General features: G+C 30.7%; 15 protein-coding genes across 17 annotated transcripts; 10 read left to right on the forward strand and 5 right to left on the reverse strand.

Moving 5' to 3' along the window:
- The first annotated feature begins 322 nt into the window (after nucleotides 1-322).
- On the forward strand, nucleotides 323-3,612 carry LOC124543620 (E3 UFM1-protein ligase 1 homolog). Its single transcript, XM_047121870.1, has 7 exons — nucleotides 323-425; nucleotides 600-684; nucleotides 770-1,755; nucleotides 1,831-2,269; nucleotides 2,356-2,814; nucleotides 2,901-3,112; nucleotides 3,424-3,612. Exons 2-7 carry the CDS (start codon nucleotides 602-604, stop codon nucleotides 3,537-3,539), a joined length of 2,295 nt encoding a protein of 764 aa, XP_046977826.1. The 5' UTR covers nucleotides 323-425; nucleotides 600-601; the 3' UTR covers nucleotides 3,540-3,612.
- A 484-nt stretch (nucleotides 3,613-4,096) lies between these two features.
- On the forward strand, nucleotides 4,097-13,269 carry LOC124543612 (monocarboxylate transporter 10). Its single transcript, XM_047121860.1, has 2 exons — nucleotides 4,097-4,719; nucleotides 9,771-13,269. The coding sequence occupies exons 1-2, from the start codon at nucleotides 4,455-4,457 to the stop codon at nucleotides 10,832-10,834; spliced, it is 1,329 nt and encodes a 442-aa protein (XP_046977816.1). The 5' UTR covers nucleotides 4,097-4,454; the 3' UTR covers nucleotides 10,835-13,269.
- Nucleotides 13,270-14,547: 1,278 nt separating this feature from the next.
- On the reverse strand, nucleotides 14,548-25,768 carry LOC124543869 (solute carrier family 22 member 13-like). Its single transcript, XM_047122190.1, has 9 exons — nucleotides 25,642-25,768; nucleotides 23,111-23,418; nucleotides 22,603-22,706; nucleotides 20,874-21,028; nucleotides 19,545-19,713; nucleotides 17,078-17,213; nucleotides 16,266-16,577; nucleotides 15,545-15,858; nucleotides 14,548-14,878 (listed from the first exon to the last, which is right to left on the reverse strand). The coding sequence occupies exons 1-9, from the start codon at nucleotides 25,766-25,768 to the stop codon at nucleotides 14,662-14,664; spliced, it is 1,842 nt and encodes a 613-aa protein (XP_046978146.1). The 3' UTR covers nucleotides 14,548-14,661.
- LOC124543539 (organic cation transporter protein) lies at nucleotides 25,595-46,294 on the forward strand. 2 transcript variants are annotated; one of them, XM_047121766.1, is made up of 3 exons: nucleotides 25,595-25,861; nucleotides 36,046-36,157; nucleotides 43,390-46,294. In XM_047121766.1, the coding sequence occupies exons 1-3, from the start codon at nucleotides 25,819-25,821 to the stop codon at nucleotides 44,897-44,899; spliced, it is 1,665 nt and encodes a 554-aa protein (XP_046977722.1). In that variant the 5' UTR covers nucleotides 25,595-25,818; the 3' UTR covers nucleotides 44,900-46,294. The 2 variants fall into 2 exon arrangements, with proteins under 2 accessions (XP_046977722.1, XP_046977721.1); XM_047121765.1 differs by lacking the exon at nucleotides 43,390-46,294 and adding an exon at nucleotides 39,145-42,984 and having other exon boundaries at nucleotides 25,622-25,861.
- A 618-nt stretch (nucleotides 46,295-46,912) lies between these two features.
- Nucleotides 46,913-51,537, reverse strand: LOC124543540 (protein sarah). The gene has a single exon (XM_047121767.1). The coding sequence runs from the start codon at nucleotides 51,399-51,401 to the stop codon at nucleotides 50,724-50,726; it is 678 nt and encodes a 225-aa protein (XP_046977723.1). The 5' UTR covers nucleotides 51,402-51,537; the 3' UTR covers nucleotides 46,913-50,723.
- Nucleotides 51,538-52,566: 1,029 nt separating this feature from the next.
- On the forward strand, nucleotides 52,567-53,374 carry LOC124543622 (histone deacetylase complex subunit SAP18). Its single transcript, XM_047121872.1, has 2 exons — nucleotides 52,567-52,809; nucleotides 52,889-53,374. The coding sequence occupies exons 1-2, from the start codon at nucleotides 52,735-52,737 to the stop codon at nucleotides 53,291-53,293; spliced, it is 480 nt and encodes a 159-aa protein (XP_046977828.1). The 5' UTR covers nucleotides 52,567-52,734; the 3' UTR covers nucleotides 53,294-53,374.
- Nucleotides 53,375-54,295: 921 nt separating this feature from the next.
- Nucleotides 54,296-62,254, reverse strand: LOC124543621 (pollen-specific leucine-rich repeat extensin-like protein 1). The gene is made up of 2 exons (XM_047121871.1): nucleotides 61,996-62,254; nucleotides 54,296-55,488 (listed from the first exon to the last, which is right to left on the reverse strand). The coding sequence occupies exons 1-2, from the start codon at nucleotides 62,008-62,010 to the stop codon at nucleotides 54,445-54,447; spliced, it is 1,059 nt and encodes a 352-aa protein (XP_046977827.1). The 5' UTR covers nucleotides 62,011-62,254; the 3' UTR covers nucleotides 54,296-54,444.
- Nucleotides 62,255-67,976: 5,722 nt separating this feature from the next.
- On the reverse strand, nucleotides 67,977-129,030 carry LOC124543573 (organic cation transporter protein-like). 2 transcript variants are annotated; one of them, XM_047121810.1, is made up of 7 exons: nucleotides 128,678-129,030; nucleotides 72,720-72,898; nucleotides 71,986-72,320; nucleotides 71,328-71,648; nucleotides 70,116-70,746; nucleotides 69,652-69,761; nucleotides 67,977-69,532 (listed from the first exon to the last, which is right to left on the reverse strand). In XM_047121810.1, exons 1-7 carry the CDS (start codon nucleotides 128,757-128,759, stop codon nucleotides 69,475-69,477), a joined length of 1,716 nt encoding a protein of 571 aa, XP_046977766.1. In that variant the 5' UTR covers nucleotides 128,760-129,030; the 3' UTR covers nucleotides 67,977-69,474. The 2 variants fall into 2 exon arrangements, with proteins under 2 accessions (XP_046977766.1, XP_046977767.1); XM_047121811.1 differs by lacking the exon at nucleotides 128,678-129,030 and adding an exon at nucleotides 94,796-95,005.
- Nucleotides 129,031-139,524: 10,494 nt separating this feature from the next.
- LOC124543713 (ribosome production factor 2 homolog) lies at nucleotides 139,525-143,481 on the reverse strand. The gene is made up of 5 exons (XM_047121986.1): nucleotides 143,353-143,481; nucleotides 143,063-143,278; nucleotides 142,021-142,294; nucleotides 141,268-141,409; nucleotides 139,525-139,828 (listed from the first exon to the last, which is right to left on the reverse strand). The coding sequence occupies exons 1-5, from the start codon at nucleotides 143,373-143,375 to the stop codon at nucleotides 139,539-139,541; spliced, it is 945 nt and encodes a 314-aa protein (XP_046977942.1). The 5' UTR covers nucleotides 143,376-143,481; the 3' UTR covers nucleotides 139,525-139,538.
- Nucleotides 143,482-148,329: 4,848 nt separating this feature from the next.
- LOC124543714 (circadian clock-controlled protein daywake-like) lies at nucleotides 148,330-150,419 on the forward strand. Its single transcript, XM_047121988.1, has 5 exons — nucleotides 148,330-148,477; nucleotides 148,736-148,961; nucleotides 149,106-149,236; nucleotides 149,519-149,674; nucleotides 150,199-150,419. Exons 1-5 carry the CDS (start codon nucleotides 148,417-148,419, stop codon nucleotides 150,348-150,350), a joined length of 726 nt encoding a protein of 241 aa, XP_046977944.1. The 5' UTR covers nucleotides 148,330-148,416; the 3' UTR covers nucleotides 150,351-150,419.
- Nucleotides 150,420-159,634: 9,215 nt separating this feature from the next.
- On the forward strand, nucleotides 159,635-163,186 carry LOC124543715 (circadian clock-controlled protein daywake-like). The gene is made up of 5 exons (XM_047121989.1): nucleotides 159,635-159,875; nucleotides 160,355-160,553; nucleotides 161,165-161,203; nucleotides 162,250-162,402; nucleotides 162,991-163,186. Exons 2-5 carry the CDS (start codon nucleotides 160,544-160,546, stop codon nucleotides 163,140-163,142), a joined length of 354 nt encoding a protein of 117 aa, XP_046977945.1. The 5' UTR covers nucleotides 159,635-159,875; nucleotides 160,355-160,543; the 3' UTR covers nucleotides 163,143-163,186.
- A 5,565-nt stretch (nucleotides 163,187-168,751) lies between these two features.
- LOC124543632 lies at nucleotides 168,752-171,272 on the forward strand. The gene is made up of 5 exons (XM_047121889.1): nucleotides 168,752-168,861; nucleotides 168,976-169,171; nucleotides 169,663-169,793; nucleotides 170,293-170,445; nucleotides 171,045-171,272. Exons 1-5 carry the CDS (start codon nucleotides 168,801-168,803, stop codon nucleotides 171,194-171,196), a joined length of 693 nt encoding a protein of 230 aa, XP_046977845.1. The 5' UTR covers nucleotides 168,752-168,800; the 3' UTR covers nucleotides 171,197-171,272.
- Nucleotides 171,273-176,915: 5,643 nt separating this feature from the next.
- Nucleotides 176,916-179,440, forward strand: LOC124543657. The gene is made up of 5 exons (XM_047121916.1): nucleotides 176,916-177,057; nucleotides 177,215-177,413; nucleotides 177,613-177,743; nucleotides 178,400-178,552; nucleotides 179,082-179,440. Exons 1-5 carry the CDS (start codon nucleotides 176,976-176,978, stop codon nucleotides 179,231-179,233), a joined length of 717 nt encoding a protein of 238 aa, XP_046977872.1. The 5' UTR covers nucleotides 176,916-176,975; the 3' UTR covers nucleotides 179,234-179,440.
- A 4,972-nt stretch (nucleotides 179,441-184,412) lies between these two features.
- Nucleotides 184,413-192,626, forward strand: LOC124543870. Its single transcript, XM_047122191.1, has 5 exons — nucleotides 184,413-184,532; nucleotides 188,435-188,648; nucleotides 189,740-189,870; nucleotides 191,459-191,614; nucleotides 192,475-192,626. Exons 1-5 carry the CDS (start codon nucleotides 184,469-184,471, stop codon nucleotides 192,624-192,626), a joined length of 717 nt encoding a protein of 238 aa, XP_046978147.1. The 5' UTR covers nucleotides 184,413-184,468.
- A 9,938-nt stretch (nucleotides 192,627-202,564) lies between these two features.
- Nucleotides 202,565-253,527, forward strand: LOC124543849 (trace amine-associated receptor 8c). Its single transcript, XM_047122171.1, has 9 exons — nucleotides 202,565-202,890; nucleotides 249,480-249,889; nucleotides 250,554-250,679; nucleotides 251,245-251,361; nucleotides 251,813-251,952; nucleotides 252,070-252,235; nucleotides 252,312-252,443; nucleotides 252,515-252,640; nucleotides 252,910-253,527. The coding sequence occupies exons 2-9, from the start codon at nucleotides 249,671-249,673 to the stop codon at nucleotides 253,378-253,380; spliced, it is 1,497 nt and encodes a 498-aa protein (XP_046978127.1). The 5' UTR covers nucleotides 202,565-202,890; nucleotides 249,480-249,670; the 3' UTR covers nucleotides 253,381-253,527.
- The last annotated feature ends 34,831 nt before the right edge of the window (nucleotides 253,528-288,358 follow it).

Here is a 288,358-nt window from a genome sequence, read left to right on the forward strand (position 1 = left end):
TATTCATTCATTCACTCTTTGATTTTGTTTTACTTTTGTAAACGTTAACTTTACATAATCGTGCTGAACGAGATAACAGTGAACTAGAAATGTTTCTTAGAGATATTATAAAATACAAAATCGGTTTAATCGGTTATTGTATATTCAATGGAAAAGTTGCATTCAGTTTAGTTAAATTAAATAATACTATCATTTATAAGTTAACACTATAATTAATTGATTCAATTCTTAAATTAATTTAATAGGTCGCATTTATGTTGGCTGCATGATACAATGCTTTCGTCTCGACTAAAATGGGACAACAAAAATTAGATACTGCGGTACTGACTGACAGTGACACGTATCAATAACATTGACGATCGACGAATCCTTTCAAATAATTTTATGAATTATTTATGGACCTTTAAGAGTTGCAAAAAAGAAAGGTATGTGTAATGTTATATACTATAATATTATAGCAAAAAAAATTATATCATTTTAAAGTATATATCACATACCAAAGGTTTTTATTTATACTAACCGTAATATAAAACATTTACAACACATAAGATCTGTATATTGAAATACCAATATTATAAGACATATTTCTCTATTTGCAGAAATGGCACCATCAACAGATTGGGATGAAATAAAGCGTTTAGCTGCTGATTTCCAAAAAGCTCAGTTAAGTACTACAGCTCAACGGTAAGTGAAAATAACTCGTACTATAAGTTATTGTTGATTAGAAATAATTTGTATAATTTATTATATTTCTTAACATTCCTTTCAGATTATCGGAGAGAAACTGTATTGAAATCGTATCAAAATTAATAGAACTTAAATTGATTGATGTCATTTTCACAACAGATGGCAAAGAATATTTAACACCACAACAACTTATCAGAGAAATTAGAGATGAATTATATGTGCGCGGTGGTCGCGTTAACACTGTTGACTTAGCTAAGGAGCTGAATGTTGATCTTAATCAAATAAATGTTAATGTTGCTGAAATTATAAAGGGGAAAGAAGTCCAGTTGGTTTCTGGATATTTGATAGCTCATTATTATTTAGAAAAGATTGCGAGGGAGATAAATGAAAAGTTGCAACTACAAGGGCAAATAACTGTAGGAGATTTAACATTGCAATATGACTTACCAGCAGATCTGTTGCAACATGGAGTATTGGAAAGATATATCGGCAAAATTATTAGTGCAAAGCAAGATCCATCTGATCCAAGAATATTTTATACTGAAGAATTTATAATGAGAACAAAATCTAAAATCCGTGGAGCTTTGATGGGTTTACTTAAGCCTACACCCATTAGTTTAATCATCAGCCATTGTAACATAGCTGAGCGATTGTTTATGTATCTCTTTGATCAGTTAAATGCCCCTGGAGTCTTGACTGGACGACAATCTGGGGCTCAGTATGTACCTTCGTGCTATACAAAATCTCAAAATGAGTGGGTAATCAATTTCTTTAAACAGAATAATTACTTGGAGTATGATGCATTAACTCGTTTAGGTATATCAGATCCTAAGGGTTATGTAAGAAGAGTCTTGTCTAATGAGGATATGGAGTTCTTAAGTAGTTGTGTAATTGGTTTACAAATAAAACAACAACTAGAGACAGCTTTAGAGGAATGCATGTCTTCAAAGAGCTACTTAGATGTTGTCTCATTACTGCCATCAGTTCTATCAGATGAAGATATAGACAATGTGCTAGAAACACTGCTTAAGAAAAATGCAAGATCAACTATTTTGTTTGACAAAACAGGTAATGTATGTCATAAATAACAGGATTTTAACATATTTAATTCTCAAAACAATGTTTCTTTCTTTTTAATTTTAGTGTTCAGCAATAGTTTCATTGAAAATCTGAAACAAGCTTGTATGCCAATTGCCCAGAAAAATGCTGAGTCTGTTGTAAAATCTGGCAAGTATCAGCAATTCTATCTTGAAAAACAGCTTCTCAGATCTGATAGCCAACAGCATGGTCATGTGGACCATAAGGCTGAAAGGCGTGAGGAACGCAGGAAGAAGGCTGGTTCTGGAAAAGGCGGTGGGGGTACACAGGGTCGGGAAACTAAAACCAAAGCAGTGAAAAAACACCAGAGATCTAAACAAACTGCTCACGACTCTGATTCTGATGATGCATCAAATGCAACAAAAAAAATTCAAAGTAATTTAGAAATTGTCAGTGTTGAAGATGTTGAGAATTGTATAAAACAGCAATTAGAAAATGAAGGCCTTGATGATTTATTAACACAAATAGCTGAATATCTTCAAGGGTAAGGATAAAGTTTCGATTTAAGTTTCAATTTTATTTTCTTCATTTTTCATACATGAAGACTAATTATTCTCTTTTGTTTTTAAGACATTTAAATCAAACCGCTCTGGTGACAGCAAAGGAACTTGCTGAAAAATTACTCCAAGATGCTAACCAAAATAGAAAACAAACTCATTCTTCTGCCCAAGATCGTATAAATGTTCTTGTAAATGATATTAAGCTGTATGAGAAAGGCTTAAAACTATTACCAAGTGATCAACAGCCGCAATTCATTAAATATTTACTAAAATCATTTGGGGGTGATATTTTATCAGAATTTTGCAAATATGCAGCAAACCAGTGTAATCTTTCTGTACAAGTTGATATTTTATCAGTGGAACAAAGGAATAAAATAATAAATGATTTATCTGAGGAGTACATGAAACCACTAAGAGCTCTAAATGTAACATTATCAGATCAAAATATGGAGTCATTTTATCAAGCTGTGGATGTTTGTTTATCCGAATGTGGCATGATTTTGAAAAAAATTGATAAAAAGAAGGATAAGTATGTATATAAGAATTTTGTATTTAACCATAGGTAGTCTATGTAGTATATTACTTTTCTATAATTCTTATAAAAATGCATTTCAGACTTTTGGTTCAAAACCACAGAGAGAAACTTATTTATGAGTTAGAGAGTTGTGAGGAACCAGCTTTAGTTTTACATTTAGTTGTACTTGCCCTGTTTACAATACTCAATCAAAACATGTTACATGCTTCTGGAAGACAGGTTCCAATTATTATAACATATTTAAAGGCTCATCTAAAAGAAGAACATTTCGAAAAACTCCAAAAGTACCATGGTAAGATTATTTAAACACACTTTCAATAAAAATCTAAATAGATATTATAACATTGTGTTATATTTTAGACATCAATATATGTTTATATATGATATTTCAATGACATATACAATATATGATATTTAAATAAAATTAAAAATTAAAGACAATTAAATAATCAAATTGTGTGAAGACACAATTATAATTTGATAATTTACCTGTCAGTTTAAAAACCATTTTGTTGCAAGAAAAGACATTCATATATGATTAAAACTATTACAATCATGTGTGTGTGTTATATATACAAAATATATAAAGTTTATTTTTTTTAGAATTGGTGACTAAGTACTTGACAGCTCAGGATGAAGAAAAGGGACATATTGAGGAACAATTAAAAGAAGACATGTCCTTCCTAAAAAATCTTGTTATTGAAGTTAAGAAGTACTAAAAATGTTGAATGAAGATTATATATATTGTACTTATATGTTTTGTTATATTAAAAGATGAATAAAATCTTAAAAAAATGTTTATTTTCAATGAAATGAAAATTACTAAGTATTAGTACACAAACATTTATTAAACTTCATCGCCACTAAAAGTAATAAATATCTTTACATACTAATGATATTTATTAGTTTCAGATGTTACCGGCTTACAAAATTGTTGCATTTCTGAAAATATCATAGTGTCAGATTATAAAATGAAAATATCCGGTAGAATGAAAAGCGTTCTTGAAAATTTAATGTCCGTTATCGAAGCTGAGAATAATGATTTGTTTGAGGTCGATAATGTTGTCTACAAATTGTAATAATAAGGTGCAGTTTCGTTTTTTCCAATTTTATATAATTAACTTCTTTATAATGCTGGATATTATGGACATTAAAAACCTAAACATTTTATTTTAATAATGTGATTAAAATATTAAAAAGTGCATGTGGCATCTGACTTTGACATTGACAAATTATTAGCATTATATTCTATTACATCTTGTAGACATTCCTATTTCTGTCATTTGTCAAACGGCAAACCTGTGGGCTGTGATACTAAAGATCGTTCAAACTTCAAAGTTTTACGAATTTCGAAACACAGAAAGTCGTGTCGTAACTTTGCTTGCCTCTATATTAATATCGGTGATATAAAATATCCCAGTTGAAATGAATTATTCAATATAAAATGTTGGGATTTTTTACAATAAGAAGATATTACTTCTTTAATAGTTTTGCAGTGAAATCGTTTCAATTTTATTTCGCTCAATGAGTTTATGATTTCATAAAATTTTAATTTCATGCTGTCAAGAGGGCCATGTGCTTCAATTGTAACAAAAAATATAAATTTATTTCATTTAATAAATAATTAATTAAAAATGGAATCGATGCCTATGGAAAATAAAAATTTATTATTGAAAAATAACGAGGTCATTGCGAAACCTGAAAGAAATGGCCAGGTTTTGAATGGAGAAACATCAAGAGACCCCCCTGATGGGGGTATTAGAGCTTATATGATAATTGTTGGCTCATTTTTAACTAATGGTCTGGTATTTGGTGTTATAAATTCATACAGTGTTATTTATACTGTTCTTCAAAAGAAACTTGAGAATGAAAATGTACCTAACTCCGAAAGTAGAGCTGGTGAGTATATTGGTGATACAGTAGTTACTTATAAATTTTAATAGTTTCAGTTTTTATATAATTTTGTTCAGTAGCTATATTTTTTTTCTTTATTTTTAACTATTTATAAAAAGGACTTGTTGATATGAGTCTAAATTAAAATCAGATTTATTACATACAATTATGATGAGATTAATAAATGAAATAAAAAAGAACTTTAACTTAAATAGATGTTTATTTAGGGTGGTTAAAATATATAAATTTATCACATTTAATCCTGTAAATTTTTAAACAAAACTAAACTAAGATCATATAGAGAGGAAGATAAAATTTGTAACAATTTCTAAACATAGTAAGTTTAGAAAATGATGAAATTATGATATCCAATTGCTAACTATCTTTTGATGCAATTTTAAATTACTATAAGCAAATGTGAATATTTTCTATTGTATTAGTAAATTTACTAGCCTATTTTAATTATAAGTGCTAAAATATTGATATATGATTTGCAATACAATTTGAAAAAAGTTCTTCTTGATAAATAACAAAACAGATTGTAAAGTCGTTAGATATATGTATATTGGAGGAAATCGAGTTGACGTAGGGGTAGAGTAGAGTCTGATATCGGAGTCAGTAGGTATAAATAAGGCTAACAGGAGCAGGAGGGAATAATATAATTAGTGGTGGTTGAGTAGTTTATTTTACATGAATATAACATTATTATTAACTTTATTTATTAGTTACAATTAAATGGATTTTTCTCATTTACAAAAAGTTGAGTTCTGCAGTCATTGATTATAAGTCATAAATTGCTAATATTTTGCAAGTTGCAAATTACTTTTCATAAAAGCTTCTTAAATGCAATATTCCCCAACATTACGTTGAAGTAGTTTTTTTGGAATTTTAACTAGTGACTGTTATGATATTTTATAAATGTTAAAGGAAACTGCTTAAATGCAATGTTAGATATAACTAATTGTTGTTTGTTGTTAATTGTCACTTGATAAACTGGCGCCAGTCACGGCGCGCACGTGCCTTTTTCGTTGCCGATAAACGCGTCAAAATAATGCTCATCGAGCTAACAGTCCACTTGATTGTATCAATTTCATTATTCAAGCGCAAAATCATTGTCATTTGTAATACAAGTAGGTAGGTACATTACATATTTGACGGCCTGCAACGATATATGAAGAGGCGTGTATAATCTGAAATGTATGACGAATCGTTACATGATTAAATGAGCAAAAAGTTACGAAATTGGCGATTGTTTTCGTAAAAAGTTTTTATGCAAAAAAAATGAATGTGGATTGTATATTTGGTGTCTCTGTTTCCACAGTTAACATATAGATATGTTTATATATAGATCTTATATTATATCATATAAATGACGATCAATCTAAATAAATAGATATACATACGTGCAATCATCTATCTCCAAGACATTGGATTATTATCCAGTATTTCTGGGTACAATTTAGCGTAAAAGTTTATTTTTCTAGTAAACGAACTTACTTTTAATAATTTAGTATCATAAAAAAGAAAGCCTTAGAAATCTATTTCATATATGCGTCCGGATTTCTATCGATCATTATTATTTGATGATACAAAGAAGAATTTATCTCGTGGTTGAAGTAGTGACCTGATTAGATTACGGGACATTGTGTTCCACTTATCAACTTTAACTCTTTAATATTGAACTTTTTGAACTGCGTTGCTTATATATTTATTGATAAAAATGTATATCTTAGATAACAGGCCAGATGTTAAGGATGCGCAATATAATTTGAAACTAGCTTTTACTTTGCGAACGTATAAACTTCGCGAACGCCGTGAAAGAACGCTAGCAATTTCAATTTATAGGCATGTTTTAAAAAGGAAACACTTAGCCTTGTTATAATAAGCTTTTCCTCTGACTTCTGAGTACCGTTTAGATGCTAGAACTGCCAATTTAAGAAGATTTCATTAAATCTCAGTGACTCAACGAATAATAAATGTTCATATCTTTACTTATAAAATCGTTTGTCCTGATTGAATCAACGCACAGCCAAAACGACAGTTTGGAAGGCTGAAATTTGGGACATGAGTAATTTTAAAAGCATTCGCTAAAGAAATATTAATTATTTTCAGCATTATAAAACGGCTTGTTAAATTATGATAGTCTATTATTATTTACACTTTTTAGAATAACTTGATTTATATTGCTATAGCATATTGTATAATTTTTGAAGTTGAATAGGTTATAAAATCGCCATAAAATGGAAAAAAATTGGTGTTTTCTATTGATCCAGAATTAAATAAAAATGATTAATTAAATACGTTACATAAAAAAATGAATGATACATAACATAACATGCTACACTTTTAATTATATTCGTTCGTTTAATTATACCCTTCACTAAAATATGTCTTAATATACGTGGAACTAAACGGTACCTACACACACAAAAAAAAAAACAAAGATGATTATATGTCTCATAAGTTTTATTTTATTGAAAATAAATTCTTATGGAGTAGTATCTGAAAATAAAAAAAACCTAAAATATACTGGCTAACTACTTCCTCAGACATAGTTAATTAATAGCTAGTTTACACTCATTTGCCATCGACACTCTGCGCCTTCATAAGTTAACAACTTTTATGATTGCTTCTTATTATTTTATACTTCTAGAATAAAATAAAACTATTTATTTTTATGTTAATGGTAGAACTTAAAGACGTAAAAGCCAAATCAGTTTAATGCAATGAATTTGTAACAGTGTGTAGTTTAAAAAAATGCAGTAAAAATGTTATCGATTCAATATTTCAATCTAATGATTCAATTGATTACCTATGGTACGGTTGTTTAAATTGAAGAAAAAAATATCGGTTTATTTGATTGAAAACTATTTTAATTAAGTTTATGTGGAATTATACTTTTTATGTTATTTATACACTACATTTCATGAACTAATTAATTTACTTATCATGTGATCTATTTATCTATTGTCGTATTTCACATCAATCAATCAATTAAATCTAACCTATTTTTTTCCGATTAATCTCATAAGTGTCATCTCTTTTATGCGTGGCAGAATATTTGGCCCTTAATTAGCCTATATAAAGAAAAAATATCAACAATATTATTATATGCTAAGGGACCTACATATAAAAAGAATCGAACTTAATATTTTAACAATAAACGTGGTTTGTTATTTTTTTTTTTTACATATAGAAGTTTTGTTATTTTTTCGTTTTTATAAAATAGTATAGTTATAGTTACAAAATAATAAACTGCATAATTCATTGCAGAGTTTTAGAAAATGTAATTGTGCTTGCACATTATTTTTCTTAAGGTTATTATATATTACAAAATTCAATCATGTCTTTTTATGAATTATTTTCGTATGTAGGTAAGTCGGGACGGCCGATTATGTTACGTTTTGAAGTTAATTACTATTAGTCATTTCAATCAACGTTTTACTGTGACCTAAATTTCGTTATTTCTGTATTTTGTATCGATATGCCGACATTAATTAACCATGATAAAATGACATGTTATCGTTCAAAAATTTAAAAGTAGATAACTATTTTTTTTATTTTTTTTTGTTTCAATAATATATAATCACTTTTAGAGGTTTAGGATTGAATTTCTTTTAAATTCTCTCGCCTTATGTTCGAAATTCGAACATCAAAGTTTATGTCCATGAACTTTTAACAACGTTCGTTTATAAAACTTTACATTATAATTTTTATATATAGATTTGGCTTATTAGGACAACGAAGTCGAGTAAATAGTTTCACGTCTTATCGAAAATGCCGACAAAACTATAGTATACTAACTATATATTAGATACAAGTTGACAATGTTTTCAACACCAATGACTACGTAGATGTTTTATCATATACTAGCGACCCGCCCCTGCTTCGCATAGATGCAATGCTGATACTAAATGTACTACAGAATTTGTGTAGTCACGACATCTTATTAGAAACTTCTAAAATTATCGATATTTCTTTACTATATAGTTTATGTATTATATACAAAAACCTTCTTCTCGAATCACTTTAGCTATTAAAAAAAGCATCAAAATCTGTTGCGTAATTTTAAAGATCTAAGCATACATAGGGATAGACAGCGGTAAGCGAATTTGTGTTATGCTGTGTTTTCATTCGTTATTTATATGTTTTTGACAAAAATACGCAATAACTTTATTAATGAAGATAAGGAAAATTAATTATAAATATAAGTAGCTTCATTTATTGGACAGTAATTTTGATAATTATGAATAGAGAATAATAGGCATACTGAATTGTTTTTATCATCACAAATTTTATACACATAACGCTACATTCATCTTCGTAAATAATATTGCAAACCTCGATTGGATTCGTCGACTCTTCATCATTGGATCATTGAGTGAGACCCTCAAGGTTACGGACGTGAGAATTGCACAAAGGAACTAATAATTGAACTTCAAAGATCAAGATCTTTTTTGCAACAATTTGGAGAAGACATGGCTTAAACATAACATAATAAGTTACTTCGACCTCCTCTTTTTTAATATTAGAAATACAATAAAAAAATGTTGGTGATTGAATATATAAAACAAATGCGACTAAATCTATAAAGTATATTGCCGCATGTCGAGTTCTATTAAGAAGTTTGTTATCTCCCCAAAATATTTATTTAATATACAAACCTTCTTTAACACCATATTCCCCATTCTTTTAAAATAACATTTTTCTTGCATAAGGACTAATATTCTGTTACTAATGTCTTTGAACATTGATGCAAAGCAGGAAGTCTTTTATTCGTTTGTTTATTTTTCATCGAGTAACTAATAGTATAACTGCCTTTGTTTAGTTGATAATTTCTATAATTTTCATACTTTGTTGAAATCATCTAGCCAAGCAATATTACTTAACAAGATGAACACCATAAAAAAGATCAAAAAGATAAATCGAAATTAACCTAACAGCTATTTTTTAGCTAATATTGTGGTAAAGGATGGAAAATTATGATAAAAATATAATTGTAATTTATGTGTACAAAAATTTATAATTTATAATGATGTTGTAACTTTTTATTCCAGCTTTAGTTGGCGCATTGACAATGGGAACGACTTTTCTGCTATCTCCGCTCTCAGGCGTGTTGACTGGACTTCTAGGACTACGATGTACTGCTGTATTAGGAGGCAGCATTGCGGTTGTTGGCTTGCTCCTATCATCTTTCTTAGTAGATTACGTAGACGTATTATGCTTTACTTATGGTGTTATGTACGGATTAGGAGCATCACTCGCATATACACCTTCATTGGCTATTCTTGGCCATTATTTCAAACGGCATTTAGGTCTGGTTAATGGTATCGTTACCATAGGCAGTTCTATTTTTACAGTTATTATGCCACCTTTAATGGAATTCATGATTAAAAATTACGGTTTACACGGTTTATTTAGATTATTGGCGGTTATTACAGTCGGTATTGCACTTTGTGGCCTATTATTCAAACCAATATCTGTGGTAGTTATAGAGAAACCTTCAAGAGAAGATGGTTTTAAGGCACTTGTAAAAACTATCATTAATGTACATATTTGGAAGAATAGACAGTATACATTATGGGCTTTGTCTATGCCTGTAGCTTTATTTGGATATTTTGTTCCATATGTGCACATAAAGAAGTTTATTGAGCTTAATTTTACAAATGTTCAAGACAACTTACCCCTGCAATGTATAGCTGTTACTTCTGGAATGGGACGATTGGTCTTCGGTTATTTAGCTGATAAGAAGTGGGTTAATAGAATAATGCTACAACAAATATCTTTTTACGTAATTGGAGGCCTTACAATTATATTGCCGTTCGTGCGAAGTTTTCCTCTGTTAGTAGTTGTATCATTGGGTATGGGAATTTTCGACGGTGCATTTATAGCGTTAATTGGTCCAATTGCTATACAATTTTGTGGCAGTGCGTATGCCGCACAAAGCATAGGCTGTATGTTAGGATTAGCTGCGTTTCCTTTGTCGATGGGTCCCCCTATTGCTGGAATTTTATTCAGTATCTATCAATCGTACACGTTGCCATTTATTTTAGCTGGAATTTCGCCACTTGTCGGTGCTACCATAATGTTTGCTATACATTTTCAAAAGGGTAATGAATAATAAAATAGGAGCATTTCTTATTTTTATCGTTAAACATAAATAAAAATAAATCACTTTATTATATTTGAATACTAAATCGATCTCCAATTAAAAAGTAATTGGTTCTTCAAAGTGGCTTTGTATGTTATATTGATTTCGTATTTAATTTGGTGGGGAACTAATGGGCAAGAAATTAATTCAAAACGAATCTCTTATTATACGCCTGTAATAAACAAACCTCGCAAGAAGATAATTTCTAATTGATTAATTTATTAATTCATCAATAAGGTGTAAGTGTGTAAGTTATTTGGAAATTTAAATTATACTGAGTTAATTACTTGCAGTTTTTTGAACTAAGACGTTATTAGCAACTTATGTAATTTAATTTTATTACATATTATATCATTTATAATATGTAATATAAATGTTTTCTTTATTATTCCGATTTTCTGGAGTTGAAGTGCATTTAAAAATATACATTGCGTTATTTCAATTGGATGAGTTCAATATTTTTAATGAATACAGCAATATAGACTATTGAATGACTTGTGGAATAAGTGGTGGCTAAATTCTACTACTAGGAAAAATATCAATAAATTTCGATTCATACAGAAATTATAAATCGGTCCCAAAATGCTTATGCTTTATCTCTTAATTTCGGGATTGAAATGGTCGTACCACAATGACAACATTACTGTAATTTTAGAACCCGGTGTTTATATTCTTTTTTTTCTCTTTCGAAATTTCTGGAGGGTGTTTAGAACGTTGTTCATATTTGTAGCTCGATCGATAAAAGAGGGTTAAAAATTGCTCTATTGTCTGACGTCTGAAGAAAAAGTCCTTCAAGTAAATACATATTTTTCAAGCTATACTTTATCACATCATGTAACACCCCTTCCCCAATTTTTTGTGTTTGTAACAATTCTGCACAGTACAATATATTAAATGAATGAAATTATAAGTAAAGCGATACTTGGCATAAATATTACGAGATCGATACTATAAAAACTTCTCACTTCTCGATTCACTCTCATATTTCTTACGTAGTTATCGATTTAAAAAATAGTGACTTAGTGATAGAACATATTATATGTTGATGATTAATGATGATTTAACGTTCTTAATGTTGATATGCCTTTTATATCATGAATGTTGGTTAAAGTTTATATTAGGGTAAATATAAATAGCGTAAAACCTTATTATGCAGTTACATAATTATTTATAATCTGTGCAATTGTACAAAACTATATTTTCGTTCCTCGTTATATACTCAAAATAAAATAGTATTGTAAAATTTGGATATCACTATATGATTATAAAAATATTCTTATAAACTATATATAATGACAAAAACAATGAAGATGAAATCGATAAAAGGTATAATAAGTAAAGAAACGTTATAATTATTTTATTTTAAAGTTTTTAAGAACTATATAACTAAAGAAGTTAGATTGTTATTCATGGTGCTATATTTTTCGCATTTGAATATAAACGTAAAATCTATTCGATTTCACGCATTTAATTTGTTTACTTCTTTAATTCATTTCCGTTACCTAGATAGAGTTACCTTTAAAAGTTCCTATTTTCTAATTATTTTTTTTAATTTTTTTCTATACATATTTTAGTTTAATTTATAAATAATTTATAAAAAAAATATCGCATTAACATATCAAATAAGGCACTTTAAAATTTTATACACAGGTCGATTATTTTTTTCATAATAAAAAGTAAAAATGTTATAATTAATATAATAGGTTATTATGTAACGATAATAACTTATGTAGAGGCTACCGAGAAAATTATGTGTCGTGATATGAATGACCTTTGCCATAGTTCAAAGTAAGTTTTTATGTATTGAGTTAGAATGATTCGACTAAGATATCATTTAAAAGAATTAAGTATTTATTGGCAACACAACTTTACTAAGAGTTAAATTTTTAAGACTCGCTTAAAAATAAGACAAGCTAAAGTCATCTTACTTTCATCCATTTTCAGATTTGAGTTTTGCACATTTTCGTTAGTTATTTGTATTTCTCGATTAATTTAGAACATATTAAGACATTTAATTTTATGCGTAATATATATATGTCATGTGTAAAGTTTCATCTTTTTCAGTATTCAGATAGATATACCAAAAAATATGTTAATTATTTTTGACATTTGCACGTATCTGTAACCAATTGTCAATTTTTAATCATAGGTAAATATATAGCATATTTTAATTCATATTATAGTATATTTTTTTACTACATCATAAATGAATGTATATTAAAAATATATAATCACGAGGAGTTAGGTTTTAAATAACATTATATAAACCTATAAAATCCTACTCAATTGTAAGCATATGCTATTATTTGTTTTTGAATGTAAATGTTTATAGAATCGCAAATGTAATATTGTGATTTGATGTGTTAAACTTATTTTGTAACAATATAAAAAAAGCAATTCTAAAAGGTGTCGTTTTATTTTGTTTTAATATACGTAATTCGTGATAAGTATTTCTAAGTATGTGATTGTTGTTCGTAGTAAATAATTTGCGTCAGCTAGTTCGTTCTTTTGATAACATAACAATAAACGAATGTATTGCGTAAGTCATATGCAAAATATAATATAAAATTATGAATTGTAATATTTACACGCAAAACCATTTATGATTCTGGTAATTGGTAATATGGGTTAACATTCTTTTATAATACTAAATTAATATATATACTCACTTTTCTGTCTGTTTGTTTGTTTCTGTGCGAAAACCAAACGATTGAACCAAATATCATGTTTTAAAGCAAGACTTACGTAAGACCTAACGATCAAAACCGTAAAATATCGACCGAGCAAGCGAAGCCGTGGGCGACGATTAGTTTTTGATGTACGATAACATTTAGAAATCAAAACTATCTCATCTAGGGAAGGAGTGTTAAATGAATATATTATTAAAATAAATACAGTTGTAAAGATATAATATAGAGAATATTAAGGTGTGTTTGGAGAAAAAAAAATCGCGGTTGGAAAGATTTTTCAGGAAACCTTAACAAACGTTGATTGTAAAGTTTGAATCCAATCAAACGAACAATGCGTGAACTTATAAAATGTCGACAAAACGAGTCATTTTGTCGACATTTTATAAGTTACTTACAGTTACAGTTAATTTTACTACCTATATTTTATGTAGGTAGTAAAATATTATGTTTTTTTTAAATACTAAAGTTCGTTTATGTTTTTATATATAAGTAAATTAATAGTCTATATTTGTTCCACAGCTGGGATCAGGTAAGAATCTCCTTTTAAAAAAGCTTGGACCTTAATCCAACATGCAGTTCCAGTAAGGATTGGAGGATATAAATTTTCTCAGACAACCGATTACTAGATTAATTATAAACACAAATACAGCATAATTAACATCAATGGCACTTGCAAGGGTTTGAACCCGTAATCTAATATGCAAGTGTTCACCACTGAACCATCACAGCTCCTACGGCTATTTTATGATACCTCATAAAAGAAAAATACCGAAACTTAATAATAAAACTTAGCTCATATATTACATTCTACTACCAGAAACAATTTTATCTAAGTATGTAAGAGAATAACGATAGAATGAAATGGTTATAAAATATTATTTTGTATTTAATGATAAATTCAAAATATTATTTAATATTCATATATTTATTATTTTAATTTTTCTGGCATCTTATGTTTTAAATGTATTGTACTATTGATTCTGTTTATAAAGATATTTTATAACTCGCTCAAAAATTTGGCGTAGATTAATAATTTTGTTTCATACTGTCACAGTAGACAAAAGTTTTTATATATTGAGTACAGTTAAGATTAGATATACAAAATAATTATATGTGAAATATTTTACGAGTATTCTTCGTAAATCCCTGAAACAATGGTAGGAATCGTCTGAATCCAATTCTTTGAGCCGGAAGTCGTTGATTGTGATGATTGTTGGCAGAATAATTTTGCCCCGTGCTGCCGAATGAGTAGACTCTTATCTCTAATTCTTCATTTGATGGAGAGTTCGTTTTTTGCGTCGCCCATCGAAGAGGTTTCGATAACCTAAAATGATACCGATGAATACTAATAGAATAATGTTCCCTATTTCTAAATAAATTATAATACCTTGATCATCTTACATTATACATATATTAAAAATGTATTATTTATTTAGCTATATTATTTATTTATATAACTAACTCGTTACACGGGATGCGATATGATGGCTCTGGTGGCTGTTTATTATTTATTACACTGGTTTGCAATAAAAGGTATTGATATATGTATATCGTTAAAAACAAAAGCAAAACCACTTTGTAAAAACTATCACACGATAACAGTTATATACAGGTACCTAAAGATCAAGTGAAGAAATCAAAGAATGATTTGTCTAAGGGAAAAGAGCGGTTTAGGAGTTTATCAATATATTTATTTTTCAGCTGGCTCGTTATTCTAGTGGCTAGTATATTCAGTTCGGCTTCCGATCACTGAGTCCTTGGCTAGAAAGCAGGATCGCGTCAGTCAAAGTTACTGTTGTGTCAATCATAATTAAGAAAAACTAGCTAGCTTTGCAGACGATACTGAATATGAACAGCTAGCCTGGTTTAGACATCGCCGTGGACGAAAAGTCTGTAAGAGGTCACTTATTACACTCGTAAAGTTTTGACAATTGATTTGAGATGTTACGCAAAGATACGTGTATCCCATAAAAATTATAATTATTATTACTCTGAAAAATAGTCCATATCTTCTATGATGTCCGGTAGTTCCCTTCCATCTACGTCGGGAATCACGTAGCATAGAAGTAACAATCCAATGGCTAGTCCAGTTTCTATTACAATCAATGCAAAATCTTCAAATACTTGAAACGAGACTATGAGGTAGCAAATAATACTACCCAATTGACCACTGGAATGACAGCATCCGAGCAAAGTACAACGTATGTTTATTGCAAACAAACGGGGTGTAATGTTAAGGATTAAACCATGTATTATCACACCAGTTGCTAAAGATATCGACGTGATAATTTCAAATGCTGACCGCTGTAAATAAAAAAAAGATATAAGAACAAATGTTAAGCTTACCAGCAGTTTCGTAGGTCCCTTAATTTTTTTATTGATTCCTTGAGAAATAATTTATTCTATTTACTACCTCATAGCACCAGAGAGGCAGTTTTATACTTAATATATAGTCAATGATACTAATAAATATGATGTATATTTAAAGCTACAGTGCGTTACGGAGCAGGTTTTATTATTTAATTATTATTAAACAAGAAGATGCGCTTCGGAGTTTAACCCTCTTAAATTTTAGATCATTGATTAGATAGGCATGAATTTTATATTCTTGTGATAGAATTGAATATGAATGAGTTTTAAGAAGTTTAACAAAAGTGCCTGATGAAAATTAATGGCAAAATATATTAATAAAACATTTTGTATAAACTTACATTCACTTTGAACCATTCCATAAATATACGTGATACGTTGCATGCTCCTAGAAGGCCTATGTTCATAACAAGTAAACATTTTAACGTGGCTTTTTTATACAAAAACAAATTAATTAAACTCAATAAAGCTATAATCATAAGCAATCTTAACAACGTGTATTGTTTATGCTTAGAATATATTCCAATATATAAAGAGCTCCATAAGAAATAGTATAGACTCCAAAATATTAGTATTGATATGGATAATACTCTAATATTATGTTTTGTAATAATACCCAGGCAAGTCTGGTTTTCATCTAAGCAATCATAGGCCTGAAAGAAAAATAACAATATAGTTGTAATATGTACAAAGTCTTCCGAATTAGATATAGTTTTGAATTGTATTATAATGTATGAAAACATAAAAAACAAAGATTACGTTATTTAATAAGTAACTGATATTGTGAGTCAAACCGAGCTTTTGTAGATAATAAAGAAAAACAAACCACTCAGATTAAGGTGAACACAGATTAATATTATTAATTTTGATTATATAAATCAATCTTCACGCTCAGTCACCTATAATTAACATCGTTATATATAATCTCGTTATATGAACGCAATACCCTTCACGCCTACATCAGCTATGCTATGTTTATAAAATACTTAATTATAATATACAAATTTGCCAGGCGACAGTGATAATGGTCAGTGCTATACTTTTTGTTATAATATAGTCGAAGAGTACAAAGGTTATGGACCCCAACTGAACTTATCAACGCCTGATGCGTTATTTATAGACATCAGAAAGTTATTACGACTTACAGACGTACTCTGTGATTGACTGGCCTTATTTTGAAGTTGCTGCAAACATTGATTCTATTTATTTTCGCAGCTTTTTGTAATATTTGTTCGGCTTGAGGGATTCTTCTATTATAAAGAAGCCATTGAGGTGATTCTGGAGTCCACCTAATCGAAACGGAAATTTTTGAATCAAAATTAAAGAATGTTTTTTTTTTTTAATTTAATAACCGTAACACAGAAAAAGCATGAATTTATATATTTAAAAATAATATTAAGCTAAGGCGAAAGATTTCGTTTTTCAAGCCTTAGTTTATTAAAAAAGACTCATCGTTAAAAACCAAAAGTTACTTATATTTTAATATATCGTAACTTGGTGCTCATATAAAATATTGAAAGAGTAAAATTAAATAACTAGATATTGGTATTAATTTGGAGTTAGGATGTCGTTCAAGTATGTCTGGATAGGCATCACCCATTTATTTATTATTCTACTTAAAATTAATTTAGTATTTGTTGTTTTCGAGTTTGAAGAATGATTGAGCCAGTGTTATTTCAGAAAAAAGACATTTGGTTAGTCTTGGTTTTGACTTACCATCGGTCCATTTGCCACCTATATATTGTAAATAAAGATAACTCAATTACATACTAAATAATATGTGTATAGATCGTAGTATTGAACAAACAGTTCTCTTGAATAACCAAATTAATGTACATTTCAAATTCAGTGTTTTTTTTAATTATTTGGGTTGGGTTTATAATTGAATTTTATATGATTCGGTCCATTGATATAGTTCCTTGTCCGAACTGGACAGTGAGCGGACATATCCCCCCTGGGTTAAGGCGGGCCAGGTTATCATACAAGTACTTCAGATCTACAGGAGCGGATAGAAAAGTATGGCATACATGAGTATGTTTTGACTGCAATGAAAGCTGACAATCAAGGATTTCTCAGTGCGCAGTAGGTACTACATTGTCAAACGTAAATCCATAGAACGTATAATCCATAGAAATGAATTATCTGTTTATATAAATGGTAAATAGGTGTATATCGATTTAATTGTTATCCTATAAAAGATACACAAGTATAACAACAATAATATAATTAACGATTCAAACGCATCATAAAATACAAGTTATAACATCCGACGAAGAAAACAGCTGCGTAAATGCGCTAAATGGTCGTACTTAATCATTTTACATGACATTAAATTTCTTGCTAACATTATGATATCAAATTAATTCAAAATATATATCAAACTCAAACTCAAACTCAAATTGCTTTATTAAATATAGAAGTATTACACTTTCTTATTGATTGTCAATTGAAACAGTACCACCGGTTCGGAAAAGAAAATACCCTGAAATGACTTGAGAAGAACCGGCGAAAGAAACTCAGCGAGTTTTTTTTTTATATATAAAAATTACTCCTCTACATAATCATGTAACCTCTGGATTTGTCTGACCGTTTATTAATAATATCTTAGGTATAGTGATTAGTAATATATGAATATGTTTCGTACATTAACTAAAGACCGGTCCGATGCTGACATTAAATATACTACAGATTGTCTTGCAACGTTCACAGTTTTTCAGTTATTATCAGTGTTTCTTTACTATATTATCCATGTATTATGTGTTTATACAAAAACCTCATGCTTAATCAAAAAAACGTATCAAAAACGTTTGTATAATTTTAAAGATCTAAGCATACATAATATAAGGGACAGACAGCGGTAAGCGACTTTGTTTAATACTAGGCAATGATAATCATGATAATGATGATGTTTAACTGTTTTATTTAAAAAAAAATGCGTGATAATATTATCAGTTGATGCAGCGGTTATTATAAGTGGTTTCCGCGCTAGTAGAATCTTTGATTATAAACGAAGTCTTAAAATGGATCACATAGTGTAGCTATACCTAGTTACTAGGAACATTACGTTCCCATGATTGGTGGCGCATTGGAAATGTAAGGAATGGTTAATAATAATAGTTTATGAGTGGAATTTCTTTATGATAGTTAGCCCATCGTTAATAATAATATCATCATCATCATCATCATCAGCCTGATCTTGCCCACTGCTGGACATAGGCTTCTCCAAGTGCACGCCACTGTGGTCATTCTCCGGCTACTCGCATCTAGCTCCTGCCTGCCGCCTTTCGTATATCGTCACTCGACCGTGCCTGAGGACGTGCTACACTACGTTTGCCGAGACGCGGTCTTCACTCTAGAACACGTTTTCCACAACGGTTGTCAGTTCTACGACAAATATGACCAGCCCACTGCCACTTCAGCTTACTAATTACTATAATAATAATATAAAGAGAGTAAGTGTGGACAATTAATCGATGTAATCTTAGAGAGAATCGACACGTACTGACTAGATACTGATATCCGATTATCAATAAATTTTCATACACATTAAATATGGCAATTGTTCACAATTTACTTTTATCTAACAATTACCTAACAGTTATACTACATTGTGCGTTTACCTTAAAATGAACAGTAGGAGTACATCAAAGAGACAAGCCATAAAGTTAAATGTCTCCAGATTAGGGGCGGCGTTCGCTAAGGGCACTAAGCATACGCTGGCCAGAAGTCTTGGGGTTGAAACGATCGTGTTTAAAGAAGTTCGCCAAGCACTGCTAGCTACTTCAGAGACTAAAAATATTTATGTTATTATTATATGTTTTTTTATGAAATTATCTGTTTCTATGGTTTAATTTCTATCACAACGATTAAGTTAAGAATTTTCCGTATACTTTTTTAGTGTATGGAATAAAGCTTGTTAACTTGGTATCTTATTTTACACCATATTTGGGTTTGATTCTAAAATGTAAAATATCAACATCCTTCAATGGTTCTCGGCAAAGACCTCTCCTCTTATTCTAACACGTAATTCCAAAATGGATTGGTGGAAATTCACGCTACATAATTTAATACGACCACACAGGATTCCTCAAGACAGTTTCCTTTATGGCTGATCAGTAAATGATATGATAAGTATACTAAACACGCACTACTAAACAAGTATATTAAGCACATGAAAACTCAGTGGTGCTTGACGGGTTTAATCCTGCAATCTACGGTTAAGGTTTACGCATTCTAAACCCTCAGTTATTTCGTTTTTGTAAAGTACGTTAAATTAATAATATTTTTTATTGTAATTTATTCAAAACTCAGTCTCACTCGACAAGAAGCGTACGTGTTATAAAGTTCAACAAACATAATGTAGTACGTCACAATATTATATTTCCGAAACAATTATTTTGCGATGGCAAGATACTTTGAAATTATTTTGTTTTGATTGTATCATAAGTCCGTACTCTGAACGGAAAAGTGCTCAAAAATGATCTGTTAACTTTTAAGAGAAAATGCTTCGAAATACTTTAATACGTTTTAAAGTACTTCAAAACTTAATTAAATTATACATAATCATGCATATGATTTTCTGATTGTATTTGATCACATAAGTGATTCCTCGATTGGTTTTAAAATAACCGGTTTAAATAAAGCACAAACTATTCAGACTAAGATAGAGAAAAACACGATGGAAAATATTATTCTAAGCTCGACTTGTAACTAGTTGACCTTGGGAGGGGTGCCGTCTGCTATGCTAGTACTCTTGTAATATATTAAGAAATGTCAACTCAAGATTTCTATATATTCACTTTTGAATTTTTGAATTTTGGGATATAAAAACTAATATTCAAAAAGTAGTTTAATGTAGGTACGTTTATAACGTATACACTCCAAAAAAAATATTTTTATATATAATATGTAAAATAGGTGTTACTTTTAAGTAAGATAGGTATGCATACTTAAAACGAGGCCTGTATATATGTTTGCACTCGCAAATATTGATCTCAAGAAAATTAAAAGATTAAACCAGCTTTCTGTGTCGCAGAATATTAAAATGAGCCGGAATCCGAGGTCCGCTAAGACGTCTATTGTGATAGCTCGTTTTCTCCCAAAACTGAAAAAAAAAATATACATATATTCAAGTGATCAATTTTTGTAACGTCATTTTCTAAGTATATTAATAATATAATTTACATAACATCAACTGACGCGATAACGATAAGTTTCAACAGATAAAATGATTAAGTCGCTAATCTTATCAGTAATTAGAGTAGATTGATATGTAAACTATACATTTTTATATTATATTACATTTTACTTAATGCAACAAAGCTTCAAATTTATTTTGTTTAAGTCCTGGTAACGAGTCCTTGTCGAAATACTATGAAAACATTTTATCTAATATGGCTTCACCTGTTCGTATATCTCTTAGTATGTGCCTTAAGTCTAATGAACAGATTCATTATAGTAACTTACTAAATACTACGTTTATAAAATAAAAAAATGCGAGACAGAAAGTTCGATCACAAATTATTTTGGCAGAATCTTATTTATAAGTTTTAGAGTTAAGCGTAAGTTAGTTTGGATTTATAGGATGATAGGAACATAAATATCTTATATTTCGGGGATAAGGGTTCCATTCGATGCATGTGCCACTGTTTAAAATTTGTTTGAGTGTTTTGCAATATACGGCTAAAAACTCTCAAATAAAATTCAGTTCGAAGATTTAAAATAGGCATTTATACGCTAACAGTTTAATTAAGATGAATGCAACAAAAACAAATATTGATAATGACTATGGAAATCAAAATAAGACTGTAGCGTATTAGCTTTATTGTGAAATAAACGCTTAAGCTAAACTGAACGTGTCAATGAGAAACTTGTAAACATAAAATGATTGCTAGAATTTTGTTTTATGTGCTATTATGACTTGCATACTAAAGATATCTTCATTTTAAATGCATGATTAAATATTTGTTAAAAACAAACTGATAGAAATTTAATATTTTTAATAATATCACAAATGTCTTAATTTAGATATGGTTTAATAATACAAGTATGTATGTTATTTCAAAAGCTCGAAACCAGAGGTTTCGGAGACAGAGATAATGTATGTAACAATATATTTCGTGTTATAATAATTGTATCAAAAACAGTATAATTATTTTCATAAGATATTACACACACACACACATTACAAGGAATAGCAGCAATAACTCATATCTGTCACAACGCTAAGAAATATTCTTCCTATTCAGGAGACATCTCGGAACTCACTCTAAATGTTACTCTACTGTGTGCTAAGGCAAACACGCTGCTCTGTTACGTGCTAGTGTAAATCCCTAGCTCTAATGTGAGCACACAGAGTATTGTATCAGTTTTGAATCTATGATCATCCGTTTCATATGTTGACCACGTACATTTTTGCTGTTTGCTTAAGATAAATAAAAAAATAAATCGTATAGCTAAAAGTGACCGACGACACTGATTTTTTTTTAAACAATACCTGTTAATTGCGGTTTGGCGGCCAAGGTGGCGATCAAGTATATTCATTATTTACCTAGTGTTTCATTAGAATAAAGATTAATAATAGGTATTTTAAATTCCATTAACTTCGAAAGCAAACTACGGATCAATTGCAAGGTCTTCCTTATTTAAATCTTAAGTAGTATGACTTAATTTACTTACTTATCTGACACAAGCCCGAAAATTATACAGCCAAATAAAAGACCCAATCTGCATATAATCGTCGTTGATAACACTTTCGTCCTTTGGTCGCAGAAAACCAGCCACTGTTAAAAGAATAGTGTAGGTAATGATATAATTCGTATGAACGACAGATACACTGATAAGATACTTTGGTTGGGTACGACGAAAGTTTTGAATTATCGTCTAAATAAATGAATGCAATGGTATTTATATAACATCCATCATGCATTATTAGTGAATTATTTTGCAAGTTTGTGAAGATATATTAAAGATAGAACAGGTTCTATGCTGGGCATTTTTCCTTCCATTCTGTTTGAAAAGTTTGGAGGTTATTCAAGATTTGGTTTGATTTTCGTGTTCAAAGGTAAATAAATAAATAAATCAGTATAAATAAACTTAGAACAAAGTATTTAAACGTTTGGTCAATTGACAACGACCATATTGTTTTAAAAACGTCAGCACGGAATAAGATGTAAATAATATTTACCGTCTTTTTAATCCATATCACCCACATAAATTTGAGTTGCCATATATTGCACTTGATTTCCTTCGTACCGTTCAGTACAGTGAAAGTACATAAACTGGAATTCGAAATCGAAATCGTGTCTGATAAATCACAATATATGTCCTTCGAAGGTTCCAGAAGTAACATGTCCTCATATACATTCAACATTGAAGGTACCATTAAGGTTGCAGAAGCAAATGTAACAAGCCATTGCCAACGGCCAATAAGACCCAATACGTCCGTTGTAACATCTTCGTGAATCGTTCCAATTCTAAAATAAAACAGTAAATAATTCTAATTTAAATAAAGATGAAGTGTGTTATTTATAAATCTTTTTTTGTTGTCATTGAAGCAAAGAAAACATTGTATTTACATTGACATTCCAAATAATTATTACAAAAACACGTATGAACAGCAAAATTTATAGATCAGCTAAGCCAACTGGATTTATTCTGTCTGAATAAATAAGTTTATATGCTAATATATATATAATACAAATAACCTTAAATCATATTATACAAGAATAAATATTCAAGTGTTATGTAAATGCAGATTTAGTTAAATGCAATTGAAGATCAATTCCGTTAATTCTTATTGTATTTAAAAAATCACGATTCACTGGAAAATGTCGGTAGGTACTAAGTTGTATAATAGTAATAACTAAATATTATTACTTATTAAAATAACTTTTCTAAGTATAACTAAATTTATATTACAATTATTTCATACATTTATTTCTTCTAAGAAGCTAATTCGATTTCGATTATTTTTAATTTTATGAGTCTTGTTTTTGTCGAGGAAGGTTAAAGCAAATAATATATGTCGCTTCCATATATAATAACCGAAGTTGTATTTATTAAAAATATTATTTATTATTTAGAACAGGAAGGGCCTCGATATATTCACATTAAATAAGATTTGTGAGATATAATATTAAACGGTATCAATTTATTTTATCTCTTGTTTATTTAAACGTTTGTGTACTTTGAGTTATCTAAACCAGTAACCGGAAACTTTCAATACTTATGCTAAGTTAATATAATTAATTATTTTGAAAATATTATTTGCAACTTGTTATGGAAATATTCAATGTTCCTTTGTTAAGTTTAGGTTATGAGACGGACCATTATGTGATGTTAAAAGAAAGTTTTGATCATTTATTTTATACTGTAATCTCCACAGCATAAAAAATAGATGCATTATACATAAGCCAGGTTAAATGCTATGAGCAGTCTCTACCAAATCTCTTACATTATAAAAAACTTGTGTAATAAAAAAGGTGAGCTTGTCTGCCGATCTGTCTGTCGTTAATGATAGGACGTTGTCTCTTATATGCATTTATTCATAGTTTTCACGTAAGTATATTTAATATGTTTATCCAGTAATTTAATATTTCAGCTAATTTAAAATACGTACAATTGTTTTTATAAAGTTCTACTTTAAATATTATTGATATAGGGCCTATGTAGGAAAATACTAGATAAGCTATTCGCTTAACTTGTTCAAAATATCTACAAAAAATTCAGCGACAACATATTATAGTTAGTTAAATGTTTTAAAAAGGAGATTAATGATAACTAAACATGTATAGTTAAAGATGAATTTAAAACCTTTTATAAGGATTGTAATAGCTTTGTACACTTTACAAGTAGTACTTTAAAGGAACTAGGGAAAAATCTCGTATTTTACGATGCACTAGCACAGCATTTGCGAGTGGATTAGTTTACATTTTTATATCTTATTGGTTTGATCAATAACACGGATAAAAATCTTTATTTAACCTTTAATTAATCCTATTTTTATTAAGGTTTTTAATAATTTTATTTTAATTACTTAATTATTATTTTCGTTTTCCAATATTAATTGATTGAAAAAAAAGTATTTATTTATCAAAGGTCACAGTGAAACTAAAAAATGTAGAGATTAATAAATAAGAATATACAAGATAACAAAACGATAAACAACTCGTATCATGTTGGACAGAACCCTGTTAGCTTGACTTATGAGAAGGTATCCGAATTCATTTCGTATCACACTTCGTCATAGCAGGTACGAAGATCATTACAAAAAGAAAATCATAATTAGATTAGCAGCTGTGAGTATTCTTAACAAACTTAACTTAAAAAGATCTTTGATATAACAACATTATAAAATAAGTAGTTGAGAATTTTTACTTTTAAAACGTGAAATGTGAATTTTTCAATTTTTATTTTTTATTTTTATAATACTAGGATCAAACTTTATATAAAGTACCGCAGAACAAAGAAAATGCTTGCAATATTTTTAAGTTTACAATTTTTTTTGGCATTATAAATCGAAATATTTGAAGCGCGGGAGCTTCTAAAGCTCCATTAATTTGCACAGCAAAGCTCTGATGTCGGTTAGAATTACAAGGTAAAGCGTGGCAATAAGTGTGCAAGTTATCGCAGCGCCCGCGCCGGCGCTCGTTCAATGGAAAGGTATGAGTTAATGGAGATAAGGCGCTGCAAGTTTTTTCGCTCGGTTGCGGTAACCGACCGCCACGGTGTCGGCGCCACGACGGCGACGATAACCGTCCATTCGCTCGTCCGCCGGCACACACGCCTGGCGTCCGCACCACGCCGCGCGCTCACTCTTTACATACCAATGGTGTTTGTGCATCTTCACAGGAACACACTTTGAGACAGCCGGAGACATCGAATAATCACATCATGGACAAGGAACACGCTTTAGAAGAAATGATGGGGAAACTGGGTAAGTGATCCGATTGCCTAAAACATATGTTCGACAAATTTCTTATATTTTTCGGAAAAGCCATATAAATTATTTCTATTTATTTTAAAATAAACGTACCTAATTAAAATCGCGTAAGAACATGTGTTAGAAATAACTGGCCTGTTTCTTGGTCAAGCGAGTCTTGCGGTCAGAATACCAATTGCACGTGTCGCAAGCTTCGCATGGGGACGAGTGATCAAGTAAGCGCCAAAGAGCTTTCATTTTTAAATGAACTTTTATGTGTACGGTAAAACTTATTTCGGCTTTCAAGAGCGATATCTTAAATTATTTATTATTTTTTTTACCAACAAGGTAATCTTACAATTGTGATTGAAAATTTTCGCGTTCGATTTTTATACTATTAAATCAATTAAAAGTATATTAATAAATAATGTTATTTTATGGTCGACATAGTTAAACATCGTTTGTTTACAATATTAATGAACGAGCTTCGACAGTTTCCTTAATTAAGATTTATATGTATATGATTAAATAATAATACTACAAAACAATAATTCTTATGAGATATTTTATAAACAACAAATTACTTATAGGAATATATTCCAAGCAAAATGGTTAAAATATCAATGACTTTTGAAGTATGAAATTAATGTTCTACAAAGTTTGAAGTCAAAGCAGCCTATATAATTGTACATAATATTTTTATTGTGTATAATCACATCAACACCTTTCATAAATCATTATTTACACTATTCATTTTGTAATGGAAATTTCGTATAATTGTTAACCTTGGACACTCGTGTACAGAGCATGAATATAAATTACGAATATATATATGGAAATCGTAAAGTATCGTAAATAATTTATTTTATTCTCCTCCACAATAATATCTCGAGAGATTATGCGTGACCAGTGTGATATATATAATACAATTTGAATAGTCACATTCTATTGTATTGTATAGAAAATTATTGATAGTTATTCATTATTTAATCAATCTATTTTTGAGTCAGGATTTTAGTTAAGACGTATACAGTTCAATGACCTGTTTGTAAGTTGAAAACAAAAGTCACGCTATTATTAGTTAGCTTTTGTTTACAACATTTTTGAACTAAATTTATATTTGGATTAATAACTCTTAAGATTTACAACATTTACAGTATCTCATTCTTAAATGTACTTTCTCTGTTATTAGAGATGATTTATTTTGGTTCCAAATCTTTTCATTGGTTCTACAGATCATTTGTTACACTTTTTTTACGTTGAGTTATTTGGCACTTTCTTTACTATTGGTACGAGAAAAAAATGTAACAAAGATTTAAAGTGGGTAATAAAACTTATGTAATGTTACTTTCTGAATTAAGTCACGTATTTCATTTTTTCTTAATCTGACCAATACTAATTCAAAATTCACGTTTAATTTTATTAAAAAGATAAATACAGAGTGAACGTTGGAAAATTATCATACTACGTGTTAGATTTATAATATATAACATTCATAATACACACATATTTAAATATTACGTGTCTCATTCTGTTTCTTCTCATATAAGTGTCAAATATCAACTTTGTGGTTTCGTCGAGGGCTTATACTATCTAACAACAACTAACATAATGATACCAAGTAGTTTCAGGATGTAAATACCTCATTTGTTCTCTATATAGTTTGGAGTTTATTCCAAGATGTCCCAAAGATGTTCGGTGTAAACACGTGTGACAAAATGCCGTCTTCTGACACATGCCGGCATCCTTACGGAGTGGTTTTTACCGCTAAGATCAAGGTCGAGAAAAAATAAACATCTCTTGAAAATCTAGTGTTGCAAGCACTCTGAACAAAAGCAAGCGGTTTGAACCGAATATTCCCGCATTATAACCTAACTAATGTTGTTGACATGATAATGATAAGTTATAGTAAAATCATTCACGAGTTATTTTTTACATATATTTGGTAAACTTTAAAACTGTATTGTAATTAAAATTCGTGTCTACACGTTGTAGATATACACTGATTAGATGATTACATGAAACGGTAAATTAACCAAAGTTTTGGTGTCTTCAACACAGTAAATTCTATAATATATACATCATTTTTTAAATTTTTTTTGGAGTTTTATATAAGATTTATGTGACATCATTTTGTAACAATTTTAACCTACAAGGGCATTGTTTTTAAATTGGGTAACTACCTCAATACCTCATGATGAAATAGGTACTCTTGTACGAAGATCGTCTAATTATTGTTCTTTATACATAATAAAACATGGTCAGTTACTTAATTCAAGCAGGTTCTAACGAGCTCTTTGAATCGTCATATTACAAGACTTATTTGAATTTAATTCCACAAGTGACTTAGATTCTATTGTAAAGGAATTCAGTAATTAATCTTTTCCGATACCTTAATTACAGAGGTAATTAAATGCATTTGATTTATCCTGCATAGAAATCAACAACTAATCACACTACCATTTATAATATGTTATTTGATACGCCATATTAATCAATTTAATTTTAACATTAAATTTAATTTTATCAATTGGCAAAGCGTCAGTATTTGGGGAATTTTAGTATTTTGAGTATCTTACTTCTCTTTCAAACATTGTATAAACGTATAATATTTGTCATTGTATTTATAATACTTGAATATTGACCCAATAAAATGTACCTTGTGGTTTTTCGAGGTGTAATCGTAATTGAAAAAGGTCATAAATTCAGATTTTATTTGATTTCGAAAGTTGAATTTCAATGCAACATGTTCTTACGTTCCACTGGGATCTTTAAAATTAGGACTACTTTAAATTGACATCCTGGGGAATATGAGACCTGTGACAACACTAATTATTTATTACCCTGATTTTATTATTTGTCCAGTCTCTAGTGAAACAGTATTTGTTCACTTATTTAAAAATATTTTCAAAAGACAAAGTTATGGAAATGTTTACGTTACGGTATACGTTTTCGTGTTAAGGCTAAAATATTTTTTTGAACTTAACACTTTATATAATTAATTAACTGTAAACGTATCGTCCTGTTACACAGTAATAGAGTTAATAGTATCAAGGTCAGCTAAACAAATGAAAAAGCGAAACCCTATACATAAAAGACATATGTCAGTGGTTTGCGATTAGCTGTTGATCGATTGATTGATATGGTATGTACTATGCATTATTTTGTATTAATAGTAAATTGGGATGATGCATAGCAAATCAGTTTTATACTAATTTTTTCTTCCACTACTGGCCCTAATTTATTGATAGATTTTAATGCAGTTTTCAGTGTAGGAAACTAAGGCTTAAGAAAAGGTACGGTACGGTACCATAAGGTTGTTAGTTGTTATAAGTAGTTATTTTCGAATATGTACATCGTACAATGTTTTCTATTTGATTATTAATGTGTTCTGATCTCTTGAACCCACTTGAATAATAAATGGGAGAGGCATAACAGTTTATGGGAACACTGATGATAGAAATAATAAATAAAACATGTTTATGATAAAAGTAATTTAAGGACTCAGTCATGGATCTCGAGGACTGTTTTTCTTCATATTTGATGGCATATCAAAGTAGTTAAAAAACTAACAATAAATGAAAATTTAAAATACAAGGAAATAGAATCTTCGGTTGAATCCAGAGATATTTCACAAGGAGGACCAAAAGTATTTTGGCGTCTCTATTACTAAAATATATTTAAAAACATAAATATATATGAAACAAATGTATGCAAAAGTAGATAAATTACAAATCGAAAAAGTACTTGAAAAACATTATACATAATAAAAAAGGTTTTTATTTTTATAATTCATTACCAACAATAAAAAATGTTACATTTATTACACCCGTCTAATAATTTAAATCGTTTTACACAAACAGTTTTATGTTATTCATTAAATGTATTAAGTTCTATTGTAATGATAACAATACCGGGCTAATATTAATATAATATTTATCTATAATACTTATATTAAATCAGACTTATTACATTAATATAAGTCTCCTTGATTTGTCTTTCTTGTGGAAATTTAAGTGGGCCATTTGATGGTGAGCAGTGACTACTAACTTAAGAAATGAGATAAGTTTTTAACAATAGTCACAGAATACTCCAAACTGGAATACCATACTACCAAGCATTGATTTGGCGGGAGCATACATAATGAGTAGTAATGGTATTTCTCCAGACGTACACACATAGAGTCCCAATAAGTGTAACTAATTCAATTTATTTATCATAATGATAAATTCGATCACAAATTTGTGTACACAGTGAGGTATACATAGTTTTTATTTTAATATTCTCATAATACAATCAGAAAAATGTGGTCTGTAAATCATATTCAGAATTGATAAGTAGTTTGTATAAACAAACAACAAAATAACTAGTTCTTCTAGATACGAATACTACTTGTCGGATGAAACAGATCTTCAGTATACTGGTTTAAATCCGAAATTTGAGATTTTAGGCACATTAATTTTATTTCTATAAAAATTTGTTAAAAACCTTCCTAAGAATTATGTATTATTATTTAAACAAATCCTGTTTGAACTTATCAACCAATGCGCAGTAATGAAAATTCCAATTCCAAATTCTACTCATTAACAGATAATCTTCTTTGCCCGACAACCTTTAAGAATAACGATAAAACATGTGAGTCTAATCATTTAATAAAATATATTTTAATGACGCAGCATGTAAAATATTTTAATTGATAAAAATGAACCACAAGGATTCGTAACATGATTATTATTGATCCGGTTCAACTAATGTTTTATCAAGGAATGCTTGACATATCACCCATTCGATTTCCGATTCGATTCTATTATGATTTTTAAAAAATAGTAATAACAGTAACCGTCATCTTCCCGAAATATTACGAATATTTTTCTATAAATAAGTAACTAGAACTGACCTAGAATACAATTACAGAATACCAAGAAATAATTACGGAGCAATATGTGAAAACAAAGAGTTTCATTAATATAATTTATATATAATTCATATTAATATAACATTAATATCTAGGAAGTATACTCGCTGCAAAGACAAGGGACTAGAGAGAGATAGCGGCAACAGAGAGTTGTGTCGTATGTCGTCACGGCTTACGAGTCGGTCTGACACCCAAGACGCGCCAATAGACGTTCCGATTTCGATATTTTCCCATGACATTGACTTCAAATTATGTAACTTGTCAAATACAACAGATAAACCTAAACAAATTGATAACCTTGTGACGGTCCAACGATACTGATACCACTGGTTAACATTTAAATTAATCATTAGTATATGTATATATCCAATTTTTTCTACATCACATAGTCTACATTTTTAAAAACGTAGCGATTCCAAAGTATATATTATCATATATTAAATGGTTTATAGATTTTTTATATATTAAAGAAAAAAGCTGCAGTGAACAGAATACACGTTGACCTAAGGTCGCGGGTTCAAATCAAGCAAGCAACACTCAGTTTTCATGGGCATGTTTGTATTTGTAATTAATCACGTGTTCAGGAAACTTGTGGCAACGTTGTAAGTCGGATGATATTCTGTACCAAACAGCATTGGAGCATCATGGTGGAAAAAGTTCCACACCTTTTAGAACAAGAGAAAAGTAGACGTGTGTCCAGAGCTGGAACATTCGGGCTCTCATTATTTACTCTGTTTAAAAAAGAAGGAGTGTTTGCGAACAGGATGTAAATCATAAAGTGTATTATTTCAAATTATATCTCTAAAATGAATTTTTTTTTTCAACTATAACATACACATTTATTCAAAAAAACTATTTCATAACACATTAAATTCTTGTTTTATTAAACGCGATTATAGTTTATATTTGATAATAATGTTATGAAAGAAAAAATAATAATAATTAGGCCGATTGCGTTTGTAATAAAGAACATATCAGCTGTTGATAATGTATATTAGTTCACTCATCACCTTATCGGTCGAAGCAACTTTATTATTACATTGCATATTGAAATTTAGATCGATTATATTATGTCTCGGTTAATATAAAATATATGAACATTTATATCCTATTTGTATATCTAAATGTACATATCAGAGGTAAATTATAATGTTCACGAAGCATAACTTCCCTTTATTCACGTAATACTTAAAAAGACGTTTAATACATACGACACACAAATAAAATAGTTTAATGTGAGCCGTTCTCGTTCGCAGTCTGTCCTTTTAATATTTGTTTTGTAATACCTAAGAATAGCTTATACAGCTGGTTACACGTTCTCGATTACAGTATGAAGTGCAGTTTAAACTATACGAATTTACTACATAGTAAATTATACATATTATTACACTATTAACATATGCAAATGATAATTATCGTAAGGTTTAGTAAACAGAGAGTTATAAGAGTATATATTTGTTAATATGTCAATATAAATAAATAATATTTTGTTAGGAAATAAAAATTGTATTTCGGTAATTCGTAGGGAGTGAAATGAAGGTAAATAAAATGAAGAACTTGGAGATGATGTTAGATAATGCTCTTGTCACAAAATTACAGCATTCGCAAATACGTGTAAGTATTAAGTGGTTGATTGTAGTCAAGTAGCCGTACATCCGTCTATCATTACTTCTTGTTTTGTGGAAAAGACTTATTTACGGATCAAATGATCATCCATTAACATCGCTGTCCTTAAAACACATTTATTGACGTTTTTTTTTTTTTTGTTATGAATCAACAATGAAAGAATTACAATATTTACTTTAATCGACTTAATTCTAATTAACGATGCAATTATTATAATCGAATCGATTTTCAGAGAAAATTATTTTAATCGCGTTTTAGTTTTCTCTATCGTTACATAATTAGTAATTGGGTACTTCAGTTAATATATAAGCATCTGTGGCTTTGCCTCTGAATTTTGTATGTTACATGGTACCACATAAAAAGTAAACTTAATAATTTCTAAACATTTTCTATAAATATACATTTTGGATTCGTGTTCACGGTCATTCATGAGATTATTATAAATGAAAATTATTAATTTCAACGACTTGTTTCAATTTTTTATTTTTTAATCTTTTTATCATTTTCGCATTCGCGAAGATATTGTCAACATGTCGGGGCTAAGCTATTTTACTACATGCCTGTGTCAAAACAAACCATGGGTACGGTATTTATAATTATTGTAATAATCTAATTAATGGTATGTAATAGATTTTAATACGAGATAATTTTGATTATCAATTAAATAAATCATATAAAGATAAAATAATTAAAAATAAATTTATCTTAATAATAAACGGTATTCTTCGATGCGTATCTATTTAATATGTTTATTATTATTCAAGTTATTTTAGCACATTTTAAAAATTAAACATGAACTATTTAGATTAACTATCTATGGTCAAGAATATTGGCATGTGAGACGTAGACTCAGCGTTTCTTTTGACAGTCTCAAGAATTCTTATAAAGCGAGTTTTTCAAGTCAAAAATAAAAGTAGCTCATGTTAGGTGCCCGTCTTCGCATATATAAACTGACTTTGACGGTTGACTACACAATGGTTTATATTTTTTTTAATTCAACTGTTTATATGCATAGGTAACTTTTATTAGGTGCTATTCTAGCTAAGTTAATACAATATATAAAAAAAAATTGAATTTGAATAAAAATATCGTATGAGAATGTAAACCCGTAGCTGTATTTATATAGTAACTGTAATTTGGGGCGGTTTCGTAACAGACTATGAATCCATAAAAGTTATTATATTGAATTAAGGTCAACTTAAAATTAAGACATTTACGGAAAATATTGACACTAAGGCTTCTATCTACACATGTACATATTTGGTAACAAATTCGTACGAAATATTTTCCATATGATAATTTTGGAATTAGTTCAGACAGGAAAGTTATTAAAGATAACATGAAATTACGAATATACACATTCAGAAAACGTCTAACGTAAGTATTATAAAGTGCGCCAATGCCAACTGAATTACCCACTTACAATGTATAAATATCTTAAATATAATTTCAGAATTTCTCAGTTATTTATTTATTATGAAACATCTTTAAATAGTCTATATGATGTCTGATAAAATATATTTACTAGAGATTATATATGAGCTGGTATAATAAAAGAGAATATAACAATATTGTTTTCTAATTTCAATAGAACTAACCTAAAGTAGACCTTTACCGTTATCTCTATTAAACTATCACCAATTAAATTATAACAATATAAAGTCATGTATATTGTGGTTATTATTATGATCATAAAATATGTAACTACATTTATATTAACTTGTAATGGTATTAGATCTATTGTAAAATTATTTCGATGATTGCCCGTTAAATAATGAGGTTTAAAAGTGAAGGGCTTACATTAAAGTACAGTAATGCGGCAAATTAGCAAAACATTATTAAAACATCAGATTAAGGACTGTTGATATCCTTGGCCTAGTTGTTTTCAATTGAAATACAAGATATGATAATCAATAATGCCTTCGCGACCGATTCTTTTAAACGGTACTGACTCTACAAAAAAATTGAGTGTCATTCCAATTACTTATCGTAATAATTATGTGTTAAGTCGTTTCTCTACACAAATCAATATTGTTTAATTGTATTATTAAACAAGTAGTAATCGAATCGTTTAAATTATCAGATGTAGATAAAAATCCATGTTTTCTCGTAACAAAATATTCGTACAATCCCTAACTACATTTTAAATATAATTTTTGTAATGTTTACTAAATGAATACTATTAAATGCGAATGATATTTTAATAATACATATATGATTTTATTGTAAAATAATATTATGTTTCACTAGTTTAGAGTTTAACGTATTACGTCAATGCTAAAACGTGGACAATTATGTTAAAAAATACTTAAATCAACCAATTACTTGAAGTGAAAAGAAAAACATAATTGGTGAGTCGCGTTAGACAACCTTGTTATTCTGTTACAGTTGGCAAGCAAATTTCGACCTCGATGCGTTTGAAGCGCATGCGATATTAAAATACTATTCTTGTTTTCTTTAATTCAATCAATAAGTAAGTCTTTAAGGACGAAAATATATGCACCAGGAATTAAAAATTAAAAGCGATTGTTGGCGTTATGTAGTTCATACAGAATAAGTACTGCATTAATTATCATAATAATAATTGGATATCGAAACAGTCACCTGCTAACAGCTGAATAAATAAATTATAGTTCTGTTGTGTTTTCCGCTGAAAAACGTAATCGAAACGTGTCGTATTTGTCGATATACATCGTAGTTCCATCGTAATATGTCCTCGTTTTCCATTCGTTCCGATCAACCGTCATCCATAATCACACCCATTTTGTCTACATTATCTTCCATTCAATGCATTCATATGTTTTCTGGACTTCTTAACACATGTCACACTTTAACATTCATCCCTTCAAAAGACATTCAGTTCATTTTCTCTCAGGTCTTCTATGACGACGCTATGTTTATATTTCCTCATAAGTACTTATATATTATCACGTCAATCCTCGTCACGTCAACCGTCAAACGCGAAAAATGCTTTACATAAACGTTACGTTTTATTTTCGAGTTATTTAACTAATTTGGTATCGTAATTGCTGTTGTTGAAATACTTAATATAAACGCTTCCTCGGAATTATGAAGTAAAAAAATGAGTTAAATCATTTTTAATGAAGATGTTGAAATTTGTATAAGGATTGTAGGTACAACATATGTAGTCATATTTTATTTTGTACTATATATAGTATTAAATTGTAATAAAAAATTAAATGTTTAATATCAAACTTATAATGATTTGATAAGTATAATATAAGCTTCAGTGTTTATTATCAAAGTGTTTTCTTTTTATTATTGATATCAGTTAATAATTTATAAAATGTAATAACCGTTTAAGATAACTCATATAAATATGTGCTTTTATACATAACATTTACTTACTCAAGGCATTGTACAGATTATATGTTTAGATAATTGATAACTGGAGTAGCCTTTTGTTTTGTAATGTAGAGAAGAAAGGTTTTGCAACATTTTGATTTTGAGAGCGGCCCTTAAACCCGAGATCCTACAGCATTTAACAAATAAATGTTTACGTATACCGAGTCTAATATATTAATTTAGAATAAATACTGCACTTGCAGTTTTTATTTAAGTTACTGATATTTGACAATTCAGTGTTTAATTATAATAGCGACAATTTTTTTTAACTTATATGTTTTTTTAATTCCAGGAGATTTCGGTCGATATCAAGGCTTTCAATTCTTTCTGCATATCCTGGCAGCGATGACAGCTGGGTTGCACATGCTCTCTTTGGTAACGGTTGCCGCAGTACCAGAACATAGGTATTTATTGATATAAATAACATGTTATTAAATTGTAAAAATATTATGCATTATAAAATATGACAAACTTCTTGAACTAGGGTAAATTTATAAAAATGGGTAGAAGGCGTAGATTAAGATGTTTTAAATAAAATAAGATACCTAAATGAGGTCGTAGACAACATAAAAGAGAAATTTTAATAAAATTAAATTTATTACTAACACAACGCAGTTTATCACTTCATTATCGCCGATTAATTCAACGTCGAAATAAGAGCTGCCTAAAAGAGAGATTAATTAAATCCGAAAAGTCGTTTTCACGTGATAATTTGCACACGAAAATTGACCGACATGCTAAGAATATGTTCCATATTAGCTAGCATTCCACGTTTCATTAAACACGTTATATTTTCCGCATGACACCGCACACAGTTTAAAACAAAGATTATTTTTTAATGATGTGTTATATTACACATGTACATCGATGAGGACATTTTATGACAGTAGCACTTAGTTTTGTGTTATTTCATTATACAATATTAATTGTAATCAGATCTACGATGGAATATATTATAGGTTATAAATTCAGTCGCAATAGTACAGCATAAAAACGGAATAAAACTCTCTGTCTAAACCGAAAATACCTTTTAAGTAGGTCAAGCAATACATAAATGTAGAGAATTATTTTAATGAATACAACCGAGGAAGCCGAACTAATCAATGGATTATACATATTTGATCAGGTTAACGAAATGTTCAATAGTATAATTTTTTTTTTTTCATTTAAATTTTTGTTCAAAATCTAATATGAATCGGTTTCAAATTCGTGAGAAAATAATACACATGTATTTATAAATAAATAATAAAATCATTTGTTTTTGCTAAATATTATAACGTTAAAATGTAGCACTTTATAAATTAGGTTAATAGGATACGTCTCTGAAAGGGACAACATACTTTCAAATGAATTGCAAAATTCTGGATCTACGCCAAATGCCCACATATTTAAAAAGTCGATATTATACTGATGCAAAAGGAAAATAAAGGCAAAGTTAAAATGAGCAACAAGTACCTTTCAATTATTTACTAAAAATGTCGTTTATCCCTTATACACAGTTTTTTTTTTTATTTTTATTTATTACTATCTTATAATTATTTAGTAATGATGTGGAATATATAAATATGTATTGACCTATTTTTATGCTTTGTTCTACGAAACGGTTTTCGGATATATGGGTGTGTTTATGCTTTCATTTTTTCTTCAAAATCTATCTTTTTTTGAATGAGGAATGCATGTGCATGTTCAAAACATAAGGACCGGTATTTATTGTGTTTGCGTTAATATTATTATACGGCAAATGAGTTATGATACCATACCTACTTGAAGTTTATTTTAAACACATTTACCATATCCCATTGAACATTTCAGTAAAACAATCATTTCAATATGAGATTTGTAGCGTTCAAAATCGAATGTAAATCTATGGCAAAGTTTTACACACAAAAATATATTGTTATGAATTTGCAGTTTATCTTTGGACATTCGTTACATGTGTTACTTGCTTCTTACTTGGTGGTAGGGTTTTATGCAGACCCGTTTGGTAGTACCACCCACTCACTATATATTCCACCGCCAAGCGGTAAAATGTATGGTGAGTGGTAGTAATACTTGGTGTTGTAGAATGAGTGAATGTTACTACAGGTACAAGGGACATAACAGCTAAATTCCCAAGGTATGTGGCGCACTGGTTTTGAACGAAATTAGTAAAATATAATATGATGTCTGGCCTATTTTTTTCTTACCGATACCATAAAATATACACATAGTGTAATTACAATCACATTATTGCTATAATCTTCACGTTTTTAACTTTTGAACAAACTTTGCAGTTCTCCCGAAAGTCTCTAACAGTTACACCGCATTATAAATTATTTTGTTTACAACTTAAGATAAGATAGATATATTTGTCATTACCTTTTGTAGACCACATATAAGTTTTTGATTTTTCGTCGATATAGTCAAATGTTCCGAAAATATGTTGTTTAACATTTTTCGTCTTTATTCATTTTAATAAAAATGTGTTTATTTTATTGAATATAAAATTTCTGTATGAAAAAATTCGTTACAGATTTAATTGCTAATATTTATGAAACGAAAATAAATTAAAACATACGTACAATGAACGATACGAGTTTCTTGTGAGCATTATCTATCGATACTTATACTACTTTATTTATAATTTCTGTGTAGAGTAGCATACGAAAAATTATTGAATAATTCATATTTTTATAAAATTTAACATTGATGATTTGCTTAACTAATTGTTTTATTTTTATGTTGAATTTTATTATTACAATTATTGTACAATATGCTTTTTCGGGTCTCAGGTTTTGGTTCTTTTTAAGCCAGTGACTTTTTGGTGCTGATGGTAAATCAAAAGTGAGTACAATTTTTCTAAACTATAAACATTCTGGCTAAGGCTTCAAATATCTGCTTTATATTATTATATAAGTTTCACGCATAACTTTTAATCTCATAACTTAGATTTATGGTCTTTCAATAAATATAATAAATTTTTCATTTCAAAACTTCTATCAAACTTCTGACTCACTCACAACATGTGCCTATTAACTTTAACAGTTCGCCGGTGAACAGCATGTTTTTCATTTTAATCAGTGGGCTATTATTTCTCTTTCTTTTCTTATAATATATATTGCATGTTAGTGGTAACGAAATTGTGACCTTATGTGGTTTCAAAATTACTACTACGAATTATTTGATCAAAGTTGATTTTAAATCCTTTGTTATAACCGACTGAAAATAATTTAACTATAAGCTTATCTTTGTTACTTATGTACACGTAAACTTGAGCATTTATTAGATAAGAAAAATTTAAATATTCTTAATACTAAATAGGGCTTATTTAATTGATATATTTTCATTTGCACTGTGCTTAAGTTGCACCTACGATTTTAATTAAATAATGCAATTCACTTTTATATTTCAGGTGTGCCATAAAGGGAGTAGATAGCACAAATTTTACAGAATCTTGGAACTCTTCATTAGTTCTTGCTGCAATACCTTTAAACGATCATGGAAAATTGGATTCCTGTAAGATGTACGGCCCAAATAAATCATTGGAAGACTGTGATTCTTGGGTTTACGATACTCAATATTATAAATCATCACGTGGTATTGAATGGGATTTCGTTTGCAGTCGACGGTGGATGGGAGCCGCAGCCCAAACTGCCTACATGTTTGGCGTTGTTGTAGGCTCAATGGTTCTTGGAAAGCTTTGCGATGCATTTGGAAGGAAGACCGTTTTTGTTTGGGCTGGTATTTTACAATTACTTATTGGAGCGGCAGTTGCATTTGTAAATGATTACTATACATTTATTTCAATAAGATTCTTATACGGGATCTTTGGTTCTGGATCATATATAGCAGGATTTGTTCTAACAATGGAACTAGTAGGCCCGAGTCGGCGTACATTATGCGGTGTAACTTTTCAAATAATGTTTGCCGTTGGAATTATGCTTCTAGCTGGTTGGGGATACCTTATTGATAATAGGTTTTATTTACAAATTTTATACGCATTACATGCTGTTGTATTACTACCTCATTGGTTTTTAATGGATGAATCTCCGAGATGGCTTTGGTCGCAAGGTCGCGCCCGTGAATCTGTGGCGATAATAGAAAAAGCATTAAAAATGAATGGATCTACTGAAGAAATTGATACACCTGCATTGGTATCACAGTGTAAAGCAACCTGTACAAAGTATTCTGAAGACAGTCCGACTGGAACTTTAAATCTTTTCAAAACTCCAAATATGTTAAAGAAAACACTCATTATATGTGGATGCTGGTTCGCTAATTCTGTCGTTTATTATGGGCTTTCATTGAATACCGGCAAACTAAATGGCAACCCTTATTTTATAACATTTCTCTTGGGTATAGTAGAGATGCCTAGCTACATTATAATTATGTATTATTTAGACCGCATAGGTCATAGAGCTCTTATTAGCACAATGATGTTATTGGGTGGTATATCTTGTTTAATTGTAGCTGCACTTCCGCACGGTTCTACTTCAGCTACAGGCATTGTGATGGTTGGGAAACTATTCATATCTGGATCATATTCTATCATTTATAAATATTCAGCAGAGTTATTCCCTACTGTGGTTCGCAGTTCTGGCGTCGGTCTAGGAAGTATGTGCGCTAGTGTTTCTGGTGCTTTAACGCCATTGATAAGTTTGCTTGATACTCTCAATCCAAAAATACCTACCATTATCTTTGGATTTTTGGCTTTGTTGTCTGGATTCTCTACGTTTTTCCTACCAGAAACAATAGGCCGTACGCTACCCCAATCGATTGAGGACGGTGAGAAATTTGGATTAGGTGATACATGCTTTACAAATTGTAGTGGAAGGCGGATGAGTAATGCTTCTGAAGATATCCCAGAAACTATGATCCCGTTAGATGCAACAGAAAAAAAATCATGATATGTTCAATATAATAGTTATCAATCAATTGGTAATGATTGAATTAATTGATGATATAATGTTTAGTACTAGATCATCAAAATCAAAAAGTCAAAGTGTGGTCCAATGAAATTGAAATACCTAACATGAAAAACCGACAAAAAATGAGTAATCACTCTATTCCATTTATTTAATAAGATTAAAAAAATATAATAAAAATTGTATAGTCGAATAATAAAAGGACAACCCAGTAGTCTTATAAGATCTTATTTATCGAGCGCTGCTTCTCGAAACTGTAATGTGTCAATTAATTTTAAGATATTTTCTTGCCTCATTTCATGACAGCCCTAATTGCCAACTTTTAAAATTTACAGTGGAGTTATAGATGTGAAAATATTTGATTGTATTTAGTATAAGTTTACAAGTCTTTTACATGGTAAATATATCTTATAATCATAATAATATTAACGGTTAAATAAGATGGTTAATTAATTTCAACAAAGGAAATAGTTTTCTTGTAGTGTTTGAAGTTATCTAGTCATTTCTTTTCAGACTGGAGGATACGTTTAATTTAGCAATGTAAGAATGCAAAGATGTTAATTGTGTATTAGGTTGTGTATTTTTAATGTTTTTTACGCTGTTAGTTCTTAAAACGTTTTAGTTTAGGTATAAATTGCTTTATTCGATTGCTTAGTTTCTAAAATTAATCTAAAATTATTTAATATCGTGCGGTGATATATAATTATAAATAAATACAAAATTGTAAAAGTGAATTTAAACAATGCATAATTCTGTAAAAGCTATATCTTGTAATAACATTTAAAAAAAGGGTTTGCAAACTGAGGGAACAAATATATTAGTAACTTATTGTTAACTCTATTTGAGCTTAAAGCAAAGTTATTATATAATTTTATTCGACAGTGGACTTTCTTATAAAACTGTTGGAGAATGGAAACTTCATTATTTTCCGAGATTCATTCCATTTAATAATTATATACTTAAGAAAAAACAGCGTAGAAAACAATATAATAATTGTTAAATGTAGTATTATAATTTATATATTTTAATTTCTATCGAATATCATGTTAGTCTTTTTTAAGTACATCACGTTAAATTCATCAGTGAATTACATTTTTTATACTTCATTCTTCCCTTAAATCATATTGCTTACCACTCTTCAAAATCATCACAATTATAAAAAAGTGGAAACGATTATTTTATATATTTGTATAAAAAACATTTTTGGACAAACTGCTAAACTTATAATTATCAAACAAAAATGTCCAAATAAATCAAATAAAATAAAGCAATTTAATAACATCATATAAAATACGTTACTATGTAGTCTATTTCAATGGAAGAAGTAGTAATTTAAAATTTAACAATCCTTAAATTTAAAATTTCATGGGATTTGCTAAGTATAAACCTGTTATATTTTGAACTACAACAATTACTTGATGTCTATTTAGATCTTTCTTTAATAAAATAACAAACATTTTACATGTATCCGTTTTCATTTTATATGCAGTTTAATTTTCGTTAGCAATTTCGCAAATATTCAAAACGCATTTTTCTAATTCATAATCAAACCAATCAAGCCGATTCAATTACAGTTATTTATTTATTATTTGAAAAGTACATCTTCAGCAATCGGAATAGACTATTATATATCATGAGGCGTATCTCGTGTTGCTAGGTGCTAAATATATATTGAGGAAAAAGTACTCATTCCTCATATGATCCCGACTTTGGGTATTCATTATATCTATATGAAACTCTTGGTAATTATAAGGCAGACTTATCAATTAAATTAAATTTGTAATAAATAACTATTTAATTTTTTATAATTAATACCTAGTCGCTAGTTTGTGGATGTTAAACAGAAACAATAATAAAATTGCTGATAGCAATTATTATAGTCAACTAACAGTGCTGTAAAATAATATATATTCATATTATATTACAGCATTTTAAACCAAAATGCTGGTAAACTGCCATGATATTGTTATTTCAATGTCTGTTATTTTTCCTAAGTTATAAAGTTCTCTACGTCGTAGTTACTAGTCTATATACATTTTAATCTTATCTGTGTGTATTTATAAATACGTATTCAATAATATGTTGCCAATGTTACGGCAAAACTGTATATCTTATTTGTTTGTATTTGTTAAACATACATACGTAATATATTGCCAATGCAAAACTATATAATTAATTTTACCTTGGTTGCTTCTTTTGATACTTGGACATCCTTGTATACTATCCCAGTTTTTAGTTAAGTAAGCTTTGATAAAATTTCGCGTAATAAATAAATAATTTTAAATAAATACATAATGAATCAAAAAGTATAAATTTAAACTTATATTAATAATAGAAAGATTTGTTTGTATATTATATACGACAATGCTTATTATGTTTTGTATTTTTTATAATAAAGAATATAAGCCGATTTTTTTTGTTTTTAAATAATCCTACATTCTTTTTTTTACAATATAATTAGACAAAGTAACGAGGGTACTATCAAAATAACAACAATACTACATTCAAAATATTACAGCTTTGTCCAGGTAAGACATTTTCTAGTGAAACTAAAATGGAATTACCCATTATTATTAAAAAAAAAAAAAACATTTTATAGCTCATATCATGTCTTTGGAATAAAAAAACGACATTAAGAAATGTTTTCACACTTAAGGAATAATAAAGTATAAAATAAAAAAGGTCAACAAAAATGAAATAAAAAAATTCAATGTAACTTTTTCATTTTCCAGGTGCTGGATAGAGGGAGTTGACACCAACCAAATGGCCGCTGCTTGGAATTCCTCAGAGATATTGGCAGCTATACCCAAAACACCGTCTGGTGGCCTGGACAATTGCTTGATGTTTACTGAATATAATGAAACTGCCACGTGTGAGAAGTGGGTATTCGATACAAGATATAGAACATCATCTCGTGCGATTGAATGGAACCTCGTTTGCAATCGCAGATGGCGTGGCGCTGTAGCTCAAACAGTCTATATGTTAGGAGTATTTACTGGAGCTGTATTTCTTGGAGGATTAGCTGACAAAATTGGAAGAAAAACGGTATTTTGTTGGTCGGGTGCTCTTCAATTAATTTTGGGAGTAATTGTAGCCTTTGTCCCCGAATATTGGTCATTTTTAGTTGTTACCTTTTTTTATGCAATTTTTGGATCTGCTGGTGCATATATACCGGCGTTTGTGCTAACTATGGAACTTGTCGGATCTAGTAAGAGAACTGCTTGCGGTGTTTCCTTTCAATGTGCCTTTGCCTTTGGTATAATGTTAGTAGCTGGTTGGGGGGCACTTATAGATAACAGACAAATTCTTCAAGTTGTTTATGGTTTGCATGGTCTTCTTCTTATACCGCACATTTGGATAATGGACGAATCACCACGATGGTTGTGGGCTCAAGGCAGACCCAAAGAAGCAGTTGATATTGTTCAAAAAGCTTTAAAGTTTAACAAATCAGATGAAGTATTAGATAGAGCGCTTCTCGTGTCTAAAGGAAAAATTGAGTCATCTAAAGATAGCGAAGAACCGTCAGCTAGTACTTTAGATCTTTTCAGGACTCCTAATCTACGAATGAAAACGCTTAATATCTGTCTTTGTTATTTCGCTAATTCTTTGGTTTATTATGGACTTACACTAAGTACTGGTAAACTTGAAGGTAATCCCTATCTTATTACTGCTGTGTTTGGTTTAGTAGAATTTCCAAGCTATGCGGCAGTCATATATTTCCTTGACATTTGGGGCCGTAGACTTCTTATGACCTCAATGATGATAATCGGCGGTGGTGCATGCATAACTGCCGCTTTTATTCCCACTGGTACTATTTTGTCGACTGTAATTGTTATTGCCGGCAAATTGTTTATTGCTGGATCATTTGCTATAGTTTATAACTACTCCGCGGAATTGTTCCCTACGGTAGTACGTAACTCTGCAATTGGTTTAGGTTCTATGTGTGCTAGGTTGTCAGGAGCATTGACACCTTTAATAACTTTACTTGATTCATTCGATCCTAAAATACCCGCTGTTATATTCGGATTAGTCGCCCTAGTTTCTGGATTTCTATGTTGTTTCTTACCTGAGACTATGAACCAACCAATGCCGCAGTCTATTGCGGACGGTGAAAACTTTGGAAAGGGTGACACCTGTTTTACGAGTTGTTTAGGAAAAAGAGAAAATATTGATCCTTACAGTATCGATGACAAGGCGGCGGAGTCAATGGTTCCTTTGGAAGAAATTAATAAAAAAGTATAAATATATAATAATAATACTATATTACTTTATTTATGAAAGATAGAAAAGATTAGTAGATATATAAAAAAATTATATCCGTCCAATTACCAATGCTTCACACTGCCAAATGCGCAGAAGCACTTTAGCAAAGAGTGTTAACGATGGAGTTAAAAAGAATAATAAAAAAAGTGATGCACAATTATTGTTGATATATATAGTAAGATATTCAGTATATAACTACATTGTTTTTATCAATACCTCATCCATATTTTTTATAAAAAATCATCATTTACATTGTTAACGTTTAGAATAAGCAATTGTAAATATTTAAGAGATATAAATTATATGTATGTTAATTTTCTTCTAAACTGAGCTTATAAAAAAATATTGAATTTATTCATACTGTAGTATGATACATAGTAGATTAAAATTGGGACCATGTATTTATAAATAATTAAAAATTAGTCTTAAAATAGTGTAATAGCATTGGTGTCGTTCATGTTGTGCACAATCTCTAAACTTATACATTATGAAAGAACGTCAATTATTGGTATCTAGTACCAAAAAAAAATGTATTTTTCTTTTTTCGAAATTAGTCAAGTTTTAAAATGGTGTGAAACTCATCCCTAATAGCTCGTAGTTACCAAATATCTAATCAAATAAAAAAACCAAGAACATAAAATATTTTATGAATACCACAGAGGAATGTCATTTGTGATATTATTCTTTGTATGTCTGCAGTAAGAAAATTAGCATATATATTCTAAAACGTTCGACGTAATCTAATAGGTACATATTTAAATAGAAATACCTTAGTTACTAATAATACGCGATTGCTTGTATGTTGTTACCAAAGTTTTTAAAATATTTGACAGTTAATTGACGATTTATTTTTTTGTTTAAAGGCTAAAACATATTAATTAGGCTTTACGAAATTACGAGTTCCTATTTCGTGCAAAACTTATTGTAAATGAGTATTATAATTAAATAACTATTAAATGTTATTTAAATGTTCCTTTAATATAACTTCTTAAAATATAAACACCGATGTCAAAACATTGTCATAACTACAAATCGTGTGCCAAAAATATTAGAAATAAATAATATACGTTAGATACGCCATTTGTGATTTTAAAGATAATTATGTTCTATGCTTGAATGTAAATAATAGAATATTTTGAAAAATGCTTGCGACATTATAATGTCACTTTATGTGTTTGACACTATCTCTGTGCCAAATTTCAAGAGTTGTTAAGGGCGTTGAGGTAGGTAGAACAAACAAAAATAAGTACCAAATTATTTTATATATATGATATATACCATTAGTATACCTTTTAATTGTTACTCATGTATATAAGAATATATTGTTGAATATGTTGATTTAATTATAATCACCAATAAAAAATTGATCATTGACATTTATCATTAAATTTATTTCCCATTCCTAAAAATAGTAAAATATAATAATTTTTTTTATTATATGTTTTTAACCTTTATATTCTTTTGTTATTTTACAATAGAATACATATACACTGTTTTGAAACTCAGTTTTGAAGCTAAATAACAAATATAAATAATAATTATGAACTCATGACAATTTCATAATTTATTAGTTTTGGGAGTATTCTAAAAGTTTTATGCCGAAATAAAATATTTTTAACGATGTAGTTTTCCTCTTTGGTGCCGATCTAGAAGTATAGGGTTCGAATCCCGGACAAGGTCTATTGGTAAATGTTATTTAGAAAGGTAAAAACACACAAATAACATTTTTTATTTCTGGTAGACCTTCCTAAAATACGTTTGCTGTCTAAGATCTAAATCTTAAGCGTGAAAACGCGTGCAATCAAATGCATAACTGTGGCATTTATTTGTTAGCATTTACTGCCTAATATTTGGATTAGCATAAATAAATTTGACGTACATCAACATTCAAGGTTGTATATCATACACAATGAACCTGTCATGAATAATCGAACATTTATTATAAAAAAAAATTTGTTTATATAAAATTTACAGCAAATAAAACAAAGGTAATTAAAAACTCAATATTTTTTAATATTTACATCAAACAATAAACATAGACATCACAGTGAGATTAAAACGACAATTGAGATACACTAGTGTAGTACGTTCAATATTAAGAATACAAAAAAAATCTATTAATTTATTGAAATATCAACAATTTTACGAACAAGGGTACAAATAGTTAATAGTAGAAAGTTTAAAATTTTACGCTTGTATTGTAATGCGCATTAAATCATTAAAAGCATTTCTAAATAGCAAAATTAAAGGATACATTGGCAATAAAAAGGTAATGTTCCTAATTTCCTTCAAATAGCAGGCAAAGGTATACATACAACTGACTTTTACGTCACTAACTATTGTATGGCGCTAAACAGTTTTTTAAGCAGATAATAGATTTTCAGTATAAACAAAATTTGTAATAGACTTTCGGTTAATTACTAATTACTAGAACTAGGAATTAGTACAAAGCATTTTTTTTTAAATATTTATGTCGTATCAATTGCTTGATTGTGATTCGTTTAAATGTAAAAAAAGATGAAATAATTCTGTATATAATTTGAGACACAATTTTAAATAAATTAAATTTTAACTTAAATTACTTGTTCACAATTAAATATTTTCAAGAACAGCTAGTAATAACGAAACTGAAAACGACAATTAGATCTATGTAACTAATTCTAGTGAAATTGATTTAATAAATACTTAATAGATTTCTTCGGGATCTTTACATAATATTAATAACGTTTGCTGACAATATTTTGGTTTCTTTATAATTTTGAATTACCTCTTAACTTATCCCTGTTAATATTTCACTAGGATTATTTTAATACAATATCTTTGGTTAAGTTTAGAAAGAATATGTTATTACTATTAAAATAGTAACATTACATCAGGTGTGATCGGCATCGAATCTAAAAAACAACATAAATGCCGTCTACATTACATGCACATCCAAAAATATGAATCTATCAACTTTTATAAATTTTGCCAGTTCGTTGTGATATAATCGCAACTGTATATCTAATATCTAGTACTAATATTTTTATTAACGAACACAAGCCCCGGTTATTACAGGTTGAACAAGAAAGAGCGAGTGTAACACGTTTTTCTCTTACAAAATATTAATTTTACAAATGAAACAGTGTTTTTTTTAAAAGCTATTTTCAATTTCACCTGATAGCATGGGCCCATCAAATCTTGTTCAACCTATTCAGCGGATTAATTATTCACAATTTTTTGGCGCTGATGACAATACAATACAATCTAGCGAAAAATTTTTTTTAAATGTTTTAGTAAGAGAAAAAAAAGCGAATTTTCAAAAAATTTCTAGTGCTTTCTAGATGAGTGGCAGTTTGCAATTTTCTGATAGCCCTTAATGATATAGAATATCATATCCCTTATTTTTGCCAAATTTAGATTTAAGACAATGACCGTGCTAGCAATATATCACTTCAGTGCAGCTTATTACTAACATTTCAATAATAATACGACTTAGTAACATATTTAAAGATTCAATTTTCTTTAATTATCATATAATAGGCATCTATTATTATCAATTTGGATGGTACACACGAAAATTAAGAAAACCTTATATAATTTTATACTTAATTCCTAAACTTCATTTGCTTTTTTTGACATTATATTTAAAAAAAAAATAACGTTTATTAAATTACTACAAAAATTATACGAAATTGTAACGTAAATAAATTTTACTATGACGATGACTGTCTTTGAGAAAAATATGACCTTATAATAATTAAGTACACAAAAATAAGTTGTGTCTAAAACTCGGCTTATTTTCTAGCTGATGTCACTCATTCTTCTATAAAGGAACTGGCAATTACCACTAAAAGCAATATACCACCTTTAACATTGGTTTTGCGTGCTAATTGAATATACTAGCATAAAAATTGGTCTGAAAATAAACCAAACAAACAAAAATACTATTTCACTCTTCTTTCAATGTTTGGAGGAGCACATTTGACCGTAAGATTTGGCTATTAGAGAGAATAATTCGGACCACACAATCATAGTTTAAACATTAAAATTGATCATTGTTTTAAAAACCAAACAAAATTCAACCTGCTTATATATCGAAGGAAAATGTTGTACATGATTAAAGTTTATATCAACTTCAACTTGAATTGACAGTTATGTAACTTAATTTGTAATAATACAAAGTAGTAAAATGTAACTCTCTGAAGAATTGCGAAAGTTGTTAACACTGGTTGCCAACAATTACATTGTAAACGCTTTTTCAACACAAGCCTATAAAACACTTTTCCATCTATGTGGACCAATATAATAGTTTATTTTGACAAATTGCCTTATAATTTCTGTTACTTTGATCTAGGCCTCTAACATATGTATGTTATTCAGGCAAAAGCGGAATCCAAATATTTTGGACAATAACTTTTTTTTATTCCAAATTCCTTGCATATTTACATAAGTCAAATTGTATTTATTTTATTCACTAAATATTACAATTAATGTTTTATCACAATTATTATTCATAAATTTCAAATTAAATTTTAATTGTAATAATATTTATATATGTAAATACACAGTCATACACTGTTAAGTAAACTTAGGAAAGTACAAATAAAAAATAACTGGCCTAGAACATACTTTATATAATGTACAAAATATTTTGTTAATAGAACTTGAAATAATGAAAAAATATGTTGTTGGGTTACTTAATATCAATTCCCTTACTATTTTTCATCATGACTTATTCACAAAAAATAAGTCTCGATCTAACCACAATTCTTAATTATTAGTTTTTACTGTTCATGTATTATAAATGTAAATGTTTTCTTAAACATTTCCTTTTAAATGTTGAATGAAAGGAATGAGTCTTAAAAGTTAAAGTAAGTAAGACATCTTGCAAATATCTGCATTAATTATGAGGCACAGCTTTCTAGGCATCAAATTTGACAAGCTTTAAGTATATTTTACTATTAAGTTTATTTTAAGGTTTTGTATATGCTATATTTTATGCTCAGTATAATAAGTCATTGAATTTGACAATATTAGACTGTGTTAAAAAATAAGAAACTATCAATTATTTTTTAGATGTAACATCTGTAGCTTGAGCATATTCACTTATAAAAATGAAAGAATACACTATTTTGTTTGGATTTTAATGTTTTTTTGATATGTGAGTGTAAACTATTTTATAATAATGTTCACTAAATTTATTTTACTTTCATTAACATTACGGAAGCATTACAACATTCATTGACACTACAACATTTAATAGAATTTAAAAATACTTTTCAACTTTTTTAAGGATTCTCATAAACATATTTATATTTATTTTGTTTTAACATATTATAAATAAAATACATAGTATTTATGTTTGTACCCTGTATGTATTTGAAACCTTTAAAAAAATTGTCTTGTCAAATCACATGATTAAATTTTTAGTACATTCATCGTGTAGTGACAATAAATATTGTTTTTTTACTACATACATGATTTGCCGTCATATAATAAATAATAAACTATGAATTTTCTATATTCTATTATACAAACACAAGCAATATAAATATTAAAAAATAGCACCAATTTAATTTTTTACATTTTTCTTGCCAAATGAAACAAACTTATAAGCTGTTATTTTATAAGCATCTTAGTGTAAGAAGTTGTTTGTTCAATAAACATCTAGGTTTAGATAAAACTACAAATGAGTTTAGCATTGTCTTTGGCATCACAAGTCAAAAAAAGTTGACATGTGACAGAAAAAAAACATTAATCATCTACTTTAAAAATAAATTCTTCTCCTAAAGAAAATCCTATCCTTGATAAACACTGTGAATTAATATTCAGGGCATCGAGTATGTGGTATTGGGACTCCAACATGACTAGGAGCATTGGTGTCAGTAGGTAAAGCCGTATGTACCACGATAGCAGGTTGAGTAGGAGTTGGTGCATGTAACTCATGGCTCTCTCCTGGTGCTAGACTGGCTATTGCAGCCAATAAGTCCGGATTCACTATTGGCTCACCTTCCTCACGTGGCTCCCATCCAATGGGTGGACTTGCAGGAGGCGAAATCAAAAATTGTTTTACGGGAGCAGGTGGTCGCAGGTTTTTTAAAGATATTGGTGTCACTGGTTGTGCGAAATAACAGTTAATGCATGAATTATAAAATTTATACTGATGAAGACGAACACGAGCGGTAGCCGCTGCGAGCGGACTGTCATAATTAACACGTAAGCGCTTAAAACTCTTTAACCACTGAAACGTTATATTATCCGCAAATGTACGAAAAAGGGCTTCTAATTCATTCTTTAAATTTTCGTCGGTGAAAACGTTACTTTGAATGTTTGTTACGATCACAGACTTAGGTAAGTCATCCAAATCGTTTATTTCATTTAGAGAATCATTTTCGTGGTCAATATCTGCAATGTTAGGATGAATATTAGGCATTCCATCTTCGGGATTTATATAGACGTCGTCTTCTTGAAATGTCTCTTCATCTTCTTTATTTGCCATTATTTGTTACCAATCTTAGATCCGTATTTGCATATAATTTTCGATACTGAACTATAAATTATTGATCACAACATCAAAGTCTGAAACCCACTATTTTCATAAAACAATACCTAATCGATTAAATATAAGATGTCACAAATGTCAAAAGCTTGACATTTGTCACTTTTGAAAGATTCATTTTAATGTTTTTAAAACAAAACTACTTATCAATACTTTATACACTGTTTTTGATATAAATTTATATTAGCAGACATAATAGTGAGAGCCAAAATGTTGTTTTTTTAATTATTATAGTATTTTAAAATTTAAAAAAATATTTGATTATATATTATGCAATAATTATTTATAGTCTGTTTAGAGTCAGAATGAATCACAAATTATTCTTATTCCATAAAAAAAAATGTTTGAATTACAACGATAAATTTAATACATAAAAACCAAATTAAATCAACGAGAATTTTTCTTTTTTTGCTTACTCTATTATTATTTTAAATCTTCGACGATGAAATACATATATTTTTTTCAATGTTATAAATCTATAGGTAGCGTATAATATTACACTTCACATAAATTAAGCAGAGTTCTGTTCAAAATTTACATTCCAATGTTATAATATCAATTTTAACTTAATACATAATACTGTAAAAATGGAGAAAAACCGATTTTGAAAATTTATTAACAACTTATATTTATTTTTATGGACGAAAGAAAATTATAGTGTTGTTTTAAATACCCATCCTTTTATTTTAAACCTAGAAATCGCGATGTCTACAAAACTGAGTGGACTTAGCTCGTTATCCAAGTCTTCCACGTAATATACCAGCTCTGTCAGGCTTTACAGAATTTATAGAACAAATTATACATTCATAAATACAAAAATCTACCAAAGATCATTTAATTTTAATGTTTAAAGCCGTTATCATTTATTCATTTCCAATTATGCAATTAGGTATATATTATTTTGTAAAACTTTTCTGTTTGATGGTATGCTTAATACAAAAATAGGTATGAAATGATTAGCACGAGATTATTTAATAAAAAACTAATAATAGTTATTGGTACATAATATAAAGGTCTCATCAAATTACAAATATATATCTCGTCATATTTACATACAGTATGATACCTAATACATTATCTTATAATTTTGAATAGTCTGTGGAAGTTGGAACAAGCTGTCATTTTTGTGTTGCCTGATCTGACATTGTTTGATTGATTGTAGTTTGTAACAATAAGTAAATAACGCTAATGTCGATCTAAATACACTTCATTAATTGGGGATTGATAAATTTCGAACAACTAATCAATTCTACTTTCACTTTGCATACGGATTATGAAAATGGCAGGGTTAGAGTCACTAGTCGTTGAAGAGGTTAAACCCGCCGAAAAGCCAGTTGATCGAGAAAAGGTTAAACTTATTTGTAATTTACTTCAATTAAACGTTTTAGTTTGTAAAAAAGTGTATTATTATTTTTGTTTATTTTTAGACATGCCCGCTGTTACTGCGAGTATTTTGTTCTACTGGAAGACATAATTCTTCGGGTGATTATGCGAGGGGAAATGTTCCTCAAAATGAGCTACAAATATACACATGGATGGATGCATCGCTGCGTGAACTAACAGGCCTTGTTAAAGAAGTTAATCCTGAAACTCGGCGTAAAGGCACATATTTTGACTTTGCGATAGTATATCCAGATATGAGATCGCCAACTTATCGTATGCGTGAAATTGGTGTTACGTGTTCGGGCCAACGAGGTGGCGATGATAACAAAACACTGGCACAGGTTAAATTTCAAATTGGTAATTATCTTGATATATCAATTACACCACCTAACAGAATGCCACCTCCAATGCGGAGACCTCAGCCTTATATGAATAATCGTCCTTACTGAATATTTAAATAAGATATTTGTACCTTATATTGTTAGTAAATTTTTCAAAAGTAAGACAAATAAATATAAATTTAAAAGCAATGTTTTTCTTTTTAATCTTAATTATTTTTGAAATTATTCTATTTAAGTATTTAATATAATATAAAATATAATTATTATATTATTGTAATATACAGTGTAAACTCTTTATAACATTATCCTTTATAACAATAAACTCTATAAAGTAGAAGTGAGCACAACTTGGTTGGTTTGTGTTAAAACCCACATATTGATATACTCTTTATAGTGATTCAGCCATTCTCTATTACAAAGAAATGTGTTCATATTTTTAAACAGAAACCCAATCATATCTAATCTTCGAAGCATAGAGTTAGCATTTTTCCCTGCTTAATCCCAATCAATGTTTTTTTAATTAAGATGAAGAAGATGATCAAGTGGACAAAACTGAATCACCTCCAATTGTTGCTAAGTTGGTAGCATTTTTTTGTTGTTTAATCAAGACAATTCCATCACACATCTAGATATGAATAGAATACATAAAATAATACATAAAAAGTACTGGCATAGCAAAAAACGACACAAAGTTATTGGACTATATGTGTAAACAATAATTTATAAGCATATTTTATCTATTTCCATTTCGATTCAATCAATTTGATTGTTTTTTTTTAGTTCACTTCATATAATCATAACTCTCTATAACAACAAAAAATGCTCTGTCCCTTGATTTTCGTTATAACGAGTTTACACTGTATTTGTAATTCTTAATGAGATAAAAAAAAGACTAAAGTTACATGATGGATTTTTGAAATGTATAACTTGTACTATGTTTGCTAGGCACAGTTTGAGTTTCTATATATATGTCTATAAAAATATTGTTGGTAGGGTCATAATAATATGAATATTTTTCAAAAGCTCATATGTGTAAGACACTTTTAAATAGAATTCATAAATATGGAAACTAATGAAGACTTATAGATAATATTAAATAAAAAAGAAATATATGATTTTATATTTTTATTTGTCAAATCAGGCTCAATTAAAACCATTTTAACAAAATATTATGGTTCTACATAACACTAAGTGACAAGACAAATTATGTCTTAAAAATTAGAGCTCCTAAAATAAATATATTTTATGTACTTATAAGTCTAGTGATTACTCGCTGATCTGAATGGCCTCTTTGATTTTTTACCCATTGCTGCGAGATCAATAGTTATACCATTTGGTAAAACTGCTTTATTTTCTTGGTAGTCAATAAAGCCTTTTTGTTCCTTATCTTCTCTGGCCTTATCACAAGCAATACCTGTTTCATAGTTGTATTCTCGTTTTAAACCATCGGGATCGACATATCCGTATTTACCACGAGTGATACAGTCTACGCCAATAACTTCCTCTTTGAATGATCCATCGTCGTTTTCAAATCCCCATGTTATGCTACCATCTTCATTTTCTTCCCGATATTTACGTATAATTTGGGCGACTGGTTTTTTCTCTCTAGAATTGGAAGAAGTGTATCTTTGTGCAGGCGCGCTCTTTGCAGGTGCACGAACGGGCTCTTGTGGTCGGGAATATTGTCTCACGGGTTGAACGTAATCATCTTCTTCGTCTACGAAAGGTTTAGGTTCAGGTCTAAACGCAGGCCGCTGTGGTCTGCTCGATAAAGGCTGAAGTCTGGCTGGCTGGGGCCTCGCAGTGGGTTCGTTTCTAACTGGGCTGAATGATTGGGGTAATAAGGGGCGGTATTGTGTTGGCCTCACTGGCTCAGGTTTCGGTGCTGTTGGTGTGGTTTGTTGGAACGGAGATGAATTAAAAATAGCTGGTGGCTTTGGTTGAGATGTAGTTGTTATGTCGTAAAAGTCGTTTTGCGGTTCTGCTGTGGAGAACGCGTTCGATACATAAGCAGTTGGTGTGTTGATTTCTATTTCATCTTCAGGTTCTTCTGTTACTGGTTTAGATTGCTCTTCAAGAGACTGTAGACTTGGGCGAGGAGCTGCATCTACTGATTTGAAAGATGGCCTGGCAAGTCCAGGCCTCCTTATTCTTGCTACTCCATTTGGAACTGGAGCGGCTTGTAGTCTTCCTTGTCTAAATCCACCTTGTCTACCTCCTATAATTGCTCCAGGAATTTGAATCCGAGGTGGTGTTGGGGAATCATATTGAGCATAAGCTGTGACTGCACACAGCATACATATCTGAAACAAAAACATTATCATTAAATTTTTTATCACAGATAAACCAATTGTTACAAACATTTTTTCTATCGACTTGGCAATGGAATAAAAACAGAAATAAATATAAAAGTTGTAAAGTGGAATTCGTGCTACGCAATTAATCGACATAGCAGCATACTTTCGACTGTAATAGGCCTTGCCTATATCACGAACATTGCTATACTTATTGATATCGAGTCGTTTGACGTGTTTTGTTTGACTTCGTGTTCTAGTTTATATTTTTATTAAAGTTCGATAGCAAAAATACCTTTCGTTTTAATATTAGATATACCTACATGCCGTTACAACATTTTGCAATAGTGTATGTAGACTATAATAGTGTATGAGCCTAACATTACAATAAAATAAAATATTAGGTTGCTTATTTATAATATAAGAGCAGCAGCAGTAGCAATTTATCTTAAATGAGACCAAAACAATATAGTAATATTTTAAACAATATAGTAATATTTTATAACAATCGGAGAGCCGATGCTTTTGGTGGTCAGTTGTCACCAACACGCATTGGCATTTTGGCACATTTTCTTCAACTAACAATGAGACGCTAACCCTAAAAATGAAATGGTTATGTCTTTTGTTCCTTTACACTGGCATACTCACTCTTACTATTTAAACCGATGCTCATTACAAAAATAAAAAACTACTTAGTAGTAGGGCTTATATAAAACCACTCATCAACAATCAGGAAAAGCCTCAACTTTAATTTTACATTTTTATACTCCAAAAGAATTTGGTAACGTCACAAAGCTTTTAAGCTTAAGAAAAGGAGGAAGAAAATGTTAAATTTTTTTTTATTAAAAGATTTCCGCAAACATAAATTAATAAACTCAATAAATTTTACCAGGTAGTGTCAGCGATATTGAAAATATATATATTTAGAGCAAATATTCTTAATAAATAGGAATTATGTTTTGCGTTTTTATTTACAGTGCTCATATAATGCAAATGTATGTAGTTCAAGCATTGTTTGATGGCTGCAGGCTACGAGCGGAGACATTTGTTACAATATTACGGCAGCTTATTTCAAGGACCTACAAGCTATGACGGTAATATTATAGTTCCAATGTGTGTCCGCAAACACACGCGCAGGTTTTAATCTAATAAACTAATGGAAACTGACAAACTAATAACAAAAGAAGTAAGGCAGGGCAGCCTAAGACTATCATATTGATAACTTGGAGGTTTTATTGACTAGATATATAATAATCTTTAATCGATTTGAACCTAGAATCTTTAAATTTACAGCCTTATAAGTCTGCTGTTGAACTATCGTATTTATATATGTAGAATATGAATACGATGGTTAAATTAAAAAAGAACTATTTTTTTTTATGTATTTTATTTTTTATTATGCTCTTAAAAATAAAAATTAAACATTTTAATAAATAGCGTCTCACTATAACGTAATAACTATTAAATATTAAAACTGGTTAAAATAATTATATTACGTGATTATGTGATTTCAACTATCAAGTCACTATGAGTATTACTATTTACTAATAATGTAGAGCACGACGTCACATAAACGGTTAATAAAAATTCGGGTACTAGCATCCGTTATTCCGTAACTATATATGTATAATTTGCGCAAACACTTTTAAATTTTTATTAAAAGTGTTTGCGCAATGAGGGATTAACAGTAATAAGTCAATACGTAAGGTTTAGCATATAGAAACCCGGAACTAATTTTATTGTAATTATCATTTAATTATGTTTCGTTTTATTTCCTGCCAAATCAAATTATGATAATAACTTTGTTATAGATATACGGGATAATGATAATGCCATCCTGAGTTTCACTTAAATTATTACACTTATTTTTGTACGTATGGTTCAAAGATCGTGCGTTAGTTCTTTTTTTTTCTCAACATTTACGATGACTTTATAGCAGACAGTTTAATATTATACGGGTAATTTATTCGTATACATAATTTCTATCTAGGTTTAGAATTATAGTGTTTCTTTATATTCACTTAAAGGGAGAATGTAATAAAATACCGATAAATTAACCGCAACATATCTATCTGGTCTATAACGATGAAATTATTGCAAGAACAAATACATATACAATTTAAACGGCTAGGACATTATAATAGAGAATAATGACTTAATTTACTGACTTTGAAATATATAACCTCTTTCTATGCTAGATTCCATCAAATTGAATAGTGTATTATTATAATCGAGAATTAAGTAATATCGTCACGACAAGTAAATATAATATAAACATAGCGTTTATTGACAGACTATGAAGTGGAATTACTTTTTTACACATTTTGACAGACATAACATTCATAAGTTATGAAGTTGAAATTCCTCAGTGGCAGTTTAGAGGTGAGGCCTGGAGCCTCGATCTGAAAGTAGTAAGGACGCCCGGGCCACTCATTCTTCCGCCAGTCAAGGTGACAACGTTCTCGTGACTTAAGAAAATAATATACTACAAGTAATCTGGGCCTAGAAGGCTGAGATTTTGTTTAATATATGATAAATATTTTAATACATACGTAAAAGGAATTTAAAGTATTTTAAAATTCATTAAAGATAAAATGAATTTTGAGTATGTTTGCTATGTACAGTTTAGCAATAAATCATATTCCGAAATTCCCAGAAAACAGATATATAAATATATATAAAGGTTACAAAGGTCAAAGGTAAGGTAAAGTAATATAAATGACTACCTTCTCAGTCCAAATGCATCCAGTCAAGGCTAATTGCTTATGTAAGTCCTACATTTTGTACGCTAAGGCGTAGACTGCAATACTAGATTTAAATACATAATTAGATTAAATAAAATGCAACCTTAAAGTTTGCGGGTGATCAAATCTCTTATGACCTACATGTAAGTTTGTAACTTGTTTAAATATTTAAAAAAAATTGTTTCCAGAGTCAATCCATTTGTATTCATATTGGTTTCTTAAGATTATTTTAGAAATATAATAATTTACTCGTTTTAATAAGAGCATACTGTTGAGTGTTTATGTGAACACGTTATTATATATTTAATGACGCGTTTAACAAAAAGCAAGTAAACCAAACACAGTCCACAGCTCCTGCCCATGACATTTTTAGTATGTTTTCTGATTTTGTAAGTTATTGCACTTGCAATAACTTATTTTCGTTAAACCACTATTTTTATTGCGCCAATATTTTATTTCAAAATTAAAATTCTAACCAGTTTTCGCGTAGAACTAGTAATTGCTAAATAGTTTCGTATTTTTTTAAAATAAACATAATTTTCTTTATCTTTATTAATAAACAAAATCACTTTAAGCAATTAGCAATTACTTTGAAAAATTAATATGTAAAATAAACCCTAAGTGCGTTTAACGTTGTGCAAAGGTAGACATGAAACAAGACTAATATTTTTTATTATTATAAATTGCTCGTGTTTTCTATTTATTTGGAGTCTGTGCAGTAGTTTATAACAATGAAAGAAAGGAATTTAATAGACTTACAAGCTGCCTGCATAACGTCAGACCATCTAGGAAAGGTTTTTTTTTGCAATTTATGCGTCGATGCTATCAGTAAATGCTGTTGTTTGTCAATAGTAAAGATTACGATGCTTATAATTTTAAAATTTCATTGATTTAGTGTAACTCAAGTAATAGTAATAGTTTATCGAATAAATATCGAAAGCCTACAACATCATATAGTTGTACCATCATACATGATAACGATCGTTTAAATATATCATAATATAGCGTTTACAATTAAAGATACAATGATAAATATTTGATAGTAACTTTTTACAAACATAAGTTATACCTATAGATTTTTTACAAATGCTGAGTAAAGACTTAACCCTTTCAAACGTGATTCCTAAATTTACATGATATTTTTTATAAAGTTTCATGACACAGTTTTAACAGAAATCGTTAAACAGTCGTTTAAGCGTGAAACTTAAAAATTGCTTATATACATACATAAGTGCAGGTTGTTAATTATTTGCTATTTGCTAGTTATTATTCACAATATTTTCCATTATATAACGAGTTAGCATGCTATATTTACACAGTGCATGCAAACAGCGGCAGTTCATTGAAAACGAACGGGATGTATTAGAGACTTTTTTTAAATATAGGGGGGCTAAATCCGACTATGATTGCAGAAATATATTTCAGAATCATATTAAAGAAAATAAGGTTGTGTTTACAAAGGCATAAAGTTAAAAAGTTTATCTTATTTCTCTTTATATTGTTATTGAATTAAATTATTTTAAAACATATTGCTCTTGTAAACATACTTACTCGTAAAGAGTGATAAAACTATTTTTGTCACACATTCAAAAAGTGAAATGAAAAGACATTGACGTAATGAAGTTGATAACGAGTTACTGTGATATAAGAATGTTGTTTCTCTAGAAACATTTATTATAGGATAAATCGTTTTATTATTTTTATTACATACAAATTAAATGTCATTAGTGTTTTGTTTAAGGCTTACATGTTACAAGAGCTTATAAATTCCAAGTGCAATAAACACAAAGACGGTTTGTAAGGAAGATATCTATGTTTATTAATAAGAATTTGTTATTAATAGTAACTCACGTTCCGGGTATTGTATAATGTCGATTGAAGTGACCATGTCGGTAATGAAACCGCGCGTTGATGTCTTTTGTTAGCAAGTTCACGATGACGTTATTTTTAAATACAAAAATGTACATTCATTAAATTTTAAAAGTAAAATAAGTCAAAGTAATTTTACCTTGAATCTTATTTACAATTCAGAGTTGTAACTGAAATAATTCATTCTTAAAAAATAAATTGTATAATGTTATTATGGTACTGTATTGACAGTTTTTTCTCGATTGACTCCCTTAGAAATGTTATAGATTTTACTATCTCGGAACTTCATCAGTAATTAATTTCGTAAATTGAAGTTACCTAATTTAAAAATGGATAAAAAGTCAGATAAAGCTTGAATGGACAATCACTAAAAAATTAAGAGAATCAGTAATGTTTGTTTATTCTTTAAACAATACACGAACATGTCTTTGTTATTTGAGCTTTCAAGGTAATCATGGGCCAGTATATAATATATGATACTTACACAAGTACCAAGTACGTAAGGGCTTGAGTTACAGGCTTGAGCTTTGGTTCCGCTTGAATCGAACTTATGTGTAACATTGGTATCGTGTTGCAATCTAGGTTATATATATTATTTATAATTATGACATTTGTAAATATTAGATCAAACTTGTCACTGTAATTGAGAGCACGAAAGCGTTTTAACAAAATATATGGACACAGGTTATCTAATTACAGATTATCCGATAAGGATACGTTTTCTTTATTTTTGCGATCATAACATGAGTTGCATTTACAACCCAATTTCATTGTACGTATCGAATTGTAATTTTCTAAGGAGTAGTTAGTGTCATAACTTACAAAATCATACGAAATGCATTATTTATTTACAAGCATTTATTATAAACTGTACCGACACAAATGTTTTTTATATGAATTGTACAGAGGAAGATACAGCATGATTTCCAATTGTTTTGTTATATAGATTTGTCTGCGTAAAAATTAAATTACTTCCGATTTTGTAGGAATGAATCCTTACTAAAAAATATTGCGATAGATTGTTTATTAATTTTATTCAGCAATTATAGTAAATGTAATCAAGCAATTAATGATTTTGTAACATTTAATCTATGTTATAAAATTTAATACGTTATAAAATATATTTAAAAAAAGAACGTGAAATCAGCCAAACTCGCACCTATTCATATTTCTACAGTTGAGTAACTTTAAATACCATATCAATTTGTATAATAGTAGGTAAACGAAATTTATAATTGTATTGCGTATGTAGGTTTACAGCACTTGTACGTTATACTAATATTATCATGGCAATTTTTTATTTCTATTAAAAATAATTATGGATTTTAGGACAGGTGTGACCAGTAAATTATAAAAGATTACGTTTTGCAGTGAATGGCATAATTTAAATGCGTTGAAATAGAACGCCTATCAGCTCTCTATCAACTTCTAGTCAAGCTTGTTGGAGTAAGAGTAGGCAAGTGTAACGCAACCAGTGGAGCATTTGTCCATAATGCATGTTTTACGTAATCGAGTCATTAATATGACAGGTTGAATGTTAAATTCTGCTCGCATTCTAACCATTAGTTCCGCTTTATAAATTAAGAAGGGCAACATTGTATGCGAAAGGCTAACAGTTGATTTACTACCGCCCTCTCAAATCTCGATAGATTCAAGGTTGCCATGCGAAATCGATACCTATTTAGTTCACTAGCTACATGATAATATCAACCTAAATTAAATTTGAAAATTGTAATTAAAAATCGTTATATACAAATCACTAGTATGCTATGTATATTTTAAAAAATAAATTAAATTAAAATTTAGAATTTTATTTTATTTTTTGACATAAATCATTATTTTATAAGCTAGAAATGATGACATGATGAAGTAGCAGATTGGCCTTGTATGCACTGAGACTCACCAGTAATGTCCGCATGATGTCCTGTGGCACGACACTATCACGCCGCGACCGATCAACAAATAAAGGAAACACCACCCGCGCAAGCTATATGAGGTCGCCCACTCTCGCCCTGCGCCCGACGCGACCACCATACCTTATTGCAAGGTAACCAACTAAGAACGAACACTTCGGCTAATGTTATGCCAATAAAAAGCATTACTATATAATTTGGTTGTACTAAACGCGAAGATACCGCTAAACGGGCTAATTAATTTCAACGACGTTTTATATTCTTTTGTGTATAATTTTATTGCTTAATCTAATTCAATATCCTGTCTAAATGTATATCGAACACCGTTAAAATATGCTTATTTATATTAAATATGACTTCTAGTGATAAACTAGTATGCACGAAGATATCTCGGCTTGTAACCTTCTAAACGAAATCTAAAATGATTTAGCTTTTGAACTTTATTCGAGTCTATGAAATCGTTTATAATTTTATACCCTTCAGCTTACTATTACGAATCAAGTTCCAACGTAACACATCCGATTCGTCTCGTCACAATGTTGGGCATTGTTCGTTTCCAATTTGTAATTCAATCGAAGCGCTTTCAGCATGCGATATGTCAGGTGTGGCAATAGCTCGTGGATCGTAACTATTTACGTTCGTTCATATTTTAAACTAGCTCTAATCAATGGCTTCATCTGCGTTGGTATCAATATTTGTAATAATTTTACCAGGCATTTTTTTTCAATTATTTCTATAATGTCAAGTAACTAATCTTTATATTATTAAATACAATCAACGTAAATTTTACAAGAGCGGTGTTTTTATGTACGTTTTATATTACAGCCGACAATTAGATTAACATACGGATACAATTTTAATAATAGTAATTAAAGCTTACTTCCTTCATCTTAAAAAATATTTCTCGCAAACACATAACGTACAAAATTACTTCATTTATAAATTAATTTTTAATTCTTATAATTTAAAATATATAAATACATAACTGTCTGACTGATTGATAATCGGAAATAAATAACCGTAATTAATGTATATATATCAATATCTATCAACAAGTACACATATATCAGGTTAATTTATGTAAAGAAAACAATGTAACTAATTGTAAGTTTTTCAAGGAACAACGAAGGCTAGGTGTTCTAGATTATGTAATTGTCTCCTATTTAGGCTACTAGTTTTTGGAAATACAAGTATATGAGGTTATTAGCTTTCACTGACTGCGCTGTGACTGCGGCAGGATAATGTAAGTGTAGTTTGTTACATCAGTGACGCGTGAGCAGCAGTTTAATCACGCAAGCGCACCGGAAAGTATATCGGCAGCATCACAACATAAGTGAGAGTTCGATAGCCATAACAGCTAATTCCCTTACGTTACTGGTTTGCAGTATCGCTATTTTTATATAAAGGAAACACGTAATATGTGTACAGTACAATGTTATTGTATTATTAAATATTCCCAGTACTACTGACTTATCCGTCAGGACGGTAATAGGAGAGCGCCGTTATTTGTCCCGTATCGCCTTTTTCAATGGCGTTTCTGATTCGACACGACGCATACTCTATTTGTAACAATGGAACTTGTTTCGGGGTCATATACGTAGTGCTTGAGTATTACTGTTTAATGCATTTATGTCAGGAGTTGACAGGTTAATGACCGAGGACACGCTACACATTTCGACTGATGTATTGATTACAAATGAAAATTGCATTTTCTTTTTTTTTATTTCTTACAATATTTTAATCTACTATAACTTAAATATATGGCATATATAAAGTTGATGATTCACTAAGCGAATTAATGCTAAATTAATGAATTTACAAATTCATTAAAATTTACGATCATACGCTGATTTTATTACAACGAAGTGTTAAGATACTTAGTTAAATTTATGTAACATAATTTACTGTTTATTCAATATTATTCGATTTGAAGTTATATACTTAACAATATAAATTAAATACTTATAAAGTATGCAATACACTATATGTACATATTTCTGGGTACGTTTTGGCGCAGGTTTTATGAGGCTGATATTGTTTCTCGTGTTTTGCCTTCAGCATATTAAAATGTAAGCAACATGAAATCTTTAACAATGTTTGTTCATTGTAGAGTCTGTAATATATAAGTTTATTTATAAATTTTTATAGAAAAATCTTATATAACAACTGTATATTATAAAATCTAAAAATATTTAAGATAATTTCAAATGTAAAATTATGTATTAACATTGAATGATTTAAAAAAATAACTGGTATGTATTGGTTTAATCATCACTGCTAGAACCGTCCGTCCTAAATAAGGCAATTTAGAACTACTAGACTACGAAATTAGTATCCGAATCACGTATCTTCTGACGACGCGCGTCGACCGCCACCGTTACCGACATTTAGTAATTGTCTTTACAGGGAATGCGTCCGCGCCGCCCTAGACGAAGTCAATGTCCGGTATAATTAGCGTTCAAGACCACATCAGCAATGAAGAATTACACCGTGACCTGGATTTTAAGATCGCTACGTCATATGTTGCTGTGATCATTAATGGAGTTCTGACGAAAGCAAATTAATTAAGTTTGTAACTTGTTGATGTGCAAATTTATTTAGATACAGTATCAGACTGTAATTGGCCCACAGGTTTGATGAGATCTCCTGTCTCTTTGAGGTAAAGATTTGGAATTCCTCCACGCTGCTCGAATGGGAATTTGTGGATTTACTTGAGGCAGAATTTGGTTGAAATTAGACATATGCTGGTTTTCTCATCGTTTTTCTTCAACGCCAAGTACGAGATGAGTTATAAATACAAATGAAGGTCGAAGAGATTCATTGGAGTTTGCCTGGGTTTGAACTCGTTAATTGGTTGCACACCCTCCCTCATCACTTCTAGATACCATCAACTTATCACATTATAACACAAAATATTTAGTACTTTTGTGTTCCGTTTTGAACCCAGTTAAAATTGCCAGTGTGTACAAGCATTGGTGAACCATTACGGCCCATCTGCCCGTCTGCCAAACTATTATCAATAAAATAAAACAATTTATTCAAAATAATTAATACGTTAAGTGCTTAAATATACACAAATATGAATTGAAAATAGTTACTGTAAAAATCTTCGCCGCGTGGAATGGTGGCAAGAATGCTTTATATATTATATATTCAGTACATTTTATACAATTTTACGATTGAATCCTTCTTATATATCCTTATGTAGGTTAAAGTACAGTTTCTTGAGTGTAATGCCCTTCCAACCACCATTTTGTACGATGATGTAATAAAGTTTGTTTGTCTTGCTAGACTACTGATGAAATACATACTTGGCTTGAGTTTTACTTCTTACAGCACCATTGTCTATGAGCGATTGTGACCACTTACCATCAGGTAGCAAATTTGCTCGTCCAGCAAACTATAAAATAAATTAAAAAAGATATAAAGAAAGTTCTTCTGTAAAAAGAAAAAGTGAGTTTTGATCACTGTAGAAAGCAAAACGTCAAATTGTGATATAATTATTTATTGTACACAATGTCGCATTGTGCATAATAAATATAGTATTTATAGGTATCTGTGCAAGCCCGACTGGGTAGGTATTTTATATTAATATTATTGTTGTATTGCAGATCAAAGGATGTAAAGTAAAAGTAAAGTAACAGTCTGTAAATTTCCTGGGCTAAGGCCTCCTCTCCCATTAAGGAAAGTGTTTGGAACATATTTCACCACGTTGTTCCAATACCTCTTGGTGGAATGCATATGTGGCAGAATTTCGATGAAATTAGACACATGCATGTTTCCTCACGATGTTTTACTTCATCGACGAGCACGAGATGAATTATAAACACAAATTAAGCACATATTTTTATAGTGGTGCTTGCCTGAGTTTGTATCCGAAATCAGCGGTTAAAATGCACGCGTTCTAACCACTGGGCCATCTCAGCTCAGATAAAAGCATGAGGGAGTCAGTATCACTAAAAGACATAGTATTTTAGTTCTCAAGGTTGCTGTAATATGAAAATGATTAATAATTCTTTTCAATATTATACAAGTGAAATACGAAGTGGATTCTGAGTTGACAACCGTGTGCTTTTAATTTGTACGGGCTGCTCGTATATTATTTACTTATGTGCACAAATTATGGAAAGGCATCATAATGGGTACGTTTGAATAATAAAATTTCCTGAAAATTATCTTCGCAGTTTGGTAAATAAAGTTATTCACTATATGTCTTAGTAGTAAAGGCTGAGATAACCGTGTAATAACGTAAATAATGATTATTTTGCAACTGTTCTTTTCTTGGACTTAGTCTAATAAACTGTTTCGTTGTCATTTTAAATCGTGCAATTTTCATAGTTATTGCATAATTTTAATAGCTTCTTTTATAGTTAGAAATGAAAATCGAAAGATAATAATATTAATGTCAGTATTTTACAGATTCCACATGTTGCTTTATTTGAAAGAAAAAAACTTGAAAGAACAACACTATCGTCTCTAACAAAACAAACACAAAAAGGGAATAACGAATAGAATAAGTGCTAAAAGGAATAAAATTGGTTCATTAGTTCCCGAGGTACCAAAAAAAATCATATATAATATTCGTATACATTTGCACGAAAAAAAGAGTGCGCACGTGGGCATTAAGATGAACCACAGAAAACAAGCGGACAAATATTTAAAAAACCTATGTTGTATGTAATTTAACCAAGGAGTATCTAGTACAATAATATGAAGCAAAAAGCAAGTTTCTCAAAACGACACGACTTTATATCTTTGCATTGAACAAGCCTCGACTGACTTGAATATACAAATTTCCTATGTGAGTCATTTGATCTAAGAATGCAATTCTATGCTTATAGATAAATAAAATTTTCAAACGCCTTTTGAGTGAATCACGAAGCCATATTATGTAATATGGTTTTCTGATTGTGTCCCTATATAAGGTTTCTTATCGAATTACCTAATGACACTTCGGGTGTGCCACAGGGGTTTTAATTGGGGTCCTTTAATATTTTTAATATGTCTTAGCAATCTTTAAAAACATGTTGTGTATTCAGATCTAGATTTAACCGTAAACGTATATTGAAATTTTATTCTTGTTGGTAAAAAATTCAATGACTTTTCAGTCACGTGATTCGCACGACCCAAGATTTGGACTCGGGATTATATTACCTCTCTTCATCATTAGGCTTATATAGATTAATGAGGTGTCTAAACGACTATATGCTCTTGGTATAAATCTTCTAACTGGTAATCATCGTCTTATAAAAAAACATCACTGAGTAAAATATTTGGAAGGCTTCGTTATTGTACAAGCATGCAGTTGTTAGTTGATAAAATGCCCCTAATATCTAATTTCATAGATTCAAATAGTTCAAACTAGCTCCTGTGCACTTGTAACCAAAAATATTTCTTAAATATTATTGTTGTTACTAGATTGGTAACAAGCTTTGCCTTGGTTTTAGTAAAGGGCAGATTTTTTATTTATTGCAGGTGTAACCTGCTATGAAATCTATTTCTAATGACCAGAGAAATCTCATGTACGAGAAAAAGGTTTCATAATATGTCACGGTTGCTTAGTTTATGTTGTAGGCGGACTTGCGAATGGGACACCAGATGGTAAGAGGTCACCACCGCCCATAGACATTGTCGTTGTAAGAAATATTAAACATCGCCAATGCACCATCTACTTTGGGAACTAAGCTTTTATATCATCCTTTTAACTGGAACATAACAATACCGAGTATTGTTGTTTGGCGGTAGAATATCTGATGAGAGCTTAAAACCTATCCAGGCGGCCATGTAAAATGCCTTACCACCAAGTAATTTTGTAAAGTAGTTATTAAAAAATCAAAAAGGTTAAAAAATAATGTTTGAATACAAGTCTCTAGTATAGTATCATCAACGTACAATAGATGGCGTAATACATAATTTTGTACATAAGTTTAAAAGAAGTGTTGGTATTGTGTTGTATAAATAGCAATAAATCAAACAATAATTTTATTTCTAAAAATATATTTATCAACATATATTTACTTAGGTAGGTACATGTGGTTATTTTATAATTTACAAAATTAACATTTTTTTTTTAATATCACAAGTAAACTAGTCAATATGTCATACTACAGTTTCTTTGTATCTGTTGCTTGTTATAACTCGCTATTGAATATAAATTAAGTTCAATAGCATTGCTTTCATCAATATTTAATTAATAGAATATTACTGATTAAATTGTAACCAAAGAATTTGTGGACTTGTGAATTTGCCGAGACCAATAAATAATCTTAAACAACTAGTATGTAAATTCATCATTATTTCATTAAAACTAATTATATCTAATAAATGGTTTTGCTGATAAATTACAATGAGTTAAATTTGACAGAGTAAAATTGTTGATTTGAATTAAATATGGTAGATAAGCTTAACGCCCTGTTATATTTATTAAAAATGTACATTAATTTAGAACTAATCCAAATAACTTTGCGTTCGGTTAGTAATTTCAACAGTCATGGTAAAACAGATACAATTGCATTTTATACAATGATACTAAATCCCTTTATTTTTTTATAATGAGTAAGTACAGAAGCCCAAACTCTTAGAGGCAAGCAAAGTACGAACGAAGTAAATAGTCTTTAAAACTCGCTAATATTATTAATTATAATTGTAATATTTACTGGATCGAATTTATAAATATAAACATATTTAATAAATTATGTATATTATACATAAAATATTAGATAGGTATTTAAAGTTGTTCAGGTTGCTTTCACTAAATCATAACTAGATGGCGCTACTGGTCATAGTATTTCATTAGTAAATCAAGGTTTATAACAAAGTATTTATAGCGCGCATAAAGTTTTATTCTTAATTATCGTTATTATTGCTTTTTTGTATGAATGTCAAATTTATTATAAGTATAACATTTTCTTAATCCTTAAATTATACGTAGTAACCTTAAATAAGAGTCTAATTAAACCTTAGATGTACTTAGCACTACTGACACATTTGTTAATTTAAAACCGGTAACAGTTCTAGTAAATACCTAACGTAGGTATGTATAAATACTTTTACAATTATTTTATTTACAAATATACTAAAATTTAAACTAATATTTATTGTACGTTACAGGATAAAACAGTTATGAATTTTAGTAAGCTGCTTAATTTTGCGAATAGATATTTTTCATACTATAATAAACAATTATTGAATGTTTGTATACTACTTATATATTTTATAATCAAATGTCATTGTAAGTATTATAATAATTCTACGAAGTCAATTTATTTACTAAAATTTACAATTTGTGTCTTTTAATTACTAAATAATCGTTAAAGTAAAATTATATTTATAATGTGTACTATGAAAGAAATTAAGAATTAAATAATATATAACAAGGATTTCACTTAAAATATACACGAATATACATTACTATCACTTTTTATCTATTTTGTAATGATCACATACGCTTTCACGGTTTTTAGCACCAACTACTGCCCTCTATCGTCAGTGACGGTAAACGTTCCATTGCACGAAGAATTCGCTGATCTGAAATTTATTTTTTATTATATAAAATATAATTAATAAATAATAGTAATGATATATATCTATATATTCCACATAATTAAATCCGATAGGTAGGTAGGTATACATATGTTTTGTTTTACCTCTTTGATTCCTTAGAGATAATGGTGTCCGGTAGCAATAGTACAACAGCGCCCCCTGCGCCGCTCAGAGCCGCTATCGTAACCATTGGTAAGTGCTCATTCAATTTAGCCTGTAGAACAAAATAAATATAATTTTCCTACATAAACGTAAACTACATTTAAACTAAGTTTAACTAAAAGTTAATAAGAGTTTTTAATTTTTTAATACATTTGTAGTGTAAGATTTGGTACTCAATTTTGGTAGCTATAACGTTGGATATATAATTATTATAGATTGTTAGACGGTATATACATTCTATAACTACATTCAACTGCTTTAATACTAGTCGATCTAAGAGGAAGTTCTATATGAACTAAATAGGATTTTTTGAGCAGTATTCGAGTTAACGATTATAAAAAATAAATTTTATTATAAACGAACAATTAAATGGAATTAATCAATTATAAATTCGTCTAAAACTTACCAATTCCCATAAATAGGGAATGCAAATAAGCGCCAATCCTGATGATATTTGACTCGCGCCCACTCCCAGATTCCTTATAATTGTGGGATACAGTTCCGCTGTGAATATTGGCAGCATGATATTCGTCGACGCGATTGCAAACTTCCCGACCATGAGACACGATATTATGATCCAATTATCCTCGAAGGATATAGAAAACACTTCGCTCGCCACACAAGCGAGGCCACAGATCACCATGGAGATGAAAATTGGTATGCGTCTCCCAGCCTTGAATAGTATGGGGATGCTTGTAGCGATTGCTGGTATTTCTACCGCTGCGAGTATTATTGAGGTTATGTGCAAATTGCCCAGGTTGAATTTGCCAATATTTAACAGGAGTCCGTAATACGCGATTGTCATGGAGAACCATATGATGAAAAGGCAGAAGGTTCTCTTCATTAAATATCCTTTGAAAAGCATAAGTACACTCGGCTCTTCCGTCCTGATTTCGGATTTGTTTGATATGAGTAATTTGTCGATATCAGCTAGATTGTCTTTCTTATTGAATTTTGATGCTTTTTCTAACACCGCTTTGGCTTCTTGCGTTCTACCTACGCTAAGTAACCATCTCGGGGATTCAGGCAAGACGAACCTGAAATAAAATAGATCAGTCATAAGTTTGGATAGAAAAAACAAACTTATAAAAGTATGTACATGTATTTTATAAAATAGTCAAATGACTAACGAATTGGTCACGTGATGGTAAGTAATTAGACCAATGCGCCATCAATCTTAGGAACTAAGATGTCATGTACCTTGTGCCTAGTCAGTTAGGTAGGTACATCATAGTCTTATAATATAACACAACAACAACAATACCAATAGCCTGTAAATTTGCTTATGCGGGGTGAATGCCTCCCTATATCCCTTTGAGGAGAAGGTTTGGAACATATTCCACCACATTCTTCTAATGCTGTTTGGTGGAATACACATGTGGCAGAATTTCTATGAAATTATACATGCATGTTTCCTCACGATGTTTTCCTTCACCGCCGAGCACTAGATGAATTATAACACATGCTCACGAAAATTCAGTGGTGCTTGCGTGGGTCTGAGCCCGTAGTCACCGATTAAGATGCACGCGTTCTAACCACTGCGCCAGCTCGGCTCTATCATATTGCGCTATTTAAAAAACTTAGAAATTAATATTACATATTAAAATATTTTTATTACCATAGAATAAGCAGGAAACATCCGGGTACGGATAAGGCTAATTGCAAATCTCTCCAATTAGGTAAAACCATTGACAGCAGCGATACAATGATATAGGCTAATGGCAGTGGGAAGAAATTGCAGACTCCAGCAATCGTCACCCATGCACCACCTACTAATTCAACGGAGAGCACAAAGGCCGCGTACACTACGGATACGGAGACGAGGCCCATTACGAGCCTCACCAAAACATATTGCAAGTACGATTGCATCAGTAGGGATAAGATTGCTAACACGCTTTGAGCCAACATCATACCGATGAGTATTCTTTTACGGCCGAATCTGCAAATAAAAAACAGAAAAATTGTTAGCTTATGTTGCAAATTTTCTTTTAAATGATAATGTCTTACAATGCGCTTTGTATTTTTTTTAATTGCGCAACTCTAACCCACAATTATCTATCATTATGCGATACCTCGTGAGTATCTCGTGTTAGATTTCGAGAAAGAAATTATAAGATAATTATATTTATTTATTATTATATTAATAATGTAACATTATATGCTTAATAAAATGGTTTATCGTGATTTATTTTCTTGTTGTTTTAAAATAAGTATTGGTGCAAAAAGAGTCAGGAATGAAAAGGCAATTTAAATATATTGTTTAAAGATGAACTTACTTATCTGATATCCATCCGCCTAAAACACCTCCAATTCCAACTCCGATTAGAAACACAACTTCTGCCAAATTAGTGAGAGTTGCTCTATCACATACTAAATCCCATTCTGATATGATAGTATCCCCAACTTCTGACCGATCGTAGTCCCATTCGTTGCATCTCAGGAATGAATCCAAAAGTGGGGCCGTATTGTTCATGATACTTTCTGCAGTAATCCCATCGGGCAGCACGCGTACTGAACACGCGTCGACCGGTTGACTGTAGTTAATCCAATATTCAATCGGCAAGCTTGATAAGTTTTCAGGTCTTCGACACCAAAATTTTGTAGCTCTTGCCTGAAATAAAAAGTGGGCTTACTATAGAATTTTTAATTAGATGTAAAAAAAGTGTAATTTAAAAATTAAAAACCATACATGTAATAATTTTTTTTTGTTACATTAAAATAACCGCTTTTTACTAAATGTATGTATACGTATATATACACGGTACAGATACCAAAATAGTTTTTACAATTTTTGTTTGTTTGTTTCGGCTAATTTGAATAACATAAAGAAAGTCTGGACCGATTTTGACGGGACGTTTGAGTCAACCTGATTAAATTAAGCTTAAACAATAACTTTTTTGTTAAATGCAACGCGCATGAAGTTCCGGGGACAGCACCAGCTGTCCCCTACTACTGTCTACCAAGGTACATCAATAGCTTCAGAAGAAAAATAGATCTAATTTAAACTTACCGTAAACGTTGGTAGATATATGTGAAATGTGCACGGGAAAGAAAACAGAGATAGGAGGAACGTCATCATCAACTGCCAACGACCATAGTCGCCGATTATTAGAGAGACTACGTCTTTCTGACCGATGTCTTCGTTGGACTCATGGTTCTTCTCTTTGCTTATTCCTTGACTGGGGATAACTGAAAATAAGTAAAAAACACATTTTATTATGTATAGATTTCTATTAACAACGAAATATTAATGTCATTATAATGAGATTCTTGCACTACAATTTGTCAATTGTATATGCAAAAAAATTAAAGTAAGTAAATTATGTGAAGAGATAATATTTGTCGCTGCAAACATTAAAACATAAATTAATATATACAGTTATTAAGTTATGCAACGTCACGAACTCGTGTAACATAGTAGGTATATACTATTGTAATATAATACCAAAGTAATGTCACGAAATAAAAAAAAAAACACGCTTTTTAACATCTTGTATAATTAAACTAGAACTCATGACTTTATTTGAGATACAAAAAAGTGATCCTGACCCAAGCCGGGTCAATAAAAAAAAAAGGTTTTGTCGAATAGGAAATACTCAGTCAGTGTTTTTGTTGGGTCCGGTACGTTTTTTTGTGTTGTGGCAAATGGATGACCCATTGACTGAAGGTAACTGGTCACCAGTGTCTTCAATTCCTCATATCACCAATGTGCTACCTCGGGAGCTAAGATGCTTTGTCACATGTGACTGTTGTTACATTGGCTCACTCACGCTTTAAGTCGGAACACAGCAATTATTGTTTTATACTAAATATTGCTGTTTGCCAAATAATGGAGTGTAATATGGGTACGAATGAGATGTACTTTTTGGATCCAAGTTTCGTTTATTATATCATAATATACAGTTTATATAAACCGATGTGACACACTACAATTGTAATTGTTGCCGCGTAGGGCAACCATCATAAACATAGAATACAATTTTGTATCTGTTCCGGTTGCTGTGTAATAATTTTATTTTTATCTATCACAAAATGTAAATCTGTCCCCCTTTTTTTTAACGTCTATTCCATCGTCAGGTTCAATATTGTAAAAAATTAATGAATAAAACTGTGTTTTTGAATCAACTTGAGTTAAATTAATGTGTGTTTCAAATACAGTGATATTTAATATATATAATTCGCTGACTCGGAAAACATGTGCATTTGCATGATTTATGACCCTTTCCAGTCGTGTCAGACCTGTGCGGATTCTGTGTAGGCACATACTTCCGATAGTTGCTGAGATAGAACCAAACCTTAGATTTACGTATAACTTGCGATTTGTTCATAGCTCAGTCATATTGTGCACTACTAGTATTTATGGCTTATAGGTATATCTTTATTTATATTAATACAGTATTATTTTACTTAACTACTTATATCTCCTTTAATTTTAATTCCAAGTTCCGATTTTATTTTTTACTTGGTGGTAGGGCTTTGTGCAAGCCCGTCTGGGTAGGTACCACCCACTCGTCAGTTATTCTACCGCCAAACAACAGTACTCAGTATTGTTGTGTTCCGGTTTAAAGGATGAGTGAGCCAGTGTAACTACAGGCACAAGGGACATAATATCTTAGTTCCCAAGGTTGGTGGCGCATTGACGATTTAAGGAATAGTTAATATTTCTTACAGCGTCATTGTCTATGGGTAATGGTGACCACTTACCACTAGGTGGCCCATATGCTCGTCCGTCAACCTATACCATAAAAAAAGTCAAAACAATTTAGTTGACTTACGTCATTTTTTCGCAAATCCATGATTAATATTAAGATTATCAAGCTTTAGGCTAATGATATTACGTAAACTCGACGTCAAATGTTGTTTTTGTCTTCTTGTGGTTGGAAAAGACGATATAAAAAAAAAATCGTTTCTTTACGATCTTTCCCTTGACTGTAAGCACGACTTTGTGGACACTCACGACCTTTGGGTCAAGATCCACGTGTTTCACTCACAGAGTTATCTCGATTCTCATAAAGAGAACGCATGAGATAATATTGATTTTGACATTGATTTTGTTGTAATTAATCGTCTAAAGGTTATTATTGCAATGACCTTACATTATGTATTGTTTTTCTTAAAACAAGCAATAGTTATAATATCATAAATGTACAAAGTATGAAATTGTATCTTCTTATGTCAATTTCCGGAATATAATTACAGTAGAATATGTATTGTGATTATTTTTTAATTCATAAACATTTATATTACACTTTGCCTTATATTTTATTTCTATTATACATAATTATACTTGTAACGAGAAGATTACGATTTTTACAGAATTTTATTTTATTTCAACAGTGTTATCTGTGCGCCCATATATTTATTGTTTAATTAATTAACTCTATGAAACTATTATTCTTGACGCGTTGCAATTATTTAGTTATTTATATCTTTACATATTTCGGATGTTATTTATAAAACAATTAGCATTTTTTTTATAATATTTTAAGGTCAAACTAATTTGTTAGTAAAATGCTTTGATTCATATCAACTATTTTTTTGTTCGATATGGAAGGAACTTTCTAGATTCTTCAGTGTCACTATCTATTTATAGCGACGCCTAATTAAGTGCAGTTATATAAAGTGCAATAAGACCTATCAATTACCATTGTATCAAGTCATACAATTATAGCGAATCAGATCTAATCAATCGAAAGCGCTCACGGATCTCAATGCGTTTGTTACGCCACACGCCAACTGAATAGTTCACGCAAACGCACGATATACATTAACAAAGAACTCGTGTGATGCCTTGGCAATGATCTTCAATATACTTAATGTCGACGAACTGCGACTGACTTCGACGTACTTCGACAACATTTTTCGCATATTACGTAATTAATTACTCCTTAATACTAACATTTATTACGACTTGTATTTCTTTTATTAATTTATGGCGAGAGCGAGTAAAAGTGATTTGAGTATATTATGTTTTTAAAATTGATGGTGCAATTTCCAGTTCAAAGTACAATATAGTACGTACCTATAATTTAAAAGTGTCCTCTAAATAATGCATATTGTTATCGTTGTGTAACTGCCTTTAGGGACGGTATTCAATTTTTTTTAATCTCCTGAGATCGAATTGGCAACGGTTTAACCATAACCCACTTATACAAAATATAATACAATGTCAAATTAGTACGTCCATTCATTAAAGAATACAGTCTTTATGATAGAATGTACGACACGCCATTTTCTCTTAAAGGAGTGTCCATAAAATAAAACCGTGACCATTTTATGGGTCAATTCACTTAGCAGTCGCCTTGGTTTTTGAATTTGTAGATTTGGACAGGTAAATTGGTTGGCTTAATGGACTGGTGGTAGATAGCATAATACTATATCAATAACAGATAGATTTATAACTAGTTTGGTAGATGAATTGATTGTTCTATGACGACCTCCGTGGTCGAGTGGTGTGTACACCGGTTTTCAAGGGTACGCCACTCCGAGGTCCCGGGTTCGATTCCCGGCCGAGTCGATATAGATTATCATTAGTTTTCTATGTTGTCTTGGGTCTGGGTGTTTGTGGTACCTTCGTTACTTCTGATTTTCCATAACACAAGTGCTTTAGCTACTTACATTGGGATCAGAGTAATGTATGTGATGTTGTCTCAAATTTATTATTATTATTTATTTATGGTTGATCATTGTTTTTAGTCATGTGAATAAGCAGTTACGTAAGCAAGCCAATGTTATGACACAGTTCAAAGAACGATCATAACATAATATATAAAAAATTGAAAAAAAAAAGTAAATATGTAAAGTAAATATAAAGAATTGTATCAAAAGAAGCAACGGGTTACGAAATGAGGACTCCGCGACGATTTCGAATCACGCGGGTGATTAATTTTTATTTTTCTCGTTTCTTTATCAAGGCTGTTTTATTATTCTGATCCAGATGGTATATTTTAATCTTTTGTTCCACATTAATCGATTACCTCGTGACCTATGCATGAATAAGGACAGACAAGATTATAACAATGTCAAATGGATATACATATATGCCTCTGCAACACATTATATAATAACCATTTAAAGAAATTCAAGAACAGTTGTTTTTCGATATTTCAAAAAGATATATTAAGATTTTATTATATCAACTGATATTGCCAATAGTTGTTTCAGAAGTTTCATAACAGTTTAATAAGTGTATAAATAGAATGTAAAAAAATCTAAGTAATAACAACTACGTATAACCCGATTTGTTTACGAGGAAGAAAACATCCAGTTGATTCTAGAGGATCATATAGAGGGCGTCACGTTATGAAACATTATTCTTCATCCTACGGACAGCGGGGTGCATTTGGGGCCAAGGTCAGGAAGCATATCGTTTACGTTATAAGTCGTGTTAAGAAAAACTTCTTAAAAATGGGTCAAACGATTTATCAAATTAAAAGGGACAAATAATATTTGTTTTAATTTCATGACATGTTTATGCCATTACATAATTAATTATGAGTAATAATGATTCACACGTATATCAATTAAAAAGTAAATAATTATAAAAATTAAAAAAAAAACAAAGAATGACAGAATTGTAGTCTATATGTATATAAGTTATAATCAAAGTTTGATTCGACAATGACCTGCTTTCTATAAGTTTAATATCAACACTACGAAATGTTGTGAAAAAATTTCTTAACACAAGTGTAATTGTTATCTGTGGTAACAGTTTTAACGATACCGGACGTCGTTTAAATTAAGTAAAAACTATTAATTTGCATTTGATATACGTCGATGAATTTCCTTTGAAAAAGTTAAGAAAAACAATTACAATCTGTGAGCGTTCCGCTTCGTTCATCGTCAGTGTACAAGTGTCATAACCCAACTGATGACCCGTTAAATTGGCTTTTACGGTGTCTACGCAGGCCGGAGATGTGTTAACAGAAATGGTCATTATATTATAGTGGTAACACTACACCTTTTGACTCATCTTAGTAGCTGTTTGATTCATATGAAGTGTTGTGTGTTACATTTGTTTTGATTAAATTATAATCCTGTGAATTATTTCTAAGTATTCAATTAATATTTAAATAAAATAACGATCAGATAATTCTCAGGAATGTTCCAATATTTGGCTAAAGCCTATTATTTTGAAGAGGTTTTGAGATCTTATAATTTTTCACTAATGTGGGTTAGGTGTAAAGATACATATGTGACACATTTTTTACACTTGCAGATTTTTCTCACCATGACCATGATGAATAATTAAACACACTCGGATTTGTGAGAGTTCGTCTCGATATGCACCACCCACTACTTACATATTGTTCTTTTTTTTTTTATTTAATTTACAACATCCACAGGCTCGCAGATGCCCGTGCCTTTTTTACATTTTATATTAAATTACATTTTGACGTTTTATATTTTATACTAAACATCAGCAGATCTTCGCTGGAAATCATTTTTGTCGTCTTCTTGGGAGTCGTGGCCCACACTGATATTTTTTTTGTTTTTCAAATAATATATATATAATCTAATTTACTTACATATTGTTCCACAAAACAGTGAGACTTAGTATTTTTAATTAATTTGATTTAAGAAATCGTTAATAGTTCTTATATTGCTTATATATGTGGGCGGTGATGACATTAGGTGACCTATAAACCATTTTACATTTAACACAAATTAAGCACATAAAAATATAGATGTGCTTCAACCCACAATTATTTGTAAGATAAACGTATTCTAATCTTGGAACTCTTACATTTTTTTTGTTTTATAAAATTTGTGTATACGTTCTATAAAATCTAGTATCCTAACAGGGATTTAATTTTTAAGTTACCTTTAATTTTTTATTGATAACATTTAGAGTAATCGTATGATTGTTTATGAATGAACACATCACAGAGCATACGACTTTAAACCGTCATCTAAAGAGTAACGTTGGTTTGCTTAACTACAGCGGATGTAAATAATTTAGTACTTAAAAACTTAGAAGGTCTTGTTAAAATTCGAATACGCGGCCTTCGAGTTGAACCAGTCTAGTTCTAAGATTAAATTATTATAAAATTAAAAGATAGCGTTTTTTATTGTTGTAATTTTATATTATGATATCTTATTAAATTGCAAATCATGCAAATAAAACTACGTTCAGTAATTTATAACATCGCGAAATAGTTGATCGAAAAAAACCATACACAATATTTTTTACTACAACTACTAATTTAATAATATGATGTACTAATAAATTCTCCGAACCCGCTGCATTATAAAATATATGTGTTTATATATCAAGTTATAAAATATATGGTGTAAAATTATTTCTTGAGTCAGGCGGTTGAAAAATGGTATTTTTTAATAGTAGATTTAAATTATGTAAGTCTAAGTAATCCATAGTCGTGATGATGTACGCAAATAATTTAAATTCCTAGGTTTATGGAGTAATTCTTATATTAAGTGGATGATAGTTGCGTGTGAGGCGGGCGTCAGCGTTGGGGGACGTCTCCGGAAGCGAATGTGCTCAATGAAATTGATTCCCACTCGGTCACTGTGCTGGTTACTCACAAATAATATGCATACTACATATTACTACAGAGCTTACAATAAATCAAATATAACACATGAATCCACAAAGTACAATATTATTTATATGTAAGGTGAGAATTTGTAAGTAAAATTATAAATAATTTGCAATTTCTTCGTCCTTGTCTAAGATACAATCAAAATTCTCTCACAAATTACAAAAGAGTTCTTATTATATTTAAATTAATATGATTAAGGTTTCAATTATAGACGTTTAGTGTTTAATTGGACAATGAGTTCTTTCCTTCTGTTATTAATGATTTGATATCCATAAGAAGAGGACGGTATTGTTTGATCAAACATCCGTAAACAACATTTAGAGGTGAACTTTGAAAGTTGGTAATTTGACAGGTGTCAGTGCTATTTCTTGTAACACCAAAGTCAATGGCAAGGTTAATGCACCTTAAGCATATGAATAACTGATTTCCTGCGTGTATGTCGGGGAGGGGGTTTTGTTCTCTGAAATTAAGTCTCTGTTACTATAGATACAGTAGCTTAATAATGTTGATAGAATTATTAAAATTGTTTCAGGAATTTATCGATTACTTGTAAACAAACGTTTTCTTTTTTATCATGTCTATAGTATGGATACATATTTGATGGTTTTTTGGTGAAGTCGGTGAACACTTATTCATACCTATTTTGTAATTTTCATTGTAAGTTTTTTCCTCCAATCATTTAGTTTTTGTATACGAAACAATCGTTTTGTAATTTTGACATGAGATTGGCGTGAAGATCAGAGTCTTTTGCGCACGATAAGATAACTTTTATTTTCCTTAAGTGCATCATTACTCGTGGGAATGGAGTTGTTTTCTTTTATAATTTAAATTAAATCCTGAGCTCGTTTTAATTAATAAAGTATACAGGTATTATTGAAAAAATATAATGCTTTAAAGGTTATAAGGTAGTAAGTTATGTATGTTCTTTTATAGGCTAATCACATTTTAATATTTTTGATATATGTATGTTGTATATTTTTAAATAGTCTTTTTATAAACGTAGTTGTAGTGTATCGTCAACGCTATGTTTGTAACTATGAGCAACTGGAATGACAGATTCTTAGATATCGACAATGTTTGAGGAAAATTGTTATTAAAAAATTTTCGTATAATATTAATGATAATTTTAATTAAAACTATTTGTTTGATAACCGTTAATCCCTGTAATAAACAATGTGTATTAGGCACTTTATTTTAAATAATACCTTTCCTGTTTATTCGATTTAATTTGAACTAATATCACTAATTTCAGAGATATATAAATAAATATCACGTAATGTCAGATAAAATGACTTCTTAGCAACTTATGTACGGATAAAGAGCTTGTGTATATTGAATAAAGCAATTTGAGTTTGAGTTTATATATTGTATTATAAAAAAATGTTTGCATAAAATTATTAAAAAGCATGTATCTCGTAAGACTTACTTTATCCGTGCGAAATCAGAACAGATACAATATAAACATAAAAAAGTATGATCGCGATGTTGCAGTTACAGCATAATTACGGTTACTATCCGGAATAATTATGTTCAACATAATATATCTTTCGAAATGTATCAGTTCTATTTATAAATAAACGTACTGGATTATTATATAAAGTTTTTAATATTGTTACAATTTATTTTATTAAAACATTGATAAAGAGTTATGGCAAAATTATAGTATTTTTAAAAATATAATAGCCCTAAAAATTCCTCTTGTAAATGTCACATTGTTTTGCCAATTTCTCCTCTACTCATTTGGATGTCACTACGCTGTTCCACTTTGAGTTGCTGGATAAAACTTAAAAGCAATACTTAATCATAGCGCAACGTAGGAACACTTTTATAGAACTGACGTTATACATATGATATAGAGATTAAGCATAGTTTTTATTGGAAATTTCAAACTTTTTCCTTAAAGATATATCGATATATTTTTACATCAGTATTATTGGTAATAAAGTTATCAACCAATCTACTGATTTATCAAGATATGTTACTGATGAAATTTTAAACAACACTCGAAATGAGTTATGATTTGTAGATAACATTATCGCTACATTTTTTGTTTGGATAAAACTCGATTTCATGAATGATATACAAATATAAATATTTAGGTACTTTATGGCGCATGATGAAGCTGTACTAAACTTTATCACTAGTTTATTAATTAATATAAAAAGTTGATTTTTCATTTAGAAGTTTTTGTTCAATTTGTTCAAGGTTATACATACATTTTTTACGTCAAAAATTAAATTAATATTATGATAACACGAGGATCCTCAGGAAACGAGAGTAAAAATATTTAAGCATACAATAAAAAGGCTGAGAAAAGAAAATAATATAGGAAAATTATCAAATCCTTCGTAGTTAAGAAAGGAGTTACGGTTAAGAAAAAATCAGGTCAAGCAGTAGCTTTATTTATTATAGATTTGGATCCAGATAAAATGCTTAAAGATGTCATTTATATGCTTAAAAAGTATTTGCAAAACGAATTCACGTGTGAATAGATAGGAACTACTTAAGTATAATCGAATGTAAGCTAAAGCTTACAGTAAATTCGACCTGATAAGGACATTGCTTATTTAATTACATGGATATAAGCAGGTTGTACTATAATAATTTGAAAAGATGAGCTAATTTTTTACTCTTTCACTAGCTGCTATTGTATTGACTCGTAGGGGATCAGTATTAAATTAATCGATTAAATAATGCTGATAAAGCTAGAAGTTGTTAACGTAAATAGTAACGTGGAGATAAATAGTAAAATTGTTGATTGATAATATTATGAAAAAAGACAAAAATCTAAAGCGTCGATAACAACTGAATGTGTGTAGAATATATTGTAAATATACGGTGAAGAAAAACATCGTGAGGAAACCTGCATGTGTCTAATTTCATTGAAATTCTGCCACATGTGCATTCCACCAACCCGCATTGGAACAGCGTGGTGGAATATGTTCCAAACCTTCTCCTTAATGGAAGAGGAGGCCTTATCTCAGCAGTGGGAAATGTACAGGCTGTTACTTTACTTTACTTTACTTTTACTTTATATGTAATATATTAAAAATAATAAACATAATTACCCGCATTTCATTTATTCTTTTTCAAGTCGAGTTAAATGTATTTTTTTATTTGCATATCAGACAAAATAATACCAGTATAAATAGAGTGATGAATTAATATCAGTAATTACATTGAAGACTAAAATAAATATACACAAATTAAGAGTCATAAAATTAAAAACAGCCACTGCACAATACATGAACAATTTGCTATTATTCTTTTTTTTACACGTTGTACCTCATTAATAAGATATGTAGCAATATTAATGGCGGCAAATAATTGCCAATCTGTGAAGGAAAAGTGTAAATTAAATATTGCGTGAATCCAAATCATTTATTTATCGATCATCGAACTGTTCGTGCTCGTAAACTTATTTAATTGATTGAGTAATTTTTGATTCTGTTATTTGTACTTATATTTCGTTATATGTTTGACCTCATGTAAACAACTCCGTAAGGTCACTTTGTATTAAAAATATGTACTTTAAAAGGGATTTCAGATAGTATAATAAATTTAAACACCACTATAATGATTTCAAAAGTCAAGGCTGTTATGTATTTATTCGTATGATATTGTATCGAGGTTTATATTTATATATAGTTGGTCTAAAAATCAACGATTTTTTTTCGTTATTTATATATTTCGAATTAAATTGATACTTGAATGTAAAATATAAATTACAATGTAAAGCATGTTTATGACATAATGTTGGCAGTTTGTTTTGTACTATAATAGAATCATCATAACTCAACAAGTTTATTTTTTTATGCTAAGCTATAACCATATCGGTTGAGGCAAACCGACACATAAAGGCATTTCCAAAAATATTCGCCATCAAGTAGGTCTTTGTTTCATTTTTTTTTTTAATAATATAGGAAAGCGAACGTGTTTCTTGCATGAGCCAATGCCATCAACCTTGGAAACTATTTCGTTACTGGAAGATTAGTTGAACTTTACTGTTAATCAAGATTATTTACAAAGGGTTCTTTGTAAATAATCTTGATTAACAATATGACTTACATACAATTCGTTAATTCAATGCGAGATCGAGTTATCCGTAATTTCCATGTAATTTATCATATAATTGATTCAGAGTAAAATAGGCTTTACTTATAAGATTGCTTAGTAAAGTAAAGTAGTAAAGTAACAGCCACTGCTGAGATAAGGCCTCCTCTTCCATTAAGGAGAGGGTTTGGAACATATTCCACCACGCTGTTCCAATGCGGATTGGTGGAATGCACATGTGGCAGAATTTCGATGAAATTAGACACATGCAGGTTTTCTCACGATGTTTTCTTTCTGCACCGAGCACGAGATGAATTATAAACACAAATTATGCACATATATATAGTGATGCTTGCCTGGGTTTGAACCCGCAATCGTCGGTTAAGATGCACGCGTTCTAACCACTGGGCCATCTCAGCTTTAAGATTGCTTAAATGACAAAAATATTTAGCTGAATTAGCATGTATCTTGAGTTAATATTTGAGTTTGCAGGAACAACAGCGTAAGGAATCGTGATCCTTACGTATTCCGAATTACCAAGCAACCCGTGCACTGTTAAGATGACGAATAAATTCGCGGTTATAAAAAGATTATTCATTTTTATTAACTTCATCTTTGCAAATATAAGACCAGACATGATAAGATTTTTTATGTCATTCTTATAACACGTCTAGAAATTAAATTACATTGGATTTATTTCTGTCTACATATACTATTATCCTTATAATTAAAAAATAAAACAATTAAATATTATATAATTTCATATATTTCAACAATACTATTTGTGGATATTCAAATTAATTTTTATTTATAAAAGTAGCAGGAAGGCGACAAGTACGAGTCGAAATGTATTTGTATCACAACTTTTCGACATGATTACGTTTCGTTTTACGTATAAAATTATAAGAGATTTATTATAACTCCATAAATAGATGTATTAGGAAGTAATTATCAACTAGTTTTAAGACATTTGGCAGGCCGGTAGTGTCGTGATTTAAAGGACGTCAAGTCTTTATTTAGACGTAACCTAGACTTAGATACAATGGCCTCTGCGGTTAAAAGGTAAAAATTACACGCGACTCACAATATTTCTATTAAAAGACTTTAATAGGCCATTGGCATCAAGTTAACGGATTAACTAGGGCATTATACATAGTATACATACAAATATTTAAGTAAACGTGAAATGTAATAATCGGTTATCGTAGATGTTTTCAACTTATTAAATAAATTAGTTTATGATGTATGTAAGTCATTAAGTCTGCCTTTTTGTTGCATCTAACGACTCAACCATTGAAAGGATCGGAACAAATTGTGAACAAATTAATGTTTGCAAAAGCTTTATGTGAAATATCTATTGGTCCGTAAAAAAAAGTCTGGCCATTGTGACGTGACGGGAAGACCGTGGCTCTATTTTATTATAATAATGAGATAACTCTATTTATTTTATTGCCGAAACCTTTTTGCTTCGCTTTTGCTTTTATTTATTTGAATGCGTATTAATTTATTGTCTTAGTTAACATTGCATGATTTGATTAAGAGTACTTCGTCCGCAAACTTTATAATAACAAGTGTGTTATGTGCAGCGAGTACGCAATTAAACCGAAACTCATTCAGCAATAACTATTATAATTATGCTCTCTTATCGTTATGGGTTAGTTAGCGATAAACTAATACTATGTTAGTGCTACTATAGATAATCCTATTATAAATCTCTGATGTTGTCTGTCCGTGCAATTACACTTTATTAATATAAATAATAATTTAACGATTAACTCTTTAAATAGATATACATAATTGTTAAGCTTTTGTATATAATTTGTTTGGTATCAAACACAATCACTATTTATTCTACTACAAAATAGGAAAACAGTGATAGTTGAATTAGTCAATTCACTTAGAAAATCTTATGGTTAAAAGCGAGAGAGTTTTAAAGAGTGTTAAAAGTTGGTAAACTCCTTTCAATGTTTAGGCAAAGGTGACCACGGTCTATAAATACTGTAAATAAATAATGTTTTATTTACAGTATTTATAGACCTATTTATAGACCGTATACTGTAAAACGGGCCACCCATTTTATATCCCTGGTTTTTGTCATTACACAGGATCAATCATCTTTCAAACTTAAACATGATAAAACCAAGTATTGCTATTTGATAATATCTTTAAAGGGCTATCTATTTGCAATTAAATAAAATGATTGCCTATCTAATAAGCATTTAGTAGTATATTTTAAACTTTAATACTGTCAAACACCAAGTCTGGCTAGCTAAGTTACATGTTATAAATATTACAACATAAAGTCTATTACCCCGATAGACTTTTTAAGGTAAGTATTTTGAAAATATATCTTTTTTATTTTTATATAGACGTTTATTTAAATTTGTTCCTCTGTCGTCATTCAGTCTACCAGTATATAAGCATTGCTTATATTAACCTCTTCATTAGACGTATTATCTATTGAAGTAAATTTAACCTTTGATCCAACAAGCAATGTTTTTAAACAATTCCATTGAAGATGTCATGAATGATCGACAATATTTGTAAATAATATTTTTCTAAATGAAAACATATTATTATGCGGTCACGGTAAATGTGTTACTATATTATTACTAATAAAATGGGGATAGCGGATATTGCATTTTCCTGCGAAACATTAATAGTTATTAATAGCTAGTATGATGCAAATTAGATATTTTATATAGAAGGTCTTACCTATAATAACATAACCGATAAATATTGTACAAGTGATCGTATTGCGTTGCGTTTATCAAAAATGTTACTTACGATTCGTCTCACGTAAATTCGACCTTTAAATTTTCTTTTCTGTTTTACGCAATACAAAGTACTTATAGCACATACCTACTTTAAAACTTATAATCAAATATTTATTTGGATAAACAGCATAGTAAAACAAAACAAACCTTTCGGTCCGAAGGCTATAAACTCAAGAAATACTTAATGGATTTTCATGCGGCCTTCACCAATGGATGAATCACTTAATTCATGAAGAAGTTTTCTACTGGAAGCTTTACTAGCTGGCATCGCGGAAATTAATAGAATTATACTATATATTAGGATATAAGCTTTTTATATAGGCCCTTATTCTACCAACCTATAAATATAAAAACTGAGTTCATAATTCTTCATAAAACTTACCTTTCAAAATAATATTTTTAAATTAGAAATTGATCGTTATATGTAAAGATAGTTTTTATGCAAATATTTAGATTTAACCCGATATTGCATTTTTAAATGGTACTGTTTTCAAATCATCATCATTTGATACTATGCCCCTCGGAAGTCCGATATAACTTCCGACTTGTAATTATACCTTGTATTTTGAACCAGTTATACATGTTATTACTGACCAATTTAATAATGATCACAAGTACAGTACAAGTATAACTAATTCAAAAAAATATCCTAATTAAATTTGTACTGGTAATATTTAACAATGAGAGTCACTTTATTATTTTATGAAATAAATTATAATAATACTAATATATAATAATATTAAGTACCTAAATGTATGAATAAGGCGAAATGTATTATTTACAAATATATCAAATATTTTCGTTCATTTCATTGTACAACTATTTCGATTACTGTCTTTGCTTATCAAATTTTTTTTTCCTTTTTCGTTGTGTTTTTTTTTATGATTATGTTACTTTCTTTGTTATCCATCGGTTTTTAGTTACACGTGTTAGAATTCAGATAAAACAAATATTTGCGTTGACCATCTACACGGCCCATTCAATATTGTCGATCTAACTTTTCATTGTTTTGTAAATAAGCAAAAAAGTATTTATACAAAACGATAAAAAATTCTGTAGGTCACGTATTTTTACTCTTTAGTAATTAAATAAATTACTGTTTAAAATCTATAGTAAATTTGCTTAATTTTCATAATAAGAACAAAACAAATGAAACGATTTGATGGTTAGCATTATGCAAATATGTTTTTTCGAGGCTAGCAATGCAATACAAGGCGAGTAAGTCGCACATGGATTGATATACATATATGTATAAAATATATTATGCGACAAAAAAAAAATTATGAGACGGATATTTGGTTTTAATTTTTATGAAATTACGAAGCTTATGTAGATTTCTATATCTATTAATAATAATACATTAAGGTCAGTAACAACGAAGATAATAATCTAACCGTTCTAACGATATACATTATAAATAATATTTCATAAATATATTGTGTGTATGTGTGACTATATTATAAAATTAGAAGAAATTAATATCTTAGTTTTCATTTTTTGATCGGTACGTTAATTTTTGTCTATTGGATTGGACATATACATATATAATGAATTATTTACTTTCAGGCATCAATTCAATTCGCTTGCTTCGATTATATTATACTACAAAAGTTAGAATTTATATATATTTTATTATTATTATTTATATAGATTTGCACAATTATGTACTAAAGTACATAATTGTTCAAATGTATCTAATATCCAAAGATAAAAAACTTTAATAATATAATTGTATAGTTATGCAGAATAAATAAATAAGGTAAGGTTTTATATAACATAATATTCATATTCATATATAGATCATACGCTTGGCATTAGTATTCATCGATTTTCATGCAGAATATATTCTAATTTCATTGAATTAAAATAACATACATAATTATGAAATTTAATGTGTGGGAAAGAATAACTAATATCTATTGAGTTTCCTATCGGTTCTTCTGTAGAAAAAAATAAATAATCCGTAAAATTATTCAAAATTCATTATCGACTGAGAATTTTCGTATAATATATTTTCTGTGTGTGCTTTTTATGTACTGTAAAAATATTCAAGTTGTTTTAAATACATATGTGAGAATAGAAATTTCAATTTGCCACTCCAGTGCAGGGGTCGATCGATGTAGCAATCAGAGCATCGCATACTTCAGTGCTGTCTAACAAAAGTATACTTTTTTCTAATTTCACATATGAAAGTTTTATTTCAATTTTTCTGTATACAAATATAAATTAGGACTTCTGGCAATATCTTTGATCTTGATGTTACTTTTTAATTTTTTTGTATGTCTTTTATTTTTGGGACAAAGACAAAGACAAAAGGTACTCCCGGTACCTTTTGTCCGAAAAATACTACAATAATATAAGAATTTATAAAGAGATCAGTATACATGTAAACTTTTATCATATGATATTTAATTAATAGTTATTTTATGCTATATATGGAAAACGAGTAAGGCCTAATGGAAAGCGACTACCATCGGCCATGGAGATAAGCAAACCCAGGGTTTGCAGGCTTAGCCAGTGATTCTAAATATTTTATCATAGAGTTTAGGCCCTCAAACTTAGGTATCGATAAACCTAATCAGTTAATCAAATTATTCAGAATATACCGAGTAACAGACTTGATCAGTGAAACGTAGGTCGTTGCTTAGACTAGTACTTAGCTCATATGGATACATTATAAGTCTCAGGTTCGAATCCCGGTAAGATGAATGCACAGGACAGGTCACTGTGTTCAAGTGTGTAGGTAAATACAACTGCACTCTCCATTACTTCACTCAAGTGTGATAAGAGGACAAATACCAGAACCGGAAGTGGTTTATTTGTAGTAATTTCATTGTTTTGACGATTCAAGACTGACCGTTTAAAAACGCTAACGCTAAGTGAATTATTGTGTAATTAGATTTATAGCTAATAAAATAACAACATTAGTTTGATTATCCTTAATTTTAAAAGGAAGGAAGGAAATTTTTTACTCGGTTTCGGTCGCATTGAAGAAGTTAAAAGCGTTGACACGTACCACTCACTCTTGCAATTATTAATACAGGAAATAATAAACAAAGAAGGATGCTACTGTTTTGTAGATTCAAAACAGCTTCCGTTTTTATTACTTATTGTAATCCTCTGACTTTACTCGTTTTTTTTTTGTGTATTTTTTATAACAGTGAGTAGAACTTGAGCTTAACATAAATGACTTTTCCTGGGATTTTTTTTCTTTCTAACCAGTCTTCTTGTATTCAGCTCAAGATTATATAGGAATTACGAAAACACCCATCAGTAAGATTTAATTCTGATGTAGGCATTTGTATTCCAAACGACTGACCAACGCAAAGTGGAATATTATGGTTGATTAAACTACAAAAGTTTCAAGCGAAGACGTTACTGACTGTTCTGTTTCAGTCTTTGTATGTAAAAGATTCGCTTTGTTAAATATATCTATATCAGGCATAATAGATTATATCTTTACATATGTATAAGAAACTAAAACGTATTCTTGAACATATGTTACATTTTTTTTCTATTACACTTGACATAATTTATAACTATAACTCAAGTAGTGCTCAAAAATGATGTTCGGAATCTTTGTTGGATTCGAATAACACTCAATAACTGAGATAGTTTTCTTGTTGGGAAATGAAATAATACTGAAAAACACAGAATGAGGTATTTCCCTTCAGTATTACTATATAGTCAAAGACAATTTAACAAATTGCTCAAGTACCTACGTGTTGTAATGGCTTATCTATTCATGCGTTGGTCACACGTTTGTCTGAAAAGCACGTAGCGACCGCAGACAATTGTTGTTAATTAATTAACGCGGCAACAATGAAATTAGTTACCTATTTCTTATTATCAATCGTTTTATTTGACATCGTGTGAATCTTATATGATTTAATATTGTTGCTGTTAATGTTATTTAAAAATGCAATATCTTTATCTAGTTGAGTGGAAAATGGACATAGCGACTCAATCTTAGTGTTGTAAGATACTGCGAGAGTATTCTAGTAATTCTCCATTAGCATTACTGGTTGAACGACCTATATTACAGAGGAAAAGTAACTCCAATCACCAATATTGAACTTGAAGGAATACATTAAACAGTCTGTGAAATTATTCTTAATCGTTTTCTTGTAGTTATATAAAGAACAACGACTATTTCAAATAAAGAAAGACAAATGTGATATCCTCTGAACGATTTCGTTCATCGCACTCTCAACGGAGACTAGCGATATAAGTTTGCACAAGTGTGTGCAAAAGCACAGGTGTATTTACCATTATTTGGTCTCAGGGAGTTTAAATGCCAGTCTACACTTACACAGTACTTTTAAAATTAATAACCAATAAAATTAAGTATACCATAGTGTAATATATTTAATATGACAATATTTTAATTGATAATAATTATTTCGATAAGTTTTTTTTTACTATTAATGTAAGTACTTGTCAAAGCAAAAGTTACTGTCATGTACAGTTAACACGACAGGTTTTTTTAAATCTCGCCTGTCTGTGCAATATTATAAATATATAATAAGTGCAGGTATTGTTAGCCCGTAATTATTTTCCTTGAATATTAAACCTGTTTTTTTGATTTATAGAGATGAAAATACAAATAAATAGAATGATTAGATTGCAATAAGACAAAAAGTAAATTTATGTAAAACGACACTAAGTCAGAAACTATTTTAATTAACTTATGACGAGTAAAAGATAATTTACTCTTGGGTTAATTATATTTAATACTATATATTTGTTCATGTCGTGTTACTCAATAGTTAAACAAACATTAATGGGTTTAAATCTTTCATAAAGTACGGGTTTTCTTTCTTTCGGGTTTTCATTTCGCTCTATATAATATATTTAATTGTTTTATACAACGATTACGAGTTAATATTGGATGTTTTTTTGCAGGTAACAAAAATTCTCATTAGAAATAAGCTTCAAGTATTGTCGTAAAAATTAGATGATGTCTTTACCCAGCTAGATAGTGTTGCTTATATATTTCAATCCGAAAGGTTTTATACTGTTCCTATTTTTTTTTAATTAAAATTAAAAAAAAAACAAGAATTTTTATTGAGCTTTTTCTGTTCGATATTTAAATTCTTTTATTAATTTATATTATGACGGTGGGTTTTCCTCTAGTACCTTTAGTTCATTCGAAATTCAACTGTTTGTTGTGTACTTGTCTGATAAATGTTTATTTGCATTTTTTTAAACAAGTTACGTACAGATATTATTTATGGTCCATATATGCTTATTGTATTCATTCTACGTCGACCGCTAATACATCAGTCAATAGCTACTGTGTTAACAATAAAATTATACATAAGAAAAACCAGCGGCATTCCCAAAATTGCTTACAAAAAAAAATTATAACTTGGAATACATTATTCAATAATATTCCTTTATTTGCATATTTGTGTCTGTTTATTTGACGGTAAATTAAAGAATTTGCTTCGCTCAGTATTTAGGCAGTTTTTCATGAGACTTAACATAAAATTTAAAATTAACTACAGTATTAAATAAAATTCATAAAACAATTATAACATGGTGCAAGATGCTTTGGTCCATTAACTTTAATTTACTCAAAAATATGTTTTCGTTCCACTGAAAGTAAAACACTTTCAAAACTGAAAACTGCAAAATGGTGTTACCGATATAGTTGAAGGTCTTTAATAAATAACAAAGTATGCGAAAAATATTAACATCTTAACAAAAAAGTTCCGAGTATATATTGGTTATGTGTCATAAATGTTTCCAATCCGATATTAGCGCTTTCGGAGGCGGTTTTTGGAGTTATATAACCTATGGTAATAATTGAAGGCAAGTTTTTTATAGCTGAAAATACTACCAAAGAAAAATGCATAAAGCATATAGGTATATGCGCTAACAGTTTTACGCACATTCAATTCATATTTGATATATTTATTTTGAATCAATCTTCAATTTTATTAAGATTAAGATTCATTCTATTTACATTATTATTTAGATAAAGATATGTTAATTATATATTATTGTATATATATACAATAAATCGAGGTTTTTGAGTTAATTTAATGCATTTATGTTTATATCCTTGGATATTCTAAACTTAAATTAGTGTAGAAACGGAGACTAGATGGATTAAAATGAATTATATTTCAAAATATAATTATCAGTCACACAAAAACGAATATGAAACGAACTTATATATTTCTGTGTTAATTATGTGGATTTTCTGTGTATTTATCGGTATCGTATACTTAGTAAATAATTGACATAGTATAATGTCATCCTATGGGCTAAGTTCTTCATTAAAACTAACAGTAAAACCTACTCAGACTAACGCTTATAAGTTTTAGTGTCTATACTCCCTGGAGTCAAATTCGCATAAAACTAATGGGATTACTCCTGAACTCTGTACGGAGCTGTCCGAATGCCAACGGACTATTTGATTTTAGGAATAATTTCGCACACATTTTATCTAAAGTGCTGTATTTCCTGTATGTCAAAATATGTAGAGTATTACAATTATTTATTAAATAATTATTAAAAATATAACGTAGAACTAAATTACCATTACGTATTATAAAAATAATCTCAAAAAGGCACAGCGGCAAACGTCTTTGGAGAAAGAGACAAATATTATATTTATTAATATGTATATAATATGTGGCCTATGCACTTGGCTATTATCCGCTGAGACTAATCGCCGTGACCGAGTTAATGAAGTTATTAACAATATATTAGTAAGACCTCTTAGAACAGATTGTTCATACTATGTGCTTTTTTCGTGTAAATTCTTAGTACATTTTCAGTGATTTCAGAATTTTTAACAAATAACGGTACTTTTTTGGACCGGACTCTGTTATCGCCATTTACGGGAAAATGTCTTTAAATTATAAATCGTGACACGAAAATGGGCCATCTCATGTTAAATGACTTCCACTGACTCTAGACATTTCAACTCCAAGGAACAAGTTTCTAGTGTTGTAGTTACACTGGCTAACTCACCCAAACCGGAATGCATTAATACTAAGTAATACTGATTGACGGTAGAAAATGTATTTTTCTTGTATTAATGTACCTTTTAATTGTAATAAAAATTAATTTGTAAGGAGTATTGTTATTATTCCAAGCGATCGAGATTCATACAGAAGCAACTTTTCATTTTGGTATGTAATTAAATGTAATATTTTATAAATAATTTGTTGTTTATAGTCCATATACTTAATTTTATAAATATGAAAGTAACTCTGTTTGTCTGTCGCTGTTTCGCTACCAAACCACCGAACCGAAATTGAAGAAATTTGCTATGAAACAAACTTGAACTCCATGAAAGGACATAGGCTACTTTTTGCCTAACACCTGACAACCAATCCATAAAAACAAAATAAAACCATATAAATAAAAAAAATTAAATGAATTTTATTTATATGGACAGTATTATATTGGTCATGAGAAAGATAACCGCAATGTAAAAAAAAACGATCAATTCAGAAAAATACTTTTTTTCAAGCTCTTACAAACGAAATGTGAAGTGAATTTTTGTTTAAATAAATAAGTAAATAAATAATTCAACAATTCAATTAATAAGATTAATTAAATGTAAAGCCATCTGCGGCTCAAAATGTAGATTGAACAAAGATCTGGCTTAAAACTGTGGTTATTATTTGATAAAGATTATTGGATTCATTATTTACAATTAAACTTTGCACGCGTATATCCTTAATCAAAATCAATGAATACTAATATTACGTGTTCTTGTTAAATCATACAAATTAATTCTTTATTCACAACGCGGTCATCATCGCTGCAGAAATTGATCGCTAGAAATGTTATATCACTAGCAAGGGAAACTAAAATATCCTTTTTACTTAGGGGCACTGACATATTGACCCTTTAAATCGGAATTATAATTACTAAGTATTGCTATTTAGACGGACAGAAGACGGACTTAGTCTCATTACCGGGTATTTTTCATCAATAATTAAAAAATAAAACAATACATTAAATAATTGTAAGACTAAATATTTTTATCTAACCGGTTATTGTTGTGTGTATTTTTTCTTAACAATATATATTTTTTTTGTTTAATCTGAAACTTTTGTAATGTTAATATGTGAAATATTAAGACGAAAGAAATATAAAAAAGGTCGTAACTTTAACTGCATCGTGTATTGCAAAATAAATCATTACTTAACCTAACTTTGTATTGATTCGGATAAAACTCATTCAACCAGATACTTCTTTATTGGTTGCGGCCTCCTTAGTAAAATATCAGAAATGTTTCAGTTTTGCAATATATAAAATTATTTAGTCTGGTCACATCGAGGTCAACGTAACTTGTTGCCTTTTATTATCTTACTAAATATAAGAGAAATTATCGACAGAAGTAATGTAATGTAAGTGATACTTCTTATATTATGACATTCATTGATCAAAGATAATGTTTTCTTATTGAAGAAGTATCTGTGTCACTTGAGATAATAACAATAAATTCCTTTTGACCAAGAAACAACACACATTAAGATTTAATGTGTTATTGTAATATTATTTATATTTTAAATACGTGATAATTTATTATTATTTATTCCGATTATTTTATATTAGCTACATACAATTTAAATAAGAGTAATTAAAATTGTTCGCGAAAAAAATGCCTAAATTAAATCTGCACTATTTGTTTTATGCTTGTATATACGTGAATATGTACTTACTTTTGAAGAGTCCCATTTTAAAACACTTTCTCATTATGTCTGGGAAGGTATTTAATTTATTTACTTCGCCCATTTATAATTTGCACACAAATTATTATTTAATTAATATATATTTAAGGGCATTTCACGATGTAAGTTTTGTTTAAAGTCCGCGTGTAGCACCGGGTCGCTACGAACTATTGCATGCGACTGAAGGAGCCGGCGCTGCGCAGGCGCAAGTGGCACCGGGCCTGTGGCCTCGCTCATTGCCACTCTACATGGAAATCACATCCATGGATTATCCAATTAGAATCGAAATTTGTCACAATCTATGAAAACAAACACGAATATACATATTTGAGTTTGTGTGAGTGAGAAAATTGGCGGTGATGTATTCAAGTTTATATATTATTATACATGATCTAATAATCATTAATCGCTTGGAAGCATTTATCGCTGAGATAGCACACACGGAAGCGAAGAAATTTTTTATGTTTTCCTTATTTTTTTGTTATTGTAAAAACACTAAGCAGAAATGCTTTTTTAATTGTTAATTACAATTGACCAAGAATTAATGTTTGCAATAGACATTTCAATTAAGGAAATTATAATTTACCAGTTTAAACATAATCAAATCTTTTGGTTCGATTTTTTTAAAAATAACAAATAGAAACCAATTTATCTATGGAATATAAATAGTGCATTTATCTATGGATCATTTATCTAAATGTAAAGATAATAAAAACCATATTAAGAGACTGTGTAAGAAAATAACCTTGTAAATGCTATCTGTTAAGATTCTTTTATCTTTTACCCATTTAATAGCGCGATTGTCTTAATTTTGTAATACTAACTGAAATCAAATTAAGTGCTTCATAAAGTGTTATGTTCTTAGTAAATAAAGGTAATTAATAATAGATAATACAATCCTATACACAATATGAGTTCATCCTTAACAAATGAAGAGGATGATACCTTACCGTATGTCATTCATGCGATATTGTGTTTGTTGGTATATCTTTCTACCATAGAGTAACGTACCGATGTTTTTCTTTTGCATTTATATAGTCTATGCTCCGAGGGTAACATAGTAGTAGTACAATAGTACAATAGTAGTATCTGTGCCTACCAGTAGTATACCAATAATAAAATATATACAATATCTATTTATTTTAGAAAGGGCTACGTATATTTAAACGTTGTTTCTAATGATGATGTCATACTGAACGATTTAAGTCATGGCAGCCACAATCAAAGGTGATAGCCAACTGCGCCAGACAAGTCTGTACGCAATCATAGGAGCAGTCTCTATCCTCTCACGATCAAATTCCGGATATGACCGTAAAGGGTTAATGCGCAGGAGAAAACTTCACGCGCTTTCCAAGTCACAAGAGTGACTTCCATCTCGTAGACTTCGAGCTATTATTAAGAATTTTCGATTAAAAAGCCCGATAACTATGTATCGGTCAAACTGGTGTTTGGATTTAGAACTTTGGGATATGTAGCCTTTTATCTAATCAGTCGATCAACAAGGCTGACATTATTTGTAGTAAAGATTTCGTTAAGAATTATAGTAGAGTAGCTGCGGAAGATTGATTTCTTTTCCTTAACTTTCCCCTGAGTGTAGCCAATTCCAAGGAGCATAATAGAGTTCATAAGTATGTGCATAAACAGAGATGCATACTATATTATTTCACTCTAATAGTCTGTTAAGATGTTTTACATTACCATAAATATTAAATTTATTTGACAGAAATATCGTGCGACTATTATTGATCCGAAGATTTTAAGTCAGGCTCTCTGAAATCTGCTGCTCCAAACATAGTAAAGAAGTATAAGACCTTTATTATATGCCGTTCATTTCGATCAATTACTTTATGTTTTTGAATTCGTTACTCAACAGCTAAGGTATCAGCTGAGTTAGTTTTTATCGATTTCCATACAGGGTATATATAGTATATTTAAAGTTGATTTGAAATTCAAATGGGGAAGCTTTCGTGTCTTATTCCAAATTATGTATTTGTACCATTTACAGTTGAAAAACGTTCAGTAGTAAAACTTGGATTAGTAGTACAAAATCTTAATTAAAAGTATAACTCCCTACTATATTGTCTCAACAGGAGGACTGATTCACATTTTGCCAAATACAACAAAAGTGTACAAAGTGTAGTGTAAAAGAGCCGAGATGGCCTAGCGGTTAGAGAGCGTATTATAAAAAAAAGTGTCAAATTGAGGAATATTTACGTTTGCGTAAAGATTGCATAAGAAATAAATATTGATTATTTGGAAGAGCGTACATAATTCGGATGTGATCGGTTTTACGAATTATGCCGATGCTACATCTAAGTTGTGTCGTACTATACATCTGAACTGATAATTACGGGTTCTCATCCAAGCAAACTAAACTTTCATGTGCTTAATAAATATTTCTAATTCATCTCGAGTTCGGCAGTAAAGGAACACATCGTGAGGAAACCAGCATAGGTCTAATATTTACGAAATTCAGACATAGGTAAACTCACCAACCTACATTAGATATATTATATGATATGATTTATATAGTAATTATTTTTAATTTATATTTCTATATAGATAAGTCATTAATGTTAAAAATTCTTATGTAAGTAAAGAAGTTTATACATACATAAATGTATTTAACAATAAGAAGGGGAAATAACAATGTTACGTAATATAATAACTGTATTAGTCTTGCATTAGTTTAAAAGGCTATAAACCGAATGGCTTATAATATATACGAAAGTATATGTATAAATGTAAATGTAGTCGAAACTTGAATAAGTACAACACTATATTTCTTTAAACAATAGAGCCGAGTAGCATAGAAAATATAAATAAATTTTCTTTATTTAATTTTGTTTTAATCGATGCCTTTTCACACAAAAGCACATGTACACACAGTACATACCCACAGTCACAGGCAGAGAGCGGATGTTAAGATATGTTGACGTAGGTCGGTGATTTTAATGATGCTGTTGTTGTTATTTTACATATGAATAGAAAGGAGCGCCATCTATTGCCGATAATATGAAATATTAATTTTCACAACTACTTATGTGTATAGAATAATGAATAGCATATATAATAATTGCAAATTATTTTTCGATTTTTCATTTTTTTTTTGTTTTTCTTGGAGGTTTATAGTACATTCAATGAAAAATAGGTGGCGTGCTCGTGCGAGTTGTATCGGATTTTTTTACAAAGGTAATCAAAGAGACATTATACTTAATATTGACTAGTTTATGTATACTTTTCTTATATTTTTGTCAAGAGGGCACAGATTTACTTGGTTTTTATTGTATTACTAGCGACCCGACCTGGTTTCGCACGGGGGCAATGCAGTGTTTCTTTACTATATTGCCAACGCATTCAATCGAATTACTATCTATTAAAAATATAGCATAAAGTTCCATTGCGTAATTTTAAAGATCTAAGCATACATATGGACAGACAGGACTTTGTTTTATACTACGTAATGATAATGATGATGAAAGTGACAGATTCTGACATAGTAAGTAGGTAAGATTGAAGTTTAATAGATAACGTGAGAGTATTTTTTGATAATAGTTTAGAAATAAATTTATATATAATAATACTCTTTATTGCACTGAGAAATTTTACACAGAAGTTTTAAACATGAAATTTTTGTTTACAATGGCGGGCTTATTTCTAAAAGAAATTTCTTCCAGCCAACCCACAGCTGTAAGAGATAGTGTTATATAGCAGGTATAAATAGTGCAACATTAGATACTCTTAGTAACATTATATAAAAGAAACAATATTAATATAATATATATTACGCTTACATAAATATATATAATAGAATAAATACATATATATTAAATTATTATACTTATACTACATCTAGATACACAAATATTATAAATATATCTACCGTACAAAAATAAATAAATAAATAAAAAAAAAAAAGATAATGGTAAATTTGTCAAATTTATGAAAGTTGTGAGAGAAAGTGCTCTTTTACTCTTTTTTTAAAGAGGTTGATATTTGGACTCTTTTGGATGGATTTTGGGAGACTGTTCCAGAGATTTGCTGCACGTACCGTGAAGGAGTTAAGCAGAAACTTTGTATTACATCTAGGCACTTCTAACTCTGAAGTAATACAGGAACGTCTAGAACGTGTTGGAGGAGGAAGAAGATTGAAACGGGAGCGAAGATAAGCAGGAGAATTTGGATCATTAAGAATATTAAAGAGGACTGAAAGGATGTGCATATCACGGCGAAGGCGGATAGGGAGCCATTTAAGTTGAGTACGAAATGCAGATATATGGTCATATTTACGTAAGCCGTAAATGAACCGAATAGCCAGGTTTTGAAGACGCTCTAATTTATTAAGTAGCTCCTCAGTCACATCCAAAAAGCAGACATCAGCGTAGTCGAGGATTGGTAGAAGAAGAGATTGCGCTAGCATAATTTTTGTACTGAAAGGGAGAAAGTATTGGAGACGTTTAAGAGAGTGGTAAGTGTAGTGTATCCGCTTGCTAACATCATTGACTTGGGCCACCCAGGACATATTGCAGTCAATAACAAGACCCAAGTTCCTAACTGAATCGCAGTAAGAAATTGGAATCCCGTCATAAAGTAGTTTGGGGACTAGCCCCCAGTCTAGCTTGCTTCTAAGCCTGCTACTGCCAACAATTATGGCTTGTGATTTTTTGGGATTCACAAGAAGGCCAAAAGATCTAGCCCACGACTGAATAGCAGACAGGTCCATATTCAATAAATCAACAGCCCTGGGTAGCTCAGCCAAACTAAAATGTCGATAAAGCTGTAGATCATCTGCATACAGATGGAAGGGAGAAGTAATAAATCGGGAAATGTTATTAATAAAAATAGAAAACAGTAATGGTGAAAGTACGCCGCCTTGAGGGACACCAGCCGTGAGCTCTAACCAATCTGACGAGGAATCGTCGGTTTTTACACATTGCTGGCGTCCAAAAAGGTATGAATGAAACCAGTTAATAACAAGAGGAGAGACGTTGACTGCTCGATGAGTACCAAGAAGTATGTCAAAATCAACGGAGTTGAAGGCGCTGCTAAAATCCAATAGAGCAATTGCAGTGAGCTTGGTGTTATCCATAGCCCACCGCACATCCTCCGTTATCTTCAGCAAGGCACCAACAGTGCTGTGGGATGGACGAAAACCGGATTGGAAAGGACATAACAGGTTGTAAGTTGTAAGAAAGGAATAAAGTTGTTCGTGTACAATGGACTCAATGACCTTAGAGAGGATAGGGAGGATAGATATAGGACGATATTGGGACATAGAGGTAGGATTGCTGGTTTTGGGAAGAGGTATAACGATAGCCCTTTTCCAGAGTGTTGGGAAGACATTGCATGAAAGTGAATAATTTATAATGTGAGTGATCACTGGTGCAATGTCATCCAACACTGGTAGAATCATATTAAGGCTGAGGCTATCGCTACCAATGGCTTTGGTTGAAATAGAACGGACACACCTCTTGATAACATCTTCAGAAACCAACTGGAAAAAGAAAGAGGGACAGTTTGGTGGTTCAAGAGAAGATAAATAAGAAAGAGTCTCTGATTTCGTTATAGGATCTACAGTAGTGGGAGGGCTAGTGAAGAAAGAATTTAGCGCTTTAAGGTCAACGGAACTGTGGCAGGCTACAGGAGTTTTGCCCACACCCATTGACCTTAAAAAACTCCAAACTTGGGATTGACAGAGATTTTTAATTGTTGAGTGAATGTAGCGACGTTTTGCGTCCCTACACATTCTGTTGCAGATGTTACGCAATCTTTTATATTCTACAAAATTTTCCTCAGATGGATACTTTTTATATCGACTCTTCGCTTTATCGCGTTTTGCCATGGTGTTTCTGATTACTGGTGTTAACCAGGGAGCTGGTGCATGCTTCATCCGCACTGGTCGTGCAGGAGCATGGATGTCATATATACGAATCAGTTCAGTAGTTAGATCGTTGACCATGGCATCAATGTTATTCGAAGATAGTAGTGACGACCAGTCGATATTTCTTACGTCCTCTTTCAAACGTTCAAGGTTAATATGCTTGAAATCGCGCTGAATAGATACTTTGCCTCTAACCTTAGGAGGGCGCACTTTATAAGTAAGAAAAATTAAGTCATGATAGGAAAAGGGAGCAGACATTTGACCGTGAGAAATAACAAAATGAGGGTTAGAGACAAACATCAAATCAATCAATGAAGGCTTACAGCCAGGAAAGTAATGAGTGGGCGAAGACATTGAAAGTAAATGTAAATTAAAAGAAGACAGCAATGCATTCAGTTTCTGTGCTCGTGAATCGCCCTTTAATATACACGTGTTTAGATCGCCCATGCATATTACGTGATCAAAGTTCGGTAAAAGATTTGCTAAAATGTTTTCAAGGTCATTAAAATAATTAATTTTGTCACTAGGGTTGTAAAGAACACCAAGTAGAATTTTTTTATGATGTATCTCAATACTTAAAAAAATATATTCTATAGAGTCTACAGAATGTGGAGGGGAGCAGAGAGTAATATTGGCCGGAATATCTCCGCGCAAATAAATACCCACTCCACCTCCACCACGCCCAACGCGGTCGTGGCGAAACAGTTGGTAGCCGGGTAGAGAGCAAGAAATAGACGGTAGGGAGGGTTTTAGCCATGTTTCAGAAACCAGAATGCAATCGACTACACTAGTGTCAAAGGATGTGAGAAGATCAGAATGATGAGCTGGTAGACTCTGCGCGTTGATATGCACCAGTGAAAGGAGGTTCTTATTTGGGAGAAATACTTTCTGGAGTTTTGCCTCCAGAAGTTCAGTATCAGATAGTGAGTCATTGTTACTGCTTAAGGCACTTTCATAATCATCTGACGTACAAGAAAAATAATCATCTTCAAAGTTCATCAAAGTAGAAATAAATAGATATAAAATAAATAAATATATATAAATATGTATATAACACTATAAAAAAACAGTATAAATAACTTATAATTATGATATAGACTAGAAATACAAAAAACTAAATAACTATTTGCCAATAACAACACTATTCCTATGTATAAGTTGACTGCAGGACAAACATAGGTATGAATTTTATTAATGTTAATAAAAAAAAAAAAAAAAAAATTATATTTTTATACATTAAAAAAAAATACGGAAAAAATGATAAGAGGTAAAAAATAATAATAACATGCTGAGTTAAAATAAAAGTTAAATCAAAAATTAAAAAGCGGTAAATGCAATAACCAAACGCAATGCTCACAGACAGTAGACAATGTGAAATAGACAGTTGACAGTGACATAATCAAATATTGTCGTCAATCTTATGAATGTTATTTTTATTGAAAATACCTTAATATACTAAAAAGTTTGTGAAATTTAAAAAGATAACGTTTAACTGTTTGAAATTAAGATAAATGAAGTGAACAAAGAGACTTCAGTGTACCCTCAATTACAATATAAAATATTTAGACTGCTAAAACATGACAAAAATAATTATGGTAACAATAACAAACTTAAGAAATTAATAAATATGTTTTAACACTATGGAGCTGTCGTGTTTTTAGGATACTTAGCTATCAGCTGCTTCAGTTCATCTTGAGACACGACCTTAACACGGGATTTGTCCGGCAGAACAATAATTATGATGCCATCTGCAGACCAACATCTTCGAATCCCAAAATGATTTCGAGCGGCAACAAAAACTTCCTGTCGGGACTTTGTTAAGAATTCCGTTACTTTAATTGATGAACCTTTCAACGATGTTTTAGCTCTCCAGACATTTGAGCGAAGTTGCACAGTTGTGAAGCGCACTAAAACAGGCCGAGCCGAGTTCTTTTTGGCACCTAACCTGTGGCAAGATTCAAGTGACTCAGGTTTAACATTAGTCAGTTTCATCTGCTCTGTGAACACAGTCATCGTCTTCTTTACCACATCCTCATCCACACTCTCCATAATGCCATGAAGAAGTAAGACCTTTCTTCTAGACTGTGTCTCCAAGCGATCGAAGCCAAGGATAAGAAGTTCAATCTGGGATTTGAGAATGCCTAATGATTTCCAAACAAAGGTCTTAAAAGTTTGGAACTCTCCAGCTATGGCTTTCACTGTTGGATTGGAAGCAGAAGTGGGTTGCGGCAAATTTTTCTCAAACTCTCCCATCCTGGAGTTAAATAATTTTGAAAGCTCTTCCATGCTTTTTAAAAGCTGCTCAGCTGATGTGTCCATATTTATGTGAAGTGATTAAGTTAAAAAGGTGATGATTTGTAAGAAAGTTCAGTGACCGCCAACTTATACACAGGTACACTTAAATTATAACATATACGAAAATTAATAATTTATATATTTAAAAAATACAGAGCTCTAAAATTTGCGTGTTTATGTTTTCGTGTCTACCCGCCGTATATCCGTCGCCGTGTATTTAAAGAGGTTTTGCGTATTTTTTCGTATTGTATGCTTCCGGCCGTATATTCAACTGTTGATTAATAGTTATTATTTACACTGGCAAAGTGTAAGCAATAGGTGTCGCAGCATTGCAACGAATGCAGGTCAATTAGCTAATAAATTAATAATTACAGACCGTACAACGAGGAGAACAACATCGTATGAGCGTATGAATGAATATATCGACTGCATGAAGATATATTTATATTTTCTATCTTTTTCGAATAGTTTATCAAAATTTTAGAATTTTTTCAATACATTATGTACGAACATTTTTGTGTAAAATAATTGGTTTTATATTATTATTTTAAAGAAGCGACCTTAAACAAATTAGTCGAATATTTTATTTAAAATGAAAGTTCAGCTTAAAGAAGGCCAAAAAGGCAAGTTAAAAAAGTAAACAAACACGCTTTAAATATGCTGCACATGTGTGTAATATAGGAATGGTATGCTTTCCTCTTTAGAAAAAGCCTTCATTTATTTCTTTTTACTTTATTTCTAGCCAATAGACATTATCGGCTTGATAAAAAAGTAAAATATTAAAATATGTTATTCCACATTTACATCCAAAGCTTAGAATAAGAAGATATTATACTCTTCCGTAACTATTATTTACAGCATCAAATCAAGTGTTTCGGATAGACTGTACCCTTGAATGTCATTTAATATATTTATAAAATATTGTTCCTATATTGTATTTCGTTACAAGTATCTTTCTTTTTATATTTACCTACATTTTTTTTGTTTAAAAAATACTTCAATGAAAATCATTGGTGGAAACCTTGATTTACACGTGAGATGTCGAGACGGGTTAAAAATGTTATTTTTCATACTTTCATTTCCTAAGTGAATGGTTATTTTTAAAATTTTTAATCAAAACACTTACTACTTTTATTAATAAAAAGGTTGGAATTGGAATTACATTTTTTTTATTATTTACGTCTTTGTCATTAATTCATACTACACAAACAAAAATATAAATAATTGGTAAAAGGTTCGGAAATTAAATTTCAACCGGCAAGCAATTCAGAACTCTTTCGCTAGTCACGTTATCGCCACAACACATGGACAATATATATTAAAATTTTAATTTTAAGTTATTTAGAGTTTTTTTTAAGAAATAAACTAGTAAATGGTGAAGTTTACCTGACAGACACTTACATCTAGTTATGGAACAGGGAGAAATATTGAGGATAATGTTGAAAACGTTATATATCTATATAATTTTATTTTCGACATTTTTAACAGTTTTCGTTGGATAAAAAAAGAATATTTTTTTATCTAACCTTTTGGCATAGGTTTTTTTATACTTATACTGCGGTATCGATGGAGTAAACGATGTCTATATTCATACACTTTACAGTTAAATTTGTAAGATAAGAAGCTGCTCTATTATACTTTTTTAAACATTATGCTAACTTCATAAAATATGATCGAAATATCCTCATTGTAAGTAATAATTAGTATAAAATAAAATAAAATGTTTTAAAATAAGGATCCAAAATATACTTTTACTACTACTAGATTATAAATTAATCCCTAAACTACAGAAGTAATTAATTATTGGGAGCTCTCGCCTTATCACCAACCTTGACTTAACATCTTTACCACCCGTTTTATTCAATGACATCAATATTCCTTACCGCAATCACGTAAAAGATTTTCTCTATTATCTTTGATCCTCTCTCTCCCGAGTATTTGAAAGGTAAATTCAAATTTCTTAGTGATAATCATTATCGTCAACTACGTTCTAAGGATTCTTACCTTCTTTCTGTCCCTACTCACTCTTCCGGTTTCCTCTCTAATTCCTACTCCGTTCAATATATATATATTGTATGTATATGTTTTATTTTTGTTTAGATTTATGTAAGTATATCCATATATTGTTTTATATTGTTATTTATTTATTAATCACCGCCTTCTTTTACTTTTCTGATTAGCCTAAAGGCTGACTGGCAGAGAATGCCTTCAGGCATTAAGTCCGCCTTTTGTCCCATATATATATTTATATGTACATGGTGTTCAATAAAGCCTTTAAATAAATAAAAAAAATTAATAAGTAACGATAAACCTCAATTTTTATTAATATTACGATGACTGAACTATGAAAAACTTTTTTCTAATACTAATTATTATTTAAAAAGACATTTAAGTATATTTTCTTTAAATAGAAATAATTTCTTAATATTTACGTACGCTACGCCAAAACAATGTGCAAAAATAGATAGTTAACTTGATACATTATTTATAAAGGTCCTTCGAAATTTTTTTATCAATAAAACTTGTGAAAGTATGTTTGCTAATAATAATCTTACACTTCATATAAACACTTACTAGGAAATAAGTATAAAAATATTCACGCTTATGACGTACTTTGCTAACCAGATCTATTTAATATTAGTAACATCAAGGTTGCATTCAAAGTAATTTTTTAATACATTTTACAATAATCATTTTAGTAGTAGAGCTGTACGTAGTTTTGTCTATATTAATCAAAAGACGGGTTAGGGAATCAGTTAGGCGCGTGTCGTTACAGATAGAAAAAGTTGACTGTGTATTAGCTATTGACTCCTTACGAGATTTAAGCATCATGCTAAAATATTTATTTTTATAATATGAAGCAAATGTACTCATTTTATATTATTTTATAAATTTAAAAAAGTGAAGAGATATGAAATCCTCTTTGGATGAACTTGTGTGTTTAAAATAAAATATAAGATTAAGATTTATCTTTAGAAGACATTTCGATTTCAAAAACCTGATACATGTATGTGGCCTTTAATAAGTATGTTTTTATTTTTTGACATTAAAATGTAAATTAGAAGATAAAAAAATATACTGATGGATTTATAAACTGCACCAAAGTTTAGGATAACCATCGAATTAATATTTTTGACAAGTATGCAAACTTTTCAGATTAAACAAAATGATAATGTCGACCCTACGATTAATCATAAATTAAAAAAAAAAAATTAGAAAACAATAGTTATGGATTTATATGTTTTGTATATGTTACTGTAGAAGCTCGGAATACGGTAAATCCTAAGATTAACCAGTAAAATCTAAGACAATTTTTAATGGTAAATGTCCAAAAGAGTTTGCGATTCTTATAACCTAACCTAATGTATACTGAAATCGAAAGATAAAAGCCCACCTAAGACTTGCCCTTAAATCATAAGATTTACCGTAGTTCGAGCTTTTACAGTAACATTTATGTAATATGTCTTCTATTAAAACAAGATTTTTTTTTAAATGGTTGCTGTTATTAATCTTAATTATTAATTACCTTTATATTTTAATTGTGCAGAAGAGTCTATCGTCGACGTGGCGAGTGATATCCTCAAAATTTGCGTTTCATGCTTTATTTGGTGAAGGTTTGTGTCACCCCAGACATTATGATGACCGTCCTAACGAAAGTTGTGACTATCGTCATGATTTTCAAAATAATAAAATAATTTGATGAATAACGGAAAATACTTTAACAGTGATTCAATAAATTAAATGATAACATATATATTTGATACATTTATAAAAATAATAAAAATTGAGTGGTCAGTTCTATTCTACAAATTTACTTTTAAGGTATGAAACTACGCTGTTATGAAATTAACGAACAAAACTGTAAGTATAATTAAGATGCAGTTCATGAGTCCACCTATCTATCTCAAATTTAAAATTTTACATATTTTTAAAATATACATGCAGAGGTATATAAAAATAATAGAATTTTTAAACAATTAGTCACTTGAATTTTACATTTCTGTCTAAATGACTAACTTTTTCGTTAATAATTCGTAATTACCTAATGTATGTAATATAATGTTCTATCGAACATTTTAGAAGTAGTTAATGAATTGCACAAAAAATCGATTAATTAATTACTTAAAATTAGTATAAAATGTTTTACCCATCAATTCCTTTGTCAGTTAAATATAAACTTGTGTACTGTAAGAAGTCCTATGGATAAGGTAAGAAAAATTCAATTATATTTATATTATTAAATAAAACTTTATATGTTGAACTGCTTTAAGGCTTCCTCTCTACGAGATGGTTTGGTACTTATTCCTTTTGTTTCAATGTCGATTTGTGACGTATGTGTAAATCTATATGTGTGCATCCGTCACAAATGAACCCATATGTGTATAATGTTAATATTGATTAACGGAGCACGGAATTTGGACCCAAGGCATTTCAGCACGTGTAAATTCAATGGTATTTGAACCAACTATATTCTATTAAGATTTAACAGTTCTAACCACTTGTTTTTATATAATTTAAACTTTTGTATATACAATTTTTGAAATATTGTATTGCCATTTGAATTTGTCGTAATTGCAGAAAATATTAGATAGATTGTTTTTTCTGTTTATTTCAGATGTTTCGTCTAATGATATTATTTGCCGCATCAATACTGATCTTCAGTAACAATGTGCAAGCAAAAACTGATAGTAATAGAGGGATCAGACAATCAAGCTCGGATCCTGAACCAGATCTTAACTCTTTATTCGTCGACAGTTTTGGTAACATAGGTTCTATAATATCATTTCTAAAATCGCAGGTTCGAGATATTGTGATTGATATATTTATCGAAGTGGTTAAATTCATAAGAGGAGTCTTACATGAATACAAAATAAAATTATTCAAAAGATTAGGCAAGTATACCCTTTCTGATATATTCCATTTCGTATTTGATGGAGTTTTTGAATTTGTTGGCGACACTGATTCGAATGTTGAAGCTTCTATGGAAAGTGAAGCATCGCCCGAACCATTAGAGTATGAGCCGAATTACGCTTTTCCTGCCCCTTACTACCTCGAGAAACTCATACAAGCTGAGAAAAAATAATCCATAAATAGGTTTAGCTTTATAGATTTTATTTCGAAGAAAGGGAATAGTTCACTTTCATCGGAAACTAAATGTTCCTATGTGATATTTGTAGTAAAAAACTTTATTATGTAAGTGAGAGTGAATGTATGTAGTCATGTGTAAAAATAAATATGTTTAATGAAGTTATTGTTTTTTTGTTCAAGTATTTTTATTTATTAGTAGGTACTTTATCTTTAATCCTTAAATATAAAAATAGCAAATTGCATTCTTACAGTATCAGTTTCGTATATTTAAAAAGAAAATAATTGATAATACAGGTATAATAAATTTTGATAATTTCGAGGAGTAGATCGACCCGATCGAAAACTAATCACAATTATAGATCGTTAAGAAAATAATGATTTTAATTGACAACATATATCAAAATTGGTACAAACGAGTTATAAACCATGAAATTCAATGAGATGACGGTTCAAAAGGTGGCCAAGTTTCACGTTTATGGGCGCGTTGCGATAGCCATGTAGATATCTTGGTGCTTTGTGCAAGCCCGTCTGGGTAGGTACCACCCACTCATCAGTTATTCTACCGCCAAATAACAGTACTCAGTATTGTTGTGTTCCGGTGTTTTGAGTGAGCCAATGTAACTACTGGCACAAGGGACATAACATATTAGTTCCCAAGATTGGTGACACATTGACGATGTAAGGAATAGTTAATATTTCTTACAGCGTCATTTAATATAGGTGATGGTGACCATCAGGTGGTCCATATGCTCGTCCGCCAACCTATATTATAAAAAAAAGATAACATTATAAGCGTTGTCGAATCACTCTAAAATACGATCCGTACGATCTTACTTCATTTATTAACTAGTTTTTACCCGCGGCTTTGTACGCGCGTAAGAAGTTCAGTTAGTTGTCAAGTATTATTCACAAAAAATCTTTATAAAAGCCTTTGTGTGTGATATTCTGATATAGAGCCTGTATTTTTGTAGTTTTATATCTATTCGGTAATTTTCGCGTGAAAGATCCATAAATACAAATATTCGCTTTTATGATATAAGTAAGAAAGTCAGGATCGCTCATTTTGCTAAACGCCAGTTTGTTTTACTCCTTATATTTTTAATAGCAAAATATTTATAAATAAATTTGCTTCTAAAAATGGTAAGGCGCTTCATATTTTTTTTTTTATTTTCATATAACTTAAATCGAAGGGATAATACTCTATCTTTTTCTATGTAAAAATAAGCTAATACAAATAATTTTTAAATGTTTGGTTTTCTATGTGTTTTTAATTAAGTTATAATTTGTTTTAACTTTTTAATTTAATTATTATATATACGAAAGAATTTTGTCTTTCCAAGTTTTCCACCTCACTAGTAACTAGTAAGTAGTGAACATCCTACTACTATTATAAAGGCGAAAGTTTGTATGTATGGATGTTTGTTACTCTTTCACGTAAAAACTACTGAATGGATTTGAATGAAACTTTACCACAATATAGCTTATACATCAGAATAACACATAGGCTACAATTTTTGAGGTTTCTAATGTGAGGTCGTAAAAAACACATTTTTTGCGCTTACATTGCAAACGCTGACTGAATCCTACAAGATAGATCAAAACAATGTACTACAGTATTGTACAACTTAAAAAGGTCTACAAAAAAGTCCGTGATGGTATATGTTTATCTCTTAGGAATAACCCACAATAACCATTTTTTATCCTTTACTTTGTACGAGAAATAATGGCTTATTTACGAAGCGATTACTAGACTAGACGGGACGAACCTGAAGTCCACGCGAACGAAGTCGCGAGCAAAAGCTAGTTGACAATATTAATACTTTGCGACATATCTTTACGTAGTCGGTGCGCCAGGAAACTTAGATGTCAAGATTTTATATCCTCATGCGCGTTATTACGCCAGTTCAATCGTTTTAGCTAGAGCATATTATTTTAAAAAATATTATTGTTTAGTTAGTTAATGTTCCTACTTACAATAAGAACATTTTTAAATTTATTTAGAAACAGTTTATTGACGTTTAATTATATTGATTAAGGCTGTTCTAGACTTATAAAAAGATTTGACTTCATAATTTATGTAATAATACGTTCTATATAACTAGTTATGTAAAATGATTGGTAGGCGAACTGGTAAATGTGACTGTTTGCTTGTCCACACTGTTTATATGTCCCTATTCCCTAATGATAAATGGTCACCGCTGCCCATAGACATTGGTACTGTTAGTAATACTAATTATTCCTCATGTGCCACGTTAATAATTCAGTAATTAAAAAAATCACATCACTTTTTAGTACAGAATTATACATTTGTCGCGTAAGGTACACTTAATATATTCCACACTATTCCCTAATGATAAATGGTCACCACTGCCCATAGATATTGGTACTGTTAGTAATATTAATTGTTCCTCATGTGGCACGTTAATAATGCAAAAAAAATCACATCACTTTTTTTAGTACAGAATTATACATTTGTCGCGTAAGGTACACTTAATTACGCAAACTTATACGCAGAAATCATTAGTAAAACATTAAACTGTATATACCAGGATGGTTTGCTGACAATGATTTGATGACAATGATCGTAATGACGACTTAAATACTGGAATAGTTAATTTTTATATAAATGTTGTTTTAATTACATGTATCTTCTATGAAAATAATAACTACTGTTTTCTATCAGTTCAAATAACTACCACTAAACAAAGTACATGTTATTAAGAAATAAATTTGAAGGAATTAGATTTTTGACATAAACCTAATTATATAATCTTAGTTGTGAAATATATGTGTTTACCAGTTTTTGTTACACATCTTTATAATCAGATTCGTTATAAGGCTACAACGATAACTCTCAAGGATTTTAGCTGTCCGCGTAGCACAAATTACAAGATATAGTTCACAATTACAGTTTATTCTTTCCTAATAATTTAACCGGAAATAATTCAGGCGTAGGATCAAGTATTATATTGGCCGACCAAGTAATTAAACTTAGAGTACAGAGACAAGTTTCACGCTAGATCAACCCGCACCAGATCCAAATGTTTAATAGTACATAAATATTATAAAAACAATAATTAATTTAAATAGCAATTTATTAAATTGTGAGCTCTAGACAACAGTTATACGTGCCTTTATCAGTGGACAGAATTACATTATCATCCTTTGGCGAGTCCAATTGTGAGATTTCCACTTGTGTATAATTTGCATGTGTTGTTTTAAAAGTTAAAACCATATTCCGCATCTACAAGTTTTCGATTTAAAAATATTTTTCAAGGGATTCCCGTCTAATTTATTTACTGTCAATAAATTTAAGTTTTTAATAAAAATCTCTTTACAAATTAATCTTGATTGGATGCGAATCCATCAAAATTTGTTTCATTACTTTAGAAGTATTTCTTAATAATATGAAGTTTCCGAAAGTTCCGAAACTTCACGATATTTTTTTTATAATTTCCTTAAATTATTTTAGACATAATAATAATAATAAACTTTATTGAAAAAACACAATGCTTACATAATAGATTAGAACATATGGCACAACATTAATCTTCTTGAACTTAGCTGAAACGATTACAATGTTTTCCATTGGTTTAGGTGTATTATGGTTTTAGCAATTATAAAATTTTTGATTATCTTTGGACCCCACACTAGGAGACCTGTATCGTGGGGCCCGAAAGGAACGGTGAATACTTTTTCATCGATAATAATATAATCAGTTTACTTCATAAGATGAACAATAGAGTTTTAAATTTTAAATTCTATAAAGACATAAAATAAACAATTAACCTTACATAAATTATATTAACTGGTTGAGATATCTCTTTTATAGACCACAGAATAATTTGTAGTAAAGAAAAACAAATAAAAAATACTAGCAAGTAGTTTTTTACATGATTTTCCATCTTGAACCGCACTTGAAATTTTTAAAAGTCTTGTTTAATATCTTATCTTTGGCTGATTGACTTTTACTAAATCTTCCTATAGAATATATAACTTATAAAATAAATGCTTAACTTGGTATAAATACGCAAAAATTAAATTATAATGGTTTATTAGTAATAATAGTTTTAAAATAAACAACAAAATTAAAATATTTACTTACATTTTCATTTACACTGTAACTAAATTATCTATCATATTATAGTTACTGTAATTTTCAATACTAAAAATAATAGCAAAGTTGTCAATCGTTGGATACGCAGCTTTGCTATAAAATAAATTTAGGAGTATGAACATAAAGCGTGAGCGTGGTATTAACGTAAAACACAAAAGTTGTATTAATTTATCCTGCGTAATATAATAGTCATCAATAAATATAAGAGTTGTATATTTTAAATTAACATATGACGTCAGTGGGTTTTACAATGTTTTCTTCTTAGGGAGAAAGTGAGGTTATACCTAATAGGTATTATACTCATTTTAATATTAGGAAACTTTAGATAAGGTGCCTTTTATTTAAATTATTATAATTTCTTCAGAAAATAAATTTATCTGTCATATTACTTATATTGTAAGTCCTGGCAACGGTGAAATTCTATAAGAAATCACTTCGTATCTTACTCGTGAAATATTAAGAACCGTGTTGCAGTGATACGTCGTGGTTTTGATATTCTGTAAATTTTATAATTGTTAAAGTAAATGTCCTATATCACATTCTGACATTTAAATATCGTATTCTGCGGCAAGTTTCGAGTTTCTTGTTATAGAATAGTCTAACTGGTCTCTATATTTTATAGTTATCCACCAGACTGGGAACAACCAATACGCATAATATTAAAGTACATATTTGTACAACGGTTTGTTTACTCTTTGGATGTTCGAAAAGTCATATAATTGATGGACCTTTCTTACAACATGGGTTATCGTTACGGAGCGGTAAAGAGCTTTAATGTATAAATATTTTGCGTGTTCGGGATACAGCTTATTATATCAATGTATTTGGGGAGTCAATGGCCGGCCCTCTTCATTCGAACGGTGCCAAAAACTCGAATAACAAATATTCAAAACCTTAGTACCCAAGATTTAAAAATTTAAACATTATTTTGTTTTTTATTTCGTGTTTTTATTTGTACGGATTGATATTGTTGTGACCTAAAAAATAAAAAAAAATGTATCAATTTTAACATTTTCTGTACATAAAGTCAACTAGCATTAGCAGTTTTACAAATGTAACGCCTAATACACACACGTAGTACACGTGCTTCCTTACTCCTTACTAAAGAATGGATTAAAATGTGGATTTAAATTCCTGTTTTTGTAATTTATTTTACATAATTTATTTCAATTTGAAGTCCCCACCTCACCTCGTTATATTTTGAATGAAACTGTACCCGTATACATATCGTCGATAACTCGTAGATTAAATAATGACTAACCCTAATCATTATAATTATTATTATGTTGACATAACCCAAGTACCTAATACAAAAAAGTAGCATGACTATTATAATCAATGCCGTCGAGTGACCGTTCATAATTTTATTACCTTCAAATGATCCAATTTGAGTTTATTTAATTAAGTTGTCCTCGTCAAAAAAATGTATCAAATAAAAATAACAATAAATAACAACATCAAGTTTTAATAGCGCAATGATATTATTGTAAAAGTCGCATTTTCGATCTTTTAGACTATTTGCCTGCTTATCATATATCGATAATGTATATGTATATAATAATGTATATCAAAACAAGGTTTCTGTTTTTTTAAGTGAAAGTGACCTTATATTCTCACTGGAGCGGAATTGAATAAATCTTTCTTTAATTGTAAAAAGAAAGAAATTAAAATAGGAATACTGTAATTTAAAATTATGAAAACTTGTTTTAGTAATACTCGTTCTGTTACTTTGTTTGTTACCTCAGACCACTGCAAATTAAATAACAGCAAAAATAGTGGGAAGTGTTATGGTAATTTTACACGAATTACATTATTTATGCTATTCTAGATAATATGGACATCAAACATAGTTTATGAGCATACATTTTAGGACATTTTTTGACTAACACTAATTTCAATTTTAGTTTCAAGAATTGGTGCATATCTATACTCTTTTTCAACCATAACGGGGAAAAAAAGCAAATAGAAATTTCAAAGCCAATTGACGCGTTTATATTGGTCGAGAGCTTGAATAGTCTATAGATTTGCGAAAAAATTGTGTTATGTACATCGAAGTAACTGTAATGGGAATTTTGGAAGTAAAATTAAAGTGGAAATACAACACATAAAAACTAAAGTATAATGGTGTTGAAATATAAATATGTACTAATAATAAACTCTTAGTAGTGCAGTAGGTATACAGAAGAGCTAATATGATGGCATAAATTTGAATTTTGTTTATTATTTACCATTCCTATTGGAATAGGGTATCAGTAGGTATATGTGTGGTTAAACAAAAACTCGTTCTAAGTGTTTTATATTTTTGTTGTATACATGGTTTTCATGCTAATTCTCCAAAGAAGTGCTTCAATATACATAAAATATACATTTAAAGTATACGTTTGTAATAAAACCAAAAAGTAACCTTGGCAGTGCAGCAATGAATGACTAAATAGAATTCTTCTTACAAATTATATCTTTAAATGGCCCCAGATTTAATAGGCCAGCATTTGCATTCAATTGCTAGTGCGATATCGACGTCCACGGTTCGCAATTCAGGGTCTCCAAACGATGAATTATTTATCTGAAAAATTATGTATTTATAAGAAAAATTACATGGTCGCGGGGATATTGTTTCCGTTATCCGTTAAATATTAAGTTTTACTTAGTTCAGCGTGTTGAAACACTTTTTCTGTTATCATTAATCTGACTATTGAAAGAAAAATACGCCATAGTTTAACTAACTATAACTACCCTCATAAACTTACTAGGTAGGTGCGACTTTGTGCAAACCTTTATAAGTAGACACAGACTTCTCATCAGATTTTATCAAAAAGCAATATTTAGTATTGCTATGCTCCGCAGCTCCGCTTTGAAAGGTTTGTGCCAATGAAACTACAGGTATGACATCTTTGATCCCGAAGCAGTTGGTGCGTTGGCGATGTAAGGAATGGTTAATAGGTATATCCATGGGATTTGGTGATTACAAATCTTCAGGTAGCTCATTTTTTCTACTTATATGATAAAAAACAATATTTATAAAGAAGGTTATATGTATATGCATAAACATTTTAAGCGATACTCAAAATTGAAGCTAATATTTAAACATTATATGTTTACTTGTGTGTCATAGAACCACAATTTATCAATATTTTATTATTAAAAACTTGTTTAAAAGACGATATTATCCTCAGTAAATATCATGTTATTATGAAGACTATTAGGTATTTTTAAGCAGATACGATCTCAAGTTCGTAATAGAGAACACGTGATAGGCTACTCGCGGGCAACATGTGTGTAAATAAAGATAGCCTGTTAAGAGAACTGCACGGAATAGTAATACAAGATATCTATTCACATACCTCACGTGTGTGATTGCTTAATTTTCGTACTACGTTCCTTGACACGCCCTGACATTGATTTTACGCAGATTTCGCCGTCCCATGACTAATGCGTAAACTTTAAACTGATGCAAAACAACTTTTGTTTTATCTAAACGCCTCGTTAAGCAAATATTTGAAATACCCATTCGACGACGTCGAATATTATCCGGAAAAGATTTCTAACTATAAAACTTGTTTTGTTATTGAATGGATATAATATTATAAGACGTTGAGGTATTTAAGCTTTATGGATATTGATTGTGATTTTATCGGAATATTATTATTTATATGATATTATTAATTTCTATTTAAGAAACAATTAATATTAATTCACTCATGTTCATCACAGGGATATTGAGAGGCGGGTTAACTTTACGATGTTTTAATCAAATTTTAGTTACGTCAAATTAAGTATTCCAAAAGCAAATTTAATAAATAATTAATCTATATCTCAGTGAAGTAATAGTGAATGTCACTGGAAATATACACGGATATAAAAGTTAAAATGACAAAATGTTTTTAGAACTTAGAGGTCATGAGAACGTGAATTATATTAAATGCCTAATTAAAAAAATTAATATCATTTCAAACGCAGAAATAATGGGACTTTAACTATTTAATTAATTAATTAATATTTAACGTTTATTATATACATTAAATATAATATGATGTAATTTAGTTACTTAATTTTTAAATTATAATGCGGACGAGAACAAAGCTCAATAACACTGACTTTTAAAAATTATATCAAAATAATTTTTAATAGGTACTATTAAATAGTCAATTAAAACGTAGAAACTAAATGTTAAACTACGGTAACTTGGAATGTAGATCTGAGAAGAACTGGAAACTCAGTAATTATGAGTCTAACCTTTTTAGTAGCCACCAAATTACATGTATCTAGTTAGTATACATACATATACTTACAGTAAACTGGCGCATAAAAATCAATGAATACTTTATTTCTTAACATCTTATATTTCGTTATTTATCTTGTCTAGAATAATATGGCTTGTCCTCTTAATGATTTATTTAAATAATATGCTTAAATGTATTAGCTTCGCAAATGTTAAAGCACTAGCGAGATTTTATTATAAAATTTAATATTCTGCTTGTATATTACATCTTAAAAATGTCTTCAAAGAAGTCCGCGGTGGTGTATGTCTATCTTAGGGATAGTCCACAATAACAATTTTTTACCTTTATTTTTAAGAGAAGTAATCTTAAAAATAAGATTGAAGACTTTTTTTTAGAAGCGAATTTACGTGTTCTGACATTATAGCTTATCTAATTATGTAACTTGAATACTTCATGAATTTAATACAGATCAATATGGCCCAACAGTATGTAATTTAAACGAATATTTTCGAAGACAGTACAGATATCAAACGCGTCCTGTGTTTTATTGTAGTGTCTAATGAAAAAACAAGCTGTGGACGCTGTGTGATATTCTGTAGTATATTTACTATCAGCACTGCATCCGTGTAAAGCCGGGGCGGGTCGCTACTATAAAATAAACGTCACGCATCACAAGGTAATAAAAAGAAAGGCGACAAAGTGTTCATGCCGTTTCCCGTCGCGGCAAACGACTCAGTCTTAAACTCAAAGCGTGCCTATAGAGATGTCTCTTATCCAAATAAATTTATGCTAATCTATTAAATTAGTATTTTTTAAACATTTCATTGATGAAATAGTTAATTTAATTACTAATTATTTTATTAACATGTATTAACATAAATAATAAAAGGGATAAATGCTAATGTCTTAACAGAAAGGCGTGTTACCGAACCAGCAAGGGCGTATAATTACGAAATAGAGGTCAATTTAATTAACTTGATTACTTGATAAAAAAACTTCAGTTGGAAATATCTATTGTGTTCAATAAGCACTAATTTATTAAATATCCGTTTACATAAAAACTCGATCTGTAATTATCATGGACCTAATTGTCGTTGAACGCTAGATTTGTTTTGCACCTTCTGTGCCAAGAAAAAATCCTAATACGTTATTGAGTAAAAGTTGTCTGTTATTACCATATTTAAATTGAAATTACTATAAGAAGTGAGTCGATTTAATAAACAATACAATTTCACCAACTATAATAAATTAATAAAATATTAGTGTTAAGCAACCTTTATAAACGCTTACTAACTACTTATCTAAAAATAGATTATATCTATTTCTAATAGATGTACATCGTGAACAAGTAATAAACTAAAACAAAGTACAATCACTTCAAGGCATTGACTAAAAGACGCATGTTTATGACCTCAGAATACAGTGTCTTGCGAAATTCTACGCTTGTTATAATACTTAATTTCGATTCGAAGTTATTCAATAGTTTTTATTTTTAAATTAAGAAAAAGATTAGTTTTTCTATTAATTATTTTTATTACATATTCAATGATATCAATGAATGCCCGTTTTGTCTTGTTATTTTTCTGCGAAATATTGCTAGATATTACTTAAAGGTACTATTTCAGAAAGCTTCGATTATGTGTAATAATTAATAATTAAAGCAATTACTATATAAAATACCGTCTCAATTCAGTCGCATATAAAATGCATGTTTGCTTATAATTCGAAGAGAAACGATTAACAAAAAAATATAAGATTAATATTTACTTATTGTCTGTCACCACCGAACTGAGATGAAAATCCTGTTCGGCGATCTCGCTAGAAGTCATATCAAATGTAAACTGATAATTATATAAATTAATAAGTAGACAACGCGTTATTGTTGAAAAATGTCTGGCGCCATACTAGTTAAAACAACGTAACGGTTCCTAATCAAGTTCAGATGGCTTTCCCCTATCTATCTAACGAATGCGTTTACTCGTTACTAATTAACGCATCGATTAATGTATCCAATTGCTATATATTCGAATTATAAATATTTTTGTAGATGTTAAATGTTATTATTACATAACATACAAATCAAAACATTTACACAGAAAGCAAATATTATTATTAATCTTTAGCACTTTAATAGACCTGTTAATAATCTTATTTCGACCGATTTCAGGTACGGCGGTCTACATTAACATAGATTAGCCAACGGCGTGGGGCATACCAATTCTAATTCCCAATTGCATTTGTACACCCAGGTGCACTGTCCTTTCCTTCACTATTATAATGCAATGGGAGGCAAACGAATGGAGCCTTGTATTCCGAGGACAGGCAAATATAGACAGTTTCTAGACTTCGTCGGGCTGCCGTCTCCTTTATAATAAAGACATGGAACCTTCGAACTGATTTTTATAGAAAGCTGATTTTACAAGGAATATCTGTTGTAATCAAATAAGCAAGATATTTTGAAACAACAATCAAGTAATTAATATACTTTATAACGGTTATATTATCTTAATAATATATATTAATTATATTTAATTAATTTATTACATATCAATACTTTTACTATTCAGACGCTCTTAGGTCTAAATTAAATTACGAGTAATGGAAATTTAAGGGGATTTAATATATTTTAATTAAAATAATACGTTACTATATAGTCTTAAAGATCAAGAAACATAACTATCAATATATACGTGTGTAAACATGTATATATACCCTCACACTGGTGTAAAAAGAGGAGTAAACTTATTTAGCCTTTAAAGGAATGCTAGAAATTAAGCGTCGGTAAAGAAGAACTATTTATAAACAATAAACTGGTTTGGAAATTCTAAAAAGTTGACTAATGTGCTTACTGCGAGTTAACTTAGTTTCTGTAAGGTTTGAGAATATATTGAAATCAGATTAATTTTTTTAATGTAACAAGTTACAGTTAAAATCTTAAGCACTTCTTTCTGAAATATTTCAAATATGATATTGCATCCTCAAGACTGTAACATTGAGGGTTGACATTGTTAAAATTAATCTCGATAGGAAAAGAACGCAGTTATCATTAATATTTATATTTTTATGGCATTGGATCAGAGGCTCACCTCAAGGAAAGTGATTTTCTGTTTATACATATGTCATTGACCCAAAAAACTGGATGATAATGTTTCACCGTTAAACAGACGTCACCTCTCCCTAGGAGAAGAATGCTTGCTAATTCTACTATGCTGTTCCAATGAAGGATGAATTTTATAAACACGAAATAAATTCACAAAATTTCATGCGTAGCTGGATTTGAAGTTACATTCATTGAATAAGGTGCACACATTCTATCCACTGGACCTTGGGTTTTTATTTAAGCTCATATTGTATAGGAACGGCTTAAGCTAATTCTTTTGCGAAAATAGTATTGTTCCGCTTCGAACCATTACGAATGGATTATAATTGAATTTATTTAAACACTAGCTCTGCCCGTGAATTCATGCACGTTGGAATTTAACAAAAAAGTCATTCATATAGCCTAAGTTATTTCTTGATACATCAGCTACCTGTCAGTGAAATTCCCGTCAAAATCGGTCCAGCCGTTCCAGAGATTAGCCGGAACAAACAGACAGGCATACAAAAATAGAAAGAAGTACGTTATATGTACTAAGTACATGCAAATATTAGTAAAACTCGGTTATTTCTATGTTACAAACAGACACTCCAATTTTATTATATGTGTAGATTTAACAGTTATTAAATAAAGCTACCTTCAATATGGTCAAGGAATAGTCAAATGGTTTTTTTTCACCCGATCGCTTTTGCGTAACCTTACTATTAAACATGACTTCATTTGTAAAATACATTTTTAACTCCGGAAGTACAATTGTCATGACAGCTGTGATATACGTGAAGTGTTTAAAATGCGTCTAGCAATAATAAAAACAAATCGAGTCTATGAAACAACATTTTTTATCCTCGTTACGAGTTAATTAATATGAATATTTTAATAGTACACAATTCAAACGTACGATTTCAAGATTCTAATAATGGTAAGAACCAGATTTTTTTAATTTCATACGTTATATATATATGCGAGACTTGTTTGTAATTTTTGAACTAGCATACTCTGTGATAGACAAGACTCTCTTGGTCTATTTTTATGTTTCGGTATGAAGTGCGCACAAGAGACGCCACACCATATCTTGGCTCCTAAATTTGGTGGTGCTTTGAAGAAATGAGGAATGATTTATATTTTTTACAGTCCCACTATATATGAACATTGGTGACCAAAAACCCACATGTGTCGTATTTTTCACTTCAACTATGTGTGCCACGCATTAAATTTAGATGAAACAGGTAGGCACATACTCGTATTTAATGTAATGTGTGACGTTGGTTGGCATTTACGATTAATGATTAGTTTCTTAGTCATAGCATTAAGGTTGTAAGCCTTCCCGTCTACATTAAATAGAATATTAATGCAAATATAGTAAAATATTCAAATTATATGAATAATGTCTTAAATTAGTGTAATTAATTGTAGATTCAATTGACTATCGCTACCTGTTCGCCCAAGACAGTCTATGTAAATAGAAAGTTTTTATTTTGCACGCCTTTGTTCATTGAAGCATATTTTTGTCTTGTGTCTTTTGTGTTTTTCTTTTATATTTTTGTCTTTCCTTAATTTTAAATATATGTATCTTTATTGTAAAGAGAGAAAGAGGATAAGTTTACTGGTATCAGTACCAATCTTACATATAAGCATTTATTAGTAATCCTTTAAGTAAATTGAATATGAAAAATCATATATAAAATAAATGCGGAAACATGGTAAGCTTATGATCTACATTTTTAGGACAACACAAGCGTAGGATGCGGAAAAGAAACTGACTATATCCGTAATATAACTCGGCCTTATTATTTGACATGTGCTACAAGCAAACGACTCACAATGCCTACGTGAAGTCGCTAGTTAATACGTTTACTGGAAATAATAGCTCATTAACATACATATGTCATATTTCATAACAATTTTTAAAAGGTTAGTTAAGGCCGGTTTATTAAGTGCTGTGCGTGCTCTTATATATTTTTTATGCGAAACGGACAGAAGGCTCACCTGATGGAGAGTGACTACCACCACACTTGGATACCAAGACACCGGTGGCTGCAACTGCGTTGCCTTCTTTCAAGAATGTAAAGACTTTTCTCTTTTTTCCAGACATATTGATTCGGAATAGTCACCGACCACCGCTTATTCCACAGACTGGTCGTACGAGGAAAAAATCTTAAAAAATGTATACTTATAATATTCAAAACTTGAGATATAGTGTCTCTTTTTTATTTTATCAAAAGACAACGGTCGCCATAATTGCTTAGTCGTATGCATTTTCTTATGATATTAATATTAAATTGTTTAATCCAAACCCTAATTTCAATTTTCCTTTTAAAATATTTTTTTGAATAAGAAATTTATTAGATAACATTATCGTCATCATCATCATCTTAGCCGGAAGATCATTACTCCCTCTCAAGGATCCCTACATAGCCGCCACTTACACGCTCCGTACCTATTCAACGGCATTATAAATAAATAGATATTTTGTCGTATTAGATCGTGATATAGAAGTAATTTAACACAAACAACTAAATATTATAAAACAAAGTCTCCCGTCGCGTCAGTCTGTATGTATATTCACGATAAACTTTTAAATCACTGAACGGATTTTAGAGAAATTAGAAAGAAGAGAAATTTATTTTTAGGCATCTAAATTTTTAAGTTTTTGTGGAAATAAGTTGAATTAGAACGACAATTGTTAAACACATCGGAATAAAGCAACAAAAAATTTTAAATAAAAGGTAAAAATAAAAAAAGCTTTTGTCCACCCGTGCGAAGCCGGGACGGGCCGCTAATGAGTAATAATTAGCATAGACTTCTGATATGTTTGTTGTAATGAAAAGCGGTTCAGACTATCATTCTGATAGAGCGATCCACTTTGAGCTAATTAGTGACAAGTTAATGAATTCGTAGTCAATCGGCTGTAGTCGGAAGCACTCAATAGGAATTTAGTTTTGTTTCAAAGCAGTATTTTTAATGAAAATGAAATCGCTTACTCTGGATATACAAGTTCTGGGTGAGCCAATAAAAAAGTAATTAGGTTTTTAATAAATTCTCAATAGCAGCTCGCAGATTGAAAACAGGCGTACTTCGGAAAGCAAGTTCCGCGCCTAAACTCTTTCCGACCGTGTCGGATTTGCCTCCACATCGGACTTCCGAATAAATTTAATTGAGAATGTTTCTGCCGTAACCGAAATTATTCTTCAGTACATAATGGTGATGTTATATTAGTAATAGATAATAGTGATTATAATATGCATAATGGATAATAGGTATTCAATATACAAATCGTACCAGCGGTTAATCGTAGGTCAGTGACCTTAGGTTAATATTTTCTTGAGCAAACATTTCTATGAAATACGTTTTACATCTTTCTCGTCTAATTTTTACAATTTTCCGCAAAATGTGGATACTAGTTCATTTATTTCCATAACAAGGCAAGACGTCATTTGTATTTGAAGGCTATTATTTAGTTTGTTACAAATATTCGCGTAAAATGTTAAGTTTTTTTTTATTGAATAAAATTATATTATGAATGAACGATTTTGGGAGAGTTCAATGAAAGCCGGTTCTGACGACATAACAAACATCTTTCCATTAAATCCTTCGCAATAATAATATTACAAAGATTTAGTTAGCATTGTACATATGCTGAAAACTGTCCTGTTTTACGTTTAACTGGTGTTTTTTGTACACAATTTCTAAATATTTTTGTCGATAGATATTAAATACACGTCATATGACGTCACTGGACCAGAAAGAACTTTTATCTTACAAAGACAAATGAATTGGACAACACACTAGCACTATAAACATCATTCCTTACACGATGGAAAACGTGATCAAAAATCCTATGTCCTTTGTGTTTAGGCACAGTTGCAGTGGCTCATTGACATTTCATACAATAACACAGCTATAAAAATATTAATAAATGGGAGATACTATTACGAAGGGGTCAACACAAAATTGTACCATCAGAAAAAGGGACATCACCCAATCTATTTTCGCCTATAATTTGAATCCTATTTTATTATAAATTAATTTCGTCCTTAACTTCCTTATTAATTTTATAAGAAATTCTTTCTGGAATATTTTATTTTGTAAAAAAGAAATAAATTGAAACGATATATTATGCAGATGTTTTTCAAGAAACACGTTTAAATTTTTTGAGAAGTAATGATTACATTCATGGTTCCCGTTTACTTTTTTGTCGTTTATATTTTGGTGTTTATTTATGATATGGAGGACAAAAGGTATATGCAATTACTAAAACACAAATCTAAAACCGCTGGGCTGAGATGGCCAATATTTTAACAATTTTCATTATGGTTAGAACGCGTGCATCTTAATGGATGATTGCGGGTTCAAACACAGGCAAGCACCACTATATATATGTGCTTAATTTGTATTTATAATTCATCTCGTGCTCGGCGGTGAAGGAAAACACCGTGAGGAAACCTGCATGTGTCTAATTTCATAGAAATTCTGCCACATGTGCATTCCACCAACCCGCATTGGAACAGCGTGGTGGAATATGTTCCAAACCCTCTCCTTAATGGAAGAGGAGGCCTGCTGTAGTGCTGAGATACAGCAGTGGGAAATGTAAAGGCTGTTACTTTACTTTACTACTTAAATCTACAACCAAACGAATAATAATATTTAACTAAACTATTTTTAAAACTTGTTCTTTACAGATCAGCGATTTTGACACTGGAAAAATATCAATAATTTATGTTAAACAGATTTTTTAATTAATCAAAAAAATATACATTATCGATGAAGGTTTTTTTTTATTACTCTAATGTCAAGGTTCCAGAGTGTAGTCAAATGCATACTAATAGTTCTAGTCTGTGGATACGGTAAAACCACAAATAACATTTAAAGAATTTTCGAATTACGAATTATTTAAAATTTTATTATTGATTAATAATAGTTTATACGTAAATAGGCAAAGACTAAACAGTTCAGTAATTTGGATGTTTGTGAATCAATATTTTTTTCTATGGGAATAAGACTAAAAACTCAAGGAGTTTTCTCAAACGCACCAAGGTTACGGAACCGATATAAATATTTGGCAATAAAAGTAGAAAAATCAATTTTCGGTGTAATCCATAGAAGTTTTCATCAATTTTTAATAATGAATATATTATAATATGGTCGAATTTAACTGCTAGGTTAGCACTAGTATTAACTAATTTATAATAACAATAAATGATGAATTAATATTTAAGATATAAGATATTAATTTATTTTTAATCATTATTTTATATCCAATTGTAAGTCCCGTCAAACTCAGTCCAGCCGTTCCAAAGATTAGCCGGAACAAAGGGTCAGAAAATTTTAAATAATGTTATTGTTATTGTTATATGTACCGTGCATACATATATATGCTTTTTAGTAAAAACCGCTTATTTTAATATTACAAACAAATACTCCAATTTTACTATATACATAGATGCGTGAACAAATAAACTACATTTTTATTTAAAAAGTCTTATTAAATCAATACAAGAAGATCACTCATCGAAATATATAAAATATTTGTATTATCAAAATTTCACAAATTTCAAACTGCCATTTTGTTAACAAGCAAAAATTTGTTTGTGCAAACATTTTTCGGCTATAGCAGAAGTGGTTTAACATTATGTAATGTTCTTGTTCTATGAATCATATCTTTCTGCTATAGGTCTGGTATAATAAAACAATTTGTTACGTTCGGTAAATCTTATTCAAATCTTTGTGTCAACAATGTTATTGTAGACTTTTAAATTAGTCGCAATATTCCACGTTTTTAATCTTCGGCCTAATCTCCTATAGAAATTTCAATAGATCCACTGAGTCATATGGAGTCATATTATAATAACGAATCATTCAAAAGTACGGTTTTGAGTAGTTAGCCGGAGTAGAAGAGCTTGTTTGACGCGGCACTGTATTAACTCAACACAAAATAATCATAAAAAATGACAATATTATTTAAGTAGGTACAAGAATTATATTCGATTTAGTAATAAATATGTAGATGTGGATAAATATATAAACATATAATATAAAAATATATAAAAAAATATTATTTCTCAAGTAACGGAGCGAAACTAAACAAAAGTCGTAGTCAAGTATATATAGATGATACAAATATTAATAAAAAAGTCAATTTATAATCTTTAATAGATTATAAAATGACTTTTTTACACAAATGATATAAAATAAAACATTAGAATAATATAATCTTGCTCTTTTTATATATTCTTAGTTAGTATCTTAACTATTTATAATATTTCAGTTTTCGCTAAATATGTCGAAACACGGCTTCATCTCAAACAACAACATTAAGCGGAGAAAATACATTCGTACTTTCGAGAAAATACTTTTTCTAACGGCGTAAAAAAATAAACAATTGAATTTACTGGCGCAACATATTTACAATATACTTTAACTTGTCATATAATTATTTATTCTTTATTCGGGAAACAAACAATACAATATTACAAAATAATTACTAAATAACTCAAACCACTACGTTTCCACTAACAGCCAGTATAAATAAGAATCAAAGTGGAAAAAAACAATGAACAATTTATGTATTAAGTAAATGATAATTATTGATCACTAAAACTTCAATAAAGTACTTGTTAATTTTGTTCAATAAAAAATCCTTTGCGTTGCAAGTTGGTAGCAGATGATTGTCTTACTATTTTTTTTAAGTAAACAAGTGGAGCCATGAGGTGAAGGTGTGAATAGATATTTACAGTTTCTTATCAATAAATAAAAAACATATACGATTTATTTTCCTAGAATGTTATGTTTAGTTAAATAAACAAAACTATTGGCATAATAATTTAGAAAATCCGTATAAACGGGAACCATGAATGTAATCATTACTTCTCAAAAATTTTAAACGTGTTTTTTGAAAAACATCTGCATAATATATCGTTTCAATTTATTTCTTTTTTACAAAATAAAATATTCCAGAAAGAATTTCTTATAAAATTAATAAGGAAGTTAAGGACGAAATTAATTTATAATAAAATAGGATTCAAATTATAGGCGAAAATAGATTGGGTGATGTCCCTTTTTCTGATGGTACAATTTTGTGTTGACCCCTTCGTAATAGTATCTCCCATTTATTAATATTTTTATAGCTGTGTTATTGTATGAAATGTCAATGAGCCACTGCAACTGTGCCTAAACACAAAGGACATAGGATTTTTGATCACGTTTTCCATCGTGTAAGGAATGATGTTTATAGTGCTAGTGTGTTGTCCAATTCATTTGTCTTCGTAAGATAAAAGTTCTTTCTGGTCCAGTGACGTCATATGACGTGTATTTAATATCCATCGACAAAAATATTTAGAAATTGTGTACAAAAAACACCAGTTAAACGTAAAACAGGACAGTTTTCAGCATATGTACAATGCTAACTAAATCTTTGTAATATTATTATTGCGAAGGATTTAATGGAAAGATGTTTGTTATGTCGTCAGAACGGGAGAACAGATTTCGACAAATTTTGGTAATGAGTTAGACTATGGGCTGGAATAGCATATAGTTTTTATCCTAAAATTTATCTAACATTTTAGTAAAACCTCCTAAAACCTTTAACAGACGGGCAAAGCCGCGGGTACCAACTAGTGCGTTATAATTGCTTGCAAGAGTGATAAATTGATCTTAATCATTAATATATGTAACATACATACAAAATGAATTATAACATATAGAGTACGCGGAATCAATATTACTGAGCTGAACGTTTAATTTTACTTCCTGTCGACAATCCTTGCAGATCCGTTAAACTGGTTTATAGGAAAAGTTAATATTTTTGATTTTAATAAATATTATTTTGTTTTTATTTCTTATTTTTTAAGTTACGATGTTTACAATTAAATTTAAATAAATAAAAAAACCTGATCTTGAAAAAACGATATACCCGTGAGCTTTTTGACTTTGGATGAGTGAATGAATGAATTTTGTTTTGAGAATTCAAACGATTTATAATTTTGAATATTACGTAAATTAAATATTTTGACTTGAAGTGTATTTTTTGTAAGGTTTAAAGCCACGATGTAGTTAAAGCGATTTACATAGCTTATATATTGAAGACATGAGATATGAAAGTGTTGATTTTAATCAACTTTGGGATGGTACTGCGCCTAGTATCATCATATAAAAAACGGATTAAGTCCAGATGTAACCCGTATATTTATATAAAAGAAACCTGCATACTTTGGAGACTGATATATGCATATACTACAGTTGCACGGTGACTATTAGATTAGTCTTTTATTCTTATACAAATACTTTTACCGTGGGAGTACTCCAACGGGTACTTATTATCTTTTAAAATTAATTAATGTAATTTGTTAATTAAATTATAATGCAATTGATTTTAATTTAGATGAGCCGTTGCTCGTTTTTAGTACAATTAAAACACAAATCTTTTCTTTAATTAATATTAAAACATTCAAAGCCCGAACATAAACAGTAGCAGAGCTATTGAACGTACATATTAATTATGATAATACATTTAATTCAGAATATTTTTTTTTATAAAATATTGTAAGAAGGTATTATAATGAATGCGCGTATTATAATTTCTAATAAATAATATTGGCTTATATTTTATTACGAATATTAAAACTGGTGCATTTGGTGCGTCATTAAATTCGGTTCGTAGCCAAAAAACAATCCTAAAAAAAGACAAAGGTTTGCCTAAATATTCTAAGTATAACATGGATCTTGTTGATGTCGTGTAAACTGGTTGTGTCGTTTTAAACAACTTATTTTCGTTTTTTTTTAGTAAAATTTATGCTAAGACTCGATTCTCGATTCACTCGTTGCAATTCTTATTTTTAGTATGTTGTTAATCTAAAATATATATTTATTACTTATATTCAGTTACATACATATATTATTGTTAATAAGTATGACTAAACTTATTACAGGTACTAAATAGTTTTGATGACTAAAAGCAATATAATTCTAAACTTTTAACAAGTGCTTTTTCCACCTTATAAGACAATTTATTTATCCTAAATAGATATCTCATATACAATTTGACGCATTAGACTTTACAATTTCTTCCTTATTATTATTCATGATTTATGACGTGCAGATCACCGTAACGGATATTACTATTGAAATGTCAGTTAGTTTTAAAATTTAGTTTAAAAACGCTAATGAAATTCAAACGTACTTGAGGCCTTTCTTTCATCGCAGATCAGCGGCGAACTGTTTGGTTTCTGCAACAACTCCTCCAGCTCAGGTAGTGCGTTCATATTGTTAGCACTTTAAAAACAGTTCCGTATAAACAACTTAATTTTTATCGTAGCTTACACCTCTTTAACTACACAGTGTCATATGAAACTAGTTGCAAGCACAGAACAGGCCGCGTCGTCGCATCGGAAGCTCATGACTTCGAACTGAATTTCGATAAGAGGGTAGACTCCTTTAGTACTGGGTGACTTAATTTGACAGGAATGGTTGACAGTTGACACGAGGATATCAACAGAGAGCCGCGCGGCGACTGAGCTCGCAGACTGCGGTCAAGGGTACTCATACCTCACGGAACGCTAGCCTAAGCAAGACCGACACTGTTGCCTTCATTTTGAACATAACCAACTGTAATTGTTCTTATCTCAAGGCTCAACTTATGTAGTCCTCATTTGAAAGAAAATCAAAACATTGATTCGCTAAATTGTTATTCGATAAGCGGAAACAAGTTTATTCGTAATACCTACGATCAAATAGTTGTGTCTAGTCAATTATTATAATATGTTTATTGATCAATTTGTAAAGCGAAACCATTATTTAAGACTTGTTATTATAAACACACATGCCACGAGGAAATTAAAATATTTAGAGAACAAGTATTTTTACATCTTCATTTCATAAAAAAATATTAAATCAATACCATAAGTAAAAGATTCTGGTGATTGTTACTAAAATTCCCATTTAATTTTTATCATGTTATATAATAAAATGTTCAGGTTGAAACATTTTTGACGAGTCTCGTGTATTTGACACAAGATAGAAAATACACTCATTTATTTTATACGCCAGTTTGAAACACCTCTTTTATGCAAAGCTTTTAATGAAATTTATGAGTTTAACTAAAAAATGCTAGTCTGGATGACCCTCCACATGGCTTAAAGGTGAGCTTCAATGCATTATTTTTTATAAATAAATTCATTAAATCTAGGCTGTAATACGATTAACAAGCTTGCAGTTTCACTAAGTGGTGCCGTTTAACTGTTTCCTGATCCCGCCCCGTGCTTTACTCCACTCGTAGCTCGACTCTCTTTAAGCCAGGCCTAATTATCCATTAGGCGATTTAAGCGTCGCGTACCGGTCTTTGGCTATTCAAAATTTCTTAATAAAGGTTTAGAAAAATGATGCAGTTCTTCACGCCGAATATTCCAATAAATTGGTAATCTTCAGAAAAACATATCATAACTATGAATAAAATTACGCTTTGGTTGAAAGTAATGTTTAGGAAACTAAAATAAGGTAAAGCTGTCCGTGTCCTGTCTTCGGGTTTTCTAATGGGATGAAGTTAACAGTTCCGTTCCAAACATAACACTGGTAGGAAGGTATTAATGACAAATGATAGAATAATTAATATGGGTGGTGTTCAAATATTGATTGTAATCTTGAATATAATAAATTTGATGCTTTTACATTAAATATATTGTATTTATTCAGATAAATTTAAGTTGCTACGTACTAGCAACTATTTTCGGTGACTTTAAAGGTGATATATTCTTACGAGTAATGGGTACAATCCATACGTTGTAAATGTAAATGTAATTTATGAAGCGTAAAATGTATTAACCGAATTGATATTTTCTTTCATAACATCATAATCAATTAACTTAATAATAAGCTATGAGGAATATCATTGTATCACAAATCGTATCCAAGCTGTTTCTTTTTATACAAATATATTTACAGCGATTTAATTACATAATGTGTTTCAAATATGAAATCCTTAAAAAATAAAATTGGCTTATTACTTTCTGGTGTATCCATAAGTCTGTATAATTAATCGCAAAACTAGACTATGTTGCACAGTACATACAGTCAAATAAAAAAATGTTGTCTTCCTGACTGTTTTCACGCCTAGCATTCTTAACGCAGTACGGTGCCAAATATTTTTTAATGCACAAGCATGTATATAAGTTCAGGTGAACTGTAACTCACACTCATAACCTGATATAACGTGAATCCAAATCAAAAACCGGAAAGATCACATCTGGACTTTTTACCATTTAGGTATGAATTACTGATTATGAATTGTGAAGAACAGACTATTTATTTTCCAAACCCATTCGTTTTTTGACAGAAAAACCAAATAATTTATGAGAGTGGAACCATTTATTTTATGGCATGTCAGGCTGCAGTCTTATAAATATGCTACTAAACCAATGAGACAGTAGAAAACAAAGAATATAAGACGAACGATAAGAATAGTTAACGTATAACTCATTCTTACGTTTATACGAATTAACGCCTTCATATTTTCCATGATTATAAAATATCTGTCACATATAATGATAACTATTAGGTGGTGGTTATTATTAAATTACGCGGTATGCATTGAATGCAACATCGTAATCGATTTGAACAACAGACGACTTGCGGTTGTTTGTAGTCACTTAATAACTTGTTGTTCACTGCACGAGTATTGAGTAAACTATTTTAAAATACTTAACACCTACGTCGTAATTATGCAAGTAGTTCTGAACTCTGTTTTGTATAGCGGGAAGGTTTTGGCAGAAAGGAGTATTGGAAGTTTGTTGATATACATGAGTAATCATTAGGAAATTAATTTAACGTCTAGTTTAGTAAGAAGGTGGAGGTTTATATGGTTTACGTTTAATTTTTTTTTAAATCCCTATACGATTGACATACTCGGTCCCATTTGTTTTTAATGTTCAAGATGTTTTATATTATATCACAACTGTGTTGCTTAAAGATTTGGGCAAAACTATATTTTTTATCGATGTCTGTTCTGATGTCTTATTACGCCTAATAAAATAAGGTACTCAGAACTTCGCTTACTTCCTCATTAGTTACAATTATTTGGCCCATTCTTGCATTATCATATGTACGTAAAAATGAATTATATGTATGAATAATTATATTTAAAAATATGGTAATGATATGTACTTAACATTAATTAAGATCAATAACTAAATAAAAAAAAAAACGAAATACCAAAAAGTACCTACGTCTAAGTAGGCAAACATGTTTGATAAAATTGTCTTCCTAAATGTAATAGATGACCTTCAAATGGATCTTGAATACTTTAAACCTGTAAATTTTACAAAATGATAACTAAATCATGAAATAATGTTAATTGGTACTTAAATCAATACAACAAAATGATCTTACTAACGGAGCTATTGGGTTATACAGCTACAGCCTATTCTAGTCGAAGAACGAATTAACATAAACAAAGCCTTAGATTTACTTGTTCTATGCGATTTGGTAATAGCTAAGTTATATTCTGCGCTACTAACATTTCTTGATTAATAGATATTAATGTAAAATAAAACACTATTTCAAATAACCACTTTTATCCACTTTAATTTTTTCGAAAATCCATAATTTATGTCATAGACTATACAAGGTCTCGACCAATAATATCGTATCAATTCGATGTCAAATGATAGATATTTATTCGGTTCTGGTTCTCTTTAAGTTGGAATTGACTAAAGCAGGAAAATATTTCAAGCTGGATATTAAAATTGCATTATCATAAAATTAATAGTATTTCGTTAAATTCAATTATATCAACCAAATAATTTGTGATCTTCACAAATTAAATCCAATAACTAATTTAGAAAGGCAATCTGTTTGTTTATTAATTTACAACACAGACTTGCTTATTATATAGATCAGATATATAATATTAAGTATATCTAGAATAATCTTTGTCTTCACAAGGACTTTCCAAATGTGTTATTCGTAGATGACGTATTGATATCATATCAGCCCTATATCCGTTTTATTAAATAAGAAATCGAAAAAAGATACGAGGATTTTGAAATTATGAAAATATTAAATTAATTTATTATTTTATTAAGTTAAATAAAATACCTCACGTTTAACAATTGAATTAAGAATCATGGCTATTGTGGTTGTAGTTCATGTTCCTTAGAAGGTTCCCGTTGGAAGAAATAGAACGTATTGTAGGTACATGTACGAAATAGGTAGGTATATCCCTTTCGCACTTAGATGAGACGTGTTTAAATTTTGCACTATTTTACTTTATGGGTTTATTAGATCCCAGGGTCATTAAAATAATAAAAATAAATATAATATTTTCGTTCTTGTCAGGTCTATCACATCACGTAATACGAATTCACAGGTCAATAGCCGAAATAATACGAGGCCAAATTTAGCTTAAAAAATTAAAAAGTTTATGTATGTTAAAAGAAAATAAATGTATTTTAATTTGTAAGAAAAAAATAACACCTTATTTGCCGTTGCATATTCCTATAAACCGGTTTTATTTTGCGCCTAAATGGTCGAATGAAGGTATTTTAGTAAGTATTTAGTATAAGTACCAACTTATGGTTTATTGTTCCTTATGGCTACTTGGTATGTTATGGTAAAAGCAACCAAAATAATTATTTATGTTAGCATATATTTCACGATTTCACGAATATATAATAATTGTGGAGGTAACTGTTTGCATTTTAATTACTATTTTTTATATTTCATCGACTTTCGATCAATTTACCTCTCGATGAAAGACGTGTAATGGAACCAAGACCATTTGAAAGGTACTGTACCATAGATATGGCCAAAAAATAGGTGAGTTCCGACCACAGACATTACTTGGTATATTTAATATTTAAACAAGTAGTTTTGGAATGCGGACCAAAATACGATAAAACAACTTTCGGTTCTATTTCGTTATGTGGGATATTTGAATATAAGATGCCTACGGCATTATAAATATTATATTTGACTAGAGTTCGCCCACGGCTTCACTCACGTTTTCGGGGGTTGGTTGTCAAGATGATGATGTTATATGTATTTATTTATACACTCAATATCGTTATAAATAACATGTCATGTGTTATTCCAATATATAAGCTACATTATTGTAAATTTTTATTAAAATCCAATGAGTAGTTTATGCATGAAAAAGTAACATAAATCCATACTTAAACTTCGCCTTTAATATATTAGTAAGGATTGAATTGAACAATGATTTTAAAGTCAACATTGTGGTTATACAGAGGGATATGAAACTTCCATTACCTACTCAATAACACATTTACAGACGTGCAAGAAAAATTGGGCTTACGTACAGTAGGTAATATTCATATTAATAAATCCGTTTTTTATTTCATAGATTAAAAGAAAATGAATTATACCAATATCATTGATTACATATTAATAGAGATTTTTAGAACGAGAACACGACGCTTCTTTAAATAAATGCTATGAAATAGTTTAGTTGCGACGTTGGTTCCCTGGAAGAGATCGCTATATGGCCAAGAGGTCGCCATAATTTAACGTCTTTTTTATTTACGCTGGATCCATGTTGTATTTATTTATTTTCTTAGCAACGAATAGGATAGATAAATAGATAGATAAAGAGAGATAAATAGAAAAGTTATATAGATTGTGAATAAAAATACTTTTTCATCTACCTACTTTCGACTTTTAACCAGGAATAAACAATCGGTTAAAGTACAATGTAATTATAAGATATGATAATATTACTGTTTAAGTTATCTTTACCAAGACTCTCCAAGTTATACTACGTCTTAAATCGACTCACTGTATTTGTGGGATTTCCCTTACTTTAAGTAACGACTTCTATAATATATTTAATTTAATTCCTCGAATAAAACACAGATAAAGTGTTCTAATAAAAATATTTGAACTCACACACATTTAGCTTATTTATGCGACTTTATTTAACGGAAAAGTACGAACATTTATAATCTAAACTTCATGTGGGAAAAGTAATGAAAATAAAAAACATCTGCCTATTTTAATTGCAATGGTAAAAAAGATAAACGAAACTAGAAACGAGATTTTAGGTAAATTGTAAGTATTTGTACTACTAAGATTGAAGTATTGTGCACTACTAAGAGTTTATGATTAATATATCTTAATTTTTAATACAACGCAATTCCACTTATAATAACTACTTTTTATCACTTTATTTTTACTTCCCAAAATTCCTATGAAATTTTCGTTGACGTTCAATATTTTATATTTTTTCACATTTTATAGTAAATGTCATACATTAATTAACCTAAAGCGACTAATGAATTTTTCCTGATATACTTGGTATAAAGCAGACATGGATATTATAAATGAAAATCAGCAGCTCACGTGCACTTTCAGTTACCTGTCTATCAAACATTCCCCGCATATAGTTACACCGAAGTAAAGTAAATTAGACTAAACCTAGTTAATAATTGAGTACATTCGGAATGTATTTATAGTCAATTGTTGTAAGTGAGAAAATCCCAGAACGTTTCTCAATAAGAAATATTTAAAAAAAAAAAATCGAAAACCATAACATAAGGGAGTCACCACTTGCGTGACTCTTCTGTATTATTATCACAACAAGTCTTTAGTCTAGTATGCTCTAATACGTATAAGCACCTTCAGGGACAGTAGGTACGATAGATACAATACTTATGTGCTAGCTACTAATCGTTATGACGTCTTTATGCGTCTACTGTCCCAGAGCGTGTTAATTAATGTAAGAGTATCCGGCATAGAGATCTAATCAAAGACAATTAATACTTTTTACAAGACATATTCTTAACATTTTCTTGGTTGAAACTATGAAAATATTTTTCTACTAAAAATTCTGAATGCATATAAGCGGTCGTGGGAATTGTAAAACTCGATTTCAAAAGATAAAATAAGATTAACCGACGACAGCGGCAAAATAGTTTTTCTGATATAAAGTAAAATTAATACTTAAAACCGCAGATGTATGCTAAAAATATAACTTTTATTATGATCTATAGATTACTGATCTTGGAACTAGCGATGAAGATTGTTTTCCATTTGATAAATACTTTTTTAAACTACAAGATTGTGTAATATTGTAACAGCGTTCATTTAAATTATATCAATGTATTATCTCATACGTGGTGTGAATAATCATTAAATAGATATATAAGGATAACCCGGGTAAGACCCGAAGCTAACTTTTTTTTTTCGTAATAGGTATTCCAGTTATTGCACGGCGTGAGTTAAATTAAATTTTGTTATTTTTAATGACATTTAATTTAAAAAAAAATAACATTAATACTACGTATTAAAAAAAAAAACTGTTTTTTGGACTATAACCGGATACGTTTTGTGAAAATATTATGAGAAACAATTTTACTGGTAGCTAAAATGTTTTGTGAACAATAATAAAATAGTTATACAAGGATAAACCGGGTAAGACCCGAAGTTTACTTTATTTAAATACCAGCTTGTCCCCGGCATAAGAAATAATAAAAATCTTTTTTTTATTTTCTTGTATGATTCGTATGGACTTGTTTGTTTGTTTGTTGTTTGTACCATATCTTTAAATACTAGGCGGTGTCAAAACCTGTCTTTGTGGGATACAAATAAAAATACAATTTATCTCGAAGAGTCTTCCAGATCGAGTTCATAGGACATTCCAGCAATATAAATATAATCACATCGTTTTATGCGAATGTTTTTGATGTAAATTGTTAATCGTTTGTGTAGTAGAGAGGACCCTAGATGTACACTACATTATAGGTATATCCATAGTGTTGTCGGATGTCGTTTTTTTTCAATATTGTTTTAAAACCGTTATCCAACAATACAATATTATTTGTTGTATCTATATCGAGTAGGTATATATTATAATGCAAACACACCAAGCTCTTTTATAGTTGAATACTAAATTATAGTTTAGATAATAATTATAAAAGCCAAACAAATAATGTATAAAAACAAAAATCAAACAACCGTAATACGTATGACTAAAATATATATACACCTAAGTCCATACTAAATATATACGTATTGTTTTTTTTATACATTACAAAATATAAATTTTCGTTATAATATAAAATAAAGATGTCAAAACCTAATCAAATATATTTGTAAAAAGACCATTCTAATCTCGTTTTACGTTCGTTCGTTTTACGTTCAATCCAGTAAAAGATAAATTAACATCCCGTTTCAGAAACTGTAATCAAAGATAATTATTTTTCTTTAATTTGTATTGTAATTGGTTGACGGCAGCTGACGGAGCTAGTCAGATTAGTCAGTCTCAGTTATTTTAATTATTATTTAGATGTTTTTTTAGCGGTGTTTTTGTTCACGAGAGTTTTCATAGAAAATCGAATGATTTATTTTATAATGCTTATTTTTTATGTAGCAACTATTGTAAGTTTATAAAAATACGTTGGGATAATTTTTAAAATTCTATGCAAGCACAATTACAGCCTCTAAATACATAGATAATAATAAATACTAAAAGGTTTTGCTCTCCAATCCTAACAATACGAATTGGATACACATTTGGTAAATTTTCATCTGACCCATGCAGGTTTCCTCACGATGTTTTTCTGCGCCGTCGAGCACGAGATGAATTATAAATGCAAATGAAGTACATGGAAACTGAGTTGCACTTGATTGGGCAATGTTCGATAATATTTCAAATGTTCTGAAATGGTTCATTGGACCACGTGCATTCTCACTAAACTATAAATTTATTGTGGATAAAATATGATTGTAAATATATCCTACCATTCAGAGAACAACAACAACAGCCTGTAAATTTCCCACTGCTGGACAAAGTCCTTCTCTCCCTTTTTGAGGAGAAAGTTTGGAACATACTCCACCATGCTGTTCCAATACAACCCGTATTGGAATACACATGTGGCAGAATTTCTATGAAATTAGACACATGCAGGTCACCATGTTTTCCTTCAACGCCGAGCACGAGGTGAATTATAAATACAAATTAAGCACATGAAAATTCAGCAATGCTCTCCTGGGTTTGAACTCGCAATCATCGGTTAAGATGCACGCGTTCTAACCACTGGGCCAACTCTGCTCTTACCATTCAGACACATGTAATTAATTTAGATGTACCTATTGTAGTATGAATAATTTTGTTGGAAATAAAATACACTTTTTAATATTTTTATCTATGTATATAATTGTAACGTTTTGCGGAAGGAAAACCCAAGTCTTGCGGTTACAAAATGTATTATTTTACTTGCATTTAATAGAAAAAGACAACGGTTAAGGAAGATTGATATAGTTACCTACTTATCTAGGATTAAATATGTAGTTCATGTATACTTATTGTAGATTTAGCGTACAGAAATAATATTAGTTTATTAGTAATTAGTTTAAATAGCGTACAAAGAAATAAAAACAGTCCTAACTTCGAACAGAAATAACTCGCCAAATCATACATAATGAAGTAAATTACTTACTCAGATTAGCTTACAGGTCCAAATTAAACACAAATAACATAACACTTTTAACAAATTATATGTCACGCCAATATCGACCGTACTACAGTCCGCGTCCAAAAAGAAAAATTAATGGCGGTTTAATTCGACATCGCGCTATTTTGTTTCGTTTTTTTTTTCTCTAGCCAGTTGTATGTAAAAAGAAATCTCCTATATAAAAATATAGGAGATATACTATACTTAAAACATTTAAAACAATAAATTTTACAAATAAATCTCTCAATAACTTTAGTAGTAATCTGTGGTTAACGGTGTTGGTTTCACAATTATGTATTTTTAAATCTAAGCTTAGTATTTAGACCTATTGTGACGCTGTTTGTTAAACCCGAATAAATAAATAAATAAAATAAAATAAAATAAAGAATTATATTATCTTTTACTAAAAATAAAATTGTTCCGGCTGATCTTTGAAACGGTTGGACCGTTTATGACGGGACCTTCACTGGCAGATAGCTGCTGTGGTAAGGAATAACTATTTTTATTTTAGACTTATATATAAAATAATAATAAAACCCCAAATATACTATACGTTACCACAAGCTGTCATACGTGGCAATACTCTGCTCGGAGCAAAATCAATAATACAAAGACTTTTATTAAAAAAAATACAGATGTATTGATAAGCTCCTCTTTTTTGAAGTCGGTTGAAAAGAAATACTTAAGCTTGAGTGTTTGAGACTTGTTTTATTTAACACGTCTTTATTATGTGATAATACTTTTGAGACTTCATTTAAAATACTTGTTAAATGACGACTCAAGTGCTTGTAAAGCCTACTTGAATAAAGTATAGGGTATATTATGATTTTGACATTTTAATATTATTCATTATAAATCAAACTTTAAAATTAATTCGTAAAACTATATTACATGGATGATTGGAACTGTTGCGTGTCACCGTGGACTACGGCGTGTTATAAATAATTACGCGATTATTATCGAAAGATTATTCAATAAGAAAACAAAATTGTGTAATGGTTTTTTAAATTGTCTGAGTAATTATTGTTAGTAAATTACAACCATTATCTGGATTTAAGGGTTGAAATTTTGGATTGTTAAGAAACTCGAGATTGTTTGCGGAAAATTGACTAAGGGAATTAATGAAAACTGATGAAATAGTATTGCGTTCCTAAACTTGTTACGAAGAAAGAACACGGACATTTAATTTTAAAAGCCATTATCTTATTAGTGCGGAAAGTATTTGGGATTTATTTGTGAAAATGTGGAAATCTGAATAATGCTTTCGAGTATTATGTGCCATTCGTGTCGGGATACAATTTTTCATTATTATAATTTACCTTCTGATTTAGAAAGCGAAATAAATCCATACTAGTCACCACAAACGTAAATTTTGTCATTTTCATTATTAAAGTTATACAGTTCGAGAAACTGTTTATCCCCTCTTTTCCGTTTACCGGAAGTATGCATTTCATAAGAAAAATAAACGTACGAAGAAAAGGTCGTATTTAAAGTTGTACGTATTGTAATAATATAGTTTAATTATTATCTTACTTGGGAGATAATGTAATTAAAACGAAAAAAATTGATAATAAAAGTTTATGCTTTTAACATAGCCCCTTTCTTTGCTTCTTTCTTTGCCATTTTCTTTTTTAATAGCATTTGCTTTTTCTCTTCCATCGACTTCTTCAAACCCTTCATCTTTCGGGTTTGTAGTCTGTTAATATCCTGTTTACCCATGTGAATACGACCAAGTTTAGTTCCAAACGCATCTGTAGATTGGTTCTTCTTAGCAATTGGTTTCAATTCTTTAGGTATACGACACGCTTCCTTGAACAAATCGGCAGATGCTAACTTGGTTCTACGCAATTTAAAATCTACTGAAGGACCTGTAAGCAAAAAACAAAATTTATTGAAGTATAGTATATGTAGAGTTGAGTATAGTACAACAAAGATGTGAACAGTAGTGTGAACTAGGCCTACGATTTTCTGAAAACAAACTTTTTATTTATAGTTGTTTTCAGTGTCGCGGAATGAATTTTAAAATAATTAATTTGAATCTAAATTATTATGATGGCACAAATAAATTAAAAAGTTATTATCGCGAATTTAATTTTGCTCTGTAGATATATACGACTATTTGTATCAGGCAACATTGCGGATAGAGCTGCACTTTACTTTTAAATATGTTTAATGATGTCAAACTGTCACACTCAGGGACATTTAAATTTTATAAACTTTCAACACATTATCAATAATTATATTTTAAATGAAATGTAAATAAAAACATTTATTTTGAATATAATAAGCAAATTTGCTCAAGTTCATTTCATTGCTGGTATTAATAAATAAAAAAATTGTAAATTTTATCTTGTATGCTTAAAATTAATATTAATTTAAGTAAAAAATACTGTTTACTTGTATCATATTCATAATTCACTCCATATTTTAATAGACGCGTCATTTATTTTATTGAATTATCAACATTTACCGAAAGAGTTCCATATACTTGTTGACTAGTTTGGCACATTAAAACATGTGAATTATGAAGAGGTAATAAGAATATAAATATAGTATAAGTAGTTTCTTCATGTTGATACACATTTATGGTAAACATTTGCCAACCACATAATATTTACTATAGACATATTAATAGATTTATTCTAGGCATAGGTATATAGTACATATATTGCACAACACATCCTTCTTTTTATGTTTATGTTTTGTTGTTGTCCCAAGCAAAGCTGCTAGTAACAGGTTTTCTATAATGATATGTCATTTGAGTCACACTAGTGAGGAGAAAATTATTGAGTGTCTGGATAATGCTAAGGAACAATATATTTTAAAACCAAATTTTAATCATAATTCTATGTTATTTTTTAAATAAATTTTATATAAATTGCAGATAAGGTACATATTCAAATTTATAGCTAGCAGCATTTTTAGTCTTAAATAAAAATTAGTTAGTTAGTTTTGATTTGGATCATCGTTATTCGCAAATAACCTTATTAACTTATAAATAACACAAATACAACTCAAACGGTGGATTTACGTAATTAAGTGAAATATTGTTGTAATACAAATAAAGATATATTAATGAGGAACTGTTTGTAGTGATTTACTACAAACAGTTCTTGCAGTGGATTTATCAACAAAACACTTGTAATATTGAAAAGTACAGTATGTTTTGGTTGTTTCCTATTCTCATTGAAATGGAGTATAGGCACATATATTCTGAAACTAATAACTATTACCTTTGAATAATATGATGAAATAAACAAAATTTCCCTCTTCCTAATATAGTATAGTGATAAAAAACAATAATTACCTATTTCTTCTAGTTCAATTCTTGGAGTTCTTTGACCACTTTTTTTCAGATGGATTCTGTAAGACCGTAAATAAATCATGCCATCATCAGTCGCTGAAAAGCTAAGAACATGTTCTAATCCTTGCAGTCTGACAGATTCAACCTGAAATAAGAAAATAATTTTAATTAGAAAAGCTTATTACAATTACTTATTAATCATGAGATATGTAATAAGAAGTAGGGCTTTGTGCAAGCCTATTTAGATAGGTACTATATTGTTGTGTTCCAGTACGAAGGGTAAGTGAGCCACAAGGCACAGCAGGCACAAGGGACATAACATATTAATTCTTAAGGTTGGTAATGCATTGGCAATGTGCGGAATGGTTAATATTTCTGTCGGTCTTATAATCTATGGGATATGATGTCTGCCTATATCATTAAAAAAGATATCAACACAGATTCTATCACTATATAATGACATTTAGCTTGTGTTCTAGATTCAAAGATGAATGATCTACTATAATGTTCCTGCTGTTATGGTGGATCATTCATCAAGGGATGTAACACCTTCATGAGGATGAGGACATTGTCGATTCACACAAAACACAATCTATTTAACTACTATACCTTTAATATAATTAATCAGATATTAAAAGTAGTTTCTAGGCAAGTTTAGTATCAAGCAAGATCATAATTATTTATTCATAAATGGCATAATCATACAAATATTGTGTTAATTAAAAAAATTATAATAGATAATTATTATTTAACTACCTTTTCTCTGTAGAAGAAATCAGTAAAGAGGGATTTCAATCTTTTAAGATCTTGATTTAATTCCCAAACAGGTCCATTAAAAAGTAGGCAAGGTTTTATACCGGCCAACACTTTCATGTTATGAAAATCTGACATGGCTTTAAAGTTTTCTGCTCCAAGTTCTATCATATCTAATATGCCATAGTTAAAAGTCCTCCCGAGTACAATATTATGAGGTCTCTTTTTACTGTGAGAACTGACTCCAAACAAAGACGCATCTTTCTTGTAGCATAATCTGTAACACCAAACAAAATCTTATATTATCTTTAAATATAAGTGACATCATCAACGCGCAATCATCCAAAGTGCCTTTTATTATTCAATAGCTACCTGTTTATGTATCATGCGGATATAGTAACTTATGTAAATTATAGATTAAAAGATAAACATAAACATAAAAATTCTGGCTCTTTTCTAGCTTTGAAAATTTAAACCATCAGCTTGCTCAATTATGTGAATGTGTTATACTGGTTATATATATAAAATTTACCTCTTAAATCACTCTGTTTATTGATGAAAACCATATTAAAGATATTTTTCAGAATCAATCAATAAAAATATACTTAATTAATATATTTTATTAGTTATTTTAGAATATAATTTTAGATGTAAAGTAACTGTCAATTGCTTATGCTGATAAATGAGGAAATTAAAAAGACTGTAATAATATTTAGAATTGCTAAGCTCAGATAAATAATTTATGAGACCAAACTTGGACATTTAACAGAATATGCATTGTTTAACACTGTATTTATAATTTGAGGTTACTTTTAATAGTCACAATAATGTTCTGAAACTTTTACTACTTTAAAGCTTATATTCTCAATAAAATATTCTTGGGCATTTTTTTTTCATTGAATGGAATGACGTTAAACTAATTATGATGTTAAGCACACCATAATTGGTTCAGTGAGTGAACAAATGAATCGTTTAAAATAAGTGTTATACAGTGAAAGTATATAAGTTATAAGTATATTATTCATAAATATATTTTAAAACTTACTTTTCAATAAGTGTCGCGTCTTCAAATGGTACGAAATCATTTTTTCTGCTTAAGTATGCTGCATCTGGCTTCTTTAAATCATAAAGGTCTTTCAAAACTTTTCTAGCTCTCTCGGATGGATTGCGAGCTTGAAGAAAAATGCTTTGCTTAGGACCTTCTATTGGTTTCGGTTCCCGGGACAATAGAACTTTTTTACCCTTACGAGTTGTGGGTTTTCTGTAAAATAATTGGAACAAATTAATGTTTACGTAATTATTTTACTTACTAGATATTTAAATTGTTATAATTACTTTATTCTTTGTATGACACCCATTTTATTTGTTGTATTATAATAGAAACACGTGCTATTTGAGCAGCTTTTCAATTAGAAGTTGGCATTGACAACTGACATTGACATTGGCATTTGTCATTTTTTAATTTTCATGTATACTTCTTCAAAAAGGTACTAATCATACAGCCATACAGATGACCAATAAAGGTCAGTGCTAAATTTTGAATTAGTTGTTACAACAACAATTTTTTTCCGGCAATAATTATAGGAACTACTAGTATTATTGAATAATTATGTTTCTGATAGTTAGTCTGTATTTATTTATATTGTATATTTAAAAAAATAAGTTTTTGATAAAAATGCTCATACCCTTCAGATAACTCTAAAATATTAAACATGAATTCTACTTCTAGTTCAGCGAGATATATCGATGAGGGCATCGACCATTCACTATATATTATACGTTTATCGTAATTCAGTTGCTCTTGCTACTGCGTTTCTTGTCCCACGAATCGAACGAGGAGATAGAAACATTACTTTGTGTCCTCCATTATTTCTTCATAATTTCATATGTTCAGAAAGAAAATTACTACTCTTTAGTAATGACGAAATAATATAACCATATTATAATAATTCGCTTTCGGTCAATCATTGATGCAGCGGTCATCGCAACTGCCTATTGGCAGCTGGCAACCGTTCTGCAGCTTAACTGATTGCACATCTTGTGAATCATAGAATATGATTGTCTCCAGACTAGTTCAAATAACATGAGTATACATAATTATTATAATGTAATTCGAAAGGTATGAATGTAAGGTTTTGGTTCTGTCGCCGCTTATATGTAAATTCATGGTGTATATCTACTAATTTATAGTAAACAATAAACTTACTTACAAAATCCACGTATTTTAAAGCTTTTTTATTGTAAAAATATTTTTGAGTTGAATTGGACGTGGCCGTGAATATACTTTTCATGTCTGGACTAGACAGTTGCTGGTTTTTTCCTGTAATAAAAATTAAATTCTGGGAAAAATCCGATTCTGCTCCATTTACGCCATTATTTAATTTGTAATGTAATCTGGTATTTAAAGATTTAGACGCTAGGAAATGCGGATGCAGATTTGGAGGTTCGAATTTGGTTTCCGAGAGATGTTAAAAGTTTTTCTCAAAATAAATTCTCACTGCGTATCCGACAAATCTATTATTTTAATCATGTGAAAGTTTATTTTATTTATGTTTGCATAATATTTTAGTTGCTTGGCCTGTGCTAACAGGCTTCAATGGTTTACAAGAGATGAGTGTACAAAGTGCGCCTCTGAAAAATTGGCACTCTAACATCTTCTAACCTGGCACACTCCATGAGATATAACTATACTCTATATAATATTGCGCTTTCAACATAGTTAAGTGATATTTCTACTTAATCCTTGATTACCTTGTTTACCAACATTATCGATAGCATGTAGTCGTCACGATGTCGAGCTAATATAATCACAATTGGATGTAGACAATCCCATTAGTATTGCTCTATAACTATCATTACTGCGATGTAATTGGATTAGGTTGTCGCATGTCAGTTAACATTATAAGATTTACGGATAAATCAAGTGTAATAATATTATTGATTGGTCATATTCATGGGCACTTTATGTCAATTTATGTGACTGTAGCTTTCGTGCGACTATTTCGTGGTAAGGCTTCTCACCTCATGATTGACTCCGAACAGCAATACTTAGCTTTGTTGTGATCAGACTTGATATATCAGTGAGGCAGTACAGGCTTACAATAAATAATATCGTTTTAGTTCCCACCATTGCTAGGGTGTTGACGATGTAAGGGATGATTTATATTTGTCCTAAGCGCTAATGTATATGGGCAGTGATGGCCACTTACCACGAGGTGAACCGATTTCCAGACTCCCGTCAAATATTTTGAATTAAGAATTGTAGTGAAAATTTAGTCATTTCGTTAGATGTTAGTATTAGTTTATGGTATCTCTATCTGTACCGATGGAAATATTCCATGACATGTAAGCTAGACACGCGGATAGATGAGCTATTGTAAATATTATATTGAGCGTAAAGAAAATATTTCCTAACAATACAGTGTTTTCTGTGGACTCAGCTGTCACTCAAGGTTTTTTTAAATTTCGTATTATATTTGCATTAGGATCTTTATAAAACGTTTAAGTTATACATACAAAAATAATGAAACAAAATAGCAAATATTTTCATCCTTGAGCGTTGTTTTTCAATCTAATTTATTACGAACTTACGAAATATCAATTTACATAAAAAGTTTGATTGATTTAATTATAGTTTGTTAAGTGCGATATTTACGTATTAAATAGAGTAGATATTTGATAGAAAAAATCACATAATATTTTTTCACAAAAACATGCTAATAAAGACTTAATAAAAAAGCAATATTAATTTATAGTAAATTAAAAAGTACAGATTGCTTGAGGGTTCCGTGGGTAGGATATCAAAATTGTTGTTGGTTACTTTAATTGTTTGAAGCTTATAGACATCGTAGAACCTATGACAGTGACAGTTCAGATGTATGTATATATTTATTTTTCATTTTGCATAGGCTATTTGACAATGCGAAAAATAAATTGTGAATTATTGTAATCAGTGTATATTATGAGTTTAAAAATGGTTATTTACTAACGAAACTTGAAAATAATATTTAATTTATTAAAAAATCAATAAATAAAAATGCATTTTTTCAAACGTTTGTCACGTGACACAAAACGCTCCTGATTAGTCGGGCTTAGGATGAAGTCACTTTGTTGTAAACCTTGCTTTCTACTATATGTACCACAGATTAAAATACAGCTAAGTGACGTCAGCGACCCCATTGCAGCACCATATTGTCCAAGTAGCGTTTTCGCGCGTTATTTAAATATGGAATTTTTATATGCTATTTTTCGGCAAATATGTACTAGAAATTAAAAAAAATTATTTTACTGGGTTCCTTACCTCTACTAAATAATATAAAATAGATTTTAAAAATCAGTCAAATAGCCTATGATTGTAATGCCTATTTTGTATGCAGATCGCCGCTAGATGGCACTTTTATACCTCAATTTCTATAATCTATACTGATTAACCGATCGTTATAATATGGCAGTTCGAAAGAATACACAGATAAGACAACATTCTAAAGAAAGGCTGATGTTGTGTGTTGTTTGTACTAGCCTTTTTTCGTCATTTACGCAATTATAAATTATTACAATTATAATTAATTATGTCACATTCTTTTCGTAGGTGTTATATAAATAAGAATTTTTTTCTATTTGAAATGTTGTTTGTAATACTTATGTTACTTTGATAATTTCTCTTTTTTCTTGACACTACTTGTGTCTGGGAGCAAAATGATTAGAGCAAGTTTAACTGTAATTAGTACAAGAGCGTTTCTTAGTTCTTCTTAGTAGAATACCCATTCCGAAGCGGTGGTAGCTTCATTAATTGACACAATGAACTTTATAAATAACAATTTCAAAGTTCTTGTCCTTTTTATTACACTACCGATTTTTAATTGATTATTTTTCTAAGATATTTTATTCCTTGTAGTATATTTTGTTTGTAGCATGTTTCTTTTATTTTAGATTCATTTTGATCTGAAATTCGACTCCTTCAGGCTGCTTGACATACGAAATCTCAATCTCACACGTTTACAGCTCACAGCAAAAGCGCTGACAATGAAAAGTCTACCTGAGCATATTTGTCGCTTTCACTGGCGTCTCTTTCCGGTCTTTGGTCGGACGCAAGCTTCAAGCTGTTAATCAAAGAATTATCAGTTCTAAGGTGCAACAGACTGATTGTTATTGATACTGAACAAATTTATTCAATAGTTATTTAGACTACTATATTTTTTACATTTATTTACTTGTGTAAATATAGTGTAAATTTTCATTCATTAAAATTAATAAAAATAATAAAATCAAGTACTTGTTTGATTAACAAAGTTTATATAGCGCTATTTTGAAGCTTAGAATGATTAATGTTTCGATGAATTATAACACGTAGGAAGCATGACGGTAGTGAATGATATATTACACCAAACATATCCCGCCTTTGACCCTTAGTTAATGATTAAATAACAATGTTAATTTTATAACATAATACCGCATCATTCATATAACGTTGACACTAAAAACTTTATATAATATATAATTATAAAAGGCCTAATCTCAAGGTCCTTTCTGAAATGACATGGTCTGAAATTTGGCGTTTCATCTCTTTATTACACACTGTCGCAGTCATTATGTTTGCAGATGAAGACGATAAATAAATAATAACAGGTTAAGCGGGTAGTATCTACTATAATAGAATAATAGTATATTATGTTATGAAGTTATAATAATTAAATTTTATTTCTAACTAATAAGGTATTCCTCCTCTTCGAAGGGAGAGAGAACTGAGACTGAGATGAGAGATTTTTTTTTCTTGTGTATTGCTGTTTTAATTCTTATTGTTTTGGAAATCTATGTTTAAATTTATTGCGTGCTTTGTAGTTTTTTTGTGTTATAATGTATACTTTCATTGAGATGTGTACAATTTAACCGTTTTAAGTATATAACATAAAATAAAAAGTGCTCTAAAATATTCACACTGCTGTGTTACACCTATATTAATTTTGATTGCGTATTAGTGTTAATAATGGGCCTTAATAAATAAACACTTTTAATTATATATCATTTTATATATTGATTTATAATAAGGAAAACTTTCTCTATATCATATGACCACTGAAGAATAGATTTATACAATGCCTAAACTATATTTGACTTGAAATTTAACGAACTTAACGAAATAAATAAGGGAAGGTGTGACTTAGGGTGTTGTTATTTCAAAGATTTATTAGTTACATAGATTAAAATATGTTGCATTAAAAGACATTCAGAATTTTATTAGCGTACAGGACCCTAAGATTCTTTATGTATATAATATGATTAATTATAATCTTATTTACAATCATATTACCTCAATGAAGTATGTGTATGTAATGATTATATAAAGCAAAGAACTTGTGGTAATTGAACAGTTGTGAGTCGCATCGGTACCCTACGGTCACTATGAGGGCTTTTGGTTTCACGCTAATCTTTTTTATTCAAATTGCCTTGAATTATGGATCACGTAAGTTTTTTTTTAAAACTTTTGTTACGTCATAAAGACGACTAAAAATCTTCCTAGGGTCTTTTAAAATTGAAGTTGACTACTACTGCTATTATTTTTTGTTTGATTAATTATTGAATAAAAACGAATGCGAGCTTTCAAGAGGCACCCGGCCGACGTTAAAATGTATTAATTTTTTTATATTATTTAAGAAAATGAATTTTAAAAAATGTCGTGTTTTTTTTTAAGTATGTATAAAAAATCTGTTTTCTTTTTTAGATCCAGCGATTCATAATAAATGTTCTATATGGGACTCGGCCTGTCTGACGGCGCGTGCGCAGGCTATAACACCTAATTTTACAGCAGGTTTTCATGAAATTGGCACAGAGCGATTAGATCCTATGTTCGTTGATTTAGTTAATGTTAGAGATGAAGCAGGTCTTAAGTTTGATATGAAAAATATCCATATCGAAGGATTTAAAACAGCAACTATTGACAAAGTCAGGTGGGTTTTGTTTTGCTATAGTATTCTCAGTGGCCGAAATTGTATAATAAATATTGTTAATTATATCTTGATCATTTATATAATAACCCTTTTTTTTAATTCGATTGTTTGTCTCGAATTTTAAATAAATATATTTTTTTTTAGTATTGATCTACATTCACGTATAATGCGACTAGTCTTCCATGCAGATTTATCAATAAAGAGTTTGTATAAAGCCAGTGGACTTTTATTCGGCTTGCCTATTTTTGGACATGGAGATTTCGCCATGAGTTACGGTGAGCTTCATTCTATTCTATATACTATAAAATTAAACTGTAATCAAATGGGCGGTTAAGTCACTCAGTAAATATAAGCGAATATTTGTGCATAATAAAAACAATGTGAATTTAATAATTTTGTACCTATATTTAAATTCACCATACTACATTGCTCGTTTGAATAACTCCGTGAAATTTGGGAACATAATGACTCCTGAAGTTGAAGCTCAATTTCTGACACTAATAATGAAGTTCACATAAAGTATTGCTTATTAAAATAAGCCTTTGATTATGTTACAGGTAATGTTCTAACTGAGATGGTCATGCTTTTCGATGTAATAAAGAACAAACAAGGCCAGAATATCATTAACCTGAAGGTATACAAATACTGGTATGACGTAAAAGGCGGTGGTCATTTTCATTTGGCTAATCTTTATGACAACGACAAGATATCAAGTAAGATATTTAACAATATATTTGATAGAAAAAAGTAGTACAAGATAAGTATTAATTATTAAATAATTTCTTGTTGCCGTCTGATTTCGGTTTATTTATATGTAAGTAACCTTTTTTAACCCGCGGTGGATAGTGTAAGAGGAATTACTAATATCCAGCTTATACGATCGACGGAGCAGATTACCCTTTAAGATCAATTGGAGGGCTAAATAAGAATATTAGTGATTTCTTGAAATGAGACAATGCTAATAATATAGGGAAAAAGAAAACATCAAACAAACGGTCGCTAGTTACTTAGTTCATAGAATTCTACGGATATAAATATACCATTGGATACCGTGTTTTAAACTTCACTGACCTAAATAAAAAAGGATAAGATGACGATGACAATTCAAAGTTTGCTTGTTACTTTTTTTTAACTTTTTTTAACTTTAATTGTTTGCAGTGCATACAATATTTTAATAAAAGTACAATGGACAAAATATTTGGTAGATATTTAAAATAAAATAACTGTTTTTTTTCAGGTCTTGGAATGCATACTATCATTAATCACAATTGGAAGACTATCTCTGAGTTGTATGGGAGACAAATGTTTGATAAGTTCAACGATAAAATTTTCAATGCAGTTCGTACTTACTTACGTTCGCATCCTTTGGAGGACCTGTTTTTGCACTAAATATTCTTAATTGTTATGATTATAATCTGTAAACTAATAAAAATAAAGGGGTTAGTTATATAACAATAATATTGTGTTTGTTTGATATTTTCTGATTAAAGCCATTCTCATCTAGTTCTTACAAATCTTTAAAAACAATTTGATTTTTCTTTTAGATAGAGTTCACTAGTTTCGTTTTACTTTTTGACAGCATAATGAACTCAAATAACATTTTTAATGATTAAGATTACTCTAGAACCTTTGTATTCAATCTCACGATAAAAATCTTTTCCGCAGTTCAGTAGGTTCTTCTAACATTGAAATATTAACGTATCGTGTTGTGATTCGAATAGTGAGTGATCTAGTGTAACACGCAAGACTTAACAGGCTACCCAGGTTGGCGCATCAACGATGTAAGGAATGGCTAATATTTCTGCTGCATTCATTTCAATTTACGGTGATGACTTATCACAAAAAATAGATGTTTAAATAACCTTTTTTTTATTACTGTTAATTAATAGTCACATATAAAAAGAGCAATGTGACGAAAGTTTAAAAACACCAAAATCTCGAATGCATTTATATATTCATACTTATATGGTCATTCTTTTAAAAATCATCCGCCGTATCAAAATAAGTAAAGTTGAAATATGAATATTTTATTTATGCTTTATAATACGACTAAGTATAACAAATTTAGAGGCAAATAAATAACATATCTATGTGCCTATGTTGTGACGTAAATGTACGATTCCTACATTATGTCAGTGTCTGTCTGCTTTGAGCAATTGAACCGATTTTTTGAAACTCGATTTTGTATTTTCAACCAACCATAGTATTATAAAAAAATATTACAAAAAATACCTATTTAAATGTTGGCTTTTGAAATTTAGATGCTTGGATGTCTTATTTATTTTCTATATTTGTAACATTTTTCTTTCTCTTAATTTTACAACGTAGGGGCCACATATCACGTTCTTCACGATATTATTTAGATAGCCGTTCATGTAGGTCACCACCTACCTGGTAGAATTCCACCTGTCATCATCATTTGAAGAAATCAATTTTAATTGATTTTCTTAAAAAGGATTCATATAAGCTCATTACGAATTTTATTGTTAACGAGATTATTATGATGTTAATGATTTAAGGGATACAAAAATGAATAACATGTGTTTTTGAGAAATAAAATTATTTAATAAAAATACTTATATTTTAGTTTTATGGATTTTGCATATGAATCCAATAAATAAGAGCTTTATGTGAGTATGTGTAAATGCACGAAACTAGTAATACCCCAAAAAGTAGGTAAAGATAAGGTATATGTAAAAAAAAGTACAATGACGTAGCTCAATTTAATTTATTTGAAAATTAACATAATTATATGTTATAACTATGACTTTATTTTTATAAAAAGCTTTTGCAGAAATATGATTTTACAAAGGTTATGATTATATTACCATTTTTGAATAAATTAAGGAGTAGTACTGTCGAAAAAAATGATCTTGTCATCAAAATGTTTGACAGTGCCTGAAGCATTATATACGCTTTTTCATGTATAATTTTTGTATAAAAAAATTCTTAGTAAAAAATGCAAAGATACTTTAGTAACGGGGCCGAGCAAAGAAGCCTAACCATATAACCATTCCTTAAAAATAAATCACTAACCTATGGAACTGAGTTTTGATGTCTCTTATGCATAAAAATACTATCAATACACATATGTGTAGGTTCATAGTAAAATATATGTTGTGTAGGTGGAGTGATACAATCCCAAACTCCGGGATCGGCCTCTCCGTTCCGGAGATATATCCTGGAAACCTAAAATTTTAGTAACTTTTTTCTTAACAATTTTTCGAATAAATTTTTAATTTGAACTCCTTTCTTTTTTGACTGTTTTGTGCGTTTGTAGACCTGTACGTCCTGCACGCGCAGAGATATCATTCTACCGGATCGGCCTCTCCGTTCCGGAGATATTAATTTTTTACTGTAAAATTTCACTCGATTATTCGTTAATTTAATCGGATCACGCTTGAAAACTAGGCGATTCGAAACTTGATATTGTAAAATGTACTTCGTACATTTTTGAATTTTTTTTTGCGTAAACGTTAGCCTAAAATTTCCAAAAAAATACATTAGTCTTGTTTCGGCACCCCCGACTACGTAGCTTTTAATTTTCGATTTCACCAGTATTTTTCTGTTTTTATCTGTTTTTTATCTGTTTTTTACCGTTTTTTGACCTTACCATCCACATTTGTTGACTTACCTTTTTCCGTTGTTCGGCGTGATTATGGGTCCCTCTGTCCTGTATCCGTCGACACCCCGGTGGTGAAGAAGGGCAGGAAGGGGAGCAAATCTGCTCCTTCAGCCGACGCTTCGGCCGCAAAGGCGCTGCCGAAGACGCCTTAGGCTTCTAAGCCGAAGCTGGACTCGCTCGATTGCAATCGTCGTAACGTTGCAAAGCGTCAAGCTCCAGGACCTCTGCATCGGCGGCGGCCTGAAGGTGCGACTCATGGCGACCGGGGCCAGGGCGCTGGAGCTACCGAGAGCCCAAGTGGAGCAGGCCGACAGGTTGGCGGCGAAGCTCTGTACCGTGCTCGACGGGGTTGTTGACGTGGTCCAGCCAGTTAGCAAGGCCGACCTGAAGGTTCGACGGGGCTCGACGACTCCGTCACCGCGGAGAAACTTGCCGCTGCGATTGCGCGCGCAGGTTTCTGCTCCGCCGAGACGGTGTAGTGCGCCGTCTCGCATTTTTAAATTTAGACCAATAATTATTGTTTAAATATTGACAAATATTCAGTGTTTAATCGTTTTTACAAAACAAAAGAAAAAAATAGATTTTAATTGATACTTTTTTAAATAAATTGAAAAAAGCTAAAAAACGTGATAACTCAAAAATGGTTCACTTTTGAAGTATGCATATGGGGGTTAAAATCATTGCAAATTATCACCCCTATCACCTCCCAATGAACATAGGTCGAATTACCAATTTGAACCCCCAAAACTCCTGCCTGCCTACGGCCACGCTTATCGTATTATACTTATTATTACAATCATTTTATAGTTTCTACTAATACGTATATGATAACGAGCCTCGTTGACCTTGTGTGGAAGATTGCAGTCCCGAGGCCTTAACTGATATTGGTCAAGAGGACTTTATAAATATGAAAACCTTAATCACATAGATATAGGTTTTATTACCATTTTAATATAATTTCTTTTATAATGATAAATATACATAATCTTAAAACTCCAAATCATTTGGTAGGATATAACAGTTTATTCATTATGTTTGTCTTTTGAATAAATATTTTAATATCACAAGAAATGTACAAATGTACCAAAATATTTGTTTATGGGTTACAAGTTTTACTGCTCTCAATACGTTCGTTGATGGAATTCCAGAGTTAGATATTGAGAAGATAGATAAAATATTTAGAGATAGGATCGATATAAAATCAGACAGCGTTATAAATGTAAGGACGAATATTGAAAAAAAGGGTATGTGGAATGCAATAATCACTGACGTCAGGTATTTGGTCAAATATATTATTTATACATTATTAAACACTTGGGATGTTTTTACCATTCGAATTAGTAAAGATCCAGTCAATTTTCGTTTTGTAACGTCCTGTAGGTACAATAAACTGAAACTCAGAATCTAACGATTTTATACAATTTACTCGCATATGAGGGATTAAAAACTTTTAAACATAAAAAGATAAAACATCTTTGATAGATTTGTTACCGTTCGCTGGAAAGGGTTTTATTTAGATAAATCTATGATTATTCATTGATTAAAGTGTTCATTTTCAATCGACTTCAAAAAAGCTGACACCGGCTCCAAATGTAACAATAACTATAACTACGTTATATAATCGTAAATCGACTTTTAAGTAGTCTAATATTTTTCATTCCATTTTACTTAACTCTCATAGACTCTAAAAAATATGTTCATTACGCAATTTTTATTACTTTTATTATTTGTTTTAAAATAGTGTTTCGTTTGAAGTCGGTTTTTCTTTTTGTTAAAATTTTTATTTATATTTATTTTAGTCAGTTTTGCCTAACATTGCTCTAGAAATTTTGATCTAGCTCAATGTTAATAGACAAATTAGATTAGTAGTACTCGCGTGTGTATAAATGTGTCAAGTCCAGTATATAAACAAACAAAATTAACAATTTGTAATTACGCTAATGTTTAATGACCAGTAGCGAATGTTTATTGTAACATGTTTAGGAACATTAATTCTGATGTTTAAATACAAATAATAAATAATTGTTGTTTGTGTTATTTAAAAACAAATTTTAAAATGAAGGATGTTCTATATTTTCGAATTAATTACTACGGTTTGTTGGAAACGATGATCAATTTTATTAATGAAATGTCAACAAGTAAAGTTTCATTAAAATCCATTGAGTAGTTTTTGCCTGAAGAATGACAAAAATCCATACATACAGTTTTAAGTTACCATTATACTAGTTTGGATAATTCACCGTATTTCATTTTCATTTGAAGTAATGTTTACAGTGAAGTCCAATTACAAATTGGTCGACTTTTTAATTCGACAACCTATTCTTGGAGGCGGAGTAGTCACTTTCATCATAAGTAAGTTTTTGTTAAAGATATCTGTTTTGTTAACGTTATCTTGTAATTTCCTTATATTGGATAAAATACAGTAAGGTATGTTTGTTGGCTTAAAAGAATGCGAGGAATCTAACATGGTTGAAATTTTGTCTTTCGTGTAGCCACTTCAATGAAAATGAGTTACAAAGTTGCTCCTGCTCCTCAAGAGGAGAGTAAACCGGTTTTAACGAGTTTTAAAAAAATTGTTTTTTAGTAAAACCAACGAATTACAAAACTTATGTATGTAGATCTAAAATGGAAACTCAAAGCGTTGTGATTTTATAGTACACCAATTATAGAGCTCTACCACAAAGTTTTATCTAATTGATTCATTTAGTACATTTTCGGTTGACTTTTATCAATGATACGATACAAATCTGTGAGCTAATTCAATGAATGAAACCAACATTTAAATCGTGGCAGAACGTTCTACAATAAATGTTCAGTGGCTGATAGCTTTATTGGATAACACTAATATGGATAGTACTATTGAAATACAATATACACCACTGTATCCGACATTTGTCGGAACGATATATTTATCGGTTCGATTTGACGTAAACCACCTCTTAGGGATCAACTACTTATTACGGGTATTATTCTAAACCATTTTTATTATAAGTTATTAAAAAAATGATGATTCCAAATGCCATATTGGTTTTTTATACGCAAAAATGATCAAATAATAAAATAAAAATTTTAAAAAATTAAAAAAAATCTAAATACTATTATAAATACAAGAAAACATGGTATTTCGCTAAAATAATATAATAATGTAGTCAAATTTATCACTTTTAAGATCATACGAAAAAAAGAAATACATAAATAACTTAATTATATAGAACATAATGTTTTTTACATAAGTAAAAATAAAATGGGCGTAAAAGATAAAGCTTTTGACCTCATTGCCACATACTTGAGTCCAGTGTGTGTAAAAAATATACGACCCATAAGATTCAATTTCAGTTCATTTCTTATGTTAAAGATAGCATAGAAAAATCTGAATAAATACATACAGGATTTTATTTTTGAGTCTAATCAATGCTGACGAAGAGTGGCGTCACTAATGTAATCGTATTGAGCTCTTGCTGGCAGAGTATGTCTCGTCCTATCAAACTCCGTTATTGTATCGTGAATTCAATATCTTCACAATACGAGTTCATAGTTTTTCGCTGTAGGGGTACTGTACTGATTGAATGACTGACCGATTGATGTATTTTTACGCTTCTCCAAATTCTCATTGTTAAGTTCCTTTACCTCCAAATTAATTTACATCTATACGTAATATATGTTCAAAAGATAAGAAACTTAAATCCGAGAATGAATAAATTATAAGATTGTAAGCCATTAGAATATGGTTCCTATTCTTTTTCGATTAATTTAAATAAAAAGAACATGTAACTTTAGATAATTATTATGAATTATTTATATGCTAGATGAATATATAATTTTATTAGTATTCACGGAGTGTAGTACCTAAAATTTGACAATTATAAAGAAGCAAGCGTTAAGTTAAAACATTTTTCTGGTTTCGTAGGATAAATCCGGGATTTTTATTACAAACAGTTGTTTAATTTTCAGAAATCAGTAAATTGAGCGTCAGCTATAGGACTAGCGGTCGAGCAGGGAGGCAGCAAAAAAAATACATAACAACAAGGAAAATAATCTGAGCCGATGATTTTTATACCAATCAAAAGTGTGTCAAATTATTATTTCAATAATTGTTTTTATTTTTACTTTATGAAATTTATATTATCTAAATTTTTATATTTTTCAAATAAAAATAAAAATTTGTCAGCTATATATTTGATAAGCATAAGACCGTCAGTCAGCATGATAAACATTTTACGCGTTAAGTGATTATGAGCGTTGAAAATTCTATTCGGAAAATACGTTTCAACATAACAACAACATACATACAAAGCAAATTCTTCGGCGTTCTTTTGAAGAAGATGACCGAATGAATGAATTAAAATTGAATTAGAGTGTTCTATATTTTATATATTACATATACTTTTATGAACGATTCTAATTGTATTAACATTTCGAAAGGTTTGATTTCCCATTCTATGGAAAATGGAATTAAAGTCGCATACTATGAATGTATGAAAACCTAGCAACGATGAGCACAAGCTGGGTCCTAATGTTTCGCATAGTCGATCATCAATGTAAGGTTTTGCATTTCCATTTCCAGAGATTCATATTCACCTATAGAATCATTAAAATATCGGAAAAACTCATTACTAAACTGCTCTGAATGCTCCCTCCCGAAATGGGTGGAAAACTAATTTATTATTAGTTCTAATCGCTAATTGCTACGAGGTTGTCAAATGTATAATAGTTGCAAAATGATAATGTATATAGAACAGTCTTACATATGTATGTTAATGATATTATAAATAATACTCTAATATAATACTCTGCATTCATTCAATTGCTGATTGGTAGTCGAATAAATAATGAGAGGCTAAACCTGTACAGATTAATACAAAATTCTACCAATTAAATAGACAGTGTGTCAGTTTCATGAAGTGCTACTTAAATTAAATGATCGTGCACATTTGAAGTGATCAATTCTACGATAGAGCCACAAATATGTTTTCTATTTGTTAGTTTGTCACGATTAGCGTTGTACGTGAAGACAGTAAAATTGTAATATCGAGTCTAATATTTAAGTAAATTCTGACATATTATATGTAATATCGTAATGGAATTGTTTATTCACTGTCCTTTAGATTTAGATTTTTGATTTATTTCCTGCCATTTATTTATGCAATTAGAAGTGTACGTTAGGTTTTTATGCAAATTATCAAAACTTGATATATTTTTTCATGACGATATGAAAGCAATGCCACTGATTTTATGTTAAACGCCTTATCTTACTTTTTCGCAATTTGTTGTTTCATATTATTGCTAGTATAATTGAAAGTAGTATTATTAACGATTAACCCAACATAAGTTTGATTAAATGTTTTAGATTATGTTTTAGAATTCTAGCTTCCTATTTATTTATAGGCTGAAAAAAAAAACAAAAAATATCTTCTTCAGTGCAAACTATGCCTAGACTTTGAAGTAAAAAAAAAATACCCGATCTTACGAGCTCTAATATTACACGAAATATATTGTTATAATAACCACACAAACAACATTCATCATTGTTACCGTTGACCTTAAGATCATTTTGAAACAAGATGCCTTGTGTACAGGTTATTTTGGCCTCCGTACTCCTCGCTCTCCGGTAACCACGGTGGCCAATATCAACACAGTGAATCTCTCGCATAAAAACCCAATGAATTTGGTTCGGTTTTAACAGAAGTTTGAACTGGGGATGAATGCAGTCGAGCAGACTAGCTACCACATAAAAAACAGTCAAGATTTTTTCTGTATATTACAGTCATAATCTTTAAATATCGCACAGTTAGGCATACATTAATCGCTTACGATATCAGACATCAGTTTTTTCGCAAGTTGGTAAACAAAAAAAATAATCCTATCCATTAAGTGACCCTTATCTACAAAGTAAAATTTTAAAATCACTGACTGATACAACAAAGAAAATGCCTTAAACGAGCTGTAGTGGATTTTCGGACATGAAGGTGGTATGGATAAACTTCGAATTTCTACGGTACTTTCGGATTAGCAGTAAATGTTGCTAATTTGCAAGAAATCATTGAAATCTAGTTTGCCTGACACAGACTGAGTGATTGCGACGGAACCCGGAATAGTGGTCACTAATGAGCTGGTGTTCCTTTAGGTTACAGTCCATGCCAGAGGATATCGACGGTTGCAACTGGTAGCCGTGTGGATAAGAAGTCAGCGAAAGGTCTAACGGGGAAGGTGTATGATCGTCCAAATATAGTATTCGCGTTGGTGAGGTGATGAATTGGGTCAAATCATATTGCTAATGCATATGCATACTGTGATTCAAGACATTTGGCGTGATAGGAATAAAAATCATCAAAAATGATGAACCCTTACAGATGGGAACTACTGCGGCATGAAATCTCCATCTAGTGGACGTGCTCAACCAGCCGACCGATTTCGGCTTTCCACTATGGAATCTATAAAGAAACGCGATTCATGAAAGATCACATTCTATGCGTAGAATGGAGACTCCTATCCTTCTAAGCATATTAGACATAAGTTCGCATCTTTGTCTATGATATAAAATAACAGTGACGACCACAACATTGTAACTTAATTGTGAGCATATCTTTACTATTAGACAACAGGAAATAAACTATTAAAAAATACAAGAAACCAACATTATATTAAACTTTATAAGTTTTTTTTACATGGAACAATTTGCATACAAATACGAGCATTTATTAAGAGTAAAAAGTTATATACTCGCTTGATGATAACAATAATTTATCTTTATAACAGCTAATACAGCAGAAAATCGTCGAAAAGAATCTCTAAAATCTCAGAGGTTCCTTTTTTCAATATTTATGTGACTATCATTATCAATAAATTTAAGTTCAAGCACCTTTTAATGACATCTAAACAAGAATTAGTATTCTGTTTTTATGTTTAGCATTTTAGTGATTTTATAAATCCTTAAAAACAATTTAAAAACCATAATTATTTATAAACTTTTTTACGTCCTTAAAAGTAGTACTGATTTAAACATTTGATGAAAACGAGAAAATCTGAGAATAATATATATTATTAAATATAAGATGAAACGGATAAAAAGGTTTGCCACAGTATTTTTGTACATTATAATATGTGCGGAACCCAACATAAATAGATGAAACGTAGGTGTGACTTAATCTTATTTTATAGTCAATTATATATAAAAGGCGAACTTGAAAAACAGCAACGCATAGTACAGACAGATACTGGATATCTGATCATGGGTTTTTTAATATATTTGGCCATTATTGGAATTCAATTTACAAGTACTTTAGCAACAGGTAAGAGATTTTGTTGACGTTTACCAGAATTTAATAATATATGTAACTATTAAATATCTTAGAACAAGTTTCATTTAACAGTGTCGTATAAAAGTTTTTCTTTTATGGTATATGTTGGCGGACGAGCATATGGGCCACCCGAAGGTATGTGGTCACCATCACCCATAGACAATGACGCTGTAAGAAATATTAACTATTCCTTACATCGTTAATGTCCCACTAACCTTGAGAACTAAGATGTTATGTCCTTTGTGCCTGTAGTTACACTGGCTCACTCACCCTCCAAACCGGAACACAACAATACTGTACTCAGTATTGTTGTGTTATTGTTCATGTTATTGTTCATTGTTCTGTTATTTGTAGAGTAACTGATGAGTGGGTGGTACCCACCCAGACGGGCTTGCACAAAGCCCTACCACCACGAAAGATCCGTTTTATATAAAATGTAAATAAATAATGTTATTCATTCTATTTTTCAGGGTCAATACCATTAAGATGTTTACTTAAGAACCATAGCTTTTTAGACATATTAGATAAAAAATCTGATCTCACTTCACCTAGCGTTCGATTCAATACTCTGAAGGTGAAAAACATTACTCTGGATAAAGATGATTGGATATTTGATACATTTAATTTAGAGTATCAAGGACTAGACGACGCAGTTTTAGATGACTTTGGGTAAGTTAAATCAGTTAGGAAGTATCGGAACAGGATCACGGCTATAGCTCGAGGAGATCCTTTGTCTATTAACATGACATTTAAAGCTACCTCTTTTTTATTGAAAAGGGAAATGGCCTACCAGATAGTAATAGCACCACCGTCCATAGACATCGGAGTAATATATAAGATGTTATGTCCCTTATGTCTAGTCATAAAGACTTACTCATTATTCTAAACGAAATATTGTTCTAAGTATTCTTGTTTTGTACAATATGTTATGTGGTATGAACCTAGGGTCTTACTCAAAGCCCTACCACCAAGTTAGTTTCTTAATTGTGAATAAAGCTATGCATCTGTGTTTGTAAATGCAACGCAAAACAAGTAACAAACACAGGTGATGGTATGATTAATATTAATAATTTTGAATTTAATTGATAATTCTTGAATATTATTTTGACCGTATGGTCAGTGGTTAAGTTAAAAAGTACATAATTTGAATTTTATAGACATTAATAACAATTGTGAAATTAATTACAGATTTAATTTGAACACTAATGTTGCGCAAGTTACTTTCCACACGGACTTAGTGGCCAGGCATCTTTACAAGACGAGTGGAACCTTATTTTCAGAACCAATTGAAGGGGAAGGAACCTGTGTCATAAGCCTCAGTAAGTTTTGCACATAAAAAAGTACATTTATTTTAATAACATCCCATTAACTGACGCTATTATTTTTTAACGATATATTGTTTTTTTTTTTTTCATTCTAATAATATAGGGTTGGCAACTAAGTGATTGCCGATTTCAAACAAGAAGGAAAATTTGAAATTTTTCCATAAAATGAGTTTTTGATATATCCAAACATTTTTAATGCATGTGTGCGATACATTGAGTTTCTGTTCAATATCACGACGTGTTGTGCAATCTGAATCGATAATAGCCCTGATATGGGTACCATCGACTTCGACTGGGCAGCCAGATCGTTAAGCATTTTCCGATGAAAAATCACCAGAACAAATTCTGGCAAACCAATTTCGACCCTGCCTTTCTTTCAAGGCTCCATTTCCGTATACGGCATATAACTTATTTTGTGCTTGCGAGGCGTTCTTGCCTTTTCGGAAGTAATACAATAAACTGTTTGAAGTGCACGTCCTGTTCTTCTATTTTTTAATTGGGATAAAAACAAAACTAAGGCACTAATCGATATATATTTTTTTAGTAAATTAAAGTGAGAAGCCTAAACAATTAGAAAAAAATATAGGTTAGGTGCTATGACCACCTTCACAAAACAAAAAAAGCCTAAAGTCCACCTATCCCAAAATCGGCAATCACTTAGTTGCCAACCCAATATTTTTCTCTTGTTATAAGCATTATTATTCATACATGGTAACTTTTATATTTATTTTTGAATTTCACTTTGACTTGTATTTCTTATAAGCCTAAAGATCTACTGTTAGAGAATGTCTTTGCAATAAATTCGCCTTTTGTATCACATACTATAATAATTTGACAACTATATAAAAAAGATAAACATAAAGAAATAAAGAATATTTTATATATATATACCTATCAACCATATGTGGCACTGGAATTAATATCGAACTACTTGCCTTAAACAAATTTACTGCTTGCAACTTTTTTAAAGAATGAAAAAAATATCGAATGAGACATTCTGAGTTAATTTATCATTATTTAATTGATATTTTTATTAACAGGTAATGTTCAATACAGTTTTACGATACCGTTTGAAATTATTGAAGAAAATGGTAAAAACTTTGTAGAACTTAAAGAATATCAGTACTCTTATGATGTAAGAGATAATGCTAAATTTACATTAAAAAATCTTTACAATGGAAATAAGGAATTAAGTAAGTAAATTTTTTTGTATTATTACGTAAATTTGTTGAAGTTAAAAGTTTTTAACTTTGGCACCTTGCGATCTTTCTCAATAGCGAATGAAATGAATCCGTCTTGGGTGTACTGTATTAATTCGATACTCAAATCACTCAGGTTTATGCATTGCAAAAAGTCGGTTCTTGCAAAAAGTCGGTTCTAGAAACGCTGTAGAGTGTCGGGCCATTTCAAGTAACAGAACTGGCGAGCAGCACCGTATGTTATATATACGAACTCTTTGGAACCACTTTTGACCCCCTCACGAATCAAAAACTATTTCACATAAATGTTTCAAATTAATTTGTGTTGCATGACAGAAGTTGTGCCAATGCAAAAAAAAAAACACGTTGTGTGTGGTTTTATTTACCTCTTCTATCTATCACGGGCTGATAAACAATCCTTTAGTTAATGACCTAATGACCTTTTAGGTGATAAGTTCTTTAATTATTGGCTGGAGACCATTTAGACGAGCGTTTACTAAGCCTAACAACCAAATAAATGTATTCCTGACATTTACAAACGTAATACATTTTCAATTTTAAACATATCCGTTTTCCTTTAAGGTGACTCCATGCTGTCTCGTATGAATCAGAATTGGCGATATCTGACGGTGAATTTCGGAAGGATTTTTATGGACGCTGTTGCCGACAGGGTTTATACTACTTTCAGGAACTACATGCTCGCGACGCCCTTAAAGGATTTTAATACTTGTTAAAGTATTTATTCTTAAAAAAAAATATTTGAATTATCATTAATTTAAAATGTGTTCAAATGTTTAGTATATAAATGTATTTTTAAATAAACATTTTAGAAATATCAATCAATACAATTCTATACGTTTAATTTATTTGTTTTATTACCTGTTTTATTTTTATTACTTACTAGACGAATCTGCAGTTTTATCCGTGCAAAATATATAAAAGAGAAACTTTGAGCCCCTTTTCTTCCTTAGGGGTGGAGTTTTGTGAAAGTCGTAAAATTCTTGGCGGATGTCTACACCCAGCAAGGAATCTATCAAAATACAAGTTTGCAGGTGTTTTAGTTTCTGAGATTTCGTGATTAATCAGTGGGTATTTCGCTCATTAAATATTACAGAAATTTAAAGAACATTAATTGAGAGTTCACTCAATCAATAAAAATAATCAAACCTGGGAAAGTAATATCTCATTTTATAGTATAATTTATTTGTGCCTATAATAACGCAAACGTCCACCAAGTCAAAATTCTATTTTTTATTGAATATAATTACTACTGGTTATTACAATATCAACTAAAATTTCAGTAACAATTTTTAAAAAATGACGTTAAGAGTGATTGAATAAAATACTGAAATAAAATTATTGAAACAGGAACTTAATAAAATTATTTAACTATTTTCTATTTTATGATTTATTTTGTATGTATACACTTTTTCTTATTTTCTGCCTATTTTTATTTTTGTGGTTATGATAACGTATATTTTATCTATTTGTCTATCTATTGATCAAATTGTACTTTTAATAATTGAGAAACACTGTATATATAATATAAACGACATATGTGTGTCGGTAATAGATTTTGTTTGATATAATTATTTCCAATTATATTTAAAAACTGCATAAGGTTAACCAAATTAGGTTATAAATGTGGGATTCCAATCCACTAAAACCATTGCACTTGGCGTCTTCGGCAGGGATTGGACGGGCTTTATGATCATGTTGATAATAAATCTCGGCGCCTGCTGTGCTGTGGCTCGAGGAAGGTGATCTCGCCCCACAGTCCTCGCTCTCTAGTTTTTATGTACCATTCCTTCATTCTCATAGTACGATGACACAGAAATTCAACACAAACAGAAAGAAATCTGGTGCAAGAATTTACGTTATTTATTTTTGTTTAAGTATGATTCTCTCACATAGAAGCTCGATAAATTTTGGTTCGAACAGAGTTGCGAAGTGGGGATGAATGCAGTCCAGCAGGCTAGCCAATACATAAAAAAAGCAATCAAGATATTTTTAGTATGTCACAGTAATTGTAGTCTGTAAATAACTCCTGTGAGCTATTTACAGGCATATATTAATTCACTTACGATACAGATACCGGTTTTTTCGCAAATGGTGAACACAAAGAAACAAAAATATCGTATCTTATCCATTGAGTGAACTTTATTTACTTATTTAAATTTTAAAATCACTGGCAGACATATAATGCTAAACTAAACTGGAAATCACTTTTAATCTCGTAAGAGAGTTAGATAGAGGTTGAAAAGTAAAGTAAAGTAACAGCCTGTAAATTTCCCGCTGCTGAGATAAAGCCACCTCTTCCATTAAGGTGAGGGGATGGAACATATTTCACCACGCTGTTCCAATGCGGGTTAGTGGAATGCACACGTGGCAGAATTTCGATGAAATTAGAAACATGCAGGTTTCCTCACGATGTTTTCTTGATAAATTATAAACACAATTAATCACATACATATAGTGGTGCTTGCCTGGGTTTGCACCCACAATCATTGGCTAAGATGCACGCGTTCTAACCACTGGGCCATCTAAGCTCTGACTGCAAGGTTGAAAGTTATTTTGTAAATTAGCAATTTCATGTTAGGAATAGGAGTTTTCTAGTATTATGTTAATATTTTAGAAAACAGATGCTGAAACATTTTTTTTAATCACCTAAGGGATGTTAATTTGAATGAAAGATAATCATTTTTAAATTTTAAAATATGGAAATCTTAATTGAATAATGATTAAATGTAAAAGTGCGTACCAAAATTCACCCCATAAGGGGGTGAATTTGCCATGAAAGTACTTATGGAAGTCCTTATTTTATTAATTATGAACTTGGAAATAAATGTTTTAGCTTTTTATATATACCAACGTTGCAGTTGCAGTGATATCCCACCGGCTATTACTGAATAAATTAGAATCGTGTTTGTAACAGGTTTTATAAATTTTGGGTAGGTAAGTAGTTAAAGAAATGAATACAATAATGTAAAAGTTATGTGTTTTAAACAAACATGTTATTTGCGTATTATGAATACAGATTATGATCACGATCATGATGCGTAAAGAATTTGCAGTTAGTTGGACGTACTCAAACAGCCGATTTCAGCATGACCACTATGGAACCTTTAAAGAAAAGCGTAGATTTGTGGATATTTTTTATATTATTGCTTGGAGGAGCATATATATTTATAGAAACATTAATCATTCCTTTCATCGCCAAAACCTTTGGAACTAAGATGTTATGTCTCTTTTGCCTGTTATTACACTGGCTCACTCACCCTTCAAACCGGAACACAAAAATACCAAGTACTGTTTTTTGGCGGTAGAATATCGGATATGTGGATGGTATCTCCACAGACTGGCTAGGGCACATAGCCCTACCACCAAATAAATCCATTTCTAAGCGGAGATGTCCTTTTTGAGATTTGTTGTAGATCTTAATTAAATAAGAGAAGTAATTAAATGGTTAGGAAGTATAAAATTTGGAGAGCAAAAAAAAACAGCATTAAAATTATTTGTTCAGCATACAAAAATATTGGCGTCAATAAAAAAAAATCGAGCAACATTTCTTTTTCCGCAAATAATTTTAATAATGGTCAAAAGTTAAATCATAAATAGGCAGCAGTCAATATCATATGTTTGCATATTAAACATTCAGTTTGCAAAATAATTACTTGGTTAGCAAGATTGATTGATTAATGATTGAGCAGCAGAAAAAACATGTCTTTAAGCAGTTCATTTGATTGGTATGCGTATTTAAAACTTTGTGAGCAAAATAACTAATAGGATTGAGTTTTGTGTATTCTTGTCGGCCTTACCCCCAGAGTGTTCTTTAAGAATCCGAAGGCGCGAAGGGGGTGTTACGAAAGGCCAAGGTGCTGCACATCCCGTAGCGCCGAAGGCCACTGAGTTTCTAAGTTTTTGATAAAGTTTTAAGGTTAGTAAAATATTTTTTTGCTTACCCTCCGAATGCTTACCAAAATTTTATTAAACACTAGCTCATTGCAGCTTATAAAAATAATATGCTGACCAACCATCCAGAATGACATAAATTGCTGAAAATGTAAGCTAACCATGAGTTGCTGACCAATTAGCTATTTCTGCTGAGAGATTATATTATTCTGCTCGCACAAATGTCAATACTATGCTTACCAGTTAATTAACACCCATACTATATTACGGGGTAGTCATATTTATTAAAATAAAAATAAACTAAGGGGAAGATCTGTACCTAAGACCATGGTCAGACCAACACTAGACAGGTCAATAGCAATTCTATATGAATCAGAGTGTTGAGCAACAAAAAAAAAAAAATCAAAATTCATTAGTTTTCTATGTTGTCTTGGGTCTATTTTTTAATATGGTCTGGTATGGGTCTGGGTGTTTGTGGTACCGTCGTTACTTCTGATTTTCCATAACACAAGTGCTTTAGCTGCTTACATTGGGATCAGAGTAATGTATGTGATGTTGTCCCATATTTATGTAAAAAAAAAAACTTTATTCAAGTGGGCTTTTACAAGCACTTTTGAATCGTCAATTAACAATTAAGTAAAGCTACCACCGGTTCGGAAAGTAGATTCTACCGAGAAGAACCGGCAAGAAACTCAGTAGTTACTCTTTCAACATTTAAAAAATACAAAGTCATGTTAGTTAATATAATTATTTAAATTAATATATCCTGCGAGGAAGTCGACAGGTATTAATTCCACGATTTTTTATCATCTACAAAATCTTGTATCAAATAATAAGCCTTTTTTACCGATGTATTTTTTATAAAAGATTTGAATTTACGAAACGGCAAAGTTAAAAATGTGGCGTAGATGAGAATGCTGACAGGAATGTGTGGTGTTACGAGAAGGGATAGAGTAAGGAATGAGTACATAAGAGTAAATTTGAAAGTGGCACCGGTAAGCGAGAAGCTATTGAGAAACAGCTTCATGCAGCAGGTGTCATGGTATGGCCATATTATGCAAAGGAATGAGGACCTTGTAAGGAAGGTCTTGTATGGATGTTAACATAAATCATATACGTATATTTTTAATTTTCAAGCAGTCCATATATTTTCCTACATATTTTCCGATAATTTTTTAATTAGTTTCTGACCAAGAATTGCCGGTGGAATTTTACAATTCCGCCAAAAACGTATGGTACTGTCCAAATAACTATTGTGCTGAAATTTCCTGCTGACCAAATATTAAAAAATAAACAAACAGTTACTCGCCATTAAAAAGTATGGTAGCATATTGAAAAACATCGTGTCTATTGACACACACATAGAAACAATAGATTGTGTAATTCGTTTGTCAAGTGTTGTTGATACAGATGCTTAAAATTGTGACAATTACAAGGGTTCCAGATTTTCATTTAAAGTATAGTTGGATTACATTGACAGTTTATAATCAAAAAATAATAGTGAATATATTCTTATCATAATTAGAAGCCAAGATAAACCATTAAAACATAAGAAACCAACGTTCTATTATTTTAAATCTTTTTGTATGGAAAAAATTGTATGTAAATACGGCTATTTATTAAGATTAAAAAGTTTTAGCTTGATAATAACAATAATTTATATTTATATTAACTAATCCAGCAGGAAATCGCCGGAAAGAACCTCCAAAACTTGAGAGGTTTATTTTTTTTCAATCTTGAAACCTGTATTATCACTACACATTAAAAAAGGAATTATTTATGTTTACTATAAACTTCAAAATTACTGAACGAATTTTCATGCGGTTTTCACTAATAGACAGAGTGATTCATGAGGAAGGTTTAGGTAAATAATTTAATAAGTGTTGAAATAGAACGACAGTTGTTAAACATGTCGGAAAAGCTGCCATGGAGTTTTTATTTCAATAGTAAAGATATTTCAATATATTTAATAAACCAACAAAAATATATAAATTGAAGTTAAAAATATAAAAACATATCCGTGCGAAGCCGGGACGGGCTTATCGGATGATGGTTATCAATAATTTTAAGTTTAGGTACCTTTTAATGACAGTTAAATGAGAATTCGTATTCTGATTTTATCTTTTACATATTAATGATTTTATAAATCTCTAATTTTATTTAAAAATTGCCATTATTAAAAAAATGACTGCCTTAAAAATAATATTAATCGAATATTCAGGTTTTTGTGTTCTTGTGAAAACGAGAAAATAAGAGTATAATATTGTAAAATTCCGGATTTTAAAATAAAATTAAATACAAAAAAGTAAACGAAAAAAGGTTGCCACACTATTTCTTGTACATTGTAATATGTACGGAACTCAACATAAATAAATTTAAGGTAGGTGTGACTAAATCTTATTTAATAGTCAACTATATATATATAAGGCATACTTGAGATATATCAACGCATAGTACCTTCAGGTACTGGATATCTAAACATGGGTTTTTTTATATATTTTGTATTTATCGGAATTCAATTAACAAGTACTTTAGCTACAGGTGAGAGATTTTTTTTCTAGAAAATTGATTAGAGCTTATTTTAATGAAGTGTTGTACAAAGATTGGTTTTATATAAAATGTAAATAAATAATTTTATCCATTATATTTTTACAGATTACCAAATACCATTAAGATGTTTTCTTCAGAGTCCGACCTTTTTAGACAAATTCGATACCAATTCTGATGTTACTTTGCCTAGATTCAATACTCTGAGGGTGAAAAATGTCACCCTGGACAAGGATGATTGGGTATTTGAAACATACAATTTAGATTATGATGGACTTGACGATGCCGCTTTAGATGAGTTCGGGTGGGTAAAATATTAGTCAATGAGTACAGGACAGGGATTAAAGCTTTAAATTTTTTCGAGGAGATCCTTTGTCTATCAACATGGCATTTACAGCCTGTCACATATTTTGTTATAGTATAGACAAGCGGATAGGCAAATGGCCTATCTGAACGTTAATAGTTACCACCGCTCATAGACATTGGTGCAGCAAAAATACTAACGCCACCAACATTGAGAACTAAAATGTTATGTCCCTTGTGCCACCAAGTAAGCTTTTTACTAATGTATAAAGCTATACATCTTTGTTTATAAATGCAACGCAAACACAAATAATAAACATATACGGGTATGATGGTATGTATAATCTTAATAATTTTGAATTTAATTTTGACCATATACCATACAGTAATGTTAAAATTACACGATTTGAACTTACTAATTTATAACTTTATGTAATTAATGATTATATATTGTACTCATAAATACCTGTAAACTTGTGAAATTAATTACAGATTTAATTTAAATACTAAAGACGCGAAAATTACTTTCCACACGGACTTAGTGGCCAAGCATCTTTACAAGACGAGTGGAACCTTATTTTCAAAACCAATCGACGGGGAAGGTCACTCTGTGATAAAACTAAGTAAGTTTTACGTATTAAACTTTGCATTTATTTTTATAATGGTTCTTTAAATGACGTACTTATATTTTAGCGACATAATGTTTTTTTCCTTTAAATAATAGTTTGTATCATTAATACATACTTTTTTTTTAATTAAATTAAATTATGTATTTTATTCTAGATTAATATTTTAATAGTAGTTTAAAACTTGTATTATCCCTCTGCATGCATTTCTGATAACCTTAAATATTTATAAATTCGCCTTATATGTAGAACAGACTATAATTTGACAAGTTATTTAAACAGAAAAAACAATATAGGAATAAATTATTATTTTAATTTTTTTTAATACGTGGGATTAGTACTGGAATTAATATCAAATTACTTTCCTTAAATATAATTCAAAGTTTGAAGGTATTTTGTAGAAATTTACATGTATTTAAATAAAAAGAAAAGAATTGCGCAACGAAACATTCTACGTTAATTAATCTTTTATTAATTGATTTTATTTTTTTGACAGGTAATGTTCAATACAGTTTTAAAATAAACTTTGATATCATTGAAAACGATGGTAGAAGGTATATAGAACTTAAAGATTATGAGTACACTTATGTAGTAAGAGATGATGGTGACTTCGCATTAACACATCTTTACAATGGAAATAAGAGATTGAGTAAGTAAATGTTTTTGTATTATACCTTGAATATCTGAAGTAAAAATTACAATACATTCAGTTACTTAGGTTTGTGTGTCTGGGTGAAATATACGTCACAGGTACCTTCAGAAAGTTTATCTTATCATTACCGCATCATTGTAAGCTTTGTGTTCGTCAACCCAATTTGTATTGCACGATGGAGTTGTGCTTTTCGTGGATTTTTGTCAACAGCTCTCACATCTATCGCGTAGTAAGCGGTTGTATCCCTTTTTTGGTTAATCACCTAACCCCCTTCCAGGCGATGGGTTATCTAATCACTATTTAGAAATCATTCAGATTCGCATTTACAAAGCTATACTTGGGGTTAAGGTTTGGAACATCTTCCATTACGCTGTTCCAATGCGGGTTGGTAGAATAGACATTGGCAGAATTTCTATGAAATTAGTCAGATGCAGGTTTCCTCACGATGTTTTTCTAAATATTCAGTGGTGCTTGCCTGGGATTGAATCTGCAATCATCGGTTAAGATGCACGCGTTCTAACCACTAGGCCATCACGGCTCATTTTCAAACGTAATACTTTTTGTCATATTTTTAAATATATCTGTTTTCCTTTAAGGTAACTCGATGCTGTGTCGTATGAATAAGAATTGGCGTTATCTGACGACGAACTTTGGAAGGATTTTTATGGACGAAATCGCCTCCAACGTTTTTAATAAATTCAAGGACTACCTCCTCGCGATGCCATTGAAAGATTGTTATAATTGTTAAGTATTTATTCTTAAAACAAAATTGAACAATATTTATGCTGCAAAATTTTTATATACAATAATAATTCTATCTGCTTAGTCTTTTGAATTATTATCAATATAAAATGTATCTGAATGTTAATTTGTTTTTGAAATTCCTTATTTTTATTTATGTAATTTTTAAATAAACATGTTTTAAATATCAATTAGTATTTTATTTGGTTACTTTACCAATTTATTTGATACTTGTTTTATTTTTATTCCTTATTGAAGGCCACGGCAATATCTTCATAACGTAATAAAGAAATTTTAGAGATTTTAAGAAGGCTAAATGAAAGTCAAAATATTAGCTGAAATTTCAATAATCATTTTTAAAAAAATGAGCTATTATTAATATCTAAAATGATAACGTTGAATTGGACACATGAACTTTTTGGTAAATCTTAGATTTTTATCCAAATTTAAAGTTTCTTTACGAATTCAAATGCATGAGTCATGTAATAATCACATGGAACAGCCCAATTACAATAAAAAATAACATAAGAAGATAAGGTGAAAATGATTTTCAAAATTACCTTTCTTAAAAATTGCTAAATTGTTATTTAAAAAGGACCATAGGAATTGTAGACGTATTTATTCATCAAAATATATTTAAAAAATATATAACATGAATTGATAGTTAAATACGATAACAATCGCCTCGAAAGAGATTACAGTAATATTGCATAAATTTAGCCATGTAATACCACTTCCCAAACTTGTTAGTTTCCGGGTTAATTCAAATTAAAATGTTTTTAACGAATTCCTTTACAATTTGGACTGCAAAGGTATACTTTATTGATAATTTTATTGTACTGGCTAAAGGATGGTCAGGTTGTAAACTAAGTGAAATATTCGACACCCATGAACTGTCCACAGCGCTCACAAACATTAATAAATAATTTTGAAATGGTTTAAGTATGTACCTACATACTTAAGGCATATCCTAACTATAAGATTAAAATTATTATTTAAAGATTTGATTTAATGTTTATTCGTATAAATTCGGGACATATCTATTTATTTAAAATTAAAAACAAAGGAAAAAGGTCTCCTGGAGTTGGTATGGGGGTCCCTCAGGGATCAATTCTTGGACCTTTTCTGTTTCTCACATATATAAATGACTTGCCCTTTCTTGTTGGGAACAAACATGATATAGTATTGTTTGCTGATGACACCTCCTTAGTTTTTAAAATTAATAGAAAACAGGTACAGTACGACGACGTAAACAATGCTATAGCTGATATAGTACATTGGTTTAGCGTAAATAATCTTAGACTAAATAATAATAAAACTAAAATTGTGAAACTTAGTACACCAAATGTATAAAATGTAAAAGCCGATGGGAAGGGATCAACGGGGAATCGATGGATCCAATTGATTCTGCTGAGTTTCTTGGCCTTACTGTTGATGCCAAGTTGCAATGGGGCCCCCATATTAACGGATTGGCGAGTAGACTGAGTTCTGCGGCATTCGCGGTCAAAAAAATTAGATTATGTACCGATGTCGATACGGCTCGCTTAGTATATTTCAGTTACTTTCATAGTATAATGTCATACGGTATTGTGCTGTGAGGCAATGTAGCCGCTATCCATACCATATTTGTGCTACAGAAGAGGGCTATTCGCGCAATCTATAACCTAAGAGCTAAAGAATCGTTAAGGAATAAATTTAAAGAAATCAAGATATTGACTGTTGCTTCTCAATAAATATTCTCTAATGTTATGTATGTACGAAAAAATATTAATGATTTCATGAGAAAATGTGATACTCATAACATTGGTGCAAGGAACAAACACAAACTTGTTACTCCTGTTACTCGACTGCGTAGAGTCAGTAAATCCTTTGTGGGGCAATGTATACGGTTTTACAACAGGATCCCAGAAAGCGTTCAAAATGCCTCTGTTGCCAAATTAAAAAAAAATATTAAGGAACGCTTGTGTGCAAAAGGTTATTTATTATACAATTAATGAGTTTATGATCGATAGCACACCTTGGGAATGAAACGATCGCCTCCTGGCTATTTCATCTCATATTAAATTGTTTATTTATATAATACGTAAGACAAACAAAAAAAAAAAACCGCTGAGTTTCTTTCGCCGGTTCTTTCAGGGTATTTTCTTTCCGAACCGGTGGTAGTGTTTCAATTGGTAATATTTCTCAATTAAAATAATTTACATTTAATTCTTTCTAATTTGATCTTTTCAACCGACTTCCAAAAGGAGGAGGTTATCAATTCGTCTGTATTTTTTTTTTTTTTTTATATTTGTTACCTCATAACTTTTCACTGGGTGGACCGATTTTGATAATTTTTTTTTTGTTTGAAAGATAGTGCTTCCCGTGGGGTCCCATTTTTTATTTTTTTTTCCGATGATGGTATCCATGTGAAAACGACATAAGTCTTAAATTTGCATTATGTATATGCGCGACAAATAGGTGAATAACTGAAAATCACGTTAACCAATTTTGATAATTCTTTTTTTATTATAAAATATATACTTCAAGGGTAATTTGGTGAAAGTTTGGTAAGGTTCTGAGCACAGGATCCATGACAAAGTAACGGAACGGAAGGGAACGGAACAATTCTGAGGAGCACGTTAGCGATACTCGGTCGAATCTTTTATTTATAGGTTATTTGGATATTTGAGGCACCTTCCGTAATTTGGTTATGTTTATGTAATTATCATAGTCGAATATTATAATCAACTAGCTACCCACCCCGGCTTCGCACGGGTGCAATACTGATACTAAATATACTACAGATTTTTTTTATATACGACATCACATCGCAAACTTCTAAAATTATTAGTGTTTCTTTACTATATTGTTCATGTTTTATATACACAAACCTTCCCCTTGAATCACACTATCTTTTAAAAAAAACCGCATCAAAATCCGTTGCGTAGATTTAAAGATATAGGGACAGAGAAAGCGACTTTGTTTTATACTATGTAGTGATGGAACTCCTATACGGCTCGCAGTTAGGGTGCGATATGGGGCAGAATTTCTTACTATCTTTAATCAAATTTTGTGTATGTGATGTGATGTCATATGATGTACGAAATATAGTTGGTCTTTTTCAAAGTTTTTTTGCTGAGTTCGATTACAGCTCTTTCGAGGGATCCTTGTAGTTTACGCCGCGTGACGTATTAAATCCGCATTTTCGAAAGTCTATTTTTGCTTTATTCGCAAGTTTCCTTTGAAGTTGTCCTCGAAGTAGTTTCTGACTCATATAAACGGAACGTTTAATCTATCCATATTAAAAAAAATTAGTTAGTCAACATCAGCTTCACTTAAAATCAAAAAATAAATAAAATTTTAACAAAAAGAAAAACCGACTTCAAACAAAACACTATTTTAAAACAAATGAATATGCACGAAAAAGTAATAAAAATAATTGCGTATTCAACATATTTTTTAGAGTCTTCCTAAGTTAAATGAAATGAAAAAATATTAGACTACTTAAAAGTCGATTAACGATTATATCATGTAGTTATAATTATTGTTATATTTGGAGTCGGTGTCAGCCAATAAAACCCTACAGTATATCTATCAAAAAACAATACGAGAATACTTTGACAAATATGTTTTTTACAAATTACCTTTTACACAATAATATACTGGATCAATCAAGGGGCTCGTATCGCTTCTTTCTTTTGATTGTTGGGGCAAGGGCACCGTGGCTGACACCGGCTCCAAATATAACAATAATTATAACTACATGATATAATCGTTAATCGACTTTTAAGTAGTCTAATATTTTTCATTTCATTTAACTTAGGAAGACTCTAAAAATATGTTGAATACGCAATTATTTTTATTACTTTTTCGTGCATATTCATTTGTTTTAAAATAGTGTTTTGTTTGAAGTCGGTTTTTCTTTTTGTTAAAATTTTATTTATTATCGCCACCACTCAGCATACGCTGGAGGCGGGGTAGCTCTAGGAGCTATGTGATTAGATGTGATCTCTTCTTTAAAAGCAATAGTGTCGCGGTGGCAAGGAATCCGCTTGGAGGGCAGTAACCGCCGTTCGAGACCATCATGGTCCAAAAAGAGACGGGCGAGCCGGAACAGAAAAGAGACGATCATCATATTTTGGCTCAGGGTTAGGTATCCCTTTTATAATAATATAAATAATGCCACACATAAACGACTTAATATTTTAAACGCATAGTAAAGCTGCCATAATAGTTACTTAGTAAAAATATTTTGAACATATCCCTAAATCGTAGGCATAAGGCTTGTTATATTTATATTATTTGTGCATAACTATATTTAAATACAACTTTTTATTTACAACAGAGCAGAGAATTGCCGAGATAAAATTAATTATCGCTTAAGTCAAGTTCAAGCACTTTAATTTAAATGTCAATTACAAAATAATTAACATTCTTCGTTTTTGTAGATCTTTAAATACATTTAAAAACGTCGTGAATATTTATTTCAAGCAGATTTGTTTATTTACTTTTGTTTTTTATTTTTTACTTGTTTATTTATTTCAAGATATACAACAACAACAGCAATAACAACAGTCTGTAAATTTCCACTGCTGGGCTAAAGGCCTCATCTCCCTTTGAGGAGAAGGTTTGGAACATCTTCCACCACGCTGTTCCAATGTAGGTTGGTGGAATACACATATGGCAGAATTTCTATGAAATTTGTCACATGCAGGTTTCCTCACGATGTTTTCCGCTGAGCACGAGATGAATTATAAAGACAAATTAAGCACATGATTCAGCGGTGCTTGCCTTCGTTTGAACCTGCAATCATCGGTTAAGATGCACGCATTCTAACCACTGGGCCATCTCGACTATTCGAGATATTCTGAGGTACATTATTGGTTATTCGTCGAAAAGAAATTAGAATAAAATAAATTATAATAACACACATATTAGTTCTTTACATACTACAAAAAAAAACTAAGATAAATCTACAGATAATCTACTTTTTCTGTAATGGGATGGATCGAATTCTAATTTACCGAGTCCAAAACTGGGCAAGGATTATTGCGTTTCCGCGAACCTTTTCTGTATTATTTTTTCCACAGACTATATTCTATCACAACTGATACATCAATCCGCAGAGGAGAACTATCGTGACTAAACCTGACTTTTAACTAAACAGGTTTTAGCCCGGAAAAGACTCAGTTTGATATAACGAAAGATATAAAGAAAGGCTTTATCTTTGAAATTCATGTCGCGCTTGAAAATTTTGACAGAAAATCTACATGAGTCGGTAGAAAAAAAATGATGCGTCATTTTATCTAAATCGTGGTAGAATAACCTGCTCACATTCTACCTAATAGAAGGAGGCTTAAATCGCAGCGTTTTACAGCAGTGGGATATTTACAGGCTACTTTAATTTTTTGACCAACTTTTTATGACTTTCTAAAACCATTTATGTAATCTCATATCTCCCATTTATCTCCCATTGCTAAAGCATTTTAGTTAATTGACATTATTTTTGAATTGGTAGCAGATTTCGTCTAACAAGCTTCTATTTATTTGGGTTATTGAAACTATTAATAATTACGATATAACGAAACTCCAATTAATTTTGTATATTTGAAAAGGTGTAAAGAAAAAGTCGAAAATCGAATTAAAAATCTGTAATATTCAAAAAGCAATAACCGAATATATATAATAAAAATAAATTGTACGGAATTCAGCATAAATAAATTATCACGCAAACATGAATGGATCTACTTTTATACCTGAAGATGTATAAAAGGCAAACTTGAAGTAAAGCAACTCACAGTGGGATGCTGGAAGGCTGTTCAAACATGGGTTTTTTAATATTTTTTGCAATTATTGGAATTCAATTTACAAGTACTTTAGTATCAGGTGAGAGATTTTTAAAATAATGCTGTATCTAAGTTGCACTTGTTTCGAATTGTACTATCATTCATATTACAACTGAACACCAATTATTGAATAAATGTTTAATACGAAATTAATATTTTTTTAATGTACTATTTTTAATATTGTTATATTTTTACAGGATCAATACCATTAAAATGTATTCTTCAAAAAAATAGTTTTTTAGACATTTTCGGTAAAAATTCTCTCGTCTCATCTCCTCATTTTCGCTTTAATACACTTAAAGAGGAAGCAATTACTTTGGACAAGGATGGTTGGTTTTTTGATACATCAAATGTAGAGTACCAAGGACTAGACGACGCAATGTTGGAAGACTTTGGGTAAGTAAAAACTGATTTTGTTATTATTTTAAATTTTATAAAAATACTTGAAGTGGACGATGGATTTATACTATTTAAAATTTTGATGTATAATTCATTTGATACAGACAGAAAGTTTACGTATATCTAGTTTATTAGTTAGGTATAATTTTGTTACACTTTTAATAAATAAATAATTGATTGTGTGATATTGTTCCAGATTTAATTTTATCACAAACGTTTCGCAAGTATCTTTTCGCACGGATATGGTTATCACTCATCCTTACAAGACGAGTGGTTCATTATTTTCTATACCAATTACTGGCGAAGGTTCCAGCATTGTAGACATTAGTAAGTTCTAAATAAAAAATAAATTATTTATATGAATTAACCTAAAATCTTACAAAAATACTTTTAGTTAGTATAAATAATATGCAAGAGGAAGTTACTATTCCATTTTGTGTAATTTTGATATAAATGTGGTACTAAATGTTTGTTATTAATTTCTTCATTATCTGTTGACAAATAGAAAATAATCTGTTTTAGTTGGTAGGGCTTTGTGCAAGCCCGTCTTAGTAGAATAGATGAGTGAATCATGATCATGTTCTAGCAAGAATCAGTGCTTATTATTGTTGTATTTCGTTTTGAGGGGTGAGTGAACTGTTAATAGGCACAAGGGACATAACATCATAGTTCCCAAGATTGGTGGCTCATTGGTATCACCATAAAAAATAATAAATTTTGTAATGAGCTGTGGTGATCATTTATCATCAGATGGCCCATTTGATCGTTTGTCTACCTATGCCATAAAAGTAAATAATTAGGATCATACATATGTGCTTTTAATTATGAAGAAAAATGCCGGAGTCAGCTTCAAATCAACTTGGAGTGGATATCGGTGGAATTTTTCCAATTTCATTATTTCTCTCTCCCATTGCTGTTTATATATATGTATTTATATATTGTTTCTTTTTTTCAATTTATAAACTGCCTTGTCTACATTACAGAGAATATGCAATTTGGTTTGATAATGCCGTTCGGTATTAAAGAAGAAGATGGTAAAAGGTTCATTGATTTGAAGGGATTTCATTACTGGTATGATGTGAGGGACAATGTTGAATTTAATTTCTCGAATCTTTATTATGGAAATAAGGAATTAAGTAAGTAATTGTTTTTGTATTATAATTTAACAGGCTTTTCTCTTTTATTAAATGATATTTTTTGGCTTTTTATTTTGGCTGGGATTTAAGACCTTTTCATAATTTGGGTAAGTACATGAGGTATAACTAGAATATATATACTATAAATTAGTACTAGTATACTAGTACTGAAACTCATCAAGTATTCTAGTGTAGAATAATTTGCTATTGTAAAAATGTGAAAGAGTTATACTAAAGGAAAAGCATTTATGTAACATTTTATCAACGACGATGCCATTAGCCCGCGTCAGGTGACATTTGCTTGCTTGCTAAAGATATTTTAAAAATCAATAGCAATATAATATTTTATCTTTTTATATTAAATTTATAAACCTATACTTAGGTATTTATACCATTACTTGGGTAGGGTTATACAAACTTATGTGGATGGGCAAAATCGAGTATTAAAATGAATATTTCTTACAGTGCCTAGGTGGAGAATTTAAAACAAAAAATAAATTGTGCATATAATGATGATATTTCGTTTCAGGTGACTCGATGCATTACCTCATTAATAAGAATTGGAAACTTATGACGGTACAATTTGGCAAGATTTTCATGGACCCGGTCGCTGACAAGATTTATAACACGTTCAGAGACCATATGCTCTCGATGCCTTTAAGGGATTTCAATAGTTGCTAGGTTAAAATATCCCTAAATATAACAATAATTATGGCTCCGAAACGTACTAAGTAATTATGTGCATGTGAAAATAAATATTGAAACTATATAAAATTCAAATTATAGTAAATTCCAAGCGCAATTTAAATATATATACACTTTTTACTTTTAGTATGTTAATTTTTTAAAGTGTTTGAATACTTAATATACGAGTACATAATTGACGAATTCATTCTAGTTTTATTTCCTGTTCAATTTTTTAATTCTTTTTGCTGAGCTGACGCCAAATTAATTAATCGACAACATGAGAATACTGAGACAATTCTATACTAGGCTTAATTTGATTTTTATTAAACCTAAAAATATTATAATATCATATATTCGGGACATATTATTACAATATTATAAGTGATTCGAAATCTTAATAATATTAATTTGAATTTATTTGTGAGTAGAACTTAACTGACACTAACTAAATAAAGATCCCTTATTATTGTAGATTTTAAGTTGGTGTAGGAACAAGGGAGTATTTTCATATTATTCTAAACACAAAGGATGTTAAATTAAAAGGACATATTAATCAAAATTTTAATAAGGCTAAATACTCTTGATATTTTATATACTATTGTTTCTCACTCGATATTTATTTATTGATAAATATCATTCGGTAAGTACATGCAACGTTCTAAATGAATCATGCTTCAGGCAAAAACCTTCCTCAAAATTGAATACAAAATACATTATTTTTAATACACAAAATTTATTATTTTATTATTAAGATTGACGTGACTATAAAGATTGTCGATTTAAATACTATTGTTTAAAATCATTGTTATTTTTTTTACTTTGACCTACTTTATTCAATTAAAGTTAATTTCAATCAATTATTGACATATAATTTATATTTCAATGTATATTCTGCCTCCAACTAGTATTTTACAATAACATTTTTTTGCTTTTTTATTTTAATTTTTTTCTTATTGGTCTCTACTTGACGTTAAGCTATCGAAATCTTACCTGGATTTTTTCCCAGTATATTTAGAGTAAAAATTTAAAAAAATTACCTCGTAATAGATTAGTCAGGTAAAAACGAATATAATGTTGCAAAGGTTTTTTGTAGTTGAAATACGTTGTATTATTGGCAATCTTAGGGTAGTAGAAATTGTCTTTGACAATATTGTTTCCCTATTTAATACCTATCCTCGTAATTATTACTTGGTGGTAGAGCTTTGCGCAAGTCAATTTGGGTAGGTAGTAGGTAGGTAGGTATTCTTTTATTATTAAATAGCAACAGTTAGGTACTAAGTAATATTGAATTTCGTTTTAATAGTAAGCGTGCTAATGCAACTAGAAGTACAAGGGATCAAATATCATAGTTCCCAAGTTTGGTGCCGCATTTACGACGTATGTCATAGTTCATTTTTGAAGAAATTTAAAAAGGTATAAGCTATAAAACAGAAACTGATTGCTTTTATAATTGACACAGGAATTTATCTTATCAACCCACATGTATGTTTATAAGTTTTTCTTTTGTCAGTTTTTGTCCGATGTCTGTTGGTTAACGTCGCCCCTTCAGATCGACGTCGTCGATGTCTTTGCCGAGGTAGGTGGTCGTGAACAGGAACTGACGAGATTGAGAACCCGTGAACCCCCATCAGGAGGTCGTGCATGCAGAAGTGCGTACCTGAAGTCATTTAACTTTTGGCCGCTTGACCAACTAATGTCACGCTTGACAAACTAACAACGAGCTGACGGCCAAAGAGTTTCACGTTAACAAAAGGATTTGATATACGAGTATATTGTTCCTAACTTATTTTGATGCTCTTACTATCAAATACACGCATCAGTGTTCATCAGTTTTCATCAGTTCTGTTGGACTTACATTCTTCTCACCCGATACGCTTATCCACAGTACTTACGAGGATGGAACTGTTATTGTCAGAAGCCTGCAGATGTAGGCGTACCTTCTTTATTCCTTGTTAGTAGCCTGGAGAGAAACTGCCCCGTCGCTTATTTGACTGTAGAACTTTGCGTTGCCATCAGTCCATGTGTTGATGTTCTGGCATTGGAGCGTGGGCTGGACGTGGCGTGGACAGCTTACTACTTAGCGGGCTTTTGGCTGCCTATAAGATAAAATAACATGTATATAAATTTTATTCATGGTTATGTTTTATTTGTTCATATGTTTATGACAGCACTTAATTTTCCGTATTATTATAAAATACCATGAAAACTTCGTTTGTACGACAATACAATTTATTTTGTACTTAATATTCCTTCTACAGACGTGTACCCACTGCAATATTACACTTACACTTATGTGTTTATATACATAAGGTATATAAATATAAATACCTTATCGTAAGATGTGTCTATGATTATGTACTTGCGTCAGTAATATTAAAATGCATTTTTTGTATATAATGCTCAGAATTTGTAACAATAAATATACATTTTAATTAGTTTTTTTTAAATAGAAGCAGTTGATATAAATGATTAAATGTCTCGTGTGCTATAATATCATTACCAAAGTTTTCGGTATATATGAATAATATTGTTATGTCCGTTTGTTGCACTTTGAATTGTTTTGCATTCAATTAATTATTATCTATCCATATCACATGGGGTATAAGGGGAGTTGACAACAACCTAGGCTCCCTACCGTCAACCTCACCTGCTCGTGGTGCATCCTGCTAATCAACGAACGAGGCTCTGGCGACCGAAATCGTGGCGGTATAACCACACAAATGCTGGAATCCGAAAATGCTAATCCTGATAGCGGGCAGCAGCGCTATTAGTGAAAGCTTCCAGTCACTGCGGTCACCAACCCGCCTGCCAAGCGCGGTGACTAAGGCAAAAACCCCTCTATGAGCGACGACACAAATTCACGGCCCCCAATTCCCGGTAATCGCACTATTCCTGGCCACGGTACCGGCCATGGTAACGGTGCTATGGGGGTGCTAAGAATCCCCGGGCTACGGCAGGATACCACAAACGGCGACTGTTTCTGGCCACGTATAATGGACGCTCTCTGCGGCTGGACGAACAACTGACAAAATTGTTGTGTATTAACTGGTATATAGTAGGTCTATCAGAAATCCGAAGACAGGGCGAGGACACGATGACACTAGATTCCGGTCAAATACTCTACTTCCGAGAAGGACACCAACCATCCCAAGGTGGCGTCGGCTTTTTGATCCACAAGTCACTCAGAAGCAATGTCGTGGAGGTTGGCAGTGTGTCGGCAAGGGTGGCATACCTTGTCTTAAAGATAACCGAGAGGTATGCCTTGAAGGTAATACAAGTGTATGCCTAAACGTCTACATACACTGACGAAGAGGTCGAAGCCATGTACGAAGACATAGTGAAAGCTATGTCTCGTACCAGTACCTTCTACACAAATGTTATGGGTGACTTCAATGCCAAAGTGGGAGTACAAGAAGATGGTGAATCGAGGGTAGGAAAATTCGGCTATGGGCACAGGAATCATCGGGGGCAAATGCTGGTAAACTTCCTTGAGGCTCAGGAATTATTTATGATGAATTCATTTTTCCAGAAAAAGCCCCAAAGGAAGTGGACCTGGCGAAGCCACGATAACACAGCGATGAATGAGATCGACTTCATTTTATCCAATAAGCGCCAAATATTCAGGGATGTCTCCATGATCAACAGGATAAACACTGGAAGTGATCACCGCCTGATAAGAGGCACCATTAATATTAACACTAAAATCGAACGATTGCGGTTAATGAAGTCGACTCTTAGACCAACTCAGCCCCAAGTCGAAGCTGGTTGCGAAAGCTTCCAGTTGGAACTACAGAACCGATTTGCCATGCTGGAAACCAGGCAGGACATTGACGACGCCACCAATAGTCTGGTGCATGTCATCCGCGAAGTGGACCAAAATTACTTTCGACAAAAGAGCAATGGACGTAAGTCGAAGATCTCAGGCGAGACTCTGAACGAGATGACGAGGAGACGAGAACAGCAGAATATGACGCCATCTGAGTGTCAGGCACTTAACAGGAAGGTTAAAAAACTAATAAGGCGTGACAGAAGACGAGCTAATACCCGGAATATTGAAGATGCCATAGCACTCAATAGGGGCTCAAAGGTTCTTGCAAAGTTACATACCTCCTGTTGTCACTTAACAAAACTCAGAACCACACAAGGCACAACCGTCACCTCAAAACCAGAGATTCTCGCTAAAGTCGAAAAGTACTATGGCGATTTATACTCATCACGAGTACCTCCACCTGAGTCCCACAGTGCGGATGACCCACGAGCCAGACTGACACGCCACCTATCAGACGATCTTCCCGACATCGATTTGGGCGAGATTAGGATTGCTCTCAGGCAACTTGGAAACAACAAGGCTCCAGGATATGACGGAATTACCTCAGAGCTTCTTAAAGCAGGAGGCACACCAGTTCTGAGAGAGCTGACTAACATTTTCAATTCCGTCCTCCATAATGGTACTACACCGAAGACATGGAGCAGAAGTGTGGTGGTTCTGTTTTTCAAGAAGGGTGATAAAGCTCTTCTGAAGAACTACCGCCCCATTTCACTTTTAAGCTATGTTTACAAGTTGTTTTCGAGGGTAATCACGAATCGTCTTGCCCGGAAATTCGATGACTTCCAACCCGTTGAGCAGGCTGGGTTTCGAAAAGGCTTCAGTACCGTTGACCACATACACACACTTAGGCAAATAATACAGAAGACCGAGGAATATAATCAGCCTCTAGGCCTAGCGTTTGTGGACTACGAAAAAGCCTTCGATACCATTGAGACCTGGGCTGTTCTGGAATCCATGCAGAGAGGTGCCTAATTGACTATCGGTATATCCAGGTGTTGAAGTGTTTGTACGAAGCCGCAACCATGACCGTCCAAGTACAAGATCAGAGCACAAGACCAATCCAATTGCATCGCGGGGTAAGACAGGGGGATGTAATCTCCCCGAAACTTTTTACCAATGCATTGGAGGACGTCTTCAAAACGCTCGATCAATAAATTTCATTTTTTTTGTCGTTTAAATCTATTATTTATCAATCAAACCAACATGAATACCAAGATGAAGTATGTATAGTATTTAACAATAACAACGGAAACCATAGGAAAACTTTGGATGTTGTTTTATAAAAACTGTATGAATTATTTAGATGGGTATTAGTAAATTTTATTATATCCTCACGTATAAAAAGCAAGTGCCTTATTATAAAAGTTATATTGTATCTTTGATACATAGAGAAGTAAGTCATGTATATTTCAAAATATGTTATTATATTAGTGGCCATTCAGACGAGTAGTACTTTGGCAAATGGTATGTATTTTTATGCATTTGTTTTTTGATTTGAATATTTATATAACTATGTATATCTGCTAATAAATGGTGATAAGAAGATGTAAAGATGAGTGCTAGTATACTTTTAAGTGAAAATAGAAAATATATGGATGATAAAGATATATAAAGAAAAATATATTGGTAACTGAAACATATAATATATAAAACTTTTAAATTTAACTCGCCTCAACCAATGGTTTTTTACAGAAACCTTATAGAAAATAGGGGAGCACTAAGAAATAATTTTCGAAAGTTGATCGCTTAAGAGGGAGAAATTGGGTATTAAAGTTACTATGGATTTTCGCTTCTTTTGGTGTTATAAATAACTAAAACTAATATTGAAGTTTCTGATAATGAGTTAAATACCTAAAGTAGACTTCTATAGTCCTAAATGATTTTTTTAATTAAAAATATGGTTTATAGGCCTTTCTTTTATCGGCGCTAAACCGGGCTTCTACTATCATAAACAAAAAATACTTTAATTTAATAAAATTCAATGGATCTATTTCCCGCACCATACAAAATTGCTTAAAGTTACTGACGATATTCGGTTAGCCATGGACAACAAACAACTCACTATTTTAACACTTTTAGATTTTAGCAACGCATTCAACTGCGTTGATCACGATGTTTTACTGAGTTTGTTAAGCTCCTTTAACATATCTCCATCAGTGATTGAGTGGTTTCTGAGTTCCCTGAAAGGCCGTCGACAACGTATACGCCTTAATGAGACGTTTTCCTCATGGTGTAATGTCCAGGCAGGGGTTCCTCAAGGTGGCGTCTTATCTCCCTTGCTCTTTGCTATTTTCATTAACGACTTACAGAAAATTCACCAATGGAGTAAACTGTACGGACTTGCTATAAACCCCGGGAAATCACATGTCATCATTATTGGTAGTCCGGGCATGGTCTCTAAGGTTAATTACGCTGATATACCGTCTGTTGAGTACAATGGTACCTGTTTACCTTACTGTTCCGTTGTGAAAAATCTAGGGGTGTATTTAGACCAAACATTATCTTGGTCAGATCACTTGAAAGAACTGAGAAGAAGAACCTACGCTTCACTGAACTCGCTACGACGGCTTCGATCCCTTCTACCAATTCCTACCAAAATTATTTTAGCAAATTCTCTCCTTTTACCTATTCTTGATTATGCCGATGCAAGCTATACTAATCTGACCGAGGACCAACTCAATAAGCTTGAGCGACTTCAAAATCTCGCCATCCGGTTCATATTCTGCCTTCGCAAATATGACCACATTTCTGTATTTCGTTCGAAGCTCAAGTGGCTCCCTATTCGCTTTCGCCGGAACTTGCATATTTTGTCTTTTCTGTACTGTGGGTTATTTAATTTAAGGGCTCCTTCTTATTTAAAGGAGAAGTTTCAATTTCAAGGCGATCCTTCTCTTTTGAGATCTTCCCGGAGTCTTACACTCAAAATACCGGTACATAAAACAAAATTCTACAGTAACTCTTTTACCGTTCAGGCAATTAAGTTGTGGAATAATTTACCATTAAATATAAAAAAATCCAAAACACTATTAATTTCCAAAAATTCCCTAAAGAAGTTTTATCTTGAATCTGCATAGAGACGATTTATATTAGTGCTTATTTATTAGTTTAGTTATAATTATTTATTAGTCTATAATATTGATATGTATATGTTTACATATGTATATGTGTGTGTATGTGTATGTATGTGTATGTATATATATGTATGTATGTGTATGTACATATATGAATTTATGGGTATATGTATGTATATATATATATTATATGTACATTGTATGAGTATTTACATGTAGATATTTGTATGCAATATATGTATATTACCGACTTAGCACCACCTACCCAACTTTCATACAACCTCTCTCTTATTGGGTTGTCTGGAAGAAATGGCTACTTAGCCATAAGACCGCCCGTTGTACTCTACAATATTATATATAATATTGTAACATATTATAATGTGTAACATGTGGTGTACAATGAAGTATAAATAAATAAATAAATAAAATGTGACTGAAATGACTCTGACTCACTTAATCAGCATATTGATAGTGAAGACAGATCTAAACGCAGTTATATATACACATATGTAGCTGCGTGTTTTGAACGTAAACATAGCATAATTTAGTACATTAATTACCATATTAAAACAAAAACCAAATTAATTTGGTAAAGCGTATATAATGTGGTGATTTGAATAAATTATATTTATTATAATGTAATATTTCTTACAAACCTAGCTGTCACTTAAATTATTATTTATTAATAAATATATTCACTTGTGCTATTATTGACGATGTTGAAAACTGGCGCTTTTTTTTTATTATTGTTTATTGCACAGATTAAACATGTACAAAGGGCGGACTTAACGCTATTACAGCATTTTCTGCCAGCCAACCCAGAATAGTGCAGAAGTCAGTAGGGTGTGCACAGAAGTTAAAGAAAAATTTAAAATATATACATAGCGATAGACCCCTATACATATATATAATAATAATATACATATATATATATATATATATATATATATATATATATATATATATGATATGTATATGAATCCAATTATGAGAATGGTATTGATGAAAAGACATCACACAGTACTTCGTCGATTTCCATGTGTAGCTGTAACTTAAAGGCAGAATGTGCAGTGCTTCTATCAGTTTTGCAGATTAGGTTAACGCTAGGTTCTTAATTTTACGATGTGAAAAAATTAAGAACATTTTTCTCTTTGCGCACTAATTGTTTCCGCCAATATCGTATTGTTTTTCTGCTGGCAACTCCTGGTTAAAAGCATCATCTTTAGTACGATTAGGTGCTACAGGCATTCATGAAAATACTTTATTTAAGATTAATAAACAAATATATTCTATCATTTTTAATTTCTCATCCTACATTTCCACCACACCCTCAGACATGTCATCCCTATCCACAAATCTTCCAGATTCGAGAGAAACGATGAAGATATGTTGGAATCCTTAATTAGGCATTTTATCGTGACGTGTAATGGGCTAATTAATTTGTCAATGTATCTGCAATTGAAATCTCTTGTTATATTTTTGGATGTTAAGAAATGTTAAGAGTCATTTCCTACCCCAGAAAATAATGATCTTATGGTTGCACAACATATTCCAGCAAATTCACCGCTGTATTCCAACGCTTTACAAATTTCAAAAATGGGTATCATTTCCCCAATCATTACTAATCAGTATACACAAAAAATATTTCCGGGTAGTAGTGGAATGCTACTCGTTCCAGGTTTAGCGGAACACCGCGGGTGCGGAATTGCTCTGTTTCATTGTGTCGTGCTTGCGTAGTTGTGTTTGTGTGTCCAAACTCGTTCCATTTCAAGCCTACTTCATTGTTATTCTCTCTAGAACGCAATTCTGCCACACCAATACGAATGTTACCATTATCGGACTCTAGCTGAACTTCAGTGCGGTTTGCGGGAGCGGTCGCTCTTTGCACATTTGATTGAGTTGGTGAAAGTTAGGTCGTCTTTACCTTGGCATTTTAAAAGAACATTATTATATTTGAATAATTATTATGGAATAAGGACACTTTTTTATTCCAATAATACATACTACAGCTATGAAGCAGAAAAAATCTGAACACAATACATCTTATAAACATTTCACAACAAAGTAATATTTTTTACTAGTTGAAGTTCCCTAAAAAACATTTAATTGTTGTTTGCGTAGTAAACATTTTTAACAGAGTGATTATTTACCAGCATTAATTAATGTTAAAAAGTAGTAAAGTAGATAGAAATGATATAGTTTAGGCAAAAATGTTAATAATTGAAAACTACTTTGAACAAAAAATTCTTTAGAAAGTAAGATGAAATTAATATATTGTTACATTATCTTTTACAGCGCCATTGAAATGCTTCCTCCAACACTATCCGTTCCTGAATTTATTTACAAATTTTTCCGTTCCAATTTCAACGTATGATGCTTACAAAATAAGCTCTTTACAACTTGATCCTGTCAGAGTGGATTATTTTGTATTAGACCGCGACGGGCTTCGGCTTGATACCAAGGACCTGGAATACACAGGACTGAATGATGCAATTGTGGATGAATTTGGGTTAGTTCACGTACTCTTGGAATATTTTTTTTCATAATTATGTTTATAATCGAGTCGGCCGGAGTCGAGATGGCCCAATGGTTAGAACGCGTGCATCTTAACCGATGATTGCGGGTTCAAACCCAGGCATGCACCGCTGATTCATGTGCTTAATTTGTCTTTATAATTCATCTCGTACTCGGCGGTGAAGGAAAACATCGTGAGTAAACCTGCATGTGACAAATTTCAAAGAAATTCTGCCATATGTGTATTCCACCAACCCGCATTGGAACAGCGTGGTGGAATATGTTCCAAACCTTCTCCTTTAAGGGAGAGGAGGCCTTTAGCCCAGCAGTGGGAATTTACAGGCTGTTGTTGTTTGTTGTATGTTTATAATGCTCTAAAGGAAGTCGTTTGGTTATTGGTTGGACTTTGGCCATATTTATTGGTTTATATTTCACTCCCAATGTTTATGGGCAATATTGACTACTACTATTAGGTAAAAAAAGGTTAATATTATTTTTAATTTGTTCAATAAGCATAAAGCGATGGAAGAACTATCCACGTTTTCTTTGAGTTGTTGAATTTTTAAGCGAAACTATAGTTACATATTTAATAATAATCTGCTCCGAAACGCGCTGCATAATTGTGTGTATATTGTCTTAGTATTTCGTTTGTTTGTTTGTAAATTAAAGCAGCGTATTCTTGGACAAACATGCAGATTTGCATTGAAATTAGACCGATGCAGATTTCCTTACGATATTTTACTTCACCAGCGATCATGAGATATGTTATGAAAATCAAAATAAGCGCAAAAAAAATATTGTGGTGCTAGAATGGGTTTGAATCGCAATCATTGGTCGAAATACACCCGTTATAACCACTGGGCTATTTCGCTTTTAATCAAATACGTATAAAATGAATTTATAACTGATAAATTCACAAGCCAAAGAAGGTAACATTTGTATGACAATTAATTTGTACAGTTCTGTGCTTCATTTTCCAGTCATTATTGTAAATCACATTGCGAATTAAAAAGATTATAAGATTAATATAGTTAAAAATATTAAAGCAAGCAACTTATAATAATAATATAAAACTTTTTTTAACAGTCTTAATTTGAAATCCAATGTATCCCGACTGATTTTTCACTTCGACCTTTTGGGAAAAGGGCAATATAAGATCGCAGGAACTTTATTTTCAATGCCAATCAATGGAGAAGGAACTATATTCCTAAAGCTCGGTAAGTATAAGTATCTTATATCACAGCCTCGATAGTAGTTAGCTTATAGAGGTATATGCTGCAGCCCTAGGTTCAAATTCCATGAAGGGTCATAAAAAAAAATGTATTCATTTTGGAACCTAAAAAAATAGCAATAACACTTCTGAGGCTCGAAAAGCTATATTTTTTTGGTTCTTTTTTTGGTCGCATTTCAGTTTGTACAGTCAGGTTGAGAAAGGGTTCGGTCACCTTATGTTCTATTTTCGTATGCTCAGTATGAGCGATAATCTGCTTTACTGATTGAGAATGACATATTGCGTCGCATTGATTTGATTTTTAAATTGAAAAGGTACTAAGAGCTTAAGACTTGATAAAGGAATGAATTTGAAAACTGACGAAGGTTTTCTTACTCTGACTGTATACTGCATACGATTATTTTTTTGTTTGTTTATGATATCATATTCAATTTCATAATTTAACTCGTAGTGAATGTTTATATAATATTTTTAAAAAATCTACCAATTCTATTTGAAGTTCTTTTTTAAGAAAATGGTTACAAGCTCAAATAGCCTTTTTTATTTTTCTCTGAAAAACGCACTACTAGATATCCATGGAAGTTGTGTTACATAAATCATACATACATAAATCAGCTCATTTCTGATGCGATCCCTCAGAGAAACGCCAAGCATAGCCCTTTCCATAGCACGCTGAGCGACTTTAAACTGATGGACCAGCCTTGTCGTGAGTGTCCACGTTTCGGCTCCGTATGACAGGTAGGACGCACTGGTTAAAGACTTTCGTCTTAAGGCACTGTGGGATCGACGATGTAAAGATTCGACGTAAACGTTCCCAAACGCTGCCCAACCCAGCTGAATTCTTCTATTCACCTTGTCCTCAAGGTTGTTTCTACCTAATCGCAAAGTCTGCCCGAGGTAGACATATTTTTGAACAACTTCGAGGACGGTACCGTGTATCGCAGTCGGTTTCGGTAGAACATGTTCATTGAACATGACCTTGGTTTTGTCCAAGTTCATCCAAAGGCGAGATGTCCCAGTGGTTAGAACGCGTGCATCTTAACCGATGATTGCGGGTTCAAACCCAGGCAAGCACCGCTGACTCATGTGCTTAATTTGTCTTTATAATTCATCTCGTGCTCAGCGGTGAAGGAAAACATCGTGAGGAAACCTGGATGTGTCTAATTTCATCGAAATTCTGTCACATGTGCATTCCACCAACCCGCATTGGAACAGCGTGGTGGAATATGTTCCAAACCTTCTCCTTAATGGAAGAGGAGGCCTTATCTCAGCAGTGAGAAATGTACAGGCTGTTACTTTACTTTACTTTACATCCATAGGCCGATACGTTTAGAAGAATCAGCCAGCACGTTCAGCATTTGTTGTAGGTCCTGCAGTGTCTGCGAATCTAAAGTGAGAGATGTATTCGCCATTGATGTTGATGCCTCGGCCTTTCCAGTTCAGCGTCTTGAACATATCCTTCATTTCATTAGTGAACAATTTGGGGGATATAATGTCCCCTTGTCTCACTACTCGATGCAATGTTATTGTGTTATATGTAAATCCTTAATTTTCAATTTCATTTTTTATTTTAGAGAACGTCAAAGTCGATATGACTATGCCATTTAATATAACATTAGACGGTAATGGAAACAGAGTGATTGATCTCAAGGGATTTTATTACTGGCACGACATATCTGACGAAGCCGAATTCATATTTTCTAACCTCTACGATGGAGATAAGGAGAAAAGTAAGCAAAGTTAACCGCTAACGTGGAGCATTACTCATTATTGATGAATTGGTTTCAATTTATTCACTAGTTTCTCAACCGTTAAATATCAATTAGTTAATTGAAATAAAAAAAAATTGTCAAATATAAATTAAAATTGGAAGAAAGGGTTGACGTTTTGCACAAATTAATTTCCTATTTCGGTCTAAATTCGATTCGAACTTGCTTACGTCATAATAAAAACGCAATAGACTGAATAAAGGTACTTAAATTAAGACCTTTTACATCAAGGGCAGTCTTGATAAAGGGTCGTTATTATTAAAGTAAGGTGCCTAAATACAATATGAAAGGGCATTCGTTGATAGCTACCTTTTTCATTGATAAATAAATCGCACCTGTGACTTATTTCACAATAGAGAAGGGAAAATTTACGCAAACCATTTAAGGATTGAATTTTATATGGTACATACATTATACGAAGATGATATAATTGTGTGTTAAATTTAGTCTACAAAAATCCATAATAATATTTTCTATTTTATATTTAAATGTAAAAAAAAAAACATTTTTATTTATGCAAACAGAGCAGATAAAAATTTAATTTAAATAATAATAATATATTACCGCCAAGCAACAATGCTTAGTATTGTTTTGTTCCGGTTTGAAGGGAGAGTAAGTCAGTGTAACAACTAGCTCAAGGGAAAGCCTTAGTTTCCCAGGTTGGTGGCCCCTTCATCTTAATTCATCTTTAAGATAAAGGTGCCACCAAAACCAACTTTACTTATTATCAGACGGCTCATATCATCATGTGTATCGAAATTAATATCTATTATTACCTTCATTATATGTATTCACTATTAATAATAATTCAATGATTTCAGGTGATATCATGCATTACCTTATTAATCAGAATTGGAGATCATTTACACATCAGTTTGGAAAACCTTACATGGATAAAATTTTTGGTCACGCTTTTAATGTTATTAAAAACCAGTTACTATTGATGCCTTTACGGAATTTGGATTCATGCTGAAAACGACGCTATGACGAACTAATAATTATAATATACTGGAAGATTTATTATAGTATTGTATAATAATGCGTTTCTAACTTATTTTGTTTTATTTATACACATTCATCGTGTTTTCATAATCAAAAACAAAACATAAATAACGGCTTTTTAATAATATATATAAAAAGAGATTTCTCAAATTTATTCATAATACAGTAATGAAACTCGTAAAATGCTTAAAGATATTTATACAAAATGGGGGTTGTACGTTATTTGAGATAATTTTAAAAAGTCATTTGAAATCGTCACACATAATATTTACAATTATACGTAATTTGTGCAAAATTTATTGATAAATTCAAATATGATAAAATTCCCAAAACGTAGACTTTTGTTGGATCGAAAAAATGTTTATCCATATAAATAATCAAGTTTTTTAGTGATTGTCTAGACGTAATTTGACCATTATAATATTTTGTTTTGTAAATAATAAATGTCCTTTTGGAACAATTCTTATTACTTTTCTTTTTTAATTAGTAAAATGTAAGTATAGATAGTGAAGAGGCGAAGCGTTAGGAGTGCAAGGTTTAACATAGAGCAATGTGAAAGTTACATGTTTGATCCTGACCAAGAGGTCGAGAGAAGCCAAAAGTGCGTGCAGTGTATTAACATCCACAGTACTCCTAGCGTAACCTAAGCTTGATTGGAGGAGTAAATAGGAATACTAATTATTTCTTACAATGGGTCATTGCCATACGATATTTTAGTGTGCAACAACAAAAGCCTGTCAATTTCCCCACTGCCGGGCTAAAGACTCCTGTCCCTTTAGAGGAGAAGGTTTAGGGAATATTCCACCACGCTGCTCCAAAGCGTGTTAGTGGATTCATATGTGGTAGAATTTTATTGAAATTAGACGCATGCAGGTTTCCTCACGATGTTTTCCTTCGCCGAACTCAAGATGAATTATAGACATAAATTAAGCACATAAAAATTAAGCGTTGCTTGCCTGGGTTTGAACTCACAATCATCGGATAAGATGCGTTCGAACCCCTGGGCTATCTCGGCTCTCAACAATCTCGGTTTTGGTCTTCATGAATATTATATCACCCCAATAATGTTTATCAATTGAATGAAATCAAAGTATACGAAGCCCTCCTATTCGTACACTTATTTCAAAGTTTCAATCATGTTTTAAATATACAGACATTATGGACTATTTCCTGGTATCCACTGAAATATTTTTTAATATAACGGAAACTTTTTTTTTCTCAGGAAGATCACGTTGAAATTAAAAAGTATCTAGATTTACTTTGACAAACTGCTTACATAAAATATTAGCTCAGGCCGACATTTAACTTTCTTTTTTCCTGTATAAACTTTAGAGTATTCCATTAACATCCAATTAATGGGAAAAGAAAAAGGCTTAAAATAAATGCTTAAGAAGAATTTACATTAATATATCGGACACCTTGTAATTAAGGAACGAACTCAATTATTTAACTGTTTCTTTTGATATGTCCGGGACAAACTAAGGAACAGTTAAGACTATGAGAAAACATAAATATGGAAAAGTATCTTGGTGGTAGGGCTCATTCCAAATGTGTATGGATAGTTACCACCTACTCATCCGATTTTCTACCGCCAAATAGCAATAGTTCTTATTTTTGTTTTTTGTTGTGAAAGTCGAGTGAGCCAATGTTAGTTCAGGCACAAGGGATATTGCATCATATTTTCAAATCCTGGTGGCGATGTAAGGGATGGTTAATATTTCAAATAGCGCTAATGCGCTAACGAACAGATGGACCATTTGCCCGTCCGTCACATATCTGATACAAAATGTTTTTATCAAAAAGAGCATTAATACTAGTTAAAACAAAGAGTGTGAAAATGAGTCCACATCACAATAGAATGTAACAATTCCGGTGTATGTATAACTTTATTGAAAACAACCTTTTGAAATAGATTCTATAAATCAATAGAAATAAAACTTTCAATGCATCATAACAGTTCGGAAACCCAAACGCTGAGATATGCAGAGCTGTCAGTCGATATAATATATTATTTTTGAGGAAAAATAAGTTGCTTTGTTTTCATTGAACGTTATAAATTTGTTTTAAAGATTTTCTATTCGAGTGTAAAATTGTTAAACTATTCTGATAGTTTCAAATGAAATATTTTGTGTGATGAAAATAAATACTTTGATTAATTATATTTATCACTATACATTTATATGCTACTCATATGGTAATTTCTGAGAAAAATATCGCCCTATATTTAGCCCTTTTATTGTATGTACATATATCTACTGTCATTGTGCCATTCGAATGACACAAGTTCGAATGGCACAATGACATTTTTTTTAGTATTTAATTAATTATAAATTTCAATTTATTTTTCACTTTTTAGTAATTAAACTCGCATTCGTATTCTCAGTAAGTCTCTTTTATTTGAAACCCATATTTAAGGAGTATATGTATTAAAAATAATTGGTCCACCACGTTGGATTTAGATTAACGTTACAAAGTTGACTATACTTTGTCATCTACACTGAACGTGTATACAGAATTTCAGCTAAATCGGGTACATCTCTGTACTTCTAAATTGAGTTGTAAGATTTCACCTTGAATATTCAAATTGAAGGTTAAATAAAAGCCTGTTGTAAATGTTAAAGATAAAAATAATCAAAAGAATAACCGAATATGCTATAAATAATAATTTATGCATAGAGAAAATTCTTCCTTGTCAAATATTACGTTAAAAGCATTTCGTTTTGAAAATTAAAATCAGGTACAGGGATTAAGTTGCTTCGTAATGGATGAAAGGTAGGGTTTAATTTGGATTTGTAAAAATAATTACCTTATAAACGTCATTGTAATTTTAAAATATATCTCATCTTTTATTTTTATAATTTTAAAAACTGTTATTGAAATTTATTTATACTTGAATTATTAAAAATAAGGTCTGAACTATATAAAATAAAGTCTAAAACTAGCTGTACAAGTCAGGGCAAAATACATATGATCCATTGCCCTCCTGTCACCAGTAGAGGCATTTGAGACATTTCAACAACAAATAGGACAAAGATATAATATGCAATAAGATAAATATTTGGATAGTTATCCAAATATTTATCAAATAAATTTATTTGCTTCTGTATTTTGCATGAAGGCTTAACTTTTGAATAATTTAAATAATAAAAATATATTGGTGTGTACACAGTGGAATCATGTTTTAAAACAATGTGTATTAATTTTAAGATCAATAAAATAAATGGACCAAATAATAAGAGATCTAGCTACTCTTGACACGGCAGTGATGTTATATATGTCCACAATTAATAATGCACGCAGGTAAACAATACCTCAAACGTTCAAGTGCCTTCTTGATATTATCAATAAAGACATTTCTGTACATATCGATTGCACCTGTTTGCATAATATGGCACGTCTACGTGCCGTACTTTACGTCATAAGTGACGAAAAATGTATCCGCTCTACTAAAAAAATAAGTCATTAATTAAGAAGTTTATATTTGTTGTTCCTTCAATACTGAATGTTTATTCAAGATTTATATTATTATTTGTATAAATTATATAATTAGTTTGATTCCATGGATAAAATAATGTGTGTTACAAACTAGCATTTATAATTTTTAATTATTAGTAACACAATAACTTTGAAACGGAAACAAAGTTTTTTTAAAGATCTCATATATTGAAAAGTATTAATTTTACTTAAAATTTTACTTAAATGTGTGGTTAAGCATTTATGGTTTTCGGTCATGAACGAAGAAGTTATAAAAGGTTACACTGGTAAAATTTTTTTTTTAAATATAGCTCCAAAAATATATCTAGTATCGAAGTAAGAGAGAACGGAACGTGTGTTTTTTTTATTGTATATATTGGCGGACGAGCATATGCGCCACCTGATGGAAAGTGGTCACCATCACCCATAGACAATAACGCTGTAAGAAATATTAACTATTCCTTACATCGTCAATGTGCCACCAACTTCGGGAACTAAGATGTTATGTCCCTTGTGCCTGTAGTTACACTGGCTCACTCAACCCTTCAAACCGGAATACAACAATACTGAGTACTGTTATTTAGCGGTAGAATAACTGATGAGTGGGTGGTACCTACCCAGACGGGCATGCACAAAGCTCTACCACATATTAGTGTGCGTTATATTGTACATAAGAACAATACATATGATTATTTTCATGTAGCTAATGTTTATGAATAAACATCCAAACATAAACAACAAGTAAATTTAAAACGAGAATAATAAAATCAACAAAGTTCACCCGAGTTGATAGAAGTTCTCAAATTAATTAAAGAATTTCATTTCATCTATTGCTAGTTAAAGTTTGTTTACATTAATCAAACTGATCTTCGTGAGCGCGGAGAGAAATAATTAATATTATAATTTTAATTCCGAAGTCAAAACATTTGAATTATATGTTCATTGGTGGTCGAAAATCTATTAATGATACGGAATTAACTACTTCAGAACCGAGGAGAACTGACAAAGATCGTATAAGAAAAAATAAAAGAGTCTTTAATGTATTTGTTGTTATACATTATTAAGAAAATAATGCTTAAATATCTTTACATATTGAGAAACCAAAAATGCGAGCTAAACAAGTCATCATACAAGGCAAGGCGAAATATGGATCAAAAAAGAATATATTGGCTAAAAACCTACACCAATGGTATTGAAAAAGCACCGTTGATTATTCAAAGTCGTGGCATCGAAGATACAAAGTTGGCGATCATTAAGGCGCTGGATGGCACCTCAAGAAGTCAACTACTATCATAATTATCGATTCGTGTCAAAGGGCCGACAAGTTTTCCATTATTGAATAGTATTTCCAAAGATACTCGGTAAGACCATTGATTAATTTCTTACCCTTGTCGGATACCAGCTGTCGGTAATTATGAAACTGAGGTAACATTAATTTATCTCGTATCTCTGTATCTGAAATGTCCGAATACAGTAGTACAATAGGTTACATAGACAATTATGTTAGGTAAGGTTATACGTTACGTAACAGAGATATTGATATTTGATTGCGTATCCAGATTTGGAATGGACTTGTTATTTGAAAGGTTCCCTACATGGTGCGGTAACATTCATAAATATTCCTAGAAGAGCACATGTGAGTATTTTAGACGCAGTTTTTGATGAAAAAGGCAATGAACTTGTACTGAAATGTCTTTAAAAGCCTTTTTGATTTCTTTATTTTTTTAAGTATAGTGTGCTAAATCTACCAATCTGCATTGGAGAAGCGTGGTGGAATATGCTCCTTACCTTCTCCTTAACGGGTGATGCACTTAGCCCAGCAGTGGGAAATTTACAGGCTGTTGCTTAGGCTGTTGTTGAGTATTATTATTATACTAAATTGCTTCACATTTTCCTTATAAGTAAAGGTATTTTCTTTATACATATAATTCTTGGAATTCCCTACGCTGTTCCAATACAGAAAGGTAACATACCTATATATGTGACAGAATATCATGCATCCCATGCAGATGTCCACATGGTGATTCTATTTGCGAGCACGAAATGTAAGTAGTGCTTGTCTAGATTTCCCAATTCTTAGCTCATAATTATGTCCATAATTTATATGTCTAATCTGATGAACCTGAAATCTGACGTAACAATGGAAATAAAAGCCTCGTGGGAATCCAGTCGTCAAGCTTGTCTAATTCGACAAACCAAACAGATGAGAATTATTCTAAGACTAACAAACTGTATCAGCCAAACAATGGAAACAGTGAAACGTAATTGTTAATTAAAAATTGTGATTAGTTATTTAACAATACATTTAAATTGTTGTCAACGAGAGACCGGGAATTAAATATTTAAAAATTGTCAACTTATTTCATTAATATTAACAATTTTAACGGAACAAAGTTAGCAATTCGATTATGTTAAATCGGTAAATCGAAAATGCAACAATGAAAATTTATTAACAAACTAACCAAAAGGAAACGATGGTTATAAATTCATAAACCATTAACGACTTTAATCTTCTGTGTTGATCTTTTGAATTTAAGCGTTAAAAGCTTTAATGTGGCATTTTCCATTTTATCCCGATTACATTAAAGATTATATTGCCCTGAATTTGAATTACGATAATATTAAGAGTATTTTATGTTTATTATTGTGCTGATATTAATAATTTCGTTAATATATTGTTTATATGAGACATAATAAGTATATTTTTGCCGACTTATAGCGACTTGCAAATATAAAAATTAATGGAAAAATACCTATATAATTATCACGCATTCACACTTCTGATTGAAACAAAAAAAATTTACGAGAGAAGAAAATGTGTTGAGGTATCATAATACAGACTATCTGACATGTATAGGTTTCCTCACGATGTTTTTCCTCACCATCGAGCAAGAGATGAATTGCCAAAATCATGAATGTACTCTCGGTTTTACGAATTTAATCCTTAAATCGATAGTTCTCATTTTAGTCACATATCACGAAAATGTACAGTACGAATATTTTAAAATATGTAGATAATTTTTCAGATAATTATGAAATAATATCCGCAATGCACGATTAGGATATTCAGTGTGTCTTTACAGATTTTAATACATTTTTGACATAATGTCCAGGTAGGGTAGTGAGTCAAGTGGTGTTAGATCTAGTTTATCAAGCAATGACCTTGAAATGAATAACGCTAAGGATGTCGATGGAAAGGAAAAGTTTGTTAACTAAATTATAAATTGCGATGAAAATATTACCGACATCAGCAAGAGAAGATTATAACCCATTCATTTATAATATAATTAAGCCCATGCTTGGTTTCCTTTGGGGCTCTTATCTTATACAGGCTGATTTGCATAAAATAATTATTAATTACGACTTATGAGGGCGTGACTTGTCTCGTATGGTTAATGAAGGACGCTTTCGGGTAAGGCACAGGATGTATGTTACAATTAATCGTGTGATTAGAGATATTATAGAGAATATAATTATATAATATATGTATTTAATAGGAACACTTTATTATATACGTTTTTTTTTCTGAATTTCAGAACAATCATATAATCCTTATTATTGTTCTGAAATTATGATCAGCAAACATTAATGTTGTATATATTTTTATTTTGGTACTGATAATAATTACAGAATACGTATTTTCTCGTAACCCACGTATATCCTACAGAGGAACCACAAAAGTGATTAATTGAGAAGTAGTAAGTTAATTCTTTCACTTTGTATCGTAGAAATGAAGATAGACAATGTTTGTGCGAATAGGTAATTAACATTGTACACAACTTGGTGGTAGGGCTTTTTCCAAGCCGTTTAAGTAGGTACCACTCACTCATCAAATATTACCAAACAGTAGTATTCGGTATTGTTTTTTTTTCGGCATGAAATATAAGTGAGACAGCACTATAAGCACTAGGGACATAAACTTCAGTGCTCAGACCTAGTGGAGCATTTGCGATTTAATAGATAATGTATATTATCGCCCAAAAATATTACGATAAAAAGTAAAACTTAACAGCGAGTCTCAATCGGCATTGTTTTCCTAAAACAAATGAAACAAAAAAAATTAGATACAATATTAATTGCGTCCCGGTTTCGTAATTAATTTCCGACAAAATTTGGGTAGGTCGATTTCAAACTCTTTCAACTTTGCCCATTATTTATACGAACACAACGCGTCAAATAATTCCTCTGTGGTCATGCTAAATTATATTGTACGCAAAAATAAATGTTTCATCCTTCGTTAATGCTACTAAATTGCTATCGATTCATTTAGCAAGGGCATAATTATATTTTCATGCCGATTTATTGCCTAAAGTTTTGTTTTTACGATGTACGCAGACGAGCAGATGGGCCACCTGGTGGTAAGTGGTCACCACTTCTCGTAGCGCTGTTAAAATACTAATTTTTTTTTTTTTTTTTTTTTTTTTTTTATGGTATAGGTTGGCGGACGAGCATATGGGCCACCTGATGGTAAGTGGTCACCATCACCCATAGACAATGACGCTGTGAGAAATATTAACTATCCCTTACATCGTCACTGCGCCACCAACCTTGGGAACTAAGATGTTATGTCCCTTGTGCCTGTAGTTACACTGGCTCACTCACCCTTCAAACCGGAACACAACAATACTGACTACTGTTATTTGGCGGTAGAATAACTGATGAGTGGGTGGTACCTACCCAGACGGGCTCGCACAAAGCCCTACCACCAAGTAATTATCTTACATCGCCAATGCGCCGGCTACTTGTGCCTATTGTGCTACTGGGTTATTCACCCTTCTACTGGAGACAACAGTACTGAGTGGGTGGTATCCACTCAAACGGCCTTACATAGCAAAACCCTACCACAAAATACAATATATATATAGAATTACATTAACAAGTACGAAATTCAAGTAGGTTTTTAATTAAAGCAGATGGTAGTCATATTACGGTATAATAATTTAATTGAAACGTCGGTAACTTAACTTACTTATGTAGAGTCTACAGAATGAACTAGCGCCAATTAAAGGTACTAATACAATTTGAACATACCCAATTTAGAATATTATAGCATCAGGATATGTTTCAGTAGAGTCCGAAAGAAAGTACGGAGAAAGTTTAATTTTGTATGTAAGCAACGTTTTTTCGTTTCAAAACTTTCGAGGCTAAGGTACTTAGAAGTTCAGCTTAAAAGTATTAATAAATTATTTACTTTTTTAATTATGGCCTAATTGTAATAATATTTTAATTTTTATAAAGAAATAATATTTTGTTGTGCCAGATTATAATCTATTTCACCGCCAAATTTTATTCAGATCCGTTCAGCCGTACTGGTGTGATTGCGTTACAAACATATCTATCCAAATTTTCCTTTTTATAATATTAGTTAGGAGAGACGTAAAATTCTTTTTATAATTTTTTATTTTGATTATGTTCAAAATCCCGGAGAAGAATAATAATTAATAAATCAGTTTTTATACAATAATTCATTTATAAATATAGTATATAGTAACCCATGGAAATATCATGAAATCGTCTGTATTAAATTAATAAAGTAACTATAAAACCATTATAAGTTGACCCATGCAACATAAGTATATATATTATATATTGCGTGTTATTGCTTGGCAAGCTTTCAACTCCCATCGTCTCCCTTTCGACCAACCTCAATGTGATTGTTTGATTCCAACTTTATTTTTATGGGAACCACAAAAGAGGAGAGCGATAATTTGGGTCATTTATTTTATCTTTTACAAAACTACTACTTATCAATTTTGTAAAAATGCGAGGTGATTGAACCTCATTATTTATTATATTTGGATGTATTATATCGTCACGTTGGATAAGATTCTACCCTATTGAATAAGAATACACTCAGTGACGTTTTTGTAATATTTGTATGAACGAAACCAACACGTACAAACAGAAAGTAAATTTGTTTCAACTTAAAAATTTCGAATATACATATATGTTGTTTAAATGTAAAACATTTTTTTCATCTCTATATTCTGAAACGAATATTGCGGGATCAAACCCAGTCAAGCTTGGGCCAATGGTTAAAACCAATGGGCTTTAAGGTGGTTAAAGGAAACCGTCATGAAGATTCTTTCGTTTTTTGTATAAAATCTGCAACAAACCGTATCCCAAGATGAGAAGATAACTTTACTTAATTCCTACCTTTAAATAACTAAAGACTAGCCAACTTGGTTTAGTTTCAGAACTAGTTAAAATAGCTCATTTAGTAGATATTTTAAAGTATAATTTCTTTCTTATGAGTTTAAAGAAATGATCCTACGCTTAGTAGAAAAAAATTCTATTGAAAAATTCATTATTCATATAACATAAAGAGCGCGCCGACGTTACCAGGAATTAGTAATATTTATAAAACTAAATCTAAAGCAAAAAGCAGGTTGAGGTTTTAAGCGTAATTTCCAGTTAGTACTTGTTTTATCTTGGCACGAATTAATCCCCTGGAAGCGTAAAATGTTTCACCAACTTGCAACTTCAATTCTATTTCAGTTCTGTTACAGCAGTTGCCGTGAAAGGACGTGCGCGGTGTTCTAAATCCAATCCCCTTATCATACTAGTACGCTAAACGCTATAAACATTCTCTTTGACTTTCAAGTTTCGTATTTAATTAATCCAGTGTTATTGGACTGTGTTATTACAGTATTTTTTGTTTTGTAAAATTTTCATTCTAGGATAAAAACTTTTTTTTCGGTCAGGATTTTGAGTGAATTGTGCTAAATTGCGATGACTGTTGACAGAATTGACAGATAAGGGTAAGTGTATGATACTTGTTTTGATTGAATTGATTCGTTAAAAATTTTTCAATTATAATGTGTTGTTATTGTTCAATCCACAATATTAGAAGGAAAATGTACTTGATTAGTAAGTTTAATCTACTTTTCGTTTTCAATGTAATTTTATAATGTTATAAATTGATTCAATTACAGTGACCACCTTTAAGGTAAATTTAATTATGTATCCTCCTCGTTCATTAAGATTAACATGAAATTTTGACTAACGTTTTAAAAGCTCTACCCTTTGTCAACGCTCTTTACATTTGTTTATCTTAAAATTACACAAACGATGTATAGAAGGCGTGAAAAGGGTTACTGTGTTTTGACGTCATAATTTTAAGTTTGCTCATTAAATTTGAAATTGGGTTAATTTCGTAAGAACACAATTTATTATCATTAGACTTATAATCGGCAAATATTAGAACATTTGATGGAGGTTCTTGAAATTAAGTATATATATTTTTTAATAATGTAGACCCTTCTTCATAAAGCATTGGCATGTTCATTTAAAAAAAAAAAAATTTGTTATTTTGCAGAATAGTGGATTAAAAATGAAAAAAAAAAAATGTTCCAAGACCGTTCCAAATTCGAAGACGGTATAATTTTATAGAGTTTACTTGATACGTGACTTCGAGTGTGAATTTTACCACATATGATATGGACGTACGTTTATGATTATAACATGACTGTATTGTTAGCTTATTATTGACGATTGATTTGTGAGGTCTCCCGGATTTAGTATCATAATATATACTTACAATAAAATGACTGACGCCTAAAACTTTCACCTATTTAATATATAAATTTCAAAGTTAAGTAGCAGCTTAGAATATTTTTACTCTTAAATATTTTTTCTTTTTTAATATTTCAAACAATCAAGCATCAATTCATGAAATTTAAATTGTGTCTTAATCAAAAAAATCATAATTATCAAAGAAATAAATAATATTTCAAGTGATATTTATTTATCTATTACAAAGAGAAATTCAATACTTTTAATAGAATGAAATACTCTTAATATCAGCCAATTTTCAGCTTCGTTACTTCCACAATTCCGTATTATATTTCTCCTGTAGCCCTATAATTGGTTTAACTTTTCTTTAGCTCATGGCACTTTAGTTGAAAGGTTCAGTAAAGTGATTTATTTCCGAAATAATAAAGTAAATAACGCCTTTGAAGAAATAACTAGACATTGATACAATAATAAACAAATTACGAGATAAAACAAATTACATTCACACCTTGACTTTTGGAATGATCAGTCACGCGCCTAATTGTCATCAACACTGATTTCTCAATTAGTCGCTATGCGATTTTTCATAAACGTTTTTTTTTCAGTTTTGTGATTTTTAATCATAGTAGACTTTTTTTTGTTATATATATTTGATAACTACAATTCACTATGATTTCAATAAAACAAAATATTACATATTTTCTTGTTTATCGATTTAGTATTAAAAAAAAAAAATTTTGAAATGAGCTGGTTTGGACAAAATCTGGGCAAACACTATTCAACTTTCATGTACTTAATATGTGGTTTTTTCCTTCGCGTTCGAGCATTAAAACTGTGTGTTTCTGACAATATTCTATAATATGCACGAGTATCTAGTGAACCTCAATGGAACAGCATGAATTTTTACATTGCTATGTCTCATTGCGCCTTAATAAGCACAATGCGAAATTGATAGAGAAATTGATATTGAAATTATAATTATATATTTAAATGTATGTACACATTAATTGCATACAAATTGTTCACTATGGCTCCTATTTAATTAAAATCAAGCATTTACGAAGCTTTATATTTACATTTTCTAATCACACCCAAGCCATTTAACGAAAGAATTATTCTCTTATCGTAAACTGATTACCATATTTAGGACTACTTGTTTTTCTTGATTCCTTCCGCTCCAAGTTTATTTTCCCCGTAAGTCTAGCAATTTATATCTTTATTTCCTCATTCCTGTCCCAACGAAAGCTCTACGTCAAATATATATGTATATGATCATGATGAGGTTGCAAGCGGTTTTGCTTACGAATTTGTAAGCATTATATTAATCTGTAATCCATATATTTATTTTCACTGATTATGCTTACAATAGTTAATCTATTATCTTGTCTCTTTATGTATTATGTGTATAATTGAAATTAAATATAAATGAATGTAGCGGCAAAGTAAATTGTTCGAAATACTTACAGCATCCATTTCGCAGGCCTGACTTGCATTAGACAACATAACCTGCTACATTTTAAGCTATCATAATGAACTCAATGCATGCAGGTTCATAGAGACTGTAACAATATCTAGCTAGCTCTAGCTGTCTCTTTAAGTGTTTCCTGCATACGATGAATATCAGTTGAGGACTTTAAATCATCGAATATAATGCAAAAATAAATTTTTGAACTGTTCATAACTCTCCTAACTGGAGCGAAACATCTTACTGACCAATATAATTTTGAATGAAACGTCGGTTTTGCATAAGTTTATTTTAATTGAAAACGTTACTGAGATTATTAAATATTAATTTAAAAACGTGTATTTTATGCAATATTTATAAACCTCATATTTTTTTATGGCAGCTCGAAAATCTTTATCAGAAACGAGTTGAATGTCAGTAGGTGAAGGCTATTTAACGAATATTTTTTGGGAGCTGACCAAATTTGGGGTTGCTTCTTTAATCCATCCTCCCAATCGGCGTCGTTCCATCGCCAACATCGTTTTATAAATTCACGACTTTACTACATAAACGCAAATGTACACAAGTTATAATTATTGAATATTTTATGTTAGCAAAGATGTTATATCAATACGAAAGAAAATTCTAAAAGAGCCGCGTTGGTAGTAAGCAATATATTTAAAAAAAGAGTTTGGTTATAATTTCGACTTTCGATTCTTAAATCAAATGTACTTGATATACGAGATAAAATTGTAATATCAATTGTTAAAAATTTAAAATAAACGAGGTACATATCAAATAATGTTTCAATATATATCAAAAGTCTAAGATATATCTTTTGATCATTCACAGAATTGAATATGTAAGAAACGTTGAACATTATTTGAAAAAAATGTTATCGAAACGAAACGATATTCGATCAACAACACTTTCCACTTCTGATAAAGTGAAATATACATAAGATCATTCATTTCTAAAGTATGAGTTACCGTTTAGGGAAATAAATATTTCCAATGTGGGCTATATAATAAAATAAGAGGGAATTTCACAGCGAAAGTAATACTGTAAAGTATCCACATTAATTTAAATAAGTTAAGAATGTTGTCAATGTGACTTATCAACCGACTTCCAACAGGAGGAGGTTATCAATTCGTCTGTATTTTTTTTTTTTTTTTATGTTTGTTACCTCATAACTTTTTACTGGGTGGACCGATTTTGATAATTTTTTTTTTGTTTGAAAGGTAGTGCTTCCCGTTGGGTCCCATTTTTTTTATTTTTTTTTCCGATGATGGTATCCATGTGAAAACGACATAAGTCTTAGATTTGCATTATGTATATGCGCGACAAATAGGTGAATAACTGAAAATCACGTTAACCAATTTTGATAATTCTTTTTTTATTATAAAATATATACTTCAAGGGTAATTTGGTGAAAGTTTGGTAAGGTTCTGAGCACAGGATCCATGACAAAGTAACGGAACGGAAGGGAACGGAACAATTCTGAGGAGCACGTTAGCGATACTCAGTCGAATCTTTTATTTATAGGTTATTTGGATATTTGAGTCACCTTCCGTAATGTGGTTATGTTTATGTAATTATCATAGTCGAATATTATAATCAACTAGCTACCCACCCCGGCTTCGCACGGGTGCAATACTGATACTAAATATACTACAGAATTTGTTTATTTACGACATCACATCGCAAACTTCTAAAATTATCAGTGTTTCTTTACTATATTGTTCATGTATTATATACACAAACCTTCCCCTTGAATCACACTATCTTTTAAAAAAAAACGCATCAAAATCCGTTACGTAGATTTAAAGATATAGGGACAGAGAAAGCGACTTTGTTTTATACTATGTAGTGATGGAACTCCTATACGGCTCGCAGTTAGGGTGCGATATGGGGCAAAATTTCTTACTATCTTTAATCAAATTTTGTGTATGTGATGTGATGTCATATGATGTACGAAATATAGTTGGTCTTTTTCAAAGTTTTTTTGCTGAGTTCGATTGCAGCTCTTTCGAGGGATCCTTGTAGTTTACGCCGCGTGACGTATTAAATCCGCATTTTCGAAAGTCTATTTTTGCTTTATTCGCAAATTTCCTTTGAAATTGTCCTCGAAGTAGTTTCTGACTCATATAAACGAAACGCTTAATCTATCCATATTAAAAAAAATTAGTTAGTCAACATCAGCTTCACTTAAAATCAAAAAATAAATAAAAATTTTAACAAAAAGAAAAACCGACTTCAAACAAAACACTATTTTAAAACAAATGAATATGCACGAAAAGGTAATAAAAATAATTGCGTATTCAACATATTTTTTAGAGTCTTCCTAAGTTAAATGAAATGAAAAATATTAGACTACTTAAAAGTCGATTAACGATTATATCATGTAGTTATAATTATTGTTATATTTGGAGTCGGTGTCAGCCAATAAAACCCTACAGTATATCTATCAAAAAACAATACGAGAATACTTTAACAAATATGTTTTTTACAAATTACCTTTTACACAATAATATACTGGATCAATCAAGGGGCTCGTATCGCTTCTTTCTTTTGATTGTTGGGGCAAGGGCACCGTGGCTGACACCGGCTCCAAATATACCAATAACTATAACTACATGATATAATCGTTAATCGACTTTTAAGTAGTCTAATATTTTTCATTTCATTTAACTTAGGAAGACTCTAAAAAATATGTTGAATACGCAATTATTTTTATTACTTTTTCGTGCATATTCATTTGTTTTAAAATAGTGTTTTGTTTGAAGTCGGTTTTTCTTTTTGTTAAAATTTTTATTTTAGAAATGTATCTGGAAATAGAATTGTATTATTTAGTGTATTCAGTGTAAGAACTGATATGGCCCAGTGGTTAGAACGCGTGCATCTTAACCGATGAGTGCGAGTTTAAACCCAGGTAAGCACCACTATATATATGTGCTTAATTTATGTTTATAATTCATCTCGTGCTCGGCGGTGGAGGAAAACATCGTGAGGTCTAATTTCATCGAAATTATACCAAATGTGCACTCCACCAACTGGAAAAGCATGGTGGAATATGTTCCAAACATTCTCCATAATGGAAGAGGAGGCCTTATCCAGCTGTGGGAAATTTGCGGGCTGTTACTTTACTTTTTTACTTTAGTATTTAGTGTAATTGTAAACTATCACAATTATAGTAGTTGCCGTTCTACAGGAGAACGTAATGAAACGATTGTTTATGCTCTAAAATTTATTATTCACAGTATGTCTGGGAAGAGGAACGTTATATAATGAAAAAAGAGCAAGGGAAGCAAGCCATTTCAATTCCTAGGAACATTTTAAAATTAGCATTAAGATAATAAGGAGCAATATGTTCATAGAGTTATATCACATAATAATGTCCTCCACGACGACCTCGTTGCGGTTTATTATACGTATCAAGTATAGCTATATTATTAATGTAATTAAACTTTACAAATATAGATAGGCTTCAGAAATAGACTGCTAGAACTCATATAAATGTTTTAATCTTTCAAACTGTCGATAATAGGGGATTGCGCAAGCCAGACTTGATATTCAATTATTAGCTGTTTATCTATCTAAACAATAATATATTGAGTTATTGTGTAATAGTAAAAGTTTAGTGACAACACTTAAATGGGTCGTTACTAAGAAGACTTCTTATTTTTTTAAAGATATAGATTTGAAGCTTAGAACACTACGCTGTTATTTCTAACAACATGTACATATAATCAGAGAACAATTATATAATTCTTTTTTTGTTGTTGTTCGCAATATAAATGTTTTTTCCGATATATAGATAAATAATAAAAATAACAAATACGATTTTAGTATGTATATGTATCGATTTTTGTTCGTTACAATTTGCACCATTTAGTACTGTACTGTTGTAAACAGCAATATTTTTTTTATAGCTGTTGGTAAATATAACATATAACAGACGCATCGTCACTAACTACTGTAATAAATAATTAATCTAAGGTGTATTTTATGTTTTAGAGTAAAACCTTGCATTATTTTAATTTGTCTTTATAATTAAAAAAAAAGCAGTAGGTATTATTAACCGTTTTTAGGTAGACACTTTTTCTCATAAGACGTCTTTGTACGAATTCGGACATTATTTATTTTTCATAAACTATAGTACCCATTATTTGTGGAGATAAATTATCTTGACAAATAAAATGTTCATCGTAACGCTCTAGATAATCACCAGGGAATTTTATTTGGGATTTGAGCAAGTTTTACGTCCTTAATCTCTCTTGAACAAGAACAATAAAAAAGTAATATTTTGGAAGAATTTCTGCACTCACTGTTTTATTCAACAAAGTGGTTTTCGGGGTTATTTCAGAGAGTAAAATGGAGTTGGATGATTTGATTTTCTTTCCGCTTACGGGTATGGAATGCGATTAAGGTGCGACATGGAATCATAAAGTCATGTAGATATCATACAAAATATATTTAAAAAAAAGTTGTGTGTTTGTCTTCTATATGCCTCCAAATCAATAATCAGATTGTGAGAAAACTCAGACAAGTCTGTGATCTCACATATTTTTTTTTCCGTAAAAGATGATTTTCTTGTCCCTCGATATAAATTATTATCTTACATATACGACACCGGGACCGAAGCTAGTCTATTAGAAATCAACATATTATTCTTTATTTAAATATGCACATTCGAATTATTTTTAAGAGTTAAAATTTAATTAAAAGCACCAACTAGCAAGAAAATCATAAGTAGCTATTTTTCTCAAACGAAATACATGTTCAACTACCAACTTAGAATTAATTAAAAATAAAGAATAATACTTAAATAAAAGTCTGAGTTGTATTACTTTAAGAACATAACGATATGAGAAATGGAATATTTCACTGAAAATATATTTTATGCTTGAAAAATGTTCTTCTACATTTCATCTCAGCAGTTCTGATTTTATATTCATACATTCACAAAACAAATAAAATAATATAAACGGTTGGCTTGTGGCGATTTCAAATTTGCTAAGAAATTCTTATTTTGCATTAAAACCAAGATTTGCGACGTACGAAACAACGATTAAGACTGAATTAATTAAACATAATTACTATATAAGTGATTGTAAGGTTACAGAATGTTTTGTCTCCTTCTTCCGAATGTTAAAATCCAGATGTGAGAAAGAAACGTATACATTTATTTATCCACTTTATTGTTCATGGTAACACCGTTCAATAAGATAAAGCTTAACGAAATACAAACTTACTGAAAACCTGTAAACGTTAGATGACTTTAGTTTTCCTATTTTAATAATTTAGAATATTATCATATTATGATTTTTTGTATAGGTCGTTGTAGGGTCGATAAACACATATTATATTTACTTTTCCGTCGGATATTCTCTACAAAAGTCCATTTCTAGGAGTACGAAGTACGTAAATCTAGTCCTGTGCCTGAACTCTTTCCTTAGCTTTCCTCAATATCAGATTTTGTGAGTGTACGAAAAGAGTCATATAAACCAAATATTAGTTTACGAACACATTTGTTGTCATTAATTTGTTTGTTGTAACATTTTTTCTGGACAATATCATTAATAACAATTTCTTAGTTAGCGTTTTACGGGATCATTTTCTCATATACGCTGTTGCTGGGGCACACAGTTTGTGCACTGTGCATATTTAGTATACTTAACGCTGTCATGTTTTGTAAGCTTGAGAGTTATCCTGTCTATAAGAAAAAAACTTGAACTCTACGTGTTTGTGGTTTTATCATAGATGAGTAGTTCTAGGCGGTTAAGCGTTACCGTCCCCCTAGGGTCATAAGGTATTGTTGAGCAATGTATAAACTTTTTTAATAAATGAGCTATCTTACACAATTATTTTATCAATATATACTGGTACCGGCGCATTTTAAGATATAAAGAAAACTGATCAGCTTTATATAATTATACCTACTAGCGATCCGTCACGGCTTCGCACGTGTGCAGTGCTGATACTAAAATTACTACAGATTATTTCTTGTTTGTTTATTGTATACAAAAGCCTTCCTCTCGAATCACTTAGTCTATTAAAAAAATCGCATCAAAATCCAGGGCGTAATTTTAATGATACTTTTAACGATAAGGTCAGACAGCCGTAAGCGTCATTGCTTTATGCTATGTTATGAAGTATACATAAGAGTAGCGACGATTTCAAGTGTAAAATATATTGATATCCATAGAAAATAGTTGTAATATTTCTGCATATTCCCCTAAAGTAATGCGATGAACTATGAGTGGCTCGTAACCCACGGCGCCGTCCGGCTTTGAGGCCTCCATTCCATAAAGAAAATTTATAGCATGCGGCAACAAGAACCGTTCATTCATTTGTCCGTCCTCTGGTTTAATACGCGCTATGCTTTTTATTCCAATATTTTGTTTTTTCTTTGGTTGAATTATAAATACAACATTAGAAAATATATTTTATTTATTTTACATAACATGAATTTATTCATCAAGCTTGTTAGCTATGGTTGAACGCGCTAGGAACCCGTAATCAGTTTGTTTACAGAATAATTTTTGTCGTTGATAGCTTGATAATCGAGGTAGATAGGCTTTTAACATTACGCTACGATGCTTAGTAGCGGAGAGGTAACCATAAACGGTGTTCAAAATAACTACCGTGAAGGCTTGTTACTCAACGTTTATATAAGAGGTATGTTTAAATATAGCAAATTTGTTTTACTAACATTATTATAGCTACTGTAAGAATTATGATCGCGTGGAATAGCAACAGTATTATTTTTGGATTTATATTTATCACAGCAGTTATTTACAAGTAGCTACTTTATTTTAAAACATCATTCAACATAAAATGGATGTAGAGGTAGAACGAATGTACTTACTACATTGAAAAATTGTACTTATTACAATATTTTTATATTATCATACAAAAAAATACGATGTGACTTACAATATCTAAAGCAAACCTTTGAGGTTTTATGAAAAAAAGTATATATTTCGTATCTCTAAGCTAAATATTTTTCTAGTGTATGATTTACGGCCTATTATGTTTCCGTTTTGTGTAAGCTTCTATTTGAACAATATTATTCTAACAAAGAAAAGCCCGTAATCTATATGAAAAATATTTATATTTTGCTTTTAGTAAAGATACTTTGTTCATACTTAATCAATATAATGTTAAGTATGCGACATATAATATCAATCGTAGGTAGTAATCATAATGAATCTAATAGGTTTTTGAAAATAATGACCTAATCTAATGTTACATATTTGTTTACTGATTCTCTAACTTTTGATTTTTGATTTAAACTCTTATAATTTTTATATAGTTTCTAGCCTCGCATGCTAATTCAATACGTCCATGTACGTAATTTGAGATAATAAAATAGGATATAGTCGTAAGTAAACCAGATGTGTATCCACTGATAAGCATTAGAAGAGCTTTGTAGAATTTGCTCCTAACCTTTTCAGTAGAGTAGGTCATATGTTTTACGTCTGTTAGATTAGGTACTTATAATTTCTTGGTTTTATTAAAAACAACTCCATATAATACAATCATATAAAACTAGGAAATAATAAGTACAATTTTCAAGTATAAAATTCAAATAACAAACAGCAATATTTTGTATTATTGTGTACCTACTCAAGGATACAATGTAATCTTATTACTGGCAACGCATTTGGCAATATCAGCAATTTCTTTCTTTCGAAAAAAATTGAACCATCGACCTCGTTCTTTTCGTAAAATATTGAAAACAGATTTACGCTGATATATCATTTTGATCTGAATTTCCCTTCCTGATTATATGTATTGTGGTTAAAGTCGTATATCACTTCTTAATGGTCAATTTGTAGGTGTAATGTCGTGTTATTACAAAATAGTACAACATCTTAGTCTCTTCGAGGTTTTAATAAAAGCTTTATATTGCTTTTTAATCTGTTTTTCAAAATAAATGACAAGCAAAATTGAATTTTAAAACAGGAGTGCCTACGCGTTGGTAGTCTTGCAAATTACAACGATTTAGCCGACAAGGTAAATGCCGACAATTAGGCCGACCTGCGGCACGTCGGCGGGTCGACGCGGCCAACGAGGTTATTTAATATGCCTAGATTATTAAATTTTTATCTTTACGTTTTATAATCTATAACACATTTGTCGTTTAAGAAAATGGACGACGAAATCTTTATGTTTGTAATGAAACTTCTTTATTAACTGTTTTTTTTTTTAAACTATGCAATAAATGTTTTAAGAACAAATATAATTAGTCCGTCGTGTATATTTTATGCATGCTCTGTATTCATGCCTTATAAATATTGTTATTTAGAAAAAAAAAAATAATCAAAATGTTGATGTTATATATGTACGACTTTGTTAATACAAGCAATAAAATAAAAAAAGTACTTAAAATAGATTTTGTGCATAAAAAATGTGTCAGTTTATCGTTATAAATTTCCATTGCGAAAACAATGTGTTTGTTCTCAAAATATAACAGTACATATCCCGTTTGAGTTCATATTATATTATTAAGTGATAAATATTGACATCATCATCAGTATTTTAATGTACTGATTGATGAATAAGTTAACAAATACTAATAATAAGCATATTTTATAAGTGCGAAAGTGAGTAATCTATTGACAACCTTAAAGAGTTAGTAAGTTAGTCAGATTTTTGCCCTAATAGCATTTATCGTCACCTAGCATGTCTATATCCCAAGATAATAAATAAAACATATTAATTTTATTAACTCTATGATTTTATTTATTTTAGCCTTTTTATGCCTCGGTTATTTTTTATTATAACCTTTTAAAATAAACACTTATTTCTAAGTATATTTATAAGCTTTAGAGTTTGCAACGAAAACCTTTGCATTGTTTATAATTATATATGTGACACCAGCACGTGCCTGTCTTCAATCAAAGTATCATAGATTATGTAATTATGAATACCCTTTACACAATCCGTTTGATAGCTATTGATGTCAAAGAGTTCAGAGAGGCGTTCTCTGGAGTCTTCTTGTTAGGTATTAGGTATTGCTACCGAGTTCAAGGGATAATTAACGGAGTCAAGAAATTTCCATGTTTGGGTCAAGTTCTTATAATCAAATTGTTAAACTTTGCCTCGAGTAAATGAGATCTGTGACTCCTTTGTCGATCTCGTATCTAGCTTATAAGACTGTAATTGTCAGTCTGCATCGGCTGGGAAGAGGCGAAAATTTAGAGTTTAACTTCATCAATATTTGCTCAGTAAAGCGGGGGTGGAAATTGACAGCATTACGAGGGTAAGAGAATTGGGAGTACATGTGTTTGAAAAATAAAAGTTTAGTTAAATAAAAATACACTTCTTTTATTCATTTATTGGTTACAATATTAAAACCTTACACTACGATTTATCGACGACGGATTACGTACAATTTAGGTGAAACCGCATGGATCAGTTACTAAGTTCATTTTTATAATTTACGATTTTGACACGTGACTATATATTATATGTAATTCAGTATGCCTTCAGTTGGTTTAATGACGCTTTGACCCTGAAAAGGTTGAGAGTTAAGACAAAACTTCACGCCTTCCGCCCACTTGTTCTATTTTTAGCAGCTCTTGTTAAGGGAAGATCGTCTCGATTGCTTTGTATCTGCAAAGAAAAAGTTATATATTAAAATTTTTCTTTACTCTTCTTCGCAATTTTACAGTTTCAATTTTATGAAAAATCAATTTATTACAATAGTAGGTCCTATAGGTATTATATTTATATTATATATGATAAGCCATGGTAATATTTCTTATTAATTTAAACAGAAATTAGACGGAAATCTTTGTGAGAGTGAAGTTTTTGTGAGACAATCAAATAAGTTTTACTATAAATCCTTTTTCTTTCGAAATAACATCGAAGTTATAAAACGAACATTTAGAGAACACCAGAAAACAGAACAATTGCCGTAAAAACTTCATCGATGCGATTCAATAAGAAATCGCTTCGTATCTTACCCGTGAAATGTTGACAGCCGTGTTTCGGTACCATGCCATTTTGACACGTGTATGCTACACTTTCTATGATTATTATGTTTAACGTCCCACATCACAATCTGACATTTCACGGTCGTGGTCTGCGGTGAGTTTCTTCTTATAGAATACCTCTATAGTTCTTAAATCGTGATTTGTCACGTGTTTCGTGACAGGGGAAAACCAGTGTACGACAAATTGAATGACTTGCTTATCCCCTTGTCAAAGCTAGTGGATTGGTTGTTTGTTAAACTTACCTCAACTGAATAAACTTGATCTTATTTGTAGAATGGAAAAAATAAACGTAATGTTTGCAAATAAAGGATTTAAATTATTGAATTGTCTTAGTAAAAATAATTTGCTGAAATTTTTTGTTATCTTATATTTTTCATGTTATTATTAATTAAATAAAAATCTATATTTAATAATATGTGCACACTGTTTTTTTTTTTTTTGTAGTAGTATTTCATTATATTTCATTCATACTCGTACCATATATAGATGCATCTTACACAGTATTATCGAAGTTTTTTCGTTGGTTTATTAGTAATATATTTGAATTACTGGGTAGTTAGTATTACATTTTGATGTTAGCATATTAACATGTGATAAGCATGAGATAACCATCTAAATAGATAAACAGGTAAATAAAATAGTAGGTACCTGTTATCAGTATCCCAGACAGAAAATGATTTAAAGTAAAGTATTTTGACTGTAATAAACAGTCAATCAGCTTACGAAACCTTAGTTTTAAGAACTAGTAACAAGATTACCTAAGCTAATAAGACATCAATACTAATTTAGTACACAATTGGGGAATTACCTGAATGTAAATAAGGCGCGGTATTGTTAATAAATTGTAATTCATTGAAACGATATTAAATTTAATTTGAAGTGATGAGCTGTGTGATTTCATATTAGATGAAAAAGTACTTCTAGCTGAGTTTCTTTGGCCGGTTCTTTTCAGGTCTGACGTATTATATTCCGAACTGGTGGTAGACTTTCGACAATCAATAAGAAAGTGTAAACACTTCTATTTTGAATAAAGGACTTTTGACTTTCTTAACTTAGAGTATCAAAAAACAATAGTATCATACACCTTACACTATTCAGATATTTTATCGCCAAACAGAAAAAAATTGGTATCGTTGTGTTCCGATTTTCAAGGCGAATGAGCCAATGTCACTCTAGGCTAAATTATGAAATAGTTATTTTTTTAAAATTGTTATTGATCCTTATTTTTAAGAAGATTAAAGTATATCGATTGGATTTATTTAATTGTTATTATTGTTGGAGTTTTTGCTGTCTCTTAACTGCAATTGGTAATTTTTTATTCAAATAAAACAATTTTATAGTATTGATACTAAGTTTTTTTCATATATTGTGACCGTTTGTAATTCACGGTTGAAAGAATCCCTACACATAAACGGAGAAATGCTACGGTCCATTAGGTAAGGACGTACTAATGGAAGCCACCCCGAAGAAACCACGTTGGGTATTATAAATATTCAACATATTATCATATAAAATTTTACGTTAACGAAATATTTCACGTGGAACGTTAAACGATGTTTTTGAATTATAAATTCAGACTGCGGCTCTTATAAGTAACGGATACTCTCATTAATTTGAAATGAAATGAATATAATAAAACACAATTATTTACTATTGGATTTTTCATGCTATCAATTAGTAAAGCAAAAGTACAAATAAATAAAAATGCATAGATCTCATTAAATAGCTAACTATTCCCAATTAAAACCCTTGAGTATGTCATTATATATTTTTTAATCTGCTTATATACGAATACTAGCAAATAGGCCTTGAGTAGTGTATCTCCACATTGTGGCATATTGTGTGGGATAAAATGAATTAAAAAAAACTGTCTTAGCTCTACCAAGCATGGAACTAAGATGTTTGATAAATAAACTATTAAAAATCTTTTATTCGGACAATCTAAATCATTACGTGATAGAAACTCAAATGTGTTTCTATCGTGCAATGATTTGCATAATCATGGTCACCCTTATATTAAGTATATATTGATTTTGATATTCTAGCGGATTTCCATAAAAGACCCGCTATTTGTATTAATGAGTCTCTTTTGTTAAATAGGCTATGCTTTGAATGTGAATTGACTGACCTACTACCTGACCAACTCATTTATATATATCACATATATTACTGCTGGACATGATACCGTTGATCAACGATCATTTTGAATTACCCAAAATAATACAAAAAGAATTGCAACGTATGTCATGTAATGCTATTTTTAGCAAAACAATAAAATATTCTTAATTTGAATTTATTGATGGCAATGTAATTTTTTTTTTATGTGCTTCTACCTCCATATAAGTTTTTATAAGTCACATGTCGTAACTGTTGGGAATAAAGTTGTCTTTTAATTAAACATGACATCGTATTCTTGATTGGTTACAGAAGATAATATATTTGAATATACATAGTTTCGTGTAAACTTTGTCTGACCCTGCCTTAATCCACCGTTCTTTTAACCTCGACACGGCCAGGCTACTCAGGGACAAAAGAAAACACTGTCAGTAGAATCTTTTATAAAGTAATGAGCTTTGTGGTTCAGCGGTCTTTATAATCGACTTCAAAGAGCAAAGAGGCTAATATCTTCTTTACATTTTTGCGTATTTGTAAAATATATTTATATTAACTTATAGTTTTAAAACAACGACCACCGCTTCTTATACGAATTTCCTTTATGGGGATTTCTGTTGAGCTGTTATGTATATTCTTTTTTCAAATGACAAATGAGTGATGACAGAATGATGACTAAATTTTTTTAGTTCATATTAAAGCATTTAATGTTATTAATTCTTATGTTTTATTTACTAGAAACTAGCTAAACAATGTATAAATAAAATGCTTGCTTAAAAGGAAGTTAATTTGTTATTTTTATAAGGCTGTTGATGTATGACATGTATAAAGCGGTTAATGTCTGATATTTAAATTTTTGGGTCACTGAATATGCTTTTAATTTATCTTCAAGCAAAAAGATTAAGACCATTTCTCACATGTCGCATTACCCACATTTTAGTCCCATTTAAAAGGAAAGGAAAACTGGTAACGGCTTCTTCTCATTTCAAAGATAGTAATACGAATTTTCGAGATTATATTTCAGCACCTTTCTATTTTATTTATGTTCTATTACTACGAAATACTTGTAAAACCTGTGATTATTTTAAGTACTGTTAAATTTGAAAATAATTTTTACCGACATTAAATTATTATGACAAGTTGTTCACGCACATACACGCAGGCACGCAAACAAATCCGTGTTCATGTACCTAAATAGTTGCAAGCCTCTCCTTTTTATTATATACAATAATTCAAAGTTATTATTTTTGGAATAGTAGTACTTCTCAATATATTAACATAAATATTTACTTAATTAAGGTTTCAACATTTATTTCAATTACAAAGAAGGGTTGACAAAACATTTTCTGTTACTTTAAACATTATATATTAGAATTTACCACTATATATTTAATTATGTATATACAAATACCTACCCAAAACTTATACTAGAAGTAAATAAACAACAAGTGGCTATCAAAATAACTCAATATGCATGCTTTAATTTAGCCTCCGCTGGTCTGTGCGAAATTTGCAAACCGAATTGGATTCAGTCGATTCTATACGGCAAACAGTTTTACCTTTTACTGTATTGGTAGTTTTTTCTCTCTAATTCCTTCGCTTTGTTAGAATCGTAATCCCACGAAGAGAAAAGAATTTTATCGACAAAGCTAAAACTTTGGTAGATATCGTTTCGAGCCGAGATTGGCTAGTGATTAGAACACGTGAATCCTAACTGAAGATTGTGGCGTCAAATCTCGGCGTTAAAATGATGTTTCGAAAACCTTACAAATTGTAAAGTCGAGGAAAAAATTTGTGGTAATTATTCATATTTCTAATAAGGAACAGCTGTTGTTTGTTTGTTTAAGAAATTGCAAATCATTCGATGATTTAAAATGACGAGGAATCACGAAGCTTAAAATACTTCACAACAAAGAAAATTAATTTGATCCCAAGATGTCAACCCAACTAAGTGATTAATGATGAACACGCCATGCCATTATTAACGAAACAATAAAGCGATCTCAATTTTCTTATAAAATTTGACTATTTTGAATACAAAGTTACAGTCGACTGAAACAAGATCGTTGATTGATCGGCTACTGTTTTGTAAGCTGATGTTGGCATAACTACATATTATAGAGAGATTAATGAAAGACAGAGAAAGAGAGTCCAACGAAGAAATAATAAGGCTTTATTATAGAACATGTATATATTTAGTTATTCGTTATATTTTTAGACTACTTAAATCTTTAGAGAGGATTGATTATATTGAACCATTACAGAAGTCTAATGGTTAGGTTTTTAGAAAAGATAAATGAGAAATAGGTACCAACTGCGAAGTACAAATCTGCAGAACGATTGAAAAATGCCATTCTGCCTAAGGAAATAATTGCATTTTTTGCTGGAATTTAACTTTTAACATCGTAGTCTCACATTGCAAAATAATTAGTGGTAGCTCGGCCAACAAGAGTCGAGTTAAAGGGGAGAGACAGTTCCGAATCAGCAGCATGAGCCAACTCACCATCGCCAATGTAATATATTTGAAAGGCTAAAGGTAATTAATATTTATTTACCCATGAAGTCCTTAAAACTACTACAAGGTGAGATCAGGACGAACGTGTTTCCTTAAGAAAGCGCACTAATTGGTCCGATTTACTCTTTTATTTAACGGGTTACGATTTCACCTAAGCCAATTAATTCAGTACTTCTGTTGTCATCGGACTATCACTATATACGTAGTTATGGTTACAACCTTATGATTGTTATTATTACAATATGAAGCGTTTCAAATGCTTAAAAAGATTCTTAAAGTGTCTGATTCTTAAAATGTCGTAAAATGATTTTTTAAATTCTAATAAATGTTCCATAGCTAAGCAGGAGCTGCTGCTTCTCTTGAGAAGAAGGTGTGGATCTAAATACAGCACGCCATCAATTCAGATTTCCTCTAAATATTTTTCTTTATAACTAATTCTGAAATGAGTTATAAACAAATTAATCACATGAAAAGTCAGAGTTTATGTCAAGTTTTCCCGAGCTTGAATCTGCAATCCTCGGTTCAAATTTACATGTTCTTGTTACTGGGTCGTTTAAGCTCGGACCAATATGTTGCCTTTAAAACGTGATTCATACAAGCCTGTGTGAGTGAAATGAGACTTTCACAATGTAAACGGCAATGTTTGCTTTACACTTGGCGCAACGCTACGCTAAAAGGTACATTTAGGAGTAAAATTATCCAAAATAAGCTATTTATTGCAGTACACTATATAGCTTACGTATTTACAATATATGTCAAATTTTCGTCCGAATATGCTAGCCTCACGAGGCCTTTTGTCAAAAAGTACAAGATTAATCGTGACCCAAATTCAGCTTTTGAAGACTTAGTTGCTCAGTTGTACTCAGTGCTAATCAACAAAACTGAGAAATTGAATACACAGTCTCTCTTTCACAAGAAAATTGTCTTGTGAAACAATAAATTTTGAGTAGCAGTTCGGAGTTTGGTAATTTACAGTGCTTATAATAATGTACTAGGGAAAGCACGTACAATTGCTATCCCTGATGTTTCTGGAGTCGTATCGCATAGTCACCCTACACAGTCAGTTGTTCACTCTTAAAATAACTGGAGTAGCCCAAATTAGTCAAGAGGACATAATCATATTTTTTTACTAATATGTGAATTGTATTAGGCGTATTTTAGTAAATTTTAGATCTATTAAGTCATCATTTTAAATTAAATCTTGTAACTGTATATATTAATTTGAAATATGATTATTTCATTATTATTATTCATACGCATCATAATATTACTTATCTATTCTGTACTATAAAGTTAATTTGTTTGATATTAATAAAATTCCGAAAGTTAATATTGTTATGCCAATGCATAAATAATAAAGTAAATCTTAATATTCATAATTATTTATAAAATTAATTGCAAGAACAAATGTAAATCATTTTCTCTTTAAACATATATTGCATAAACACAGATAGACAAAGAGCTAACCTTCAAAAATTAAGGCACAAGGAGAAAAAAGGAAATCCCAAGGGGAATTCAATAAAAATACTCCATTTAAATTGAATTCCGTATAAGCATTCTATTCAACTTCGAAATTCAGCAGCGACAGCTTTAAAATAGGTCAGCCTATTGAATATCTGAAATATCGGTGGGCAAAGGACTGTATCTACGTGCCTTTTTACAGTGGTCAGGATCCTTTGCTATCAACCCGAGTTGTCCATTTCACCCTTTCTAAGAATGATTTAACAAAATAGAAGCTAAAACAGATTTGCATTTATTGAATACAAAGATTTCTTAATTACTAAATATATATAGAAAATCTACAAAATTATCGGACTTTTGATCTGAATCATCGTCATAAAAACATATAACAACTTTAGTGTTCTCTGTAAGCCAAAAAGAAAAGTTGGCCTCAAATGGTATACTACTTCCTCCCACCTCTAAGTGGAAGCTCACCAGTACCAGCTTCTTCTGACTGTATTCAATGCTGGGCAGCTGTGACAACCAGTTTTTCATTTTTATCTCTATATTTGATCTTTTACGATTAAAAAGCTGACGCAATTTTATTTGTAAATTAAAATCATTAAAAAATAATAGGATGTAAAATTTTCTAATCTTTAATTGTAATTTTTCTTTGTTGCTTATTATCTATATGATGATTGACTTTGGTTATGATGACCATTTTCAGCGCAGACCTGGTATATTTTCAGAAATGTAATAGCGCATAAGCATGTCAACTAACTCAAAAGAAATCTTTTTTCCACTTTCTTATGTTTCTATGGCTGGCTGGTAGACTTTATTCTTTCTAAGGGATGAGAGGGAGACTATATTGCCAAGTGCCAAGACTCCAACTTCTGAATTAAAAAAATAAACTTATTGTTCGCTACTTTACAATGAATTATAAAATGATACAGATTATTTTCAATATCTTCGAATATCGTTTAATTAATGAACAAAGCCTCACCTGATGGAAAGTGTCTACCACCCATGGACATTTGTATCACCGGGGGACTTGCAGGTTTGTTGCCAGCCTTTAAGGAAGGAGTACGCTCTTTTCTTAAAGATTCTCAAGTGGCAATCGTTTTGAGAAAACCGCCAGCGAAAGCTGGTTCCACAAAGTGTCTTAGTCTATGCCTTAAAAATTGCGTTGTTGTAAAGTTTCGGAAATCTAGGTGGGATTTTTTATTAGATTATATTTATTCAATTGACATCCTGAGTTACCAATTTTAACTAGCAAAAACGTGTTTTCTATTATCAAAACAAAAATATTATATATTTTTTACACAAGCGTTTATAAATCAAATAAACATTTAATATTTTGCCATATTTCAACTTATATATACGTCCCCATTCATGCATACAAATATACAGGACTTATTTACATTTGGGTCGCATATGTACTTCGCCGATTTATTCATAAGCATTAATATTCACTTTGTTGTCCTCTCCGAAGGATAAGTCTGGTATAATATTGTATGAGAAACGCAATATTGACACGTGACTATTTATTATGCATTATCGTTTCTATTATCTTTCTGTAAGAAGGTTACACACAAGCGCGTAATTCGTGTCAATCATTCAATTCATCATTCATAACCAAGTTCTTTTTACAAGTGTATTATATATTTTGAAGTTAAGAATGACGATTCTCAAAAAATAATTCTTCTTTTTATGTATCATATAATCAAAAAAGCTGATTTCTTTTAAATATATTTTAAGAAAAAAAATATTTAAAAATAAAAGATCAAATATGATAAAATATTCAATATTATTGCTATAAATAGAACGAATTGAATTATCTTTTGCTATCAATTAAAACGGTTATTACATTATTCAAATATTTAATTGGTGTAATTTGATATTTTTAGTATTTTTAATTATGATTTTTGTAACGAAGTATGTAAAGAATATTTTGTTTCAGATTATCGATTATATTTTGCAAACAAATATATTATGTAATTCGGATTATATTTTGAATTTTTTTGGCAACCCCACACATTTATCTATAAAAGAATATACATATTTTTATTGTTTGTGCGTGTGTCTCATTTTCTATTTAATACGTTGAACCGTTAATTTAGTTTATGATAAACTTATGATGATGGTCGTTAGGCTCGATTTATTATAATAATTACGAATGTGTAAAACATGTGCGTCAAAGAAAATAAAAATGCATGTGATAGGTAAGGAGTAGTTTTATAAGAAGCGTGTAATTTGTTAACGTAACACAATTTATGTTCAGTTTGTTTTAAATTTTAGGGGTAGGTGGCATAAATATCAGCACATTATATAGGCAAACAGCAATAGTTTGTACTGTGTTGGTTCGGCTAAAAGGTTGAGCTAGTGTAACTACAGCAACAAGGGACATGGCATCTCAGTTCTCAAAGTTTATACTCAAAGTTTTCTTAGCTAAGCCTAACCATTAAGTAATTTACACACACCGAATAATTTTATTATCTGATTTCATACATACATATAAATATACTGTACATATTATTGCATTGTGTATTCAATGTTTGTATTTGTCCTTATTCACCCTGGCCCCAGTTCAGTACACTTAACGGGGCTCTTGAATACATTTATTCAAATTATGCAGAGAAATTATACAACAGAGGTAAGAGCAATTATTTAAATTTCATATTTTTAGGGTTGAAACAAGCGACATTGTAACATTTATATTTTTTTTCTATTTATAAATGAATTTTCCGTAATTTTATAAGGTTTCAGGTCAAAGGTATGTAAAGTGAATTATAGGAATTGATATATTAAAAACTGAAAATGATTAAACATTATAGCTTTTTTTGTCATGATGGAATCGTTATTTGAAAAAGAACATCATATATAATTTATACATTTCGTGAAAAGTAATTATAATTTTAATAGTTTGTTTACTAGCGTTAATCACATGAATAATTTAAAACTTAAATTATACTCCAGCTTTACACTTAATAAAATAGCAAAACCATCTTCAAAGGCAAAGTGAAGGATTAATGCAAGCGACACTACGTGGAGCGCCTATTTTATATTATGAAGCGAGAGAGTTCCACGCTGTATATGGTTTAATACGCGAATCTCAGAAACTATCCGTTCGACTAAATCTTTCGCGTTGGGTTGTCTGTTTATACAGCGACGTTAGAGGGTTCAAAATTTGCTACCAAACACAACACCCTTGAGAGATGAAACAATAACTACAAAAGTCAACCAAAGTGATGAATTGCATTTCTAAAAATCTGTTTGTTCCAAATTAAAAAAAAAGGCGAAAGTACATGAAATATAGGTCATTAAATTTTTAAAATTTTAAGATACATAAACAATTCGATGTTTGCGTTTTATATGCAATGTGAATTTAATAAATAGTTTTAAATTTGTAACTAGGTTTTCAAAATACAGCTATTTCATTTGGATCTAATTCCCAAAGTTTACATATGAACGTCAGCACTTCAGGCGACTATTGTTCCTGTGACCTGAATGACTATCCCGCAATCCGCCTTTAAATTCAATTCTTTCGATCAAATGGCCAGCTACGTCTGCACTTAAAAACAGCTGAGACTAATTACATACTAATTCTTTAATTTTAAAATGCCCCTTATTCTTTGGATATGCGAGCGAACACTACGGTTGACATGTTTTGTACCAACTTTTAGCATTTACAAAAAATATAGGTATTGATGATGACCATCGTGATGACCATCCCGAAACAGGTTTTTAAATTAAATAAAATCAAGTGACCAGAAATGATGAACAAAAAAATAGTTTAGACTAATTACCTATTAATTCCTTGAATTTCAAAATGCATCGTTTTTTTCAGTCCAGACTATGCTTCAAATCACTCGGTTATAGATCAACTACTATATTCACGAAGCAATTCGTATTGCTACGGATAGTAGAATTTTCTACGAGGCGTAAAATAAAGCTTTCTCATAAAAAAAATAAGCTATGATGAATCTGTTAATATTATAAATGTAAAAATAACTTTGTCTGTATGTCTATCTCTATCGGTCTTTGACGGCCATACCGCTGAACCGAATTACGTATGACGCAAACTTGAACTCATATAAAGAATATAGGCTACTGTTTATGCCTAACACATGACAACCAACACTCTTAAACGCGAGTGAAACCGCGGACGACTACTAGTTTTATATAAGACTCAGATATAGACTCAGATATATATATTGGATGATAAAAAAGCTATTTTAACTATTTGATTTGAGATGGCCCAGTGGTTAGAACGCGTGCATCTTAATCGATGATTGCGGGTTCAAATCCAGGCAAGCACCGCTGATAGATGTACTTAATTTGTCTTTATATTTCATCTCGTGCTCAACGGTGAAGGAAAACATCGTGAGGAAACCTGCATGTGACAAGTTTCATAGAAATTCGGCCACATGTGTATTCCACCAACCCGCATTGGAACAGCGTGGTGGAATATGTTCCAAGCCTTCTCCTCAAAGGGAGAGGAGGCCTTTAGCCCAGCAGTGGGAATTTACAGGCTGTTGTTGTTGTATATATATTAGATGATAAAAAAACATACCTGTTGACTTCCAAGCAGGATATATTAATTTAAATAATTGTATTTAACTAACATAACTCTGTATTTTTTAAATGTTAAAAAAGAGTAACTACTGAGTTTCTTGCCGGTTCTTCTCGGTAGAATCTACTTTCCGAACCGGTGGTAGCTTCACTTAATTTTAAAATGACGATTCAAAAGTGCTTCTAAAAGTCTACTTGAATAAAGTTTATTTTGATTTGATTTGATTTGAATGGGTCTTCATATGGCTCGAAATTAAAGTCCCAGATGCACTAGGGAATCAATGGAGACACCTGCTGTGACATATGCCCTCAACAACTACGTGGAATGTCGCAGAGACAAATGACGTGCAACAATTTGTAGGCAACACTAATAAGAGATGTCATATTTCAGGAGCGATAAAATGTATGCACGGGTCAGTTTAAGAGGCACGTACCTACTCTACTTGGTGACAAATTACACTTGCGTCTCACACATTGAGTTGGAGCAAGCAACAACATGTTTTACGACAAGTAAAATTTTATGGGAAATTGTGCAGCATTTTACAGGCTGAGTGTTTCGCGTAATGTGGCAACACAAAATTTTGCCTAGTTTATTCATGGCTTCAGATACAATCTTAGGTTAGGTTAGTTTTTTTGCCCATAGGATCTGAATTGCGAATCAATGTGGAAATGCCGCTTGCATTCTTGCCACATTTCTACGCAGTCATTATTTATACAGTAAATATTTTTAATTCATATTTGAAATTATTTTAGGATCATTCAATTTTCACGATCAAATTTTAAAGACGATGAATGATTTAGAACTCGATCAATACAAAATTGCTTGTTAACTGTCAAAACAATATTATTGTGATAATTTAACAGATATTCGTAAAATATTGCCTCAGTCTTACATTGATATTTACGGTGTTCATAGATGTTAATTTAGCACATTCAACCACATACAATTAGGGACGCTCTTATATAGCCATTTGGGAGGTTTAATAGGACACATTTCATGAGACGTGTGAAGGATCCTTTTATTAATTGCTTCACATGTTATCTATTTAAATGAAGGTATTTTAACAAATCCTATTATGCTCATGAGTAGTAAGGTTTTCATTTAAATACATTACGAATATTGGAGACACATAAACATCCAAGCCAAGAAAACATAAGGAAGCAAAAAAATAAAATTAGTGGTATCTTATTATAAGGCGGTCTTATCGCTTAGAGAGCGATCACTTACAGAAAACCTTTGGATGAAGGGTATGGGATTAATAAAACTGTAAGTAGGTGTACAGTTCGAACCATTGTAAAAACCTAAATTAGAATAAAACAAAATGAATTAAATATAAATAAAAAAGTACATGCGTATATTCATAATGTCATATTATTTGTCCTCTATAAAATTATATTTGTAATTAGAAAGGATTTTTTTAAATCGACTAGTTTATTAGTCTTTATTACTAATAATAACTTACCTCTTTATGATACTAGTATTTATTGATATACCGATCAATTCGCACTAAAGCTTATTGCGCATCATTCCAGTGTTGTGGGGAGTGTGTAGCATGCACTATAGCTTATTACAAAACATATGCCTTTGTGTCCGGATCTATCTAGCATCTGCCTTGTCTTTCTGGTATTATTGCCTCATGTTATAGAATGATACCATTAATCTGATAAAGTGAGAGACTTATCTGGTATTAGGAAGAAGAAACATGGCGGACAATAATGATATATAAATAAGTGTTTGTTTGTTTATATGTTTAAATCTTTGTAATTGATTTAGGTCTATTAGCAGTTTTTTATTGAGGTTAGTCAAGCGCAGGAGACACATCATACAAGTATTTTGGCATAGATACTCTTTGTGTCATTGCTATAATCAGAACTTCAGATGATAAGACAGAAAAATGTCATGACCGATTTATGAGGCGTAAGACTACTACTGACAACGGATCCCAGATATACAGATAATGCCATAGAACGTGCAAATGGGATCATATGTTTTGTGGTGTAGAAAACGTGAAGGTGGAGTGACCTTACTACAGTTGAGTAGACTCATTTTGGTACTGCAAGAACAGTAAATTCTTGGACTTGGTGGCAACAAAATGGAGCTACCAGTTACATGTCAAATGACTCCATGGTGATTCTGAAATAGATGGTTCCAGATAGACTCATTTCAAAATAGCTGATATCTTACGGGTTCTCGCAGTCCAGATCCGACTCCAAACATTTGTGGCGATAATTCAAACACAAATTGTATAGTAATAATCCGAGCAATATCGATCAGCTGAAGGATTAAATGGTGTAATTACATCTGCATTACTGAAGAAAGTTTTCAATAATTTCCGTTCACGGTAAGAGGAAAGCCGTCGTAGATTTAGATGATGTTATTTTAAAAAAAAAAATCTTCAATTATTATCTTACGATTCCTAATTGTATGTAATTTTGCGCTATTCTATAAAAATCGGATAGCATACATCGTGAATTTTTTATGTGTCAAAAAAAAAGATTAATGGTCAATACTTATTAGTATGGGAAAGCATATTTTCGGTATAAGCAGTGTTAGTGACAAATACATTTCTAAACGAAAAACAAGTCATTGGATATTTAAATCGGAAGCTAATAAAAAAACACTGAAACCGCTAAATTTGCCATTACATCTTTTCGTGCTTAAACTCGTGTCCATTTCCGTGACATAATCGCATCGTTTGTCACGATGCTTCACAAAGGAAGCGTAGTTGCAGACTAATGGCATGTTCTGTGCTCAAATCGATGTCACTTGCTTTTAGACGAGTGGAAATATCACCAAATCATATCGCTACGTGGAAACTTGAACATGGCGTTTGTAGATGATGGATACGATACCGTAAGTCGCTGGTACCTACAATGTTCAATAAAATAAAATGTTCATGAAGCTGTTTGGTTAAGGGTTCTTTAGAGCCGTTTTGAATTGTAAGATGACATAACAACATCATCTCAAATAAAAGTAAAAGTGGAAATAGAAACTGAATATAAAATGACACTTAAGTTTAAAACATCGGTTCGTTAGTATCATACAGCTGGATTAAAGCCTTTTTTTTTCTCTTGAGGAAGTTATAGAACTTGGTAAGACATAGACATGTGGCAGAATTTTATCAGATATGTGACAGTTCTCATAACACTACTTAATAGTGACGTCATCATATCAACGGAGTGAGGTAAATTTTATACTATATACAAGTTGTGTTAAATATGATAATCAAAATACGTACAAACTTTGTGATGAATCTTGACTTTTGTTTAACATCTTTTATAAAATGAGCTTATTCCCTTATAAAACTTTATTTTCACTCAAAAAAGTTATAAATAAATATACTTTTTTTTTAATGCTGATTGATAGACAACTAAGATACTTTCTACTTACTATAATGCCATATTTATATCCAAACTTAGAAAGATAACACTAACTTATATTCTAAATTAATACAAAAGTGATGTTATTTGTTCAAGCCAAGCAAATATTTATACCGTGTCACGTTGTAGAGAAAACTGTTACAATAGATTTGACAAACAGGATCGTTCTATTTTTAAACAGCCTTACCTTTAAATAACAGAGCTCGGTGCCGCTGACACTAATAGACATTAAAGTGAATAATCTGGATGGTGTGATAATTACATCTGGGTGTTAGCCAACCTTGAGCTGCTAAATAACAATGGCTCTAACGGCCTCCTCGAGCAGTATAAGCAGGAGCTGCCAAAAGACATTCCAATACACTTGCAACATGGTTGCGACGTGAGTGAGCCTATTTGAATAGAAATAGGGGCATGAAACAAACTAAATGGCATTCTCACAACGGACACCATGATCTTTTCCTTTATTTGGTTCAATTTACAATGTCCATTTAATGATCTAGAACTTATAGAGGCGTATTAATTCCCCAATACCGTATAAACCTACATTAATTGAAATATAAATGCTTTTTAATTTACAAAAAGAAATAGCTTACATTATAATATGTGTTTCATAGTATAATGATATAGATAGTTTATGTTATGATACAATTTACCTGACAGTTACAAGACAATAATATCAAATAAATTGGCAGTACATCCTACTTAAATTACAGATACAATTTTTTCAAGACATACATAATATGTATGTAGCCTATTCTAATGAAATTGGGAATGATAGAAACAAACCTTAGATTTACGTATTTCATGCTATATTACATACTACTAAGAGTTATGATTAATATATCTTTATTTATAATAAAAACATCACTATTACACTTACATATATATATATACGTATATATTTAAAACTAGCTATGCCCGCGACCTTGTACGCCTTTGAATATAACAAAAAAAATATTATTGTAGCCTAAGTTACTCCCTATCATATCAGTTATTTGCCAGTGGGTCCCGTCAAAATCGGTCCAGCCGTTCCAGAGATTAGCGGGAACAAACAGAGAGACAGTCAGACCGACAAAAATAGTAAAAAATGTTGTTTTGGTATATGTACCATGTATAAATATATATGCATTGAGTAAAAAAAGGGCTATTTTATTATTACAAACAGCTAATTTGCATTGCGTAGAAATGTTGGATCACTCTGCATCTTCCACCGATTTTTTCACGGGGAAAATTACCAAATTAATATGTTCACCTCCTCCACCTCGCACACTCACGCTGAGGAATCAGCTTTCACCGGCTGTTTTCCGAACCGATACGACTTAAAGGCCGGAACGCGCCTGCAAGCCGCCAGATGTTGCAGGTATCCATGGGCGCTGGTAATCACTTCCCTCCAGCTCATTTGCCCCTATAACATAAAAAAAGAAAACGTATGCTGGTCTATCACTGCCTTAATCTCATATCAATATGCAGAATAATATTTAATCTTTGGAACTAAGCTAGATCTTCGCAGTAGAAATCACTGGTTTAGTTGAAACCAATTTTAGCTTTACATTTAATTTAATTATTATTTTTTAAATTAAATTTAAATAAAACGAGAATAACTCCATATCTTGAAACTCCTATTTGAATAAAACTTCATTCAATTTTTATTCATAAAATTGCATAAATTTAATAAAAGAAAATTAAGAATAGAAAATCAAATTTGTGATTCATACATGAAAAAATACATATATAACGATGGCAGTGCAATACAAATTCAGTCAGATATCTGGCGCCATATATCGTACAACTTGTAACGAACTTGTCAATCTGTCATCACAACTCGTAACAGATAAGTCTCGACTGATAATTCAATTTGAAAATGGAACCGTTTGACAAGAGGATGTTACAATAATAGAATAACAGTTTGGTATATTGCGATTGTAAATAAAATATTTTATCTCATAACTCACAATGAGTAATAAAATCGTTATGTTCCTTTTTAAAATAATGCTTTTGTATTCGGAGCGCGATTTTTAATTTAAACTCAAAAGTTTGTGTCAGCGAAATAAAAACTGGTCATGTGAAAGTTTAAGTTGCATTTGGTCAGTTTAATGTTGAGTTTGTATATTGTATCTATAATTTTCTAATTATTATATCTCTCAATATAACGGCCAAATAATAAGGCTGACAAAAAAAGGAAAAAGATTTGTACAACCCCCTCTGGGTAGACAAAGGTGGCAGGTAAAAATATCCTCTATATAATTTTATTGCAAGGACTTTTTATGTTTGTAATGTTGTCGTTATATTGTTCATTGTAATGCTTACAGAAATTGCTAACACCTCATAACAGTGATTGCATAGTAAAAAGGAACATTGAATTTTCTTGTATCACATATACTTTCTTACGATAACGGAATACAAAATATGCTATCGAAAAAAGTTTTCTTTACAAATATAATACGCACGTACTCTTGTGTCACGATGAGTTACGATCAAATTTATTCCACGAATTGTCATATTTTTTCAAAATAAATTTCTGTTATGAATATTAAATAATTCGAAATTTGAACATTTATAGACATGACTTTTTTAAACGAAATTCTTTTTCGTCCCTCTTAAGATTTACTTCCGTGACAAAATTAGTCAGGACGTCCTGACCACTGTTTTCAAACTAATTTTGATAGTTGATTTCATTGTCTCAGTTATTTACTAAGCTGGTATCTCTTGACATCTATATTTGCTTTTAACTTATTACATTTTTGAAGCTTTACACAAAATGTTAGCCCTTAGGAATAGAAGAACAGTTGTCTTGATTCAATAGACAGAAAACAAAATCTCACCGCTTTGTCACGTAATGTCCATTTTCTACGACCCACCATAAAATCCTAAGAGAGGCAGTGATTTAGGGTCGTGTCGGGGATATGCTGAAGCAACACTTCAGGTTAGTCCTGTAGAAAATATATATTCTTACTCAATTTTGTAAACAGATGTGTATTCCTGTTTTTATGACATTATCTGTTAAATTTCATTTCTTTTATTTTCTAATACTATTAAGTTTAACTAGCGTAAATAATAAATGAATTTTACGTACCTACTAAAATCTATAAAAAACTAAGTTTTTTTGGGAAATAAGTATGTAACAAGTATACACAAAAAAAATCATTAATTATCACAGTATAGGTACATAGTATATGTAAGGTCAGATCTCTAGTGAGCATAATATTAATAAGTTATCTTTTTAAGCGTCTCTTTTGCTGCTAGCATGTTATTTGAATTATACCGATAAATAACTTTTATTTTAAATTATATTTCACTTTTGTAAATGTTGAATGAAAAAATTAACTGAAAACTTTTTAAAATCGCATTGAATGACTTTGTTTGTTGTGAATTTATTTTCTTGAATTGCACTTCATATATATTTAAGTTGTCATGGTAACTAACTAATAATCATGAGTTCTAGAAAGTATCAGTGATGTTTATAATTAACATCTCTTAAATTCGATAGTGAAGGAAAACAGTGCGAAAAAACCTGCAAGTCTTGAAAGTAATACCATACCACATATTTATTCACAAAACCGCATTAGAGGCATGTGATTGAATAGGTTCCAAGACTTCTCAAATAGAGTGCTTAATAAGCCAAAGAAGTAAATATCATAACAATAGATATTTATATTCCAAATTAATATTACACGTCGTCTTAAAAAACCGCAAGTGCATTAAAATAAAAAAAAAACAGCTTTCCTGGACCGACCGACAAGGCTGAAGGCACATACAACATATCCATGGAACCACAGATATATTTAGATATATGTATTTTATCAAGGACTTAGTGAACATTTACAGACTGATACTAAACTTAATAATACACTAATTAAGATAGTTGTTTTACAAACTTTTTTAAAATATTTAGAGGCTTATAATAAAGTTGGTTTATTCATACCTATTCAAATACTGATTTTGCTGTTTCTTAAGCAAGCAAAAAGCGTTTTGATTTTAATTCAAACTCGAAGTCTCACAAAAACTCACCTTGCGTTTATTCGGATTTTACGACTGAAACATCAAACTGTAAACTTTACTGAAATACTTTTGCAAATTTTATATTTTAATTACTAAGAGATCTTCAACTATTAAAAAATATAGTATTAATTTACAAATTTTCTAAACGCGAGTGAAGTATTTTATAAGGAATTATGTGCCATTCGCTGATATGTTTAATTGTTTTCATATTGTATGGTTCTCTCTCATGTAAAATGCTATGGAACCTTATGCAACTAACACTTATTTTCATATGTTTAATTTGTGTTTTTATCTCGTGCTGGGTAATGTGAAAACATTATAAGGAAATCTTCTATAGCGCAGCTAGTGCAGCATTGCAAAAACATAGTTGTATTACATACATTATCTATATATAAGTGTGTATCGATAACTATTTTTAAATAAGTTATCTGGACCTGTGAACATATTTTTTTGCAACAGTAACAGATTTCTATATAGTTAAATACTTTTGTATTTTATATTGCTATGCGGCAATTTAGTTACATTTAAAAACCTGCCTTTGATGGCAAACAAAATCAAAATCTGTACGTATTTACCTTATCACCAGCGAGCGTGATTGATTTACCTTTTGAACAAAATTCAAATTTTAACTTTAGTGAACATACATACATCAGTTTTATCAAACAAAACAAATTTATCGTAGAAAAATATACGTGTTGGACTTTGGACATTCTTATTTCCTCAAAGTAAAATAAAATTGTAAAAAAAATGCTCCGACCCAAACAAGTCAACCAGACCGTGCAACATTATGTCTTCGTTCTGGCGCCAGAATACATACTAGGAATACGTACACGGTATCGTCATCTAAAGCTCTGGGAATGTTTGAAATACGCTATCAATACATCGCAGTAAGTTTCCAAGATTCTTTTTATTGCATTGCTATATACGTAAATGCGCTCTGGATACGATCTAACAATATTGTAGCGTTAAAAGAAATAGCCACTTAGTGTTGCCAGTTAAATTATTGCTTTGCTTAAATAAAACTTTTTAACGTTCCAAATTCAAATTTAGAATTGAATTTGAATAAACTTTACGCAATAGTTATTTAAGCACGATTAGATTTAAGTATAATAACTTCTTGCATATTTATTTTATAAATAACATTGAACTGAATTTTATACTAATTTTTGTTGCCAATATATAATAATAATTTCAGGTTTATTTTAGTAAACCAATACTTAGGATATATTTAAATGAGAATTAATATTTTTCTTATTATATACTATTATTGATTGTTATATTATGGCAATAATTGTAGACGATATTATATGACAAGAATATAAGGACCGACCGGAACGTTGAAAGTTACTTAAGAACATTCCGCGATGTAATGTAATTTATATCACTGTCTTGTTATCTCTTTTATACGAGTTCAGTTTTATCCTCAAAGTAATGTGTTTAATAAAATGTTAAGTAAATACGATTTCATAGCCGGAAGAATATTATACGATGTTTATCTTATTACGTTTAAGTATCTACAATTTATATCAAATGAGAATTCCACAATTTATTATTGACTTAAATACAAAAACATTTTACTTTTTTTAAACAAAAACTGTGGGCTAAGACGTTTCCATTCTTTCGAGGAAATAGTTACCGAGCTACACCGCGCCTTTTTTAATGCGCATATGTATCTACTCAATACTCTTTTCAATCTATGGCATACAAATTTCCTAATAAATTTATGCTTTACCCTTGAGAATGAGATCATTGAGCATGACATACATATATTATAAATACAAATTTAGGACATGAATTCACTGGTTCACCCCGATTTTTAACTCAGAATCCTCGGTTAACGGGTTTATATACGTTATTAACTTTATAAACTTATTATGGTTATCAAACATAAAAAATCCACAATTATAATATATTCATGTATTCCACCGCCAAACAGCAATACTTGTCTGTTTTGATTGAAAAGGTCAAAGGACATGAAACAACAGGCACAAGGGTCGACAACATGTTACGAATGGTTAATATATCTTACAGTTCCAAGTGTACGGAGGCAGTGATTATTTACCAAGACAGGACTACACAGGCAGGTGTTATAAAGCCTTTATCTTTTCCAAAGACTAACAGACTAAAAAGTTAACATAGAATTGCTTAATTAAATATTTCACTATTGCAATCAGATATAAAACCAGAGTCTGAGATCTTTTAATCCATTTACGTCTTTGAAGTCTCACATGAAGCAACGAGATGAAAGTTTGTCTTTTTCTCTCGTTTCTTCTAAACAGGTCAGATCTATTTTTATGGAACTACATGCTTGTAATGTTGAAAATTTTAATTTTAATATAATATTACTACCGACCCGCCCCAGCTTCGCACGGGTGTAATACTGATACTTAATATACTACAGAATTTGTTTATATACGACATCACATTACAAACTTCTAAAATTATCATTGTTTCTTAACTTTACTGTCCACGTATAATATACAAAAACCTTACTCTCGAATCACTCTATAAAAACCGCATTAAAATCCGTTGCGTAGTTTTAAAGATTTAAACATACAAAGGGACATAGGGACAGAGAAAGCGACTTTGTTTTATACTATGTAGTGATTGTGATAGTGATAATTAAATACTTTTATTTCAGTATTTGTGTTTAAATTGTGGGCTTTGTCTAACATTGTTGCATTAATTAATTTGAAATACGAGCTCGTGAATAAATAAATTTGGCTTTTAATTATATCAATTCAATTTTATATCAACAATACCGTTTACTTGGTTAAGAGTAATTTGATTGTATCATCAATATACGATAACTAACATTATATTAACGAATACAATATAATGTCATCGCTATTTGATAATAATATTAACACGGATTTTCAGCCACACATAATTTATAAAAGAGAGATAAAATACAATAAGTCAAAATACAGATTCGTTAATGCTTACAAACTCTTGTCATTTATTTTTGTGTTCAGGGTAAAGCAATTGTAACACGTTTCGATTCTAAAAGTTATTATACGAAATTATATGTATGAGAAATGAAATATTATTTTGTCACATAAATACGTTACAAAATTAATATTGATTAGTTCTATGAAGTATCGAATAATTTTTGTTTTTTATGCAAATTGTTGGGTTTAAAGTAATAGTTTTTAAAACATGCGGTATACAAACAGACCAATGAATATGTAATAATCTTTTTACGGCAAGCGATCGCCCATAGACAATGAGTAAAGTAAGAGACATAATATATCATCACATATTCTACCGTAAAAAAGCAATCATTAGTGTTATTGTGTACCGGTTTGAGAGGTATTGTTGAGTGATCTATAAGCTATTGTATGCTAATTGCTAATATAAGACCTAACTACCTAAAGTTAGTTGCGAATTAGCGCTTAAGACATGGTTATCTTTCTTGCATCGCCAGTCTCCTTATATATTGTTGCATAGAGTATACAGAGTCGCTACTTCTGGGGCGCATTTTCTCGTCTACCTTAACAGAGAAGGACTTTGAGGCTAAGGGAGTAGAGTGTCTGAGTTTGCGAACAAAATTTTGATCTACACTTTGTTATATTTCAACTTGTACAACAATTCACAATATGTAGTTAAGCATCTGCCTTACACTAAAATATTCTTCATAATATATAGGACTATTTAAAGTGTGATAAAAGATTGCCTATCTCCAAGCGTAAACTAAAATGCTTATTTTAATTTCGACTATTAAAAGCGAAGTAAAATAATTGTCTTTGTACCGTATGCAGTTGAAACACCTGGTGCTTTGAGTAATAAGAAAAAGAATGCTGAAAGATATAACACCCCGTTTTAATTGCCTCCACTCACACAGGTCTCGCTCATTTTTCATCCAGATAATCGGAATAGCAGTATTACGGAGCTGCTTGCATTTTTGCTACCATTCCACGCGGTCATGATTTGTACAATAGGTATTTTCAACTTTTATATTTAGTTGATATTCATGATAATGAAGAATTAACTCAAGTTTTTACAAAATATATAAATAAAGGGGAAATGTTAGTAAAGTTAAAAGCTTCAGAATGCATATCGACTAGCCACGATTTCGTTCAAAACGACTATTCAATATTCATAGCTGTCATTGAAGCCGATACAGACATCGACAAACGACAATTTCCACATAGTTCTACAACATAGAGGATGAATGTATGTAAATCTTTGTTGTGCGGAATACAAGCGGAATTATTTTTTACAAAATTCTCGGTATTTGAGTTGTAATTTATTTATAATATTTGTACTCTATTAACCTTTTTTTTTGAAACTCAAACCATTTTTGTGACATAAATATTAATCAATGTCATCAAAGTACATAACATTTTTTACAAAATCACGCGATTTTTATTCATAATGATTTTTTTAAATATAATTAACGTCACGATCAATTAATACAAATGCAAATGAATTGTTATTGAATTAATTTAAATGACAAATTATATGTTATTGTATAAAATCGTCCTCATATCTCAATTATGACCATAATTGATTAAACCAACGTGTGACAGACTTTAATTTAATATTTTATTTAATTTTTCATGAGTTTCGTAAATTAATTGAAAATAACACTATCCGGTAAACTCACTTCATATCTCACTTGAAAACCAACTATAATGATGCTACTCTAATTATATATTTTGAAATTTCACGATCATTTGAAGTTCGTGTTTTGTTCTTAGTTTCGAAATTGTTCTTTCAGAATAGCTCTTGTATTTAACGCGGTGGACACAATAAACATCGGAAGACTTCGCACACGACAATTGTTGGAACAGTTGCAAACAATACCTACGTGTGCCGCGTCTGAAGCGTTAGCTAAGTTTTATCTTTTTAATCCACTGCTATTATTTTATTTTAAAGGGCTAGTGCTGAATATAAAAATTAATAAAAAAGAAACAATTATAACATGTAATAATAATAAAACCACTTAATGATTCATGTATATTAAATTAATAGTTATTTTAATATAACTTAATAGCATACGCCTTGTTGAATTCTATTAGAAATATTTAGAATTCCGATGGCCTTTAAAATTATTTGATTTAATATTAAATTTCAACTTATTCATAAATACTTTCAAATAAAGCCTGACATTTACACAGATAATAAATTATATCTGTTAGTGTATATATATATATATATATATATATATATATGTATATATATATATATTATCATTATTTTATAGCGGCATTTCAATTTTGGTAACAGATAAACATTTATTTATTTAAATCTCCAAATAGTGTAATAATATTATTTCTATCAGTTCAAATATTGATTGAAGCAAAACTACTTACCCTTATAAGTTAAGTGTCGCCTATATACGTTCAAAAAACAGTAAAACCTTTATCCAATGCGTTCAATTTTGAATATCGCTTATAGTATAAAAAATATAAAACATTACCTCTATTTTCAAAGTTTAGACAAGTTGGTTGTGCATGTGTGCATTAACGGTGTATTGCATACGGCCGCACGCTTCGGTTCTATGTAGTTCACTTTACGAGGTCTAACGTTATAGCCAAGTTTACGTCGTAGCCAAATAGGACAAAATATATATTTGACCTACATTCCATGTCATATTTCAATATGACTAAACACTATGAGTAACGAATTTTGATTTGGTTAATTTTAAAGAAAAATGTTACAAATATGGTTGAACTTCGAATTTTTTTTTATATAAATACCGCCTAGAAAATGAAGGTTGGTTTCACTTAAAAACATATTTCTTTAAGTATTTATTCTTCCTGTATAGTGTAATCACACTTTTATAACTTTTAATGAGTGTATCAAAACACGTCGGTGTAAAGTTTAGTGTATCAAGAAATTACCTTTAAGAAATCATAATACAGGAAATAAGAATTTTAGGTAGCCTCATTTTATATAAGAATAATTTTCTTATGCAAGATAAATTCAAGACGGCATAAAAAATATTGCCTAATGAATTGAAGCGGCCGTACCATAAATTCACAGACGGCTTGCGGAAGGCCAAAAGTCTGAAAATCAAAAACGATCTTCCGGCGCCTGATAGTCGCTGGGGAAGGTTATAATTATCTTGACCCGCATCATCTGTTACAATGGCGACCGCCCGCGGCGCCTCGACTACAATACGAGTGTTCTTCTAAAAATGTTATTTCTCTGGCTACTAACCATTTATTTTTTCCCATCATTTTTATTTATGACTGGTGGCCAAAAGTTACTTTACGCAGGCTTTGTGCAAGTCTGGGTGAGTGGCACCCTCTCGTCATTTATTCTACTGTCAAACAGTCATATTTAGTAATATATGGTTTGAAGGGATGAATGAACTAGTTATGACCACTTACCTTACCAATGGTAATTTAATAATGTTATAATCATTTTCATAATGTTTTTTTTTTTTTAAATAATCCCAAATATATAATTCTGATGTGAAGGCTTTCTTTATAATGTACTGAATTGGGACAGTTAGGTGATATTCATGAGTCAGAATTAATTTCGGCTAATGTCTCTCCACGAACAATTTTGAATGACAATTTTAAATCACGGTTTTAGATCTTAACATTCTGAACGAGATCTTATTACAGTTTTTTTTTTTAAATTGGGTTATCTCTCGTCGATTGGAAATTTAGGCTCATAGATTTTACTAGTAGTATTTATTGATGGTCCACTACCAAAGTTAGTGCCGGAGAAGAGGCAGCAGTGTTACCACGAGTTTACATATCGATGACGCGATAGCCACAGTCGCATTAGCATCTATTTTAAAAATCGAACGTGCTTAAGTGCTGAAAGTATTTTTTATATTAAAAAGACTCCAGAGTTTAAGATGCGATACGTAGTTGTCAGATACCAAAAAAACAACGCTTCTCGTTTTAAAGAGGTTGGTCTTTGGATTACGTAGCACGAGTTCTTTCAATTTTAGAACAAGAAAAGACAATTATTGGTTATATCAATTTACTTAATAGGGATATATGATTTGTTAGTTCATAAATTAATGGAGCGACAACAAACAAAAAAGTAACGTGAATCATTTTGTAGACACAAACATCGTCAGCTGTCTGCGTCCACAAAATGATTCGTAATAATTAAGAAAATCATAGATTTAATAATAATAAGAAATATAAAATATATATTTTAAATAACTATATATTATGAGAAACACAATAGTTTCTGTACAATATAACTGTACTCAAGGAAAAATTCGTGTCAATTTTGTGTATCCCGAAAACATCATTGGATAGTATAAAGTAAAATGGCGTGTTTCGATTTCAAAGTAAGATATGTATATGCTTGAATAAAATTTCTTAAAGATTCTTTGGAAGAAGTCTTACAAGTTTCGAAGTTACTTCCTTGTTCATTCAGACTGTCAGGTAAAAGCCAATTTTGTGCCGACGCAAGCGGAATAGAAATGTCCAAATTAAAGTGCAGTGTACATTTTGGGGAATCGATTGCTTTGAAAAGCCTGGGAGTAAATGTAATTACAATACTGATTTTATTATTATGTTAATATTCTTTATATTATATTGAATATTTCCTGTTGAAATAAGTTAAAATAATACGATTGAATAGATTTATTTACAGGACTAATAAACATTTTATATTGTACTAGCCCTTCCTTTCTACCACCACCACATAATATCACACATACAGACACTCACACACAAATACACATCTATAATAAATCCACTCGTTTAGAAGTTGTACAGACATACAGAAGAATTATGTATAAATACTAGCTGTTCATCCCGCGGGTAAAATTCACACGAACTTACAACTCAAAGGTAGTATCGGAGATCTCGTGATGAGTCAGCCTGTGGTATAGAAAATATATGTTTAATTAAGATGTGTTAACTCCCAAAGGTACGTGAAATAGCATTAACGAATTCAACCATCTCGTGAGAAATAACGATAAATAGCGTCAGAAAATTTGCTAAGAATATATATTTTAGCTCGTTTTATTATTCCATTTATTATTGAATTCTTAATAGTTATATATGTATGTGTGTGTTTTGTTTGTATTATGCCTGAATAATATAAATCAATACTAGAAGCATATATACATATGATATGATCATAAGATGGTATAGCGCTTGGTAGTAGGGGAATATCTGATCAGTGGCTACCGCCAGGCAGCCTCACCCAGTATTGTTGTTCCGGTTTGAAAGGTGAGTGAGCCACTGTAACTACAGACAAAAATAATATAACAGCTTAGTTTCTAAGGTTGTTGGCGACGTAAGGAATAGTCAATATTTCCTACGACACTATTTTCTATGAGCAGTTGTTAACACTTACCTACTACCAAGAAGTCCATTTGCCTAACCGCCTACATATGTCATAAAAAAGTAAAAATGTTGCGAAGGTCTTTTTTCAATGTTTGAGGCTTGAGCATTCAAATCAAATCAAATCAAAATAAACTTTATCGAGTAGGCTTTTACAAGCACTTTTGAATCGTCATTTTACAATTAAGTGAAGCTACAACAGGTTCGGAAAGTAGATTCTAGCAAGAAGAACCGGCAAGAAAAGCAGCAGTTACTCTTTTTTAACATTTAAAAAATCTATCAATTCTTTTTTCTCAGTTGAAGATTTGAGAGAAAACTTGACGTTATAAGCTTATCCTTACTCCAAGTGCACATACAATGATTTTCACTGGTTTAATCAAAGTGATCGTTACTGTGAATATACATAATATTGTTGTAAATATATTGTGACGCAACAGTGAGTATTCCTACTTTGTTAAAAACATCCCGAAGAGAGTCTCTAGCTCCAAAATTGTAAATAAACCGGATTGCTCTCTTTTGTAAAATAAAGACAGATTCAATATCTGCAGCGTTACCCCAAAGTAATATGCCATATGACATAATACTGTGAAAATTCACCACTCTGCTTAAATATTTTTTGGTGGACACATATGGCAATTCTCAAACATCATGTGTAGGTTTCTTCACGATGCTTTTCATCGTGAAATTAATTATAAATATAAATAAAAAACACGATTGAGTGGTTGGAGCCACGGATTTGAAGATAGAATCAAAGGACCACTGAACTGTCATGGCTCGCATGAATAAAATGTATTGTAATATTTGGTTGGCGCACGCTGGCTTCAGTCACGACCTATAAATATTATTGGGCATTTGCATTCGTCCACGTTTATTTTTATATATTTCGTATAAAGTAACATTTAAAAAAATCACGTACATTGTAAGTTTTTTGGGAAACAATATAAACGTTTTTTTTTTTTAATATTATAAATATATTAATTGAAAAACATATATTTAATTTGTGAATGTTTTTTGAATGGGAAAATAACGTGTTTTTAAAATAAATTTTATCAATCGATGTTTTTTTATAATTGGTTTATAGAAATTTTATTGAATATAATAATATTTTAATTAATATAGGTAGTTAGGGAAATGGACAATATATGTGAAGGGGTAACCCTTTGATATAGAGATTAGTGTAGACTGTAAGTAATATTAATCATATCTTATTTCATCAACGACCTTGAAAACTATCATGTTATGTCTAATATGCCTTTAGTTATTGGCTGCCTCAACCTTGAAACTGACTCACAAAAATACTACGTATGTTTGTTTGCCGACAAAATATATGATTCTTGCAGGTCGCATAAAACCACCAACCAATACCATCCATCAATGTAACAGTATAGTGTTTGTACACCTTTTTATTTATATGTTATGTATTGTAAACATAGTATTTGAAAATCCAATGTCGGATATGACTTGCATTTGTTAGCGAGTGTACAAGTTCGCTTCAGTCGAAGACTTGTTTCCATTGACGCGTCAATAACTTGTGACGCTTCCGTTCTGATTGTTTTCAAATTCAATTAAACAGAACTGGTATACACTAGTTTATATCGATGGCCTTATTAAATTCAGTTGCGGGATTTATGAATCATTTATTTTCTCACTGGTAGTCGATGGATGCGTGTAGCGCATTTCTATTATCGTAGAGATCCATGGGGAGTCTTCAGTCAATAGTGGATCTCTTTAGGCTGAGATGATGATTTTCTTAAAAAATATATCATAGGCATATTGGCAAATGGGTTATCTGTTATATCAAAACCACCCAATATATTGGCAATATAATACCTTACTTCGCCAATACGCCACTAATCTTGGAATCAAAGATGTTTAGTTCCTTGCGCCTGTAGTGACATTGGCTGATGATGGTAATCTTAGTTAGATACTTCGCTGCAAACAGGAAAATCTGTCACTAAATATCATATAATAAATAATCGTATCATGAAGTAGATTTAGCATAGATTGGCGGATTGGCGGTATTTCATCCGTCTCATGTTGATTTCTTCACCATGTTTGTTTTATCAAACTCAAACTCAACTCAAGCTCAAATTCCTTTATTCAATATAGAAGCATTACACATACTTATTGATTGTCAAATAAACACTACCACCGGTTCGGAAAAAGGAACACCCTGACCTGAGAAGAACCGGCGAAAGAAACTCAGCGGGTCTTTTTTTATTTTATTTTTTTGTCAAATTAATAAGATACATAGTAATATATGATTAGAAATAGCCAGGAGGCGATCGTTTCATTCCCAAGGTGTGCTATCAAACATAAACTCGCTAATTGTATAGTAACCTTTTGCACACAAGCGTTCCTTAACAATTTTTTTAAATTTGGCAACAGAAGCATTTTGAACGCTTTCTGGGATCCTGTTGTAGAAGCGTATACATAGCCCCACAAAAGAGTTACTGACTCTATGCAGTCGAGTAACAGGAGTAACAAGATTGTGTTTGTTCCTTGTACCAATGTTATGAGAATCACATTTTCTCATAAAAACAAAAAATATTAATATATTTTTCCGTACATACAAAACATTACAAAATATGTATTGAGAAGCAACAGTCAATATCTTAATTTCTTTAAATCTATACTTTAATGATTCCTTGGCTCCTAGGTTATAGATTGCGCGAATAGCCCTCTTCTACAGCACAAATATAGTTTGGATAGCGGCTGCGTTACCCCAAAGCATAATACCGTAGGACATTATACTGTGAAAGTAACTAAAATATACTAGTCGAGCCGTATCAACATCAGTAAATAATCTAATTTTTTTGACCGCAAATGCCGCAGAACTCAGTCTACCCGCCAATCCGTTTATATGGGGGAGCCACTGTAACTTGGCATCAAGAGTAAGGCCAAGAAATTCAGTTGTTTCAACTGGATCCATCAATTCCCCATTGATAAGTACATCGGGTTTTACATTTTGCACATTTGGTGTGCTAAATTTTACAATTTTAGTTTTTTTATTATTCAGTCTAAGATTATTTACGCTAAACCAATGTCAATCGGACATAGCATTGTTTACATCGTCATACTGAAACTGTTTCCTATTAATTTTAAAAACCAAAGAGGTATCATCAGCAAACAATACTATATCATGTTTGTTCCCAACAAGTTACAGTTACAGTATCACAGTATGAGATGAACTATACTTGACTGAAAATGAATCTATCACATTAAAACTCATCGGTGCTATATCGGTTTTGAATCCTCTACCTTTCGCTATAAATCACTAAACTTATTCTATCGACTGTCCTATTTAAGTCATATTTATAACTTTATGTCAGTTTGGTCATGGTCTAAATGAGATTTTCGTATACTGTAGATAAAATTAAGCAAACGTATCATTGCCCTCAAGAGAACCCGCATTAGCCTAATTACTTCGAATGGTTGGATTTAACAAAAAAACTCTAATTAATGAATCTTAAATACCGGACTTTAATTTTAATATCGAAAATTTTTGATAATTTGAATAAATCTAAATATTTGACACGATTATAAACTATTTTGTTGTATTAATTTATGAACTATGGCCTCGTCGATTAAATTAAGAATTAAAAAGGCTGAGGGGTTTTATTAAGACTCTAATTAATACAATTTGACACTTATTTATTTTTAATTATTGAAATTCGGCTTCATAAAATTTGAAAAAGAAATTAGGAAAACTTTATAAATATGACATTCGGTAATGAAGTTTATGTTAAAATGTTGAATATAGTTTCCAGCTATTTTGTACCTAAGAGGATGAAATGAGAGTTGGGTCACACAGATAGCGTGCCGTCAGCGAGGTTAAATAAGGATATGGCATAATAGCAAAAATCTCTAATATAAAAGAGAATTTTGAGGGTTCCTTAATAATGGTACTCAGATATTTATATAATGATGATGATGTAGTCCAGCCCATTTTTGTAACTGCGGCCATTCTTATGGGAGAATAACCAAATTTATTAGAAATTACATATAGTACACAAGTGTTAGTGTTAACACAGACGAACTCTTATAAAACAATGAGACTTCAAACTTATACGACCGGAAAGTGTTCAGTTCAAAATTAACTTTGTATGCTTTATGAGACAACGATTGAAACTGTTAATGTGAATATTTCAACAGAAACACCTACGACAGTTTTAATTGACCTAATAACAGTTTTAAATAAAAATAACACATGTTAAATATAAATTCTTAATTTTCTTTATACTATGAGTAGTTAAATATTAATCTCAAAAGCTTAACATAAAGCTAGGCCTCCTCATAGTGTTATAAAATTTATCGTAACTTTCAAAACTGATGACTTTGAAAGCATTATGTAGCTTAGAAATTAGCTCATTACCCACTTTGACGATAATAGCCTGCCCACACAGTTACCGCCACCGGCACCAACACTTCTTACTAATAAATGTGTTTATAAATCATATGATCAGAATGATTAAAAATAAACATATTTTTAATCTACATATTTATAATAATTTTGATAGTGAATAATACGCAATAAAACGTATAAAATGCTTTTTTCGTGTGCTTCAAAAGGAAAACTACAGAAATGTGAAAATTTAATTATAATATATTATGTATGAAAACGCATAACGTATATACCAAATAAGTATATTTCTATATATATTACGTTCTGAATTATTATGTTTATAACAAACTTTCGAAATAAAATTATACCTTTCCATAACTTAACAAAAGCCGATCATGTGTATGGTAACAAAGAGGTGTATAACTTAAAATTGATAGTTTCAGAATTTCAGCTACGCATATATATAATATTTAATATTAAGGACATATCCAAACTTTGTGCATGACCTTTGTTTAAATTACGCTCGGGACATTCTTGGAGCCTGTAATTCAAGCCTTTATGATGTGACTTATACCTTACCTTAGAACATACGTTTTCGTAGAAGTGATATGTTGCTTTTAATGATTTCTAATCGTTTATATTAACAACAGAGAGAATACAACACCTTTTGCTTTCTACTTAATGTTAAGACTGTTGAAAAAAGTTTAATAAAAATGATAGAAATGATATTTTATAATGGAAATGTTACTGATTTTATTACATAACTGAACTGTGTGTTGACATTTTTTAAAGTTAGGAACGAAAGTATAACATATTTATAAAGAATGTACCATTATCTTTAAGCGCTGGCAAATATAAGAAACTAGAATCTCGTTTCGTATGACGTCATTAGAGAAACGTAGAAGTATCAATGATTCCATTATACTAAATTAAGTAAGCTTGCAATATAGATTGTCCCCAATTACTTGAGAAGTTCCTATTTCGAGTTCGAGCTACGTCGTGCGCCTATTACTCCTTAACGTTCCCCACTCTGAACAGCACTCGGCGCAAGCTCTATCATCCCCGGCTTTATAAACTTTGGACTAGTTACAGTAATCATATTGTTGTGCATTCTGACTCACTTGGCAAGTTCCTCAAAACAGTCTCTAGCTGTGTTTGTTTAACTTTAATTCAGTAATTATTGCTCTATGTCTTTAGCTTATGCAATTTTTATTGTTAAAATAAAATTAAGTGTCTGTCTGTGTGTGTGTCTTTAAATAAAATATAACTGCAAATTATAAGTCCTTGTTCAGATACGAATGTTATTTATATAAGTAAATAAATGATTTATGAAGCATTTATGAAATAGACATACGTACCTCATATTTTTTTGCTAAGCGCACTTTTCATTTTGTTTATTAAAAATTGCAACGGATCTGCAATGAATCTGGGTTGGACCGTATTTTTAGAATTCAATAAGTTGACTATGTAATATGATATTCAATTAGAATTTTTTGTAACGCATATAGCTAATAGACAACAAAAACTATATATATATATATATATATATATATATATATATATATATATATATAAAGTAGTTGTGTTCATTTCCTAAATATTATTTTTAAAAAGTAATATAATTATTCTTTATGTCACTTAAAGAAAATAATCCCCCAATCAGATCAATTCTCTAAATATGCTTCTAACACCGGGTGCTAATTTAAAAACCCTTTGCGATAGAATTCTGTTCGAATTGTCGAAGATCCCAATTTCCTTTAGGAAATTGACAGAGCTTCTTGTGGTAATCTTAAGAATCGTTGAGAGAAAATTATATTTATATGGTATATTAAAATGCTTATTACGTTAAAGCATGTTTTTGTCACTTATTCCAATATTTATATGCTTTGGCTAAAATGATATCGATTTGATTCTCGATGTGAGCCTTAGCTGAATTATAATATTCCATTGTATTATTATATAGACATGTAATTTGTACAAGAAATTTGGCTTGGAACGTATGTTTGAATCGGTTAAAATTTAAATAGTGTCACTCAATTACCCCAAAATATTTACTCTTCCAATTTATTAAAAATAAAGTCATGTACCATACTAAGACTTAATTATGTATGGTTAAAATACATATTGCAGGCGTGAGATAACGGTATATACCACTAAAATGCTATAGATTTTTTTTTACTTTCACCTTTTAAGCAACTCACACTAGCTAGGAAACAGTGTTAACATGTCATCATGTTAACAACCCTTGCCTATCAGAGCATCTAAACTTGGTGGTAGGGGTTTGTTCATCTAGGCTAGGTACCACTCACGCATCAGATATTGTACCGTGAAACAGCAGTACCCAGCATTGTTGTGTTCTGCTTTGTAGCGCGTAAGTTAGTAGGACCTTGGCTATGGTTAATATTTCATACAGCATCATTGAATATGGGCGGTGGTGACCGCTAACCATCGGCAGACAAGCAGACAGACTGCAAATTTACTCTCCGTCTACCTTTATGGTAAAAAAAGATTACAGTCTATTAAACAAACAAGCGATAATCAACTTTAACTATTAATGTTTTAAGATCATATTCCGTTCGCTTTTGCTGAAATATAATCAATTTTATTAAAAAGTTATTATCAATCCAAATAACATTGAGATAAATGGCACGGATAATTGCAGAGCATTTTTCAAATGTCTAAGGACATATTTAATGGATCAACCTTAAAATGAAATCATTTGTCATACTAATCCTACCAACGACAAAAATAGAATAATCGATAATTGATTTCATATCGGCTTTTGATATCATTTCGTCATATTTTAATGGTTTAATAATTAGTAACCTGTAATGTTATGTATATTTAAGCTGAAATTTATTATTTTCTTTGTAAGTTGGTAACGATGTCCTTTATATTGTACGTAAAAAAATAGCTAAACTTTAATTTCAATTTGGTGTTTTAAGCATTTTTATAAAGAACGAAAAGTAATCGAGTTCTTTTATTTCCAGGGTGTCACCAACAGGTTGGAATAAATAATCGCTTTACCTTTTAAACTTTAGTATCAAAAGATTTAGAAAATATCTGGACTGGATGAAATATCGGTACAGTCTAGCATTAATGCTGGTGCCACACATATTGCAAACTTGTACATGAATCATGTGTTGTTATTGCAACTAATTTTTTATTTAAAGAATTTTTGTATGTCCATAGAAAGTTGCGTCCCTTGGTTTTACGATTACGATTTGATTTCTTTTACATTTATAATAATATTCCTAATTGTTTACACACATAAAGTTATTTAAATTATTAAATTATTAATAGTTAATAATATTTAATAGTGGGCTAAAAAACTAAGTAATTAAAAGAGATCAAATTAATAATCGCATGTTCAGTTTTAGTTAATGTCTTGAACACAGGAATTATCTATTTAATTTGGTCAGTTTTATGAAAAAAAAATTCAGTTTCATAAAAATCAATTATTCATACGTGTTTGTTAAAAGCATTCAAACTCGTGTCTATTTATGCATTCAACAATGATTTGTGTCCCTCTGAATATGCATATTAGTCAACCTAGTCAAAATATCATGATATTCGAGTATATCTTTTACTTTCAATCGATATCACTGTACCAAGGGTTACCACTTTGTTTTTATTTTTTTTTATATTCTGCGTAATAAGCCATTTGAATTATCAACAATATCATGAGATTTTCATCTTTTATTAGTATAAGATAATTTTCGTAACGAATATTATTTATTGTTTCAGATGACTGGAGTTAATCATCCGCATTATATAATTGATATCTTAAAAATGACGACAAAGTCTTGCATCATAAAATATATTACAGAAGAAGTGTAAAATGAGGAATAGCTTCAAGCAACCAAAGATAGTGCACATAATATGATCTAAATGCCTTATTCAAAAAAACAGTGCGCTGCTGGTCGCAGGCGCCGACTATGTTCGACTCGACTAAAGGCGCATTGCTAGTAGCGCCATCTCTTTCTAACAGCTCGTGTTGGCCCAATGGAAAAGGTTGGCCTTCGACATTTCCAGCGACAGAAGATATACTAAAAGCGTTTTTCATTTTTGCCTTATCTATGGCAATTGTTTTTTGCAATTTGGTACTAATTTGCGTATTAAATAATCGAAGGTATATAAAGTATATTGATAATCAGGTGAGGGTATTAAAATGCATTTTTAATTTATACTTATAATTATGTATTTTTCATGCATGTGACACTTTTTAATGCATACTTCATGGACCAATATATAAATGTAAATATAGAATAATGTAAAAAGCATCAACAATACTGGATATTAAGTCGACAGCTTTGACCAACTCGAAATGAACCAAATTAACCAATTTTGATCTTAGCAGGAGAGCCAAAGTTATGTGTACATAATACAGGCTAAGACAATTTTTTTTCAAAAGTACCACCAATCTTAGAATCTGCAATGACATACATATATGTATTTGTAAATAAACAAATATCATATGATTTATGCTTTTCGAAAATCCTTTACACAAACTTATGTTTAATTGCCGTAGCTACCGAAAAACTTAAATTAATTACAGTATACGAACCTATAACTAATTCACTTCATACTCCTCGATTCCCGTTGGAAACATATGCACCAGTAAATATTTGATATTAATTATCAACGACAGAATGTTTATTCTAGGTTCAAATACGAAATATCCGATGAAAGTTCGTAAACGTATTGCCGTATTCACGCGACTCATTAACTATTTTTATTATACTTGAAATTGACTTTCTAATTAATTGCATTTTATTTATTTGTGTCGAGTCTATTAAACAAACAGTTAATTATTTACAGCCAAGGTATTTGCTGACTTCTCTGGCGCTGAACGACTTATTTACTGGGATTCTTATTGCCCCCGTGGCTCTCTTGCCTGCTTTGTACAAGTGCTGGCCTTACGGCGAAATATTTTGTCAAATACAGGTAAAATAAATTGCATAAAATATATTTTTAAAAATTTCTTTTTTTAAATTATTTATTTCGAAACGTTGATGTTTATAAAATAGAACCATTAAATCCAGTCGAAATTAAAATGAAACAACAACGTCTTCCTTAAAAGTTACCTAAGCGAGAGACGAGGAGAAAATGACTAAAGTTAATTCTTGTAAAAAGTTCGCAATTGAGGAAGCGAGTTTAAAGGTAATCGGATACTCATTTCTGGCATACTTCTGTTTTCATATTTATACGAATATGAATAATATTTCAAATAAAAAGAAAAAAAAAACATATTTGATAATATTTAAAGATAAAATAATACTAGAGTGTTATTTAGGTGAATTTTACTACCACCAAAATTTCTTATCGTCGGCAGCTTGTTTAGTGACCGAGAAGAAATATAAGATGAGACCTTAAAATAATTTACTCTTTGAAAGTAAGGCTTTATTTACCTCGTTAACCCGTTTTATAAGGCCACTCAACATCCAATATCATTGTTGTTTTTGACATAACGCTGTGTAGTAAAACTTGTTTAAGATTTTTTTTATTTCAGGCGCTTTTAAGGGGAGCTGTAAGTCAACAAAGTGCTGTTATTCTAGTTTGTATGGCGATAGACAGATACTTGTATCTACTACACCCAAATACTTATCATAAACACTCCAGTAAAAAGGTAAATACAAAGTAAACGCTTTTTGGAAATAAAAATCGCTCTAAATTCCTCCAGGATTTTCGGTATTTCTAAAAGCCGAAAATCCAAGGTTGTATTCAAAGACGGCTTTGCTCAATAATACCTTTCAACGTTGAAATCTTTTCTTTAAGTAGCTTAAGAAGTTCTGGGTGTTAGAATTTAAATATGATTTAGATACAAATACAAAGGCAGATTTGATCTTGCAGATTAACTTGGATATTAGTATATACTTTGACCTAATAACCCAGTTCAGTACCAAGATGTCATCGATTTGATTTTAAATTGTTCTAAGGATGTTGAAAGTTATTTCAGCGTTTATGAATCATGATCAGTTTGCTTGAAAAAGTTTTATTTCCAAATATGACTCATTAGGAATATATATATGTTGTAAAATGCAGGCAAAACTGTCATTTATAGTTTGTTTTTCTTGCAGGGTTGCGTTTTAATAATAAGTATAACTTGGATTCTGTCAGTGTCTCTATTTGCCATTATGGTTCTGCCCCGAACGGGGTATTATTTCAATTCAACAGGCTTGATGGCATGTGACGTATTTCACAGTAGAATCGCATTCAGGTAAAATTCTTATTTTTTATGTATTATCTATAAATAACTAGTAAAAACTTTTCAAGATTTCTTACTGAGTCAAATTACTTTACAGTCAATTTAACTTATATTTATTATTTCCTTTAGAATACTTGCTTGTTGTGCGTATTACTTCCCAACAACAATGGCGCTGATGTATTGCTATGGATCAGGTTTCCATGTAAGCAAAACAAGAAGTAAATGTAACCAAGATCCAAGACCAAATGGTGTTCCTGTACCTTGCAATAAAAATCACAGTGATCTAGAAACTATTGTAAGTTTTTATGTTGTAATAAATGTTCGAAAAGGTTTTAACTCGGCGACTTTTAAATTTACTTTCTGTGTTAAAGCAAATTCAGACTCCAGTCAGGCCGCATAGCGTGAGTACATCGCGTACAATGGCGGCAATGTCTTTAGGATTTATAGTAATGGTAACTCCGGCCACTATACAAGAAGTAGTAGCTGCATGCACGGGTTGTAAGGTATATATTTTCTTTAAAATTCTTCTCATAGTATTTTATATAACTTTTTTAACTTTTTCTTTTAATTGTAGGTACCACCATCGTTAGATTTTATTGTCACATGGTTAGCTCTTAGTGACAGCTTTTGGAATCCGTTCTTATATTGGCTATTAAATAGTCACTTTAGGAGAATAAGCAATGAGCTCATTCAATATTACGTAAGTGTTAATTACGAAATATACTTTTTTTATAATCAATAATACTAATAGTTTATATTTTGCAGTATGATCATCGGTAATTTCAATAAATTATAATATTAGGTCCACATGACACAGACTTGATTAGTAGTGATACTACTAAAAAAAATGTTTGAAAAACTCTGCATCCTTAAAACTAAAAGTCGAAGGAAATCAAAACTCTGTGTCGCGTGGACCTACCATTAGATATTTATCTGAATAATATTAATAATGTCATTTTTCTCTAATAGCTATGTTGCCGAAGAACTAAGTCATTTCAAAATTTTGAAAAACCGACTGGCTGTTGTGGGTCGCCAATTACCTCAGATGGACTACATTCGAAAGGAGAGTTTGAGGGACTCGGTGAAAAATATTGGGGAGAAATCTTGGAACGGACAGTATCCTCCAACTCTCTTCACGCAATTCAGAAAGCTTGTCACAGAGACCCTATGCGCTGCACTGGATCGTTTAAAGGTTATCCGGGCGGAACTTGTAAGCATGGATCAAGATTTTTTGAAGGCTATGGACCCACTGATTATAGACAATTAGATAGATCTGCATTTCAAATCGAACCTTGCTCAAGACAATGTAGGTTAAAGACATCAGATTTCTGTTTATTTAGATCTGGTCCTGGCCTTGAGTGTGGACGTTCCCGTTCCAATCTTAGTTTGGACGAGGGAAATTTCAGCAAAATTTGTAATGGCAGGCATCCAGAGTTGTGAGAGTTCCGAAATTGTCCGGTTTTCGGGCATAGAAGTAATAGCATAGGTATGTATCCTGGAATAGAACACTTCAATTCAAATATTAAGTGGAAATTCGATGAATCACCTTGTACGGAAGATGATGATATGCCAAATATAGAGCATAATTTGGATAGAATACGTAGCTTGAGTGAAGAGAAGAGTTTCAATGCTTATGGTATTAAAGAACATGATAACTTATTGGAGGTGGAAGTGAATGATGTGATTGAAGACGATTCAGATGATTTCAAAGACTTTAACGGTAGTGGTCGTGAATGTTTCGATGAAAAAAGTGATTATGGAATTACTCATAAATTTTCAAGAAATTCATCACTTTCCAATAGAGAACTTGATGTGATTAAAGAGAGTTCCAGAAGCTCTAGTGATACTGAAGTAACATTGACACGATGATTACCGAAAGTGACTTTCCATAAAGCAGTGAATATTGTGCACTTAGAGACTGTTCCGAAAAGGAAAACTAAAACAAATATGTATTTTGTAAAGTAGTATGTTCTGTAAGTAGAAGTGTCATAGTTTTTTTAAAGATGTAAGTATTTTATAAGTATGTGGACCATTAGAATCAGGTCTATATTTTGTAAAATATTCCAGTAATGTTAACAAATAATATCGTATTTACGTTAGCTCTATAAATTTCACATTACGAGATGTGTTTTATGAATATAATTATTGTTGATTAATTACTACAAAATGATATTTTGTGTGTTAAAATATTGAACATAAACTAAAAGATTGTAGAAGCAGCAATGTGGAAGTCATTGATAGTAAATTTTGTATTTTTTGTAATAGATAAGTATAAAAATTAGCCAATGAGTAGTGGTACATAATAATATAATTATTTCTCCTTTTAGTTAATTATAAAGGTTCCTGTGAAATATGTAGTTATAATAAAACAAAATTATTTTAAGATTTATAAATTTTAAGAGAAAAAGAACACGATCATTTTTGCTGCTATTTTGAAGACATTAAAATAATTATATTTTTTCTTGATAAATATTATCGTGTTTTTTTTTTTTATTTATGTAAGACTATTTTAACGAAGACTGTTTTGTCGTAAAAGACACGATGTTCTCAGTCGCACATGTTTCTCTTATTGTGACGGAAACAAATTATTGATGTGTAATTTAATGTTAATTTTACAAAGAAAAGGGAATAAAATTCAATAAGCAACTTTTATAGTTTTATTTTGGTAGAAAGTAGAAAATACATTAAAATTACTTACTGTACTTAAAGAGAGTGAGGACACATTTAAATATAATTTTATAACCATAATTAACAACCAAACAATTTCAAAAAGAAATACATATTTTCTAAATTTACAGTAAGGGACACAAGAGCGTACGAGGCGAAAATCAAAAACGGTGTGCGAGGGGAAGGGGAGGGTGATACCATTGTATGCAGTGGAGAAACGTCTTTAATGCATAGTAGACTCGGGAGAGGTATGACTGTTGGAGAAGTTCTAGGTTTTGCTACATGACAATGAGTCCTCGATTCAAGCTCCTAACCTGAGGTCCCTGCGAATGCAGGCGTAAAAACTCTTTACTGTTCACCTGTAAGTTTACCTTGGTTGTAGGTAGCAATATCCATATTAGCATATTGCGGCAACATTAGAGGAATCAACCGGGATGGCGATAACCTCCTTATCGCTAAAGTTAAACGATATTTGTTTAAGTTTCTCTGCTTCAATTAATTACGTTATCGGGCTCAATTAACCGATATTAACTAACAATATACCATTCATTAACCGAAAATAGAACAATATACCGTTGTCCGACAAGGTTTGACGTCACACCTACGGTAAACCACAGATACACCTATGGAGGTATTCAAGTGTTCATTACCTAACGATGGTGTGCACGGACGTTTCAATATAAACTCAAGTCTCTCGAGTTTGCTACGTAAACTTTTCTGATGACATGAGTGCACGCTGCAACGCCATGGTGGAATAGCTTGGCGTAATAACCAAACCTCCAGAGTACATCACACGGTCAAGCAAGACTGTAGGTCACGTAGCAACACTCGATACATGCTCGGCATGTCACGGGCATCTTCTGAATATTACCTACATAATTTTTTCTATATGGAGCATGATTGGACAACCTAACGGGAAAGTTAACACAGTATATGATATCACTCGCAAAATAAAATATAAAACTGTATGCATTATCCCTATCATTTTTCCTTTTTCAGTTATAAATAATTGGGATATTCCAGTATTATACGTTAACATCAACGATAATGCTTAATTTCGCTGGGAAATATTTTCCTTCCCTAATTATTTTCTAACTGTTATCGTTATGGCGTTACCCCATGCGGTCAGTGCGCTTTAATTATCCTTATTGTAGCGATATCATTAAACCACGAATAAATGACAAATAATTATGAAATTACAATCGGTCCTTGTTAGGTAAGTTTCGAATTAGTATAAATTGGAGGAAAGCCGTATGCAACCAATCATTATCATATATATCCTCGACACAGTCGTCAGGAGCTATATAGTCAATCAGCATATTTACTCTCGACATATAATCACCATGTGGAAAAGCAATAACAATGGAAACTCTGGAGAAGCCGCTCGTCGAGCCGCCGATGAACTTTGGGAGGAGCAACAAGCAGAGTGGAAAAGACAAGACGAGGAGCGTGAACAACGGAAGCGTATGCGGGAAGAGCAGCGGAAACTTGAGGAGGACCTCTTGCGGTATGCAGAAGCTTTACGACGGCAGGCATCGTGGCGCGGGACGCACAACAGGCCGAAGTAAAACAACCTCCTCGTATATGTGATAATTTATAACGGTATTTATTCTTAAAAATAAAAAACTTGTTCCTCATACATGATTATTTCATTTCAAAGTGCATGTCACCTTAGCAACGAATGCCAAGCGTGCATGTACCTCCTTATAAATGTCAAGGTATACTAGTTGCCTCTATGATACGAGATATTCAGCTAGTTGGCTTAATAATAATAACAATGATATATTGCACTAGTTCTATCTGCCAAGAGGTTGTACTATCTGCATCCTATGCATAGATACCCGTGGTCACTACACTTTGTAAGAGGATTGCAGGTGCAGAGTGACACGCTATGCAGCGATAGGTAGGTACGGTACACATTACATAGGTTCTAGGTAAAATATATGTGATACTATAACCCTAACATTACAGGGAAAATAAAAAGAACACATATTTAGAATAATAATTTATTATATTATTAAAGTTTAACAAAATCTGTAAGATATGAAATGTTTAATCTTAAATTCAAGTAAGGTATATTAAAGACAGGCTTATTTCTCAGTAGATTTCTACGCTGACTCACCAGGTTTGATTGCATTTTATCATAGACGCCGCCACATGGTGCTCGTCCAAGCCCACTTTAGCCAATATTCTGCAGTTGCCGTCTCGCCGATTGAATAATAAAAGCCTGTTACTGGCCCGTGCACTTCACTCACGCGGTACTCGTAGTGCTTCTGAGATTCTTTCAACAGAATCGCACGTTCCAGGTAGTAATGTAGCCACTGACGGACGTGTCCCGCGCAGTAGTGATGCCAGTGATTATCTTGACAACGGTCGTCGTTATGCTCTTGACCTGGGTGGATCTTGTGCCGACACGGGCAAGCAGCGTAGTCACCGCGCGAACAGTCATCCATGTTTATGAGCCCAATGAAATTAGAAAGCTTCGAGATGTAGGTGAATTGGGGTATACCGGGAGGTGTGATACCTCCGAACAGTGGTACCAAGCTGTTGAGGCATATTTGCAGACATTTTTCTCCCATAATTTCGTAATGGAAAAGGTACTCGATGCTCAGCCGTTTTCCATTGTAGAATGTGGCTTCGAAAGTCTTCACGTTTAACTCTATCAACAATTGTGTGGAAGAGCTTGCTTCTACCGGTGCAGACATTGTTTTATGTTTATCTTTTGAGCTAACTCAATATAGACAGCAAAGACGTAGACACGTTCGTAACATTCAGTGATCGAAAGTGATTTGTGACTACAGATTTCATACTGAAGAGTACCTATCATAAAGTGAATAATGGCGCTGGGTTTTCCTCAAAAATTTGCAGCTAGTGCCAATTGACCCGGAGGTTATCATAACAATCCGAGCCCGACTAACTGTCTTTAGGCAGCCAACAACAATATTTTGATAACGATTTCGTACTCGTCTCATATTACCTATAATCTGAGCACTGACACATAGTTTGTTCTATATTTAAACTAAAGCGCGGCACGTCCCGCAACGTGTTATCGGGAAATCTACGTCCATGTGTAGTTACGCATAGAACGTGAATTGTCGCGGCTCTTTGCCGTAATACTGTTTGCGGCTTATGTGTAGATACTACTCGTGAACCAACTTAAGAAAAACGTTATTTAGACGTCTCACATTTCTGTATGGTCTACTCCGCACCTGAACGTGCTCGCAGGTACACGTACTCAGTAAGCGAATGCACATTCAGGCCTTGCTCAAGACATGTGATAAGCGTTGTTTGTGATAGCGGAGCTTCGCATCCCATGTGCACGTAACTCTTATCATCACGCCTTGCAAGTCCACAGTAAGTGATAGCGGTGGGACGTGCTATGCGGCCGCTAGTAGCACGTTACCTAGCCGTTACCTCTAGTGTCGTCCGAGCTTGACTTGATTGTATCTAACACAGAGTTGTCATGAGCGAAACTAAATTTGAACTTGCGGAGTAACGTAAGAGGGAACGGTCTCAATACCTTACCTGTACAACTCTCCATCATCCTACACGACTAATAGGAATAAAACAAATAAAAGTAGACATATTAAACACAACTATTTATTTCAATTTACAGTACTTTAGACTTATGAAGACTATTTAACACTCTTAACACGGTTGAGATGCAGCTGCACCAGATCCGGAACCACTAATGGTGCGAGCTGAGTCAAGCAACAATTGTGTGTCCGTACGTTCTCCCGTGGAATAATATTCCAAGATGGCTGGATCGTCTCGATGCACTTTTGCAATCATCGCATGGAACATCTCTTTAGATTCTTTAAGAAGAATCGCTGGCACCATGTACTTGGTCAACCACGCAGAGACGTGCGCGGTGCAGAAATGATGCCAGTGGAGTTCGTTCGTGCACTCACTTCCAGAAGATATCACTTGATGTGGATTGTTGCCACAGGTGCAGGTGTCGCCAGCAACCGCCTTACACTTTTCTAAACGAAGCTTTTTCTGAACGAACTCCAGTACCTTAGGCACCCTCACAAAATCTCTTTCACTTGGCGGCGCCTTCCAAAATAGGGGCATCAGCCAGTCCCAATTTATCAGCAGGCGATCCTCTTTCGGCCTCGTTGCATCGAAGTTGTAGCGGACGGTGCATGATTTCCCATTAAGAAAAGTCAAGTCCAGGTTTCGTATTGACCGAGTAAACTGTTGATATGCAGTGTGAAAACGTATAAATTCGCCAACGCTGAACGGAACCCTGCAGGGTATAGCAGGCGTGCGGAACGTGAAGGTGTCTACCGGAAAAGTAAGTGCTCTGTCTTGATCTTCTTGGGACGTCATGTTGAGTTCTCGATGTCACGAGGCTTCTCCGTCTAACAATAAGTAATGTTCCTTCGTAGACGTCCGCCGCTCAACGTGTACCGATCGAGTATGCGCAATAAGTTAACTGTTACCAAGCCAGTAGACTGTCGTTCAGGAAAAAAGAAACGATATAGGGATAACAAGCCGATTTGGAATTACCACAAAAAACCCGCGGGTTATCGGCGGGTCTGCTGATGTAATCGCTTGTAAACTGAACAATTGAATATAGAAATATCCTTGTAACACTTCAGCCAGACTTCCATTGTTACAGAAATAGATGGGAATAAATGATCGTGCGCGACCATACCTAAGGCCCGGGAATTTACGCTACCAATTCGGTACATCGTCAACAACGTTCAATTGCTGTACTAGACGCATTGTCTGACCTAGGCAGTGCATAATAGGAATACTGGAAACTCATCGTGAAAACCAGTTCAAAAGTTTATACTTTTTAAGTAGATACGGCATTGTGTGCTTGATAAGAGCGTGTCTTAACAACGACAACGATGCAGATCGGATGCAGTTCTAGTAGGTTGAAACAACTAGTGACCCTTGACCGAATGCACTGATAACACATAAGATATAAACAAATTAATTGGGTTTTACCCAACAAAGTAGCCGCCTGGTTACAGGGTGACTTTGTGATAGGCAAGCGAAGTATAAAATTGAACTTGTGTAAAGAACAATGCTGCGACCACGTCATCCCATGTCCCAGTTGCTGACTGCAGTTGTAGGTATTGTCAGACTTTAGTACACCTGTTAAAAAATTGACTTCAATTCTAGCATTAGTGGGTCTTGTGAGTGCCCGCTAAGAATGCTGCGCTGCAGTTCATCGTCATGCTCACATTGTGCAAAAGTGGCAAGCGGTGCATGGCCTACGAGATGCAGGTGAACGCTGCATGTCAACGATAAGCAGATAATTATACAAGGAATATAGTTGTTCTAGGCGTTCTAAGTGTCGTTCTGTGAGAACGTGACCTGTAGGTTTCTGATAATTCGGCCCCAGCTTGGATGCTGATGCTACAGCCTTAGCAAGTCATGTTACCTGTTACTTCGACCCATATTCATAGCACCTGCAAGGTGGCACATACATAACAGGTCGAAATTTTTGAAAATGCATTTGATCCCTATGCATTTTGAAATCTTCATCACTGAATACGAAAATATCACCCTTGCCTTGCCTAGATACTTAATTGTAAAGATATAGACCATACGCTCTCGTGTAACTGACTGTAAATCAGCAAAGACGAATAGAATAAAAAAGGATTTATTAACATTTAATTAATTTGAATTAAGCTCAACTTATGTGAGAAATAACACTAATTTAAAATTGAATTAGTGTTATCTATTATTAAAGTATTTTGAATTGTTATTTATAGTTATGTTTATTCAAGTAAAAACCCTAGAAAATGGAAACACATAATATGTTCTGGCCCTAGCCTATTCAGTTTTTTTTGCGCAATGCAGTGCACTGGCAACTTATAATTTCTTTTTATAGTGCTTTTATAATGGGACTTTCATTTAAGATCTTTGACTTTTAATTGTGTAAAAATTTCTCTTTTAGTTTCTGTGTAATAAGTTATGTTTTTGTTTGTTATGTGTATTGTTTTTTATGTATAAAAAGGATTTCGAGATGGTAGTAAAGTAAGGTCGAGCTTGCCGAGTCACAGGCGGTACGGGACTCCACACTACTACTACTACTACAAAAAAGAAGTTTGGCTTGAAACTATATCTATCATCTGATACAGGTGCAGGTGATCTGATATAGGTTTGTTCAGTTTTTTTTTTATCTCCAACTATGACGTTTATTATAATTATAAATTATGCCAATACTAGTATGCTGGGAACCAACCTATTATCAATAACGACATGGTCTGGTTTCTAGCAAATATGAACGATGTAATTGAAAGTAAAAAATATATATTGCAGGTCCTACTTAATACGTTTTACCACCTTAGCTTTTTAAATTTTAAATATACTATACATAATATATTTATTATTTTATTAAGAACTATTTAAAATTTAAAGAGTAACTTAGAGAATCATATATATTTATATACTTAGGGCATGTTTTAAGTCGGCCTACTAAATGAGCAAGGGAAATAATATCTAAACAATTTCCATAATTATACTAAAAAGATTTAAATTTTTTTTTCAATTTAAATATAAAATTGCGTGATAGTCAGAACAAGCTCTTTTTTACTATATATTGACTACTTTGAATGCTAATCTTAATTTTAACGAGCAATTGAACTTGCCTGAGCACCTACACAATATTTGCATATGGTTTATATTTGATGTTCGCAAATATAACGTCTTTGAATTTAGCAAAAAGCTTAAGTGGTTCTGAATCCAACTGAACATGAATGCGTACACATAAATTTTATTTAGCCGAAATGGCCAATATGAACACGTAATTTTTAACTGAGGATTGCAGATTCAATATTCTGCGACTACTATTGAATTGTAAAGGGATTAAGAATTAATTATGTGGTCTTAAGAGAGGAAACTTGATCTTATCTGATAAAGTAGTGACACTTGTTTCTCCAGCAAGCTGCTTTCCTCCCAACATTCATTTCAAAATAATAGGAGACTTAGCTCTGTCACTAAGCAGTAAGACATTTAGGGTATATTCGCACTAGACTATATATGCGACTATATCTAGAATATATATACTTATATATATATATATATATATATATATATATATATATATATATATATATATATATATATGTATTCTAGACTAATACAAACATATTATAAATATAAAGAAACTACCATTGTTATCATTATTCACTAGGACTTATTCCATTTATAAGTTGAGAGAATATAATTTGATTTTCTTTTCTATATATTTATATTAAGAGTCATAATTTATCAGTTATTCTCTTCTTGAGAATTCTTATGCTACACGTAATCTATAGTTTCGTTCTTCCAGTGAACTAAATTAAATTGTGGTGTTATTCCATAAGTTTCATCACGCACTTCGTATCTCGTTCGTAAAATTTTATTTCGGTTTGTATATTTTAAAGTTTATTAATATGATCAACGTCACCTATTAAGCCTCGCTGAATTTTTATGATTGTGAACTGCTGTGAGTTTAAATTTTGTTTTAATGGAAAAGCAATAGTGATTCTTTGTATAATAAAATATATATTAGTCATACATACATAAACTTACAGTATTGTATAAAACTGTTACAGTGCTAGTTAAGAGTTAATATTTCGTCTCTATAGGAATTAAAAGAGTGAAAAATTGAACGTTTGTTTTATGCCATCGTTTTATGGTGAGAGCGAAAATTTTATTGGTCTTTAAGCCTGAAGCGATACCGAACATAATGTTGGGTCTTCTAATATAAAGTTTTATTTTCATAAAATGTTTTACTTATATTTTGCACTTCGTATATAGTTTCTTATATTAAAGCTTCATAATCGATACTGATTTATTATTATAGAATATAAAGATATCATCTTTACTATACAATGTTTATATCTAAATCATAAGGTCCTATTTACTTTATACTTGTGAAAGTAGTTAATTTATATTAATCTTTAATTTTTGTTTATATTTATACTTCTTGAAACAGCGTTTCAAATAAATCGAATGACGATAACTTTCCTCTAAAAAAATGTATATCTCAGATAAAACAATAACTAACGTTCTATTTGTGAGAGATGAATAAACTAACTATAATTTATAACTAATTATACTTGATTTAGCCGAGATAGCCCAGTGGTTAGATCGCGTGCATCTTAACCGATGATTGTACTGAATTCTCATGTGCTTAATTTGTGTTTTTAATTCATCTCGTGCTTGGCGGTAAGTAAAACATCGTGAGGAAATGCCTGCATGCATAATTTTTAACGCAATATCACCAATCCGCACTGGAGCAACGTGGTATATGCTCCAAACCGTCTCCCCAAAGGAAGGGGAGGTATTAAACCCAGCAGTGGGAAATTTACAGCCTGTTAATGTTGTTGTACAGTTACTTTAATAATGTCAAAATAATAAAAAGCACTTAATAAATTGATTAATAATAATTTATTGCATGAATATCAGGTTAGAATTATATCACCGTTACTTTAATATTCATTATTCAAAGAATTATGATCTATTGTCCTACATAAATATTTTTACATCTTAAAAAATGGGCAAAATTTCAACATAAAACATGATAAAAGCTGATTTTAGTACATTAAGGAAAATCAAAACGAAGCATCATGTGGCGGAATATAATATTTTTTGTCACGGTTACATTTTCTGTGTTCGTAAGTTATGAGTATTTACAGGTGAACAATACTTCATCCAACCATTGTGAGGTCCTAAAATTTCTTTTATGTCATATTTACTGATGTTCATACTTACGACTCGTCGTTATCTTTAATCAAAACATATATATATATATATATATATATATATATATATATACTTACGAGAATTAATTCTTACAAAATTATTTAGGATAGTTACTTAAAAGAATGTTGTAATAATAAAACCTAATAGTAACAATATATTTAGATAGCTATTGCTTATTGTAGTTTAAATCATGATGTTTTATTTTGCGTTATGATGCATTAATTTTTAATTGCTCAGTATACATTGAAGGTACAGAAATATTAAAACAGTGAATATTTAATTAAGTATCGTCAAAATAATACCATTTAATATATGGCCTGCACTGGTGACAGGTGAGTTGTTTCTTTCTCAGTGGAACAAATTTACTAGTATTCTTGTCACCATTCGAAGCGGTAATTGTAAAATAAAGCTATTAAAAAAAAAAAACAATTATTTGAATTACAAATTAAACAATCTATCATTGTATTACTAGAAAAGGTTGATAGTTATCGTTGCAATAAAAAAAAATGGAGAGTTCATAAGAATATTGATGATAATATTGGGTCGAGTGTCGGTCATTCTAGAGGAACCCTGGGTCTGGTCGTTTGGATTCAGTTGGGGTCGCTAGGTACGTGATAAGTTCCTTTGTACCGTCGTAGGCTCGAGATTTTATGAAAGGTATCTTAAGTTTCGCTTAGTATCAAAGTCATTTGGTTCCGAGTGAAAAGTGCTTTTGGTTTTTCTTTGTGAAATTTCGTGCCCTCTCTTAAAGTTGGGTAGAGTCAATGCAGTGCAAAGAAATGAAATTCTAGAATAGTATGTATTATGTAAAGGCATATTTGGTCATATTTATTTAAATACTTTTTAATTAATGGTACGTACAATATAAATAAACATGGAATTTCATAAACTTTACTGCTTATAAATAAATTGCAATCACTATACAATAAATAAGAAGAAAAATCAATTGCTACCGGGTAGCTTTGTGACCTAATTAAAAAATAAAAGGATAACACAAAATATTAAAAAATGAATATAATTTTTTTTTACAAAATTTAGACAGTCGCTATATCAGAACAAAATTGGAAAAATGTATAAATCAGCATTTAGTATAAATATAAATATGAGACAACATCACATACATTACTCTAATCTCAATTTAAGTTGCTAAAGCACTTGGGCTATGGAAAATCAGAAGTACATAGAAAACTAATGATAATCTACATTGAATCGGCCGGGAATCGAACCCGGAACCTCGGAGTGGCGTACCCATGAAAACCGGTGTACACACCACTCGACCACGGAGGTCGTCAAAGTAGTGTATTCTAATATGTTTATATTATTAAGCGCAAAATATAGCATTATAGAAAACAAAACGACTTCTTCAAATCAAATACACAAAAAGCTGCGTAAATTATTAAGGAATAAAGTTCGTCGCTGTTTTTTCAAGTCATAATAATTTATATCAATTTTTCTGTTTTGTCACTGAATAGTCAGGAAATGAGAAATAATGGTGTCACGTGACATCTGTTTATGAATATATATTTTTTGGGTCCTTTGTGAAAATGATTCTCTAAGCTGACATGTCTATCATATGCTATGAATATACGTTTTTCTTAAAATAAAGTTATTATCGAAACCGTCTTCTCATTTAATTTAATAGATAGGAGTTAATAAATTGAAAGGTTGTCAGTTAACAATGATAACCAGTTTGCTTATTGAGTGATTTACGATATTGTTTCTAATAATTTGATATTTTTTTATGACAATAAATAATAAAGCTTAAATATTTATATTTATTTATTTATTCCGCCGTCCTCCTCCGAGCTACTAACTGAAAAACAATACAACATATATAACCTTGTCACAATTAATTCATTTCAATATTGTACATTTTATTTAGTAAAAAATATAATCAATGCAACTCTATCCTTTCAACATATCAACATTCATGGCCGGCTTAAAGCTGACAGACCGAATGAATCGTCTACTGCTTGCTTGACACATTTTGGCACATTGCTTAAAGTTGATTATCTCAATAGCATATTAAATTACACAGATAAATGTTAGACTTTAATCGTCGTTGAAATTTAATTCAAACAATTCTATTAAGAGACTGTTCCTATTATTTTCAATTTACCGATTAAGAGATTATATTTGTGATATGCGATTCATGGAATCCTATTTTGCATAAAAATCGCTATACGAAACTAATTCATAAACCAAATTAAAACTGTTCATTTCGATACATTTTGCCAATTTGTACTAAAACTTTTTGCGTGAAAAAAAATAATAATTAGAAATAATAGTATATATTAGATGAAATAGAAGTGCTTAATTATATATGTAAGCCAAGAATAATGAACGGAGTCGTACGTCGTATACTAAAAAGCTCGCTATTTTCAGGAGATCTTAGGCATAATAATATTATGTTATTATAGGAGAGATGAAGCGCTTGGTCACAGTGAATGTATCAGACGTGCTCGGAGTCTTTATGAGGCGTAATCCGGTAAGTCTGGAGCAACGGCCAGTACACATTTCAGTCATAAACTTGTAATAAAAACTAAATGACTTTTGTTGTTATAGAATAAATCTACAGATTAGTTTCTAGAGCTGTATGTAACCTATATTTAAATTTCGAATAGTTTCAATATAGTGATATAAATTTGTCTACGACATCAATGAACCGAATGCAAATGAAATATATTGTACGATTCGCTTTTGTATTTCCGCTGTTTGAATTGTTGCCAAACTTATTCTTAGTAAATTGTACATGTTTTCGCAAACAGTTTCCCTCACATACATTATTATAACAAAACTTCAAACAAATCTTTCACAAGTAGGTAGGTATCTGATAGTAAACTACATTCAGAAAGTTTTCCATTATATATAAGTTTTGTTTTGTTCGTATTGTGAAATGTGAATAGTGTTTATCATTCGGTCCCGCATTGAAAAATACTTACGTTTTAAATTGGACTATTAAATTGTTATTAACGTTGAATTTAAATGCATTTTAATTTTAAATAAGCAAATATATAAATATAAATAATAATTATAAAAGAATTTCAATCTTCTCCATTTATTTTTATCATAGATATAATTTCCATTCATCTTTACACAGCAGTTAACTAAATAACATTATATATGAACATAAATGACATTTTAATATAATATCTCAATATTCGTCCAATTTATTGCCATAAGAATTAATAAGATTAAATGCTTAAATATATACAAATGTGAACTAAAACTAGTTATTGTATAAATCTTGACCGCGTGGAATGGTGGCAAGAATGCTAGCAGCATTTTCCCGTCCGATCCTCTGGGCAAAAAACGAACCAGCCATCTATATAACTTTTTTATATTGTTAACATATATATAGTAAGTATAATTTACTAAAATCAATCAGATCAATAAAAGTAAAATTATCATTAGAAAGTAATTAAAAAATATCATAATAGTGGAACTAAAAGGTATAACGTCGAAGATCTTTATGCTAAATTATAACAAGAAAATAATAATGACACATCCAGAAATCCCTCCTTTTTCGATGTATGTACTTAATCTGAAATAATAAAATAATATTATTGAAACATCACGAAATCGTTTTATATTAAAACCTTTACCGTTTTGCTTTTATCTCAAAAATGTGCTAATTAAATCACGAGAGCTATAAAGCGAAGCTTTCAATCAATTATCAATACCTTAGTGACATTTCTCGGAATAATAATTGCTTTTCATTCGCACTTTTTGAAAATATAATTAATAATTGAATTCAGAGAAATATTAGACACAAGCTTTCAATTAAAGTAACTCTCTAAGTGAAGGAAATCATCGTGAGGAAACCTACATATTGTGTCTCATTTCATAAAAATTTTGCCACATGTGTATTTCACCAACAATATGCTCCAATCCTTCTCCTCAAAGGAATGGAAGGTCATTAGCCCAGCAGTGGGAAATTTAAAGGCTGTTGATGAATTCTCTAAAACGTAATTTCGTGAGCTATCCAAACGAAGAAGTAAACAAATACACACACAAAAAAAAAGTGTTTCAGATATTTCGTATTATTCAGTTTTAAAAGGTTTATATAAACATATAAGATTTATTCACAATAACAATAAAACCAAATACAATAATAATTAAGGCTATCTATGAGAATATAGTTATTCTGCGAGATAACCTAATATTTTTTGTTTTCCTTTATAATCCATGTTCTAGCATTATTCACTCGATTGATTTCTATTTATAGTTATCGTGTTTTCTGTTATTTATAAAATAAATTAATGAAAGTAATATGTATGTTTGATGACCTCCGTGATTGAGTAGTGTGTACACCGGTTTTCATGGGTATGCAACTCCAAGGTCCCGGTTCGATTCCCGGCCGAGTCGACGTAGAAAATTCATTAGTTTTCTATGTTCTATTCTTGGGTCCGGGTGTTCGTGGTACCGTCGTTACTTATAATTTTCCATAACACAAGTGCTTTAGCTACTTACATTATGATCAGAGTAATGTATGTAATGTTGTCCAATATTTATTTATTTAATTATTTATGTACGTATAAAGAAGTTAACCCATATAAAAACCAACTAAAAATAGATATCGGATTTAGCTGAATGAAATAAAAATAAAAAAAATCAATCGTAATTTCATTTCTAGACGTTTTCAAGTAATGTGTGAACATAAAGTAAGCGAAACGCATCTAAAATATTATAACCGCCTCCATTTTTAAGTTCGGTTAGAAGCTAGAGCGAGCGTCAACATTTTAATAAAGCCAACTTCAAGCGTATGTGCTTCAGGTGGTGATCGTTTCAATAAAATAGTTATTCAATAAAACTTTCTACGAAGATCGTTAAACCTCCAGTATTAAAAACTAGATAACTTACGAAATTTATTTTATGCTAATATGTCACCATATAAGTAAAGGAGGGAAACTGTAAGTCAGGTATTATGCCTGATTTTTGCTGCAAGATACAGAAAAATAAGCCATAACATTTGATGTTTTCTAATCTTTGACCAACCTTTGGCCAACCTTTATTGGTAGGACTTTGCGCGAGTTCCTCTGGGTAGGTACAACTCACTTACATTAGATATAACTGTCAATCAGTAATAGTTAACATTGTTGTGTTTCGGTTTGAAGGGTGAGTACGCTAGCGCAACTACATGCAAAAGACATACGATCTTAGTTTATAAGGTTAGTGGCACATTGGCTTTGCCAAGAAACCAGAAACCGTGTTAATCATTACATAGTATAAAACAAAGTCCCTTTTTTATCCCTATATCACAATTTATGCTGAAATCATTAAAACTACGCAACGGATTTTGATGCGTTTTTTTTAATAGATAGAGTGATTCAAGAGGAAGGTTTTTGTATGTAATACATGGACAGTATAGTAAAGAAACGCTGATTATTTTAGAAGTTTCTAATGTGATGTCGTAAATGAACAAATTCTGTATTATTTTAGTATCTGTATTTTACCCATGCGAAGCCGGGGTGGGTCGCTAGTATTTCTATAAGAGCCATTGTTTAAATGTACATTGTGTTCGCTTCACAAAATATTTAGTTTTTGTCCGAAGATCGCGGATAAAATTAAGTATATGTTTCAACAATTTAAATATATTTTATAAAGGGTTATTTATTTATTAAATTAATTGTATATGTTCCTTCAATAGTTTTTAAATGTACATATATAAAGCTATGACAACAATATAAATAATATATACAAATTATATTTATGTATTCTTATTACTTATTTTATTTTGTATTATGTAAATTTTCTTAAAATAAAATTCAAATTTATATAATAAACAAAGAAGGCGATAGAAATAGAAACGGAATTGTAATTTACAGATAGAAACGAGTTTGCCCCAGAAAGGATTATTTGACTTTGCAGACTCTGTAACTTGGTTGTATAAATTTACCTCTTCCTATTGTGTTTATAAAATGATCGTCGCTTGTTTTATCAAAATCAGAATTATCTATATCACTGTGTTCATAATTCGTAGACAGATTTGCTTGAATGCTTCGAACGTTTTCCTTATAAAGAGTAATTTTCTCAGCGGGAGACATTCATGGTTTATAACGTAACTTTTTTTGCACTTTTGTAAATATACTGATTTCATCGTGTTAGTTTACTTAAATTTATTTGCTTTATATAATGCACCAAATCGCATGAAAAAGCCGATGAAGAGAAGAGTCCTTAGCCAAAAAATGAAACGAGTAATGTGATCAAATAAGCTCCGAATCTTTTCCTATGTAATCTTGTGGAGTGGGAGAAATAGAGTCAGCTATTTATATTGTGTGAAGATAGTTTAATGTACGGTAAGTCTTTATAAAACAATCGTGTTTATTACATTTTTAGATTTCCCGTTCGTTATTATATAAATAAATTATATTAAAATACTTCCGAATATTCTATAATTATATTTCGTAATTTGTAGTTAAGGAGGAATGAGATCTTATGTTAATAATATTTTCAAACACATTAAACGTCTACGCTGTACGAATTATTGTGACAATTTTAACGAGTAATTTTATTGTTAGCACGTAGTTTAAACATTAGTCGAATAATTTTCCTTATCTATCTAATAAAAATGAAATAACCTAATAGAGAATTTGTCTTTTCGAGATATTTCGAGTGTGTGTGATTGTCTTACATGACGTCATCATACATTTTTATACATTTAATTAACGAAATTATCTCGATTAATCTTGAAGATTTTTTATAATTCAATTGCTAGTTGTATGTGTTAAATTTTTCGAGTGAAAATTTTACGAGGCATGAGTGATTGGCTCTCATTTCGGACAGGCTTTGACTCACGGTTCGTAAAATCTAGCCATCCTTTTGCCGTTTGAATGGCTCTAATCGGACAAATTAAATATTCTACACTTGTTTCTTTAAATTAAATTTTAATATATACCTATTTTTTAAATTTTAATTTACCTACAACCATTTCGCCTTTATAAAATGTCGCCTAGTATCATTTTGTCAATTAAATAAAATGACTCAATTATAGCAGAAATGTATTATAATTGTGTGTTTTAATTATACGTTTTTGAAAGGCGAGTTAGCATTTTCAAGAACGTGAAGTTATAAATTTATTCTTTCCCTCCGAATTTCGTCGCCCCTGTACATTTGCGTCTTTGGGGACTAGCCCCGAGTGACTTTAGCTTAAATCCAGTGCTGTACTAAAGATATACTAAACTTGTGTACTGTGTAATCGGGTGAAAGAGGTTACAAGTTTATGTGTTCAAAGCAAGTAGTAAAAGTATCGGATGCAATCCTGAACTGCTTATCGCATTTCACGGTGAATTCTTTATAACTATATAACTTTGTAACTATCTATCATTGCACAGCGATACGGGATCAGATTTGACCGTGTAGTAATTTTGCAATGCAATAAAATAGACCAGGAGATACTGACAGAAAATAGCAGGTCACTTGTTACAAGTATAGTGACCCTTTAGGGATTGAATTACGCCATTAATGTAATGAAAATAGTGGTCGCAGCGCTGTTCGTCCGAGCGTAATCACCGGACGATTAATTGAACTTGTCGGATAAATTACGGGATCTTCACGATTTGTTACAAAAAGTATTCCAGGATTGATAAAGTTAAGTTCGGTTACGAAATGTCATACTTATCTATCAGGGTTTCTGTCTTGATGGTTGGCTGTGATATCTTTTATAATACGATGGTTTTTTAATTATTTAAAATTAGGAAATAATTCTGTTCCAATAATTGCGAACAGATGAAGTGCATCAGATGTTTTGTTTTGTAAATATGTTTAATATTTTCTTTAGTAATAAAATGTAAAGTACTACTCTCTTAATACAGGGAGTATTAATGTCAAGACTTGGGGCTTACCACATTGCTCTGATGTGGTTTGGTACACGCAATTCAGATTATTCTCGCGTTGTTATCCTTCACTAATTAAAGAAATAAAAACAAGTACAAGTACACGTTTCTAAATATTTACAAAACACTCACTAAGTAAGATATATTGAAATTAAATTTGATCGCCAGTACAGTTATTAGTTAAACTACACGAATACAAATATTTATGTTGGTGAAATAGCTTGATAATAACAAAGTATCTAATTATCGTTCACTAATCGTTATTCATTAAAAAACTTCTCTAATGTATTTGTATAAATTGTAGAAGATATAACGAGTACAAATGTGTGCGTAGCCTGAGGTACAGTCTCTATTTGCTTACTTTCATAATCCGATTGGACACAAAGGGAGAGACTTAAAACGTAGGCAAAACGTCTATAGCTTATCGAAGAACAGAACTGTCATTTTCGAATCGATACTGAGAAATTTTCAACTAATATAAACATTAAATTTTAATTGGTATGATATGGGTTTTGATTACAGATTCTCGATATTTACAGTCATATATCACATAACCAACGAAACATATACAGGTGTTGCTATTTTAATTATACGGCTTGTTTTTTTTGTATGTAATATACTGCCGGATAAATGGGTCACTTGATTATAAATGGTCATAACCGCCCGTAGATATTGGTACTGTAATTACATCGCCTATTACTATAAAACTTGGGAAATAAGGTGCTATGTCCTCTGCGCCTGTAGTTATACTAGCTTACCCACCCTTCCATCCGGAACACATGCCTAGATATATATCTATAATATGATTAGTAGACTTTCACAAAACTACCATCAAGTTTATTCACTAGCTAAATGTTCCGTTTTCGCAAGGGTATAATTATAATTTAAATACAGACATGTTTTAATGATATTAAATAAAATAATATCATAGCAAATTTTAATTTCGTCATTAAATAATATTACTATAATAATTGCCAAATTTTCCTCGGCTCCCAGAAGAATATAAATCATACTCGTTACAGCAGTATAATTGGTAGCATTATCACAAACATTTGGAGCACAAAACAGGTACATTTGGAAATTAGCCGGATATGTAACGGTTTTTGTGAGTGGATTAAATCAAAATGTACTAATAAATACGAATTTATGTTCAAAATAAATATAAAAATTTTAATATTTAAATTAGTATAATTTGTAAATGTCCAAGAGGAGGATTTTTGGAGCTTGTTTGTTTGTTAGGTTTCCTATTTCATATGTCATATTTATGACAGAACAATACATATATGGAGCATTCTGAGCTGAGCATTCATTTATTTTTAAGGATGTAGATTATTCCACGACATTATTCCTATCACAGCGGAATATATATTATATATAAAAAATCATTCATAAAATTTTTTTAGTAATAAATTTAAAGTTTTTATTCATATTTCATTCATAAAAACAGTGGTGAGCAAAGGCTTGAATCCATATTTCATTATCCAAGAAACTAAAATTAGATTAGCATTTATAAGGTCTGACAATTGACGCATCCAGTTTAATGAAGCGTGCTATGATATTTTATTATAAAATAGATAAGTGTTAACCAACACCTTAGTTAAAAAAATAATTACTCATATTTATCGGTTTAATTAATATGTGGCGTGTGTAGTACTTACCCAGACATACTAAACAAAGTAATACCACCAAGTGATAAAAATAATCACCAAGTGATTGATAGTAAATAATTTCGGAAATAGCATAATATTTCTATAACAATCGACATCAGTTCAATGGATTGTTCATCAATAACATATTTAAATGTGTATTTTATATAATAATGGAGGAATATTCTAGGTGTTTTAATGAAATAGCCTATCATTTATTGGCTCAGTAATATGGCTGATTGCCAAAACGTTAATACCCAATTTCGTGTACGTACATTTCACAATATTGTCAATGTTAACACAATCAAACAAAGAAATTGCTACAACGTAAATAATTATAATAATGTTATTTACTTAATTATATTATCATTAAAATAAAGTACTATATTATATACATCAATAAAAGTTTTCTCTTTTACTTTTTATGTATGTATTATAGTATTATGTATGTACTTTATATGTATGTCTATTATATTCAGTAAGAACATTGTAGGTTCAAGCCTGAAGAAGCACGAGTTACTTTTCATGTGATTATAGCTTAAGTCATGTGTTTGTTAATAATTTATTTTATGCTCGATAATGACAGAAAATATATCGTGATAAAAATACATTATGTGTATCCTGCAGTTCATGCTTGTGCATATTTAATTTTAATTAAAATTATAAGATTTTCTAACATTCATTTTTAAATATTTATGCATGCAACATTATGCAAACAATTACCTATGTAAAAAATAACCTGAACACAAGCTGTCCCTTAATATAGTATTACACTTTAATGTTAAATATGAATAGAAACTGAAATATTGCTGAATAAATAAATTTTATATGAAATAAAATAATGTTCGCGTGGAAATGAATCTGTAGAGCTCGACGCTTAAGTGTCTGAACAATGAATGTTTTAAAAGTGTGGATTATGAAGATTATACTTCTGATGTGAAAAAATTAATACGAGGTTGAATTGGATGTTTTCTGTGTACACTTTACTTGATAAAGTGTTACATTTCGTAGCTTTTGGCATACAGGCATAATTTAAAATTTGTACGTTTAGTTTTTGTGAGCCATATTTTTGTGTAAAATTTAACCTCATTTCATTAAATTATTTATGTTTGTGGAGCGTATTAATATTAAATCTCCTTCCATTTATACTCTATTAATAGTGTATAAGAAAATAGATCTCTGCTTCTTTCTATCTAGCTTATGCATTTTCGGATTTTATAATTATTTTAAAGATTTATAATTATTTTTTACAATTGACCGACATTTTTTTTTTAATAAATTGGAGTATTTTCGCGAAATTTTTAAGTGCACATATATCTTATTTAATAGCAGGCAATAGTTATTAATAGTTTAATTAGCATGTAGTATTTGATTTTAAATGATTTTACATAATTTGTGGATATTTTATAATTGTTTATGTAAGGATGTAAAAATCACTAACAAAACTAATTAATACATTAAAAAAAACTTTACGGGATACAAACAAATAGTGCACTAGAAAATTGTAGTTCTAAAATAAAAAGCTTAAACAAAATTATAAAAACATATACATAATTCTCTTGTAAGGTGTACACAAAATAACTATTACATATGCATTATGTATTATTTTGTGTATTATTCTCCAAACAAATTAATAAAATTAGTTTCCTTTAAACTATGGTAATATGCACTTTATCATTCGAAACATAACTTCAGAAGATATCTCAAGGTCTAAATTACAACAAAAAGAATGATGTCCGTCGGTTAACTAACTTATATCCAACGGGTACTATCGCTGCTAATATTTATCTATTTTTAAATTAAATATTAATCATTAACAAACCAAATATACGTTTATATTATATGTGTATAAGACAGCGATCTATTATAGTGTGAAAGATGATATGACTGAAAATAATGTTACTTGTGAGATGACGTCAGATAGGGAAGTATGAAAGACAAAGACATGCTGCATCGACCCAAAGTAAATTAGGATAAGGGCAGGAGGATGATGATATACGATAGTTAAGATATATGTTTTGTAACAGAATTTAAATTACATTTAAGAATTGCATTTGCATTTTGAAATTCTCATATCTAACTCGTATATCGATGAAAAATATAAACAACATATTTTATTTTTTTGTCTGAAATTATTTACTGAACTCTATAGTGCTTAATTAAATATTACACTTATACATATTACTTATATTACGAAAACTGTGTTGTATAATTTTGTTATAAAATACAAATCTACTTAACGTTTTTGGCTGCGCTTCGACTCTTACGCCTAGGTTAAGTATTCTCAGCTATTCTTATAACTCTGGCTCAAAAATACTTTTGTATTTTTTAAATAAGCAAGAGATTATTATACTTCAGCGTTTTGTTATTCTGTAGTAGTACGGCGTTGAGTACTCGGCTAAGGCTTACTTCATTGGAAACACAATCACAGTTGCTAATTTGCAAAGGTTGTTTTACTATTTTTACGTTTTATTTTTTCTTAATACTGATGAGACTGAGAAAAAAGTTCGAAACTTCTTATTGTTTTAATAAGGATTTTTGGTTTGACAGATTTATATTTTAGCCCAGTCATATTTTATGTACTTTAAAAACAAATATTAAATAATTTTTTTTAAAACGATTTATTTTACAAGCTCAAACTAAGAATATTTATTAAAGTCATGCATTATATATGTATATTGTATATATTTTTTAAAGTATTCGTTAAATATTCTCACTTGATACGGGTGTTAACTAATTATATGTCTTATTATATACTTAAGGATTTATTTAGTAATAAGTACACTATTTTTTATTTATTTCTATATTTTTTAATTACCTAATATTAATATTTAAATACGCTAATGTACTTTTACACGACATTAGTTATAACATATTTAAATTAGCTACATTAATTAATTGAGTGATTTATTGACGTTATACATTATGTGTATAGCGTCAATAAATATCTATACGAATAATATAAAAAAATGTATTACTTAAATTTTATTCACACTTCAAGCTATTACTATTTACTATAAGTTTTAAAAGAAAAGTTCCTCTTTTAACTTAATAATATAACTATAATCAAATAGAATCCAAAATATAAAATGATTATACTGTATTTTAAAATAAAATACAGCACAATATAAATTACAATAAAAGAATCTCAATGTAATATAAAAAGAAACACGAATCATCTCATCTTACACGGACTGTAATACACGTCAAAATAAAATAAACTTTCCAGACTCGTAGGTACAGCCTAACATTATATATGTGTTCAAAGTGTTATCAGGTTTCGAGCTCATAGTTTCCAGATACGGACGAGATGCTATAAAACTTCAACTGAAGATCATAAACGGGACTCAATAATACTTACACAAAACGTCCCCTTATCGCGACTTTGTCTGTTCTAAAGCTGATCTAAAGCTCGTAATCCTTATACCGTATAATAGATAATTATTTAGTGTAACGTAAATATATATATATATATGTATAAATTTAATAATAGTAAGTAAAGAAATAACCTAGAATAGAATCCTATAAGAGGTGGAAGATGCATACGTGCCAGAATAACATTTAAATTAGATATATGCAGGTTTTCTCAAGATGTTTTCCTTTAACATCCTTTAACATCCTACACGAAATTAACTATCAATCCAAAAATATGAAAATTCAACCTTCTTTCACGAAAAGAGAGAGGAGAGCGGATCTTAGACCAGTGGGAGAAAGAAAGAGATAGGTGTACTTAGAGGCCGTTGCTAGTTTTTACTTTTATTATATAAGTTTCATAAGGCCGTCCTGAAGTCTAGTTTTCAAATTAAATAAAAATCAACTCATAGTCTGATTGGTTCTAAGTGATCACTATCTATAGACAATAGCTACTACTTGGCAAAAGCATGGACATTTAGATTTGCTACACTTGGCAAGCCCTTGACAATTAAAATATGCATCCGTCCCAGTGACGTCATTTGCTATGACGTCTTTGGGTCTTATATCAATTGAAATAAATCTAATAGTTACTTGAATTACCAATGATGTACAGAAATAAATAATTTAAATATGTAAACGAAAAATGAAAAAGCTTTATTCCATAAATAATTGTTTGCATTGCAATTCAAAATAAAAAATAATAATATATGTATAGAATAATTATCGGTCGTCTAAGCTCAGATTTTTACTAGACTCCTTTAACCTCCAGGTTTTACCGCTCGCTGCAACACACCACCCAATCGATGGTCCCGACAGTCTCTTAGACTTAATTATAACGTCTAAAGATGACTTGATCTCTAAATTTGGTCAGTTTTCAGCGCCGGAATTCTCTCACCACGATCTAATATTCGCCTCCTTTAAATTCAGATCACCTAAGCCCAAACCCAAGATGCTGCTGCTTCGAAGCTACCGTTACCTAGATCTCGATAGGTTATTGGAAGATGCTACTCTTATTCCTTGGACGCAGATAGAGGTGTTGTCGTCAATTGACGAGAAGTTGCATTTTCTGTGCTCTAAATTAATTGAATTATTCGACCGACACTCACCTCTACGTCTTGTTAAAATAAAAAATTTTTCAAACCTTTGGTTTAATGACGATTTAAGAAAAGCGAGAGTCAAGAGGGATAAAGCCTTCCGTAAGTATAAGAGGGACCGTTCTGCTCTCAACTGGTCAGCTTATAAAGCTGCAAGGAATCGCTGCAATCAGTTGTGTAGGAAGCTCAAACGCCGATATATCTTTGACAAAATACGTGAATCTTCTCCCGAGGAAGCTTTAAAATTTTTAAATACCCTCGGTATTGGCAAGTCTCAAACTTTGTCTGATCAATCTCAATTGGATTTAAACAATCTCAATCTTCACTTCTCTTCACCTCCAGTCCTCGACTTGCAAACTAAACTTTCAACGCTTTCTGAAATACATGGCTTGCCTAGAATCAATTCCCCACCTTTCAGCTTTTCTCCTATTACGGAGAATGATGTTAAGAAAACCATTCTTTCGATCAAATCTAAGGCGGTTGGTTGCGATGGAGTAAGTCGAATTATGATTACCCTTATCCTCAATTTTCTAATTCCCTCCATAACTCACATCGTAAACTTCTCCTTTTCCACGAGTACATTTCCTGAGATGTGGCGCAAGGCTTTTGTTCTCCCACTTCCTAAAATATCAAATCCTTCGCTACCTTCTCACTTTCGTCCTATAACAATCCTCCCCTTTTTATCCAAAATCCTTGAGTCCATTGCACATCAACAAATCTCTTGCTACCTTCATAAATGCGACTTATTCAATCCACTCCAATCGGGCTTTCGTCCAGGTCACAGCACAACAACAGCATTGTTAAAGGTCACGGACGATATTCGTACCGCCATGGAAAACCAGCAACTCACAGTGCTCGTGCTAATTGACTTTAGCAATGCTTTCAATGCAGTAGACCATGACCTCCTTCTTGCATTTCTTTCCCATGCTAACTTGTCAGAATCTACTGTTGAATGGTTTTCTTCTTATCTTCGGGGGCGCCGGCAATCCACACGCATTGGTCAGCTACAATCTGATTGGTGCGAAGTGAGTGCCGGCGTTCCTCAAGGCGGCATATTATCTCCTCTGTTATTTTCTGTTTTTATAAACGCCATCACTAAAATTTTAACTTCGCACTACCATCTGTATGCCGATGACTTGCAGCTCTACGAACACTCTGCTGTCAATGATCTTGCCGCGGCTATTAACTCCATAAATGACAATCTCCACCGCATTTCTCTTTGGTCCGCTAAATATGGTATCACTGTCAATCCATCCAAGTGTCAAGCCATCATTATAGGCAGCAGGAGACAGCTAGCTAAGCTAGATGTTCTGACTCTGCCCAGCCTAAGATATAATAATATACCGATAGAGTTCAGTAGTAGTGTTAAAGACCTCGGCATTATCATTGACAGTAAACTCACTTGGGGGGAACATATTAAAGAAGTTTCTCGTAGGTTCTACGCCACTATGCATTCCATGATGCGTTTAAAAAATTTTTTGCCCATGGAAACTAAAATCCAGCTCGTTACTACCCTCTTGGTTCCAATTCTTGATTACGGTGACTCCTGCTATCTCGATCTGTCGGAAGAACACCTGCATAAACTTAATCGTCTCCTTAACACTGGCATTCGCTTCATCTTTAGCTTACGTAAATTCGACCACGTTTCTCGTTTTAGGAAACAGTTACACTGGCTTCCTATACGGGAACGTAGATATACTCGGCTTCTATGTCTTCTCTACTCTATTCTTACCGATCCTAATGCTCCCACTTACCTATCCTCTAAATTTTCTCTTCTTTCCTCTACTCATAATAAGCCCTTACGATCCTCTCAATTCCTTACCCTTTTCATACCTTCCCATAAATCTGGCTTTGTTTCCAACTCTTTCCCTCTAGTTGCAGCCCGGCTTTGGAACACTTTGCCTGATTCTATTCGTAGAGCTCCATCGCGCGATTCCTTCAAGCGCCAAGTAAAAGAATTTTATCTGTCGTCTATCAACACTGTGTGATGTCTTTTCATCAATACCATTCTCATAATTGGATTCATATTTGAATATATATATATATATATATATATATATATATATATTTATATTTATGTATATATTTTAAATATTTATGTACTTATATATGTATATGTTTGTGCACATTTATGTATATTATGTATATGTATATTTATGTATTTTATATTATGTATAACATCGATTTAATTAATTTACCGTATTATTATTATATATATGTATAGGGTTCTATAGCTATGTATATATTTTAAATTTTTCTTTAACTTCTGTGCACACCCTACTGACTTCTCTCCTGCACTATTCTGGGTTGGCTGGCAGAAAATGCTGTAATAGCGTTAAGTCCGCCCTTTGTACATCTTTGATCTGTGCAATAAAGAATAATAAAAAAAAAAAAAAAAAAAAAATATATATGTATGAGTATATATAAAAAAACAAAGATACAAGCTACTTAATTTTTTAAACATTACCTTTTTAAAAACATTAAATGAATATATCATGACAGACAAACTATTATTTTATATGTATACATACTGTACTCTTTACGATGTTTCTTTTATGGCAACACAAACATCCAAGGAGTGTAAAATCTGTTTAGTATTATTAGTTTCACAATATCATTGTATATTTAAAATTTGATATCTAGTAATAAAAATAATTCAGTTATTTTATTTAATGTAATATTTAATCAGGAAGATACAATTCTTAATCAGTGAAGCAGGAAACATCGAAGCCTTTTCTATTTCCGAAGGATGTAGGCAAGAAGGAAATTAACTTTCAACATTGCAATAACTAGGTCTGCTCCGTTCGGAACGATTATCGGATCTGTATATCTTAAGAAAATGAATATTCCCTTTTATAAATACCTATAAATAAAAATTCTTCTTCACATATTTGGTAAACAAAATTATTTGAAACCAAATATTTTTGTCTCACAAAAGTGTACGTTTCATATGGAAAAAGAAATCAAAATACGATTAATACAATTCCCGCAGTTTACTTGGTAGATGTATGACGTATGTACTTTAGATAAATATCTGAATCGTCTGTAGATTATTTATTTGTCTTAATAAAGTAACGCAATACAAAATAACTGAAACAAAACGGGCCAAATTTATTATCTAAGTGTGCGTGACAGCTATGCTTGACACACGCGAAACTTCAGTCTATTTTATTAGTGTGCGTTGACTTAGTGGCCATGAGTATGCAACAATTTTTTCGACGCGTTTAAATTTCAAGCTTTGACAGTGGTCTAGATAATTAAATAATGTGAGGTCATCATTTAATTGTTTATTATTGTACCACTTAACAGCATTAATTTATTTTGTTATGTTGTTATTTAATTAGGAAGTAGCCCACGAACGCCAGTGTAAGTATGTGTGCCATGTATATGCCCCTTTGATTGGGGGTCATTGAAGATATAAAAAGTTACTAATAATTATTAAAATGTCATAATTATAAAAAATATATGATTTTTTTATATTTAAGGCAGAAGTATTATTTTTATGAATATTTCACTTAATCCGAAATATTTTATCAACAAACTTAATGAAAAATTTAAATAAGCTTATCGAATGAACAATTATTTACATAAACCACAGTAACTAAAACAACGAAATAATAAATAGCCTGAAAAATAAAAGAGGTTAGTATTCTAGGTCTGCCCTCTTTAGACATCACTGAATATTATATAAAATATTCTATGAAACATGTTATGTTATGTTACTTGTATAAAAATCCAGTCTTTATTTAGTATTCAAATGCAGTTGTATCTATATTTTTCGCATTCAATAATGATATTCATGTGAATAAATGTGAGCAAGTTAAACGGCACTTACCCTTTATCGCACGAATTCCTTTTCCGTAACAGCATCCGACGTCTGAATAGCTTCGTTTAGTCTGTGTGAACAAATTTCGTCATGCGTTCATAATGAATCTTTAGAAAACTAAATACATATTATTAATCACGAGTTATAGTAATATTATGTCCAAGTTTAGAGATATTACACAAGCTGACTACTACATGTATGCTATATTTAGGTAAATAATGTAAAGGTAAATAGATACATATGTATAGCAACAATAAATTGATCAAAATCAATATCGTCACTGCCACGAAGTATTGCAACTGACAATATTAATTTTATTTGTTCATAAAATTATTAAAGTGATAATCTGTTATGGCGGGTAAACCGTTTCGTTACGTAACGCGTTAGGGCGTCAGTTAGGCCTCCCTTGTACGCCGCTACACACGGTAGGCGGACAATAATAACACAAATAATGTGCATACACAATATTCTAATGTGACATTCAATAACTGTAACAAATAATAAAATATATTTTATAGTCAATAAAAGATTTAAAAAAATAATCTTACATTGTAATATTAAATTAAATAGATAGTTAAACAATTAAAATAATAAATAGTTTAACTTTTATTCGTTAAAGTTATCATTCCTGTAGGGCGTCAAGAGAGGCACATTTAGTATAATTATTAATTTTTTACATTACAGGCGGCGGACAAGCAGAAGGCTCACCTGATGGAAAGTATAATAAGTATATTCTAGGTAATAATTTCACATTGTTTGTCTGTAAGCTTGAAAATAACGTAAAATCATTAGCCTGCCCCTTATTTTTTCTATACTTTAATTCACTTCAGTCATTCTAAGATACATACATACAAGAGGAAGATAATAAGAGCGCATCTGTGTTTGCGTAAGCAATTTTGGACTATATTATATTCTTCGCAGCTGGTTAGTATTGGTTGAAAATGGAAGCATTCGCCGATATTGGTAGTGACGTCATCAATACCATAATAACGAATGAAGATACAAATGAGAATGTTTTTTAAGGAATTTGAACCATAATTTTTATTACACTCTAAAAATAACGGTAGAGTACAATTTACTTTAATTTAGATACAATAGTAATTGCATAAATTGACATGCATTCACTATAATTAAACTGTAATGGCTATACTTACCATACCAAATAAGCTTTTTAACCTCGGCCACAATATATCACAGTCAGAATAATTTCCCGAGCAAGAGTTCGTTTGATTACGGACAAAATTTATGTTTGGTACGTTAACTTTATTTCTGTAAATGCATATTTCTTTATCTAAGGTACTTCGATAAAAATATATGTAGGTGACATGATCTGATAGAAATAAGATAATTATTATTATTAGACAAGAGTAATCTCCATAGAGAACTTGGCACTCTGTTACCATACCAGTCAAAGGCAATTTTGGCCATTTAGAAAGAGATTAGGTTTCACACAGTGACAATAAGGTTATATATATGGAACATTAGATTAATGCAAAAATATAAAAAAATATTTAATGGAAATGTTGAGATATTCAGATATTTGTTTTGAATTACCCTGTTTATTGTTGGAAATTGCATTAATATCCGTTACGTATATTAAAATATCTAAACGTACAGACTAGACAGTGGGAAGCGTTATCTATATTAATATAATGAAAGTGATAGTAACTCTATCCGTCTGCTGTCGCTCTTTCACGACCAAACTTTAAGGAAATTTGGTGTGTAGCATACTTGGACTAAAGAAAGGACATAGGCTAGATTTTATGCGTTAAATACGATAGCAGATACCTTAAAACGCGAGCAGTACCGCGGGCGACAAATGGTACAGATATATATAGGTAAGTTTTAAAACGTTATATTATATTATGTAGATATATATGTATATGTATCACTATATAAAAAAAGAAATATTTAAAGCGCTGATTTCTATTTTCCCTGTAAATATAAAACTTTCATGACATTTTAAATAGCGATGCTGTTTCCGACGTCTCGAATCGTTGAAGTAAAACTCATTCTCATCGAGTCAACAATCTGGCGGACTGCCAAAACAATATCATATCGGCTTATATATTTGGCACCAATGACTATTTAGCTATGCATCCCTCATGAAATGGATAATGATTAACGATATTTCACATGCTAATGAACAACACTGTCGTGAAACCATTGGGTAAAATTACAGCCTGTAGATATCGGCGACCAAATAATTAAACTTTAAAGCATCAATGAAAAAATATCTTTTAATATAAAACACGTGATGTATTACAGGCACGAACACAGGATATAGAAATGGGTATTATTGGTCCAAACCTATGCCCATTGGTTCAGATGTTCTATTCAGAACTTGTTTGAGTGAGGTACCATTTTTTTACCAGGTACCATATTTAGAGATTACATACCATCGTGATTAACATGAATACCTATCTTCCTAAAAAAAAATAAAAACAATGTTCTGTGAATTTACTAAAGAAAATAATTCTCTCAAAAAAAAAGTATTTTCTTTGATATACAAATTGTTAAATGATATACCTTTAGAAGTTTTATTTTTATATAATATGGTTCACTTAGTAGAAACTAGTCGTCACTACCCATATACAATTGCGTGAGAAATTTTAATAATTCCTTTTATCGCCAAGGCTACGCTAATCTTGGTAACTCAAAGGTCCTGTACCTGTAACTGCACTGAGTGGCTCATATTTCAAACCGCAACGTAACAATGATAAGTATTGCTGATATGTAGTGGTAAATATTATGAGTAACTAGTGTAGTCTAACCACTCAGAAAGCCTTGCACATAGCCTTACCAGCAAGTACCTTTGCAATCAGTTCCTTAAACAGCGACCATTGTACGCAGTCTTCAACATTCGTGGAACGTAATTGGAAAAGTCGAGAGTCGAAAGTAACACATCTTTGGAGGTTAGCAAGATGGCGCGACTATGTATAACCTCTGGCAATAGAAATTATTTTACACGTTTATGTAAGATCAAACGACGAACGTGAATATTTAAAATGCTTATTTATTGTTCTAAACAATACAATTTTACTTGCTCACATGTGCTGAAGTCTTATAAAGGCGTAGTAATATATTAAATTTTCTTTTGACATGTTTTCCAATGTTGTGTTTCTGGTACGAGTGCCATATATAATAAATATAAAAATTGCTTGTTTTTGCTAGCATTCCCAAATCGTTTATCTGAATGTTTTGTGTGGAGATTTCGGACAAAATATTGCGGATTGGTGGATACAAATATGACAGGTTTTTAACCAACACTGCCAAGCACGAGATGAATTATAAACGAAAATTAAGCCCATAAAAATTCAGTAGTGAAGGCAAGCCGCGCGGAGTTTCATTGCCGGATAACTCGATTTAGGTGTTGTGACAATAAATATTTCGACTTAAGTTGTTTGTGCATTTTCATAATTATCGAGGAAGACAATTTCATCTGATGAATTCTTTTATGAAACGTTTAAGTATCGTTTTACTTATGTTAATTAATTATTTTAGTACATACTCGTATACTCAATTAAATTCATGTATAGTTTTTTTTTTTTAAATATGATCTTTAAAAATTATATGACTAAAAATATAATCCCTATTTCTATAAACTTCGGACAAATTCTGAAAAATGTGGTTAAGTTTTCTTTCCAAGTTTGCCGTTCTTGTAAACGGTTAAAGTTTGACAATCTCCAAACTCAGATCACGGGCTGGATAACCATTTGCTTCAGATGTTTTTCTTGCGCTTAAAATTAGTATTTTATTAAATTTTCCCCATTTAATTAGGAAAACACGATAAATTATGTCATTTTAATTTTTTTAATAATTAATGCTACAATGAACCAAATACAATAGCTGTCCATTATATATGTAAAAAAAAATGTTTGTGTTAAAATGGTTCTGAAATTAAATGGCAGGGCAGGGTCCGGATTAAGCTTAGATAAATACACTGATAGAAATATCTAAATTGATTCAGCAACGGCTGAAATGTGGGGGATGTTATACGTGTAAGATAAATATATATATGAATTAATATTTCATTAATTCCGTTAAAGAACTTACTTCATTTCTATTCTGAATTAGTAGTTTCAATGAACGTATGCGTCCATTAGTAAAACACTTAGGGTAATATATAAATATTACTAGACATGGTACGTTGGATGGATTGCCGAGCTTAACCATAATCAGAAACGGAAATCGTTGGATCAAATTATCACTGTGTTTTTGTGCTACGTTAGTTTTTGTCTCGTGCTTGGTAAAAAAATTACGAGGAAATTTTATGCAATTTTGCTGCGCTTATCAGTTCACCAAATGCCATTGGAACAGAGTGAAATTACTTTTTAAAAGTAGAAGTCCCTACCCACCAATTGGAGGATGAATCGCGCGGCTAAATCTGATGGTAATTCTGAGATATTTTTCAGTAGAAGCAAATAATTTCTGTATTGTATCAATACATTTGATCTAAAGTAGTATATGAACCTTATATTGTCACATTTAAATTGAATAGTTTAACGGAAACGGAGCCAGCATGCGGTTACGCTTCGTCAAACATCATTTGGATTAAATGAAATAACAGATGTTCGGTCTCAAAATTTAATTAATTACAATTTTGAATGCTAATATAATAATTAAATAGGTTTTCTGTTAATATTTAGAGGGTATGATTGGACAGAAAGTAAAGCATTTTTTTATCAGGAAAATACAAATAGAGTAGGTTTAATTTAAACATTTTAAAAGGTGTTGTGAGAATTATTAATACTTTTTATAAACAGTATCTCTAGACGTATATAAATTTTTATCTTTGTTCAATATTGTATTCATTTTTATTTATTTATAATATGGGCACCTGGTGAAATGTTAACACCAACGTCAATAGACATAAGCGCTTTGGAAATGTTATCTCCTCCTTACACCGACAGTATGCCACATCAAAACACGTTGTTATGTTGGCTCATAGGAATGGCAAAAATTATGGCCAGGCTGAAACAAATACGCGCGATTTTGCTAAAACTATTCAATCTATTACGTCAATAGGTTTTACAACTAATAATTTCCCAAGTAATTTTTATTTTCATTGTTCACCTTTCTCTATGCTTGTAGACGAGTTTAATACAAAACCTATCATATCGTGCAATCTTCGTAAGACGAAGTAGTGTAAATATGTGTTATATTCAAACTTGTAAGCGCTCACAAGAACGCGGTATGACAAAAGTTGAGATTTTTCTTTCTAAGTATGAAATAGACGTTGAGCTTGAAGGCGATAATCGTAAAAAGAAACTCAAGATGTCTTAGTAAAAGAAAATATTATCGTCTGTTTCCTAAACTTAAAATGTTTGTTTCATTTTTACAAATATAATGTAAGATGTTTTTATCGCGGCCTCGCCAGCATGGAGCTTAGTTTGGGGCGAAAATCTTTCAAAATATGCCTTTACAACTTTTATCTTAAAATAGTGGACACCAAAATTGTAGGTACATGAACTTTAAGCTATACTAACTTTTGATACTCAAACCGATTTTGACGGAAAAAGGAGGATACGGTACCATGGAATACATAAATATTATAAATTTTTATGAATTTAGTTTTATTACAATTTGTATATTTTTATGTTTTAAGATTAGTCCCGTAGTCAAATGGACCGACAAAAGCAAAAAATATGTACATATTTGTTTCGGTTGTGGTAACTAAAAATAACAAAGCAAGGTAATATATGGTCATAAAATAAATCTTATTAAATTTATAGGTTTAATTCACAAATTGTAAGTAAGAATATACTTCAAAATTAGATGAAGTAATTTTATTTCGCTATTTCAATAAATAATATTTTTTATTTTAACTTCTATAAAAACCCAGACGAAAAGCTTTGTCAGTGTGGTTTAGGAATCCTCTTCGATAAGAGTATGACGCAACAGAATAGTCCGATAAGGAAAATGTTAGCTAGAAAATTGCGAAAAGTACCCGTAACAAAAGGAAACAAGATTTTATTATATTCTACGTATTTATATAATACCCATAAAGAATATGTAAATATGCAGTATTTTTTGAGTGTTCCTCAAATTGTTAGTGTTATTCAAAAATAAATGTTTGAAGGAAAATTTTATGATTTATTCCCTTAAACTGAATAAATTTAATAAAAAAAACAAACTCCGTTGTAATTGTACGTTGATTTATTATGTCAATTATAAATCATTATGTTTGGAAATTCACGTCTTTTAAAATATTTTAGTCTTACCTAACACCATTAGAAATCCATTCAAATTACAAACACTGCGGAGTCTGAAACTCGACTCCACGAGATCTTATCAAATCGACTTCAACGCTGGGAACAGTATGAAATTTAAAAGCTTCTTTGCGACGTTGTTTGTACTTTACTTACTGATATGCAAATGTTTATTTCACAAAATAATAATATTATATAAAATCCAAATATGATAAGTCTGCCTTACGGTTTGAGTTGAGTTTATTTCTTTCATTGTTTTCTCTTGTCGAAACAAATATATTTGTCATAATACTGTTTGAGTGTGATTTTTTTATGTGTATTATTGTTGTGTTATTTATTTGATTTTTAGTTTTGTTAGTATATTATTTGATTCATATTATGTTCTTACCATGGCCGTGCAAATAGGCTACCTGATTTAAAATGGCCACCACTTTCAAAATACATTATCGTCGTAAGAATTTTGACTCCTTAGTAATATTACAATTTGGCGGTAAAATATACGATGTAGTAGAACCTAATCCTGCTTGCCTGGATTTGAACCCGCAATCATTGGTTAAGATGCACGCGTTAATCCTTCTCGACTACTGGCACACATGTCATATTCTTTATATCAATATTATTCGATATTCTTTACATCACCTATGGGCCCAAAGGTGATGTAAAGAATATTTAATATTACTTTCAAATGACTAGGGGTAGTAATGAATAGATACAATCATGTGTAACACTAAATACAAATATTAAAAACTAAGTTCAAGATGAAAATTCTTATTTTATGATATATTAGTGTCATAAAACTATTATTTTTTTATTTTTTCAACGGTTATGGACAAAATTCAAAGAACTAGCATATATCTATCTAATCGAACCCCATAAGTAGTCGAGTAATTTTAAAAGTCTGCCTACAAAGTCCAAATAGCTGCTCGTGTTAACTTAATATAATTTACAATTTATCAAAAACAAAATATAGCTCATTATTATTTTAGCTTGTATATTAGTCCGCCAGTGCTCA

Source organism: Vanessa cardui, chromosome 3, assembly GCF_905220365.1.
Source record: "Vanessa cardui chromosome 3, ilVanCard2.1, whole genome shotgun sequence".
Lineage (NCBI taxonomy): Eukaryota > Metazoa > Arthropoda > Insecta > Lepidoptera > Nymphalidae > Vanessa > Vanessa cardui.

Coding starts and splice junctions, on each gene's coding strand:
- LOC124543657 (XM_047121916.1), top strand. CDS start 176,976: ATGCTGGAAGGCTGTTCAAACATGGGTTTTTTAATATTTTTTGCAATT. Junction 177,058..177,214: donor TACAAGTACTTTAGTATCAG/GTGAGAGATTTT, acceptor ATATTTTTACAG/GATCAATACCATTAAAATGT. Junction 177,414..177,612: donor GCAATGTTGGAAGACTTTGG/GTAAGTAAAAAC, acceptor ATATTGTTCCAG/ATTTAATTTTATCACAAACG.
- LOC124543632 (XM_047121889.1), top strand. CDS start 168,801: ATGGGTTTTTTTATATATTTTGTATTTATCGGAATTCAATTAACAAGT. Junction 168,862..168,975: donor AACAAGTACTTTAGCTACAG/GTGAGAGATTTT, acceptor ATATTTTTACAG/ATTACCAAATACCATTAAGA. Junction 169,172..169,662: donor GCCGCTTTAGATGAGTTCGG/GTGGGTAAAATA, acceptor AATTAATTACAG/ATTTAATTTAAATACTAAAG.
- LOC124543622 (XM_047121872.1), top strand. CDS start 52,735: ATGAAAATGGCAGGGTTAGAGTCACTAGTCGTTGAAGAGGTTAAACCC. Junction 52,810..52,888: donor AGCCAGTTGATCGAGAAAAG/GTTAAACTTATT, acceptor GTTTATTTTTAG/ACATGCCCGCTGTTACTGCG.
- LOC124543715 (XM_047121989.1), top strand. Junction 161,204..162,249: donor AACCTGTGTCATAAGCCTCA/GTAAGTTTTGCA, acceptor TTTTATTAACAG/GTAATGTTCAATACAGTTTT. Junction 162,403..162,990: donor CAATGGAAATAAGGAATTAA/GTAAGTAAATTT, acceptor TTTTCCTTTAAG/GTGACTCCATGCTGTCTCGT.
- LOC124543713 (XM_047121986.1), bottom strand. CDS start 143,375: ATGGGTGTCATACAAAGAATAAA. Junction 143,279..143,352: donor GGTGTCATACAAAGAATAAA/GTAATTATAACA, acceptor ATTATTTTACAG/AAAACCCACAACTCGTAAGG. Junction 139,829..141,267: donor AATTGAACTAGAAGAAATAG/GTAATTATTGTT, acceptor TTTTGCTTACAG/GTCCTTCAGTAGATTTTAAA.
- LOC124543573 (XM_047121810.1), bottom strand. CDS start 128,759: ATGAACGCACTACCTGAGCTGGAGGAGTTGTTGCAGAAACCAAACAGT. Junction 72,321..72,719: donor TATATCTACCAACGTTTACG/GTAAGTTTAAAT, acceptor TTTTTATTTCAG/GCAAGAGCTACAAAATTTTG. Junction 71,649..71,985: donor GGCGGATGGATATCAGATAA/GTAAGTTCATCT, acceptor TTTTATTTGCAG/ATTCGGCCGTAAAAGAATAC.
- LOC124543540 (XM_047121767.1), bottom strand. CDS start 51,401: ATGGCAAATAAAGAAGATGAAGAGACATTTCAAGAAGACGACGTCTAT.
- LOC124543620 (XM_047121870.1), top strand. CDS start 602: ATGGCACCATCAACAGATTGGGATGAAATAAAGCGTTTAGCTGCTGAT. Junction 1,756..1,830: donor TATTTTGTTTGACAAAACAG/GTAATGTATGTC, acceptor TTTTAATTTTAG/TGTTCAGCAATAGTTTCATT. Junction 3,113..3,423: donor AAAACTCCAAAAGTACCATG/GTAAGATTATTT, acceptor TATTTTTTTTAG/AATTGGTGACTAAGTACTTG.
- LOC124543612 (XM_047121860.1), top strand. CDS start 4,455: ATGGAATCGATGCCTATGGAAAATAAAAATTTATTATTGAAAAATAAC. Junction 4,720..9,770: donor TAACTCCGAAAGTAGAGCTG/GTGAGTATATTG, acceptor TTTTTATTCCAG/CTTTAGTTGGCGCATTGACA.
- LOC124543849 (XM_047122171.1), top strand. CDS start 249,671: ATGTTCGACTCGACTAAAGGCGCATTGCTAGTAGCGCCATCTCTTTCT. Junction 250,680..251,244: donor AAATATTTTGTCAAATACAG/GTAAAATAAATT, acceptor TTTTTATTTCAG/GCGCTTTTAAGGGGAGCTGT. Junction 252,641..252,909: donor ATGAGCTCATTCAATATTAC/GTAAGTGTTAAT, acceptor TTTCTCTAATAG/CTATGTTGCCGAAGAACTAA.
- LOC124543870 (XM_047122191.1), top strand. CDS start 184,469: ATGTATATTTCAAAATATGTTATTATATTAGTGGCCATTCAGACGAGT. Junction 188,649..189,739: donor GCAATTGTGGATGAATTTGG/GTTAGTTCACGT, acceptor TTTTTTTAACAG/TCTTAATTTGAAATCCAATG. Junction 191,615..192,474: donor CGATGGAGATAAGGAGAAAA/GTAAGCAAAGTT, acceptor CAATGATTTCAG/GTGATATCATGCATTACCTT.
- LOC124543869 (XM_047122190.1), bottom strand. CDS start 25,768: ATGCACAAACACCATTGGTATGTAAAGAGTGAGCGCGCGGCGTGGTGC. Junction 19,714..20,873: donor ATATACAGGCCTCGTTTTAA/GTATGCATACCT, acceptor AAATATTTTTAG/TCTCTGAAGTAGCTAGCAGT. Junction 16,578..17,077: donor TAAGGCCAGTCAATCACAGA/GTACGTCTGTAA, acceptor TTTTTCTTTCAG/GCCTATGATTGCTTAGATGA.
- LOC124543539 (XM_047121766.1), top strand. CDS start 25,819: ATGGACAAGGAACACGCTTTAGAAGAAATGATGGGGAAACTGG. Junction 25,862..36,045: donor AGAAATGATGGGGAAACTGG/GTAAGTGATCCG, acceptor TTTTAATTCCAG/GAGATTTCGGTCGATATCAA. Junction 36,158..43,389: donor GCCGCAGTACCAGAACATAG/GTATTTATTGAT, acceptor TTCATTTTCCAG/GTGCTGGATAGAGGGAGTTG.
- LOC124543714 (XM_047121988.1), top strand. CDS start 148,417: ATGAGGGCTTTTGGTTTCACGCTAATCTTTTTTATTCAAATTGCCTTG. Junction 148,962..149,105: donor GCAACTATTGACAAAGTCAG/GTGGGTTTTGTT, acceptor ATTTTTTTTTAG/TATTGATCTACATTCACGTA. Junction 149,675..150,198: donor TGACAACGACAAGATATCAA/GTAAGATATTTA, acceptor GTTTTTTTTCAG/GTCTTGGAATGCATACTATC.